At 39.8% G+C, this 217978-nt stretch overlaps 8 protein-coding genes across 14 annotated transcripts; 4 read left to right on the top strand and 4 right to left on the bottom strand.

Annotated features, from left to right (window-relative positions):
- Positions 1-1376: 1376 nt before the first annotated feature.
- LOC124879017 (inactive phospholipase C-like protein 2) lies at positions 1377-42357 on the bottom strand. The gene is made up of 12 exons (XM_047383272.1): positions 41624-42357; positions 16960-17061; positions 15170-15319; positions 14823-14983; positions 13645-14113; positions 12236-13444; positions 10904-11153; positions 10292-10578; positions 8928-9131; positions 6760-6835; positions 2614-2723; positions 1377-2478 (listed from the first exon to the last, which is right to left on the bottom strand). Exons 1-12 carry the CDS (start codon positions 41882-41884, stop codon positions 2317-2319), a joined length of 3441 nt encoding a protein of 1146 aa, XP_047239228.1. The 5' UTR covers positions 41885-42357; the 3' UTR covers positions 1377-2316.
- Positions 42358-47124: 4767 nt separating this feature from the next.
- dnah3 (dynein axonemal heavy chain 3) lies at positions 47125-90007 on the bottom strand. Its single transcript, XM_047383271.1, has 63 exons — positions 89881-90007; positions 89675-89701; positions 88136-88237; positions 87813-88020; positions 87634-87679; positions 87369-87537; positions 87079-87271; positions 85573-85768; positions 85059-85184; positions 84147-84342; positions 83848-84027; positions 83609-83739; positions 83423-83528; positions 82217-82395; positions 81965-82149; positions 81665-81788; positions 79887-80040; positions 79615-79759; positions 78241-78452; positions 78002-78093; positions 77805-77919; positions 75971-76087; positions 75605-75784; positions 75393-75529; positions 75067-75268; positions 74888-74980; positions 73635-73745; positions 71811-71925; positions 71537-71735; positions 71280-71388; positions 71083-71196; positions 64931-65107; positions 64766-64857; positions 64471-64690; positions 64266-64400; positions 64080-64191; positions 63736-63977; positions 63553-63653; positions 63251-63356; positions 62993-63122; positions 62675-62911; positions 62484-62587; positions 61054-61348; positions 60787-60966; positions 60580-60703; positions 60020-60176; positions 59801-59944; positions 59045-59711; positions 58803-58968; positions 58501-58717; positions 57867-58049; positions 57584-57782; positions 56929-57442; positions 55214-56841; positions 54905-55130; positions 54579-54823; positions 54328-54444; positions 53331-53488; positions 52928-53095; positions 51789-51931; positions 51512-51716; positions 47643-47780; positions 47125-47553 (listed from the first exon to the last, which is right to left on the bottom strand). The coding sequence occupies exons 2-63, from the start codon at positions 89690-89692 to the stop codon at positions 47200-47202; spliced, it is 12138 nt and encodes a 4045-aa protein (XP_047239227.1). The 5' UTR covers positions 89693-89701; positions 89881-90007; the 3' UTR covers positions 47125-47199.
- Positions 90008-90733: 726 nt separating this feature from the next.
- On the top strand, positions 90734-97149 carry dazl (deleted in azoospermia-like). Its single transcript, XM_047384169.1, has 10 exons — positions 90734-90856; positions 91498-91620; positions 92264-92355; positions 93809-93860; positions 93944-94010; positions 94221-94360; positions 94556-94636; positions 94816-94866; positions 95099-95169; positions 95926-97149. The coding sequence occupies exons 1-9, from the start codon at positions 90854-90856 to the stop codon at positions 95141-95143; spliced, it is 654 nt and encodes a 217-aa protein (XP_047240125.1). The 5' UTR covers positions 90734-90853; the 3' UTR covers positions 95144-95169; positions 95926-97149.
- A 1269-nt stretch (positions 97150-98418) lies between these two features.
- On the top strand, positions 98419-150394 carry rftn1a (raftlin, lipid raft linker 1a). 2 transcript variants are annotated; one of them, XM_047383779.1, is made up of 10 exons: positions 98419-98673; positions 113324-113475; positions 132369-132552; positions 139696-139804; positions 142369-143113; positions 143216-143419; positions 144445-144554; positions 145252-145379; positions 145816-145891; positions 146196-150394. In XM_047383779.1, the coding sequence occupies exons 2-10, from the start codon at positions 113328-113330 to the stop codon at positions 146613-146615; spliced, it is 2124 nt and encodes a 707-aa protein (XP_047239735.1). In that variant the 5' UTR covers positions 98419-98673; positions 113324-113327; the 3' UTR covers positions 146616-150394. The 2 variants fall into 2 exon arrangements, with proteins under 2 accessions (XP_047239735.1, XP_047239736.1); XM_047383780.1 differs by having other exon boundaries at positions 98421-98673; positions 145252-145355.
- Positions 150395-150713: 319 nt separating this feature from the next.
- Positions 150714-157751, bottom strand: oxnad1 (oxidoreductase NAD-binding domain containing 1). Of its 2 annotated transcripts, none has more exons than XM_047383781.1 (8): positions 157573-157751; positions 156999-157144; positions 155678-155744; positions 155457-155560; positions 154194-154335; positions 152397-152642; positions 152122-152230; positions 150714-152008 (listed from the first exon to the last, which is right to left on the bottom strand). In XM_047383781.1, the coding sequence occupies exons 2-8, from the start codon at positions 157142-157144 to the stop codon at positions 151851-151853; spliced, it is 972 nt and encodes a 323-aa protein (XP_047239737.1). In that variant the 5' UTR covers positions 157573-157751; the 3' UTR covers positions 150714-151850. The 2 variants fall into 2 exon arrangements, with proteins under 2 accessions (XP_047239737.1, XP_047239738.1); XM_047383782.1 differs by having other exon boundaries at positions 156999-157125.
- Positions 157752-168938: 11187 nt separating this feature from the next.
- LOC124879503 (proline-rich protein 15) lies at positions 168939-172802 on the top strand. The gene is made up of 2 exons (XM_047384115.1): positions 168939-169283; positions 171046-172802. Exon 2 carries the CDS (start codon positions 171065-171067, stop codon positions 171434-171436), a length of 372 nt encoding a protein of 123 aa, XP_047240071.1. The 5' UTR covers positions 168939-169283; positions 171046-171064; the 3' UTR covers positions 171437-172802.
- A 745-nt stretch (positions 172803-173547) lies between these two features.
- On the top strand, positions 173548-183488 carry wipf3 (WAS/WASL interacting protein family member 3). Of its 4 annotated transcripts, XM_047384837.1 has the most exons (9): positions 173586-173640; positions 173739-173829; positions 175829-175923; positions 176380-176512; positions 178048-178197; positions 178290-179015; positions 180703-180831; positions 181604-181708; positions 182487-183488. In XM_047384837.1, the coding sequence occupies exons 3-9, from the start codon at positions 175846-175848 to the stop codon at positions 182525-182527; spliced, it is 1362 nt and encodes a 453-aa protein (XP_047240793.1). In that variant the 5' UTR covers positions 173586-173640; positions 173739-173829; positions 175829-175845; the 3' UTR covers positions 182528-183488. The 4 variants fall into 4 exon arrangements, with proteins under 4 accessions (XP_047240794.1, XP_047240795.1, XP_047240796.1 ...); XM_047384838.1 differs by having other exon boundaries at positions 173548-173829; positions 181607-181708; XM_047384839.1 differs by lacking the exon at positions 178048-178197 and having other exon boundaries at positions 173549-173829.
- A 135-nt stretch (positions 183489-183623) lies between these two features.
- Positions 183624-190417, bottom strand: LOC124879971 (peptidyl-prolyl cis-trans isomerase FKBP14-like). 2 transcript variants are annotated; one of them, XM_047384842.1, is made up of 5 exons: positions 190004-190417; positions 187318-187466; positions 187120-187155; positions 186807-186934; positions 183624-185518 (listed from the first exon to the last, which is right to left on the bottom strand). In XM_047384842.1, the coding sequence occupies exons 1-5, from the start codon at positions 190195-190197 to the stop codon at positions 185360-185362; spliced, it is 666 nt and encodes a 221-aa protein (XP_047240798.1). In that variant the 5' UTR covers positions 190198-190417; the 3' UTR covers positions 183624-185359. The 2 variants fall into 2 exon arrangements, with proteins under 2 accessions (XP_047240798.1, XP_047240799.1); XM_047384843.1 differs by lacking the exon at positions 187120-187155 and having other exon boundaries at positions 190004-190403.
- Between the last annotated feature and the right edge of the window lie 27561 nt (positions 190418-217978).

Raw genomic sequence — 217978 nt, 5'->3', positions numbered from 1 at the left:
CTGCCTCAAGGCCATACACATGACCTCCCGCATAGAGCAGTCACTGGGCTCACCAACTGCACTTTGCGAAGAAAATGAGCCAGTCTCAGATGCTTGGGAAGACTGTGCCTCCTCCTCATCTCCAAATTGAGAGGCCGACGCGGCCAGAGACAAATAATCCTCCTCCACAGACATGGGTGGGGAAGAGAGCCCAGCGGTCGGAAGAGAGGCATCAGAATGACATGTTTGCAACAAAGACTTCATCTTTTCTAACTCTGTCGACAACTGCTCAACCCTTGTGGCTAGGCCCTGGTCAGACTTGGCTCGCTTCCTCCTAGAGGGGGGCGCAGATACTGTGGTCTCACCACGACGCTTTGAATGGCTAAGGGGGGCCACCTGCCCAGAGGGCGGGAGGTCAGCATCATCCTGAGGGCACAACTGGTCCAACCGAGCCACCCTCAACGCACGGGGCATGAAACTACAATTCATGCAGGGGTTCTCAGACAGCGCCTCCACCAGGTGATCACATCCACGGCAGGTAGGGCAAAGGTCATGGCCATCGTCTGCCTGAAGTACAGCCCCACAATCCATGCAGCAGTGGGATCCATCAGTGCTTTCAGCACCACCCTCTGGCGGTCAGTAGGGATGAAATAGAACATCAATTTCTCAGGTCTTTTGCAGCCTCTAAAAGGTTTTCATCCTGGATGTAGTTTCATCCATCTTCACACAGCATGTTGCGGCCACCATAGTTTTTCTGCAACACAGCAATTTGTACGTAGGCCAAAAGGTTGAGTTTGGGTTTCATCTAACCAGAGCACCTTATTCCGCATGCTTGTTAATGGTTATGTCCTGTGGCTTTCTCCCAATTAAAGCTTTCTTCTGAATGCTTTTCCAGGAAGGTAAGACTTCTGGAGTGCATGACTTGAAGTTGCTGTGTCGTTAGATTCTTCCACCTGAGCTGTGATCTCTGCAGCACCTGCAGAGTTAACAAGTAGGGCTTAAAACTGAAATCTGAACATTTACAATTTCATTACAACTCACCTCATGACAACCAGGTTTTAATGTCATTTTTCCGTCCTGTCTGATATTTAATTGACTCTGATACAAAACTCCAAAGCATTTATAAAATGAAGAAAAATTGCAGTGAAACATTGTAAAACTCAAATGTTCTGCTTGTTGAATCCTTCCATCCCCAATGAATTCTTGAAGCTACAAATGGGCACCGTTGAGCTTATTCACTGCACATATGCAGAGGGCCATATGTCTGCCTCTCATATCCAGCATATGAGCATCCCCAGCTGTCTTCTCAGCCCCACACAGAACTTGTCTCACTATAAATGAATGAATATTTAAAAACAAAAACTGCAGGAAAACAAAATTAAGAGACACACAAGCAGTCATTTAAAAAAACAACATGTTTATTTCCATCCTGACTTACCTGTTGGGCTTCATCTAATGCCTTGTATGCACTAGAACGCATCTGAAATGTTTTCTTTCAGCATCAATAACTTATGCAAAATATTCTTTACAGCAAAAGGATAGGTTCACATATCAAAATACTTTACAGTTTTCTGCACGCAAAGTAAACGCTCTCTTCAGTAACAGTATCAGTTCCCTGGAGGCAGACATCAAAACCTCTGGCGTTGATCCATATGGCGGGTAAGAAGGGTTTAAATAGGACTGGGAGGGAGGGGCTCTGGGAAATACAAAAATATAGAATACTTTTTATGTGAGACAATATTTGAAGGGGGAACATCTGAGGGTTGGTGCAAAATAGACAATCTCGTGGCAACTGAATTTAGAGCAGCAATGCGGGAGCAAACGATGTTCAGTGAAAAACAGAAACTCAAGACACACGGGACTGCAATGGTTCACATAAATGGTTTCACGGTGGTTGGGGACATCAAATATCCACAGATTTACAGACAGAGTAGGTGCTCTTTAACAAAAAGGTAAGATGTTCCAACCTTTAGGTCACCTAACTGACAGCATGTAAAAATGCAGCCATGGCACACTTTAAACCTACAAAACGTTCACATAAGAGGCAGATAATTTGGCATGTTTACAACAGTACATACAGCAGAACCTTGGCTTCAAGTCTAACTACATTCATTTATTCAACACTGTAGTTCGTGGATCTCCTACCAGCAGTACATCACCCCGTTCACGGCAATTGTATATTCGAAAATTTACTTTCATGAACTCTTTTATCTTTCTCAGATCTTGGATACTGTAATGCTCCCACAGCTTTGGGAGTTTGAGAACAAACTGGTGGTATGTGAAAAGTATCACAGCAAATATGGCAGAAGTGTGGTCATCTTGCTAAGATGAGGGGCCTCAAGCGCTTGGGCTGTCATCCAGGCCTCGTCCTGTTTGGGAGCGAACTCGTCTCAGTCCTACCCCCTGCTTGCCGAGGTTTCCAGTCAGAGCTGCATCATGCACCTGCTTCATGTTCTCCTCAACTTCAGCCTTGGCGTGTTTGAGCAGATCAGCCTGGCCCTGAGATGCCAGAGCAGAACGAGAATAAGGGAAAGAACAGAGACGTGAAATGCTGAAGCGGGGAGAGTGATTGTCTAGCTGGAGGCTACAATTTGTTACAGTGATCCTCACAACGTGCATGAGGGAGTGACTTACCTTAAGGATGGTGATGTTCCAGCTGAAACTCTCCAATGCTCGACTAACCTTGGAACCCTTTAGCCCTTCCTTCATTGCCAGGCTTTGCAGCTTTTCGTGAAACTCCATCGCTACAGCAAAATAAAAAAAAATAAAAAACACAACCTTAGCAGAAAGGTTTTTTATTGCAAGATGGCGCAAAAACTTGTAGCAAGAAATTAGTGAATCATGGTCAACTGGTTGAGCATGTGCAAAGACAGGATACTTTAAATTTTGATATTGGTATGAATTCTTTTCAAACAGCAAAGAAGGATCAGCTTTAGATAAAAATGTGTGCACACAAGTATCCGGCTGGAGTCAAGAACATGTCTTTCCAAACCCCTCACCTGAAGGCACAAGGAAAGCAAGTCAAAACCAGCATAGCATGAATACTTTGCGGACGTTTTGTAGCCAGAACCACTCCGAGAAGATTTCACAACTTGTACAAGACGTGCAAGGAAATCTTAGCAACATATGATGAAATCTGCATAAAAACCCAAGACAGCATCTCATAGAGTCCAGCCTGCAGCTTCTCAGAGTGTGTGTGCACCAAGTTGTTTCCTTGCGTCTGGCTTACTCTGGCCGCCCTGGGCCACTGTCCCACTGTTACCATGGAAACCCAAAAGTGGGTTAACACGGGGCAAACATCACTGTGAGCCATCAACCAGAACCTTGACGTTCAGCATGCTAAATTGTTGCCCTCTCGCGCAAGGGTAAACAGACTGCGGGCGAGTTTGATTCCTCACATGGTTCCTTTCAGTAGCCTAAATGTCTGCTAGCATGACCGTACACCTGCACATACATGCACGCACGCCGTCCCTGCTCCACATTTTCACACCTACATAAGTTGCCTTAATAATAACCTTTACCACACAGTTGCTAGGTAACTCAAAGCAGTGTTGTATGCATGTTTTTTTCCCTGTGAAAGAGAGCCAGCAGAGGGAACAATATCTCCAAGTCAGTACACCAAGACGTTTTTTGCATAAGCACACAAACATATTGCTGTCTGACCAGCAGGCCACAATAGCCTTTGGGGCCAGCATATCAGGATGTAACACACATTGCATCACCTCCACTTCCTGCAGTTCAAGCACAAGAAGGTCTGAAGCTGAGATGGGGGTGACTGGGCTCTGTTGTCATGATGAAAACACCAGGATTTCAAGATTTTATCAACTTTTTGTTAGATGTTTTGTTAATATGGTTCTGAGCACTATACTACATTCAGCCTGACAGGAGGAGCAGCTGATAGCCTGAGGTTAAAAAAACAAACAAGACAATGTCCTCATCTGTATATGGTTTTCACATCATCATATATTTGTTATTCCTTAGAAATATGTGGGATAAAAAAAGACTTTCCAGCCAATTTCAGTGTGCCTTGAGCAGTTTCATTTCTCATTTTGCTGCAAAAACACTTCAGTGATTCAGGAAACATATGAAGCATGCTCAAGCTGCATCTTTATACAGCACATAATATTGTATACGTGTGCATAATACATTAAAACACTTTATTCGTGGAGCAGGACTAAATTCCTGTCATCTTCCCCATTGTTCCAATTGTCCACAACGAGCCTTGCCATCTCCAAACAGTGTTCTCATGAGTTCTCATATGATTGACTTTTTTCTTTAACTTAGCAAGACCGTTTTAATGTGATCAGCAAGAACGGGAAGTGGCTCATTACGTCATTAAATGGTGTTCTTTTTGAAAGTGTATGGCACCCATATAGTGCAAAAGGGCAGGTTCTTATTGCCTGATATGCTGAGCGTTCAGGCTGTTTCACACACATTAGTGTAATCTTCTATCAGGCAACACAAACAACAAAAATACTTTGTAGGACCACCTTTGGTTGAAATAATAGCTACATGTCCTTAGGGGGTCTCTACCACATCCAGAGGCTGAAAATCTTTGGTCATTCTTTGTAAAATAACTTAAGTTCAGTCACACTAGATGGAGAAGGTTGTGAAAAGCAATCACACAGTCTTCCCAGAGATACTCAATGGAATACAAGGTCTGAACTTTGACTTGGCTATTCTAGCACATGAATGTGCTTTGATCTGAGTGATTTCATTGCATCTCCGGCTGCATAGTTGGTTGCTGTCCTGCCAAAACGGGAACCTCTGCCTCAGTCTCTAGTTTTTGGCAGCTGCTAGCAGGGTTTCTTACAATAATGCCTTGTATTTAACTCAATCCGTCTTCCCATTAACTTTGGCAAGTCTCCCTGTTCCCACTGAAGAAAAACATCCACCCAACTTGATGCCTCCACCACCGTTTTTCACTCTGGAGATAATGTGCAGAGGTAGGTTTCTGCTACATTTGCATCTAGAGCAGAACAGCTCAGTCTTGGCTGATCAGAGCACCTTCTCCCACATGTTTTCTGTGTCCTCTACAAGGCCTGTGTCAAGTTGTAAAGGGGAATCCTTACTAGCTTAGTTCGTACCACTCTTCATTAAAAGCCAGATTTGGAGAGTGCACAAATAATAGTATTCCATTGTGTGTGGATCTCTGCAGCACCTCTAAAGTTACAATGGCATAAATACATTCATTGTACGCCCTGGCAGTTTAGGAAGTTGTGCCTGCCAGCTGCAAACCTACCTGCCTTGGTAGGTTTGCAGCTGTTTCACACTCTGTTTTCAGATAATGAACTAAAGAGTGCATCTTGGGATCTCCAAATATAGGGATATTGTTTTATAACCTAACCATGCTTTAAATTTATCCACAGGTAGTTTCTGTAAAGGGTAAACTTGCAACATTGTATTTCAACAATTCCCTACCTAGACTAGTTCCACATACATTTTTATTAACAATATATGTGAAACACGTTTAAAGGACAATCATAAGTTTCTCAAATTCACACAATGACATCCTAATACTCTGTAATCTCTCTCTCTGTTCTCATCTTCCTCTCAACCTTGCTTGAAACTTCGGCACATCTATCTTCTCCTCCACCCTCTGTTTCCTCTGGCTGCCCTAATGTGACTTCCAGACATCCATCTCTGCCACCAAACGCCCCAAGCTTCCCTCCAGTTGTCCCATATAGGTCTTCTTCCGGCGCACACCCTCTTTTCAGACCAGAGTGGACCTTCGCCTTCGAAATCACCTGATCGCCATCTTTGCTCTTAATACACAGGAAGAGCTTGATAAGAAGATCAGGCTCCAGGCTCCATAATCAGATGAACATACAAACACTGGGTCAACTGCCTGGGGGCTGAGCAATCACAAACTCAAATCTATTTACATGTGACCGCTCGTGAAATAAAGGATTCAAACAGAGTTTAGGGTGGCAACATGGGATTGTGGTAATATTGCAAAACAGGTGAAAGTGTTAAACACATCACAGAGCAAGACATTGGCTCAACAAAACCTAAAAGGAAGTCCAGGGACAAATGAGAGGAGTTTTCTAGGAGCCGAGTCTCCAGATTTGTAAACAACATTAATCAGCATCAGATAGTCTTTAGCTGATCTGATCTTACCTGATTCATCTTCAGCCAAGATGTTTCACTTCATATTTAGCTGGAGTTCTTTTTTCCCTCAGCAGGCAACCGATTAACAAAATATACGATATCTCCACTGAATGAGGGTTTCAACATTATGCAGCGAATGTGTTGATCTCTTACATGTTACCACTGGGGACAAAGGTCTGGCTCTTTAAGGTCGGACAACCCAAACTGCCCCGGCTCAAGTAAACAAAACTCTGCCAGAAACCACAGACTGGTGAAACAAAGTTTTACTAATATTAAAAAGGAAACGGAGATTAATAAAAATGAACACATGTCAATTTCTTATCTTAATCAAAAAAGCAGTTACATAGAGGAAAAAAAAGACAGGGTCAAAGACGAATATCACAAAGGAAAAATTATTAATAAATATATATACAGGAAAGGGAAGGAGATCCAAACAAAAGGAGTAGAAGGTGGAAAAGGAAAAAGAATGAAGCTCAAAATCAGGGAAGTAGGGAAACATGAAAGCAAAGTAACTGTGTTAAAGAGGAAAAGAAACTCAAGACAAAAGAAAATGATGAAATATAAAACATCACTAAAAAGCCTGCGTGGGAGCTCTCACAAGCAGAGCCTGTTTCAATGAGTTCCCCCTTGAGTCATGTCCATCAGAAGCATCATAAAACTCCTACTCACCCATTGTCTGTATATGCAGGATTTTTTCATAGATTGCATCTGCAAATTCCATCACAGCTTTGCTTGCATTGACCATCTGCAGGTCAGAAAACATGAAACAGAGACCCTGTTAGCACAACATGCAAATATACAAGCAGGGGATTGTGGGCAAATTTGACTTTTAAATCCTACTTTTAAATCCTACTATCAGGCACATATGCAAAACTTTTATTGAGCACAAAATAACACACTAACTGGTGGTAGTACAGTGCAAATAAAAACAGCTCAGTTTAAATTAGATGATATGTCGATATGTCCTGTAATACAAGAATTTTCTGCTCCACATTGATTGGCTGGAAAAGTACCAAAAAAGGCCAAACTAAGTTCAGACTCCAGCAATTGTCTATATGAGTGCACATGACAGCACCTACAAAGCTACAAAGGGATGACATGCAGAGGCTGTCTGAAAAATGCAACACTTCCTCTGGGACATGAACCCCCCCCCCTCGTGGGGAGAAAAAACCTCTTTTCAACAAAAAAGCGATTAACTACACTGTGCCACCAAAAACCAGAGCAAATTCCACAAGAAAATGTATAATCGGATTCCCATTTCCTGACTGTTCCTTGTATTTGTCAGGATCGAGGCGAGGAATCCATTTAGCCAGATCACATTCAAATCTATGCTAATGGTATTCAGCGTCAGGGCGAGCTTTTTCAGCTCTGATCCACTCGGCTGGAACGAAAGCGGCTAAAGAGAAAGACTAACCCACTTGCATGTTCTTACTGAGACCCACGGTGCTCAGCCGTGCAGTCCCAGAAACTAGATGCCCAGCAGTGATAAACAGCTGTGGGTAATGTAAAGAGTCACAGATTACACACCTAAACCATAACTGAAAGCATTTTAACATTGTTACTTGTTGTCTGAAAATTTGCAATTTTCCTCCTCATTTACAATATACCTGCAACACATATTGCTTAGACTCATTGTATATAGATGGTAAAACAGGAATTCATGCTGGCTGTGCATCTTCTTATATCTCATCACAGTAGCATCTAAAAATCCAACCTTTAATTTCAACTGTAACTGTGCTTTAAGATTGAGCACGTTGGCTATAAACACTCCGGGTGGGTTTAGTGTGAATGAAGCATGTGGAAATTGGCATGATATAAATAAACTGAATTGAATTGAAATGTATCTCATGTCTACTATTAAATATGACAGAGGATCTATGATGCTCTGGTCCTGGGAACCTTGTTAGAGTGCATGGCATCATGAACTCTTTGAAATGCTACAGTATTTTAAGTGAAAATCTGGTGGCTTCTGCCAGAAAAGCTAAAATGGGTCATCATTGGGCCATTCAACAGGATAATCGTCCAAAACATATGGCCAAATGGTTTCCTAAACACAAAGGTAACCCTTTTCTTTGGTCACATCAGCCCACAGATCTAATTTCTATGGAAATTCTGCAGGCAGAGCTAAAGGGAAAAGAGCATAAGAGCCTGTGGATAATCTATAGACAGATCTATAGAGAGATCCATAGAGATTGCGTGAAAAGATCCTACGCTCTCGCTATGTTCCAATTTTGTCACAATAGTTGTCACAATAGTGATTTGTTTTTACAACCAATTAATTCTTATCTGGGTTTTTTCCCCCCTACATTTTCCCCACATACATTAAAGTTGTTTTTTTTTCTAGGTTTTGCTGAGTCAGGAGAGGCTGATGAATTTATTGCACCCATCTTTATAATGTGTTCCAATAACTGTGAAGGACCCTGTATATTTCCAAACAAAGAGGAAGGAAAAATGGCTGGCATACTCCTTGGAGATGCGTGACACCTACTTATTATGGACCAGTTGGTCCAAGTAGAGCTCAAAGAAAGATGTGAAGCAGAAGAAGAACTTTAGGAGAATACAGAGTAATACAGAGTTTGTTTGGGTGGAAACACACAGAGGCTTCAACCAAGACGAGGATGTTGCCGGAGAGTGTAACACAAATGTGGGTGTTGTCTACAACACAACAATGAAAGCTCACTTTGTACTTCGGAACTCGCTGCCTCAAAAGGAAGTGTTTGCTTGTCGGGTCAAAGAGCCAGAAGAAGGGATATGACTCACTTGCAGTTTGTTATTTTTGTCCTTTCCATTAATTTCTGATTTTTGGGGAATATTGTAAGTTTTCACTCTTTTCTCACCGTTTCATAGATGGAGACAACTCGGCGAAGGACATCTGGCAGGGTTCCCTGGGGCTCTAGGGTTGGGTAGTTGTCTCTTAGGTCAAACAGCAGTAAAGGGTTTCCCTCTGGGCCCGACGATCTGGAGCCCAGGGCCAGTACACACTGCATGAGGTTGGCCACAGCCGACACCCCACACAGCTCTCTGAATACTGCAACAGAGTTCTGACAAAGAAACATGGAGTCAGAATAAACTCTCATTATTCTAGCATTTACCAGACAGAAATAACTTTGGTATCTAAACTGAACGAGAACATAAAATGTTTAGCCTGATTTAATGTCAGACAGTGAGGAAAAACAGTTTTTTGGTTTTTTTTAACAGTGTATGTAAACATCTAGTTTCAACAGTTTTAAATCTGTTCTCTTTATTTAGCTTGATAGAAACACAAAAAATAAATTGTAGAAGGTATCATAAGAAAGAAAACAGAGATAATTGTGAGAGCTCTTCCCCTCCCCGTTACTGACTTGATTTGTTTCACTCTCTTAACTCGTCACACACACAAACACACACACACACACACAGCTAATCAAAACCGAGTCCTGCTACAAAGCAGTTTGTCTTTCCTTTCATTCTGTATATCAAGTCCTCTCCTGCTGCAGCCGTGTTGTGGGGGTTTGAAAGAAATTAAATGACTTGAATGCAGGCAATCTAACATTAGTGACAGTTTAATTGGCATAATTAATACAAGCACTCACAGACCAAACTGACACGGGGCACATGTCATAAATTTCGAAAAAGAAAATTGAAGAAGTATATTTCACACTGCAGTGAATATTAATTTGACTGTATAATTATGAAACTGAACTGTGTGTATTTATGACAGTAGTGGGTAATCAACAGTGGAGTAAAGATTAAATTAAAGTCAGGACAAAAGAAACCAGCAAACTTACACTCTTTCCCACTTTTTAGCTTCCCAATAAATAGTTCAGCAATAACAATTGGCCAGCTTGACCTTGATCAGCTCTGACTGACCAATAAGCAGGACAAATGCAGAAAGTATTTTTCTTCCTAACTATTTCACTGCATCAAAACTGAAATCAAACAGCACGTTTTATGATGCACTTTGTGTTTTTTTCTGTCATTTACGCCATTTCTACAGGGACATGTTGTCCTTAGGGCTCCTTGGTTACCAGTCTACAGAAATGGCCTTTGTCCTCTTTTTATTTTTATTTATTTATAAGATATCTGCAAGACTATTGTGTTGGCAAAATGAGTCAACAGATAACAAGCAGAGTTTGTAAATATGTCAGTATGTTTTATCCAAGTCTGAATTTGAAATGCATATTTGTCAAAAAAGAAAATATTACATGAAATGCTTCCTCACCTGCATGTTACCCCTCAAGTCTGTCGCTTCTCTCAAAAGAGGAGCAGCCATCTTGAAAACCTCGTCGACAGTCCGAACTCCTAAGTCCCTCAGAGCCGTATACTCCCTCCCTCTTCTAGTCTTTCGTACCGAGAGGCCTCTTTTGTAAGGTTTTCCGCCTCCTCTCCGGTTTGTGAGGGCCACGTGCACAAACAGCTTGGCGTGTGGAAGGTCCTCCCCTGTGAGGGACTGGAGAGGCACGTGCCGGTACCCTGGTTGGAGGCACTCCAGTGGTATAGTATACTGGCCTGCAGTGGTTGAGAACTTCTTTAATTCCAGTGTAAAAAAAGCAAAAGTTAATTATTGCCAACCTGAATGTTGCTTTCTATTCACTTTTCAATATTTTGGACATGTGATGTTGACATCTGCTCAAAAACACAATTTTTCAGGGTACTGCAAAGGAAACAGGTATTTCTTTATCTTACTTGTTGCATCATGTCCTGCCTTATGTGCACCTCTCCCTGAACCTTCAATTGTGAGATCAAATCTCAAGCAGAAAATCTCTTGGTATGCTGTATGAACACCTAAGATCTGCAGAACTTCCTTGTTCAGTAATAGACCTAACACACTGACCTATGAATTCATCGCCAATGAAGTCATCGTCCAGCACCACAAAACGAACCATGGCGAGCTCAGGCAAGTTGATCTGGAACTCAAAGCTCTCATCAAAGATGGGGTTGTCCCCGTTCTGTGTCACAGTCCTGGTGCGGCGCTCTGTGCAGTCAGCTGGGATGCCATGGATCTCCACGTACACATATGGGTCAACAACATCCCCTTTGGCCCCAGAACCTTTTGGTTTGGGCAGATTTTGGCCACTGATCACCTGAAAGAAAAATTCCTGTTAATTAACGATAATTTGTTTTTATTATTCAATTGGTGGCAACAAATATACAGTCTATACTTTTTCAGAAGTTATAAGTTACCTTTTTGGATGGATCAGGCTCTGTCATGAGGTGATTTGTAACATGGGACTTTCTACAACTTAGTGATTACTTCCAAGAACTTAAAAGTTACAGTCTGGGAACTTACTAGTAACTTTTGGGGCTGGGGGTTATCATGTGAAGAGGTAACTTGTAGGAACCTGGTAATGATTTAAGAGATGTTAATATCTGAAAATGTAGGTAATTTTTACCAGGCTAGAACTTACAGGATACTTTTGGGCATCAGGCTGTAAAAGGAGGTTACTTATAACCTGATACATTCTGGAACTCACACTTTTCGTTCAATAATTTAGAAATTACACACCTAAAACTTACCATTTCATTTTGAGGAGCAGGCCAATCACAAGGTAACTTGTGATGTTATACTTTCTGAAACTTAAAAGTCACTTTTGGGGAACTGGGAAGTATTGTGAGTTGACCTGGTACTTTGTAACAGAATATTGGGTTTTGTTTCCAAAACATACAGTTTAATTTGTTTTACCAGTTTGTTTTATGAGGTAACATAATCTGGCACTTTCAAAAACGTATAGGTTGCTTTTCTTGAAGTTACTAGTTTAGAGTTTAGAGTATAGTAAACCCCATAGGTGTGCAAGGGTACAATGCTGTTCTGAAAAATTGTTCTTTAATTTCCAGGAAAGTATCCTGTAAGTTCCATAAATGTTTCAGAAACGTAACCAGCAAGTTCCAGGAAAGACCCCTCAAACTTCCAGAAGGTTAGGTTGTATTATGCCTAACCAACACATAATCCCTTTGGGAATTGAATCTTAAAATAATCTATTTAAATTTCATAAAGGCTATAAAATAAACAATTTCATGGTCAAGCACGCCTTAGTTCTAATTTTTTAAGTGCCATGACTTTTCTTCATTTTCATCAAAATCATTGATAACATTTAGAAACTGGATGACAGCATTTGAGTGACTTCTAGCACAGAGCAAATTTAGCCTTTAATGATTTATGCTCTACCTTTACATGCAGTAGCTGTGGAGACACGCCAGGTACTGTGTCTTTGGTGTCAGCACTGAAATAAGACACTTTTTGCCGCATAATGGCCGGACGTAGCACGTAACCACAGCTCCCGTTCTGCCGGAACCAGGCCGTGTTCAGGTCCATCATCAGTCCTGCTGTCTGAAAGTTCATTGACACAATCTGGCAGCCGCACTTCCATAGGTCCTGGGGATTCATATTGCTCGAGTCAATGCGCATGGGGTTGGGGTACACTCGTGACAAGAAATGCTTGTTGTGGTTGACAAAGTCTCCAGGGCTGTCACCAGCGAGATGCAAGGCCAGGGACTCATGGAAGGAGCACAGTTCCCAGGGTTTTTGGGTTTTAGCAGAGGTTTTAAAGTCTTTGAAGCAAACAGAATGACACAGCGTTACTAAGTCGGACAGTTCCCTCAACAACTGGAAGCGTTTGGGGGAAGGATGAGTCATGTTAGACTGAGGGACGGATGCGAGAGAAACACTTTTCTGCACAACATCCTTCTCAGTTCCACCAGCATTTAATGCTTTTATCCTTTGACTCATTTCTGCTCCTTCATCTTCCTCACTTGCCTCCCCATCTTCCCCACCTGAAACTGGCCCAAGCTTTTTCCCCTTCAGTAGAATTCGATGTCTTAGTGAATGTGGTGACGGTAGGTACAAAGCCTCTTCATCTGGTAGATCTTTATACAGTCTCTCCCCCAATATCCTTGTGAGATGTTTCAATAAAACTTTCTGCTGTTGCACCGAACAGTGGTTTTCAATACAGAGAATTAATGGGTACTCTGATGCCACAAATGCAAACCTTCCAATTGCTTCCAACACAGAACGCAGGACCAGTGGACGGGAAAGACTGTGCCCTGTGCAAACCACCGGCTCCCCATCAGGGCCGTCCCACACATCCACCTCCACGCATCGGCACCCCATCTTCAGGGCGCGAATGTAACCGGATATATCTGAGGGACCTTGAAACTGGTCCTCGATGAGGTAGGTGTTGTGGGAGGAGTTGATGTAGTAGTGAGACAAAGGCTGAGTCATGTCTTGACAAATGGTATCATGCTCCCGGTCAAACAGATGGCACTCAGAGGAAGTGAGGTAGCTGGTGAAGCCATCCAGTGACAGGTGTCCCAGCTGCCGTCCCTCTTCTGATGGCTCATGGGTCTGGATGAGTTTCAGACATGTTTCCTCACTCACCTAGAGAAAGAATCAAAAGAAGTGTGAATAATAAATTGAGAAATTAGACAGACTATAATGCCAAAGAACAGGAGGACTAATGGTTTTAGACCAACAACTATTCCTCTTAAGTAATAGAAAATATTTTTACTCTGGCTAAAGAAGCCAACTGATATCACTGACTTGTTTTCTGAATGCATGCGTTATTTCATGTTACCCACTTGTGCCACACCCTGCTCAGCTTCAATGAACCTCATCAGATCTTTTGCATCCAGGTACTCTTTGTTGCTGGAGAACTGCACCAACAGAAAATAGATCTCCGGACGGGTGCAAAAATCATGGAAGACCTCAATGAACTCTTGCCTGGACACTTGCTCCTTTCTCTCTGATGGCTTTTCGTTTTCAGTGTGGTCTTTAAGCCCTGATTCGCTATGCAGTGCAAGTGTGCACATCTTCTCCCTGAGTCTCTGAATCTCTTTAAACCTGTGCTCCACTTTTCCGCTGCTCACTCCAGGATTCACACTTTGCACCAACTTAACAGCTGACTGCAAGGGAATCCCTTCCTCGATGACTTCCTGTTTATTTAAATCAGCGGCGGAGGAGAACAACTGCTCCAGCCAGCGAAGACGAAGACTGTCCTGACTGTTGGCAAGCATGTCGAGGGCATGTCTGCCGTACTGCATGAGATACCTAGAAGAGCAGGAAGAGCACTGATTATGCAACAGGAAACATTACTTTACTATACTCCAGGAAAATAAATAATACCCCTATTATTCCAAGACAAGCATGGCTGAGAATGTGTTCAAATAGCAATTCTTGTTCCTTGGCACTGGCCTTCAAAACCTGCAAAACTCACATGCAAAGAAAGCACTGGAGAAAGCAAGCCAAACCAAGGTGCAGTAAATTCTTGAGACATTTCTTAACGCTGCCTCCCCTAATATTTTTTTTACCCATTTATTTGAGACATGACTGGTCCTCCTGCTGACTACTTTCCAACTTTTCTAAGGACACACTGTACACTCTTCAACTTTCTAGCAGACATCCAATTGTTTAGGATCAATATTGACAGTTAATTTATGATTTTATACAGCTTAACAAAATGTTTAGTTCTATCTGAAGAAAAATAACCCCAGAGCATGATACTGGCACCACCATGTTTCATTATGGGTATGGTGTTCTTCTGGCTATGCTCAGTGGTGACTTTGTACCAAACTTGCCTTTTGAAATTGCACAATAAAGCATATTGGCCACATTAAAAAGGTGGAAAAGTTTCTGAAATCACTTGTGTTAGTTTTTCACATTGACACTCAAATAAAAACTTAATTGATGACAATTTTGTCTAATGTAACTTGCTAAAGGCAAAGTGCAAAACTGATTTCAGTTATATGTGTTGCAGTACCTCAGTCCAGTAACCCAAATGTTAGCCACCTCAGCAGAGTTGGCCACCAGGTCCAAGCTATCATACATCTCTCCATAGATGATGGAAAATGCACAGTCCTCCGAAATCTGCTCATAAACTCCACTGGTGCGGAAAGTTTCTGTGTTACGACCTGTCCGGACCTAGAATTTGTGATGCATAAAAGCCCACGTCAGTTGTCATATAAACCAAAATAACTGCTGCTCTCTGTATGCTTGAAGGTTGTAAATATCTCTAAAGCTTCACGTGAAAAACACCCTGAGAGGTCATTTATAAAGGAAAGGCCAGGGGCGGTTACTGATGCTGCACTTGGTTTTGCTCAAACTCACCTCACGTATCGAGTCAAGAAAGATCCGAGCTTTGTCTGATTCTTTTTTGGATGGTTCCCAGAACAGAGCCTGCAGGCCCGCATCCAGAAGGTAGTAACGCTGATAAACGCGGGAGTTGGGGCGGATTTTTTTTAGCTCACTGCCTTCAACCTGGAAGAAAAGAAATAAAAACAACTGTCACTCGCAGAGCTCCCAAACTCAGCAGCAAGCACTGTTGGGTGTTAAACAAACTCAAACCCTTGATGCATGTATGGAACCTTAAATACAGGTCCTTCTCAAAATATTAGCATATTGTGATAAAGTTCATTATTTTCCATAATGTCATGATGAAAATTTAACATTCATATATTTTAGATTCATTGCACACTAACTGAAATATTTCAGGTCTTTTATTGTCTTAATACGGATGATTTTGGCATACAGCTCATGAAAACCCAAAATTCCTATCTCACAAAATTAGCATATCATTAAAAGGGTCTCTAAACGAGCTATGAACCTAATCATCTGAATCAACGAGTTAACTCTAAACACCTGCAAAACATTCCTGGGGCCTTTAAAACTCCCAGCCTGGTTCATCACTCAAAACCCCAATCATGGGTAAGACTGCCGACCTGACTGCTGTCCAGAAGGCCACTATGGACACCCTCAAGCAAGAGGGTAAGACACAGGAAGAAATTTCTGAACGAATAGGCTGTTCCCAGAGTGCTGTATCAAGGCACCTCAGTGGGAAGTCTGTGGGAAGGAAAAAGTGTGGCAGAAAACGCTGCACAACGAGAAGAGGTGACTGGACCCTGAGGAAGATTGTGGAGAAGGGCCGATTCCAGACCTTGGGGGACCTGCGGAAGCAGTGGACTGAGTCTGGAGTAGAAACATCCAGAACCACCGTGCACAGGCGTGTGCAGGAAATGGGCTACAGGTGCCGCATTCCCCAGGTCAAGCCACTTTTGAACCAGAAACAGTGACAGAAGCGCCTGACCTGGGCTACAGAGAAGCAGCACTGGACTGTTGCTCAGTGGTCCAAAGTACTTTTTTCGGTGTTGGTCCACTGTGTTTTATCAAGGGCAGGGTCAATGCAGCTAGCTATCAGGAGATTTTGGAGCACTTCATGCTTCCATCTGCTGAAAAGCTTTATGGAGATGAAGATTTCATTTTTCAGCATGACCTGGCACCTGCTCACAGTGCCAAAACCACTGGTAAATGGTTTACTGACCATGGTATCACTGTGCTCAATTGGCCTGCCAACTCTCCTGACCTGAACCCCATAGAGAATCTGTGGGATATTGTGAAGAGAACGTTGAGAGACTCAAGACCCAACACTCTGGATGAGCTAAAGGCCGCTATCGAAGCATCCTGGGCCTCCATAAGACCTCAGCAGTGCCACAGGCTGATTGCCTCCATGCCACGCCGCATTGAAGCAGTCATTTCTGCAAAAGGATTCCCGACCAAGTATTGAGTGCATAACTGTACATGATTATTTGAAGGTTGACGTTTTTTGTATTAAAAACACTTTTCTTTTATTGGTCGGATGAAATATGCTAATTTTGTGAGATAGGAATTTTGGGTTTTCATGAGCTGTATGCCAAAATCATCCGTATTAAGACAATAAAAGACCTGAAATATTTCAGTTAGTGTGCAATGAATCTAAAATATATGAATGTTAAATTTTCATCATGACATTATGGAAAATAATTAACTTTATCACAATATGCTAATATTTTGAGAAGGACCTGTATTTGATGTACAGTCATGTAAGTCTTATTCTGCAAAAGGTCACACAGTTACAGACACACCATGGAGTGGATACACCCGGCAGCGCTGCTGATCTTCTTCTCTGACAGGCTGCTGCTGAAGGACACGGTCTTCTTTTTCTCCCGACCGGCACGTGAGCCATCCTGAACAGGAAGGAGGGAGGGTGGGATAAAAGGACGAGACAAACAGGGGAGGAGGGGGGATAATAAGTTTATGAAAAATCTGCTTATTGAGGGACGCAGACAATCAGTCTCTGAGGACTATCCCTTGCCTATTTATGACATTTTTGAACCCCAACAATGGACTTTAAGGGATTAAAAACCATGAGTTTATATAAGCATACAGATTATTTGTCCTCCTCCTGCCAATCTGTTATTGTTTTTGCTAATGCCATGCTAAAAGCCTTTGTTTGCCCTTGCCCTTCAACACTACTCCATTAATCATACCTGACTAGATGGAGGAAGCAGACCACAGCATTCTAATTCTGCCCCGTCATGATGACCCTGGCGGGCTCAATCAGTTTATCTGAGCACACCATCACAGCTCGTCCCTCTGATTTATTGACTTATTAGATGTCACCCACACAAAGAGCCTTGTGCTAACAGATAAAAACATAGTATGTGGGTTAAATTATTTAATTGTGGATATATTTGTCCTGAAGTAATCAAATCAAAGCACTAAGCAAGTTTAGTTTGAGGTTGGATTTGCAGGGCAATGTAATTACATTTAGAGACATTGAAAACACAAGTGGATAGACGGGGTGTAACATCACTGCATGAATTTGCTTCACTATAGTTTAAGTTAAGGAACCAGCATTAGTTACCTCCTAATCTGACCCACTTAGGGCTTCTACATGTTCCCAAAATTTTATCAGACAACAGGAGATGTCTCCAAAAATTAAGGTCTTTTTGGAGCAATGGCTTCTTCCTCTCTGCGTGGCCTCTTAGCTTCTGCCAATATAGGACTCATTTCACTGTGGAAAATTGATCTTACCAGCCTCTGCCTGCACCTTGACAAGGTCTTTTGCTTTTGTTCTGGGGGTTGGTTCGCACATTTCACACTAGAACAAGTTCATCTCCTACCTGAAAAGTAGCAAGGCTTGACATTTGCATGCTGTTTGAGTATGACATATCTGATAAAGATGTGTAAAAAAACTATAAAGTAAATTGTTCTTATGAAGACTTTGTGACCCCATAAAGCCACTGTTTGCTGCAGTTGTGAAGAAGTCAGCTTCAGGGCCTTTTATTTGACCTCCCTCACCATCTTCCCCACTGTGCATGGTGACAAGGTTAACTTTTCAAACCTTTTTACACTTCCAGCTGTCTTAAACTTTTTAATAATTGCTCTGACTGTAGCTATTTTCTTGTAGCCATTTCCTAATTGACCACGATCAACATGGATCTGTCTTACATGTATGGCAAGTACTCTTGTTATTCGATTTTTGAAGATTGACCAAGTGGAATAGTCTAAAGTGTTACCTAATATTTGTAAACCAAGAAAACAGGAAATTATGGAAACATTACTAACCACTCTGATCAGTTTAAAATGTATATATATGTTTTATTCACTTTCAGTGGGTGCAAGATATTATGGGCACTTTTGAGGAGACAAGTCCAGGACAATTCACACTAATGCAGAATAACATTTTCCAGTTTATGGTGAACATCTGAGTACGTTCAAGAGTACCTTATCATCATCATCATAACACTGATTTCATTCAAACAAGGCTTCATATCAGTCTCAAGAGCACTTGTGCCTTTCCTGTAAGAAAGACATGAGAGAGCTGCTAATATGAAAGAAACATGAGGGATGTAAAAGGCTAGAAGAGATACCAGATTAAAGCAGGGGCGGGGTCAGAGCTGTGTTTCATCTGAAGAACATGAATTAAGATGAGAAGGAAGCTACCTCAGACGAAGGGAAGAGACCCTCAGCATCACTAATTCTCACAAAGGTAAATGGTACCTCTCTATGAAAGAGAAGTGTTCCCAGTGTGTTTTTTATGAAGGGGTTAAGTGTGATGACTGCACTCTAAAAATATACCTGGTCCCCTAGGGTATGATGAAGAGACGGAGGCAGACTGGGGCTGAAGACCCCTCATTGCTACCCTCTCCAATTTAATTGGAGCATGATAGAGAGAAAGAAGGATATTATCACTTTTCATCCCTTTAACCGAAACAAGCCACACATTAACACATTTCCAATGTGAAATGGTGGCTTGCAAATGAGCTGATGGATTTTCTGCTCATTAAAATCATGCTCGAGTGTGTCAGCAACACTTCTAATTACAGCTCTAAAGTTAAAGAAAAAGTAAAAGATAATCAGGGCTTGTGTTCTGAAATTAGCCCCACTTCATTTTAAATACCATAGTAATCTAAGTGGAAACTCCCATTTGAATTAGAATCAAGCACCTTCACATGGTTTGATTTCACCCATCGATCACACTTTCCTTTTTCTGAACTGCATTATGCTGGCAAGAGGGAGATTAAGGTCAGCTTTAATCCATGGATTCTCTGTGTGAAAATGATCAAAAATGGCACCTCTGTGGTTCTATTAGGCCTAATTACTAAGCATTTATTATCCAATAGAAACACAACAATAACAATTCCATTTCCAGCGGTGTTAAACTGTTTGACAAGTTAGTTACCCACCTTCCTACATCTACATGTAATGGGAGTTGATGGATACAGTTTCTAAACAAGCTGTCAAGCTCAGTAGTCTACATAAGCCAGTTCCCGGTGCAACAAGGCTTTAAAAAGACACAGTTTCAAAACTGCAACAACTTTCCACCATGCCATTCCTACTGTTTAAAGTTATATCAATGAGAGGTCAGAGCATGTGTCAAATGCCCCATTTCTACTGGCTCCTGCTGGCAATAACAAGGACAAGGACTTTAAAGCACAAAACCGCAGACCGGTACGGAAAAAATTTAATAGAAACGCTCGCAAAGCAAGCTGAGTGGAGTTGAGTAGGGCCAAATCGAACCAGTGGAAAGGGGCAAAAGTTACTGGAGTATTGTCCAGCAGTATAGAGCACAGATTGATCCAGTGCTGCCCCACCTAACCCCACCTATTGCTGGGCATTGCCGGCCAGCTGGCTAAAAAAAGCTTCTACACATTTGCTTCGCTTACTATGAAGACAAATTTGGCAGCTTGAAAATATTACCGGCAATAAAAAACATGGACATTGATGGATGTCTGGCAAATAAAAGCAATTAGATCATGCTATATTTTTATAAAAATCTTCTTGTAAATACCACAAAACTGTGGTACTTTTACTCAACGTTACCATACAGTGACAATCTCATACCAGCCCATGCCTAGATAGAGCACAGTTATATAGGAGGACAGAAATAACAAAAATAAATAAATAAATAAGCTGAAACCAGAGTTCAGTTGATACATTTTGTTCCTGCTTATATATAAACTCGTGTTGGCATTGATGCACAAGGTCTTACAGTAGTTTTGAATAAAAAGCACCCTGGGCAAACCCTTCCTATTGCCCTGACCTTTATGCTTTGTGTATTTATCTATTTTTGATGCTAAAACAATGAAATTTATAAATCTCAAACTATGCTTTCAATTCAATTCTGTTTATTTAAATAAAGTCAATTCATAACAAATGTCATCTCATGAACTTCGCAAGAAAAACAGATCCAATTTACATATGCAGATAATGACATTTATCCAATCAGACAGAAAGACTCAAATTCAGTTATGCACATTCTAATTTGGACTTAGTTACAATACAGTACAATCAAGTTCAGTTTAAAGTGCCACTTAGTAAAAGTTTTCTAAGGGAAATCTATCTGGTGGCATTCATTCATTCATTCATTGGCTTCTGTGCAAGCACATGGCGACAGTAGAAAGGAGAAACTCCGTTTCAATAGCCTGAGACTTCCGGCAGAACCAGGCTCAGTGTGAGCAGCCTTCCGCCACAACTGATTCGAGGTTTGAGAGGACAGAGAAGATACACAACAATATTAAAGAAAGCAGATGCAAAGGTCCAGGAGTACTTTCTGTGTTCAAGAAATAGTAAATCAAGTTCACAGCAGCAATAATTCTTTAGTGGCTTTTTCAAAGAACCACTAAACAGGTATGCTCTGAGCCAGTTGAACAATCTATGGATTGAAAACATATCTCTGTTTAGTGCAGAGTAATCCATTTGGACAGTCTAAGTATTTTATTAGAGCTTAAAATAATCAAATGCCTTTCAGAGTCCTTAAAAAAACTGTGAAATCACCCTTTAGTCAGAAACTGTGCTACCAAACTCAGCATCAGCTGTCAGCCACACTGCACGGCCATACTTTCATCCACTACATACCCCATGTCACTATTTATTCAACATGCAAATCAGCTTTGGAAAAGTAAGGGCCCCAGTAAGCAGTAAGCACTTGTGCAGACCCCCCAACAGAATGGCGTCCTGGGTGGAAAGCCATTCTGCTCTCATCAAAAAACACTATTGAAGTTAGAAAAGTAACAGTTGAAATCCCTCAGGAGCCATTTCTTAAAAGGTTGTGGGGGCTGTAATGAAAACCACATCCAGTTGTAGTGTAGAATTTAAAGAAACATCTTCTAAACCTCATCTTAAGGTTAACACTGATTAAACAGTGGAGTTGGTCTTTATTCTAAAATTTTGCTATGGTTTATCACAACAAGAATAAATAAACTGTATCAATACCTTTAATCTAACTATGTTATTTAAAATTTTACTGTTTTTCAATAATAGGAATAAATATTGCTTGTAAACTTTGTGTGTTATTTTAAATTAATACTGTGAGAACATGGTATTTTTACTCAGGGTAGAATCTCATCAGAATTCAGTTATAATCAGTCGTGGACGCTGACCTTTAGGGTGACCTCTGTTGGCCTACAGCTTAAATGACAGATTGAGAATGATAAAACTCAAACACACAACCAAACAACAACCAAAACAGCAGTCTGAATAAAAAACCCTTAATGGATAAAATCAAAGGTCATCCATTTGCCAGCAAGCAAACAAACATTTGAGCAGAATTAAATCATTTTTATTTTCCCATACAGACATGACTGAAGCAGAGGAAGCAGCAACAAGTAAAAAAAGCAAGATAATCCTCCATTCACTGACAGAGCCCAGGTTTCATTTGCACTTCATCTCAGAGACTCTACTTTCTTTTCTCACACAAATTGCAAGACGAGCCTTCAAAACCGCCAGTGTGCTTCAAAACAGGAAGCAGCCCATCAGCCCATCACAGAAAGTTTCCTGTAACTCCACTGAGAGCAGAGACGAGCGACAACAGAGGGGAGAGAAAGAGAATGAAAAAAACGTCATGCGAAACCCACATTACTCTCAAATCTAGATATAAGGTTTTGTTATTTTTAGGTTTCACAAAGAGCCAAGACATGTGATTGAGAACAAGTTCAGAATAACATTTCAGAAACTCCTTTTTGTAAATTTAGAAACTTTGCAAAAAAACAAACTTTTTTAAATACTGGACTGGATGTTGAACATCTTCTATTTATATTATGTAATTAGAAATATTTATATAATAATATATGATACATATATTTATCTTGCTTCCTCTTTTGCATCAGCCACAGCAATTTAGTATTGAAAATTATTCAATATCAATAGTTACTCACCAAGTAGCTCTTTGTTCATCCAGCATAATTGCTGTTAGGTTCATTTCTGCAGTTTGTCTTTGGTGCTGCACATTTAAATACTGTGAATTTAAAATAAATAAATAGCACAAAATATGTTGATTTACAGATGGACAACATTGTTTTAGGAGCTGAATGACATGGGATTACATCATTTAAATGTACAAAAACACAGTCTTTATCAAGTTCTCCAGTGGAAGGCAATAGCTTGTTCTATGCTGCTGAAATTATTTTCACTAGTAGCCTATACGTTTAGGGCAGATTCAAATTAGTCTTCAGATTCCCAGGGTTTACCTTTGCTTTATTTAAAAACATAACTCTGGCTGATACCCTCAAAGCTACTGCAAAAATAACCCATGTGGTCATGCTATTGCTAACAGTCTTCCTCTGGTGCGTCTCTGAGAAAAGCCACCAGACTGTTTTATTTACTGCCTGTAGACACAGGCAGTAAATAAAAATGAAAGATTCTAACTGAAAGTATATTTGAATAAAGTTGGGCCAAACCCACAGGAAGTGGGCTACAAAGAGCTAAGTGTTGAAGTGAATCATAAGGCTGGGCTGCTAGCAAAGCACTAGAAACATTTTAGTTTTTCATACTGAAATATTACATTTACTCTTAATTTAGACACCTGTTCAATTGCTTGTTATTTCAATGGAAACTGATCTACTTGAAGTCTCACGCACAACCATCTCTCAGGTGTATAGAGAATGTCCAAAAAAATAGAATATATGCAGTGACCAGCAGTTGTGAGGACCACAAAAGCTATGTAAATGTCAAAGGTCAGAAGAGGATAGGCATACAGGTTCAAAATGATAGGAAGGAAACAGTAGCTCAGTTAGCCAGTTATTTATAATAAAGTTATGCAGAATACCAGCTCTCAACACAAAATCTCTGAGAAATGTGTCCAGTACCGTGTTGAATCTATGCCTTCAAGAATCAGTGCAGTTCTGAAAGTAAAATGGGGTCAAACAAGGTTCTAGCAAGGTGTACCTAATAAAGTGGTTGATGAATGTATAAACACGAAAGATAGAAAACCCCAAAGAACATGATGTCTTCCACAGAGTAGACTGATTAATGTCATGGCTGATTAATTTAAAAGGTGGAAAGCACATATTTGACACTCAGGCGGAAAATACCAATACAAGCCCTAGAATTGTCGCAGAGATTATACATTCTGATAAGCATTTGGCCCCAGGGTTTCACAGACAATTAAATATTTATTTTCTAAATCTCAGAGGGCTGCATGGTGGTGCAGCAACAAGAAGGTCCAGAGTTTAAATCCCAGCCTGAGGTCTTTCTGCATGAAGTTTGCATGTTCTCCATGTGCATGCATGGGTTCTCTGTGGGTACTCCGGATTCCTCCCACAGTCCAAAAGCATGACTGTCAATGTATTTGGCAGGTGTTTATTCTAGATTTTAAGTAAGTCATTTTCTACGGCTTATTCCATAGTGGGTCACGGGAGAGCTGGTGCCTATCTCCAGCAGTCTATGGGCAAGAGGCAGGGTACACCCTGGACAGGTCGCCAGTCCGTCGCAGGGCAACACACAAACAACCAAGCACACACTCATTCACACACCTAAGGGCAATTTTAGAGTGACCAATTAACCTAACTGGCATGTCTTTGGACTGTGGGAGGAAGCCGGAGTACCCAGTGAGAACCCATGCCTGCACGGGGAGAACATGCAAACTCCATGCAGAAAGACCCCCAGCCAGGAATCGAACCCAGAACCTTGCTGCAAGGCAACAGTGCTACCAACTGCGCCACCATGCAGCCCAGATTTTAAGTCTATTGTAAGAATTATGATTATTGATTAATTAATATTTATCAAGAATTGTAATTTAAAATCATAATTTGAAAAAGATTAATTTCTTAACCAAAAATCATTACTTACGAATCGAAATCAGAGATATCCTCTGGTGTTGTAATTATGGCTCAAAGCCCTTCACAATTACAATTATTACATTCTCAGTAACAACTGATAACTATTACTAGATGTCACTGTTTAATCAACCGCTTCACCGAAGGTGGGGGAACTTTGACCTTATTTTGACAGACAAATCACTCTTGCTCAAAATAAACACAAACGCTTTCTCTTTATCTATGTGAATATTCATTAAATCAACAGCCCTGATACACCTCGCTATTCTGATTCAATAATCTTCACCTAATCAAGCATGCAAAAATTCTACACAAAAGGGGTAAATATCTAACAAACAGATAAAACAACATTGAGTGTGTATGAAGTGAAATCAGCAGTTATTGCAAAACAATAAGAAATATGGTACTGAGCAAAGCTTTGGGAGCGGCCTCCACCAAGCTGCCGTCATAAAACTCCCAAAGTTGGAGCTCAGTGAAACACAAAGGGTCATAAAACTTTTAGGCAGCAACCAGTGGAAAAACACTAAGAGTGAAGACAAAGGAATAGTGAGTTTTCACCATGAGGTTCTAGCAGTCCAACTTTAAGTTCACCTGAGTCTGCACTCAGGTGTTCAAAAAAACCATTAGACACGCAGAGCTTCAAAGCGCGGCGGCTTCAGAGTCCAACAGCAATCAAAGTTTAAATAAGACATTGCATGCACAAACAACTTAGAACACATTGGACTATAAGTGGCGATTCTAAATCGCCCTAAAATCCTACTCTATCCTGCCCAAGCTATTTCTAATAGAAATAAAACAAAACGGGATTTCTTGTCGTCTTCTGTGGAGCAGGGCGAGAGAGGGGGGGAGGTGTTACGCATCCGTAGCAAACTCAAAGGAAAATGGTCGGTCTTCGTCCTTTGGCCTCCTTTGGCAAAAGGGGAAAAATATGACGGACCGTCAGCAGTCGACTGGAACAAAACAAGGATGAAAATTTTGTCCCCTTGAAACCTCCTTGGTTTTTTTGGTTATGTGTTAAATCCACATTTTCGATCGGTAAAGTAAAGTTTACTGGTCTTCTTATCCCAGGAACCTCTTTCATGAGTTTGACCAGTAGGGAGAATGAATGAAAACCCATGTGTGAGTTTCTTTTCCAGAATGATGCGTGCTTCTGTTGCGTGGTAACCGCGTCTCGGTTTCCAGCAGGAGAGAGCGAAGGTGGGAGGCCTCATATTCTTATATAGCCCACTGTGACATCAGAGCTGCGAAGCCCCTTCCTGTCAGCTGCAATGTCTGCTGGGAGTTGTGGTTGCAGACCATCCTGGGGTACATAATAGCGATGACACTGGAAGGCATAGTGGCGCACAAATGGTCCAACACTATGTAGTAAAATCAAATTGACAAATAACTTGCCATTGATAATATTAGAACTGTAATAGTCACTATTGTGTATCATTTTAGAAGCAGTGGGAATATTTTTTTTGTTTCCGTAAAAAAAAACTGCAATTAGATCATGTTTGTTTAAATATTTGTGCAAATACAATGAAACTGTTGTATTTTTTACTCTCATGTCTGCCCATGCTCATGATTGACAGTAATGACTGTGTGGGTATGTGATTACTTTTGTTCCTGTTGCAGCACTAGTTCGAAACACTGAACAGATGGACAAATGTCTAAATGAATAGAGTGTGAAGCAAGACTAAGAGGCACAGCCTATTAGATGTGGTAATTACAAAGGAAGATGCAAGACTGGAAACATGCCACACAAAGAAAGTTTGAACTATACAACTTAACGACCAGATAGATCAAGCTCCAGTTGCAGAAGTCAACTGCTCAGTATCTTTGGTATAAAAAAAATACAAAATACCTTGGCCCATTGCCTTCATTAGACAGCTAATAAGCATGTATGGGCTGAATCACATGTGTTCAACAAGCTTGTATCACTAATTATGTCTCAAAGTCACCAGAACGAAGATGCGGTCATTAGTAGGTGGCATCTTTGATCCACTAATTAAGACAAAAGGAGAGGAGAAGGAAAGACAGTTGCTCCACCTGTGACCGGGTGCGTGTTGTTTGTGTGACAGAAGATAACTGATGATAAACAACACAGTTTATTTCAAGAGTCACTCAACACCAACGGGCATGTGTGCTTTTTATTTGTAATATGAAACAGTGTATGTGCAAGAATTGAAGCGTTAACGTCTACGACAAGAAACACTGCAGTAATATCTGAGAAGGATGATTAAAAAAAACAGTTAAATCACATCAAACACTAAACAGTACTGACTGTTATTTTTTATTCTAAAAAAAGAGAGATGTTTTAATTGAAAATATGTCAAATAGATGTGAGCCGCTTATTGGTAAGAAAAAGGGTCGGGTGAGCTTAGCATAGAAAGCTTAAGCAGTGAGTAAACAGCCATTCAGGCTGTTTATGAGCCTAAAGTTCATCAGGTCAGAAAATCCTTTTGTAATGGTTTTAAAATTTTATGTGTCCACTCATTACAAATGTGTCTGCAGACTGCGTTAAATCTTTGATTTTCATTTATGAAATTTAGCATATATTTACTCACCATCCGCAACTGCTCTCATTTAGCTAAGCCATTTTATTTCAGTCTTGACTATTTATTCCCTGTGTCTGAGTCAAATGAAGGAGTGAGAGTTTTCACTCCTTCCACTTCCTTAGATTGAAGTCACTATTTAAGGGCTAACAACATATTGTTGTGGGGAAACTAAGTGCAGATGGATTTATTGAGTTTGAGAGGTGTGACAAATGCTGTCTGGAATAATGTTTTCAAAGCTACACTACTGGTGTGTAGTTAAACCATCATGGTTAAAACAGATTGTTTTATGAGGATAAAATGGAGACTTGCACAACCACTGCATCTTGTGTAAAGATGGCCAAGGGACGTTCTACTCCAAGGCTCAGGAGCCAGTGTCGTGCATGTTTTATACGCTCTTCTGGTTTCACAAACCTGAATCAAAGGGTTATATTTACAAGACTTTGCAGAACCACATGATAAAATGAGGAGGTAATTCAGCCATTAATTCAACAAGGCAATGCCTACAAGCAATTTCAGGCACTAAACTGAAGCTGTAGCACAGCTTCAAACATGATCTTGTGGAATATATCAAACATACACTAATGATTTTGGTAGTCTATTTTGCATTTCAAGCTCTACTCTTGCCTTCCTGCCAGTTGCTTCCTCTGGCAGCCTTGGCTTGGTTCTCTTGAGCCCATCCACAACCCTAGCACCCCCCTTGGACTCTGAGGTCAGAGACCCTCTTTTCATTTCCTCACAAGGGGTAGAGATCATCAGCGCTCATCAGTCCATGACATGTTGAGCTACATGGCCATGGAGTGATGAAATTGGAGCCTTGACGCCAAACACAGAAGTTACACTATATTAGTTAATATAAGTTGTTTTTAAACATTTATACAAGAGTTGTCTGACTGTATTGTGTTTAAGTGGGGCTACATTTAATATACGCAAAACATCAGCTCTTGAGGACTGGATTTGGACCCCCCTGAAATAGGCTATTTCGCCTGTTGGGAGGTATGAACCTAAACATGCCTGTGCACATCAGAGTAACAATGCTGGTCAAAACTGGAGCAGAAATTATAGCATTTATCTAAATGCTGCCAGAAATTTGGTGTTTTAAATTGCAGCTTTTGTTGCAAGTCATCATTTCTCACTGTAGTGAATTACAGGTAAACTGTGTTTATCACAGGGCACTTTGTAATCCCACCATACGGTGCTGATCTGTTAGGTCTCCAAGTTACTGCTTTCAGACCACATGTTGACTTCCTCCTTCTCACTGGATAAATTGCCTTAACCTTTGAAATGGGTTCATTAACTCAAATTTGATCTAGAGACGTTGATATCACTGCTGCATCTTGAGGGGGTTTCACGTGTTTTATACTGTTTTGTGCATGTTAAGGTCTCCAAGACTACAGATTTTAAAATCTACACCAGTAGGAGTTAGACTTTCCCTGGAGATCCATCCTGAAACGTTGTTTTGGCAGTATAAGGTTTTCCTTCTTTTGCACAACTACGGTATGTCATCCTTAAAGTAATTTGATTAATGTCTCTCAAGTGAAAACCTCTCAAAATAAGAGCAAGAGGGGAAAAAAGGCTTTGGCTATATAAAGTTTGTTGAATCTTTCAGGAGGAGGGTCAGATAAGACAGAAACCAGAAGTGAGTGTTTCAAACAGAAAGTGGAAAAAACATGAGCAGTAGGAGAAATAATACTGCAGGTACAAGTGTGTCCTATTGTGTTTATATGTAAAGCTAAACAACGTCTTCAAATGACTTTCTGTTCTTACTTTTTTTTTACTTGAAACCCTTTTATTCAAATTGTGTTAAGACACAGATGCAAAAACAATTCAGTACAGGTGTCTTGCCAAAGTCCTTATATAAACGTGGAAAAGCTTGCCCTGCCGGAGATAAAGGTCGGCTTTAACCACATTGAACACAGAGGACAAATGAAATGAAAAGGATTCATTTTGCCTTTTCACATGCATTCTCTCTGAATTGCCCTAAAAATACTTTTTTTATTAAAAAAAACACACTAGTCTATCATGATATCTTTCTGTGTGCAACAGCCAGATGCTATTTAAACTGCAAATATACGTCTTTTGGCTGCAAATGCCAATCTTAGAGTCTAGATAAACACAGCAGGAGGCCCATTTCTAATGAAGCTGACCTAATCACATGTAGGCCATACCTTTACGTCACTAGGGGAAAGAGTTACTGGGAATGCAAAAATAAGACAAAACTCAAGTAAATAAAATGCTCTTTCAGCTTACAGCATCATTAAGTGGAATATTAATCCACTCACCAACAACATTGCAAATATTCTCGGGCTACTTATAAGCTATGTAAGGTTTCAAAGAGTTACCGTTTAAAAATCATAAATTCCCTTCATACCTTTTCTGCGGCTTAAAGTCCTTTTAATGAGATGCCAGGGAAAGTCCAGGAGAGTCTGCAGTTTTATCTGACAATATGGAAAACTGTAAGGTTATCAAAAAACGTCATGTCAGGCCATGCCAAGCTGCAACTTGTAACACTACAAGATGATTAAACATCAGGTCTTGGATGTTCTGGTGATGCATTACAAGAATCCTGAAAATATCACAGAAAAAAGGCAAATCAGCCGTTCTTCCTAATAAGACACCTTGAATGATACATGAAGTCCAGCCAGTCCTCATACACCATAACACTCCCTCTCCAGTCAGGTGGCAGAGCTGTACAGGACAAGCAGAGAGATCTTGAGAGAAGGTACAAAAGCACTAAAAACTCACAGAAGTGAAAGGCATCTCAACATAGCAAATAACGTTTCTATACTATGTCAATGTCAACTTTATCTATATATCACTTTACAACAAACAAGTCACACCAGTGCTTCACAGCTAGCACAATAAAAAACTAATAGGAGTAGTTAAAAGCACACACACACACACACACACACACAAACACACACACACCGAAGATATAAATAAAATAATTCATTGGTATAAAAAGAAATGAAAAATTTTGTAAAAATACCAATAATTAAGATATCAAACGGTATTTAATTCAGATTAAAGCATATTAAAAGTCTTAAGATTGTGAGCAACCCTTTTATGAATCAGTAGATTATTCCAGTTATGGGGTTGCAACAGAGAAGGCATAAACACAAACACTTTTCTGACTTGACCTCAGAACATCTAAGGGCAACTGGTTGTTTGACCTTAGTGTTCTTGTGGATGTATGGTGTTTTAGAAGATCCTTTAAATACGATGGGGCAAGACGATTGAGACCCTTACAAACCGGTGGCAACGTTTTAAAATCGATCCTGCAATGTACAGGCTGCCAGTGGAGTGGAGCCAGAACTGGAGTTATGTTCCTGTTTTCTAGTTCCTGTTAACAGACGAGCAGCAACATTTTGCACAAGCCACAGACGGTGAAGGGCTGACTGATCTAAACTGGCATAAAGGGAATTACAATAATATAGGCGGGGTTGATATAAAAACACAGATCAATATTTCAAAATCCTTAGGAAGAAAATAAGGCTTTACCTTAGCAAGAAGTTATCGCTGAAAAAACATCTGTCCTGACAACTGAACTGATTTGCTTTGTAAATTTAAAGGAGCAGTCAAAGAATATGCCATGATTCCTGACAGAAGAGCGATTGTATGACAGAAAGGGGTTAAGAATGGTATTGGGAAGATCTGATCTACCAAATACCATAACCTCAGTTTTATTATTGTTGAGGTGGAGGAAGTGTGAGATTTTCCAGGTCTTTATATCTGCAAGACAGTTCAATAAAGGCTTCAGAGTTTTTTACTGTTTATGAATAGGCAGATAGATTTGAACTTCATCAGCAAAGCAGTGGAATAAGATGTTATATTTCCAAAAAACAGAACATAATGGAACCGATATAAGGAAAATGAGACTGGCTCTGGACTGTCCCCTAGGATGGTTCATTTTCCATTACATTTCAATGTGGCCAGGATTGTCAATGGCAAAGTTACCCCACAGTCTGAAAAAGTAACGTGATGTGATTTGTACTGTATGTGACTCTAACAAAACAACTGCTGCTCAGTCCATGGCTATTGTCAGACTCAGAGTGACATGAAAGAGCCAAAGAAGGCTGCAGGGGCAAGACGAACCACTGGATAAGTAGAGGAGAGAGAGGGAAGCCGAGTATCAAACAGAAGGGTACAAGCTAGAGGACGTGTGAGGGTAAGTTAACACTACCTAATGTTAGCTTGCTAAAAGGGTCATATACCCAATAAGCCCAGTGTGGAACGATTTAACAGTTTGAAATTAGTTATTAATATGTGCTGTGACATCGGAAGCTGCCCCCTACCTAATCAGTAACCAACAGTCTTCTGACGTCACATTTTAAGCACAGGTCGGCTCGCTTTAAACCACAAACAAGCAGGAACTAAACAGCGGCTCCACTTAAATGTTACTAATGGAAAAGACTAAAAAGTGAGTAGATCCGTACCGAATCGTGCTGAGTAGGGTCTAGTGGAAGAGGGGCACGACTCAAACCAATGTAGAGCAGTTTCTTTAATGCCCACACAATGCTCAAGCCTTGATAAAAGGATGATCTACAGTGTCGCCCATACCCCTTAGATCTAAAACCATCAGAAAAGCAGGGATTCCTAAATCAACACATATTTAAGGTCAACCAAAACCCTTAAAAGAGCAGTCAGACTGAAAGGCAGCTTGAAGGCAGTCTCACGACACGTCAAGGCCAACCAATAAAGTGTGCAATCAGTGAGACTCTTCATACTGAGCTACCTTGAACTCCCAGAAAGCTTTGTTAGAGTGCTATACACAGATTACAACTCAGTCATTAATACCATGTGAGGAACATGACATAAACAGATCATTAAGTCATGTCCAAAACGACAAACTGGAGCCAAAACATTGGCTCCACCTCTCCTCTTCCATTGCACTCAATACTGCCTGGCTATGCAACTGTGTGCTGCCTCCACTGCTCTTTGCACCTTGCTGACCCAAAACACTCCATCATTTGTGTGCATGACGATACTGTGGTTGGCCTCATAGTGGAATGTGAAGAATCAGTTTGTAGAGATCAAGGTCAGAGATTGACAGTCATGTTCCATGCAAACAACCTGGAGCTAAACAATGAGAAAAGAAGTCACTATTAACTTCTGTGAACAAAGAACAGAAAACACCCCATTGGTTTATCAAATGAACTGCCAGAAGAGCACGCTCCAAACTTTAAATTTCTTAAAGGCGACAGTGGCTCAGTAGGAAGAGTAGTCGTCTTGCAATCAGAAGGTTGTGGGTTTGATTCCAGCTTCCTCCTGCCATATGTTGATGTGCCCCTGGGCAAGGCACTTAACCTCAAGTTGCCTACCGCTCTGCGTATCGGTGTATGAATGTGTGACCGTTAGTGAGTGCGATTGGGTGAATGTGGTGCTAGTGTAAAGTGGTCTGTATGACTGGAAAAGCGCTATATAAGTTCAGTCCATTTACCATTTAAAGCTCACATATCAGAGGACCTCTGACGAGCCATAAACACAGCTGTCAATGCTAATTTAAAGCTCAGCAATGACTTCTCTTGAGATAAAAACCTTTTAGTTGCATTTTATCCCTCTGGCAAAGAGAACAAACTGACATGTAGCATTGTGGCACAGTAGTCCGTCAGTTTCGTTTCAAACAAGAGAAATCTTCAGATAGTATCAGCTGATAAAAATCTCTACCTGTCTGATGCCCTTCATGGAAGATCTCTAAAACACTTCATGCATTTAAAGTAACAAAGCATTAAAGATTTATCTCACTAAGCACATTTCTCTGAACCTGTGCAAGTTGATATAGTTGAAGGAATTGTTTGGAATTGTTTGAAGTGGGGTTTTGTGGACTTGTTATCAAAAGTCAGTATCTAGCCTGCAGAATGCATTTATCTGAATGACCTCAGAGTGGAAAAAATAGATCAGTTCTCTTTAAAGAGGCGAGCCAGCACCAGATCAGACTGAGGTCACTTCCAAAGAGGATTAGTCGATCTTTACACAACTACAGTCTGACAGAACTCTCGCTGGTTTATGTGAATGTTTATTTCATAAATCTGATGGTATGTACAGTAAAATATTCGATTATTTCAAATTACGTTAATGCACATTGGAAACAGTGGGTTATGTTAAAATCAACCAATTAATTTTACAAGACAGGTTTAGCCCAACTGGCTAATGGAACTTAATACAAAATGGCGAACTGATGTCTCCCAGTCTGCTGTACTGTCCGTTCAATTGCGAAACCTACATGACGGTGAGATGGTGACTGCTAACGTCTACTGCAGGAAACCCCAGTTGAAAACCGTCTGAACTAACTTTCCATGTCAGTCAGTTAACCAGCAGCCCCTGTCAAAAAAGCTTGCAATTTTAAAGAAGGTCATTATCAGCTTTGCACATGTACAGTGCCTTGCATAAGGGTTCTTACCTCTTAGACCTTATCATATTTTGTCATATCACAGCCACTAGTTCTAGTGTATTTTATTGGGATTTTATGTAATAGACCAACACAAAGTAGAGTACAATTCTTAAGTTGAAAAGGAATATATCAGTGTCCAATTTATTTAACATAAATATCAATAAAAATCAAACAAGTGTAATATCCATTTGTAATCAGTCAATACCATGTCAAACCACCATTTGTTGCAGTAACAGCTGCAAGTCTTCTGTGGTATGTCTCTTTGCCCATCTAGAGACTTACATTGTAACCAATAATCTTTGCAAAAATAGCTAATGCTCAGTCAGACTGGCAGGCATGGATCTATGAACATTAAATTTTAAATCTTTCAACAGATGACACTGTCCAAGCATCTGGACATTGATTGAGCCATTCTAACAAATAAATATGCCTTAACCTAAATTAGACTGTATTATATCAAAAATATGTAATTTCAATCCTGCTGGTGATTTCTTTCTTTCATTCATTATTAAATATCCCCTCCACTTTCTTTGAGCTTCAGTATTTAATCTAAACCATTATCTCAAATCTCTTGTTGTACCTTTTTGGTTGCTGTCCTGCTGGATAGTTAAACTTCATTCTGGCCCCAAGTCTTTTGCAACCTCTAACAGTGCTATTTATCTTTACTAAACTCTGACCAGCTTCCCTCTCCCTAAACAAAGTCACCCCCACAGCATGACACTGCCATCCTCATGTTTCACCTTGGGGATGGTATGTTTAGGGGTAATTTGTAATGTTAATTTTCCACCACAAATAGCATTTTGAACATTGTCCAAAAACTACAGTCTTGGTCTCCTCTTATCTTTGTCTCATCTCTATGTTTGCTGTGTCCCTTACATTGCTTGTGGCAAAGTAGAAATAAGACTTTGTATGTTTTTTGTAATTCTATTTATCTTTCTGACTTTGTTTTCCTTAAAGCACTTTGAATTAATTGAATCTTTTGTATGAATGGTACTATACCAATAAACTTGCCATGCATTTTTTTCAACAATAATTTTATTTTTATTTTTTCTTAAATGCCAGATTTTTCACGTGAACACTAATTTTGACCAATAAACCTTTGCGGCCTTCGCAGAACAGCTGTATCCATACTGATATAAAATTACACATATGTAGATGTACTCCATTTAATAAGGTGCCTTCTGAAGGAAGTTGGTTGCACTGGATTCATTTAGGGGTATCAGAGTAAAGGGGTTTGAATACGATGTATGCCATTCTTTACATATTTTTATTTGCAACTAAATTTTAAATACCATGCATTCTTTTCCAACTACTTCATGTTCATCATGTTCTACAGATGTTTGTAGGTGTAACATGACAAAATGTGAAAAGGTTAAGGAAGCTTGAAAACATTTGCAAAGCGTGTTATAACATCCCATTAATTATTCGGCAAATTTTATGTATTAAATAATAAATAGGAGAAAACGTATATAGAGAAAAAGAAATAAGGCTCACAAGTATCTGGGCTTATCTTAATGTGTGCACAGCATATACTCTTAGCTTTCAGATAAATAGAGCACAGTGTGGTCAGGTCAGTCTGATCAGAGTATGGGAATTATGAGAAACAGAAACTGTGGTGAGCGAGCCGTCTCAACTGCTGTCTCTGACTATACACCCCTGCCCTTGTGGCAAGCACAGCAGCAGATGCTCTTTGAACGTTTCAAACCCTTGATGCCCCACGTGCACACGTACGCACAATCACTCCGACACAAAAATAAAACGAAGCAACTAAAAAAAGGGTCATTTCAAAAGGTCGTTTTGTCAGCGGGCTAACCACAGTTTTAGGTGACATACGTCATGGATGTAACTGCGAACATCAAGAACAGGTGCTCAGGTATCAATGGTGAGCATGAAAGAGGTGTTCAAAGTGTCAAGTCGAAACTGGATATTTAGTAAGTAAAAAGAATGTAAGATATCCATGTACAGAGATTTTGTCTTTTGAACCCTTTAAGAGTAATGTACACCTTTCTTTTGTAATTTAATTTGCTTCTTGACAGAACCTCTTAGCTATAATTACATGCTATAAAGCATTTAGATCTTTAGCGTTAATCAGAGCATACTTTCTCTTGTTAGTCAATAAATAACTGTCTGAAATCTCAGTATTAAGTCTCTCTGATTTCTACAGAGAGTAAAGGAATCTGGGAAGAAGTTCCAGTAAGTTTTAATTCAATAAAACACATAATTATGTTGTTAAAAATCCTCCACAGGGCCAACAACGCTACCTTAAAGAAATGCCCCCCACCCCCCATGTCTTTGGCTCTGTCTTGTTTCTGAGGAACTGCCTGTGGTGATTCATTTGCTCTGGCGCTGCCCTCAAGTCACTTTTTGTTTCCCACTAGTTGCTATTTTGGAAGTCATTTCACAGCAGTTCTAAAAATTATAAGGCTGGAAATTTGATTTGGAAAAGTTCCTTAACAGAAGATTAGATGATTGGGATTTTATACAAACATATATGATTTGCAGTTAAAGAACAAAAAGCATCAGAAGTAAATAAAGATACTATTACAGAAAATTACAATTATAATGACTAACTAACTCTTGTGCTTCTTATTTAAATTGTTACAGTATAAAGAGGGTGTAATGACATCTGGTGATATTAAAACACCATAAAATTTAAACAACTCACGAAGAGCTACCTAGTTGCTGAATATGGAAGCAAATCGTTACCATTTCAAATGAAAAAGCATTTGCTGAAATGCTTTTTCATTTTAAGAATGTGGCTGCATTATTTGACCCATAAATAAAATTAGTAATCAATCATCCTATTTGCATTTTCTTCTTCACGACTGCACATTTTATGCCATAATCAAAAAGAAAACAAAGCAGACATTGCTTTTTCGTTTTCGTGGTCTGCCCACAAAGTACTGCCCAGAACTCGAAAACGAAAAAGCATTCCGAGCGGCGGGCACAGCAGAGTGACGTCAGCAGCCGCTCTTCCTCAGCTCCCTGCTGACCGAGCTACCCATCTTGTTCGGTAGGGGGCGCTGTGCATGTCTGCATTGGCTGCCACCGAAGCTGCCAGTTCTGCCTGCCACTGCCACAAATTGAGCTAGGCCCTGCTGCAATTCAATCAATTTCTCGGCACGTTTGCAATGTAATGCAAACATTAAAAAAAAAAATTTTATTTAAATATTTCAAATGAAAAAGCATTTCTGAAAATGCTTTTTCATTTGAAATATGGTAACGATTGGCTTCCATAGCTGAAAGCATCAGAGAAGTATCCGGTCGCAGACATCATCACCATCTGTTTTACTTAAATCAGCTCAAAATGAAAGCGTTTATATAAGTGGAATAAAACATTTCAGCTGAACAAGGTCTATTTTTCTATATTAAGTTATGTTGTCTGAGCCTCTTGTTGGGACCCAGCCATGGATTTCAACATTAAACCCTGGTACGAACTCTTCTGGAACTTTCAAAATAAATTGCATTTAACTGACTTCCAGCAACGGAGGAAAGGTGGGCTAGCAGCAGACTTCCCATGATGCCTCTGTCTGAATAAGAGCACCCCCTCCCCAACAAGCCGACCTCTTCCACTGTTCCTCTTTGTGGGACCAGGATAGGGGAGGCCCAGCGTGCTGATGTCTCTTTGCTGGCATAAAGACATAAACTCTTCAACTGGATACAAGAGTGTCATCCCGCGATCATATGCACAAGTTAAGTGTGAGTGAATAACGGTTTGTGTACCCAGTATTCATTCATAAAAACGGGAATTAAGGTACACGCCTGGCTTGACTTTCTCTCTCTGAGGCCTGCAGAAGCAAGAGAAGTTCCCTACAGAGAAGCGGTCTCTACGAAGCCGAGCGGAGCGGTCTCCCAGTCTGGAAGGAAGACAGCAGAGACCCCATCACCGTGGTAACGTGCAGTGTGGTTGGCGGACTTTCATCCACAGCTACAGAGGTTAGCTAGAAGCTAACCCTTTGTTCACAGAGCTCTTTTCAAACTTCATCATTGCTTGGACAACGTTCCTCACCACAGTTCATGAGGTTAAGTGTTTGGGCAGAAAACATAGAAATGATTTAGGTTGAAATGATCTAAACGTTTTTTATTTTATGAACTTTGGTTTCGTTTGTGTTGAACTCAGCTATCTTGGTGCTAGCAGGCTATCTGCAGCACACGTGCTCAGTTTTTTTTCTGTGTTTGTGTGTTTTAAAGTTAAGACAAACTTTATTTAAAGGGTGATTTTAAACAGAAGATTGATCATAACGCACCGTCCGCGCTTATGCATTTTAACCCTTTTATTGATGGTATTTTTAAAGCTGTGTGTTTGATTCTGGTGCTAAGCTATCAGCTTCTTTGTTAGCTTAACTGCTAACAGCTAAGGACACGTGCTTGCTGCCAAATAATATTTACCCAGAAAGGTTAGTTTTCAATCCAGTAAATAATGTGTCCCTAACATCATTTTACTAAATTTGATAACTAAGTAAACACCATTAATCCCAATTTCTCCAGAAAGATTTGGCTCTTTCCAAAATATTCCCTTAATAATATTCCTTCAAATATTATTTTAATAAATAAAGGCAGCTAATGAGACACCGTTGAGAAATGGTCATCCAGAAGGTTGGTTTTATTCAGCAGATCATTATTTAAAACATAATTTTATTAAAATAATATTTTATCTGATCTTGCATTGTGAATGTTTGTCTAAACGTTTGCTGATTATTGTCTAAGTTAGTTCCAAGACTAACTTAACTTCATTTCCAGATTCTTCAAGATAATCATTGCATCACTCTTTTGGTCATGGTTTCAACCATCTTTAATCAACTTGTTTATATTGTACATAGTCCATTAGTCTTCGTTATTCTTTAATTCTGCTTGGTAGTTAGTTGGATTGTTTTAGCATAGTAAAGGGTTTGTTAATTGAAATATGTTTGACTTTGAGTTGACTTATTTTTGTTAATAAATTCTTGTATTTTAAGAAATAGTGTGAATTCATTCATGTGTGTGCAGAGTTTATGCTGTTCAATAATGTCAGAGCTCGTCTCACCCTTTTCTATTTTGTCCTAATACCATCGCCTTACTGGGCTGGTATTCAAAGGATAACCCTTAACAGACTGAAATATTATTTGATAAAACATTAATATTAATCTCACATTTATAATCCCAACACTGTCAGCTGTATTAACCCATCAGATATCTGCGTCTAGTTCTCGAGGACTGGACTTGGGCACCCCTGGCTTAGCCTGTTTTTGCTTGCATCCTTTATAACCCAGGTGTCACAGAGAAACAGCCCTCCAGACCTAAAGTCCTACCAACAGTCAAATTAGAATTACTAATGATCCTGAATCATATCTCCCAGGATTATGTGGGAAACCTGAAAGACCACACACAAAGACAAACCTGAGCAACTGAGTGCTGATAGCTGCACCACCTCGCCACACTGTTTATGGTTGAGGTTTATTCCCCCAAGATTACTTATTTTAGTGCACTGGCAGAGGCCAACATATTTTATTTAAAAAACCCCGGTACTTCAAAAATGTCTTGAATCCATGCACTCCGACAAGGTTCTCAGTGTCTTAGAGAGACTGGCCCACAGCATCATAGAATGTGCACTGTCCTTAGGGCATGAGTTGTTTTTCATCTTTTCTTCTTCCCCAAACTCACCTAAAGTTACTGTTTTCAAAAAGCCTAGTCTTAGTCCCATCTGACCAAACCACATGGTTCCAGGTAAAGTGTGAGCAGAGTTTAGCAAACTTCACATATTTACAATTGTGATGGTCATACAGAAAAGGCCTTCTTTCCTGTCATGCCAAGAAAAATACAACCTTCAAACTGGAGACAGGCAGAGGCACAATCTGAGACTTCTGGAATGCTAATTTGCTGTCTTTACGGGCACGAAAATAAAACAGAAAGACTATCAGTGTCTTTTGACAGGACAAATAAGGATTTTTTTCTGCTGGTAATTTATTGCAAGAAATGTCAGAACAAGTGGGTGCCTTTTATTAGGAAGATTGATATCCACATCTCAGATGAACCTGAAGCAGAGTTAAACTAAGTGGTTGTCTGCTGCTGTATCTCCTTCACATGCATGAAGGAGACAGAAAAAAAGAGACAAGACAGCGTGAGGTACATACTAATGTAATACCCTCATTAACTTTGCTGAGGGGACCAGGAAACCACGCATGCACGGTGGAAACAAAACCTCGACTCCCGTGAAAAACCATTCTGGAATGTCATGTTTCCTGTTTATCAACCAACATAGCACCCCACAGTAATGCTTTGAGAAATATTCACTGCAACCTTAAAAGTATTACAGCAAAACAGAAACTCATGCTATTGTGCTGACAAGCTGGAATAATAACTCCTAACATGACATGGTTCAAATAAAATCATGTAAAATCAGCAGGTACAGGCAGGCTTTTGGTAATAGTAACATGCAAACTGCTGAAAGCTTGCTGGATGAGTCCTGGGAAGTGGCTGTGAATAGTAATGTTTGAGTCTTCCCACAGAGGCTCAGGTTAGATTTAGGTCTGGACTTTAACTAAACTATTCTGACACATGGATACATTTGGTATAAACCATTCCATTGCAGCTCTGGGTGTATGCATAGGGACGTTTTCCTGCTGGAAGGTGAACCTCTGCTCCTGTCTCAAGTCTGTTGCAGCCTCTAACAGGTTTTCTTCTAGGATTGCCCTGCATTTGGCCCCATCATATTTCCATCTTCTACACGTTGCCTTGTCATCTAAATGGTTTGTAACAAACAGCATAGGGCACTTCTTATTAGCTTTCTTTCAACAATTCAACTGAGCCCTTTTGGCTAACACAACCACCAAACACATTTGTATATTGACGCAATAGAAGGAGGTTAACCACGCAGCATGTTTTGATCCTTCCGTCATTGATGCATCACCACAGTGGTACTCCAATGCCGTTAAACATTAAACATGACACCCTATATCAAACGCACGCTCCCCACTGGGAGTCATTCAACACCATTTTTGACTGTAAGGCTCCAGAAACTTCAGTCGCTTTCAGACTGTTCGTGTCAGGAGCTGGCTGCAGCAGAGGAGCATCTACAAGAGCAGGCCTGTGTGTGGGCAAAGGGGTGAGAAACATTTGTCTAAACTTTATGTGCATGCATGTGTATGTGTTCCAGCAAAAGTGATTCGTTCCAACCAACAGCTCATGGCTTAATGGCAATATTGCAACACGAACTGTACGAGGAAATTGGCCAACAGGCCCTGCTTCCTGTCTTGCTGAGTCAGGGCCAATCACTCAGACACACACACTCACACACATACTAATATATTCAGAGTGAGAGAGAGGGAGAGAGATGCTGGCATGTTCTAATAATCATGTCCTTGCAGGCAGTAGTTCTGCAGACAAGCTACAGCTGGATATCCATATAAAACCTCCCACGTGCCCCAGGGGAGCCAAAACCATAAAACAGACAAAGTCAAGAAATGAGGTATCGATTAGAAGATATTGATATGGCTATGCATTAAAGGTTAACTTCCTTCAAAATCAAAGGTGTGTGGTGAGGAATGTAGATATTTAAGTTTAAATAAACTGCACATCTGTTGACTCGCAAGTCCAGGGAGTAGAATTAAATAAGAGGGTATTTAACTGTGAGCTAAAGAGGGCAGAAAGAATCTAATTTCAATCAAAACTCACTGCTGGGCCACACTAGGTTTTTATTTGAAAAAAAACAAAAACAACTACACAGTTATTCACTGCTTTATGTTGATCTGTCACAAAACTCCAGTAAGATACATTGAGGTTTGTGGTTTAAACATACGAAAAGTTGCATAGTTTAAATATTCTTGCAAGGTACTGCAACCCTTTCAGCACCATTTTACAGACTTAAGTAAGTTTTGATTTTAAAATAATATATTTAGCTTTATAAGATGATAATCCAATTGTTTTCCACATTCAGTGTGATATTGTTTGACCTGTTGAGCAGAATTAAGTGAACATTTCCTCAATAGCAGTTGGCACATGTTCAGAAATGGTGTGACTGATTATTCTGCTGTTTGACACGCTAAGATGCGGCTGACAGGACAACCTTTCTCTGGCTGTTTCTCAAGATGGATGAAAAGTGAATGTGATTATTAAACACATCTGTCTTATAACCCTCTTTTGCATGAGCAGAGCCGCCCTCCTGTTAAAGATGTAACTCTTGATCTCTAATGAATCCCTTGCAGCTTATTAGAATCCAATCAGTGGTCTGTATTTTTCCATAAACATCTGAGCCGTTTCCTCCTGACTGAAAGTGAGGACCTACCTTGATCAGACTGCTGCGTCGAGGGATCGCTGATTTGGAAGCAGACTCCGAGCCCGTGTTCTCCCACGTCGGGGATTCGCAGCTGGCTTCATTCTGGACCTTCCTGACGGCGTCCGACGCGCTGCAGCTTCCGTTTGAGACGGGCTCTCCTCTGTGCGCCTCCACGCTCATCCCGCCGCTGGCCCCGTCGCACGCTGCTCTCCAGCCTGCAGCAACCGGTGGGTCCACGTCGCTCTTCTTCTGCGACCCAAATTCAGACATGGAGACACTTTTATCTTGGTTTTGTCGCTTCTCATGAGAGGAAACGGGGCTCCATGCGCAGCGGCTTCGCACACGGACGCAGGCGTGCCATCGTGTGAGGTGAACGATCGGCGACAGTGTAGCACCAAGAGGACAGGAAACTTCTCTTTCTCTCTCCCCCCTGTCTGCCTGGCTCTCTCTCTGTTTCTCTCTCTAACTAAAAGCAGGAGGCAACCAGAGCTGGGGCGACAGCAACAGAAAACAGCGACACACCTTCCAGTCCGTCACCGTCAACATTCCTCACATCTCCGTCACAGCTGGATGTGCGCCTGCGTAAAGAGAATTTAAACAGCTCGGGGCTGATCTGCTCCTCTTTCCAGCTGCGCGTTAACAACCCTCACCGCTGCCTGAAGCGTGATGATGTTGGTGATGACTTTTGCAATTTGCCTTTCTCCTCTGCTTCCCAATCCCACTTCATCCGCATAGACAGACTCACAATGCTGATGATGTGAGAGTAGTTTAGAATTCATACCAGAGGGATTATGATAAAAAAAAAATAATAATAACTGTATTTCACTGGGATAAATCCTATCCAGCCATTATTACATCCAAATGAGACTAAGCCAGTCTGAGATATTACATTTTTGGGCTGAAAAGAAAAAATATCAGAAACGAAATGATAAATGACTGAAGACTTTTGCAGAGAAGATGCATCTTTACCCATTGGCTGGCATCATTATTTATCTTTTTTGCTGACGTAGGGATTAGAATCACAGCCATTTAATCCTTCTCCAATACAACATTGTTGATTTTACTTCAGAATTTCGATGTGATCTGTGTGGTCCACTGTTTGGACATTAGCTATAGGGAAAAAAGGAAAACTGACGTCTTAAATAAGTGAGTCAGATTTTGTTTTTGAATCCTTTCAGCTGAACTTTCTAATTTGAGCTGAACAAACACAAACAGACAGAAAGTTAATGCCCTGATTCTCACTCTGAGACCGAGGCTAAAAGTAAATCACTTATTTTGACATGTTACTTTGATTGCTGATAACAGTTGTAAGACTTGGACAAATTGGGTTCAGTGCAACATCACCAATGAGAGGTTGTTTTTCAGTGCCATTATTCAAATTTAAACTACTGAATCTTATTTGAAGAAAGAGGCATTTTCCCCTCTTTTATCATGTTCACATTTACATAATGTAATAACGGTGATAAGTTATGCTTTTCCTGCTCAGAAATAGAACTGAAGGAACATATCTGTAACAAAACCTGAATGAACAAAGATTCTCTGGGGCTGCAGTCAGACTGCAGACGTACAACATACAAAATTAGGATTACAGTCATTTGTCTGATGACCAAAGGCAGATAATGGGTCCAACTGCTAGGTCTAGATGTTACAAAGGAGTATTTGATTTCTCATTGATTTAATAAGTTTGATCTCATACAAGGAAAATAAATTTCATTTGCATGATAGTTTCATGTTAGGGTGGAGAGACAGAACAATCAGTCAGTCAATTACACATATTCCCTACCTCAGCTTGGTATGCATATAAAGCACACTTGTCCACAAAACCAGTTTCTCCAACCTCTCATCAGTTGCTCTTGGCCTGGAGCTCCATGGAAGCTCATGCCTCATGGGCCGATGTTGATCATGTAAAAGGGGACAGGTTGGCCCAAGAATACGCAGAAGGAGCTTTTATCCACCTGAATGAAATGAGCACCGCAGTCACCATGAATACCTTGGACAACACTTTACGCTGTAAGTTGCTGCAGCTATAGAAGTCACGCACAGAGGCCCGCCTTAAGTTTCCCAGGCAATAACTAAATGATTCACAGAAGGCTTGAGAGAAACTGCTGTGGTTAGATGAGATTGAAATTAAGCTCTCTGGGATAAACATGACCCACTAAGTTTGGAGGAAGAAAAATTGTGAGTATGACCCAAAGAACACCACCTCAAAGTCATGCAAGGAGGTGGAAGCATCATAATTTGGATCTATTTTCTGGCTAAGGGTACAGGACAACTTTCCCACACTGATGGACCAGTGAATGGAGCCTTGTTACATAAATATCATTGACACAAAACGCCTTTGTTCTCAGTCAGAACACTAAAGATGGCTTTTGGAAGGATCTCCTCACATGAGTTACCCATGGCAGCAAATAAGTGACTACAAATAAGCACACCATGGTCATTAGGTGTCTAAGACGGTCTCCAAAACTCAATCTAACAGAAAATCCATCAGAGCTAAAGCTCTGAGTTGCCAGGCGACATCCCAGAAACCTGGAGGATTTATGTAAGTTCTGAAAAGAGGAATGGACAAATACCCCTCCTAGGATGTGTCCAAACCTGGTGCCTATCTACAGAAAGTGTCTAAGGGATATGTCTGCCAACCACAGGTTCTCCTTTAAGTTTTAAGTTGTTTTGTTTAACAATCAAATATTTATTTAATTCAATGACATACAGATCATTTGTTTTTTACTTTTATGTTACCTGATTTCTTTGCATGTTTGGTTGATATTTCACTTCTCCACAAAGTCATAAAATCCAAACATCAGTGCAAAAACTGATTGGCAGGCAGTGGAAGGACGCTAGTTTGTTGTCCCGCTTGCCTGTGACAGTTGGTAACTGTGCTGCAGAGTTTTGAATTAGCTGCAGTCGATTTACCAATGACAGACTGACACTTGAATAACAATTATTGCAATATTCAAGTTTAGATGAAATGATGGCATGAATAGCTCCTAAACAGTCTCTGAAACAGAGGAATGGCTTCACTTTTGCGAGTTGTCACAGTGGAAAGAAACTAGCTTTGAGAACAGCACTGATGTGTTTGTGGAAAAACTAACTCACTTTCAATAATCATCCCCATGTTCTTCGCAGGGTTTTGTTTTAGGGCTCTGAAGGGCCAAGATTATGGAGTTTACGGCCCCCGAAACACAGTGACCTCTGTCTTCTGCTCATTTAAGAAAATTTAGTTCAAACATTAAACATTAAGTACTCCAGCTTTTTAGAAAGATGTCTCTTATTGTCTCATACATGAAAAATAACCAGCGGTTGTTTTTGATTGTCTTTATACTGTATGTGCTAGAATGTTTAGCAATTGGTAATACATGATTCAAATTATGAATAAAATAATAAAACTATGAATTTATGGCAAGATCAAGATCAACATCAAGAGAATTGTATGTTGAATTAAAAACTTAAACGGATAAATATCCACAGGTATTTAACGCCGTAGAAGCTCACAGGTTTGCCTTTGCTGCCATCTAGTGTTGCACCTGGATAATGGAGTCTGACAGGATCAGTTTTTAACAAAAAGTGTTAAAATGATGGTAAAATTCAAGTCGAACGTTAGTTCAATAGGTCAGATAAATACGTTATTCAAGTATTATGATATCAAAGTTTCATTTGATCAAAATGTAATTTTAAACCACCACTGTTTCTGATTTAAAATTAAAATAAAAACATTTAGAAATCAATAAAGTAGTTGCACAGTGTTTAGGGGTTGTGCGGTACGCGTATTTTTACCCTAAAATATCCAGTACAGCCCAGTCGGTTCGGGTAAGCACATGTACCGAAGGATTACGAACTTATTATACTTGAACACATGTTGAATGTTGATGTGCGGAACTAAGTGCGCAATTCAACGTTCTGTAGTGCCACTTTAAAAAGTGGCACCAACACAACGCAGAGAGAACTCCCAGCTATCAACAAACTGCTATTTGGGAACATTAAGGCTTCTCATGCAGCTACAGTGGAGAAAGAAATACAGGAGGAATCCCCATTGATGATAGGGGATTTCTCCAACAATGGCGCATGCTGCATTCAGGGACAGCTGGGACACTAGGTTGTCGAAATATCAGAACTAGAAAGTGATTTTTAATATGTTTTATTTTCAATTATGGGACAGTGTTATTTAAAACTTTATAAATATTAACATTGACCGTTTCAAGTGGTTATGTTGTTGTATACCAGGCATTGGCTATGCCTGTTTATACTTGTAACATTATAATATTAGTCTAGTAGTACTATTAGTAGTTTATACTAGTTTATTCAACTGTATTCAGTGAAACAAACTCGTCAGTTCTATACTTTCCACTTTTTTAAAGTTTTAGAACATAATAAAATCTAATTAATTTCAGAAATTGAAAAAAATATTCTTCGTTTACTGCTGACCAAGCTGAAAACAACCCATATATTTTGATTTTGATTTCTTGATTGATGTACAGTCAAAAATGTACTGAACTGTGATTCTAAAGCCGTATATACGTACAGTGATTTTGTTTACCTTTACAACCTCAGTGATAGTTAAAATAAAACTGGAATTGAAGACATTTGATGAATAAATGAATTTATCCATAGTTAAATGCATCAAAAACCATAACACAAGTAAATGTGAAATCCAATTTCTTATTTTTAAGATCATATAGAATTATTTTAGCTTTTATTTAAATGTTTCTTTGGGTCCTGTACTTCTGTGCACCATGAAATAATTTAAACCACCACCATTACTGGTCAAATATACCATTCAACATCTGACCTGCAATGGAAATCAGCTTTAAACACATTATATTTATAACAGTTTTAGCACCGCCCACTCATTTTGCGCTGAAGGTTGAGGCTAAAAAAACTAAAATAAATTCATGAATAACTAAAGCACACAAAAATTAAATGTTCAAAATAATTAAATAAATATTTATAGTTACATTTAAAACATAGTTTAATAGCATATCTATATGTAGCCAATTATATTTGTAATAAATAAATATTTGTTTCCAATATTAAATATTTAATTGATCACATATTTAAGTAATAATTAAATGATTTATTTAACAGTTATATATTGAAATATATTGCTTTTTAGAACACTCTGGACTTTTACTGGACATTATAGAGGTTGTGTGTTTTTTTTAAAATCTTGATATGAGGAGCGTCTGCATTAAATCATGTAAAACAGAGGTAGAAAAGTCTGAAATATTAATTTGTTTGGTCTAAAACCAAGCAAGATAAAGTGTATGTGTAGTGAATACCGACCTAAATATAAATACATAAACAAAAATGTAATTCTACATAGATTACTGAATGTTATGGTGTTTGTTTTACCTAATATCTAACAAATATTGACAGCTAGAGTGGTAACAAAAAGGAAAAACCTGGCGAAGATTATTTCTATCTTATCTTCTATCTTATTTCTATCTTATTCAATATATTTTGACCAAAAACCTGTTTTTTGGCTTCAAAAGAAATAAAAACAAGACTTTTTCTCAAATTGCAAAACAATTTCTTTGGGTTGTGCAACAGGAGAGTAGATTAACAGCAGTTTAAAAAGTGGCAAATTCTTAGTCATCGAGCTGGCAGAGGCATGCCACCCCACGGTTAATCCAGTGTTTCTGTGGCTTGTCAGAGGGCAGTTCAATGGACAGGACATAGTTGGTGGAGTGCCCAGTGGTAGACAGTGTACCTCGACGGGCACTAGTTTTGTAAACAGGAGAGAGGTAGATGTTCTCATGCTGAAATTTGTCCATTTCTCCCGGCTTGAGCTTGATGATGGGCAAAGAGTCAAATAGAATCTTGGGTAAAGACTCTCCAATGACCATGTTCTGCCTGTCCCAGCGTGCTCCTTCGAGGAAGAGACCCCTAACATACGCTCCATCTTTGGGCTTTTCTTCCATGTGTGTCTCCTCTTTGGTTATCTGGAATGCAAATGAGAACATGAATATAGAATAGGACTGTATTATTATGTCTAAAAGTGACTAAATAAAGTTAAGAATCAAATACATGCCTCAAATTCAAAACCAATGTAGTCGATTGGGATGGTGTGCTTCCTGGCAAAGTTCTGAGACACTCCAGTTAGAAACGATTGGGTGAAATAAAAACCAGAGAGCCAAAAAACAGAGGGTGGGCCATCATCTATCCAGTTCTGTACAGAACAACATCATAGTACATATTAGTACGAATACATACACTACCAGTCAAAGGTTTTAGAACGGCTTTCTCATTTACTGGTTTTCTTTGTTTATGACTATTTACACTGTATGTAGATGCTCACTGAAGGCATCAAAACAGTGAACACATATGGATTTATGTAGCAAACCAAAAATTGTAAAAGAACTATAAATATATTTTAGATTTTAGATTCCTGAAAGTAGCCGCCCTTTGCTGTGATGACTGAAATACTAACCATTGGCCGTCTCTCAATGAACCTCTGGGAAGTTCTTTCAAGACTTTTTTGAAAACCATTTCAGATGACCACCTCATGAAGCTAACGGAGAGAACGCCAAGAGAGCAAAGCAGTCATCAAAGCAAACGGTGGCTATTTAGAAGAATCTAAAATATAAAAAGTTTTAGAATTATATTACACTTTTTGTTTAATACGTAACTCCATGTGTGTTAATTTATAGCTTTGTTGCCTTTGGCGGGAATCTACAATGTAAATAATGATGGAAATAAAGAGACCCATTAAGCGAGAAAGTGTATCTAAAACCTTTCACCGATAGTGTATGTTTTAAACGTGAACTTAAACTGAACTCAAAACAAATACATGAAAATAATGAAGCCATACACAGCATTGCAAATGTATTAATTTCCTTTTAACCTTTCCACATTTGTAAAGTTAAAGCTACAAACTTCAATGTATAGACCATAGACCAATAGACCATACAGACTGGCATATAATTGTGGAGTGGAAAAAGATTTAGGGGAAAGGGTGTGGTGGGCTTGAATTTAGCCCCATTTAGTCTAGTAACCCCAAATAAAATCCAGAGCAAACAAAAGCCTTCAGAAGTCACCGTATTGGTAAATTGAGTCCACCTGTGTGTAATGTATGCACAGGATAAAGCTGCTCTGTGAATCTGTGAAGCCTTCAGAGTTTTGTTAAAGAACAGTTCTGAACAAACAGCAATATGAAGATCAAATATCAGATCAGACAGGTGGTGCAACATCAAAGGTACCATGACATGGTTTTTCACCTAAACCAAAAGGCCAGAATAGGAGATAAATAATTAGGGAAGGCTGGTTACTTGGGAGGAACTGCAGAGATCCACATGACTGGTGGAAGATTCTGTTGACAAAACTACTATTTGTGCACTCCACAAATCTGGATAAGCAAGAAGACAGCCATTGTTGAAAGAAGCCATAAGAATTCCCATTTGCAGTGTGCAAACAGCCATGTAGCACAAACAGACTGAGAACAAACGTGAAGAAGGGAGTCTTGCAGATTGTTGGGACCTCAGCCATGGGGTACAACATTAAAGGCCAATAAGAACCTTTCTGCAACTTTCAAAATAAATCGCATTCACTTATTTCCAGCTCAAGCAGGAACAGGAGGAGTAACAGCAGATTTCCTGTGACATCACTGTTTGAATAAAAATCTTGCGTTTCAACACAGGAGACCTCTTTCCATGAAGATCCTCACAGGAACCGGACAGGAGAGGCACATGCACGTCGGTCTTCTTGGTGGCAAACAGACATGACTCTTCAAACTGGATCCAAGAGTGTCATACGATAATGCGATCATGCGATCATATGCATAAATTAAGTAGGAATGAATTGCTGTTTGTGTATCCAGTATTCATTCATAAACGGGGGTAATTAAGGTACAAGCGTGGCTTGACTTTTCTTTCTGAGGTCTACAGAAGCAAGCTGTGTTCCAGAAAGTTCCCAGCAGAGACCCTATCTCTACAATGCCGAGTGGATCTGTTTTCCCAGCCTGAAGGAAGGACAACGGGACTGCAGCACCGTGGCCACAGCAGTAAAGTGCAGTTCGGCCAGGCCGGCAGAATGAGCCGCCCCTTTCCCACAGCTACTGAGGTTAGCTGCAAGTTAATCCTTTGTTTACCCACATGTGGATGATTTCCTCAACGCCCAGAACAACTTCTCCTCAGCACGGTTCACGTAAGACGTAGTGTTTGGACAGAGAAGTTTAGTTGAAAGTTAATCTAAATAATGTTTGTTTCATGATGTTTGGTTGTTGTTTGTGTTGAGAAACTCATCTATCTTAGTGCTAGCAGACTAGCATTCAGCTAAGGAAGTGTTCTGTGTTGTGTTTTTAAAGTTAAGACAACACACCGTCCACGCTTATACATTTCAACCCTTTTATTGGTGGTAGTTTGAAGGTATGTGTTTAATTCTAGTAACCAGCTATAAGCTTCTTTTGTTAGCTTCAACCACTAACGGCTATAAACACGTGCTCGCCTCGCCCATTTTATGAGTCAGCTAAAGATCATTTACCCAGAAAAGTTGTTAGTTTCCAGTCTAGAAAATATTTTTTCCCTAAATATTATTTGACTAAACTTGACAACTAATTAAGACCAAAAAACAAAAAAGTTTGGTTCTTATTCAAAATACTTTTTCCTTAAATATTATTGTACTAAATAAAGGCAGCTAATTAAACACCGTTGAGAATTGGTCATCCAGAAGGTTGGTTTTATTCAGCAAATAATTCTTTAAAATGTTATTTTATTAAAATAATGTTTTATCTGATCTTGCATTCTGTTGTTTGAAGGTATACCAATTATTGCCTAAGTTGGTTCGAAGACTAACTTAACTTCATTTCCAGATTCTTCAAGATAATCCTTGGTTCTCAAACATAAACATTGAATGGTAATGTTGCATCACTCTTTTGGTCATTGTTCTCAACTATCTTTGTTTCATTTGTTTATATTGTACATAGCCCTTCCTTATTCTTTCATTTTGCTTTGTAGTTTAGTTGGATTGTTTTAGCATAGTAAAGAGTTTGTTGATTGCAATATGTTTGACTTTGAGTTGACTTATTTTTATTAATAAATTCTTGTATTTTAAGAAATTGTGTGAATTCATTCTGTGTGTGTACAGAGTTTTGTTGTTCAATAATACCAGAGCTTGGCTCATCCTTTTCAATTTTGTCCTAATACCACCACCTTATCGGGCAGGTATCCACAGGACGACCCTTAACAGACCAAATTATTATGAACTTTCTTGCTTAGATGCAAAATACATGTGTTGGAAAACTAAAACTGTCCCTTCTCTGTACCAGCCCCACTGTGAAACATGGTGGTGGCAGCATCATGGTATTTGTATGCTTTAAACAGCAGGGACAAGGAACCTGGTCAGAGTTGATGGGAGAGGCTACAGCTAAATGCACGACAAGCCTGGAAAAAACAGTGTTTGCAAATACTTTGAGACTAGGTTGGAGCTTTACCTTTCAGCAGGACAATGACCCTAAACATACAACCAGAGTTCCAATAAAATGGTTTTGATTAAAGTATGTTGGCCCGGTCCATCCAATTTGATTGAGCTCAAGCTATGTTGCAAGGAAAACGGGCAATCATTTCAGTGTCTAAATGTGCAAAGCTTGTAGAAACATATTCCTAAAGCAGTGCAGTAGTAATTCTGATAAAAGGTTCTAAAAAGTATATACTGTGGGGCTAAATACAAATGCACACCACACCTTGTAAATATTCAGAAAAAAACCAAAACAAATTAAAGCCATGTATACGTTTACTCTGGCTTTGAACTGATACCCTACTCTGTGATTGTTTCTTTTATCACATAGAATCCCAATAGAATAAACAAAAGTTTGTAGTTGTAACATAAAAAACATTGTGGAGTTCAAGGGGTATAAATATTTTGGTAAGACATTGTAATAGGACCTAAGCCTATCATCATTCTTACTTGGAGGACCTGTAGTCTGCTCAGTAGGTCAGTCACATAGCTCCCTAGTGGTTTAAGAGAGGGATATGACTTGGCTGCCCACATTGCTGGCACCTTGCCAACCAGCATGCTGTTAAAGACATTCTCAAGCTCAGAGGACATAACAATTTGGCCCTTGAGAGCTTTGCAGATGTTTACCAAACTGTCGCGCACCACTTCTGTAAGTCTAAAAGAGAAAATGGATTAATTGATACTTTCTAATGTAACTGCAAGGGAACAGACTAGAGGTCGGTGTTACCTGTTAAAGCGGATAACTTCCTGCCTCAACACGGTGTTCATCGACTCTTCATACATAACTGGGTATTTATCCATCACCACTTGAATGTCAAAGTCTGCTCGTAGCTTCGACAAAATATCCTCTGAAAGTTCCTCGACTACTTCCTACAACACAAACACAAAGCATGACTTGACATAAAAGACAACCGTAGATAAAAGACTAAGCATATGATGGTTAATCCAAAAAAGGTTAAAAAAAACAGAACCGCTAGACTTCAGTTCTTAAGTAGTAGTTAAAGACATTTCGCTCTTCATCAGAAGGCCTTTCTCAATTTAAATCTAGTGACGGAGACGTTTTAAGCTGTTTGGGATATGCCGTTCTTTACATCTAAGCTTACATGAAGATTAGACTTCCCTAACAATAGGCGTAGTTAGTCCCATTGTTAGTTAAAATCTTTCCCGTAGAAGATAACTCATAGTACATTTATATAGTAAAACATACATATTAGTTAATCCAGGAGGCTGACGCTAATGATTAATCTGATGGGACCAAGACCTAAACAGACATCTTCCATCTTCAAACAACTCCAATCTAAATGGAGGCAGGAGGCTGTGATCTTCTTGTATGAAACAAGGGTTATAGACAGCAAAAACATTGTATAATATTATTTAACAACAAAACGGTTTATGTAAAAAAGACAGGAGTTGCTTTAAGATGGTAGAAGCCCAGTTTGGTCTTGGCTCCTCTCGGACTAGTCGTTACTTTCAGACTCCAGGAGCAACTAATCTGTATTTATACTAAATAAGGGGTTATCCACTAACTTAACTACCTATAACCTTTTAAAAGAAGCGAAATAAAAAAATTCTGAACTATTCCTTTAGTGTAGATGCTCTTTTATGTTTTGATCCAGTTCACTTCTTTTTCCACATCTATTCTTCCTCTATGGTCAATATTCTGTCAATCCAGGTTCTAAATAAACACATGATGCTACAACTACTGCCAGACTTTGCTGTGGGATTGTTGTCTCTAATTTCAGCATGCTGATCTTTGATATCCTTATTTTGCTGCTTGTTTTGTGTATTTAGCAATTTCCCACAGTTTGTTTTTAAGGATGTATACCACATAAACTATGTGATCATATTTAGAAACATATTGCAAACCTGTGGTGACTTGGCCCCACCACCAGACTGCCTAGGCAGAGTCAGAAGTATTCCTTCCAGGAGCTGATTAGTCTCTTGATTGTCTTTGGTAATGTCAGCATTGCTATGAAGTCCAAATACGCATGGATCAGCACAAATTGGCAGACTTCGAATGTAGTTTACATACGACTGGAAAAAGAAAAACATGTTTTTTTTCTTCTTTACAGATCAAGGTTGTCATTTAGTCCTTTGCCACGGCAGCAAAACTGTTGTGTTTTTTGACTGTTTCTTTCAGCGCTATCTATTGTGGCCAAAATTAACAAAGAAACATTTATTCCAGGTAGCATCAATCTTCATCATACTGGATACCCTACTCTTGCATTAAAATATTAATTAGCAACACATGTGTGAACTCTGGCAGTACCTGATAGGGCCCATGAGCTGGAACATAATACACATCTCCCTCACACAGGTGGTAGCAGTCCTGCTCAATCAGCTCCCAACTGTAGAAGGTGGACAGGAGGGACAGCAGCAGACGTCTGTCTTTATCATCAGTCACCCTGCCGCCATAGTTACACTCACCTGAAAAACAAAATGTAATCCCACTTGTTTATAAAGAGCCCAGTCATTACACACTGTTTTTTAAATAAGAAAAAATATAGCATGAGGTGCTTTGTGTTGAAAAAAAAAACACAAATACAAAATACTGTTCCTTGAAGGTTTTCTTACATCTGAAATATTTCCATATTTTGTGATATTAGATATTTTATGTGATAGACCAACACAAAGTAGAGCATTTCTTTTACCCACAGTGGGTGATAGCAAAATGATGTGGGGATGCTGGTCAGAGATGATGGAAAGATGGATGGACCTAAATAATGGGTTATCCTCCATGGAAACCTGATAGAGGCTGCAAATGACATGAGACTGATGCAGAGTTTCATCTTCTAGCATGATGGCCTTCAACATAGAGTCAGGGCTACAATGGAATGTTTTAGATCAATGCACTTTAATGTGCTTGAATTGCCAAAGTCCAGACGTAAATACAAAATAGTGTCTGGGGTCAAACTTGACAACCGATGTTAACCTCCACCCAATCTCACTGAGATTGAGATATTTTGCAATGAGAAATGGTAAAAAAAAATAATTATATGTTCAACACAGGTAGAAATATCGGGCGGCAGCAGTTGCAGTTAAACATATAGTTCTACAAATGTTTGATTCGGGGTGCGGAGGTATATATATGTGTGTGGCTGAAAACAAAGCCAGGTCACAATTTTCAGATTTTTGTTTGTAAAATATTTCCAAAAGCCATGCTTCATAAAAGTGCAGGGATTACCCTCATTCTCAGAATTCAATTTCTCTGCCAGTTTGGTTGAGTTGAATTGTTGCCCTGCTAAGTAAACCAATGTGAAACTGACCTGTAAGATATGTCAGCGCCTCCAGGGGAACTTCATCATATTCATCCAAGAACATCTGGATCTGTCTGATGCTAATTCGCAAGTCTGACTCGTTAAACTCATAGGGAATATTCCACCCTAAACAGGGGAGGAACAAACAACAAATCTAATAATTCATCAGCTGTGAAAATACCTACAACTAGAAAGAAATTATTGAACAGATGAAAAGTATGTCTAAACTAGTAAAAATAACTGTTTAGTTTATTTCTCACCCAGGGGGCCAAAGTTTCTCCTTTCCTGAACCAGAGCATGGAAGAAAGTGAGACCAAACAAGAGCTTCTGCCAAATAGTCTGTTTTTTGGAGCTGCTGAAGAACTCGGGGTCCGAGATGGGGTGACTGAGGTAGGAGCGCAGCATGTTGGCTCTAATTCCTTTAGGAGGTTCATTAGTCATCTTCAGCCCATTCTGCAAGATGCTAACTGGGAACTTGTCCGACGGATAGCTGGTTAACCACAGCCTGAGAACAGAATACATTAGACGTTTTTTAGAGATATAGGGGTCAAAAAGAAATACTCCACAGTGCAGAGAGTTAATGTACCTAAAGTTTGGGTGTGTGTTCTCTGGGGTGATGACTTCCTCACAGATCCTTTCCAAAGTGGGCATCCAACTGGTGGCCAGGTGGCAGTTTTGCAGTACCACCCAAGTGCCTTCCTTTATGGCTTTGTCAATCATCTGAGCTGCAATGGGTCCTTGTCCTTGACCAAGGGAAATGGTCTGGATCTTGCTACCCCTCATTTCCAGGTCATCAGCAAACTTCAACAGTACTATAGAAGCAACCCAACATGTAAGCGTCTGCATCCAAAACTGTATCACTCTAATATATATCACAACTTTGACCTAGTGTTACCTGCAGTCGGGTCAGATCCTGGCGACAACACAAAAATGAGAGGAGAGCAGCAGTTTGAGTCCTTGTAACTCCCTGCCAGGTCGAAGGTGGGTGGCTCGATGTAAGCCTGTCCCATGTTCTGCTCTATAAAATTCTGCACAGCCGGAACCAGTTTATCTGGTCTGAAGCACCTGATTATCACCATTCGATTTAATCCCGCTAACCTATCCCATTGTTCAGGCAGCTGATCCTCATGGGGTTTTGCTGAATCATAAAGATGCTTCCATTCGGGAATGTTTTCTCTAACATGACTGAAAAACTTATTTAGATTTGGAAGTTTCGAGGCCATGACAATCTCTGACCAAGATTTGTCGGACAGCCACTCAGAGGCAGGATTGGGAAGAGGGTTATCCAAGGCAATGCCACCAGTTAGGAGGAAACGCCACACTTCATCATCGACTTGGCCCTTGCCTTGCAGGATGCCTACTGTGAGCAGCAGGGAAAAAAGCAACTTGTCCTTTTCAAAAAGTGAGCGGCAGACATTATTGTAGATGCAGAGTGTAAAGTGCTCAACAATATTGTTTATTCTTTCAGACACAGCATTGCTTTTTGGACTCTCGGATATGGAATGCTGGTATAGACTGAGAAACCATGTCAGAGAGTACTGGTACATGGGTTCGATGTTGGCCATTTCTGAGATGCAAAAAAATAGAATGGCAGAGTGCTCAGCTACGGGACGGTAGCCCATGCGGGTGTTGTCAATCTCTTTCTCAGTGATGCTGGCAACTTGTTGCTTCTCAGAAATCTCCTCCGAAAGTATTTTGGAGGACGAGAGGATCTTAAGGGCGGTCTCATCTTCCAGGATGTTGCCCTTGGAAGAGGAGAGGACTTCTAAGATCTGATCTTCAATTTCTTTTAGCTGCTTGATGTTGGCAGCGCTCTCCAAAATGAGCTGGTTTTTCTTTTCCTCTAGCTCTGGTTTCTCTTTTGCAGCCACAAGTCCTAAAAGCTGGTCCTGTAAACCCTGTGGAGTGATCATAAAGTTAAGCAGGCAGACCTTTACAGCTACCTCAGGAAGATAATGAGGGTTCCTCAGCACAGTGGTCATGTAGAACAAAAAGTCTGGAGAATATTCCACAATATTCTCTCCAACTTTCATGTACTCCACCCCCTGCTGTTTGAAGGTCTGCTTCAGCAAAACAGGCTCCAGAACTGGATCCAACTCTTCTCCAACGTGTTCCATGAGAACTGGCTTTCCAAACTGGATACAGTTCTCCAAGATTCTCACATAGTTTCCATCTGACTGTTTGATGACTGCAAGCTTGTTGGCCTTCTCCATGTTTTTGACCCACTTGTTGGCTTGACCCTGAGGATCGATCATCAAGGGCCATCGGCGAGAGTTGAACACAATAATGCTGTTGTCTGTGGAGAAAGAATCCACTGGCAGTCCAGCAATCTGCCAGGCCCTGATAGCAACCTGGTTACCCAAAGTGCTGGTGAGGGTGAAGTTCTCAGAGCAAGGGATTTTCTTTTCTTGGCACAGTTTGTGCCACTGTTCTTGACAGTTTTTACGGTAATCCACCGTAAAAGCCCCAAGATAAGAAACAGTTCCAGAAGAGAGGAGAATGTCACCTGTCAGACTAGTGTATCTGTCAGTGAAAAACAAGAGCAGGGGGGTGGAATCACTACAGCTAGCAATGTAAACAAGCATGCAGTGTATTTATAATTGTATTTACCTCATACCCAGTTGTCTTGCGGCCTCTATCCACCGATCTTTCTCACCACCCAGCCCTCCGATCAGTTTCTCTGCCCTGATAAGCTTCTGAGAGCACAGTTCAATGTTGTCTTCAAGATCTTTCTTTTTATCAATCATTGCAGCCAATTCATCATTCAGGCTTTGCAATCGATCCTCAACTGTTTTCAGTTCAGCCCTTTTCACAGCTAGCATGTCCATCTGTACAGCCAGTTCATTCTCAGCCAGCTTCAGTCTCTCCTTTTTGGGGGCAACAATCCTGTTTACACGCTCATACACTTCCATTGCTCGTACCCATTTACAGAGACCCTCACAAGCTGATGACACATTTTTGATAACAGAAGGCTGGAAGTCAGGGTGGTCAATAAATTTTTCTCTGATTTTCTTGATGAATGGAACAGGGATATTGTCTTTGTCATATGTCTTTAGGTTTTCCAGAAACTTTAGATCTGCAAGAAGTTTCTTAGATGGACCCCAGAAATCCTCAATCATCTTACCTGCAGCATAGTTATTTATACCAATTAAGCTATATACTTAGTCATTATAATGAATGTTGTAAAACTATGGAATTTGTTAACAGGAGGCCTATTCTTTCTAAAAAACAAAACATAGGACATTGCCCTAGAATGTGATCTTACCTGAGCCACTAGGATCAGGTTTTCTTTCAGGTTTGATGCCCATCATAACACAGATGGATTCCATCACCAGTTTTATTGGCCCTGGTGGATTCTGCATGGACTTAACAACTGTGATGTCAGCTGGTTTCAAAGTGTCTAGGGCTGCAAGTGCAGCATTCAGAGCAGGCAATGCCTCCGCGAGATCTCCCTCACATTCATCCTGGAAGAAAGCCGTAAAATTTATAAATGTATATAAACACTAGAATAGCTTTACATCAGATTATTGTTACAAATAGATGTATACCTTAATAGCTTTGGCTGCAGCTGCTGCTTTATTAGCCACTTTCTCATCAGTAGAAACAATGTCTTTCTTAGCATCAGCCTCTACTGTTTCCGCTTCTATCTTGATCACCATTTTGTCCGTCTCAGCTGAAGTCTGAATGAGCTCTGGCTGCAAAGCTGTCAACTCCTGCTGCATCACTGAAACCTAATAATATACAGTATCATAAGGGACACTGTAGGGGTCCTACGAGGCTCTATTTTTGAACCAGCCTTTTCCTATGTGTATGTATGAATTAATTATTAATTAATTAATTTACCAGATGTCTGTGCAAATGCTAATGGTCAATTGTAGGCAGAGTGATTTTTTAATTTGGAAAAACGTGACTAAGAACAATGTTTAATTCTCACATTAGCCCTGAATCAAGCAGATGACCGACTTTATCTCATCTATCATTAAATATCGGATTAAAAGTAGTATGTTTAAAAACTAAAAAAGTAACGCACTACAAAATCAAATCTGTGAACAATTTTCTACCTTTGTGTATGTGCTAAATCTTTTATATGTTTTTTGTCTTGTTTACACAGTATTGTTGGTTTAACTCCTTTCAAATAAATACATCGATTATTCTTATTCTTCTTGTCATTGAGTTGATTACCTGAGATGCTGCAAATTCCAGCTTCTGGAGACCAATAATATAACGGTTTCTTGCAGTGTTCACCTCATTCCTCTTAACCTTCAGCAAATTCTTAAAGGTAAGAATAAGTTCGAGGTAGGAGGTGGGTGTGACATAGTTGTGTCTCCTTAATCTGGAGAAATAAACCTGAGACATCTCCCTGACACTTGTCTGGAAGGTCTTGCACATCTCTACAACCCTTAGTAACAAAGAGAACATCACAGCAAACTTCACGCACTAAAAATTCAGTAAACAATTTTTCCCATAATGTTTTATCCTCTTACTCCAGTCTGATGTCACTTTCCATTTCCACATCCTCAAGGAACTTGTGGGCTACCATTTCCAGAGCATCACTGGGCCATCCATGAAACCAATCAATAGTGCAGCAGTTGATGAGAGAGGGGAACATCCTTAGACGGTTCCTAAATGCATCTCCGATGGGACTCATGGCTATGAAAACAATAAATTCCCAATTATAACTAGTCAGTCAAATCCGAATTTAAAACTGACATATAAAGGTACCTACCAAGCACAATGTGAAGGTTGGCCTTTACTTGGTCAATGAAGTAGTTGTACACCGAGAGTGGTGTTGCATCAATTTTTTTGCCTTCCATCCGTGCAATACCCTGTGCTTTATCGATGATGTCTGCACGTTCATCGGCTGCAAAAATGTTTGGCACATCACCAGTATTGAGTAGCATGTCAATGTCTTCTAGCATGGCTTCATCTGTAATTTGGCTGTCATTAAATAGAAAGACAAGACTCTTTCTTTCTATGCCTGCTTTTAGCATTATCCGTTTGAGATCATCACGCCAGTCTAACATGCTGTAATTTTTGGTCAACTCGATCTGGAAAGGCACATAATCACTGATGAATGTGCCCAGTTTAGTGGTGCTTTGGCGGCCAGAGCCACCAATACCAACAAGCAGAAGGTGGCCATTGTCTTGTCTGAGCACACGGCAGATGCGTGAGATGTGCTCAATAGCAAACTTAAACATCACGAGGGACATGGGAGCCTTGCTACAGCTGTTGTACTCTTCCAGGTAGAATTCCATCACTTCTTGCAAAGAATGTAAATCTGTGATTTCATCATAGGCCTTAGTGTCAGAATCAGGCTTGGCATAGTCACCAAAAAACAAGCTACGGATGTTTTCATCTATCACTGTGCCATCTTGGCTCAGGTGGCATAGGAGCTGAAAAAAAAATAGAATAGAGTAACATTTAAATGAAAAAGCTGCAGTTGTAGGGCTGGGGATTTTTTGTATAGTGCTCACTGAGTTACTTTTTCCAAATTCATCTTAAAGAAGTTAGAAGTTTTCTCTTTGACGATGGTAAAAAACGTCTCCTTGTCTGCACTGTCAATAAGTCGGTCATAGAAAACACGGTAGATTTCATGAATCCACAACCGGATAAGTTTTTCTCCATCCTGAAAAAAGTGTGCATCCAGTGACACAAATGAAGGAGGGACATAACAGATACCCTTATGTGTTATCTATCTTACCTGCATGTGTGTGGGTGGAGCCAGAAGAACACCTCGTATAACCCGAGAGAAGTCTCGCAGGTTGAAAATGTAATGGGACTTTGATGGGGTCGGGAGAAAGCTGTCAATAGTGGCCTTATAGACGCTCATGGTGGCCTGGACCATGATCTTGCCAAGTCTGGGATAGGACAATGCAGCACTTTGCAAAGTATTCACGTACCACTTGAACATTTTCCAATTCATCACAAGAAGACCCCAAACTTCAATGTTTTTTATTTTATTTCATGTGACATGCCCCACAAAGTATTGCATAACTGTAATGTGGAAGAAAACTGATACATGGTTTTCAAATTAGTATTAATCAGAGAAGCAGCTAAAAGAGGTCAATTGTAAATCTGGAGAAGCTGCACAGTCTGTTAGTTAGCCTAACACATAAAATCCCTGTTAAAATACAATGAAGTTTGTGGGGTTAGTGACAAAAGGTCAAAAAGCTCATTTTGAATACCTTTGAAAGGCACTGTAAGTTCTTATTTTCAATAATTTAAGTATTATTTCTAACATCCTCAAATACAAAAAGTTACCTGAAGAAAGACGCATCAAACCCCTTGCTGAAGTGCCAATCAACAATGGAACTGAATATCTTAGTTAGCGTTTCATCGTCAAAGGAATCAATTGAGATGATATTCAAGTGTCGGGTAAAACGTCCTGGCATTTCAAACATAGTGTTATTGACTCTTCTGACTGATGCCGGTATCAATGCAGAACAGGTAATCTTTTTGTCAACGTACCTGTAATGTCATTCTTCCCACCACCGGGAGGCCCCATTGCAGAAATAAACAGCACATCCACTATGTTCAGACTAGATGTGTCTTTCTTGTCATACCAGTGGTGGTGATCAAGCCATTGTCTCAACAGCTCAATGGGAGGCTGGGCACCATATTTTTCCTTAGCTGGCATATTTAAGTCATCTTTGGACAGGAGGGGAAAACAATCAATATCTCTATAAAAAATACCACAACAGCACTGAGAGGTTTTGCAGGTGCTAGCATCCTTACCAACAAAGACTACAGACTTCTTTCCCATGGGAGGTCCAAATACACCCTTTCTCCTTCGGTCCAGCTTCGCCATGATGATGTCCTGGGTCTGGTTAGCGGATGTGCGGGCTGAGAAATTAATGCAGTTTGGTGTATACTGCTCATTGGGCAGCTTCACCAGAAAGTTTTTGTTGATGACTGATTTGCCAGTGCCTGTGGGTCCCACAAACAGCATGGGTACTTCATGTGCCAGGTAGGTGCGCAGAAAAAACAGTTGACGTGCCGTCTCTATGGTAGGGATGATCAGGTCTGATACCTGGTGAAGAAAAACTGTTTTACAGGAGCAATACCTGTAATCTGCTTGACATGATAATAATATTAATAATAAAAAAACAACAATACATTTTATAGGCTTTAAACTTTAAATGTTGAATTTTAAATTTGATAAGGAAATTGAGCCAAGAAAGGATGTTCAAGACATGTGTAATTTGCTGAATGGAGGGACTTCTATAGATGATACAGACAGCAGCGTTCTGGGCCAATTGAAGCTTACGAAGATATTTGTTGGGTAAGTCATATATTTTAGTGCTACGGTAGGAATGAGCTAGGACAGAGCCCTGTGGCACACCCGTTCTGAATGAGGTTTGGACTGATGGCTCTTTATTTGAGCATAATGGATATGGCTCTATATATACTATATATCTATATGTATAGATCTATCTATCTATCTATCTATCTATCTATCTATCTATCTATCTATCTATCTATCTATCTATCTATATCTATCTATCTATCTATCTATCTATCTATCTATCTATCTATCTATCTATCTATCTATCTATCTATCTATCTATCTATCTATCTATCTATCTATCTATCTATCTATCTATCTATCTATCTATCTATCTATCTATCTATCAAATATAAACCAGGAGAGAACTGTAATAATAAAACCAAGAGAAGCTAGATGATTAAGAAGTGTATGACGTGAGAGTTTCAAAAGCTGCAGTCAGGTCAGTAGGAATTAGAATACACAGAAGTCCAGAATCTTCTGTCATTAAAAGCTGATTCATGATTTTCTCCAGAGCTGTTTTTGTGTTGTGAAATGGATGAAAACCAGACTGAAATTGTTCATGTTATTGGTCAGATGAATGTGAACCTGTATAGGTACTGTTTTTTCCAATATGGATAGGATTCTTGTAATTATAGTTGTTTTGAGGGGTTCTGGAACTTAACCAGAGGAAAGGAATGTATTTTGACAGAGATACAATACAGAGAAGAGGAACAGAGTCTTACCAAGTTTATAGGCAGTGGATTATGATTATAGGTATTAAAATTTGATTTCTGAATAAAGGATGTTGTTTGACTTATGGTAAGAAGACTGAAACTACAAAAATAAAGATATCACAGGTGGAGCAGGCACAGAACAGTAAACACATGGACATGCTGACTTTGGTTCCAGCTGGGATGATGTTCTCTTCTTTAGTGATCGAATCAGTCCAGGAGTTCCACTGTCCATATCCATCCTTATGGAAGTAGTAGTCATAGACAGTCCCTGCAAAGTAATTGAGTGGTGTTGGCATAAAATAAGCAGGCATTTGATTGATTGTTATATGCAAAATTAAGTTTGATATGTTGTGACCTCGCTCTGGGAAGATGTTGTTCTTTTTTAATTTAATGCTTTTCGGGTGAGGGTGCTCATCATCCATGCCCGTTACCATGTTGCGGAAGAAGATGTCAAACTTCTTACGACTGTCTCCAGTGATGGTACCTCCCAGTGACCAAACAAGGGCAAAAAGGAACAGACCCTGCAGCCAGATGGTTATCTGCTCACTGGACATGTTCATTGCATCATTGGTTTCTGACGCCGTTACTTCATCTGACAGACAGATATGCTTAAATAAACATGTTGGCTAGTTAAACAACATTCATTTATCTACTAAATTGTGTTCTCACTAACCCATCAGACAAGTGTACAGCTTCATTAAACTGTAGGCCAAGTGAATTGGAGATGTCGGCACCATAAAGTGACACTCCTTATCTATGAAGTCCAAACAGGGCTGAACTAACCAATCAAACAGGTCCGTGATCTTTGAAGAAAAATATTAAATGAGAAGATGCAATATATATTTTAAGACTTCATAGAAGCAATATATTTTAAGTGCTTTCAATAAGCCCATCAGGACATTAATAAAATACACAGCATCGGTATTCTAACCAGCTCTATGTGTTCAACACCCAGGCTTTTAGGCAATGTGTTCACGTAAGAATCTCTTAGAGGAGACCATCCAAGCTGCTGAGGCTCCATGTAGATCATACCACACCTGCCGAGGAAAAGTTACAGAGAAAACATTGTTTAGCTTGTGTTGTGAAAGTGATCATGTCTTAGCCTATTTAAGACTATTTATCAATCTAAGGATTGCTTGGTGCAATATCTACCTTAGACAGGACACATTTGTTTTGTATAAGCAGAAAGTTTGCACATGTAAGAGTACTGCCGCCTGTGTCTTAGCTGCTTACCTACTCACAGTTGCCGGAGAGGCTTGCTCCAGGTCTGCAGGTTCAAAGATTAGGCTCATTTTGGGACTCATCTGAATGATCTCGCCGCTCATCAGACAAAGCTAATGCAGGGTAGAGAAAAATACCTTTACAAACACTGTGTGAGGCTGTAGGTACCAGGAGAAAGTTCATGAAGTGCAGTACCTTCTTATTGTCATCCAACACAGTGTTCATGTTCTCAATCCAGACCGCGTCAATTGGACCATCAAAAATGATCCACTGACGGTCTTCTGAGGTGGAAATTGACTGATTCCTGAAGGTGGAGGCCAGAACACCATCAGACCACTCGTGGCTAACTGGATCAAAGCAGCCATACAGCTGGCCCATTGTAATAGCCTTGGGGTTGATGATGCAGTAGTTCACTGCAAACTCCTCCATCAGCTTTTCTAAATGAGGACGATTTGAGACCATAAAAAATCAGACGATCATTTACAAGTGGCAAGAAAAACTTTAAAATGCACTGGCACATTTTAAACTCTTATAGCAACCTTCACAGAGGTCTCCAAGGGCAGCAGCAAGAACTTTATAGGCAGAGGTCTTCCCTCCAAGAGGGTCTCCCACTATCATAAAGCCATGGCGTACCAACATCATCTCATAAATCTAAATAAAAACAGATAATCTAAATTAGTAGATCAATTATATTTTGCTAAAATACTATTATTAAAACCTAATACCTGAATTATTTTGCCAACGAACCACGGGACAGGCTGGAGGTTAAGCTTTGCAATATTGTCATCAAGTGCTTTGAAAAGGAGATCATAATCTGGTTTTGGGAGGACAACTCCAGGAAATAAATCCGAGATAATACCCTGTAGGCATACGTTATTGAGAACAAACACACAGCTGAGCAGTATGTGGAAATGGTATAAAGTCATGTACCTGAAACAGCGGCACATCCTGTGCCAAAAACTTTGCCATGTTGACATCCATTAGCGCCCTAAGTAACAGCACACTCTCATTCTCCTGTGGGTATTTCAGCTTTAGATTTCCCGCTGCAGTCAGCACAGTCTTCACAGCTCGCATACCGTAGTCATAGTGGTACTGGGAGGATAGCTGCTCAGAGCACAGTCGGTAGGTGGCCACGATCTTCTGTGCAAGACTGCCAGTGAAATTGAAATGAAAAGTTTGTGCTTTAAACCAACTCATAATGCATTTACTACATCTTGCATTATACCTGCGAGACTCAATGAACCCCATTGAGTACAGTGAGATCTCTCCAATGAGACCATAGTCTGGCACCATCATAGCAACTGTACGGAAAAGAGCCTACAAGACAAACCAGGCAGGTAATTACAGAGTTCTTCATAAACTATATTGAAAAGTTTGACCTGACGTCTACCTTTAGGTTGTCAGGGAGCTCAGCCCTGCCGGCGTAACCAGGATTCATGGTAATAAAGACTGAACAGGTTGGATTGAGGGACAGCTCAGTTCCCTCAAATACGAATGTCTTCAGATTCTTGGCAATAGCCTGCTGTATACACAGCACCTGCTGGGCCACCACAGAGAGAACCTCCACCTGTAACACCAACACACATTGTCACTGGACTAATTCTATAGAGGCAAATGCAAACTTATTGTAATGTTCAAATCTGTAGGTGTTGCTGTAAAAGAGCAAAATGTGGGAAATATACATCTAATTGTGAAGCTGCATATGGCAGCATCCTGAAAACCCTTCATATTGTCTTGCATGGACCAAGTGTGTTTTAAAAAAACGTTGACTTTACCTTTTCACAGACCAATTTAAAAATGCCCATGTGTAAGTTCCTGGACACTTCGTGACGGTGCTTTACATTTCCAGAACAACTTTGCAAGAAGGGCAGAATAATCACATATTGCCGATTTAAATATCTTTTTCACTGAGCTGCACTTGGAATTGTTAGCAGCCTCGTCAGGGAAAGCTTTCGCCACACTTGCGTCTGTTTTTCATTAATGCAAACATATTTTGATTTTCCACATAATCTTAAAATAATGAAAACATATCTATAAATAATGCAGTATATTTCTTCAGGTAGGACCCCCTTAAACGACCCACTTGGGAAATTTATCTTAAATAAAAAATAACAAAAGGTTTAATGGACTGCCGACCTTACCAGGGTGTACTCCGCCTCTTGCCCAATGAATGCTGGAGATAAGCACCAGCCCCCCGCAACATAAATATTAATAAATATTAAGAAGATTATTATATTAAATAGATTAACATAATATTTCAGACAATTAAAAGGGACCAGTAACAAATAAAACCATTAAACCTTAATTGTAAAAGGCATTAGGTGTCAGATCCTGGTCATTTTTGCCTGCTACTAACCCTCTTCCACCAGTAGGGGCGTTAGGAGCTGAGTTCTGGGTGGTCAGGTGTTTCGCATGAGTGTCATCATCTGGAGGACTATAAGAAGGAGGCGGACCGCGCTGAGCGGTTTTTTCCTAGAGAGCCAGGTCGTGCTGAAAAATGAAATCTTCATCTCCATAAAGCTTTTCAGCAGATGGAAGCATGAAGTGCTCCAAAATCTCCTGATAGCTAGCTGCATTGACCCTGCCCTTGATAAAACACAGTGGACCAACACCAGCAGCTGACACGGCACCCCAGACCATCACTGACTGTGGGTACTTGACACTGGACTTCTGGCATTTTGGCATTTCCTTCACCCCAGTTTTCCTCCAGACTCTGGCACCTTGATTTCCGAATGACATGCAGAATTTGCTTTCATCCGAAAAAAGTACTTTGGACCACTGAGCAACAGTCCAGTGCTGCTTCTCTGTAGCCCAGGTCAGGGGCTTCTGCCGCTGTTTCTGGTTCAAAAGTGGCTTGACCTGGGGAATGCGGCACCTGTAGCCCATTTCCTGCACACGCCTGTGCACGGTGGCTCTGGATGTTTCTACTCCAGACTCAGTCCACTGCTTCCGCAAGTCCCCCAAGGTCTGGAATCGGCCCTTCTCCACAATCTTCCTCAGGGTCCGGTCACCTCTTCTCGTTGTGCAGCGTTTTCTGCCACACTTTTTTCTTCCCACAGACTTCCCACTGAGGTGTCTTGATACAGCACTCTGGGAACAGCCTATTCGTTCAGAAATTTCTTTCTGTGTCTTACCCTCTTGCTTGAGGGTGTCAATAGTGGCCTTCTGGACAGCAGTCAGGTCGGCAGTCTTACCCATGATTGGGGTTTTGAGTGATGAACCAGGCTGGGAGTTTTAAAGGCCTCAGGAATCTTTTTTTTTTTCAATTTTTATAGGAAGTTTATTCTGAACTACAGCCAGACGGCCAGTCCCCTCACAGGCCTGACGTCATCCAAGGTGCCGTTCATCTGGACTCCGGAAGCAGACAATGCATTCAGTGCTTTGAAGACCAGGTTCACCCAGGCACCAGTGCTCGTTCATCCTGATTCAGCAAAGCAGTTTGTTCTGGAGGTGGACGCTTCGGACACCGGGGTGGGAGCGGTGCTCTCCCAACGCCAGGACCTCGACGCAATACTCCATCCGTGTGCCTTTTTCTCCCGTCGCTTAACTGCGGCGGAGAGGAACTATGATGTGGGTGACAGAGAGCTCCTGGCTATTAAGCTCGCCCTGGAGGAGTGGCGGCACTGGTTGGAGGGCGCTGAACATCCAGTGCTGGTCTGGACAGACCACAGAAATTTGTCTTACATCCAGTCAGCAAGACGGTTAAATTCCAGACAATTACGTTGGTCTTTATTCTTTTCTCGCTTTAATCTATTGATCTCTTACAGACCTGGTACCAGAAACACTAAGCCAGATGCCTTGTCACGACAGTTTTCCTCTAGTGAGACGGAGAATCTAGGTGCGCCTATCCTGCCTCCTAGCTGCACTTTTGGAGCCGTGACCTGGGAGATTGAGGACAGCGTGCGGCAGGCCCTCCTTGCTGACCCGGGACCAGGATCTGGACCACCTAATTGGATGTATGTTCCCAGTGCCGTTCGGTCCCGGCTCATTACCTGGTTTCACGCTTCAAGGTTTGCCGTCCACCCGGGAGCTAGTCGGACCATCGCCGCTATAACCAGACACTTCTGGTGGCCCACTCTACACCGGGACGTTAAGGACTATGTCTCTGCTTGTAGAACCTGTGCTCGTAATAAGACATCCAATCGGCCGCCTGCTGGCCTTCTGCAACCACTGGATGTTCCTCCTCGACCTTGGTCACACATCGCCGTGGATTTTGTCACTGGTCTTCCAAACTCTCACGGTATGACAATTATCATGACTATAGTGGACAGATTTTCTAATGCCTGCCATCTTGTACACCTCAGAAAATTACCATCCACTTTCCAGACTGCCAAGCTTATGGTCAAACACGTGTTCCGTTTGCATGGGATCCCCAGGACGTGCTGTCTGATCGGGGGCCTCAGTTCACCGCCCAGGTGTGGAAGGAGTTCTGTGCAGCGTTGGGGACCAATGTTTCTCTAACTTCCAGTCACCACCCGCAAACCAATGGCCAGGTAGAGAGACTGAATCAAGAGATGGAGGCAGCTCTACGCTGCGCGGCATTTTCCAGTCCCACTGACTGGAGCGACCACTTGCCCTGGATTGAATACTCACACAATTCACATGTGTCCACTGCCACTGGTTTTTCCCCATTTGAGGTCTCGCTGGGGTTTCAACCGCCCCTGTTTCCTTTGGATGAAAAGGAGATTGCTGTTACCTCTGTACGACAGCACGTCCGGCGATGCAGACGGATCTGGGCGGTTACCACCAAGGCATTGCAGCGGTCTGCTGCAGCCAACAAGCACTACGCCGACAGACGACGGATCCCCGCTCCGGCCTATCGCCCGGGTCAGCAGGTGTGGTTATCTACACGGACTGTTCCGCTCAAGTCTCTGTCCCGGAAGCTATTTCCCAGATTCATCGGTCCTTATGTTATTGATTCTGTGGTTAATCATTCATCTGTACGTCTACGTTTGCCCCCTAGTTTCCGGGTCCATCCTGTGTTCCATGTATCTCAGATTAAGCCTGTCCAGTCCAGTTCCATGGCAGTTCTTAGTGGATCGGGAGGGTTACGGTCCCGAGGATCACCTCTGGGTTCCCCGGTCTTTCATCCTGGACTCTAGACTGATTCAGGACTTCTGGTCGTCCCAGGCCAGTTCGTCTGGACCGCCCGGAGGCGGTCGTTGAGGGGGAGGTGGTGTCAGATCCTGGTCATTTTTGCCTGCTACTAACCCTCTTCCACCAGTAGGGGCGTTAGGAGCTGAGTTCTGGGTGGTCAGGTGTTTCGCATGAGTGTCATCATCTGGAGGACTATAAGAAGGAGGCGAGCCAGTACTTCGACGCCTGATTGTTTTGCCTCTTCGTGGTATTTAACCTGGCCAATTCATGGAGTTGTTTCTCTGAGAAGATTCTGTTTTTGTACCTTGACTAATGTTTGTTTTTGTCTCAGGTTGATCAAGCCTCGTTCATGAGAGATTTCAGAAAGAACTTACCAACAGTTTTTAAGGACTCTGGATTCTTGTTTTGTTCCGCTGGCAGCCAGATCTGACGTTGTCCTCACAGCTTCAAGCGAACCCTGTCCACCCTCCACCATAACTCTCAGGACTCACCTGCTACGGCAGTGTTGCATAGCCCGCCGCTCACCAGGATCACAACCTCTCTCCCTGGCGGACTTAACCCTACCCAATGTAAGCTTTCTCTATAGAGTATATTTGAGAATTTCAGTAGTGGTTCTTACCTGCGTCTGTTTTCCCTTGCAGTCTCTCTGCTACTTCTGTTTCCTGCACCTGAGCCTGAAAATAAAGTTTTCTTAAACGTTTCTCTGTTTAATCGTGTTTTTCTGCATGTGGGTCAAGTCGGCCTTAAACAATATGACATTAGGACTTTAAAGAGGAATCTTTAAAGCTTTTGGCATTAACTTTACAAAAGGTTTGCTGATTGATTGTCTGGATGCTAAAAGCAATCCATTTTGCTTTTTTGTGTCAGTTCTAACCGTTCTGTGGACAGGTAAATCATTTCAGAAACCGATATAAGCCTGACCTGACAAATTGTCAAAGCAGATCTGAAGGTCTACGCTTACAGACAAAATATACAAGAATATAGAAAAAATACACATGAATTCAAAATTAACTTAAAAACCTTACAAAACAGAAACAGACAAAATGGTCATCCAATGAAACGAATAGAATACAGTCCTACATGAGGGAACTGCAATTGTAAAAAGGGATGCAGCAGCACAGACCATCTTAGCTTTTCCAACATTAAAACGGTGTAGCAAGGTTTTATTTAATTTTTAGAAAGCGCCTTGCAAACATTTGAATCCCTCTTAAATCTCAGATTTTCTCACCTCACCAATTTAGGTGAAAAGAAAGTGATACAAGATTTAAATAGAAATTTTAAGAGAAAATCTGAAAACTTTGTACCACTTTTATTACTGTCACACCCTTAGATAAAATCCAGTGTAACTAATTGCAATCAAAACTTTAGTTTTAGTGAAAAAAGTCTACCTGTGTATAATTTAATCCATCTGTTTGGTGAAGGCCTCAGCAGTTCATTAGAGAGCACTAGTAAGTAAATTGCCTCACAAAGATCAAGGAAGAATCCAGACAGGTTAGAGATAAAGTGGGGAGTGGTTTTAAACAGGGTAAGGCTATGAAACTCAATCCCAAACTTTACACATCTCATAAAACACTGTTCACTCTTTCCTCTGAAAAATGTATGGTACAATGGCATACCTACAAAAATACTACCACCATCATGTTTCACCATGATCCAGACCTTGTGCACTCCACAAATCTGGCCTTTATTGAAGAGTCAGAGGCAAGCTATTGGTGCTTTCATAAGACAAGTCAGAAATTGAGTTTTTTGTGTGTGGTTAAAAACTAGCAATAGATGTAAGCCTTCCATGGTGAAACATGGTGGTAGTAGCATCATGCTGTGGGAATGTTTTCCTGCAGCAGAGACAGGGAAGCTGATGAGGGTTGATGGAAAGATAGCAGGATATAAATTCTGGGTAAGCCTGGAAGAAAATCTGTTAGACTTGTGACTGGGGTGGAGGTTCATCTTCCAGCAGAGCTACGACTGAAGAGACCTTGAAAAATACACTCTTTGTTCAATCTGTCTTAGGTTGAGCTATTGTGCAAAAGGGAAATATTAGTCTCTTTATAAGAAAACCTGGTGGATAAATACCCTAGTTGTAATTCCTGGAAAGTGTTGTAACAGAACAGGAATACTGCAAAATATTGGCTCATGGGTGCTGAATACAATGATTTTATTTGTAAAATCTATCATTTTCCTTTCACTTCTCAATCATGTACCATTTTCTTTTGCTTCATTACATAAAATTACACAAAAATAAATTGAAGTTTGTTGTTCTAACATGAATATAAACAGGTTGAATTGATGTAAAAACTTTAAAACGTCCGTAGCTGTTGTAAAATGGCTTTACAAGAAAATGTGAATGAAAATAATCTGTAAAAGTTTGACAAGCAAGCCAGATAAGATGGGTGTTTGGTTCATTAAGGTAAACTGATACACACTACATGTAAAACAACCTGAACATACCTCAATACGATTAAACTCATCAAAGCAGGCCCAGGCGCCAGACTGAGCAAGTCCTTTGAAGAATTTACTCATAGCTTTATAGTCCAGACCATCAGAGCAGTTGAACACCACGCACTATATATGTAAAATACTTGACATCAGTGTTCGTTTCTATATAAAATGTCCATAACTGCTGAACTGTTCTAATTACTTTATACCTGTTTAGCCAAAGCTTTTGCTAGATCCTTCGTGGTTTCAGTCTTGCCAGTTCCTGCAGGACCTTCAGGAGCTCCACCTAAATTCAGTTTCAAAGCCCCCATAAGTGTCCTGAAGAATATAACATGACAAATTTACATTTTCTAATAAAAACACTTCAAATCAACCTAAAGGTTGAAGGCCAGTAATATGTAATGCAATACAATGTACATTTCTTTATGTTTAATTAAGGACCAGACTTTGATTCACTGAAACTTACCTGTAACAGCGATCAGTTAGTGGTGTGATAACCAGACGTGGAGAGTTACCCAGATATTCATAGCCATATTTCCGACATGTGGTAATCATGCGCACCATCACTTCTCCTCCTTCCCAGAAGTAACGCAGCTGAGAAATCCATGCAAAATCATTCAAGGAGGAGATACTATCCTTTGCCAGTTTAGCTACAACATCCCGCGCTAGAAAAAATAACAGCTATGTGATTTACTACAAAAAGAACATATGAGGTTGCTTTTATTTGTTTTAGGAACTACCATGAACATCAATGACAGTCAGAGCACCAAGGGTCATTCTAGCTCCTCCTGGCAGCTTTCCTCGCACCAGCTCCACAATGTCAGCAATCTGAGCATTGCACTTCTCCACATACGCCTTTGGAATATAGAATCCCAGCACATGAGACAATAGCATAATAACTACATAAAGCTTCTATGGAAAAGCTGTGGATACACATGTGGACAAAATTGTTGGTACCCCTTGGTTAATGAAAGAAAAGCCCACAAAGGTCACAGAAATAACTTGAATCTGACAATGATAATAATGAATAGAAATTCTATGAAAATGAACAAATGAAAGTCAGACATGGCTTTTCAAACATGCTTCAACATAATTATTTAAAAAAATAAAGTCATGACACAGGCCTGGACAAAAATGAGGGTACCCCTGAAAATAATGGGACCAAAGGGACGTTAAATCAAGGTGTGTCCATTAATTAGCATCACAGGTGTCTACATTCTTGTAATCAGTCAGTGGGCCTATATATAGGGCTACAGGTCGTCACTGTGCTGTTTGGTGACATGGTGTGTACCACACTCAACATGGACCAGAGGAAGTGAAGGAAAGAGTTGTCTCAGGAAATTAGAAAGAAAATTATAAACAAGCATGTTAAAGGTAAAGGTTATAAGACCATCTCCAAGCAGCTTCATGTTCCTGTGACTACAGTTGCACATATTATTCAGAAATTTAAGATCCATGGGACTGTAGCCAACCTCCCTGGACGTGGCCGCAGGAGGAAAATTGATGACAAAACAAAGAGATGGATAATATGAACGGTAACAAAAGAGCCCAGAAAAACTTCTAAAGAAATTAAAGGTGAACTTCAAGCTCAAGGAACATCAGTGTCAGATCGCACCATCAGATGTTGTTTTAGACAAAGTGGACTTAGTGGGAGACGACCAAGGAGACCATTGTTGAAAACAAATCATAAAAAGCCAGACTGGAATTTGCCAAACTACATGTTGACAAGCCACAAAGCTTCTGGGAGAATGTCCTATGGACAGATGAGACAAAAACTGAACCTTTTGACAAGTCACATCAACTCTATGTTCACAGATGGAAAAAATGAAGCATATGAAGAATAGAACTGTCCCTGCTGTGAAACATGGAGGAGGCTCTGTTATGTTCTGGAGCTGCTTTGCTGCATCTGGCACAGGGTGTCTTGAATCTGTGCAGGGTATAATGAAATCTCAAGACTATCAAGGGATTCTGTGTGCGTCAGAAAGTGTCAGAAAGCTTGGTCCCAGTCGCAGGTCATGGGTCTTGCAACAGGATAATGACCTAAAACACACAGCTAAAAACACCCAAGAATGGCTAAGAGGAAAACATTGGACTATTCTGAAGTGGCCTCTATGAACCCTGACCTAAATCCTATTGAGCATCTTTGGAAGGAGCTGAAACATGCCGTCTGGAAAAGGCACCCTTCAAACCTGAGACAATTGGAGCAGTTTGCTCATGAGGAGTGGGCCAGAATACCTGCTGAGTGGTGCAGAAGTCTCATTGACAGTTATAGGAATCGTTTGATTGCAGTGATTGCCTCAAAAGGTTGTGCAACAAAACATTAAGTTAAGTTACCATCATTTTTGTCCAGGCCTGTTTCATGAGTTTATTTTTTTTAATAATTCTGTTGAAGCATGTTTGAAAAGCAATGTCTGACTTTCATTTGTTCATTTTCATAAAATGTTTATTCATTATTACCTTTGTCAGATTCAAGTTATTTCTGTGACCATTGTGGGTTTTTCTTTCATTAACCGAGGGGTACCAACAATTTTGTCCACGGGTGTAAATGATTGAAAATAACTGACCGGCAGAGAATTGGATTGGATGGCCTCACACACTTCACTGGTCCAAAAGATGGACGAGGCACAAATGACAACTTGGCCGGGCCATTGCAGCACCCACTTCTTACGGGGCACCTACAGGACAAAAAAACTTTATTCCATAAAGTTAAATGTTAATATGATACAAACTGATGAATTAGCAGCATTTTTCTCTCCCTAAAATCCAGTACTTTTTCAAACAATATATATAAAGTTTGGTTCAAATACTTTAAACTTATTCATGACTGAGGTTTTATTAGAATTTCTTTTTTTTTTTGTAGTGAAGCACACAGCCTGAATGTGAACTTGAACCTCCAGAATTGTCTTTTTTACAAGTTACTTCAAATGGTCTCATAGAATCATAGCTTTAATCAAATCAAGCTCTTATTCATGCAGCAGCCAGCATATATGAAAACACAGGGAGTCTATTTTCTCCAAGCCTGCGTCTGATCGGTCGGTAAACTCTCACATGACTACTGCACCCAGGAACAGAATGCTTATGTAAATGAGAAATGGCTTGTCATAAAAAGCTCTATCTTAGATCAGGAAAAGAGTTGATGGCATCAGCAGTAAATAGATTTTGGTTGTTTAATAATAAACTAAATTATGGGTGATCTTGGTTATCAGCTCAATCAAATTTTACTGATGAATATAATTTTGCATTGATTTAAATTAATCAAATCTCCTTATGATTTGTTTTACTGTAATATAGAGAAATCCCTGGAAAGGAAAAGTAGTCATTCTTGAGATTCTTTATGTGATGTTTTGAAACTGACTGATTTATGAAGATTTTAGAGATTTCATGTAGTTTTGACATCATTACAGCTTACATTTTTCACCCATCCATTGTCTTCCCCTTATCATAAATTGAGTCATGGAGATGATACATTCAGGAGACAAACCCAGACACTCTCCAGAGACACTTTAACAGGCTAAGGAAGTATCTCAGTCAGATGCCTAAATCACCTTACTGACTCCTTTCAATGTGGAGGAGCAGTGACTCTACTTTGACCTCCCCCCAGATGGCAGAGCTCCTCACCCTAGCTCTGAGGCTAAGCCCAGACACAATATAGAGCCAGTTAATTTCGCCGTTCTTTTGGTCATTATTCTTATCTCATGACAACAGGTGAGGGTTAGAGCATAAATAGAGCAGTAAATCTCAGCTCTTACGACACAATGACACACCACAGCTTACATTAAATATGCAAGATAAAGAGTTATATTCATAGATACAGTACCTCTGCATACTCAATCACTCCTTGATGGATGACATGTCGAACACTCTTCAGCATTAGACTCTCTACCTCCAGCAGCCACTTCTCAACCATACCCTAAAAAGTAACAGTCACATGTCCCAACATAAATTAATGCACAATATTATTTTCTGTGAGGATCATCCCAAGGAAAGATTCTATACCTTTGCTTGGGCTGGATAAATCTTTTCCGTGAAAGGCACAGTCTCCTTCTCAGAGCTGACCATGCCAGTGATCTCCAGTTCCTCAGTAAACTCTAGTTTTGCTATGCCCTCAAAGCACTTCTTCAGATGGGGTTGTACACACAGGGGATCTTTGGTTTGTGACAGAATTTCCAGCAGCTCGTCGTTTGAGAGAAAGAAGAATCTGAAAACAACACAAGGAGGAAAAAAGCAAACTAACTCAACCACATTGAAGGAGATTATTGACACCTTTTCCCTTTGGTGGTAGCTGTCAAATTGAGAAAGGAGCAATGGTATGAAGCCAAAACCTTGGGAAAAATAGCCTCTTCTTTTCTAAGTAGGTATTGAGGCCTTTTTGAATCTCATCCAGATGATCATTGGACTCCTGCAGCTGCTCCAGCATGTTGCGCTGGCCTGTTGCCACCAGGACTCGTGTATCCTTAAGCTTATCAAATGCAAGGCAACACAAAGTTACTGGGACAAGTTAGAAACGATAAGCCGTGTGTTGCAAATTTCTTACAGCTTCAGCAATGATGTTCTTCCAGTAGCAGTCCACAATAGCAAACTTGCGGCCTTCCTCGGGCATCTGGGCGATAATGTCCTCCGAGCTGAAGATGGGTTCGAGATAGAGCCATGTAGCCTGACACTTCAGCATAGCATCCAGGATGTCCTGCATACTTAGTAGCTTCTCCTCCCATGTCTAACAAAAAAATGTTAAACAGATGGAATATTAAACAGAAACAAACCATATAAACAACAATATATCTTAATACAACATATCTTAATGTACAGCCTTATATTCTTCCTGAAGCACAACATCTGATCTCAGCAAGGACAGAATTTCACAAACCTGATTACCTGCAGTTCTGCTATTACCACATCTCACCTTACATTCAGCCTCTAATGGCCTAATAAATGGAGAGCCTCGCATGGTCTGTGTCTTAATAATGTGGTCATCTAGGACGAGTTGGACATCATCTACAGCTGACACAATTTTGGTATCCTGCAGTGAGATATAAAACTGAGTAAAGACAATAAAATGATAATAAAAGAAACATAAACAGTCATTTTATAGAACATAATTGTAATAGTGTTCACAAACAAACCAGATATTTCACAAACAGGTAACTCTTTCATCAAAGCCCATCATAATGCCTTTGTGGGACCTTTACAGTTAGTCAAAACAACCTCTTATGCCAAAGCAATGGCATCCTAAAGATTTCACATATAATTTGTTGTGTTCAAAGAGGGTTGTCTGAATGCGACACAGCTCAAGGTATAAAATACTATTTAATCTAAAAGGATAACTTGCTTCAATTTTGTGGCTCTTTCTACTGTAAAATACGCAGAAGGAAAAAAAAAATAACAGAACTAAATTGTTTTCTAAGGACTGATGAGCACAACACGGCCACACGTTTCCCAAAGTCTGGTTCTAATTGGCTGATCAGGCTCTTGTGATAACTCCTTTCCCAAAAACCAGAGCTACAGGTCCCTGAGGCAGCTGAGTTCTGAGACTCAAACATAGTGAGAACAAGAGAACCAGCAAAAAGAAGCCCAGCTGAGTCAGACCCAAGCCTGATCAACTTGCCAGTTTCGGTTGCATGAATGTTGAAATGTTTTCTTTGTACTGTACTTTTGTTAGTTTTGTTAATTTTTTATATGTTAGGTTTCCTCAGAGTTTAGTTTCGTTTTCTTCTTCCACTCCTCAGCGTCACTCAGTGACTTTCTTTAAGAGTATATTTTCATCCAGAACAACAGCTGATGTGTGCTGAGATTTCCCTGTCAGTTTAACTGAGTGACAGGACTGTGGGTGCAACATGAACCAAAATCCCTGTTGATATCAACATTAATCAGTTCTATAATGTTTTGAATGTTATTTTTTTGTATTAAAAACATCACACACTCTCTCAGTAGGGATATTCTGTACTAGTGCTGCATGATATTAGGAAAACATGCAATATGCAATAACATTGGTGAATGTTGCGATAAAGAAATAATTAAGAAGTGTTCAAGTCTTTGTTCTTTGGTTTCATAGCAAACATAGAACCCAGATAAAGTGTCTCCAGCTACTGGAAAATAAAAATAAAACTATTTCAATCTTAATGAGGTTTCATTGAAAAAGTTGCTAAGGCCCATTGTCTGCTCTTTTGGCAATGAAACAACATCGTTTTTTTAATTACTTTATCAACTGTTAACCTTCACAATTTTCTCATGCTGCATCAAACCAGTGTCACCAACCATATCACAGGCATAGAAAGCCTGAATGCATGGTACTTAAATAATTCGCTGACGTGATATGCATACTGCATACAGTGATATTGTGATTACAATAAATTTGAGATATATCGTTCAACCCTAGTCTGTACAATTAGCTTTCTGGTATGCTTATTTTTTTAACTCAGTTCAATCTTAGAAAACAGACCTTGGTGTGATGAACAAATATAAACCTTGATTCTGTATAATCAATTTGATTGGTGGTGAGTAAATTATAATCCTGAAAAATATACAGAATTTTGTCTTTGAAATGTTAGATGAATAGAAAGGGTAAAGAATTTGTCCTTTCCAACAGAAGTGTCACACATTATTAGACTGATTATGATTGTGATTATTTATATGCATTAATACAGAATAACATACCTGTAAGCTGCTGCATAATACATACAACAGATAATGTTTAAACATATGAGCTCAAGTCATGTCTGTTGTTATGGGTCTCTTACAGTATCTCTGTACGAGGAGAAAGAGAATCGCAGGTTAGCCCATTCCTTTTTCATCTTGTCCATTGATTTTTCCAGAGAGAATTCTTTACTGGCTGATGCTCCAATCTCCTCCAGCCTTGTTGAAGTTAAAAAGATAAAAAGGTCAACATAAAATGTTTTTGTAAAAGACATATCATTTTGCTGAGTAATGTTTGTACTCTTTGGAGAACTTGGAAAGCTCGAGGTCCAGCATGCTCAGCAACGTGCTGTTCTTATCTGGTCTGACATCAAAGCCCACAGTGTGGCTAATCTACAGTCACACAAAAACAGACATGAATCATTCCCATTAATGCTACAGATTGTTGGAAATGCAAGACAACTGCAGATCCCTACACTTAAACTACAATTGTGCTAGATTCAGCTGATCTGATGAAGCTAACAATTTTAAGATGCAGACCTTCTCCCAGTGGCGATCCTTGAGACCAGGGTTACAGATGGTTGTCAGGACAGGCAGGTGCTGCTTGAACTGGTTTATCTTGCTTTTAAAGTTATTAGCAACATGAGAAGGCCCAAGAAGATTGAAAAACGTCTTTGTCAGTTTATGCATAGTCCTCCACATGGTGTCAAGCTCATCTGAGATTTTCTCAGCATCCAAGTGCCGGAAAGGACCTATAATTTAAATCAGAACACAGCAACAACAATATGGGGTAAATGTTATCATAACCTAAGTGAATTAGAGTATTTAAGATGGGGTAAGGTAACTGTGGGGGGAAAATACACAGCTCAAAAAACTGAAGGAACATTTTTAAAGGTTTTTCTGGCACTAGTGGCCTATGTTCATTAGTATCTGGACAAGAAGAAAAGCAGAGAGAGAAGGGGAAGACATGCAGCAAATGGCCTGGAGCCAGGAATCAAACCGGGGAAGGCTGCAATGAAAACTGTAGCCTCTGTATATCCAGGAACACTTTTAACCAGAGTCAAGCCAGTTAAACTTCTGGAAAATGAATCTGGTCAATTAATTTGTAGAGGAGTTTGTTAATTAGTGTCAGCTGTTTTGACGTTAATAAAATTAACAACAGGTGCACTAAAGGGGCAACAATAAGACGGACACAAAAACAGGAATGGTTTTGCAGGTGGAGGCCACAGACATTTTCCCCGCTCCTTTATTTGAATGATTTTCAGTAGTCTTACATTTGATCAGGGTCAGGGTCACTAATAGTAGCATGAGGTGATACCTGGACCCTACAGAGGTTGCAAAGGTAGTCCGACTCCACCAGGATGGCACATCAAACCATTGCCAGGTTTGGTGCGTCTCCCAGCACGGTCTCAAAAGCATGGAGGAGATTCCAGGAGAGAGGCAGTTACTCAAGAAGAGCTGTACAGGATAAACGATGGCACCCTGACTGCCATTAGGTATCAGAATGAAATCCTTAGACCCATTGTTAGACCATTTGCTGGTGCAGTGGGTCCTGGGTTCCTCCTGGTGTTCTTATAGGGAGCATGCCCTGACATTGTCAGACATGTATGCATTCAAACCAAACAAACTACCATTTTTATTTGACATGTCGGCATATTGGACTAGCCTGCTGCATCATTTTTCAGTTTAAATTGTTCTGTGACTGTGGATTAATTAAGCCCTTGTTGGGTTTGTTCATTTCCATTTTCATCAAATGATGTGGCATCTTTTTGTTTCTAACACATTACCCATTCTATATCAGTATGAACATCAAGCATATATTTTTTTCCAATTGAGATCTGATATTTTTAAAGTGCTCCTTTCATTTTTTGGGCAGTGTACATAGGTGTCATTTGCCTTGTGTGAGTTGCCTACCATTCAGCCACACTTCAGACATGCTCTCAAAGTTGAAGGCTGTGTTCCAAAGCTGTTCATAAGGTTGTTTATCTGCTATCAGAGTTTGGAGCATTGGAAACTGGGTCTGTTCCCTGTCAAGCAAAGTCTGCTCCTTGTTGATTTCCTGTTTTAATGAAAAAATTATCTCAGTTTTTCCAGCTAAAATCTATTACAATAATTTCTGTGTAAAACTTACAGCTAGTTGTTTCGTTTTCATATTTTTTTCGCTTGGGAGGAGGAAATTGTCTCACCTCCAGTTCACTGACAGCTTCCTCCAGGTCGGATGTGATTTGACAGAGCGTAGCCACATTATGCTTTATCTCCTCTGTGTTAATTATCTCCTTCTTCTTAAAAGTCTGGATATCCTTGTCCAACTCCTGCAACCTCTGATCAAGGTTGAAGATCCTGAGACATCCAGACAGAGATGGTGCAAATTTGAACAGTTGTATATACAGGGAGTGAAAAGTTTACATAAACTAATCATTGGCCTGAATGTCATATTTAATAATTATGCATTGTAATCCAGTGCTTAATGATCCTGCAATAAGCAACTTTAATGCATTTCGCATTTCACAGACTGAAGGAGCTCCAAACACCTTCAAGCTTGACTGAAATTTGCTACCGTACACGGAGACAAGCAGAATGTCCACATGGACAAGATGAATATCTTCTCTGTAAAAGTTTCATAGTCGGGCGAAATAAAGACTGAGCTACTTTACAACAATGGCAAGAAGTCAATTTCTGAGGAGTTAAGGTGAGCCTTTCAAACCTAAAACCACAGCTCCGACTATCAAGCATGGTGATGGTAGTATCATGCTGTGGGGTTCTCTCACAATTAGACCATGTTAGTACGTACATTTGTTACTTCAAGAAACTTTACAAGAAAACCAAAAAACGTCAGTAAGAAGCCGTCAGCTTTTTCTAAGTGCTGCAACGAGAGTTCTGATGCCAGCTAATAGAGATCAGATTTCTTCAGTTTTAACTATAATTTTCATTTTGCCCATTAGATACAGAGAGAAATTAAAAATTGTAATAATAATAATAATAATAATAGTAGTAATACTCTGGAAAGTTAACAACTTAATGCAATCAGCTGTGCTTCCATAGATAGATAACCCTAACAGCTGGCATCATAAAATGAACTATTTTATCACTAGGACCAAATGGGAATTTAAGTAATTGAATCTGAATCAGTTTATGGGATTGGATTGACTGGATTATATATTTCTGAACTGGATCTGTTTGTCTTGTAAGTGCCATGAAATGACATTGATAGGCATTATATAAACTGAACCACCAGTAAGACTAGTGCATTGCACAAAATGGATGGAATAATGTAGGAGGATGACTACCTCCAAATTGTCTATCAAAAGAAGTCAGTTGATGTGGTATGGGTGTCTGATCACAATGCCTCCTAGGTGCCTCCCTTTATACGTTTTCCAAAAACATCCCATTAGGACAGGACCACAACGACAAGAGACTCTTTGGGCTATTTACAGTGGCTCTTAACAACTTTGCCCATAAATATGTATACATTTGTCTTGATATAGAGATAGAAGGAGAAGGGCTATTCTTATTTTTTCCACATCAGAATGACACCAATGGTACCAATGGTTGCAGCCGTATGGCTGCAAATCATTAAATTGTCATTCATTTATTTATTTATTCAATAAACTTCATTATTTTTCATTATTATGAAAGACTTGTCATTGTATCCAAGAATTGCATTTTTTCCCATTGTATAGGTTTGATGTTTTTCTTGGTTCTAAAGCCTAAAATCAGAAATGTAACTGCTCTTTTTTCACCAAAAAAAAGAAAAAAAAAAGATTTTTATATAGTAGGTATTGTTCAACTAGATAAGCCACGGTATGTTTGTTCTATGGATCCAAAGTAATTTTACTTAGTATATTCAACGGCAAAACTAACTCTTCAGATCGAAATAATTGCTGCTTTAGGAAGAGACCCAGAACCTGGTGGAGGGATTATAGAGGAAGGAAGGAAGGAAGGATGGATGGATGGATCCTGTAACCTTGTTTTGAGACTCTCTTCTGCCTGTTCTCTCAGGACTGTCAGATGTAATCTGCTATTTTCTAGTTCGGTCACAATCCGAGTGGGCCAGAGGAAGACACGGGAATTCAGCTTCAAGTCATCAACTAGAGTAGAGAAAACCAAAGAAAAAGCACATTGAGAAAATGTTAAAAATCTTGCTTCATTTTACAATAACTGTTTTGTAGTATTGGGGAATAAAACTCAGAACATATCCTGTGTGAACATTTAGAATTTGTGTAGGCTACATGCTATTCAATTGATTTTCAATAATATGGTATGCCTGGCTGTGTAGCATAGTCCATAAGGAAGCTGAGACGATCGACTGCAGCGTCGACCTCGTCTACTATTCTGTGAATGGTGACATCGCTGCTTTGTTTGATGTAGTGGATGAGAGAAACCAACTCCTCTGTAGTCCTAGGGATGCTTCTGGCGGTGTTTCTGATCTCCTTGTACTTTTTACAGATCCTAAGAAAAGGAAAATGCTTAAAGGTTGTTTTTCTATACCTTACACTTCCTCTTACGTTGCTCCTACCCTTCGTTAAGCATCCGGTTCTCTTCCACTTTAAACATGACAATCCTGGTTTTCAGTCTCTCTGCGCAGTCACATAGGTGATCATTCAGACCCCCGGCATTCAGGCAGAACATGGACATAGGCACTGTGATGCGCAGTGAAGCTACCTCTTTCCATACATCATAGATGCTTTTAATTTTCTGAGGATTCAAACAAGCGGGTCTTTAATAAACCAAAAACAGTACTGTGAAAAACTATCTGCCCCTTTGTACATTTCTTCTGTTTTTTCTTTTTTTGTCACTCTTGCATGTTTCAGATCAAACTAATTTTATATCAGAGACACGTGAAAAAGTAATCGCCTCTAAAACTAATGTCGTGCCACTGTTGCCAGAAAAAGAACTGCCATCAAACTTACTAAGAATAACTGGCAATGAGTACTTTACTTTGCTGTGGTGAAATTTGGGCCATCACTTCTCTGTGGGATTGTTTTAATTCAGCCACATTAGGTTTTTAAGCAGAAACTGTGTTTTTAGGGTTATGCTACAGCATGTCAATCAAGTTTAAGTCCAGACTTTGCCTCGTCCGCTCCAAAACCTTTGGTTAGTTTTTTCGAATCATTCAGGGGTGTGGTCTTGCTGTTGTTTGGATCATTGTTCTGCTGCTTAGCCCAAAGGGGGCTTGGGCTTGAGGTCATGAATTGATGGCAAGAGATTGTTCAGGGTTTTCTGCTAGAGAGCAGAATTCAAGGTCCTACTTAATTACAGCAGTTTATTCATGTTCTGAGGCAGCAAAGCAGCCCAGAACATCACAATACCGTTGATTTACATTGTTTTACATTTTGTTCTGGGTTCTTTTGTGACCCTCTTGTGTTTAAATGAAGTAATTTTGATTTCCAAGCCACTTCTGGGAAGGTTCAACACTGTTTCAAAGAAATGTGGTTGATCAGTGTTAATTCCTGACTTCACAGAAGGTTAAATTAGAATTGAATTAGAGTCAAATAGGGCTAGGTTGGATTTTATAGCTTTTATCCCTTAATGAATGAAATCAATGTTTAAAAACTAGTTAATTGTATTTATTCAAGTTATCTTTTTCTAAACATAAAATTTGTCTGATTATCTGAAACATTTCACAGAAGAAAACAGTAAAGGGGAAATATTTTGTTTCAAGCACAGTAGATTGTTAAAAAACACAAAATAATGTAGTTTTCAGACAGAAAAATCTAATTACATTGGCAAATTCTTCTAAAGAGTGGTTCTCTTTGAGAAATTCAGAAATCTCCTCATTTGATGTATTGTCGAGAAGATTCTTGTATTTCTGATATACACCCAGATACCTGGAGATAAAGATACAATGTTAACAATTTCCTTACACCTTATACCAAATACAAGTTAAAATGTATTTATGTGTTATTACTTTTTGGGACCAGTTGTGTTCTTCTGGAAAGCATCCTTAACTTTGGCAACTATGTCTGTGACCAATGACTCATCAGGTCTGACAGTGCGTAGATACAGGTTGTCAATATCAGAAAATAGCTTACATTCCAGCTGGTCATAAAACACAATACATAGTATTAATAGATTTTATAAAATCTTACACAACAGATAAAAAACAATGACAACAGAAACATGTACAAATAGATTTAAAGTTTTTACTCTTGGCAGTTTTTCTGCACTTTTGATAATTTTCATAAAGGCTCCGTGAATAACCTCCCAGCATTCCTGAAAGCTGGGAGAAAACTCAATGTTAGATTGATCCTCTTGTAGATTAACCAGCAAAACTTGAGACTGAATGTATGTCAGCTCATCAAAAACTTCTCCAAAGTTGTTCCCTTCCTGAGGAAGAAAAACAAAATCAGAAAACAGGGTAGACAAAACAGTATTAACACTTTGCAGCAATAATGATGCTCAATGCTCTCTATGTTAACTATTAATTCATTTCAAAATGTCCTAACCTCGTGTCTCATGAAAAATTGTTGCAAATCCCGTAATGACTCAATGACCAGGCTTCGGAGCTGCAGTGACATAAGTGCTGCCACGCAGTGGAAGAACTCCTGAACAAGTAATGGAGTTGCCGGCTCATTCTGGGATAAAAGGGGCAGCCACATGTTCTCATGCACGACAAAAAGTGATGCACAATAAGGCAGCCACCTTAAAGAAGAAAATATCTCTGTTAAAGTCGAAATAGAGCATGGCTGAAACTCATTTGTCAAAATACACTTTAGCTTCCAGTAACATATCCTTGTTTTATTTATCAGGGACTCTTTTAATGAGATTTTTTTTCACCATAAAAAATAATCAGTCAATCAACATCAATAGTCCACATGTACTGATAATGAGAAAGGTGACGATGGAGATTATGTATGAGTAAAATTTGTCTGTGACTCCACTTTCCTTATATTCTGCATCAAAGGAGCAAACCCTAATCCATTTATAAAGCGCTTGTTTAACCAAAGTGCTGTACATCACTAAAACTGGTCAAACTAAGACATAAAATAATAATACACAAAATACAATTTTTACACCGACCAAGTATTGTTCTGTTGGAAATTTAAATAACATTCTTACAGATTTTCTGGAAATAACTGTCTTATAGTACAAATGTGCAGGCAGATATCCTCAGGTTCTACATAGAAAATATTACAGGCACACAAATAAGTTCTAAGTTAAGCTGTCTGAAAGAATTTTCAGAAAGGCAGCCTGACATGTGCCTGACAAAGTAGGCTAAGTTCTGAACAGGAGGCTTCATGTTCAGTTGGGTTCCTTGGCAGAAACTTATACATGTGAAGTTGCACTATGTTGATTAACTCTGGACATCAGTCTGTAGTGTGAGGGGAGGACAGCTTGTCATGACTGGCTGTACTCACGTTTCATCCAGTTCCTCTCTGGTGGCTTGGCACTGTCTCTGGACAAACTCATCAAACTCAGATGGCAGGAGAGGAAGTGTGTTGGAGAAGAGGTCCGCCAGTTTTACAAATCTCAAGGATGAATAGCTAGAACAACAACAAAATTGCATTTAGTTTCACTTTATTCAGCTTTAAAAACACACTCTAACTCTTGAACGCCATGAGGTTATGCAACAGTAATCAGTTATAGAACGAGGTGTTTTTATTTTTTGTAATTGTGACATCATATTTTTAATCTTGGAATATGTGCTACTTTAGCTGTGGAGCAGGAAGCTTTTTCTGGGTACTCAATAATTTATGTCAGTTTGAACTCAAATTTAGGCCATTTATTGTGATTAACATGTCACTATTCCAAGTAAAAATTTGAATTTAAAGAATTCAAAATTCAAAGAAAGCATTACACTTAGTAAATACATATTTTTTATGTTGTAAACTCAAAATCAAGTCTAATCAATAAATCAACAGTTTATATTACCGTTCCATCCAGACTTGCTTCAGGAGGACCATAATAGGACACACAGTAAGGAGATGTTTGCTTTGCCACATCCTAGCTTCAATGCAGCTAAGCGCCCAGGGAACTGGTGCACGAATCACCCTCCTGGGAAAAGGCTTAGGAATGCTGGATATGGACACACGCTGGCACTCAGATGGGTCCATCAGAATGTAATCCACTGATCAAATAGGTCATGCATTTATTAAAACAGTTTCAGAAAGTGATTCATGCTTTTTTGTTGTTAATTCATTTTAATTTGTACATGCAGATTAGTTGGTTAATTAGTTAGGCATAATTTAGTTGATTATGGCTGAAACATAATTGGTTCTCAAAAGGTCTACACCCTTAATCAAAATTCAGTTTTTTGCAATGTAACAAAATGAAACCGTGATGAGCATTTCCTCCTTTAACATTTTCCACCTTTAATATGGCATATATCTACATTATTCACAATTTTAAAAAAAACTATTCTGTTAACAGGAAGATTTTGAAATATAAAAAAAGTGTGCACACTTAACTAAAACTTGACTGGGTAGGTCCTCCAATAATTATAGAGAATTAAAGGAACCAGAAATGAGCAGACAGATTACAAAGGATCATAGTGATGTAGTTACTACAGGAAAAAATAAAACAATATCCTTAGTAGGGTTCAAAGAGAGAAGCTTTTTTTTTTTTTATCAAAATAAGGCATCCATACCTGACTAGGATATTCCCAAGCCTTGTGAGAAAGTATCAGTCAGTCAGTCAGTCATTTTTTTGCTGCTTATTCCATAGTGGGTCGCGGGGAAGTTGGTGGCTATCTCCAGCAGTCTATGGGCGAGAGGCTGGGTACACCCTGGACAGGTCGCCAGTCCATCGCAGGGCAACACACAAACAACCATGCACACACTCATTCATACATCTAAGGGCAATTTAGAGTGACCAATTAACCTAACAGGCATGTCTTTGGACTGTGGGAGGAAGCCAGAGTACCCGGTGAGAACCCACGCATGCACGGGGAGAACATACAAACTCCATGCAGAAAGACCCCTGGCCAGGAATCGAACCCAGGACCTTCTTGCTGCAAGGCAACAGTGCTTGTGAGAAAGTGTGCAATAGTCAAATAAAACGCAACTTGAACCTTAAGCCAAAGGTAATTTCCAAAAGGTAAGTTTGGCTTAAAAACAACATTGACCATTACCAAAACAGAACCATAAAAAAACAGGGAAATATGGTGGTGGCAACATCATGCTGTGAGAAATATTTTTCTTTAGACCGAAGACTTTTTATTTTCTGGATAAAATCATGAACAGTTCTGCATACCAGTTATAACCCATGCTAGCAAACAGAATATGACAAGGATTTTTTTTCACATCACCGCTAAAGGAACTGTACAGGATTTGAGTCATATCAAAAGGTGGAAAACATTTTAGAATTACTTATCAAGGTCTCTGTTTCTATGTTGCAAAAGGCTGGCCTAGTTTTCCTATCCACTGTATATTGTTTTACCTATGCTCTTCCTGAGGCTGAAATAATAATCTCTTTTGACCTCCTCTGTCAAGTCATCCCTCAGGGTTTGGAGGTGTTTCCTATCCTCCTCTGACTCAGGAGTCTGCAAGCTCATGATGTTAGCCATCTGTGGGTGTGTGTAGGGGGCCAGCATGTGAAACGGGACACTGGTGTTGATGTAGTATGAATACCTCTGTGTGAAAAAAGTGAAGATTACCAGTGAATTCAAATAAAACAAATGGGATTCAATTGGATCTTACAAGACTTTGAATTATTCTACTGCTTCTCACCTCCAGGTCTTTTTCACTGGGTTCATTCTGATTGGCTCTGATCATCTCCTCCTGCCTGTGCATGATGACAAGCTGCTCAGTAGGACTCATAGGCCGGCTGCTGGGTATTTCTAACTTTTGTCTCTTGTGTTTTGGCTGAGAGGAGGTTGATATGTGACAGGATGACTCCCTGTGAAAATAGGAATCAAACACATCAAGCAGTTAGAGTTAAAGAATATGACACACATTAAACGTCTCTTGCATTGTGTTTGGAGTGAACTATTACGGTCTCTTTGGTCCAGTCGCTTGTCTAAGTTGAGTTGGAATAGAAGCTAAAAGGCTCATTAAGAAAACAAATCTCTTCTAGTAGATTTTCAGGGCAGTTTTTAGGAATGTGCACAACAAGATTTATCACAAAAGTAAGTAAAAATCCTTGCAATCTGAAATCTGAATTTGTAAAGATACAAGGTCCGGCTTCTTTTGCCAAAAACTGTCGCAAAGCGTGTTGTCTCTGCTGGAGTGCATCAATCTTCAGGTACTGTGCCCTGAGGCTGTAGTTGTTTCCGATAGACTCGCTGGGAGTTCTGTGGTGGCGTTGTTCTTTAAATGGAACAGCCAGAGTGCATGTATTGGTCTGAATGATGGGGGGGTAATAACTGTGCCTTAGTACCACCTTGTAGAAAAAAATATAAGAGTGTTGGACAAGTGTTCATATTGTGTGCTACAGACAAACACTGAAGAAAAAAACTGAACTTGCTAATATGTAAAACGGTGTTTGACATTCTTACTTGGTAAAGCTCTGATGGCTCAGCAGCATACATTTCAGGCAGGGGAGGGGGGAAAGAGCACCCTCTGGTCTGACCATTATTATAGAGGGAGTCATCATCCATCTGTGGGAGATCAAAAATAATATGAGCAACACTTTCATTTTCCTTTTAGCCATAACACACAACTGAGAACTAGAAGGGTCAGAAAACATTGCTTACAAGATCTTTTACAAATAAAAATCTGAGAAACATGGTGTTCTCTTGTACTTAGCCCCCTTTTACTCAGACACCCTCAGAAGTCACTTGTTTAATAAATAGGGGACATCTGCGTGTAATCCAACCTCGGTTTAACTGAAGTTCTGTGAAGGTTCCATGAGTTTGTTACAGAACATCAGTGAACAAACACTAACTTACAGACACATCAGATAGGTCAGGAGAAAAATGAGGGGAGGTTTAAGGTAGAGTTAAATTATCAAACAATACCACAAGTTTAGTTTTAGTGGAACACAAAATATGCACATCACCCTGAACACACCATCTCCAAATCTAAAACACATTGGTGGCGGCATCATGCAGCGGGATTGCTTTTTTTCCACAGGGTTTAGAGTAGATGGAAAGATGGATGAGGCTAAATGGAGGGCAGTTGCGGAAGAAACCATGTTAGAGACAGCAACAAAAAACTCAAGAACTGCACCCCACCACCTAATTCTTGAGTGGTGGGGCGCAGCACTGGTGGTGTTGGGGTTAAGCACGCGACCCATGAATAGAGGCTACAGTCCTTGAAGTGGCCGTCCCGGGTTTGAGTCCCAGACCCTTGCGGAATGTCTTACCCCTCTCTCTCCTCCTATTTCCTGTCCGCTTACTGTCGGCTGACCCCCCAGCAGAACAATTACTTTAAGCATACAGAGCTACACTGGAATGGTTTAAATCAAATCACATGTTTTGGAATGACCCAAAGTCAAGACCTAAATCCAATTGAGTCTGTGACAAAAACAAATTATGGTCACAGACACTCTCCATTCAATCTGACTGAGGTTCAGCTACTATGCAAAGCAGAAAGGGTAAACATTTCATTATCCATGTGAAAAGCTGGTGGAGACCTACTCTGGAAGACTTGCACCTTTAATTGCTGTGAAATATGGTCCCAGTATTAACTCAGGGGGGCTGAATACAGATGCATCCCACACTTCTCACATTTTATTGGAAAGAAAAATTTTAAAAACAATGTATCCTTTAACTTTCACATCACGATTATGCACTACGTTGTGTTGCTCCAACAGAAAAAAAAATGCCCCCCAAAGTACAGTGAAGTTTGTAATTGCAATGTGACAAAATCTAAAAAGGTTCAAAACGTACGAATTTAACTTTTTCAAGGCATATTATGTTTCTCAAGCAGTTAAGGTTTATGCCCTTGATTTGTTTCCTCTATTCTTTTCCATAATTCTCACTAAATAGGGCGCCCCTAACAATAACCTGCTATTACGGGCTTTAATTGGTAACATAATAAGCATAATATGGAACGAGCTAGCAAACTAGTCAGAAAGGCGGTCATAACCTTACCTGCTTAAGTCGCTCCATCCTGTTCAGCTTCAACAAATATAACGGAGAAAAAGAAAAAAAAACATAAAAATGTTAGAACAAAAGCCATTTAAACACCTGGCTTTCTTCTTTCGTTCGCTGCAACGTTTAGCTGGCAGGTTTTCTGACTGGAACAAGCGGTGAAGAATAAAGCCATATTTAAAAAAAAAAAATATGAGCGTACTCACCTGCTAAACATAGGTATGTATCAGTGTGCTGCAAGTCGTTCTTCTGAAAGCTTTAACCCGGGAAGTACCATCACGTTGCTGTAAACAGAAACATTCGTTGGTTTTAGGGACTGACGTTTCTATGGCAACGTCAATTACCGTTTAGTTTTCATAAAAGAGCAATAGGCTAAAACGGCGCATGCGCCTGATAACTTGATAATCAGGAGAGCGTTTTACTAACATGTTCAACGGTTCGACAGCTAGGTCTCTGTCACCTGTCTTTACTGGTGTGTGTTTCTAAATCGTGTTTTCTAAATAAAATATTAAAATATGATATTTTACTCACGTAATGTGCTTGATTTACTTGAGATTTGAACACTTTAAAGCTTACTCGCTTTTAAAAAATCAAATCTACAGTGTAGTGGTAGGGTCATTTTCTTTTCCAGTTTTAAGAATAAAGTTGTTTACAAATTAGATAATGTTAGGATTAAACAAGGCAACGTGTTAATCGGAAACTTGAAATTCCACAGGAAAAATCTGCATATAGTATTTCAATATTTTGAAATGACTAGAATTATTTTGAAATTTAAAATCAATCCAAAGCAGTAATGACGCACTTGTAAATTAGTTTATGTATATCCTAGAACACCTTTCAATAAATAGTTGTTACTAAAAAAAGCTTTTAATGAAAATTAATTTAAAAATATAAATTAATAAAACATTAAGAGATCCTATTCTGACATTTTAATACTTCCATTCAAAGTTGCTAAAATTTTCAATAGACTCTTGATTTGTTTATTCAGTCTGTAACGGGTTACTAAAAATAAAATACTGAAATTTAAACTTATTTGTTGACGTGAAGGAGCTCAATACGTTGAGTCACGTGGTTAGCCTAGGGTGTGGTTTTGTCTTGGAGGAATCGCTGTTGAGGCAGATCGCAACAGGTCGTTGGCGGGAGAGTCTATCCAGATTATTGTTTTTTATTGTTTTAGACATGGTACGTTTCTGTATACACGACAGTACACATCTTAAATAACTATAAATGTTATTTAAAGGATTATGCTGGCTGGAGATTCATGGTGTTAACGATGTCATGCTAGCAAGCGGCAGCTAGCTTGATTTGAAAACGGTTTAATATTTTCACTAGCAAACGTTAGCTTGACTAAAGATGAATTCACACCACATTTAACATTAGTCTCGCCCAGAAAAGTGAGTTAGATCATCAATGTAGATTTTTTTTTGTCGACGTTTCTTTGTTCCGTTCGTGCTCAGTTGTTAAGCTCGTCCTTGTCAGCTAAAGCGGGAGTGTTTTTCCAATGATGGAAGCATTCATCGATGTTTTATTGATTATTAAACAGAACACTAGAGCGCTAAATTCCCGGTCAAGACTCCATATTTGAATGGTTTAGTGGTTTGTTTTAAATTTTAATAGCTTAAAAAATACTCAATTTGCATTTACACATTTTCTCTTGAAAAATCGATTTTTGTTCAGGCGAATAACGTGGCAGCCATGCTTGCTGTTCAAGTTCATAATGTGAACACGTCCGACTCCAAACTTTTTAAAGAGAAGAGTAGACTTCACTAAGACCATTTTGTTGTGTGTTGAATGTCAAATGTAACTTGTTTGTGTTCTGCAAGGATTTCCCCAAGCCCAGAACCGCCACCCAGACCGTACCCTCACTGAAGTTGTCCAATGGATACATTCTGCCTGAGGGCAGACTGACCCCTAACGCCCTCTTTGTGGGTGGGATCGACATGAAGGTGAGATCATGCTTTTCTAAGTTTAATTAAAACCAGGTACAGGTTAGTGATGGTTTTGTATGGTGTGATGCTGAAATAGGGCTATTCTCTTTATTCTTCTATCAAAAAAAAAAAAAAATGACACATTGTTTGTCTTTTATCTGTTATAGTTCTTGGAAATAAAAACAAAAAACATTCAGTCCAAATCTGAATCGGCAGGTCAGACCTCAAAGAATACCAGAAATCCTTATTGGCCAGGAAAGACATGGTTGGTGCCTTTCTAAAAAACAAAAAAAAACTTTCATATTAAGTTGAATCTGTATGTTAATTACTTTTATTTTTAACTAATGAAATAAAAAATGGCTCCTATCAGAGCATCCAAACTTACAGCTGACAGGTTTTTAAGTAATTTAAATGCAGTTTATTTATATTGCACCATTTCACCTCAAGGCAAACAGGTTAAATTCATATACAAATATATATATTTAAATTCGAGTCAATCCAGTTCATTCAACTACAGCCAAATTATATAAACCGAATCAGAACAGCTGTTGAAATTGTAATCCAATCATAATCCAGTCATAATATAATACAGTCTCAGTTGATCATTGAACGCCAGTTAACAAATGTTGGGCTTTTTGGGTTTTTTTGTTTTAACGCTCAGGTGGATGAAAATGAAATGCGGGATTTCTTTACAAGATATGGCAACGTCAAGGAAGTAAAAATTATCACATACCGTGGAGGGGTCTGCAAAGGGTGAGTAGTTTTGGTTAGAGGTGTGTTGTGTTCATACTCATAGTATAAAGTTCCTACAAGTTTGTTCTTGAAGAAGGCTTAATAGTAATCAGTATTACGTGTATTAAGTAGTACTAACCTGTACAAAGTAATTTAAATTGTGTTCCCTGGTTTAATGTTTTGTTAATGAAATACAAATTCTACTTCCTCTAAAAAAAAAGCAAACACCAGAAGCAGAGTAGCCTATACTTGCCACCCTGTGGCAACACAACACAGCCTAGTTTATTCTTTGCAAACCAGTCAATGGAAAAACTGTCAGATATGCACTTACACCAATCAGGCGTAATATAATGACCAATGACAGGTTAAATGAATACAACTTATTATCTCTTCGTGGCACCTGTTAGTGGTTTGGCTGTATTAGACAACAAGTGAACACTCTGTCTTAAGTGTTGATGTTTTAGAAGCACAGGAAATGGGCCAGTGTAAGGATTTGGGGTTCCCCAGTCTGCAGTGGTCGGTATCTATCAAATCCGGCCCAAGGAAGAAACTAATGAATCAGCAACCGGATCATTTTCGGCTACGTTTCATTGATGCACGTGGGGTGTGAAGGCTGGCTCAAGTACAACAGATGAGCTGCTCTAGCTCAAGTTACGGAAAAAGATAATGCTGGTTCTGATAGAAAGACGTAAGAATACTGAGTGCATCGCAGTTTGTTGCGTATGGGGCTGTATGGCTGCAGTCCAGTCTAGACACGCAAGCAAAAAAAAAAAATCAAGAATTGTCTGTAGTATATTTACTTCCTGGAAACACTTGGCAGCAGGATGCCCTATGAGAAGAAAACATGCCTGCAGAGGCAACACAATGCTTTGGGCAATCTTCTGGTGGGGAACCTTGGGTCCTGCTATGTCTGGGTTGGGTGTTACTTTGACACGTACCTTTTCTCTAAGCAGTGTTCACCATGTACACTCTTTCATGGAAGTGCTATTGCCTCTTTCAGCATGATAGTGCACACTGCTACAAAACAAAACTTGTTCAGGCATGGTTTGAGGAGCAGAGCAAAGAGTTTGAAGTTTTGACTTGGTCTCAGGTGCACCAGAGCCCAATCTAGTTGAGCATCTGCAGGATCTACATGGGGACCCAATGCATGCAACTTCATGGATTTAAAGGACCTCCTGCTAACATCGTGGTGCCAGCTACAATAGCACACCTTCAGGGTTCTAGTCCACTCTTTGAAGGGTCAGGGCTGTTATGGCTGCAGGAAAGGGGGGGGCCAACACACTGTTACGCAGGTGATACTATTATGCCCGATCTGTGTATTTGTCTTTCAGCGTATTAAGATTTGCTGTATGAATGTGTTCATTTGTCTTAAAGCTTTTGAGTGTGCATTGATTTTTATTTTATTTTTTTACATTAATTTGCTGTTTCATATTTTCTGCCACTAATTATGTGAACTACTTTGTTGCATTCCCAGTTACGGGTTTGTGTACTTTAATGAAGATGTCGACATTCAGTCAATCATTGAGGTGAGTGGATGCCTCTCTGTGTATTAACTTTGCATGTAAACAACCAGGATTCATCTCTTCTGCATGTTTTATACCCGTTATAGCAACAGATCAGTTTTAAAGGGCGGAAACTCAAGCTGGGACCTGCAATCATGAAGCAACGGAGTCCACGTATGTTCCTTATTTTACTTTAGATTAACTTCCTGGGATTCGTCCTCCTCTTGTTTTTTTTTTTTTTTTTTTTTGTACTTTCGTGGAGTAGGAAATTGTTGCTTCTAGACCTAAGAAAGAACATTCCTTTAGTAATGCTCTAATTTCGCTCATTAATGCCATATGTAAGCCGAATTATTTATATCCTTAATCTTTTTTTTTTTTTTCCAGGATCCATACCATCCCGTCTGGTTGGACCCTCTCCTTGGATGAATCCTAGCCAATATATCTACTGTGCGTGCTGCTCACCTGTGGGAGGAGGGGTTACACAGGTCTCACCTGTCTTCAGTGGAGGCAGCGCCTATAATCAGGTAACTTTTTCCCAGGTTGGGCAAGAAGACCAGTGACAAAGTAAAAGGATGCTAGGCTTGAGAACCATGGCTAAAAGCCTCAGCATGGAAGTCGCTGCTTCTCAAAACATTGTGTTGTCAGATAGTTATTTTTGAAAACATCAGCCTCACCAAGTGAACTGTTATTAAGCATGTTCTCACTGGTTCTTGGAGCAGCCATACTCCTACAGCAGCTTCGGCGGGGGGATTGTTCCACAGATGCTGACGAGCTACACAGAGAATCCCTACCCCTATCAGGTAAGCACAGAAACGCAGCAGATGGATGGAGTTATCCTGCATTGCTTCCTCCACACTAGTCCCTGCTTGTACATTACTGACTTTAGTTTTCTTTAGCTTCACATTTTTAATTAACAAGCAGGCTTGTTGTTTTGCTGCATTTTGCTTGACGGCTGACCTCTCTCCCCTTCAACATGCAGTACACCCCAGCTCCCTGGACCCCAGACCAAAGGACTCGACCCATCAATCAGGTGATTGTGATTAATTGGCTCATTTCAATTCACAAGAAACAACACATTTGTTTACTTTCGTTTAATACATATGGATTTTCAAAATTATTAGCCTAAACGTGTTTTTCTATGATTTTTTTCTGCCTGGTGGTTTCCCTTTTTGTTTGTAATATTCATACATACCACTAGAGGATGCTTTTTGGAGTAATTTTATTCTTCCTACCTGTTTTCTGATTCTATACCTTATTTTCAGACATTTGTGGACTGTGGAGTCCAGACTGTGCTGACAGTGCTGTAGTGTAAAGCTACTGAGCCATCTGCAAGGTAAAAATGTACATCAGGGTGCATATAGTATATCTAGGCAGGAGGTTTATTGATCTGATCACAAGTGACCTAAATGCAGTTGGTAATGTCCATCTGGAAAACTCTTCAAGTGTGGAAATATGTGGTAAAAGAAGGTCCTCAAGATAACTGTAGCTGTGAGAGGGTTGTAAAGCAAAGCCCATTCAGAATTTGGGATTCATTCACCAGAATCAGTGCTGGACTAAAATGTAACTTAGTTTTGTTACAATTTATCCACTTTTAGTCATTTCTGTTTCAGTTGACTAAATTTACTGAAAATGTATTAAAGTCAGTCAGTCATTTTCTACCGCTTATTCCATAGTGGGTCGCGGGGGAGCTGGTGCCTATCTCCAGCAGTCTATGGGCGAGAGGCATTGAGGAATAAATTTTTTGAGCTTCTTACATCTATGAGAAAAAAACTCATTTATTTACAAGTGAAGTGTCTGTCCTGGGATGGACTTGAATCATATTTATATTTTGAAATGCACAAAGAGAGCCACAATGTATTTATGCAGTAGTTCACGCTATTGGAACCCCTATTAAATATAGAGTTAAAAAGGTAACAATCTTTTTTTTTTATTTGTATTTATGTAATATTCTAATTGCCTGAGAAACTTAAATGTTGGGTTTTTTCTAGCTTTAAGCCATAATCAACATGCTTACTAGAAATAAACGCTTGAAATATATTGTCTGTTTAAAGAAACATATCCTTTCCTTGTGATCTTTCAACCCTTCTAGATGCAGGCTGCAGAAGCTTTAACAAGTCAGGATGCAGACAAGGTGACATCTTGGCGTTCTGGACGTCTGAAAGCACCCCGACTCCTCAGATCGTTTTCAGAACGCCTTCGCCTCTCCTTTGCCTCAAGTTTTTCAGAGCCGTTTTAACACCAGACTGCATGAGCTTTCCACTTAAACTGAACCACTTCGATCCCAGTCACTTTAACCAAGATTGGTGAGGTTGACCTGTGGTCGGCTGCTTTTAATCCACACAGATCACAGAGACTTTATAGAGGATGAGAAGAGCACATTAGGAAACCAGCCAAAACATGGGATCACTTTGTTATTTTTTTTCCTTTTATAGTCCCAAACAGAAGTATGGAAAGTCTTTTAATCTCAATTTTTTGTTTATGTATATATTTTGTTTAAGTTATTTTTTCTATAATTTTATTGGTTTTGTTTAGTCTGTTTTAAGGGCTCCCTGTACATAGGAAGAAGTGGGCGTATATATTTGTACATTGTAACAATCTGTTCTCTATACTAGATTTTTCTTCAGGTCTAATGCTCCTCTGATTAAGATCTTAACTTTGCTACAACATAAGGGCACTGTCATCAATTTTAGGCACTCTGGTATTTTGCGCTCCCTTTTTATTTCACTGGGTGTCACTGTAGTAGATGAAAGCCAGCCTTGGACTCGCACCACATCACTATTAGTCCTTTTTGTTTTGGTCATTGGTCTAAATGTTTGTCATGTGCTTCCAGGAGTTCACAGACGAGGACAATCACAGCATCAATTTAACTTTGAATTTACTTGTTAATCAACTAATGTTGGTCGGATAAAAGGGTGGCAAAATGAGAGTTTTTCAAAACTAAGGCGCTTTGTTTACAGCCTGTTGTTCACTGCTCAGTTTATGCACTGTTCACTGTTTGAGGTTTTAGTGTAATTGCATGTCTTACACAAAGGATTTTAGACATTTAAAAAGTGAATGCACTGGATGTGGTTTTAAGTTTTGTTTTAAATATAGCTTAATATAGGTGCACATCTGCATGTGGAGTTTTTTTTTTTTTTTCTTTGTATCTAGTCTTTTCTGGACATTGACCTCAAGTTGTGCAGGCACCAGTGTTGAGACATTTTGGTCAGAGAGCTGGAGAACTGTTGGAAGTTTTCTGTTGGGGTTTGGTTTTTTTCTATTGGTTTTTTTGGGGCTTTGAATTATTTTGTTCAATAAAAAAAGTTCCACTTGTCATGATTTTGTTTACTTTTTACTTTGGAAACCGGCACGATCTGTCCTGATCTGCATGGAGCTGTCGAGAGCAGTGTGGCGTGTTTCAAGCGTCGACCCCTCCCCTCCAGTGGTTGCTGCTCCTTAGGCTTGCCTGGCAACAAGCTCCTCATCTTCTGGTCACAGAGTGTTTTTATCACAGCCTGATGGTGTGACTGGGTTCCCCTGAGCGCCCCTTTCCAGCCTTTGACCCACCCTCCCTTGTCCCGCTGTCAGACGTTTCTGAATTATGGATTAGTCTGGATAGCTTCTTATGAAATATAAATTTTCCTGAGAAGAACCTTGGAAAAACGTAAACAAGTAACCTTAATGGTAGATTTATGGGATTTTTATGCAGTCTGAAGAACTGTTCAGTTTTATTTTAGTTTCCAGATCTGGTTAAGGGTGAAAAGTGGTGTTCCCAGACTTTATTCTGTGTCCCATTCTCTAAATCCATGTTTGTCCACCCACTCATCTATTCTTCCATTCATCATAAATCCATTTTGTCAACCATATACCCATTCTTCCATCCATTTTTCACCATTCATTCATTTGGCCACCCATCTATTCCAGTGATTATTGTTTTAATGATCTATATTTCTATACATTTTTTCAGCATTATTCATCATCCATTCTTCATTATCCATCCATCCAACAGTCGGTTGTTCATTCATTTTTCGATCCATTTTATTTATCAACCATCTATGTTTTATTCTCTAACCATTCATTGATCACTCCATCTGTCCTTCCATTCATGGTCCATCCATCCATTCATTGAACTGTGTTTCAGTCGTTTCATCAATCCCATACATGTATTTCCTCTACATCCATGCCTTTTTCTATTCATCCATGTTTGTCCCCAATTTGTCCTACTTTCAAATTTTCTTTTTTCCTACCTTTCTTCCCCTTGCTTTCTCTTTCTAGTTTTAGCAGGTTCCATATAAAAGCCTGACTGACCAACTTCGAAAAATCAGTCATAAGTTCTTGGTGATCTTTTGCATTTATACTTTAAATTAGGCAACAACTGGACTGGAGAACTGGAAACTCCGTGGTGAACAAACTCCAGCTACAAAAATGTCGAACACTCAAGTTGCATATTTCTCCTCAGTTCTAAGTTCTGCCTGCCGTTTAGATGTTTATAAGTGGAGGACCTGCATACTCGAGTCATACCATAGTCCTTGGGACGCACATTTTTCCTGGAGTGTTTGATGCAGCAAAGAGGGAAACAACAGGAAGGCGAGAGACGATGGTAATCCTCCCTCTTACCTCCACCCCTCCTCAAACATACAGACCTAGAGGAGTGCTTCCCATGAGCTGAGCTTCCACTCAGTTTGTAGTTCCTAGATGAAGGATTCATGTTTCCCTCCCCATTGGACCGCGATGGCTGCGAGCCGCTACGTGCCGTGACGGAGACAGACAGTGAGGACATTAGTGGGAGAGAGGAGGGACTCAGAAGTGAGGAGGGTTTCAGTCCACTTCCGAAACAGACCGAGACCATCTTCAACTGGTGAGTGTCTCTCTCTCTCTCTCTCTCTCTCTCTCTCTTTGCTGTTCATTTAAGGAAGAAGATATGCGGTAAAATTAGTGACCGCAATTAAATCCGCAATACCTTCCCATATATTATTGAGCACATTCAGCTTTTTTCATACTGTAGCATGTTTAACAACTACTTTAAAAATAGCTCAACGCACTACACTATTTAAAACCTTTTCATTATAAAACTACGGTGTCAGAGAGGGGAAAAATGAACATCTCCGAGCATCCAGTCATTTTTCGGTCATTTCGGGTTTTTTTCCATTTGTCTTCGTGCAGCGGGACGAACAGAATAAATCCTCCGCTCGCTGTCTCAGGTTAGAGGAAACTCAACAACGGGTCCGTGCGTAAATGTGTATGCGTGCGTCACGGCGAGGAAAAAAGCCGTGCGTAAGACGACCTTTCCCGTTAACTAAACCAGCGCTGGATCTACAAGCCAAGTTATCAATTTTATGGGATTAACCTGATTGTCCAAAATCTTCATCTATAAATCCAAATGTTTACCAAATGCAACTATTTACTCAGTAGCTGAAGGTACTATACTAAAAGGCCTATAAATATGTAATCTCTTCAGCCACTTTAATTTATTATTTCAACTCTTTTTATGCTTGAACTTAAATTTAAAATTTCTGGCATTTTATGTTTATGGTGTACTTTTTGTCTCATGTTCTACACTCTACCAGTCTTGATCAAGTCTTGGGAAGTTATGTTCCTTTTCTCAACAACAGAAAAGAAAAACTGGTACAGGATCTGCCACAGCCACGTGGGATGAGGTGCTTGTGGGAACCAAGAACATACAATTTCAAGCAAGGCTGCGCCCACACAGCATGCAAGCATGCGAGCGGCATCAATTAGCTGGATGGTTACTAAATGCAGGGCCAGTGCAAGATTCTATGAGGCCCTAAGAGGAATTTCATACAAGGGCCCACTTCCAGGCAAGCTTATAGGGAAGGACCAGTATAAAACTTTCACTGGTTCTTGGTTAAACGGTCCCTGAGGGAGCCTCTCCTCCTGTGCCTTATACGAGCAGAAAAGAGATATTAAAATTAATTTAGAAAAGAGACTCCTTTTTTGTGCTTTCACAATTAAAATCAAGGATTCATTCATCTAAATTTTTTTTTATTTTTTATGTTGGTTGCTTGAGGAATAATTCATTTTAGATTTGACCAGTCTACTTAGAGTACAAGAGGTTTTCAACTAAAGATGATTTAAAAAAACTTAAATAGCCATTTAGCTTAGGTCTGAATAGGAATGTAATCAGATAGCAATTCCAGTACCATTAGCCAGCTGTAATACACGCTACCCCCTGTGTTCTGCTGACACGGCATAACACTGTATACTGTCTATTCCCTACCGAGCTGACATGATAATAGAAAACTTGTGAAAAAAAATATTTATTTTGTTTATTTCAGAGCTAAAATTGTGAAAATAATGGGCAATAACAATACATGTTTACATACAGGGGTTGGACAATGCAACTGAAGCTCCTGTCATTTTAGTGTGGGAGGTTTCATGGCTAAATTGGACCAGCCTGGTAGCCAGTTTTCATTGATTGCATATTGCACCAGTAAGAGCAGAGTGTGAAGGTTCAATTAGCAGGGTAAGAGCACAGTTTTGCTCAAAATATTGAAATGTACACAACATTATGGGTGACATACCAGAGTTCAAAAGAGGACAAATTGTTGGTGCACGTCTTGCTGGCGCATCTGTGACCAAGACAGGAAGTCTTTGTGATGTATCAAGAGCCACGGTATCGTCGGCACGGTAATGTCAGCATACCACCAAGAAGGATGAACCACATCCAACAGGATTAACTGTGGACGCAAGAGGAAGCTGTCTGAAAGGGATGTTCGGGTGCTAACCCGGATTGTATCCAAAAAACAAAACCACGGCTGCCCAAATCTCGGCAGAATTAAATGTGCACCTCAACTCTCCTGTTTCCACCAGAACTGTCCGTCGGGAGCTCCACAGGGTCAATATACACGGCCGGGCTGCTATAGCCAAACCTTTGGTCACTCATGCCAATGCCAAACGTCGGTTTCAATGGTGCAAGGAGCACAAATCTTGGGCTGTGGACAATGTGAAACATGTATTGTTCTCTGATGAGTCCATCTTTACTGTTTTCACCACATCCGGGAGAGTTACGGTGTGGAGAAGCCCCAAAGAAGCGTACCACCCAGACTGTTTCATACCCAGAGTGAAGCATGGGGGTGGATCAGTGATGGTTTGGGCTGCCATATCATGGCATTCCCTTGGCCCAATACTTGTGCTAGATGGGTGCATCACTGCCAAGGACTACCGAACCATTCTTGAGGACCATGTGTATCCAATGGTTCAAACATTGTATCCTGAAGGTGGTGCCATGCATCAGGATGACAATGCACCAATACACACAGCAAGACTGGTGAAAGATTGGTTTGATGAACATGAAAGTGAAGTTGAACATCTCCCATGGCCTGCACAGTCACCAGATCTAAATATTATTGAGCCACTTTGGAGTGTTTTGGAGGAGCGAGTCAGGAAACGTTTTCTTCCACCAGTATCACGTAGTGACCTGGCCACTATCCTGCAAGAAGAATGGCTTAAAATCCCTCTGACCACTGTGCAGGACTTGTATATGTCATTCCCAAGACAAATTGATGCTGTACTGGCCGCTAAAGGAGGCCCTACACCATACTAATAAATTATTGTGGTCTAAAACCAGGTGTTTCAGTTTCATTGTCCAACCCCTGTATTTGTACTCTACAAGGCGGATGAGTGTTTATGAACATTCAAGCAGTGCAGGCTGTGACAACATGACACTTTCAGGGTCCAAGATGAAGTTGAATATAATAATATCAATTTTCTACCAGAACTATTACAGACAGTTTCAGCACCTCAGTACCTTTTAAGTCAGTGCCGCCCTCGTAACATGAATGAAGCAGCACTGATCGGGTGTCAGATATAAAGGACAGTAAAAGCAAAGCAATGACACAAACACATGAAACAAGGTATACATTTGTTGCACATCATCAACAGTGAAGTAGTGGAGCCGCACTGATTAAGACAGACGGCATCTAGCAGAGAGAGCAAGAGTTTGATCCCAGTGCATACCACCTGCTATTTTATACTTGCTGATCTTGGGTCAAATATTTCTATATTTTAGTTGCTAATAAATAATAAAAAACCTAATTTAAGCTGTTAAGAAAATGTTAAATTTTTGACCAAATATATTCAAATTTTAGCTTAAACATCTAAACACAATCTACACGTTATTTAGAAATATTTCCAATCAAAAAATTCTAAATACAGAAAAAAATATAGAATAAACTAAAAATATATCTGGGTTAACATCGGTTTCAGCCAATGTTAGTAATTTCTTAGTGTAGAAATTCTTAAATTAGCAATAAATAATGACTCTGTTAATAGGATGTTTACAACTGGGACATTTGTAAACATGCCGTGTAAATTTAACCTGTTAAGGGATTTTAGAGCAATTTCTGCCTGAAATTTCATACCTTAAATAAATCAAGTATAGCTCCACAGTTATAAGGCCTACATGCAACTTTTGGTGCCTGTGTAAAGGTAAGACATAAAACAATATTTTTCCAGTGGAACCACTATTGTAACTGTTACTATGTCCGATTTATTTGTGATTAAACAAAAAAAAAAAAAACAGTTTTGAGCCTCGCCAAAAGTTTTTTGTAATTGAACATTGCAAAACACTATGGAAATCCTTTGGAATTCCTAAGAGAATCCCCAGGTTGCATTCATCCTCATCTTCACTATAACTGCAGCTAAGTTGGACTGAATAAGTTGAAGCATATATGTTCCACAAAAGGTTTAGAGGACAATGTGCCAGGCGGAAATGGCCGTTAGGCAAAGGGTGGCAAAACCTTCCCATTGTCTTTTTCACTTCATAAAAAGGAAATAAAAGGGAATCTGGTCAAATAAAAGTGCTGATTTCCATTGTAGGAGTCCTGCATATGACATAGCCTTTGGTTACGACATTTACTCTGTGAATTATCAAAATGACAAGTTTCTCACATAACTGGAAGCTAACAGAGTAGCACACAAGCTAGCAGCCAGCAAACAGCCACCAGCAGAATGTAATGTGCAAGCAAATTACATCACCAGAGAAGGTGCTAGAAAGACAAGTTATGCCTTATTAGAAAGGTGAGTGTCTCTAGTTTGTTATGATATGAGACATGTGGGGGTGCTGCAAAGAGAAAGGTGCTTTTTGTACTGTTTTGTTTACAGAGTCAGCAATGTCTGAGGGACCTTAAAATATTGTGTTTAAGTTGCTGTAAAAGTAAAAGATATTTGTGCAAAACTCATTTGGGGAATTGTTTTGTGAAGAATAAAGCCTCCTCTTACGATATATTTAAGAAAAAGAATTGGTGGAGTTTTACCTATTTTAATAAACCGCCAAAAAGGGGTGTGGCCTAGTGAGCCACACCGGTCGGGTTTAAGAGGTTATGTACTCTTGGGGTTCCTGGCGAGCAGGGGGCCTCTAAGCAATTAGATAGTTCGCTTGTACATCAATATAGTCGACTAAATAGAATGCCTTTATTCTAATCACCAGTTATTTTTGTTTGTTTTAATAACCCTTTTCTATCTAAACTGTTGGTTTGTAGGAGAAAAGAACTGTGCAAGAAGGTGTGCGGCAGACCAATGCAGCACTGTCATAATTAGTTTTTATCCTCTTTACGCAGCCTCATTAAAACACCTTTTGAGGTGACTACATTTCTGCTTGGAGGAATCGCACCTCCCTACAGACAGCTTGACATGCTCCCCACTCTGCTCCCTGTCTGTCTGGCTGTCTGTCTCCATTTCCTCCTCCTTCTGTCTTTTCCTCCTCATTTCATTCTTGCTCCCCCTTTTCCTTGTCCCCCCCCATCCTCGGCAGCATCCTACATCTTGAGGAAACCCTGTGGGAGGGAGGCCCCACTCCACAGGAATCGGTCTGTCACCTCTGATTTTGAAATGCAGTGAAATATAGTACAATCATGCGGTGTACATACAAGACCTATAAAACTACAGACATTTAAAATTGCTGGTCCTGTCTCAGCCTAATATAATTTCTTCAGCTTTGTCCATTAGAGGAGACAGTACTGTGCAAATGTAACTAGAAATATATTCAAGACTCTTCCAAAAATAATGCAATATATTTTTTCTCAATTAGAAACAACAACCACAGAAAAGACAATCAAATCTGTGTTTGTTTTATTTTTGAAGCATCAAAAAAATTTTTCATAGGTCCTGTTGAGCATCTTTCAGCATTTGCTAGAGTGTGTTTCTGTGAATATAGGCCGGGCTCTGTGGGCGTCAAACCATCTGTTGTAGGGATCTTGTTCGTCTCGCTGCTGAAAGACAGTTTTTCCTGCTAAAGTATTCCCACTCTGCACATACTAACTTTGTGGGTATGACATTTTGCTGTCAACCTTGTAATGTTTTGTGCCCATTATTTGTCAGTTTATACGTTTCATGTAAAAACTCAACTACATGGTTTAAATACATCTGTAAGAAATGAAGGTTAGGAGAAAAAATGGCAATGCATAGGAGAAAATTGCATTAATTTGTACCCTCCCAGTGGATATGTTTGACGTGCTTTGACAACCAAAGATTAAAAGTAATTCTCTGGAATCTGCTCATAGTCTACTCTTAGGAAATTAGATTATGTTACTTCCAAAAAATGCAATTTCTTCCAGCAGGAGGCTTTGGTTTTTTTTAAGATACTATATAGGGCCCTATGACATACTTTTATTGGCCTGCACTTGTATAGAGCTTTATCAAATTCAAAGACTCCAAAGCGGTTCACTTTACAATCAGTCATCCATCCATTCATACACACATTCAGACTACATTGTAGCCACAGCTGCCCTGGGGCACACTGACAGAAGTGAGGCTAACGTACAATCGGCACACACCGAGCCCTCTGACCACCATCAGCTGGCAAGGCAAGTGAAGTGTCTTGCCCAACGACACAACAACTGAGATAGACAGAGCGGGGGTTCGAACCGGCAACCCACCGGTTACAGGTTGGGGGAGAACCCCTACCACTGTCGTTAATGTTTGTTTTGTTTGCTTTGTTTACATTTTTCTGGATCTTATATTTCAGGAAGTAAACACAGGATGTTTAAAAAAAATAGTGAAGAGATAGACTGAGAAAAGGAACAAAATAAATTTCATAGGGTCAAAAGAGCTGCCCCAAATGTGGAGCAGAACCAAAATAAAATTGCAATACAATGTTGTCAGAAAACATACATAAGATTTTAGAGTTTCAAAGACTGTTCCTTTTCATGGTTCTTGAAAATACCCAACTGTGACAAAAAAACATGAGAGTTGGTTTAGGAACATGAAAAAAAGAAGAGACAAAAGGGTAATAATGCTAAGGTATAAAACTGGAGATGGGGTGCATTGTCTGTGAGCCCTGGAAGAATATTGTTAGGACAAAGCAGTGGATCCACTAATGGCTCTGCTGCCCAGTCTCTGTCTCAAAGGAGAGCACATTTCGTGCGTTGTCAGCCGTGCCACCCCCAGGCAGTCAGTCATGTAGCCTATCACCCAAAATAAGCTATCCAGCATCATCCATACATCATGGATGGTAATCCTTATCTTCACTGGAAACTAAGGTAAATATAGATGGCAGATATAGATGTTTAAAATACTCTCATATCAAAGTACATTGAAAGAATTGAAGAGGAGAATAGGAGGTTAGGATTTGTTCAGCTCTGTACACCTTAATGTGCATTTTTGTTATTTTTTACACACCTGATGCACCCTCTAGAAGCACCTTAGTTGATTCTCATAAGTAGAATTCAAATATACAAAAAGTAGAAAATGTGGTGTGTATAATTTTCTTTTTCATACAATGCTTTTGACTTCAGTTGGTGCTTAGTGGAAGAAAAACCAAATCTCAATCTTTTCAGTATTTCAGCCTTTCAAAGGTGGTTCTACCTAATTTCATGTGATTTTCCCTTGGTCTGAGTCCCTGCGCAGCTTTCTCTCCTCTTGAGATGAATATTTCTTGTAAAACCAGCATCGCTCAAGTGGCACTGGCTGTAGTACAGCAGTGACAAAGTGCTGGCAGATTATGCTCTCACATAAATCTCCTGCCATTGCAAAACCTCTCTGTTACAAGAGATTCTCTAATGAGAAGCTCTCTGCAACTCCCTGTCTTTCACCTCAATTTCTTTTTTTATTCCTTTCATCTGTCTCTCTCTCTCACTCGTCTCTCCCCTTTTCAGCAAAACGTTTTTTTGTTGTTTTTTTTTTTTTTTTTTGCTGTCAAGGCCCTTTTTTTCCCAGTGTTTGTGTGACAGCAAGGGAGAGATTGTGTTTGAAGTCAACTCGCAAAGAAAAAGGCCCAAAAAAGGCCTCGAGTCTTATGCTCAGATGAGCTTCTCTGCCACCACAACCTTGTGCCTTCACTTCAGTGTTGTGTTCAATTAGAGACATGTTTTTTAACTCTGTCTGACAGGGTTCATCTGTTAAAAGTAAGGCCTAGGCTCAGAACTGAACTGTCTGCATACAATTAAAGAGCAAATAAGATGCTGGATCAAACACTGGAGCAGTTAGGCTTGCCAGAACCTAGATGTACAACTAGTCACGGTTCATCTGAGAGCAAAATAAAACCAACTGTCTCTAGCGACATAATGAGTGTCTAATTGCAGTAGTTAATATTTGTTTAGCACTACATGATGCAAAATGAATGGAGAGAAATGTGGTTAAATATGAGGGTGATTTATTTTAGATGTCTAGCATTAGAATGGGCTTGTCAACAACATATATTCAAATCTAACCTCAGAAGCATAAGACTGTATACATTTCTGTACAATTTTAAAATATTTTTCATTTTCCCTCTTGTGCTTAACCCTTCTCCTAACCTGAAATCCCTTTTCCCTAACCAGCTGGAGATGAGCCCAGCTCAACATCCCCATTTAAGTCCCCTCAGCAGACAATGCATATTAATGTAAAGCCCTCAAGGATAATGTGTTGGGAGTGGATCTGTATGCTTTAACGTTGTCCTAACCTGAAGCCATGTGCTGTCTCTTTGGAGACATTGTTAAACAGTAGTTTTTAGGACTCAACAGGCTCGAGAGGAGAGTCACCTGACAGAAGTGACTGGGTAAATCTTTTTTTTTTAAAATCTTTTTTTACATTTTGTCTAAAGACAGAAAGGTTTGAGGTTGTAATTTAAGACAGGAAAAGGTGGATTGGATGTTGCGCTTCAGAAGATGAGTTTTTCATCCATCTATCTACTCACTCACTCCATCCATCCACCAAAGGAAACAGACATTCCTCTCCCCAGCAACACTCTCCAGCTCATTCTAGGAGATCCCAAGGCATTGTCAGGCAAGAAAACATTCATAGTCCCTCAAGCAAATTCTGGCCTTTCACCAGGGTCTCCTCCTAGTGACACATGCCTGAAAAACCTCCAAAGGAAAGGTCCAGGAGATATCCTGATATGCCTGGCTGGCTGTTTACCAAGGGGCAGATATGGATACCTTCGAGAGACTGAGCCTTTTTCCAAGAATATGATTTCTGCAATCAGGACCTGAAATAAAAGATAAAAATGAATGGATTTGTGGCTATAGAAAGGTTCAGAATTCATAGGAACAGATAGCTCATCCCTGCATAGTGGCGCAGTTGGTAGCACTGTTTCTTTGCAGCAAGAAGGTCCTGGGTTCGACTCCTGGCCGGGGGTCTTTCTGCATGGACTTTGCATGTTCTCCCTGTGGATGCGTGGGTACTCCAGCTTCATCCCACAGTCCAAAAATATGACTGTTTGGTTAATTGGTCTCTCTGAATTGCCTGTAGGTGTGAATGATTGTGTGCATGGTTGTTTGTCCTGTATGTCTCTGTGTTGCCCTGTGATGGATTGGCGACCTGTCTGTTGTGTACCCTGCCTCTCACCCATTGACTGCTGGTGACTGCTGGGCACCAGCCCCCCATGACCCACTATGGAATAAGCAGTATAGAAGATGAATGAAGATAGCCCATCCATCAATTGTTTTATGCTTATCTGAAATTGTGCTGCATGAGTAACAGGTCCAGGGGGAAACCTAAAGATCAGTTTCTCTAGCAAAAGTCTCCAGCTCATTCATGGGGAAGCTCATAGACTTCTCGGAATTACATAGTTTCCTGAGTGAGTTCTCAGTTTGCCCAGGAGAGTCCTCCCATTTGGACAGGGCTTTAAACTTTCAAAGGGAGGGGCCCAAGAGGTATAAAGGTCAGATGTCCAAATTACCTCAACTGACTTTGGAGGAACAGCATCTCTACTAAAGCTCCCCTGGATAATGGAGGTCCTCACCCTATCTCAAAGGCTAAGCCCAGTGATCTTAGCTCATTCCATTGCCTTGTATGAATTAATTATCTTCATGACCTTAGCTGAGGGTCACAACGTAGGTGACCCAGTAAACCGAGAGTTTTGCTTTTTGAGCCAGATTTTCTCAGCTGCAATAAGGTGAACTGATCCCTCCAGGTGGAGTGTCAGTCTGTATATCAAGTGGGAGCGTTCTTGTTTCTTGATTATAGGACGGAGCAGCAGTTGGGCAAGTAGGTTTGGGCCTCATTAGCAGTAATGCTCTGGTCTGCTGTAGTGAAGGAAAAGCTTAACCTAAACGTGAAACTCTTGATTCACCAGTTTACCGTGTTCCGACATTCATCTGTGGTCATGACATATAGATCAAGACAGAAAGAACGAGATTTCTGGTGCAAGCAACTGACCTGATTCTTTGTCTGTTGGGTGCTTAGGCAGAGTCTTAGGGATACAGAGCTTTGTAGAGTTTCTTCCACTTGGTGGAGCCCTCAGGAGAGACCCAGAACCCCTAGAAGATCCAGCTCATTCTGGACCTGCCTGAATAAGATGGAGTGCTGCTTTGGAAAACGGATATGTTGGCATCCCTCCTGCTACCGGATCTCAGATGAGCAGAAGACAGTGGATAAATGATTGGATGAATGGCTCAGCCATGCAGGGCATTGCAAGGCCTCAATCCTTTTATAAATCTCCTGTTCCATCCTGTCGTCACTTGTGAACAAGTGCTTGAGGTCCCCTGCTTGAGTCGCCGACTGGAGTGACCTAAAGGGAGCAGTGTACCTTTTTCTAGTTGAGAACCACCAACTCAGAGGAACGGTCTCTCATCCCAGCTACAGGGGTTGGACAATGAAACTGAAACACCTGGTTTTAGACCACAATAATTTATTAGTATGGTGTAGGTCCTCCTTTTGCTGCAAGTACAGCGTCAATTCGTCTTGGGAATGACATATACAAGTCCTGCACAGTGGTCAGGGGGATATTAAGCCATTCTTCTTGCAGAATAGTGGCCAGGTTACTACCTGATACTGGTGGAGGAAAACGTTTCCTGACCCGCTCCTCCAAAACACCCCAAAGTGGCTCAATAATATTTAGATCTGGTGACTGTGCAGGCCATGGGAGATGTTCAACTTCACTTTCATGTTCATCAAACCAATCTTTCACCAGTCTTGCTGTGTGTATTGGTGCATTGTCATCCTGATACAAGTCACCACCTTCAGGATACAATGTTTGAACCATTGGATGCACATGGTCCTCAAGAATGGTTTGGTAGTCCTTGGCAGTGACGCGCCCATCTAGCACAAGTATTGGGCCAAGGGAATGCCATGATATGGCAGCCCAAACCATCACTGATCCACCCCCCTGCTTCACTCTGGGCATGCAACAGTCTGGGTGGTACGCTTCTTTGGGGCTTCTCCACACCGTAACTCTCCCGGATGTGGGGAAAACAGTAAAGGTGGACTCATCAGAGAACAATACATGTTTCACATTGTCCACAACCCAAGATTTGCGCTCCTTGCACCATTGAAACCAATGTTTGGCATTGGCATGAGTGACCAAAGGTTTGGCTATAGCAGCCCGGCCGTGTATATTGATCCTGTGGAGCTCCCGACGGACAGTTCTGGTGGAAACAGGAGAGTTGAGGTGGACATTTAATTCTGCCGTGATTTGGGTAGCCGTGGTTTTATGTTTTTTGGATACAATCCGGGTTAGCACGCGAACATCCCTTTCAGACAGCTTCCTTTTGCGTCCACAGTTAATCCTGTTGGATGTGGTTCGTCCTTCTTGGTGGTATGCTGACATTACCCTGGATACCGTGGCTCTTGATACATCACAAAGACTTGCTGTCTTGGTCACAGATGCGCCAGCAAGACGTGCACCAACAATTTGTCCTCTTTTGAACTCTGGTATGTCACCCATAATGTTGTGTGCATTTCAATATTTTGAGCAAAATTGTGCTCTTACCCTGCTAATTGAACCTTCACACTTTGCTCTTACTGGTGCAATGTGCAATCAATGAAGACTGGCTACCAGGCTGGTCCAATTTAGCCATGAAACCTCCCACACTAAAATGACAGGTGTTTCAGTTTCATTGTCCAACCGCTGTACTTTAGATTGCGCTAGAAGAGCTGTGATAGAATTATGAAATCCGACTTTGGTTAAGAAAATACAGATTCAAAAATGAGAAATAGAACATAGAATTCAGGAACAATTGATGAAAATAAGCAAAAGAAATTTAATAATCAGATGAATTGAATTGAGTTTACTATAAAACTAATCAAGAGCATTGGAGGGGATGAATAGAGGGGCTGGTTAATTAAATATGGTAGAAAGATGCAGAAAAGACCTTAAACAGAAAAGAAATGATTGTTTGGGTCTGGTAAGTGCTTCTGAAGCAGACAACAAGCAGAAGAGCGAATGGCAGAAGAATCTAAGAGGATAAAGTGGGATGGTGGAAGGTAGAGTAGAAACACTGAGACATACTGAGTGTCTAACTCTCCTTTTACAGTGCCTTGCGAAAGTACTCGGCCCCCTTGAACTGGTCAACCTCTTGCCACATTTCAGGCTTCAAACATAAAGATATAAAATTCTAATTTTTTGTGAAGAATCAACAACAAGTGGGACACAATCGTGAAGTGGAATGAAATTTATTGGATGTGTCAAACGTTTTTAACAAATAAAAAACTGAAAAGTGGGGCATGCAATATTATTCGGCCCCCTTGCGTTAATACTTTGTAGCGCCACCCTTTGCTGCAATTAGAGCTGCAAGTCTCTTGGGGTTTGTCTCTATCAGTTTTTCACATCGAGAGACTGAAATTCCATTCTTCCTTGCAAAACAGCTCGAGCTCAGTGAGGTTGGATGGAGAGCGTTCGTGAACAGCAGTCTTCAGCTCTTTCTACAGATTCTCGATTGGATTCAGGTCTGGACTTTGACTTGGCCATTCCAACACCTGGATACGTTTATTTGTGAACCATTCCATTGTAGATTTGGCTTTATGTTTTGGATCATTGTCTTGTTGGAAGATAAATCTCCATCCCAGTCTCAGGTCTCTTGCAGACTCCAACAGGTTTTCTTCCAGAATGGTCCTGTATTTGGCCCCATCCATCTTCCCATCAATTTTGACCATCTTCCCTGTCCCTGCTGATGAAAAGCAGGCCCAAACCATGATGCTGCCACCACCATGTTTGACACTGGGGATGGTGTGTTCAGGGTGATGAGCTGTGTTGCTTACATGCCAAACATATCGTTTTGCATTGTGGCCAAACTGTTAAATTTTGGTTTCATCTGACCAGAGCACCTTCTTCCACATGTTTGGTGTGTCTCCCAGGTGGCTTGTGGCAAACTTTAAATGAGACTTTTTATGGATATCTTTGAGAAATGGCTTTCTTCTTGCCACTCTTCCATAAAGGCCAGATTTGTGCAGTGTACGACTGATTGTTGTCCTATGGACAGACTCTCCCACCTCAGCTGTAGATCTCTGCAGTTCATCCAGAGTGATCATGGGCCTCTTGGCTGCATCTCTGATCAGTCTTCTCCTTGTTCGAGAGGAAAGTTTAGAGGGACTGCCGGGTCTTGGTAGATTTGCAGTGGTCTGATACTCCTTCCATTTCAATATGATTGCTTGCACAGTGCTCCTTGGGATGTTTAAAGCTTGGGAAATCTTTTTGTATCCAAATCCGGCTTTAAACTTCTCCACAACAGTATCTCGGACCTGCCTGGTGTGTTCCTTGGTCTTCATGATGCTCTCTGCGCTTTGAACAGAACCCTGAGACTATCACAGAGCAGGTGCATTTATACGGAGACTTGATTACATACAGGTGGATTCTATTTATCATCATCAGTCATTTGGGACAACATTGGATCATTCAGAGATCCTCACTGAACTTCTGGAGTGAGTTTGCTGCACTGAAAGTAAAGGGGCCGAATAAAATTGCACGCCCCACTTTTCAGTTTTTTATTTGTTAAAAAAAGTTTGACACATCCAATAAATTTCATTCCATGTCGCGATTGTGTCCCAGTTGTTGTTGATTCTTCACAAAAAATTAGAATTTTATATCTTTATGTTTGAAGCCTGAAATGTGGCAAGAGGTTGACCAGTTCAAGGGGGCCGAGTACTTTCGCAAGGCACTTTACCGGAGAGACATCACTTCATCTCTCCTCATTTGTAATCATTATGAAAGACATGTTGTATTAAAACAATAATGACACCTAATTGTTCCCAGGTCATAAAATTTAAAATTGTGCCCTCTTTAAAATAGATGAGTGTAGCAAAGATGCAACTTTCTTTAGAAACTTGATGGTCTTTCAAAATGCTGTCAAAGCTGGAAGTTAGAAAACACACACAGACACATGCACACAGCATTATGGGTTCTGTTAGGATCGTTAGCCGAGTTAACGTCCGTGCGCTTGGCCCAATGAGAGTTAGCATGTCATTCTCCATGCTCCCTGAACAGATACAGAGATACAGATACAGACCTGCCTCTGGGGAAGACAAACACATCCACTCACACACATTTAGATATGCAGATGTGCAGACAGAAATATTAAGCGTATCTGTGGGGATGGTTTGAGGGGCCCGGTCCTGTCGCTTCAAATTAGCTTGATGATATTTGACCACACCCCCTTTTTTGTGATTTACCCTATTGCTTTTCGTCTGTCCTCCACATTTGTCTCATGGTTTTCCATATTTATACATATTTAACCTGGCCTTCTTAGATTAAAATGGCCTTTTGAATTTTAAAGGAGGAGGGATTTCCTAAAGAAATTCAAGGCCTTATCCAAATCCTTTTTCCAAGATGTTTTTGAGTGATTCTATTTAGAAAAAGCCTTAGAATATAAGAAATTTCTTGGATCAGCATATAAATGGGTTATCTATTCGACATCATAATTTTTGCCTCTGCTTTCCTCTTTCCTGTCCATGCCGTCTCCTGTCGTTCTGCTTGACAAAGCAGGAAATCGCTCTCATTTCTGCTTTAATTCATTCTGATCAAACATGTCGCTCTCAATCAGCCCTATTTGATTAGGAGATGGCCGTATCACAGCTCGCCGAGTAGGTAATGGCAGACATGCTCATATTTCAGTGTGTGTGTGTGTGTGTGGTTTGAATGTGTGAGTTTGATTCACACATAATTTCCCAAAGCTGAAGGTGGCATATGAACAATAGCGGGTATGTTTGTGTGTGACAATCACACTGTATAAAAATGCAACAGCATTATTTATATTTAGAAATTCTACCAATGCTCTCTCCAGCTATTGCCACCTTTCTCTCAAGGTTTCTGGTGATTTTACATACATCTAGCTCTATTTTCTCCTCCGTTCTTCCAGAGAAATGGGGTGTAGGCTCCCAAAGCTGAGGAAAGCCGAGGAGAGGCGCAGTCCTGGCAACATCTACTCCACCCTCCGACGGCCTCAAGTGGAGACTAAGGTTGGAGTGGCCTACACCTACCATTTTCTGGATTTTCTGTTGGGAAAAGAAGGTATGAGCAATTGGCTCTTGTTGTCAGAAATGATTGTCTTCCTGTGAGTAATTAATATGGTAGGAACGCTCCTTTATGTGGTAAAGATGCTATTCTTCCTGAAGGTCTGGCCTGTAAAATCCAAGCGAGACATCATGTGATGTGACATAACTTGACACCCACACTTGCATTCTTGAAATAGTCATGTGTTACTGTTTTTTTTTCTTCCAAGTATTGTCTTTTGGTTTAAAGAGACACTGTTGACTGAGGCTGTTGAGAGTCAAAATCATTTCTTCCATGAAAATAATGCTGAAAAGTGATTTTGGTTAAGTTTTACACCTTTAATAGTTTTAATATGAGTAAACAAGCCCATGTACCAAATAACAGCAGTGTGTTCAAGCTGAGAAATACATTAGCTCTTTTTGATACATGCCAAAGCTTAGGGAGTTCTGCACATTCGATTCCTAATCAAGACATGAAGAAAAATTGCTCTGCAGAAAGTAAAAAAAAGAATATGTTTTTTTTTTTTTTAAAAGCAGCAGTACCTGTGTTCTTCTCAACAAACTCAAACATTTAATAGAGTCGATCAGCGTTTGGTACCTATGAACAGGTACTTCAGCCCAGAGCAGTTAGAATACATAATTCCTTTGTGTCTCTTGGCTTTGATGCCTGAGGTCACCTTAAAAGTTTTCTCTTAGCATAGGGTCTAAGGATTCAACTGACCACTCCATAACATGAAACCAAATGTTTTGGAATCCAAGATGCTCCTCACTGGTGTGTTTTGGGTTGCTGTCTTGTTAAAACACAAATTTTCTGAACATCCCCTCTTTGATATAAGACAAAATGACCCATTCAAGTATTTTGACCTATTGAAACTGATCCATGATCCCCGGTATCTGATAAATAGAGCCGCACCATAGTATGAGAAACATCCCTGTATCATGATGCCTTAGCCACCGTGCTTCACAGAGACCCCTGGCTTGAATTTGGTGTTTTTGGGGATGTCAGATAAACTGTCTGCAGCCTCAGACCCAAAAAACACAATCTTGCTTTCATCTGTCAACAAAATGTTGCGCCATGACTTGAAGCCACTCATTGTGTTCTTGTGATAATTATACACTGAAGGAACATACCCAGTTCTTGCAAAAGATTATTCTTGCACCTTTCATTACATTTTACGTGTTTGGCAGCCATACTGCATCTGAGCTCCAGGGTGTCTGGTGATTTCCATCTTTCCAAGTTGGAATCTGACTTTACAGGGCATTCAATTTGATCTTTTCCCACTTTGAACTAAAATTTCAACTTCTGAGTCCAAATCGAGCACATCGTTAGTGGTAGACGGACAATGAGTGAGAAAGCTGCCAAGGTGTACAAAAAAACTTCAAAAACCTTTAGAAACCCTGAAGACATATCAATGAAGACCTCTTTAAAATGGTGTAAAGAAAGTCTGAATACCTTAGTAGCAAATGTAGAATAAAATGACTGACGCTATTCATACAGTTTATTTTGCAAACCCCTATGGATACATTTATTTTTTTAATTTATTCTAACTGCTGCTTGGTAAGAGGCTAATTCAATAAAAAAAAGTAAATGCTGTGTGTTATGAGAGACTGTATATAAGCTGAAGATGAGTCTAAATTGCATAAATTAGTTCTCTGCATCTTTTCATTTTAGTTGGATGAACATACCCTCATATGGCGTAATTTCTTCTACACATTCTGGCTTGAAGCCACAAAATGCAGCTACATGCTGCCCCTGCGCTGTCTGCTTGATGGTAAACAGGAGTTAACATTGTTGACAGGAAAATCTTGGGGCAGTCTCACCCTCCACTTACCACATTTGCACTGCTTAAGGTGGATATGCATTAGGCTGCTAACTAGCTAGTTATTTCCACCTGTTATTTGAATTTGGCAGATGATTAGAAATGGATAAAAAACAAAATATATAGTCATCATTGCCTTTTGCTTGTAAGTAAATTAGCAGATGTTATCCACTCATTTTCCAACCACTGATTGGTAATTTTGTGCCTGCAAACCAATGAGAGTCAGAATCAACTTTATTGCCCAGTTTGTACAGACAAACACGGAATTTGACTCCTGGACACTTTGCTCACAATAATAAAGAATATATTTTTAAATGTACATGGCCAAAAAATAAGCAAAGAAACAAAAAAACAAGGTTTGTTTTCATTCAAAGTTGTCATGTCAAGTCATGTCAAAGTTGTTGTCAAACTGCAACCACATCTATAATGTACTTGGCTGGTATTTTATGTCAGAGATAAACAATAAAGAAATAAAGATGCATGGTTTTTAACATTTGTTTTAAAAGACAAACCTGAAAAGTGTGGCTGGCATTTGTATTTAGCCCCCATTTCTCTGCTACCTGTAATTAGGTCCAGTACAACCTACAGCTACTAGAGGTCTCCTTATCAGTAAATATACAGGTCCTTCTCAAAATATTAGCATATTGTGATAAAGTTCATTATTTTCTATAATGTAATGATGAAAATTTAACATTCATATATTTTAGATTCATTGCACACTAACTGAAATATTTCAGGTCTTTTATTGTCTTAATATGGATGATTTTGGCATACAGCTCATGAAAACCCAAAATTCCTATCTCACAAAATTAGCATATTTCATCCGACCAATAAATGAAAAGTGTTTTTAATACAAAAAACGTCAACCTTCAAATAATCATGTACAGTTATGCACTCAATACTTGGTCGGGAATCCTTTGGCAGAAATGACTGCTTCAATGCGGCGTGGCATGGAGTCAATCAGCCTGTGGCACTGCTGAGGTCTTATGGAGGCCCAGGATGCTTCGATAGCGGCCTTTAGCTCATCCAGAGTGTTGGGTCTTGAGTCTCTCAACGTTCTCTTCACAATATCCCACAAATTCTCTATGGGGTTCAGGTCAGGAGAGTTGGCAGGCCAATTGAGCACAGTGATACCATGGTCAGTAAACCATTTACCAGTGGTTTTGGCACTGTGAGCAGGTGCCAGGTCGTGCTGAAAAATGAAATCTTCATCTCCATAAAGCTTTTCAGCAGATGGAAGCATGAAGTGCTCCAAAATCTCCTGATAGCTAGCTGCATTGACCCTGCCCTTGATAAAACACAGTGGACCAACACCAGCAGCTGACACGGCACCCCGGACCATCACTGACTGTAGGTACTTGACACTGGACTTCTGGCATTTTGGCATTTCCTTCTCCCCAGTCTTCTTCCAGACTCTGGCACCTTGATTTCCGAATGACATGCAGAATTTGCTTTCATCCGAAAAAAGTACTTTGGACCACTGAGCAACAGTCCAGTGCTGCTTCTCTGTAGCCCAGGTCTTGGGAATGTGGCACCTGTAGCCCATTTCCTGCACACACCTGTGCACGGTGGCTCTGGATGTTTCTACTCCAGACTCCAGGTGTTTAGAGTTAACTCGTTGATTCAGATGATTAGGTTCATAGCTCGTTTAGAGACCCTTTTAATGATATGCTAATTTTGTGAGATAGGAATTTTGGGTTTTCATGAGCTGTATGCCAAAATCATCCGTATTAAGACAATAAAAGACCTGAAATATTTCAGTTAGTGTGCAATGAATCTAAAATATATGAATGTTAAATTTTCATCATGACATTATGGAAAATAATGAACTTTATCACAATATGCTAATATTTTGAGAAGGACCAGTAGTCCAATGATGTGTAAGTTAGGATAAAATCAGGTTTTCTGGAAAGCCTTCAAAAAAAGGGTCACATTCTCCCTGTTCAACAGTATACCAATCATGCAATTTACATTTACATCATAGTTCACACCTTTCCCTTATTAAACAAAATGCATATAATTCCCAAAATGTTTGGGGGTTGACTGCTGTTTTATTTTCTTGGTCTGTACATTTTTGTTACTGTCTTCGCAGCAACAAAGATATAGGTCACTCTTTCTCTGAAAACACGTCCGGTAATTGGCCAAGTTTAAGCAAAAGAAGGTGATTTATAAAAGTTGAGTGCTTTGGAATGTACCGAAGAGTTTCCATTATAATAAGATTTTTGTCAGTGAAATTCTTGCCAAAATATTTTTTAAAGTTTTCATCTATAGGGCCTAATATTTGTCATTCAAAATCATTACAAGGGCCACAAATGGCCCCCAGGCCACACTATGGACACCCCTGCTGAAGACCACGTAACACACCAGGTTGAAACGGGGCTAGGTTACAAATATCCCAAGGTTTTAAGATCGTTGAAAATCATTGTGGGAGTTACAGGATGCGAGAATGCTTTTCTTCAGGATTCACAGGGACCTTGTCAGAGTTGATGCTGCTTGTTCACTAATATTCTCCAACAAACCTCTGATGCCCTTGCAGGACAGGCCAGCAGAGTTAATATTAAATTACTCAAAGGTGGACTGGATCTTACTTTGTAGTAGCAGAAAGAAAGGGGCTGAAAACATATGCAGGCCACACCATTCAGACTTTTATTTATGAATAATTTTGAATGCCATGTTTTATTATTCATTCATTTCACAATTATGCATGGCCTTGTGTTGTTCTATTACATGGAATCCCAATAAATTACCATGAAGTTCATGGCTGTAATGTGAGGGAAAGCGGAAAGGTTCAAGGGGTTCTGAATACTTCTGCAGGACACTGTTTAAAGCATGAAGCTTTAAATCATGAAAGCAATTTGGCCTTTTTGTCTCTTTCTAAACTTCTCTGTTCTCAATGTTCTAAATTCATGTACTTCTTTTTCCTTTTGAAATGAAGTTAATTAATGAGCAGTGGAGGAATTTCAGACACAGCTCCAATGAAAAAAAGGACAGATCTTTGCCTCTGACATGTTCTGGGCAAGCTTCATTCTGATCTGTTTCATATTTGTCCCAGTTCCAGTCTGGAGGAGGTTTCACATTTTTTCCACACAAGTAAATCACACACCTTGTTCAGTTACTTTGTAGCTAAAACATGACTATATGTTTTAATCTGTTTTGCATCATGTGCCTTCCTCTTACAACCAGAGCCGCTATTCTGCCTTCAGCTCCTTAAAAGTGTTTAGGTCAACAGCTATACAGAGCCTTTGTTTTGTGTGTGTGTGTGTGTGTGTGTGTGTGTGTGTGTGTGTGTGTGTGTGTGTGTGTGTGTAGTCCTCTCAGTATCTGCAGGGCCAGAAAGTGGCTTTTAAAGCTGAAGTTGTGTTTCTGTACAGCTAGTGTTGCAGAGAGTTCAAAGACTCAATTCTCAGATTCAGCTATACTATGCATGCCATAGCAATGCCCTCCAACTCCCTCGCACAACGACAAGACACCAAAGCTAAGGTGCGTTTTAAAGGTGCCGGCTCTGGGATTGCTTTTGTTTGTATTTGAATGCAAATATGGAAAGCAACTGAGTTAACGTGGGCGAATACGTTTTAAGCACACTGCATCTTGAATATATTTGATGAGAATCCTCTTGAGGCTTCGATTCTAAAAATACCAATTCTCCCATTGTGCTGGTGTGGTCTGTGAAGAAACAGACAGGAGGGACAGAATAAGGGGGGAAGAAAAAGGATTGAAGGATTATTTTTGTAAAAAAAAAAATATTTTCTCATGCTTGACTGTTTCCACAATCCCACACAGCGCACTCCATCACCTCACAAGCTGCAGGTGCCAGAAACTCATTCAGATCCCATTTACATGCAGCTTCAAATGCAACAGTGTAACAGACAGCAGGCACGACGCCACAGCCAAATGGCAGCAGTCCGAATGCCAGTCGGCTTCGCTGTCAGCCAGCCCTGTTGTTTGGCACCATCATTCTGGCAGTCCGGAATGATGGCGCTGATCAAAAACAGACCAAAGACATGACGGCCACTTGTCTTTTTTGATAACGGATACAGGAGCTTTGAAAAAGTTTCATACCTCTTGAACTTTTCAATTTTTTCACTTTAAACCTCAGTGACCCTAAATGGACGAAGTGGAAGAATAAATAACTGAAAAGTGTGGTTGTCGTTTTTTTATTTCAGCCCCATTCATTGAAGTCCAGCATAACCAATTGCCTCCAGAAGTAATCTAATTTTTAAACATTGCCCACTTGTATGTGTAATTCAGCATAGAAGGAAGCTGCTCAGAGTTAATGGAAAGATGAATGGAGTCCTAAAAACAGGACACACCTTGAAGAAAAGTGGGGTTTTTGAGACTTAAGACTGGGCTGGAGGTTCACCTTTCAGCAGGAGAACAACAATAAATACACAACCAGAGCCACGGCGGAATGGTTTAAATCAAAGCCTCATAATGTGTTTGAATGGCCCAGTTAAAGTCTACGCATAATTCTAATTGAAAATCTGTGGGAAGACATGAAAATTGATGTTCACAGACGCTCTTCATCAAATCTGTCTGAAGTTTGATGTATTTTTAGATGTGTGAATCTGGCAGAGAAAGCCCAGAAGATTTGCAGCTGTAAGTACAGCAAAAGATGATTCTACAAAGTATTGACTTTGGTAGACCAAATACAAATGCACCACACTCGTCATATTTTTAGTAATAAAAATAAAACCCTTCTACCTCACAACTATGCACTACTTTATGTTGGTCTATCATTTATATTTCCCCCGAACAGGTTTTAAAAATGACAGAAAAAAAAAGATCAACTGGTTTGAACAAACACACAAATTAAACAGAGTGAGACCACACACAGGCACACATAGTGTTCACACAAGCAGCCAGGTTGGTTCATTGGCTTTCACACAAAACACTTTATGGCACTCAGTCAACAGAGTAAGTTTTATCTTCCAGCAGACAGGCAGGTCATTTATATGGTAAACTCCCCGATGCCACCTGAGCTGCTTAAGATTGGTAGACTATATTTTAGGATAAAGGCAGCTACTATGAATTGAACGTGTGTGTGTGTGCGTGTGTGTGTGTGTGTGTGTGTGAGATTGAGAATGGGTATATGTCTGCCTCCTTTCTATCTGTGATAGAGAGACCAAGAGAAGTAAAGGATTCCTGGAGGATTATCTGATTGTTTGTAGAGATTGAGAGACCTCATTCCCAGCAAAGGGATTATTTGTATATATGTGTGTGCTTGCTTGCATGTGTGGGTGTGTGTGTTTGTAAGAGGCAGATAGAGGAGTCTCTGTGTCAGCCCATGACATTGAGGAAACCCATGGTCAAATCCATGCTTTAATTCAATTTGGCTTTCATTAATGGCATTATTTTTCCCTGCCAGTGTGACTTGATGACTCCTACACAGCAAAGAAAAACAAATATCTCCTCACAGGCGCCCCTGTGAGATATGCTAGAAGAGATGCCTGTTTATTAAGCTAAATTGTGTTCCCAGAATGAGCCACTTTGTGCTCTGAATGAGGAGGAAAACTGTGGGTTTCCCCAACTTGACCTTTGACAAGCCAGTGATGAAACAATGCAGCCAATGCTCTGGACTCTGTCTTTGTTTTATTAACCTTAATTCCAGCAATGCTTGAGTTGAGAAATATTTCTGCGTGACTAAGCCTCGTCTACTCACAACAGGTCACAGCAACCCTGTGGTGCATTCTAGGCGGATGAGGAGAAATGTGTTGAATGGTTCAGGCATTTGCCCTGTGGCTCACACTCGGACAGTTTCATTTATTTGTCGAGGGCCATCCCATCATATGACCTGAAACCAACAGCTAATTCTCCTCAACAGTCTTATTACTCTGTGATCACCAATCTGCTCTACCTCACTGTGGGAGCCCTCAGGCTTAGGTCACAATATCTGTGGACAAAACCAGCGCATCAAGCCAAGATCATACTGCAATTTAAAAAAATGCAATTTAAAAAAGGAAAATGTGTTTTAAAAGACGTCCTACTTCTATTTCAGTTTATTTTTAAGTTTATTTCTCTTGGCAGTCGATTGTTTGCAATGAATTATGGAGGTAAATGATCATAAAATTTCTCAATCTAATGCAAAGTTTAAATCAGTAGCACATAATTTTAAAGTCATTCACTTGGTGTGAATTAGCCAATCAGAGGGTAGGATCTTGATGTGTAGAAGATGATTTGCTAAAGATTAAAGGGAGCATTAGAGTGGAGAAGAAAGGGGTGAATTTGAATATGACGTGATTGTTGATGCCAGATCGGTCGGTCTGGTTGGTGTATTTCAGTATTGCTGATCTACTGGGATTTTCATGCACAACCTTCTCTCAGGTTTACAGAGAATGGGCTATAAAAAGTGAAGACCGTCACGCAGATGGACCTACAGCAGCAGAAGATCACACAAGGTTGCCACTCCTGTCAGCTATGGGAAAAGGAACCTTAAGCTGAAACTCTCACAGACTCACCCAAAACACAGATTGAAATAATGTCACCAGGTCCAATGAGTCTCCGTTTCAGCTGGGACATTCATGTCGGAAAACTAGCTACATGTGTTCTGGGAGAATCTTCCACACTCAGGACATTTCCTTCCTTGTAATTGTTTGTGTCAGTAATGTCAGTGTTATCGGTGCAACTGATATTGTTTATATATATATATATATATATATTTATATATGTTTTGGCACTAGTGGTCTTTATTGTATAGTAATCAGACAGGAAAGAGGGTGGAGAGAGAAGGGGAAGACATGCAGCAGGACAGTTGCGACCAGGACTTTAGCCTCTGCACATGGTGCACACGCTCAAAAATTTTGCTGATTGGGCACTAGAAATAAATATGGGCAATCCTGACGTGTAAAAATGCAACTTTTATTGCAGGAACATATTTTCAACTTTAATTTTTTTAGAAACATCCAACCATTAGTATTAATATTAGGAAATAATTATTGCCCCCCTTACATTTTGTTGATATAACAGCACTTCTCCTAAGTTATCTTGTATGATATTTCACAACATTGGAGCATACAGAGAAAAGGGATCTGTGAGCAGTCCTCTTTGCACAATCTCTCTAGATCCTCCAGAGTCCTCTCTTATGCTCTGCTCTCTTGCCTTGGTTTATTTTTACAGGATTTGGTTCTGGGAGGTAGTCATAGAAAACAGTTGGTTTTGGCCAGGGTGGACCACTTCCGTATTGATTCGGCCATATGTGTTTATTACTTCTTATTGTGTGTATTATTCTACTCAGCGATGACTCCACCAGATTGTTTTTTTCCAACATTTCCTGGAAAGTTCATGATGACATTCACTACAACAACATTCCCTAGACCTTTTAGGGAGAAATGTGCCCACAGCATCACAGATCTCCCACCATACTTAACAGTGGGCATGAAGTGTTTCACATATTCATCCCTTGTCTCATGTCAGACTCATCCAGACTGTTTGCTCCAGAAAGGTTTAATCTTAGTCTCATCAGACCAAACCACGTGGTTTTTGTTAGAGTTCCAGGCAGCATCATTTAGCATAATCCAAATATTTATGTTGGTGATGGTAGGACAAACATAAGGCTTTTTTCCAGACTTGCTTCCCAAAGAGCCAGTGGGCATTTAGATGTCATCCAGTCATGGTTCTGGTGACCAAAGATGCCTTTCATTTCAGCAGTTCTCTAAGCTTTATAGTTTTTTTGTATTTTATAAAGAATCTTATCATCCTGCTCATTGTGAGTGGCAAGATAAACCTGAGTCATTTTCCATTCTTATTTGCAACAGTTCCAGTTGTTTTTAACATTAAAATTCCTGCACAGACTGTAAATATATGCAGGTTTAGGCCAGTAGCTATTTTCTTGTAGTCATTTTCTGATTTATGAAAAAACACATTAAAAGCTTAAACAGCATATCTCTTGTTTCCTATTTTAATGAGTAACTAGTAAAAGACATGGGCTTTTGTGTCATATCATATGTTTTCCCCAGGGAAACATGAAGACACAGATGACTAAAAACCAGACAGGCTGAGCAATTTAAAACAGGGACAAAAACACAAAAAACGTTAAATTCATTTTACAGGAATTGTTTGGGATGCTGATAATTGCTATTTTTTTCATGTAATGGGACACCACTCATTGAATAAGCGTGCTCAATAATATGTTGCATTTTTCATTTTCAATAAATCAGCAATTATGTTAAACACAAAAAACATTGAACTCACAAATGTGATGCTACAAAGTTTTGTCATTAAGAAGTGATTTTTGCACACTGATTTTGTGTGTCTCTTTGAGGCCACCGTACTCTACGTACTAGGATCATCATTAACTCAGTGGCTGGATCAGTTGGTTACTGTGACATGTCAGCAAGAATGCTCAGTATTAACTCAAACATCCAGGTTTGACTTTTTATCCAAGACTTCAAAACTATGCTGAAATCATGAACAGCAGGAATAAGGAGACAGGAGTGCTTGAATAGGAAAGAAGGACATGGAAAAGAGTGACAGAGGAAATAAAAGAGAGGTGGAATGACATCAGCGTACTGTAACAGAGCAGCACATGAAAAACCAAAGCAGTGAGCTATAGTTCATCGGATCGGGGAGGAGAGGAGAGGGGGCGAGCATCTCTAGCGTGAGGAGAGGAGAAGTTGAGAGAAAGAGGTGTGAGGATGAACGAGTGGGAGTCAGGACTCGGTGTATGTGTGAAGAGGGAAGTTAAGTGTGATGCAGTGTGACTGACGCCCGTGTCTGGAAGCAGCGAGGAGCTGAACTCTGCTGATGACTTTCTTCTGTCCTGCAGAGACAGAGACCCACTCAGCTCATTAAAACCTATAACAAGTATCTAATGCTCAGCTGTGTGTGTGTGTGTGTGTTTGTGTGTCTGGATGACTTTATTTAGAACAGAAGTGTATGTGTGTGAGGTTTAATGCAGTAGTTGTGCTCCGATTCTAAGAGTATTTGTCGGCATACGTGCTCCTAATAGAAATCATAAGATCGATGTCTCCTCTGTCGGCAAACAGTGATAAATTCCTTCCAACTTTTTATGATATATATCCATGCTTCTGGGATATGTGTGATGAATGTGGCATTGCACAGATCCATCAGTCTTAGACAGCTGCATTGCCTGACACACTTTTCAGGGTGAGCACAGCACGTCAACAGTTTTCGCTGAAAGGCTGTCAATCTCACTAAGTTCAAGTCATATTTGTGCGTGATTTTTAGAGAGCGTCAGTCTTTTTGGCATGAAGCCTTGAGATAATGCCATCAAGGACAGCAGAGTGTTGCTTTGTGTCAAAAGTGAGCCAGGTTGGAATTTCGCAGCCTCACAAGTACATCAGTGATGCATGTGCCTTTAAGCATAATGTTGTGTTTTCTCACCTCAACAAACCCTTTTTTTAGCCTCCTGCTTCTTCTTGTCAGTTCCTTTTGTGAACCTGATGCTTTCTCTGGGACAATTTTCAGACCTCTAAGGGTCAGATAATCAACAATACACTATTAAAGCCCATACTGATTTCTGGTTTTCTTTGATGTCGAAGTTAGCAGTTCCAAAATTAACCATTTCATTTCTTTTTTTTACAATAAAAGGGGGAATTGCACCATACAGAACTTCAGTGCCTATTTCCAATCGCCGGGTTTTTGTAAAAATTTGAAGTGCGTGTACTAATTGCGCTCAATTCAGATTTCTCTTTAAGAACTAGAATATACAGTCATATAAAAAAAAAACAAATATTAGTATAAAGTTAATTTATTTCAGTAACTTGATTTACTATGTGAAACACATAGATTAATTACACACAGACTGATGTTTTCAAGCCTGTATTTCTGTTGATTATTATGATTTACTGCTTACAGCTAACAAAAGCACAGCATTTAAGATTACATTATATCAGGCCAATAACAAAAAAGATAATACAGAAATGTGGGCTTAAAAGTTGTTTGTTTCAAAAGGTACTTTTAATCTGACAAACAAGCAGTCAGTGGGCATTGTCGTCACTGGGCCAAGGTATTCTAAAAGAACTTTCAGTCTTGGTTTGAGTTCAATCTTGGTTTGAAAGAGCTTCAAACCCAAATTTCTTGTTAGCAGAAAAAAAATATATATTTTTAGCATCTTATATTGGCTATCAGTGACCTTAGGGCTGTTAGTATTACTAAAACTGCAGTCTTCAGGGGTCATTTATAAACTCATGTTCTCAAAAAGGTAAGGTAAGTTTATTTATATAGCGCTTTTCAGTAACGAGACACTCAAAGCGCTGTACATACAATTACAATAGAATCACAAAGAAACTAAACACATACAGGGATTGGACAATGAAACTGAAACACCTGTCATTTTAGTGTGGGAGGTTTCATGGCTAAATTGGACCAGCCTGGTAGCCAGTCTTCATTGATTGCACATTGCACCAGTAAGAGCAGAGTGTGAAGGTTCAATTAGCAGGGTAAGAGCACAGTTTTGCTCAAAATACTGAAATGCACACAACATTATGGGTGACATACCAGAGTTCAAAAGAGGACAAATTGTTGGTGCACGTCTTGCTGGCGCATCTGTGACCAAGACAGCAAGTCTTTGTGATGTATCAAGAGCCACGGTATCCAGGGTAATGTCAGCATACCACCAAGAAGGACGAACCACATCCAACAGGATTAACTGTGGACGCAAGAGGAAGCTATCTGAAAGGGATGTTCGGGTGCTAACCCGGATTGTATCCAAAAAACATAAAACTACGGCTGCCCAAATCACGGCAGAATTAAATGTGCACCTCAACTCTCCTGTTTCCACCAGAACTGTCCGTCGGGAGCTCCACAGGGTCAATATACACGGCCGGGCTGCTATAGCCAAACTTTTGGTCACTCATGCCAATGCCAAACGTCGGTTTCAATGGTGCAATGAGCGCAAATCTTGGGCTGTGGACAATGTGAAACATGTATTGTTCTCTGATGAGTCCACCTTTACTGTTTTCCCCACATCCGGGAGAGTTATGGTGTGGAGAAGCCCCAAAGAAGTGCACCACTCAGACTGTTGCATGCCCAGAGTGAAGCATGGGGGTGGATCAGTGATGGTTTGGGCTGCCATATCATGGCATTCCCTTGGCCCAATACTTGTGCTAGATGGGCGCGTCGCTGCCAAGGACTACTGAACCATTCTTGAGGACCATGTGCATCCAATGGTTCAAACATTGTATCCTGAAGGCGGTGCCGTGTATCAGGATGACAAGGCACCAATACACACAGCAAGACTGGTGAAAGATTGGTTTGATGAACATGAAAGTGAAGTTGAACATCTCCCATGGCCTACATAGTCACCAGATCTAAATATTATTGAGCCACTTTGGGGTGTTTTGAGGAGCGAGTCAGGAAACGTTTTCCTCCACCAGTATCACGTAGTGACCTGGCCACTATCCTGCAAGAAGAATGGCTTAAAATCCCTCTGACCACTGTGCAGGACTTGTATATGTCATTCCCAAGATGAATTGACGCTGTATTGGCCGCAAAAGGAGGCCCTACACCATACTAATAAATTATTGTGGTCTAAAACCAGGTGTTTCAGTTTCATTGTCCAACCCCTGTATACAGACACACAAAAACAAATCAAATGATACTACATCCTTCTAAGAAATCTAAAAATCTATGAATCCTTCTGAGAAATCTAAAAATCTCTGGCCATCGTTACAATGATACAGATAACATTAATAATCCTTTAGGTTTTACTGATAAGAGCTGGTTCTAAACCAGTCTTTCTAAAGAGGTAATTATATCATTAAGTCCTCTATGTAGGGGAAAGCATCTTGTGCTAAGAGAGAATGATCCTTGGGTTCGCTGGTATAATGCAGTTGTAGTCCAATAATAACAGTCATTTGCATCCATTGAAATTTAACTAAGCAATCACTGAGTTCTAACTAAGGCAGCTGAGTCACTGGTGTAAAAACAGCTTTTGTTCAAATTTTTAAGAAACTAGTATTATTTTCCTTTCACTGGTAAATCTAAAAATCTATGAAAAGGAGAAAAAATGAAATCCACATTTAGGTAAAAATAAGGAGCATGGGAAAGCAACACACATAAGCAAAGATTTTGCAGGGGCATGGTGTACTCGTGAGGGTGCCAATATTTAAGTATGATCATGTGTGCAAAGAGTTAGACTGTCAACACTGACCAAGGTGCCATTGTCCTTGAAAAAGAGATGGAAGTTTTATCAAAGGCCATACAGTTCAGTTCACAGATGAGGGGGGTTGCTGGGGCAGCAAGTCGTATTTACAGAACATCCAGGAGAAATGTTTTGATAAGAAGCCTGTGAAGGCCGTATCGGGGCGCCTGAATTAGACAAACAATAAATGTTTTGGTTCAGGCTGGCTGTGATTTTCCACCTGCCAACATTTTCTAAATCCAGTATTTGCCCTTATAAACAGGGGTTCAAAGCTCAAAAGCTTAAAAAAGAGCAACTTTGATGTACTCCGTGCAGCCTTTCTGTTATTCTCTTTAAGCCTTGCTCTCTCTCGCTCTCTCACAGCCTGAATTACCCGCAGACCTGTATCAGCGTGTCATAGAAAACGGCTTTCTTTTAAATAGCTTATTTGATCTCTGCTTGATCTAACCTTATTTTGTGTTAAACAGTTCACTGATACAGAAAATGGCTAACTCTGAGTCTGTTTCCCTCAGTAACAGCGCTCCAGCACCATAAAGTGTCATTGACAGCCTGACCTGATGGTAATAACATACGGTGCGTTATCTGATGGGAAAAAAAAACTAAATGTTCGAGTTTCCAACCAGCTGGTCACCAGTCATGGCTGACAGTGCTACAAATTATCACTGCGACTCTCCATAAAAGCAAAAATGTGCTTCAAGTTCTTTAATGGATGTAGCAGTTTTAAATCCAACACAAAATGATGTAATAACACGGTTACCCCCATCTATGAATCAAAGCATGTGTCCCTAGACTATATCAGAATTTTTATTCAAGCACATCAAAGTACAGCCTGTTGGTTAATGCATTTACAGACTGAAAATGGTGGGAGTTACTAGTGGGTTTCCAGAAAGGGAGAAGCATTTCTTATTTGTCAGCATTTCACTGGCCGAGTGGCGCATCTCTATAAACTATGGTAGCTTTTGCCCACATTCCCAAACCAGGAGGGAGCTCCTGGCTTCTGGGAAGTTGATTATTTTATAGATACTGTTTTGGCATGCACCCTTTTGTAAAACCTCTGCAAGTCATTAGAAGGCTATTTAAATAAATGTGAACCTCCAGCAAGCACAGGGATAAGCCGTAAAGGGTGTAAGTAGTAAATCCGCCTGCATCACCTAGCAGGCTTTGTGGAAACTCTGGCTTTCTCATGCGTGCAGACTACACGTTCAGAAAAGATGGTTCATACACGCTTAGCAGAGATACTGTGCTGTAGTTGCACTGCAGTGTACTGCCTTAAAAACATAACATTTGTAAAGTAGAAGGGAATGAATAACTCCTTTGAAGTTGTCTCGAAGGCCCCTAAAACATCTTGTGAAAGCCGGGGCCAAAAAGTGCGCTGTGTGACAGTGATGTAGTCAGAGCTGCTGCTGCGGACCAAAATAGAAGATCACAGATCAACAGCTGAACAGCCGCTCTGATGCTCCCTGTGTCCGTCAGACAATGCAGCCTTGGCTATGTCTCACAAATGCGCTGAGTGTTCCCTGTCCTCCCCCAGCTTTAAAGCCTTGAAACCACATCATCACCTCCAGGTTGGTTAAATACACACTGGGTTTGTACAATTTGCTAATACCATCTTCCCCTGGCCTCCACTGCTGGCTCAATAAAACTGCAGCCAGCTATCCTGCCCTGAGCCATTCCCATGCTCCTATTGTGGAGCAGGGATTGCAGCCTCCCTCTTTAAATCCCACAGCGGCAGACAGTATAAATGAAGTCGCTTTCCAGCCTTGAGCGCTGCGTATAGCACCCTAATAACTTTCTGGATGTCTCGGCTGAATTAGCCTCGGCTGTGTCTCGTCGGTGGATGAGTTCCAGCCGAGCAAAGCTAATGACAGCTAATGACTGTTTACAGTGACAGGATCGTTGCTATTCCCCCCACCACCACTCCCTCCACCTTCCGTATCCCACCTTCAACTCTGCAACTCCTCAGCTCTCCACCCTCATCCCCAGCTGTTATTATTATCATCATTACCACTCCACTGCTTTAGATAAGTCTCCACAGACACCCGTTTAAGTGTTGGCTTGATGAAAAGCTCTCTCCGTTCCAAGCGTTTATGCCAAAACGATGTTTTTCTTCTTCTTCTTCTCACTTTGTTTAAGTGAGAAGGGAGTCAGAAGAGTGTGTCCTCATGTGCAAGTATCCTAACACTCTTGCTAGCTTCTTATTTGTGTGTATGAGTGAACATGCCAGATGATGAACAAATTGAAAATGAGATGGCTTGAAGATCCCCTGCCCTCAACCCCCACCCCCTCCTCTCAGTCCGTGTGTGAAAGTGTGTCCGTGCGGTTTGTGTGTGTCTGGTTAATTTATTCAGGTTATTTTCTCATCTCCAGACCCATGCAAATGAGATTGGGCAGAGAAGGATGACAAATGTCTAGATGGAAAACGACAGCCCCATTCCTGCTTTTTACTGAAACACCTTCTTCTCTTTGTTGCTGCTGTTTCATTTTACATCCTCACAAACAACTGGCACCCCATGTATTGAAAAATTCCACCTTTAATTTGAGAACATTCATTCAGTATAAGTAAATAAAACTGAAGAAAAGACCTTTTAAAACTTTTTGTAAAATGTAATAAAAGGAAAAACTATTTTTGGTGAGAAATAAATTAAGAAGTCATCACATTTACTTTCTCTTCAATTGGCTAAAATGACATGCAGACATCATATTACATCAGGTCCACATGATGGCTGCATTGTGAGTCTGGTAGAACATTTAAAGAGGTCTAAAAAAAATCAACCATTTCACTTCAAGAAATTGCTCTACATGTAGAAGAAATGAAAAATAAATAAAAGCCGACATGCCCAGGTCTGGTCGTCCAAGCAAGCTTGCAGCAAGAGCAGGCCATGATGTGCTAGAAGTCTCCAAAAACCATAAAATCTCCTCACAGGAGCACCAGCAGGCTCTTGCTTCTGTTGATAAAAGTCCATGCCTGTACACTCAGAAGAGACTGAAGTTTAACTTTCATGGGAGGAGTGCAAGAAAGAAACCTTTCATCTCAAAAATTACATGAAGGCCAGAACATAGTACAAAACATAGTGAAAGACCAGAACTTCTGGAATATCGTTCGTTGATCAAATTGAATTATTTGGACACCAGAACAGAGGACAGGATTGGCACAAACCAAATACTGCATTTCTGAAAAGAAAAAAACCAAACCAACTGTGAAGCATGGAGGTGAAAGTACCATGGTTTGGGGATAATTAGCTGCAGGAGGACCTACCTCACAATCATATAATCCGCCATGAACTGTATCGTTTATAAGGGGGAAAATGTTTTATGTTTTATGCAATATTTTGGCTAAATAGTAACTTTGCTGCTGTGGTTAAATGCCAGTTAATGATGGATTGTTTTGTAGGAGTTCAGGCCTTTACAAGCAGAAAATGCTAGAGATCCATAACCATTAGCCTGTGTTGACTTATTATTTTAATTGTATTTGGTTAATTTGAAGACTTTTGGGATTATTTGGTTTCTCTCTACAGACCAGCATTGTACATCTGCACTCAACTTCCACTCGTTCTTTCATCACTTGGTCAAATTCTACAGGAACATATAAACAAGACTGGAGAAGGAGCCGTATTAATCTTGCCTCAACAGTAAGCAGAGTGGAAAACAAATCACCAAAGCTTTTTGAGAACGGGGCCAAAGACTGGTCTCTTGATTTCACCGATTAAACGCTATATTCATGCCAACTGGTTGTTTGCCAGAAAAAAAGCCTTTTCTGTACTACCATTGCAAATGTGAGTTTACTACACATTGGGGGAACTTTCACTGAAACTGTGTTTTGGTCAGATGAGTCCAGGCTTGACCTTTTTGCCAGCAGACACTCCAGTTGCGTTTGGAATGAAACAAATTAATTTGTGAAAAAGCTCCTCATGCCCACTGTTATGAACAGGGGAGGATTTGCGATGTTGTGGATCTGTTTCTCTTCCAGATGCTCTCGGAACCTTGTTGGCGTATGTGGCATCATGAACTTTTTGAAATTCCAGCTTTTAAACAAAAATGAACACAGAAACGGTTTATTAAAAACAAAATCAACACGCAGAATTCAGTAGAAAATCTGTGGGGTGAGTAAGGGTACCAGTTATTATACCAGTGCAGATTTTGTTAAAACAATTATTTCTTAAAAATTTACATTTTTCCTTACTGAATAAATACATTTGAATTAAAGACCAGATTTTTCTTTATCTTTCCATATGAGATTATGTGCTTTGCAACAAAAGAGGAATTTTTTTAAGGCTTTCAACACATCTGTACCAGGGGCACCAACAAATTTCTAAGCATCTGAATGTGCTCCCTCTAAAGCTTGCTACGGTACAAAAAGCATTATATCATCACAATACATTGACCCCAGGAGGGTCTCTCTCACCATCATCAACATATTTGCTGTGACAGTTTGTTTCCTTATGATAAGCTTCCCCTAACCATTTCCACTAAGCTTTCCCTCCATTATATTTGGTAATAAGGGACCAGGTCTGCACTCACGTGTGCTGCTGATACCACACACAAACAAACAAATAGGGTAATGGGATTGTCTCCCAACCTTCTGTAAGTTGATGTCTGTGTGTGTTGGCATTAACATGCTAAATTTCTCCTGCATTAATATGGATGGGTGTAGATTCAAATCAATCTCTGCAAGCGTGTGTTTTCCAAAAACCAGGCTGCCGGTGACAGTGAGGACTCAGGCTCGTAGCTCTGGTGTAATTGGTTTCAGATTTAGCGTGAAGATGCCATGTGTTGTTCATGGGGAATTATCATAATGAAACGTGCTCTCTCTTTGTTCCTTTGTGCCTTTTGGCCCTCTTTTTCTTCCCTCCTCCTGCTCTGTGTTCCAGCTTTTTGCCTCGTCTTTTGTATGCATCCCCATAATTGTTTTGACCATGCATATTTCCCATTAACCCTACTTGCCTAACCCTGTTGTTTTCTCCCCCTCCTTGTTTTGACCCGTTCTCCCCACAGAGGTGCCCGTCTCGTCTGTGCTTTGTCTGTCGTCGATCAGAGAGTTGCCGGTTCAGGTCAGGGAACTGTACGCGCAGGGCTTCGTCCTGGTGGCGGTTCACCCCTTTGTCCACCCCTGCGGCCCTCGCCACGCTCACATCCAGCGCCAGCTCCACCGAGCCGTGTTAGTCAGAGAGACACAAAGGTGAGCGGATCAAACACACCCGTTTTCAGCATCAGTACCACCTCTGCTTCAGAAAGTAGTTTGAACTGTAAATATCACCACTGTGGGCTGATTAAGATAAATGAGATGATTAGCTTGCAGCCAGATTTAGCTAACAATTAGAGGGTGCCTGCTGGTGTGACTTCATTGTTTTGACACGTGAGCCAACAGAGACTCATTATTACAAGCCTCCTCACCTCCTTTTGTTAATGTAAAATTCATTGTGGGCGATTCAGCCTCTTAAAACAGCTTGGTTTAGCTCCTTATCCCTGTTCTTTCACTCCTGTCAGTCGTGTACAACTTATGGCTACATTGTGTAGGTATTTCAACTGTAATCTGCAGTTTTCTTATATCCGCAGTTTGACTTTTGGGATGTATTTATCTCAAGTTTTATTCTAAAAACGAATCTAACCTAAATTAACATATAGGCAGAAAGATTTGGGCAAGATGTTGGTGCCTGCAGGTGTCAGGAACGGTTCTTGTGGTGTAGGATTCAATCCCCTGGCAAGATTGACGTAGGATTATTATTATAGTGAATTCAATCATTAAAAGACAAGGAATCTCAACTGGAACACAAACACACTTGGAGTATGACATAAAAACTCAAGGGCTCAAAGTTGAAAACCTGATTCAAAACAGGTGAGTGATTAACTGGCTGCAGCTGCAGGGAAAGGAGGGAGTTAGAGATAACTGAAGGATTGGCTGGGGAATGACACTAAATGAATACAGAAGGAAACACAGGGATACAGTGGATATAAAAAGTCCCTGTTAAAATGCCAGGTTTTTGTACAAAAAATAGACAATATAAAATGATTAAAAAAATTGTTCCACCTTTAATGTCACATATATACTGAAATATTTAACTGAAAAACAAAGGGAAGAGGGAAAAAAAACTGAAATTACTTGGTTACACAAGGGTTCACACGCTTAAATTACTTTACTATACTTGAACAACCTTTTGATTCAGTTCCAGCATTCAGTCTTCTTGGGAACACAGCTCCTCTAAATTATTGTCAATCTGATTCTTCTGAATCTGAATCTTTTACACAAAGTTTAGATCTCCTTGCAGGATTTTCTTGATATTTGCTTATTTGGGTCCTTTAGCTAAAGCCACTGTGTGCAGAGAGGTTAGAAAGGATCAAAATAATCTTGTTGTAAAAAGGTATCAGTCAGGAGAAGAGTCCCAAACAACAGTGACATTACAATAGTTGGGGTTTTTTCCATAACCAATGAAAAGAGGGAACCTGGTCAGGGAGGTTTCTATGAGCCTGACAGTAATGCTGAAGGAGCTGCAGGAATTTCAGGTTAGTATTGGCTCAAATCGTAATTGTCAAAATTTGTTGAGGTCTGATAAAACTAAACTGGAAATTTTAGGCCACAGTTCTGAACATTGCAACAATAACACTGCACAACATCTAAAGGAATGCCATACACAGTAAAACATGGTGGTATCAGTATCATGGTAACCCCAGTGCATGATGGGAGACTCTAAAGTCCTTCAAATGGAACTAGTGGAGAACATCTGGAGCAGCTGTAAGTAACAGTCAGTTCCAACCAAAACCTTCTGCTTCAAACCTGAACATGAAGGAGTTTATTTTTCAGCATCGCTGTGAATTTAAGCATACATCAAAATTAACAAACGAGGACCTTTGCAGGACAGATGCAGCAGCAGAGAACATCATATTGTTCATAAGCAGAGCTGCTTACTGTACTGCTTATCACTTACCTGTAAGCGCTGTTATAGAGAAGGACAGAATTACAAACAAAATATCACAGCTGAAACTGGATATGAAGTTGTTTCAGTTAAATTCAGTTAGCACTGCAACACAGCTGGTTGCGATGACAAAAAAATGAAAATACATGGTTAACAACAAGTTTCTTAACAAACAAGGTGAATCCATCAAGCAATCGGCTTTATAAGTAAAATTAAAAACATTTTTGAAAAATCCAACTTTTTATCTTCAGTGATGGCAGTGTACAAAAACAATCATGGAAAAAGTATTTAAAAGATTCATTGTAAATGTGTAAAACTATTTCTGTTAAAGAGGAGGAATTGGTGTAAACTGAACCTGAAATGATGGAAAATGTTGGGTCACTGTGAGTTTACAAACACAATAAAAAATACTTGTGTATGAAGCTCTTTAGTATGGAGGACCAGGAGAGTCACTGAAAAAGAAATTCAACCATTTCAAATTTAACATTCAAATAATACAATTTGAAAAGCGTTTTCTAATTGCACATTTTAAATTTAAATATTAAAGAGGAATTGTTAATTGTATTTATTAATCCATTATTAAATACTGGAATTTGAAAATGTATTTTCAAATCCTATTTCTTAATGGAGATTTAAAAAACCAAATTCATAAATCTGATATAAATATCTTTCCTTATCAAACAGTTAAAAAGGTAATTCCTTTTTCACCTTACATTTTCAAATCCATTTTGTAATTGCATTTTCTTTTCACTTTGCCCTCTTCATTTAGCATTTCCGTGACCCTTCTGGTCCCTGAGCACACTGAAAACCAAACTAAACCAATCACAGTTGCTCCTCGGATGTAATTGGCTCTCTCATTGGTTAGACAGCCACACTTGGATCACAACACTGTTGGCTATCTAACCAATGAGAGAGCCGGTTACATCCAAGGAGCAACTGTGATTGGTTTAATTTTGTTTTCAGTGTTCCCAGGGACCAGAAGGGTCACGAAAATGCTACATGGAGAGGGTAAAGTAAAAAGAAAATGCAATTGCAAAAAGGATTTGAAAATGCAAGGTGAAAAAGAAAGCGGAAATGGAAAAAGGAATTACCTTTTTAAATGTTTGATAAGGAAAGGTATTTATAATCAGATTTCTGAATTGTGTTTTGTAAATCTCCATTCAGAAATAGGATTTGGAAATACATTTTCAAATTGCAGTATTTAATAATGGATTAATAAATACAATTTACAATTCCTCTTTAGTAATTTAATTTAAAATGTGTAATTACAAAATTCTTTTTAAATTGGATTTCTAATTGTATACCGTATTTTCTGCACTATAAGGCGCACCAGATTATAAGGCGCACCTTCAATGAATGGCCTATTTTAGAACTGTTTTCATATAAAGGGCGCACCGGATTATAAGGCGCATAGAATAGAAGCTGTCAAACGTTTGACTGGGGTTGCGTTATGCATCCACTAGATGGAGCTGTGCTAAAAAAAATGTCAGATAAGTCAGTCAGTCAAACTTTATTAATACACTACAAACCAGCGTTCTGATAACTCCATTCACTCTCATGGTAAGGTCTCCTCTACATAGAATTCTATTGAATAGAACCAACCGCACGTTAGGAATGCATTGGAGTCTATGAAGTTGAAGTTGAAATCAAACGTTAGTTAAAACGTGAAAGGGAACTTTTCCCTGATTCAGTAAACACGTAAAAGAAACAGTTTGATGCACTAAATCAAACGTTAGTACTGTTAACCTTTCCTGTTTCTGTCCCCTGACCGTAGTCTGATGACACAGGGGAGACGCTTTCTCCAGGGCCGAAGTTACTAGTTTCCTCGGGGTTAACTCCCTCACTCATACGTTGCTGAGTTGAGCATGAAGAAACAGCATCAAAACACTGAGTTGTTGACCAGATTCGGGGTTCTTTTTAATGACTTTGCAGCACGTAAAAACACAGGGCTTACAGACTCATACACCGCTGCTCCGGTCGCCGTCTCTACCCACCCCACACACACAATAATACCGACGTCACTCCTTCACTCTTGATTCTCAGCTACGGCAGCACACAGCGCCACCTCTGTCCGGAGGAGTAATGTCAACATCTTCCATACACACACACGAAACATACACCCCACACACTGAGCTTCTAATCACATATAGTTCAGGCAATTCCTGCAACAGTACATTCAAACGTTATACACACACAAGTGGTGTTGGACTAGGAGTAAGCACAGTACAGGTGTTTACCGCTATTACTTCGGCGACACCCCTGACTACGGTAGCCGTAATGCTGCAAGCGGTGCGGCTTTGTAGTTTACCAGTCGTACTGAAACATTTTGACAGAGCGCCGTGTACAACCAGTATGGATCAACCAATTAACCAATTGATCCATATATAAGGCGCTCCGGATTACAAGGCGCACTGTCATTTTTTGAAAAAAGTAAAGGTTTTTAAGTGCGCCTTATAGTGCGGAAAATACGGTAATTTAAATGTTAAATTTGAAATGGTTGTATTTCTTTTTCAGTGACTCTCCTGGTCCTCCATACATTAGATGAGATCAAGATAGTAAGGCTGGATAAATATGGATAAATACTGACTCAGCTTTCTTGTACAACTTGAAGGAACTTGAAAATTTGGAAGACGAGCGTCTGCGGGAATGATCTTCAGTTTACCGAAAATCAAGCCTATTCTGTTATTCATATCAATGTACTTTTGCACCATACTTTGTACTTTTACTTAAAAAATATTATTTTGAAGCAACACTCCTACCCACTTCACTGATAAGATGAGATACATTTTTACTGTAATTGTACATATAAAGTGTAGTAGTAGAACCAAATTGATCTACTGACCCATGTAAGGTGCATAGATAACAAAAACGATGTACAGAATAAAACACAGTGCATAAATAGTGCAGCCATAAATCAGAAAAAAAAACCAAATTGATTGTGTGTTGCACATGGCCCACTTCCATGAAGTGACATTTTGATAAGTTATAGCTCTACTGTAAAAACTGTCCCTGAGTCTATTAGTAGAATGTTAATTCATTCACCAAATGAAGAACAAACGTATTGATTTATGTTAAAGTCAGACTTCTTGTTTGTTCTCAAGCTTCGTGGTCTGATGTTATTTTCTGTCTGCTGAGTCGGCTGTACAGTTTGGAGGTCAAGTGAATATACAGTAAACATTATATATTGTCACTGGAAATCTGTTACATTGTTCTAACACATGCATTAACCTCTGTAAGCATTGGTTTCACAAGCTTTATATTTGTAAAAAGTTAGTTATAAAAATTTGATTTGGAAATGTGTGTTTCTTCCACCTGAATTCAATATTTTGTAATGATAATTATGTTTCACTTATTTTCATTTTATTCTTCTAAATAGCAGAGTTTGCAAATAATTTAATATTTTTGTGGGTCTGATTACATAGTTTTTTTTATTTAATTTTTTTATTTAATCAGATCTTATAATCAGACAATTGCTCAGTACTGAAGTACCTGTTTAAACAAATACAGTACTTATTTACTAGAGTAATTTCTCTGACTTCTTCTTACTTCTACTTGGGTATAAATATATTAAAGTAGTGCTACTCTTGGGTATACATTTTGGCTGTTCGATCCACCTCTGGGAATCAGCCAGTATTGTATTGAACGCCTACAATTGTTTCAGAATGCAGCCGCTTTATTTCTACCTGGCACAATCAAGCAGGAGCACATAATCTCAGTTAAAGCATCTACTTAGTGGATTCCAGTTCATTTTAAAACTCGTATTAAAGTCTTTTTGGTATGTGTCCCCCAAAGATTGTGTTCCATCTTACCTGTCAGAACGTCTACATACGTGCATCCTATCTTTCTCTCTTAGATCAGTGGATCAGATGCTCTTGTAATTCTAAAAACCATGATTAAATTGGAGAGGTGACGGAGCTGTTGCTGTTGCAGGTCCAAAACTCGCCACTCTGGATCAGGCAGGCTCCTTCAATGGCTGTTTTTAAATCTAATTTGAAAACCTATTTTAACTCTTTTCCCTTGAAACCAGTGTGATACATCAACTAGAGTTATTATACAAAATGCATGTATTGTGCTTCTGGTTGAATGCATCTCTTTTATGGTGCTGTTCAGCACTTTGGTTCATTAGAAAGTTTTATTAAAATGTGCAACAGCTGTTTATCATTTCAATGCCAACATTGAAAAGAGGAACCATTTGTTGTTGGTAACTTTCAATTGTTCCAAAGCTATAATGGGTAGATTACTTGCTTTAATTTATCCAGATGAAAACACTTCTAATTGTCTATAATACGTTTAAACATGTTATTCTTTTGTCCTCTATATTTGGTAAAACAGTCATTTCCTGCTGTTTTTAAAACATACTAAAAGACGTTAACACCATTCTAAACATGACAGATATCATTGTGATAAAACCAGTAAAAAAGAAGGGTGATTAATATGGGATTTTATACCTAGATTTGATGTTGTTTGTGCAACTTTCCTTTTACAGTCAAAAGATTTAATTTGTTTGGTTAACAGCTTTGGACAGAAATGTAAATTGTGTTAATTAGAATTGTATGCACACTCAAACACTCAGCACACAGATACGTGCCAGGCTGCTCCTCTGATGCCCCTCCTGCCAAGCTGTCCTGCTGCTTCCTGGCACCTGTCACCGTGGAGACGGCTGATTGCATCACCAGAGCTCGCCAGAGGGGAACGGCGCCCTGAAAGAGACCCCCGTCCTTTTATCTGTTTCCTTCAGTGGCCATCCCACACACACACGCACACACACACACCTTTTTTTCCCGTTATGTCCAGATCGCCCCCCTTTGTCCCCACTGCACTGCGTTTTATCTCCCCATCATCACCATCCCTTTCATCCCAATCATAAAAATGAAAGAGAGAAAAAAGATGGATCTACTGTTTCAAATCTAGCTGAGAATGTCACTCACGCCTCAGAGCGCAAGATATTACTACGGCCTTCCCTCTGACCTCAATCCAAATCTGAAGAGGCGTATCTGAATGTGCCTTTCATGATGGTGCCTTGCAGTGGGAGCGAAAGGAAATTTGGTTCCTTTTTTTTTCCTCTCTAATAAGGTTTTTGTGCCTGTGGTAAATGGGTGCTGCTCTTAAATGGAAAATTCCCCTTCCATCAAATTTGACATTAAGTTTCTGCTGTGATCATTCTGGGTCAACAAGTAGTGAACCTTGACGATGTCTTCCAGAATCTTTAGAGTCAAGCCTCCTTTAGAGTGTAATGTTACTGGGTGATGTGCTGCAACTACTGTAGTTATGATGAAACATGATGGAAGAGAAGAAAATTATGTTAAAAGTATTTTTGGTCTGGCATGTCTGACATTTGTTGATAAATAAGACCATATATGACCTGAACTAAATGACTCATGGCTGTCTTCTTTTCATATCTAACCTCACAGTCCAGAGAAAAGCCAGCTGTGGTCGGCGAGAAACCGCCTGGAGACGGAGGTCTGTGTGGCCAGTCAACAGGCTGCAGACCCAGAAGCCATCCAGAACTATGTTAAGAAGGTCAGTTCAAAGACGAGCACAGTCATGATACATAGGGTTTATTTGATTTTTCATTGTCTCCCTGTTTTATTGAATCATAGTAAAAAGCATTTCTGAAAACTTCACACTAGCACCCTATTGTGCATCTGCCTTGCTTTACAAAGGCGTGGGAAGATAACACTGCCCTTGTTATTTTAAGCTCCAGCATCACTTTTCTGCGCACCAGATACTGTAGCATATGCAGTTACACTTTTTGCACATTTTAAAGAATTCTGCTGAATGAGCATCACAGCTGTGCAGTGCCATATACTGCACATACTGTATCTCCCACTGCTACAGAGTTTTTGTAAATGCTATTCAAATTTTGCATTAATAACCCAGTAATATCGCATCTTTAGTGACTCACTCACCTCAGGAAAAAATTAGGCCACACCAGCCCCTCGTTTCCTTAAGCTGTGCTTTGGCCTTTCTTGTTGTCCTTTAAAATGATGATGTTCAAGATGTTTTAAACATTGTTTTCCAGTTCTTTTCCAGACATTTTTAGATTTTTCTTTTGGTAGTTAAGCCGCTCAACATTGGCCTATGATTCATTCTAGCATAAAAAAGCCTCCTAACACGCACATGTACTTGCGTCACCATATAATTGACAGTGTACTAAGAAAAGTTTTTAAATTGCACTTTCAGGTCATTTGTTTCCAGGGACCCTGATCTAAAGGCACACTTTGTTTTAATTTCTTTTACTGTATAAATTAAAAAAAGGACCAAAAAGAAAAGTTTTGACAAGCACGAAGTGGAATCTTTTTCAGCATCGAGTAGATATTTAGGAGTTATTCGTAGGGTTTGCAATATGTCTGTTTTTTTGCGAGGGGTCAGGCTATGGCTAATGATAAAGAACATTCTTAGGACTAGCAAACATCCATGTCTTAAAATAGATTAATAAAGATGCCAAAGGTTAAACTTTTTTATTTTGATGCCAAGTTCCAGTTCATTTTGTTTGTTAAAAAAGGGAGCTAATAACAATTCTCTAAATTAGTTGAAAACTAAGTTATTATTTTAGAAAACTATGAAAAAAATGTGTAGTGCTCCATGCACTATAAGGGAGACCTGAAATTGAATTATTTGGACAATAAATCAGAGAACATGTTTGGCACAAACCAAATGCAATATTCCAGGAAATTAACTTCATATCAACTGTGAAGCACATATCTTGTGATGAAAAGTCAGGCAAACCTTTCCTCAGATCCCCAGAGATTAGTAGGTGACCACAAAAATCATTGAGTGTCCCAGATGTTCCCCAGCTGATATCTTTAGTTTAATGGCTAAAACAAGGTTTAGGAGATAAATTGAAAAAGCTGCAAATGCATGAAGAAATATTCTTTAAGACACCTTTAAACAAATACAAATCTGAGTCTTTGGAGGAAACTTGTAACAAAAAGGTGTTGCACAGTCCTGTATCTGCTGTTAAACTTCCTCTCAGTGTCTCTGCTCATGAATTTGGCAGCAGCACTACATTGGGAAATGAAAATGTGCTCTATTGAACAGATTTGCATCTGAACACCCAGCGAGCACAAAGGAAAACCTGATTGGATGGAAATGCACATCACTGAGCATAATGTGATAGGCTCCGGCAGCGTGACATGAATAACCAATCAGATTACAAGCTGCCAGAGAAAGTTTGTGATAAGAACCAAAGGAGATGTAGACAGAGAGAGAGATGCACACATGATTCGAGTGTGCATTTTGAAATCCTATACTTATGTTTTTCCAGTACTAAACCAGCCTGCCCACTCCTAGCGTCCCTCTGGACATACTGATCAGATAAACCAGTGCTGGTGTCTGTAAACTGTGCTCGTGGTTGCTGGAGAAACCAGTTCAGAGTTGCAACCTGTGTGCATGGATGAGTGAAATGTCAAAAATAGTGGGTGATAGGGGAAGATAGGCCTCATTATTGTTCCACGGTAGTTCAGGCGATCTGATTTTCTCCCCCCTGTTGAGTCCGCCTAAAACTGTCAGCCCAAATATCAACTGACAATTAACAGCCGGAGCTCTGTGGGAGGGGGCAGCAAACACACGTGCCACATGAATGTGTACAGATAATGAGGTCCTTTTGTCACTTGAATATTTGATCTTTGCAGTTGATTAGATGGGATGGTATTATGAAGAATACCCACCTTGCGTCCGACAGCCTTTGTTTGTGTGTAAATTAGGCTTTGTTTGTTGCAATAAAAGCAGCCGACGCAGCAAATTCATTTGTGCTGCTGCGAAACACGCCCTTTCGCACAAAGAAAAAAAACAAAACGCAGAATAACTACAAATAATATTCACCATAAGCAAGTGAACAGCCAAGCATTATTTTGAAAACCCACCAGCCCAGCAGAGCCTTATGGTCTTGGAAAAAATAATCACAATGTTTATTTTTTATTGACAGTACAAAGCAGGTGTCCTAATATAAAATCCTGAGGAACTCCTTTGGGAACTGGGTGAAAAGAGGAAAAGGACCACCTCCTTTAAACAAAGGGAAAACCTATGCAGATTTCCATATACCAGGTAACCCATTAATTATTAAAAGTGTGCCTGTTTTACAGATCCAAGATGTGGCAGAACAAGGGGTGATGTTTGTGGGTTTTCTCCAGCAGCCGGGCGGAGGGCCGTATTTTTTGGGGCACTGGGACGCAGACGAGTTGTCGTCCTTGCATTCAAGCCCGTCACCAATACATCGACAGCCTTTCAGTACCAATACGAGCCCGACAGGACCGAATCCGAATGGTGAAGATGCTGATCTCTGTTGCTGTGAATCACTAGAGATGGATCATGAGAGTGTGGAGAAGGACAAACAGGACCTAAACTTGTCGGTTTCCAGAAAACCAGACTTCAGCCTTCTAAAACACACCGTAAATGTCCCTCATAACCCAGAGGAGCTTGGTAATAAAATAATAACCTCACAGACTGGTTCCAAGGACTTCCATAAACCTCGTGGTCACATCAAACCTGATTCTCACAATGCAGCAGATGTCCAGGGGAAATGGTCAGGTCTCAGCCAACCAGAAACAGCAGTCACAACAAGGCTGCAGGAGTGTAAATTACAAGAGATTAAACAGCACTTCACTGCATCCAGAGAGAAACATCTAAACCTCTCCAAACAGAGGGAAACGAGGGTTTCCAGCCCAGACAGCTGGCTCAGCTCTCCAGAGCTAGATCGTAACCATGACAGAAGATCTGACTCAACTCACGCAGATGGGCAAAGACGCGTGACAACCCAGAACAACAACCACATCAGGCTGAAGAATTCTGGGAATGACATGGGTTCAACCTCACCACCGGCGCAGGCTAGTAAGTAAGCAGAAGGTTGTTTTTGTTCCCCAATTCGACAAGCCCATTAGCAGGGCTTTCTCTCTACTTACTTTTTCTGATTATTTGCCTGTGTGTCTGCAGGGATGCAGCTGTTTGCACTGTACAACCACACAGAAGAGCCCGACACCTCCCTGAGGTTCTACTCTCTCAGGGTGCCTCTTCATGTTCAAAAGGAGGCGGAGGCGATTACAGACGTTGATGCAAACTGGCTCGACCACATGACTCAGCATTTTAGCAGCGGAGCACAGCTCATTGATGGGTTTTTCCACCTCACCGATGAGCATGGTTTGTCCTACGTAGTAAATGTGATGATTTTCAAACACTTTCTGTTCATTGTTAAGTTCCATGCAAAGTCATGCTTTAAACCAGAAGAACATTTTCACATCGCAAAATAGTTGAGTAAAGTGCCTTGGTAAAGTATTCGTACCCCTTGAACTTTTCTACGCCTGGTTACAATCACAAACCTTAGTGCATGTTATTAGGATTGGATATGACATACTAACACAAAGTAGTGTATAACTGGAAGGGGAAGGACCATGATGCATTGTATTTCAAAATGTTTTTACACAAATAAAAATCTGAAAAGTGTGGCGTGCACTTGTATTTAGTTCTTCTGAGTCAACACTTTGTGGAACCACCTTTGAACTCAAATATAGCTACAAGTTTACATTTTTGGAATTTTTCAATTCTTGCAAAAACAATTCATGTTCAGTCATATTGGTTGGCTCACATCTGTGAACATCAATTTTCAAGTCTCGCCACAAATTCCCAGTTGAACTTTGACTGGGCCATTCTAACACATAAACATGATTTGATCTATACCATTTCAATGCAGGCCTGGTTGTAAGGTTATTGTTCTGCTGAAGCTGTTTACTGTAATACTTTTGCAAGGCGCTGTAGATTGGTGATACTTGTAACCTAGTTCCCAATCAAGATGTAGCATTATTTTGACAGAATAGGTAAAATCGCTGGCAGATTAAATCTTATTTCTGATCAGATTTTATTCATTATTACAGCCTCAAGGTAGAGATCCAATACCATCTAAATCTAACCTGGGGATTTTGCCTGACTTAGAGTCTGACAAGATGAGCAAATCTTCTTAAACTCTTAAGATCCCTGCTGCATAATGGATGATACGCTTGGTGTCATAGGCCTAAAGTCCATGACTTGTCTCACAAGTCACTGCCCAGCTGCACATGAATGAAGCAGGCTTAATCTAAATGGGACTTGGATTAAGAGTGAGAGTATGGGCACTCGGCTTGAATCACTTACATCCTCTCTTGTTTGTCTGTGACTCTGCATGCTTCCAGACAGTGGAGTTTCATCTGTGGATAGCATTTTCATCTTTCAGAGCTCTGCGGAGGAGACCACAGACACCTCCTATGACGCCATCGTGGTTGAGCAGTGGACTGTTATAGATGTGAGTTTTCAATGCTCTATTGGTTTTTGTGTTGCTACAACTTGGGAGGCAAATTTTTCCAAGTTCTGAGAAGAAAAAAGCAGCCTGAAGCAGATGCTTGACGCTAAATTTCTTCTTTAATGCAAAATGTACAGTTTCGTTTTATTTGAATAGTTATTAAAAATTGGATGCACAATTTTATTGTATGTATTTTTGTACATTTAGTATGAAATTTCTCTTTTCCACACAGGGTCAGAAATATACATACTATCTCAAATATAGACTTACACCTCTAAGAGTATTTGGAACGATGTCCCTTAGTAAGTTGGCAAGAAACACCCACTTTGTGCAGCCACCAAAAAAGCCTCTGGGTTATTTCTGGGTGGATATTTGATCGCTCTTATCTGAAGGTTTCTTCAGGTTTCTTCAAAGAATTGGAAACTGGATTGCACTTGAACATCCGAAGCAATGACCTTTTATTCAGTGACAGTTTGGATCCGATGGTTTATACTAGACTACAAAAACGTAAAATTTTGCATCCAATTATTTTTTATAAGTCATTGAGTTGTGTTGTACAGTCTTTAATAATGTTTCAAAATGAGGTTGAACCCAAAAATAACATGACATTCACACCCATGACTGCATGTGAACTTCTGACCATATCTGTAATGTGGATATTTGCTTCTTGCTGGCATTTGAATTATTTTGCCCTTTCCAGGGTGTTGTGGTTAAGACGGATTATATCCCGCTGCTCCAGTCCTTAGCTCCATATGGATGGAAACTGATGTGTGTGCTGCCAACACCCATCGTTAGAACAAACAGGTATCAACCCATCCACAATTATAAGTAAGGCAAAACGCTTGATTTGTTTAAAATATTCACCCTCTTATCTTGTTGACAAATGTCTCCTAAACTTAGCTGGGTCTAATTACGGCTTTGCCTGATTGTTGATTCTGCTTGTCTAGCATCTTGTTGTGTTCTTTCCTTTTGGGAGCAGGACTGACACTGGAACTCGGATAGGAAGGACAGATGGCTTCAGATCTGACAAATCCTGATCATATGCTCGTCTCAACATGAAAAAGCTTTTGAAATCTGTTGCCACTGCGAACAAACAAGCAAAAAAAAAAGCCATTGCTGAACTGCTTTTGTTTTTTAACCTGTCAGTTTAGAAACCGCATGAAGCAGAGACTGGATTTCAGCACATGCGGAGCTAATGCAGGCTCCCTGAATTATAATACGGTGGGTAACGTTCATTAAAGGGCTGCTCTTTTCTTTTTTGCAGTGATGGAAGTTTGTCGACTAAGCAAATCCTTTTCCTTCAGAGACCAATTTTGCAACGCAGGAGAAAAGACTTCAAGGTTCGTCTTACGTCTTTGCAACAAATCTGTCAGTTGTCTCTGTCACGCCTTGAGGGCGAGTGACTTTATGTCACAGGAGGTAGCATTAAAAAAAAAAGTTATGTTTCTAAATATGGGATGTACAGCGAATATAAAACCCACTTAGAAATGTCTAATAATAGGCAAGTAGTTGGCCTCAAACTGTACAGGAAAGAGGCATCAGTGAACAAGGCTTTATTGTGGTTTGTCAGGTGTCTGGGGAAAGCGAAAGAAAAGACGCGACACAAAGCAGGAAACTATCTCAAACACGTCTGTTTGATTTCAGATGCTGAACCTCAGAGGTCGCAGCAAGGCAAAGAAACACTCAGCCGGAGAAGCTCTAGACGAGCAAGAGAACAAGTCCCTCGTGATAGAGACCGAGATGGACAGGCTGAGGATCAATGAAGAGGAAGAGGAGGCAGAAGCAGAGGGGAGGAAGAGAGGGGACAGAGGAAAGAGCAAAAGAGTGAGCCTTCAGAAGACCAGAGAGGATGCGCTACATCAAAAGGCCTTCTCCTTTTTGTTGGAGCGCAGGGCTTCTGTGGAACATCAAGAGGAGGAAACTGACGTAGACGCCATCCCACTACCCAGGCAAGAGAAGGCGGTGAGATGGACGGATTTCTGTCCGGGTGATGAGAGGGGTTTAAAGGAAAAGGTCAGGATGGAGGAGCGGATTAAACAGCAGCTGTTCTCTGGAGTCTGTTGATGTACAGTATCTGAGAGCCGAGCAATCAGAGGGAGCTGAAACCTGGCTGTCCTGGGATGGGATCGAGTATATACAGGGCTGTGAAAAAGTGTTAGGCACCTTGCAAAATTCTTGTTTTTTCCTTTTTTTTCCATTGACCTGAGTAAATGCAAAATGCAGTTTTCAAATGATGATATCCAAGCCAACCTGGCTGTATGTGAAAAGGTTATCTCCCCTCTTATTAAATTATAAATTAACTGTGATCAACCACATTTTTTAGAAAGCTCAGGTTAATTTCAATAGCCATACCCATGTTTGATTATGACTAGGCCTGCAAAAATTAATTAATCGCTAAAATGTATGTCTGACAAGATATGCTTAAATATCTCAAAAAGCAACACATCATACCCATACTCAAGAAATTCAAAAACAAGTGGGAACAATCTGGAAACTACTAAACTTACTGCCAGAGAGCATTGATGACTCATCCAAGAGGTCACAAAGGAACCCGGAACAACATCTAAACCATACAGACAAACATGGTTGTGCTAGTGATTGTGTGGAGCTGCTTCGCTGCCTTACGACGGATGACAGACCCATGAATGCTGCTCACTACCAGAAAATCCTGCAAGAGATGTTTGGCCATCAGTTTGTAACTTTAGGTTCAAGGGCACTTGGGTTACTTACCATGGCAGTGAGCCAAAGTCCACTTCTAAGTGGCTTAAAATAAAAACGGAGGATTTGAAGTTGTGTATTCAAAGTCTAAATCTACATCTAGTCGAGAAGCTGTGGCATGGCGTTAAACAGGCCACTCAGACCCTCCAGTGTGGCTGAACATAAATTCTGTAGAGAAGAGTGGACCAAAATTCCTCTACTACTGTGTTAAAGACCAAGCACAAGCACTTATTGACTTTTACTTTTCACGCAGAGCCAATTTGGTTTGGATCCCTTTTTTTCCTTTGTTAAATGAATTCCTCAGTTAATAACTGCTGTTTGGATTTCCTCCGGTTATCTTTATCCGAGATAAACAAAATGGTTTGATGATCTGAAACACTCACACATGACAGAAAAAGAAAAACTATTAGAAATCTGTAAGGGGGAAAATGCCTTTCCAGAGGACTTTCGTATATTTATGTTGCTTTCAGTTGTCAAGTCTAATGTGGTAAAAATGTGTTGTGGGATTCTCTGCTTTGTGAAAACTGAACAGACTGTACAATGCTACACAGCTTCTTCAGCCAATGCCTTGAGTAGGACTTTCTTTTGTTGTTTTTTTTTTAAAGTTTGCTGTCTATTTCAGGCTTATAAGACATCCATAGTAAGGAGTAACTCTGGGTCAATTTGCCCCACTGCCAACCCATATACCATGGCGTTACCATTTTATACCAATAAGCCCGCCAGGTCGTACCCGTGCTCTTACTCATTCAGTAGCACTTTTTCTTTTGGTATATACTTTGATGAATTACGGAAACAAAAAAAATAACATTACAAATCCCTCAAATTTTCTTGTATAATCTAATTTAATTAAAAATATTTTCTGAAGATGTTATATTACACCCAATTTCCACTTATTGTAGTTTTAATCCATGTTTGAGGTAGTAACCTCCAGCTGGTGGACATTATTTGCAACACAGCCACATTTGGGTGGTATGAAACAACTAGTGGTAAGCCGCTCCTTTCCGTTCAACAGTTGGGTCCGAAAAGACCAAACCTGTAAAAGTACAAATCGGCAAAGGGGCAAAAAGACCCCGAAGAGGAACTGCTGAAGGACTGTGGGTGACTTTTACCCCCCTTCTACTAGCTGTTAGTCAAGCTGCTATAAAGTGTTGTTGTGTGAGTGAGCTTTCATTTGTATTACAGGCTGTAATCGTTATATCTGGTGAGAATGTTCTTGTTTTGGACTTTCACGTTTCCTGGACTCAGTATATTTTAATTATACATTTCATGCAGTGTCTTGGAAAACCATTCTTGCTCCTTGGCCTTTTTAATTTTGTTATGTTACAGCCACAAACTTCCAATGTAATTGATTTTTAGAAACCAACACAAAGCTGTGCATAATTGGGAAGAGGAAAGAAAATGCGACTTGGTTTTCCAACTATTTAACATCTAAATATACGAAATGTGCATTTGCATTCAGCCCTTCTGGTTAATACTTTGTAGAACCACCTTTTGCTGCAAACAAAGTTACAAGTCTTTTGGGGTATGTCTCCCCCAGCTTTGCTCATCTAAGAACTGATATTTTTGCCTATTTGTCTTTAAAAACCATTCCCACAGCATTATGCTACCTCTGCTGTTTTACCAGTGGGTTGGTGTGTTCAGGCCATGGTGCAAAACATGTGTTTCTAATGTACGCCAAAAAAATTCAGTTTTGATGTCATTTAACCCAAACCCGACCTTCCGCTTGTTTACTTCGTCCCCTACATGGCTTGTGGCAAACTGGACTTCTTATAACTTTGCTTCAACAATGACTTTCTTTTTCACCACACTTCCATTAAGGCCATGTTTGCAAAGTACATTAATATTAGTCAACAGATCATCCTACCTGAGCTGTGGATTTATAACTTTACATCTTGGGATACTGTGTCATTAAATGCTAATAAAAAACATAAAAGTTTGTTTGTTACACAGCAAAATTTGAAACGGAGTGTAAATAGTGTTGCAAGACACTGCAAACGGTGCACTGGTGAAAAGGGTTGGGATGTGGTAGACTGCAACACAGCTTAAATCGCTAGTTAGAACCACATTTCCTCATTTGTTTTTATCCAATGAGAGGTTTGGTTAAAGAAGTAATAGTCTAGAAGTCAATGGTAATTGGGAAGTTTATTAAAAATCGGTTTTAGTAGATGTGGTAAGCAAGTCGAAAGTCTGCTGCAGGTTTTTAGGTGCATTTGCAACCTACAGCAGCATATTCACAAATTGTTTAAAGGGGCCCTCAATGCCAGTACAATGTCACCATTGGGCTGCAAAGATCGGACAAACCCATCTACAAGAGGGCACTAAAATCAGTGTGTTTGGAACTATTCAGCAGCAGGAAACATATCAGTATTTCCACAGGAGACAGTTGAGGTAGATAATCTGTTTTCTAGCAGGGAAATGAGAAGTTTGTACAACATCAGGTCCAGTGAAAAACAAACTCCAGGAACTACACTTATCACTGTCAAAGCAGGAGCAAATAGAAAACCTGAATGATCTTCAAGGAATGGCCAAACTAGTCCTTAACACACACAAAAAAAATCATAAAATATCCAATCCAGTTCTGGAATGTTTGTCAAGTCCTCACTGAAGCCAAACGTAAAGGCAGATAAACAGAAAGAGTTGGAACAGTTGGTGTTTCAGATGGTCAGAGCTCATCTGACATGTACTGATAGTATTTCAGACTTATGGGATTTAAGAGCAGTTTGGTTCTAGATTATTTGCTTTACGGTTCTATAATGTGGAAAAAATGTCACCCTTCAGTAAGCAAGAGACGAAATTGTCAAATTGGTCAAAAACTCTACAATTGGCCAACATATGTATTAGCTCATTACAAAACCTAAGTGAGAATACGCCAAGGAGAGTGACATTTTTTAATGTTTTTATGAGTAACTCTTGTATTCAGTATTTATAAAGTGCTACCTTTAAACCTTAATGACATTTTCAAAAGCTGGAGGCAATGGAAAACTTTAATTTGCAATAAGTGACCCAAGAATGTGTTGTTTAGAAATCAGCTTTTTATTTGTTTCCTGGACTACCTGTGAAGTGCTTATGTGATGTAACATTTAGGTCTTGGTTCAACAAGAAGGTCAATAAAGCGTTTAAAACCAGACTGCCTCAAAGTTGTCCCCCCCCCCCCCCCCATTTCAACTCCATGTTATCTTCATAAACAGGAGAAATAACAACCCTCGCTGAGAAACGGCAACGAGACGCTTGCCGCCGTCTCTGAGGGACGTTCAGCGATCCGTGCCAATCAGAGACCACCTGGAGGTTCCATTACAGAGCGCCGTGGGATGCTTAACCTGCCCGGGGATGGAAAACTGTTTGCTGATGTGGAAGATGTGAGAGAAGAAGAGACTGCACAGATGTGAAGAAAAAGATGCGAGATGTAATTATTCTCATGGAAGAAACCAAGCTTATCAGCCAAAATGGTTTTAAAATTTTACTTTTGCACAAGTTATTCTTTTTTTTCTTTCATATAAACACACTAAGTTTAACACTTCTAAGGATCTACAAAACTCCTTCGTTTTCACGGTCTAGATAATCAGATTAATACAGAACTCTCATATTTAAAATAAATGTGAAGCTTCAGTGAGAGAGCACTTCACCTGCTCCTCTGTCACATGAAGGTGTGAGTATTATTGTCAGGACTTTGAGTCCAGCTCAACTATTTTATGGAAACAGTGTGGGAACTAGCCCATCCTCAAACTCGCACTACAACGTAGTTTTCAACCCTTCAAAGTGTGAAATAAATAAGTCAGAGATGCCCAGAGAAATCAAGTCATCACATGAGTTGGATGATTTTTAGCTCGACTGGCCCTGAAAGGTGAAACGTCCCATCCAGTGTCAGAGGAAAAAGATATAAAAAGCAATCTGGGAGAAAACTGTTTTCTATGGAGACAGATTGGCTGTTCATTCAGGCTGGAGAGAACCGACCTGGCGCTGATTTCAACAGATAACACGAAGGCTGCTGTTGTATTTTTTTAAGCTGCTTGGAATATGCTAAATTTGGCAGCTAATATGAGATGGTAAAGACAGCTTAAAATGTCAAATCCTGGTATGTGCATTATAATACTGATAACTGCTTACAGCTGTAAGGCTGGGATTTGGCTGAAAGGAGTATCAGCTCATCAAAGCTAGGAAATTGGTCACAAATCTGTGATCGGTGCATCTTTAAAATATATTTCAGAATAAAACATATTCCCAAACTGGATAATCTTAGCGGCGGTGTGCAAATATTGGGTTGCAAATCTTGCAGTACTTTTTTTCTCTCAATATAAATTTGTATTTGCAAGAAATCTAGCAAGTTGCAGATGTTTTCCTGGCTAGACGTCAGGAAATAAAATCCATCTCCAGTCTTTGATTCAGTCCGTAGTTCAGGAGTGGTATCATAGACAGTAAATGGATCGCCACAGCAGGGTGGAGAGGATGGATTTTCGTTCACATGAAAGGCTGATCACACAGACATTTTTTGTCGCTTTTGGTTTCCTCCACGTCCCCAAACATCCTCCCTCTGAAGACCACTAGAACCCAGGAGGACAACCTTTGGAAATGACCTGAGGAGTTCTACCACCACTTCTCAAACAGAATCCTGTCCTTTGGAAGGCCGAGGTCCAAGAGGGTTTTGGAAATTGCCTCTATCATTGGTGGGGGTCCACATAAGTAACACAAAGTCCTTTGTGGGTCCACATTTGCCTGCAACTCCTCCTCTGAGATTCTCCCTCCTGAGGAGACACGGGGGAGTAAAAGCACTCATTAAAACTCAGCGTTCGAGGCTCATGTGACAGTCAATCAATCATCCCAGCTGAATGAGGAAGCGTATACATGCGCAGATTACCTCTGACGAATGGCTGAAGATGCGGCTCGACTTCTGCCCTCTGTTGCGTGACGTGAAAGTTGCAGGACAACTTGTTAGGAAACTCTCCACATTTCTCAATGATGGAGCTCTTGGAAAAAAAGACAAGTCAGGTTGTGACAAACTGAGCAGAAACATTCCAAGACGGGTAGCAGCATTATGAAGTATTGATACCCCTTAAACCTTTCCATATTTTTTAACATTATAACCAGAAGATGTAACATACACTGAAGTTATGTTACAATGTTAGAGCGAACCTTGAAGAGCAGTTCCTGAGTGTTCTTGGCACTGTAGCAGAGGTGAGCAGAACCTATGTTGTAGTCCCGACCCCCAGAGGACTGGTTGAGATGTAGCAGATCCGAAGTGTGCAATAAAACAGAGTACAGGGGATTGATCCCAACACCCCCGGAAACCAACAGCAGATCCACAGATGGATCTGAGGGCATCGGGTCAAAGTAGAAGTCCCCGCCGACGCGCATGGCCACACGAGAGCCTACTGTACACTGACAGAAGAGAGCAGCAGACAAAACTGTAAGAAAAAAATGCAGTCTGTATTTTACCAAGTTAACAATAAAGAGAATACAAATAAAATAACCAACTGTTAATAAACAGGTTTCCATGCTTCAAATTTGTTCTGTAGTCGAATGCCTTCATCTGCACACTTCCACATAATAATACATGATCTCTCAAGCTTCTATAATGGTGCCTTAACTGTTCCTGGAGTACAAAAATCAAACAAAAGGATCAAGCTATCCCAGAGCAGGGACATGTACGTCTCAGAACGCTCAAATGAATGCTGCTTTTCCTAAGATCTTTCTAGAATAAGACCATGGTTTAAAGATGTTATTATGAGACTACATTAAATACACGGACAGAAAAACAAATATGCAATCTGCAGAAAGAGAGAGAGCAGAGGCGAGCTGGAGGAAAACAAAATATAAATTGGAAGAGCTACTTAAAGATTAATTCACATTTTATTCAGTGGGTAGAAAATTAAAAAGTCACTGGTGTTATACTTTTTACAATCCTTTTTTCCCTTTCAGTCTTCCACTATATTTCACAATGTCAGACCAAACAGAGAGAGAAGACCCAGAGTCCTGGGTCTTCTCTCAAGCTCACCCTCTATGGATTCTGGAGGACTTAGGTCTCTGGACCAATATGTCCATGAATGGAAGAACAATGGTTTTGCGTTTGGAGAACCATTTCTCTCAATTTGGCCTTATTTTGTTTAGCTTCATCCTGTTGAAAGAGCCATTGAGTTCTCATTTTCAGCTTTAAAGAGGAGTCAACCAGATGTTTATCTAACATCTCCTGGAATGTCAAAGGTCCATCGTGTCATGTGCTCTAACAAGGTTCCTAGGATCTTTGGAAGAGAAACAGGCCAACATGATCACAGATCCTCCACCTGATTAACCGGTACTTGTCCACATTTCGTTGCTCTCAGACAGAAGCTTCGTATCACCAAAAATATGACTTTTAGGTGAAAATAAATGTAAATATGCTCTGTTTGGCAAAGGAATTTACATGCTGGTTTTAATATATTTCTCTGGATATTTAGCGATGGAACCGCAAAGAGTTGTGAAGGTTGATCAACAGAATTGATTCTTAAAAGAAGAAGGACTGCTTGGATGCAATATTTGGTAGGATGCTATATTTCAAGTGTCATGCATTTGCTCCGGCCACTTAGACGAACTCCAACTGCCATTAATGGCCACCAACCGACTTTGACAATGAGACTCGGATCACTTAAAGCTCAGTGAGCGGTGGGGACAATGTTTATGAAACCCACGTGGAGCGTTTGTTGACAAAAACTTTAAACTTAGCCTTATCTGACCAAGGCAAGGTGTAATTTTCAGGGGACACAATAGCCTTTTGTTGCAGCCATTTTCTGACTTGTGAATTTCAACAAACATCTGCCTTACTTGAACGGCAAGTCCTACGGCCTTTCCTATTTTTAAAAGCCTCTAGCTATATCTACACCCTAAGAAATAAGGAAGTTATGGATTACCAGACCTGTATATCAGGTTAGCATATGAATTACTCCTCTCACTCACCACAGTGTGGACCCAGTGTGCTGGGGGATGTTTTGTATACTTGACCGCCAGCTCGATGATACCCTCCCTCTGCAACAAACCCGGGCTGGAGCACATGGAGAAACCTCCCACCTTCTCCACACCAGGGATGAAGAAATCTACCCTGCATCCAGAAACAGCATAATGCGATGTAGGTCTGAAACTGCTGTTGAAGCACAATATTCACGTCAATCTTCAAAAAACATTTTTATTTTTCATGCGCATCACGATGAATGGTTAAAACATGTCGAGCTGTGGGTCAGAGGCTGAGTGAAGGTAGAGCGTCAACCTCTGACCCCAGTGAGAAGAGAGGTCAGAAGGTTTCAGAAAAAAACGGAATAAAAATCAAACCAGAAGCACAGCTGCCAGCTAGCAAGTTTATTCAAACTGCAGTGTGTTTGTTTGCCACAAAGCAAAGCCACATGCGCAACCACTGCTGCAGCTGTACTAATGTTTCACTAGCACAATGATCCACTGTTACATTACAGAAGGATAAAGAAGAATATTTACCCCTCAAAGGAGTCATACATAAAGGATCTGCCATAATAATGAATTTATATCCTTTTTCCACATGCAGATAGAGATCTGGACAGTTCTTCCTCTTTAAAATGCATTTATATTTACAGTCAGTTAAAGCACAACAGCTGGCTGTCTAACACCCACCAACAACATGGGCTCGTGTGTCCATTAATTAAAACCATCAACCAGAACCGACACAGACAGACAAGAAAAAAAAAAAGGCCTGCCTTAATCGAAGAACCTATTTTCATCACTTTGAGTCTAAAATGTTCTTCTAACATTACGCAACAGTCAAATGGTAGCGTCATCTCAAGCATGTAAAACTGTTCTATATCTTTGATGCATCTGTATCCAACACGACCCTCTAATTAACTTAGCAGATAAACCAACATCATGGTATAACCTGATAAACTCCAACTATGAAAGTTATGTCAATATTTAAAGCTTAAAGCTCAAGTGGTTGAATCTGACAGAATGCTGCCACCAGGTGGTGACTCTGAATACTGCAGAAAACTCGCTCTTCGTGCTAGAGCCTGCATGCATCGGCCAAGAACACATTTTGTACGTTTATTATTATTAATTTAATTATTTTGTAACTTGGAAGCATTCAGAATCAACATCAATCTGTTAGTACTAATTACTCCCATTCACTGAGCCCATACATCAGGTCTCCAGGGCGACAGATGTTCATCTTAATAAAATATGTAAACAAGAGTGTCTACTCACCACTGTCCTGCTTTGAAGCTAAAGTCTGGATGGACGGCTATCCTCAGTCTTTTCACCGTTTCTGACTCGGTCATGATTCCACAGACTTGAGCTGGATACAGCGCCTACATCAGGCATCCAAACAGACAGACACAAACAGAGTCACAAAGGAGAAAGGAATAGATTTCGTTTGATCTTTTCTAACTATAAATTCACTATATTGTTTTCAAATCAGAGCTTACATTTTGTCTGTAGTTGCTCGCTGTTCTCTCCAGGTGGTCCATTTGTCTTTTGGACGACATGTTTCTCCTGATAAAGAGGAGATAGTAGTTAAATATTGGCTTGTTTGTCAAATATTCTTTTGTAAACAGCCTGAAGATATTCAGGGAGCACATATGTAAAAAGACATGTGGAGTTTGCCTCATTGTCAATAAAGAACAATAAACTAAACAGGACAGTGCACACAAAACACACCAAATCGTCTCACCAGTTCATGTACCCAAATGGAAAAGAGAATAGAGCTGACATTATTTATTAACACAAGGAAAATATAGGGTAAAGTGGGCCATTAAGGTCAAATATTTAAGAATCATCCACATGGGTCAGAATTTGTGCCGTGTTAAAGCTACTATCCAGATTTGTCTGTAAATTCAATCACACATTAATTTGTTTCTTATAGAACAAAATGTAGTGGTCGGTTTTGTTTTGTTGCTTTTCTATGTAGCTGTAAAACGTTTGATTTAATCTAGATGAAATGTATCTTCCAAAAGAACAAGATTCCTTTCCCATATGCCTACAATGACGTCACACAAGGCAAAAGCATATCTGCGTTGTTGGGTCTGACGTCTCTCTCATCTTTACTTTGACAATATCCCATTGTCTGTTAAGAGGATTAAGTCAGGCGAATTCTGGACAGTGCCAACACAAGGCACTCCTCAGTTGTTGCTCATAGATACACTCCCAAGGTGGCTTTTGGAGGTCTTACTCCAGCTACAGTCCATGTCTTGCAAGTCTCCTTCAAACTTGTTAATTGGCTTTGCCTCACAAAAATAGCTGCAGTTAACTCTGTTGCATGTGCACCATTTACTACCAGTTTTTTCTTCCACTCAACTTTCCATTAGTGCACTTGGATACAGCACTCTGTAAACAGTCAACGTCTTTGACAGAAAAAAAGATTGCGTTGCTTACGCATAATGACTCTGCTGCACAGGTCAGGTCAACAGTCCCCTACCATAGGGGCCATAACATCTCGTATTAGAAATAATTTGTTTCATTGGTCTTAATATTTTTATACTTAAATATGTCTATATTTTCATCATGTTGTTGTGTTAGTTATTATCTGTGTAACCATAGACTTAAGTCTGTTGATAGAGTGATCAATTGATTAACTAATATTTAAATTTTCTGAGCAACTGAATTTTGGGTTTTTGTTACCAGTGAGCTACATTTATCAAAATGAACAGAAATAAACTTTATTGAGATACTTGTATTTTAGTTAAGCCCATTACTAAGAGTTGTTTTTAAAGTACCGGTAGGTCACAAACTAATCCAGAACAGACTCACCTGTCTGCAGATCCGGGGCCCAGCAGGCGCCTACACAGCGGAGCAGTAGCTGGACTCTGCCGGGGACCGAAGCTTCGAGCAGCGGACCAGATGAACCAGCAGAGGGCGCTCATCGCTACCCGGCTTCCTGTCAGAACAGACAACATCTGGAAAAGCCGAAAACTGTCAAAAGTGCCGAGAGTCGGATCTTAGCGGTGCTTAAGTCAGCGTTTATTAGTGTTCGGTCATTTGGCTTTCATTTCGGTAGCTCATTATCAAATCGAAAAGGTTTTATATCGAAATGCAACCTAACAACTAAGACAAAACTCCCTTAAAATCTTTTTTTCGGGTCTTAAATACTACTGGCTACCCACCGATATCCATTTCACAATACAAGGATGTAATAATGACAAGATGTTTATTTTAAAACGTACGACAAGGTAGAAAAACATCATCCCGTATTACTGTGGTAAATATCAATGGAGTTTAGTGTGACCTCTTGGTAGTAAGCTAACTTGCTAAAGCTCCATTTAGGCAGGACTTTTATTCCGCTTTGCTATTTCCGCCAGACAGAACCCTGGTGAATGTTTCTTACCTAAACAACGCCAGACCGTTTTCCACTCAAACCCCGGTCAGATATTTCTCCACCTCAACAGTGATAACCTTCGGCATGTTAGGATTGCATGACACAAGTTGCATTGGGAAAGATTACTTCTTCGGTGAGATGAAACGCCTAGCTTTCAGTTGATCAGCGCCCTCCTCTGGTCGAGTACATCTCGAACTCAGGCTTCAGGGAACGTACCTGTATTATAAGAAACGGACACTTAAAAACTTTAAAAAAAAAATGTTTAAATGTATACAATTTAGACTTAAAGAATCTTAACCTAAATGTAAGCCTGTTTATTCTTCACAACAACGTCTCTCTTGCAATGGTGACCAATAAACAACAATGGGTGGAGTAGCTGAAAAGTAAATAGCACCCAAGAAATTACTCAAGTAAGAATAAAAAAGTATTTGGGTTAAAAAGCTACTCAAGAACCAAGTAACTGTTTTTTTGTTTTGTTTTTTTTTTTTTAAGATTTGACTTAACTGGTACAAATAATGCAATCAGATAGAGAAAATATACAAAGGCATGGAATAAAACATTTGTAAAAATAAGTAATATCATACAATACATACAAAACTAAAATCAGGAAGTATAAACAATCATTTCCAAATCGTTTTATTTTTACAACATAAATCTTCTAAGACAATAATTACAGAAGGTCATTTATATGTTAGAACAGTGTATAGTACTTCCAGTGACTGTATCTAATATTTACTGTATATTCACTTGACCTCCGAATGGCACAACAGTCACCAAGGAATGGCAAAAAAAGGTTTGGAAGTGGCCTATCTTTGGTTGCAGTTGTTGTCACTAAGGGTGACACAAGCAGAGGGAAATTAATCACATAAGACCAAGTTGATTTGGATATCTTTTTTATTTACCACAAACAATAGAATCATCATTTAATAACTGATTTTTGTATTTACTCAGGCTATTTGTGTCTCATGTTAAAATTAGCTTAAAGATCTGAAACATTTAGGTAAGACAAAAAGCCAAAAACGGAAGAAATTTGTTAGTAGCACCAGTTCAAAATAAATGCCATTTGAGAGGTACTTTACAAGATAAACAGATCCAATTTATATCTAATTAAATAGAATCCAGCTGGCTCCATATTTAGTTCACATCAATGAAATAGCAAGATTTAGATCCAATTAAATTCGGTTCAAATTACAATACAGTATAGTCAAATGTATGTGATCATTTAATGTCAACTAGTAAAAAGGTATCTAAGAACACAAGATGAGATTTGTGGAGGATAACAGCTCCATTTGGCAAGTTGTAGCATCTGAGTATCTTTCAGGTCATTGTTCGGTGAATGAAACCTGAGATCATCCTTTCACTTGGTCATTCCCTGCCATAAAAAAACAGCTGCTGTCATCAAAAAGCAGTCAAAAGTCCATTGTATATACCCCATACAACACCTCTCAACAAGCATACCAAGTTAGTTTGCAATGTTGTCACCCTGGTAGTATCTATAATTTCTCTTTAGAGTGCTTTGGTATTTTATAAACCTGTAGAGGAAAGACTGTCACATTTGGGAGAACAGGTGGTGCATTGAGTACATAGATTGCTGCAGACTGTTGATCTCAAAATGGTATTTGCACGTTTTGGTGAAGTTCAGAAATGTTTTCATCTCACATCTTACAAGCCAATGGAAAATCATTACAGAGATCACTCTAAAGAGTATTTCTGATGGTTTTGTGCTGCTTCCTTGCAAAGTTAGCACCGAACACATAACATGGTACTTATTATGCGTTTGGCTCCATCTTATGGTGACCTAACAGTAAGCAGAACCTTAAAGGCAGCAGTTTTTAAGCTATATTAGGATACTCATTGTGTACTGCTTCTATTTAAATATTTTTAGCATGCAGCCAAGCCCTTTACTAACATTTAAAACTAATGTGGGTTTCAAATGCGGCTTAGGGGAAAACAAAGTCAATGTTTTGGATCGGTCAACACAAAGCCCTGATCTCAATCCCATTGAAAATGTGTAGGCAGAGTGGAAAGGTGTGTGTGTGCAACAAACCTGACTCAGCTGCACCTGTTTTGTTAGGAGGAATGGGCCAAATCATACAATTTATAGTTCTAGAAATGACTGAACAAAACAGATGGGTAGCCTTCTGTCTGACAGCAAAGGAGAGAGACATGGCTCAAACTCACGGTGTGATAATAAGACCTTTCGCTGTCACTTATAGGAGAGCAATGCAAAAACCCTTTCCTGATTCTTTTATTTTCCTGCTTTCTGTCACTGGGTTTCTCTGGCTTTTCTCTCTTGGCAACAAACAAGACAGACAGAAACCAGTCAGGGGTTAAAAACCTAAACAACCGGCTTTCATCAGCATAATGTCACATTCAGGAAATAGTGTTTCCTAAACCACAAAGACAGCTGCCAATATTGAGAATTGGCAAAGAATAATAAAATCTGTGATCAATTCCAGGTCTATAATTATAGGATTTTTACTGTACATAACTTCACTATTAATTAATTGTCAACATTCTCAATATTGCACAAATGTAATACAAATGGTAAAAATGGAGGTGTGTATTGTCAATTCATATAATTTTCTACGGAAAGTCGCTTGTTTACTTAGAAACAATTATCTCTCATTATAGCCTGTACAATTGTCATGGTGGTATCTGTGTCGCATTACAACCACAAATTACAATGTATTTTTCAGAATTATTCAGAATTATAGACCAACAAATAGAAGTGCTTAATTGTGATGTGGCAGTCCCTCTGAGTTAACAGAACCATGTCTCTCTGCAAAAACAGCTTCACGTCTTTGGGGGGTGTCTCTTTGCATATCTTCAAACCGATTTCTGTGGCCCACTCTTCTTTGCAAACTGACTCAAGCACAGTCAGATTGGAGGAATTGCCTCCATGAACATCAGTTTAAATTATTTAACTGGATTTAGATCTGTACTTTGACTGGGCCACATCAATATAGATAAATGTCTGCCCCAGGCTGCCATACAGGCCAGATTGTTGGAATGTATGACTTCCACCTGAGCTTCAAAACTCAGCTGCTCCCCCAAAGTTAACATGTGCCTCTAGGTTGCTTCTCTGATTATTGTAATTGCCTACACTGGATTTTATTTAGGGCTATTAGAATAAAGAGGGCTAAAAACAAATACAAGCCTCAGCTTTTCTGATTTTTATTTGTAAAATATACAGTACATTGAAATGTGTAGCTGTGACATGACAAAATGTGGAAATGTAAATATTTTTGCACAGCTTTATAAACATGCAAACAAAACAAAAACAAAATAGGTCAGTTATCTTTGGATGAAAATAAATAGCCCAAATGTCTTTATCTCAATTTTATTTTGCAGTTGCCTAAAAACATCTGATTACCAAGAAGTTAAGTTAAAGGTCTCTGTGCTTTCAGTTAGGCAAGTTGTGTTGTTTTGCAGGTAAGTAATAAATTTCTATAAACACTTACCTCAAATAACACACGGTCCTTCTTTCTTGTTAAAATACCTAATTCTACAACAGAAAACTCACAATCTGTCAGAATTAGAAGGCAAACACGTTTTCATCTAAGGGTTATGGGGTTTATGGACGGTGATTTTAAAGTCAGAATGATACTTTGTCAAATACATGTGAGTGTACAGTATAGTTGTGTGCCTGGGAGTCTCTCTGTATCACTGTTGCAAAAGCAGTGTTTGATAGAAACTCAGCAAATACACAGAAAGAAAAGGCTTGCAACTGTTAGATTCCTTATTGCATTCCTGTGAGTTTTCTTCTTATGTGCCTGTGCTAATCACAGGTCGTCCTGACTGTGCAGGCTTCATATTTTCAAGAAAGCCCTGAAGAAAACCTGCAAAACAGTACATTCCTGAAATTAACCAGACAATTGAAGAGATGTAACTCATTCCATTAAGACAGATTGTGGTTTGCTCCACCCAAATCCTCTGGAGAAGGCAACTGTTTCAGAGCTGCAGTGGGGACTCTTTAACTAATACACAGAACAACTCGACCCAGTTGTCATTGGTGTGGAAAATGAGCTGTTATATGAGAAAGCTGTTGTTTAAAAGGCCTCAATGGGTTTGACTTTTTGTAAAGGATGAATAAACCATGTTGATGTTGTTGCTATCCTTAGATACACTAGCTGCTCACTTCCTTCACTGGGTTTGTTCTTTTCCTAGCTGACCCTACCAGTCCAACTGGCTGCCTTCCTGCTCTCTTTCCCATGAGCAGCACATCTTTGTTCAACCTGTTGGTCAATACTGCTTTGTGACAAGAAGTGATTTTCTGGTTTAGCTTTGCACAGAGACCTGCTCCCGTCATTGGCACTTGCTACACACATGATGCAAACGCATCAGCGTCATCACAAAACAACGCTTTACGCAGACGATTGTAACTTGATCTGTGTACTTGTGAGTCAACATAAATATTTTCATATGCTTGAATGCTTGACATCACAATGGTGTTTTAGGTTTCTGGTCGTGACCTCTGCAACTGTTTCTGAATGTGAACATAGAGGGGTTGGACAATTAAACTGAAACACCTGGTTTTAGACCACAATAATTTATTAGTATGGTGTAGGGCCTCCTTTTGCGGCCAATACAGCATCAATTCGTCTTGGGAATGACATATACAAGTCCTGCACAGTGGTCAGAGGGATTTTAAGCCATTCTTCTTGCAGGATAGTGGCCAGGTCACTATGTGATACTGGTGGAGGAAAACGTTTCCTGACTCGCTCCTCCAAAACACCCTAAAGTGGCTCAATAATATTTAGATCTGATGACTGTGCAGGCCATGGGAGATGTTCAACTTCACTTTCATGTTCATCAAACCAATCTTTCACCAGTCTTGCTGTGTGTATTGGTGCATTGTCATCCTGATACACGGCACCGCCTTCAGGATACAATGTTTGAACCATTGGATGCACATGGTCCTCAAGAATGATTCGGTAGTCCTTGGCAGTGACGCACCCATCTAGCACAAGTATTGGGCCAAGGGAATGCCATGATATGGCAGCCCAAACCATCATTGATCCACCCCCATGCTTCACTCTGGGCATGCAACAGTCTGGGTGGTACGCTTCTTTGGGGCTTCTCCACACCGTAACTCTCCCGGATGTGGGGAAAACAGTAAAGGTGGACTCATCAGAGAACAATACATGTTTCACATTGTCCACAGCCCAAGATTTGCGCTCCTTGGACCATTGAAACCAACGTTTGGCATTGGCATGAGTGACCAAAGGTTTGGCTATAGCAGCCCGGCCGTGTATATTGACCCTGTGGAGCTCCCGACGGACAGTTCTGGTGGAAACAGGAGAGTTGAGGTGCACATTTAATTCTGCCGTGATTTGGGCAGCCGTGGTTTTATGTTTTTTGGATACAATCCGGGTTAGCACCCGAACATCTCTTTCAGACAGCTTCCTCTTGCGTCCACAGTTAATCCTGTTGGATGTGGTTTGTCCTTCTTGGTGGTATGCTGACATTACCCTGGATACCGTGGCTCTTGATGCATCACAAAGACTTGCTGTCTTGGTCACAGATGCGCCAGCAAGACGTGCACCAACAATTTGTCCTCTTTTGAACTCTGGTATGTCACCCATAATGTTGTGTGCATTTCAATATTTTGAGCAAAACTGTGCTCTTACCCTGCTAATTGAACCTTCACACTCTGCTCTTACTGGTGCAATGTGCAATCAATGAAGACTGGCTGCCAGGCTGGTCCAATTTAGCCATGAAACCTCCCACACTAAAATGACAGGTGTTTCAGTTTCATTGTCCAACCCCTGTACGTTTATATTTTTTATTGTTGGGACACTGCGCATTTGTACACACATGATGTTTAGGGTAATAAACTACAATAAAACAGAATACGTTTTGGGCAAACTTACATAAATGTATTAATTACTTTGTGGAAAAGCCTTTCTTGGCAATGACAACTTCAAGATGTCTCCTGAATAGGTGAGCTAGTTATATTCATTGCTCTGATGTGATTTTGTCTTCCAGACAATCTTGAAGGCTCAAAATGACAATTCTGTCCTCTGGTTATTATACCAGTAAATGTGAATAAATCCAAAACAATAGCTAAACACAAAAGCCCAAGTACTCCCATAATAGCATCAAAATAGAATACAATGTACCAATCAGAGTGAACATGTTTCTAATACCTCTAATGAATCCTTGTTCTTGTGTGAACTTCTGTTTCTCTAGTGTGTGAATCTGCTTACTTTTCATTCCTCTGTAAGAAGGGTGTGATAGAGGTTGCAGTTCTAAGAAAGAAATTGTTTCAGGTTGTGCTAACCGCTCATTGGATGGCAGCAGTTCAAACAAGGGAAAGGGTGTGTGTTTTTCTTTGTTATGATGGTTGCATATTTGGGAGAGCTGCTGTCAGAGGCATTGTCCAAGATGGGGAGCGCCAACCGTGTAATAAACTTCAGACAAAATCTTGTCTCTTTTACACTGCCTTGCAAAAGTATTCATACCCAAAGAACCTTTGTACATTTTGTCTAGTTACACCCGCAAACTTCAATGTATTTTATGGGGATTTTATGTGATTGACCAACAGATAGTTCTGAAGTGCAAGGAAAATTATACATGGTTTTTAACGTGACTTGCGTTTGTATTCAGACACCAAGAGTCAGTACTTAATAGATCCACCTTTTGCTTCAATTACAGCAGCAAGTCTGATGAGATACGTCTCTAAGAGCTTTGCACTTTCAAGGACATACGACTTTACCCATTCTTCTTTGCTAAATAGCTCAACCTCATGAAGAGATTGTCTAAATACCAATTTTTGAGTCTTCCATGAGATGCCAAAACGGATTTAGCTCTGGACTTTGACTGGGCCATTCTGAGAACAGAAAATCTTTTGGTCGAAGCACTTTAATTATAGCTCTGGCTGTACATTAAAGGCTGTTGTCTTGCTGGAATCTCGGCCCCAGTCTCAAGTCTGCAGGCTCCATTAGTTTTTTTTTCCATTTTGGTATTTAGCTCCACCCATTTCCCCATCAAGTTTGTTCAACTTTCCTGTCCCTACTGAACAAAAGCACACACAGAGCATGTTGATGCTAACATTATGATGTGCTTTGTGGATGGTGGGTTAAGGGTAGTTTGCAGTCTTTGTTTTTTGCCACACATTGTGTTTCACATAGAGGCCACAAAGTTACATTTTCTTCTCATCTGGCCCGAGCACCTCCTTATACATGCTTGATGTGTGATGGACTGAACAGTTCTCTATGAGTTGTTCCCAGTCTCCGATATTGTTTTGAAGCCTAACCTTGCTTAAACATTTCAAGGCATTTGGTTGCACTGGCTTTTATTTAGGGCTATCAGATTAAATTGATCTGAATAAATGAACATAACTGCAATTTTTCTGTGTAAAGAATTTGGAAAACCGTGTTTCCTTTTCTGTAAATGTCAGTTATGTGCCACTCTGTGTTGGTTTACTTAATTATACCCTAATAAAATTTGTTTGTGGTTGATCTGTGACAAAATTTGAAAAGTTTACATTGTCTGAATACACATGCAAGGAACTGTATGTGTGAGAAGGGGTCCATCTCCTGTGTACTTGGTTCTTTTGATGCCTCTGATTGTCTTTTGGTGTGAAGGACCAGAACACTGTCTGCACATTCCTTAGTCAGATGATTCACTTTCATTCAGCGTCGTAACCTGAAATCAGGACAGCCATTGGGTTATCGTACACAACTGTAAGTGTATCAAAGTTGTAGTTGTAGCTGAAGTTGTTTAAAGAGTGTAAAGCTCATGGGACTTAACACAGAGTCCTGTGGGATGCCTTCAGTGATTAAATTTGGAGTTGTATTTATCAGTTATCAGATGTTGTGACAGTTTGTTTGCAACTCTATGACTAAGAAACACAGGATTTACCACAGCAGACGTTCTAGCTCTTGTTCAGTGCTGGATCCAGAATTTGAACCAATATTAAATCAAAACACTGTCTTTGGTCCTGCTTTACACATTTTTTTAAACATCATAGTAAATATGAAATAGGCTCAGGTCTTTTGACATTTGGAATGTAATAACATTCAGTTCAGTTCAATTCAATTAAAAAATAATTAATTATTTCCAAAAGGAAATTAAATGTTGTTGTAGCTCATATTATGCAGGTTTCTTCAAAGAGCCGTTGTAGATGCTGATGGCTGTGGGCAGGAAGGATCTCCTGTAGCGTCTGTCTTACAGCAAATCTGAAGAAGACTCTGACTGAAGACACTCTGTTGTTGTACAACAGACTCATGAAGAGGATGCTCAGGGTTCTCCATAAAGTTCTTCATTTTATGAAGAATCCTTCTTTGCACAATGATCTCCAAAACAGAGCCATCCTTCTCTATCAGCTTGTTGAGTTTTATGTCCCTGGCTCTGATGCTGCTACCCCAGCAGATTATGGCAGAAGAGATCACAGTCTCCGCATATATAAGACATAATATTGTATTCAAACAAAATATTCTGACAATAGCTGAATTATTTTATCTTAATTAATAGTTTTGCTATTACATTTTCCCACAGTCAACAAATTAACTCCTTAATGATGTAAGTTACACGGCAGGAATTCAGTCTGCCTTTGACAGGTACTGAAAACACATTTTTCCTATTTTTCACCCAAGTGAAACTTGTTTTCCGACACGAAAGTGTGTGTTTTCAAAGGAGAAAATGTTTTGGTGTGTGTAGTTTTGTTTTGACCGAAAGACAACTGTTTCCAGGTACAGAAACAAATACACACTGAGGAAATACCTTTTTCAATTTAAAATCTCTCAACGGAATCACTCAGCTTTTGGCACACATTCTCCACATGCCTCTGTGTTTCAGTGGACTCTCTATTAAAAGTATTCCTTGATGTAGAAAAAATGAGTTTGAAGCAAGTTGTTCTAAGATGGTAATGTTTATTATGCAAATCCTTATCTAAAGATTCTTGCATTGATACTTTCTCTGTCTGGTGTAGTTACAGTTAATGATCAATCTTTAGTGAAACTAACCGTAGAGGTGATATGGGAAAGAGCTTTGCAGCAGCAGAATTAGTTACATTGAAATTCAGTGTTATTTGGAGCAAAGTAATCTTATTTTCATATTGGTTGTAAGTGCAAAATTACTTTTTTTAAATATTCAAAATGTAACTGAATAATTCTACAACAAATTTAAATGCATCATCTTATGAATAAGTGTATAATTTAAAAAATAAATCTATTAAGTCAGTTTCAGCTCTCAAATATCAATCTACTGCTTACTCTTTCACGAGTTATTTTCCTAAACATATGTGAGTTTTTGAAGTGCATCCATGCTTACCTTTGTCTGCATGTAGGAGGAATGAAACACTGAATAACAGAGAGCAACTCTGCAGAGTTGCGACTGGGATCACAGGTGGGAGGGAGTCTGCCAGGTATGCAGGCCACCACCTGTCACAGGAGAGCAGCGTGGATGGCACACATTCCTTGTGCCAAAGCGATGAATTTCACTATGACTTTAAGGGAGAGCGAGAAACAAAAAGGTACTCCCTGCATTCCTCCCTCCTCCTTCTGCATGTCTGGGTTTCTTCTGGTGCTTCCTGTTGGCTACAACCCAAACAGACAGAAACTGCTCAGGGATTCCAAGGTCAACAGCTTTTGTCAGCGTAGCATCACTTGTAGGAGATGTCGTTCCTAAAAGAATCTAAATGAGACAGTTTCGCAGATATTATAGCAGGAGCAGAGCAAAAAGAATGCATTTCTCTAATTTTAGGAGGGAGTAAACATTTCATGCATGTTTCATGCATGTTTACAGTATACAGTTAAATAAAGTCATAACTTTTCAATAATATATAATAAAAGTAGATTGAAGGTTGTATTTTTGTAAAAAGCACTGTATGGCTTTTTCTTACTCACTTGCAAAAAGTACAGTTCTGTTTAAACTTGGGCTGCTTGATATCAGCAACCTTATTTTTGAAGATCTATAGTAAATGTGGACATGAAAGACAAGGACAGAGCGTCCAAGAGTTTTAATGCATGGCCCCTAAAATATTAAAGCCTATTAAAAATTGCATCCAAAAAGTCCTTTGCAATTGTGATATTGCACATATGACACTGCCATGACAATTGCAATTCCTTGTTTAGTGTGTCTCTAGTATATCACATTGAAATATTAGTAAGTAGCTTAAAAGCTGACAACAAAGAAATTCCATCCATCCATCTGTCTGTCTATACCCACTTATCCATGCAGGGGCACACAGCAACAAAGAACATTGCAAATACATTTTTTGAAAAACGTTTACTTATTTATTTACAATGAGTTTTATATACTTTTATTTAGCACATGGAAAATAAAACACAACAAACACAATAAAACACATATGGACAGGTTAGCTGTCCTGGGTGAACCTCACATCTTAACCACTGGCAGTGGGGATGGGCGGCCGCATTTAATCGCCCTTCATCCTCATGCTCCTGCGGGGTATTAATTAGGAATGGAAAATGAGAAAGTCATTTATTAAATAATTTTAAAAAATGTAAATGAACTTCTGATGGACTGTCGACCTATTCAGAGGTCACCCCACATCTTGTCTATTGACTGCTGGAGACAAGCACGAGCATGTAAATCCCCTAAACAACCCATGACTCTGTATATGATTAACAGGTAAAAATGCAGTCATATCATACTGAACATTATTGAATTTATAAAAAAAAACATTTTTAAATGTTAAAAATAAAATGACAAAAGCATAAAGTAACATTTTTGGAAACATAAATAATCTTAAATATCAAATACTAATACACTGGTATCATGTGAGTCTGATAAAAACTGGTAATGCTTGTTTTATGAATTTACAACTGCAGCTACAATCACTGTGAAGAAGTATCTTTCCAAACCTTGATAAGATCGCAGCAGTTTATATGATGTTGAACATTGCTTATTGCTGCCTTGAATGAATGTTTCCTGTTCACTTGTCACGCAGAGAGACAGGGGGCAAAAATAAAACCTAAACTGATCCCACAGCTGGAGTAAAGTACAATGGCAATATACTTAGTGAGAGCACAGAGATAAAACTGGTATCAGGCTGTGATGGCATCTAATGATTTTAACATTAAGTCCTGCTTTAAACCAGTGTAGCTGAGCTCCAGTTAACTGAGTGTAAGCTGTTTTTTATTAACAGAAGCTTATGTAAAGTTCTCACCACCTTGCTCATCTCTTTTGTATGACAAGCAACAGCGTAAACATAATTTGGGTTGGGTAAACCTGATACAAAGGACTCCTTTTTTGTGTTATCTGCCGTGGAAGAAGCGCAAGCTCCCATGGGCAATGTTGCCAAGCAACCGTAAGCCACACCCACAGCCGCTCTGGACTCACCTGGGCTGTTCTCACGTGATGCGCTGGGTTCAGCCAACCGGGAGCGAGAACAGGTGCTTCCAGATGAAGTTTCGGGCGGAAACTTGCTGGTTCAGAGGAGGTTAAGCCGCTCCTTATAAATATGTAAGTCCATTTTACTCAATACCTGTTTGAGAAGAGAAGTGTTTAACAACAGCGACAAATAAAAGCGATACAAGACGTTTGGTGCGGGAGGCGTTTGAGGAGTCTTCTGCTTAAACATGGATAGCTCATCGACCCTTTGAAGGATCATTGTCACTGCTGATCCAAGGTTTGGGCTTCAAGAAGGAGAAGATTCCGAGCTCTAAAAGCTTTAGAGATATACTGTTGAAATAACATACCCGTGGGTTGGGTCCCTTTAACTGTCATCATCATATTTTACATCTGAGGTAAGAGTACCTAGGTACCATTTCTTTAATCTATGCATTTTCTTGACATGAGATTCACACTGTGATTTTCGCTTCTGTAGCTACCTAGGACTCAATAAACCAGTTTTACAGAGAGGCTAAATATGGCTACACAGGTTATTCATGAGATTATCTGTTAAAACTTGGTTCCAGAAATCAAAAATATCCCAACGTAGACATGACGAATTACCTTCATGTTGTGTTTTATGGTGAAGATCTGGCTGTGAAGCTTTGTGTCAAAGCTGTGGTTAATAGAGACATACCGACCAAACGGCCAGAGATCTGAATTGGCCTGGTTTACTTTGATCAGCTGATTAAAGAAAGTGAAATATCTTTTTTATGTATATTTCAGTAAATAAATGGAAACTAAGAACCCCCACCATGTTCTATCTGCAAATTGATCAACCGTCAGCTTGTATGTATGTTAATGAATAATTAATACATCTTTTTCAGCAAAGTGAATGTACAAGTTTGGCAACAGAGCTCAGTGCGGACACTGTAACTTTGTAAAGGATACTCAAAGCACAGCCGACCCAAGGCAAAGCAAACTAAGCTGTTGCTTAGGGCCCCCAAACTAAAAATAATTGAAAGGAAATTTACTTTTTAAAAGTGCAAAGAATAATCTTTGCTGTTTGCTGTGTTAACATCTGATGCTATGGGTTTAGTCCCTTCTTTGTGTTTGAGCTCAGTTAACTACCTAGGGTTACTTTTAAGCTCAGCCAATTAAACCTGACCCCTCTTCTAGATTCCACTAAATCTGGATTGAAACGTTGTTAGTGGTGGTGGTGTTTACAACAGGAAGATGGGCCCCAAATCAAATTCTGCTTAAGGCCCCCATACAATGGGCCAGCCCTGGTTTAAAGTTAGATATTTTCAGTATCAGTTAGATGTTTAAGAAGTCATTTTTAAAGAAAACTTTATTTCCCACATATTGAGATATGGTGATGCATATTTGGGGTGTACTGAGGCTGCAAGAGAGCAAGCGAGAGCACATCACAGGAGGGCTGAGCAACGTTGCTCTGTTTTACCTTTTTGAGAGATTCAACCTTTTTCCGTCATGCATCACATCCTTTTTGGGTTTATCAGTGCATCAACAAACGGCGTGTACTTTGTTGCACTGTTTTTTATTTATTTAAGAAAGATCAGATAAAGGCTGTTTACGCTTTGTTGCATATATTTTATGATTCTTTCATTTTCTGTTGGATTCAAAACGACTACCTCTATTAGTGTTGGCCAAACAAAGTAACATCAGTGCCTTTTAAATGACCTTATTATTATGATTATTATTACCGTACTTGGAGGTCTGATGTACCAATACTGATTCCAACTTTTTTATATTAGGTCTATAGTGCAGCTATAGACCACAAAGAAAATTGGAATTCTGTGTTGGCCAGGAAAAGCCTGATCATAGTTTCTCAAGTGGTAAACATTCTGGTTTTTCCAACAGCACCAACTATCATTTCCTGGCAATACCGATACCAGGTTTTCTTTGAGATCTGACGTACTGAACAATCTGATCAATTCTAATTTTGTTTCTGAGGACAACAACATACTGTAAAACAAAAGATTAGCATCTTTTGTTTTACAGTATTAAAAAATCTGCTACGAAGTATAGACCACAAATGGTGGGAGTCCTTTGTGGTGCGTTTAATGAATAGGACAAAGAAAATTCAGACTTTTATTCTTTAAATTTATGATAGACAAGCGTAGCATTTTTATTTAAAGGGATTCAATCTTTTTACAGGTCCAACCAGCAGTTCAAGATGACAGACAGGGCCCCGTGGTGGAGTGTATTCATCCCAAAGAAAAAGAGTGGGGACACCAGGGACTCTTCCTACAACTTTGGCCCAGATTTCAGTCCTTTCGCACAGCAACAAGAGAGGCAAAAAGACCCATCTTCTGCCCCCAAGTCCACCACCATCGCCGACCAGACCGTCCCCGCGCAGGGCTCCAACTTACTCAGCGACGAAACCTTTGACGACTCCAAACTGGATTCGGTGTTTAATGAGCAGACCTGCCGCAGGAACTTGAAGGTCTCCCGCTCGGGTCGGTTCAAGGAGAAGAGGAGGCTGCGCTCGACCCTTCCCATCGAGGAGAAGGCGAGGGAAGCGTCAGGGAGGGAGGACAAACGGTGACCCTGAGGAGAGGAGAGTGTGTGTAAAAAGACTGCTTGACAGTACTGCTTCCAAAGAAAGAGTGGGATTTAAAGAGCTGAAGGAACTTCAGTCTCATAAGGCATGGCATTATACACTTCAGAATACTGGTGATGTTCATGTATGTTTTATCCCAATAATGCAGAATTGTGAATATGAGCTAAAATATATTTTTACGGTTATTGGACATTTTGAAGGGTTATGTTAATGATGTTTCATGTTTGTTTATTATGGTTATTGAACCATTTTGCACACGGAATGCCACAAACGCAACTCAAATGAAAAACAGGAGAAATAATGGAGCACTTAGCTTGTCCTGCTTGGGCATGGGCTGGCATGAGATTCTCCCGCTATGAAAATATTGAGTTAAGGTATCACAGGATTCACATAAAAATGTAAAATAAATGTACAGCATCTAATTAAGGACTGGCGACTTGTCGAGAGTGTACCCCGCCTTACACCCAGTGAGCGGTGGAGATTGGCACCATTCACGGATTTGGCCACAACCAACCCCACTGCTACTTTCCAAATGCAGTTTCAGACCTGCGATATCGTAACAAGAGTGATGGGTGGGCCTCCTTTAGTTTCTACAACTCAACTGTCCACTGTTTTTGCTATATTAATATATCCAAATAGCTGAAATGGTCTCACCCATAAGCATAAAAGAAAACATAGTTGCCTACTTTCAGCAAGCTGTCCAGCAGTGGACAGCAACAGCTGGGGGACGGTCAGCTCTTCATACTGCCACTGTAGAAACTGGTATGATGGGAATATTTTTTTGCAGTTTTGTGACCAGAAATTTTGAAAACCTTGATTTATTTTGATACCCTTAACTGACCCATGCCTATTCCTGAGGCATTCCCTTACCCTGATTTCTTACAGTTCATCAAATCACAATAACCCTTTTTTAAAAAGCAGCAATCCTAAGCTGTTTTTTCTCTTAAAATGAGTGAATGTCTCCTTGAAATGCCGATTAAAAGATATTTTCCAGTATCTTTATAAGAATGCCAAAATTTGACTAATAATATTTTTTTAAGATGAAGGATAGCGCTAATTTTTGCAAGGCTTTTGCAAAACGGTTGACTCTAAGCGGTCTGAAGGATTCCAGTGAAGGTGAACACTTACCAGTGGAAAGCTAAAGCTATTTTTATGAAGGATTGCATAAAATCAGACATATATTATAAGGCTTGTTGCAAAGCTGCCCCTACTGAAAATAATGTGCTTTTGATTACCAGATGAAGATATGAAATGTGGGGATCTTGTAAAAACGTTGCTGTGTACTTTTGATTATCTGTGAATACTTTACATGAAGGCAAAATGAGAAATAAATTAGTGATGGCTGACTGTACCACTTGGTGTCTATTTTTGCTTCAATATCTGAGGAATTTCAAGCTGATTTTTTTTTTGTCCCCTAAGCCGGGCAGAGCATCACGTAGTGCTCTTTGAAAAAAAAAAAAAGAAGGAAATTCAGAACAAAAGCTGACAGTTAACAGGAAAACTGTCATTTTGTCAGCTTTTGATTTATTATGATTGTATCTTACAAAAACAGCCAAGTTAAGTAAATGTTTATACACAGCCTGCAGCATATGTCAAATACAGTTGCTTAAAGGAGGACCTCACCTGTGTCGCTGCATTCCTTTGCAGCTGCTAACGTCTAAGGTGTGTGTATGTGTGAAGTGCAACTAAGGGTTATGAAGGATTGTTTCTTTGAAATCACATTAGCAATATATTTTTAGTTTGAACCGCAACGATAATCTCACAGTAATTAGGGTGCAACAGGTTAAACAGGAGCTGGATTCTTTGAAGATGAATGTGTAGAAGGAAGGCGAGATGTAATGGCATGTTTTCAACACAAGAGGGCTAACTTGTGTAAACCTCCTGTAGTTGCGAGGCTGGCGAAGAGGGGATGGAATAGGTTAAAAGTATCTGTAAAATTCTAGATTTTGTTACATGAATTACATTTTTACTGACTAGATTACACCCTAAAATGATTAAATTATATTCCACGTGTTATTTAAAGTTACAAACTCCTCTCTCTCATCATTGGTCCTGTGTTAATAATGTGGCGTTAAGGTGTGGCTTGGCACTGTGCGCCTCCTGCAGAGCGCCTTTTGGGAAAATAAACAGCTGAGCTGGACCAGCTCTGGACATTCACCGTGGACACAGATAAGAAATAAGGAGTTTCTGTAAGAGATTCTTTAAAGGTGTTTACAGGACCTACATGGAATCACGTGTGTGATCGTCCTTATTTGCTTTATTTGACTAAAAATAACTGTGAACACAGTTCCGTTATGAAGGGTGCACCATGAGGACACTGCTGCGCTGAGCTCTGTAGCACCAACGCTATCTCTGCAGGAAGGTTTTCGTTTTACAAGGTAAGGTTCTTTTTTTATTATTATTATTACAGTTTCGTGCAACAATTACGTTTTTTTTCTCTACATGTGAAGCAACAATTGCAGCACGTTTTCACATGTCATGTTACAACCAAAAAACTTTAATGCATATGAGAGGGGGGTTATGTAATAGATCAACACAAATTTGTGCAATGTGAAGTAAAAACAAAAAAATTAAACATAACTTTCGAATTGTTTTCAAATGAAAAGAGTGGCTTGCTTTCTTAAACATTAGCTAGCTTTGATCTTAGCCATCCTGTTGTTGCTCTGTCTATATCTCTTGCAGCCTCTAACAGGTTTTGTTGCAGGATTACCTTGCAGTTTTGGTTTTCTGCACTCAGGCCAAAAAGCTAAATTTTACTCTCATCTGAGCAGAGCTTTTTCTTCCCCTACACGGCTTATAGCAAACTGCACTTCGGACCGTTGATGGCTCATTTTGAATGACTAATAGTTGTCCTGTCCACCTGAACTGTGGACCTCTACAGCTTCCTAAGTTACCACAGACATATTGGCTGCTTCATCTTCTTCTTCTTCTCTTGCTTGTCAGTTAGGTGGACATTCATGTCTTGGTAGGATTACATCTGTGTTGTAATCTTTCCAATGTCAGGTGATGAACTGAACAACACTTTGTGAGATTTACACCTTGAGATATAGCTTTATAACTTATCCTTCCTTTAAACTACTTTTCATTCAAAACTGAGTCTGCTAACATTTAATCTGACTTGTCACTATTCAGAGGGCTGAGGTTTTTTTTTTAATTCTCCGTTTTCAATTTTTAGTTGCCTCTCTGCTTAAAATAAAATAAAAAAACGCAATTTTATTTTTCCTTTTGCCATTATTTCACAGTATTGAAGAGTGTTTTTGTAAAGTTTCCAATTACTAATTGGAGCATAGTAGAAATATAGAAATAAAAATAAAAACTGTATTCATCTAAATGGAACATGTTTTCCCTGTCTTATAAAATGCTTTTTGTTCAGGATGAATCTGCAAACAGTTCCAGTTCCTTGTCTGAGTCACATGAGCTCTTCTTTGTCTTAAGGGGCCCAAACAACCATTGGGGTGAAAGATAATAATGACTGGTGGAGACAGTGAACTTGCACTCTCAGCAGCACCTGCTTAGCTAAAGCTCAGCTGTACGGGTGTCCAGCTTCTAGCCCTCTAAACATCTAAACAGCATCCCAGATGCTTCTTGAGACCATTATGAAGATAGAAATAGCAACGGTGAACTATCTGCAAATTGCAAAAACGCAGAGCATAAACTGTGCACGTATAAACGCAGAGGACAAGGGAGCTTCATTTAACAACAGTACAGGTCCTGTTCTGCTGTTTTTGCTAAGGAGGAGCAGGAGCAAATTCCAGCGAGGGATGAGTGTGCAAAAACACCAGGATGCTTTCAGTTTAACTTTTCTAAAATGTCTGTCAGTGAGCAGATGTCTCAGAGACTTTTATAGGACCCTTGTTGGTTAGAGCCTGCTGACACCATCGTGGATCTCAACAGGCACGAGTCGCTGATTAGAAGACATCCTGGATGTAGCAACAGAATGCTGAGTATTTTCAGGAAAAATGAACAGCGTGTTTGTACAGTGAGGTGTCTTCCTCTAGTCTTTCCTTGATGTGTTTTCCATCCAGAAACTGCGCTGAGAGCCTTTCGTCACACAATGGCTAAAGGGTAGGGGTTCAGTACGCTTCACACAACACTCCCTATTGTTCCTTTCCCAAGCCCAGCCACAGGGCATTGTGGGAAGAAGAGTTAGATAGGAGGCGGAGAATTGTGTCAGGTTTCTGTGCAGGGGATTGAGGGCTTTCTGTTTCCTGTTTTGTGCTGCATGGCTGTTCCTGTCCAAGAAAAAGGCCAGGAGGTCATCAGATACAGCCCCCTCCACACAGTAGCAGCCTATGATGACAAAATAAAATATAAAGACTAGCAGCGGCTATGCTGAAAAAGCAGCCGTGGTGATGAAGTGTGCATCGTCTTCTGCAGGTATCTGAAGTTTTGGCATGCCAGCGCCACCTCCTCCCCCGCCACCCCCACCGGGTCCCCCTCCACCGCCTCCACCCACCGCCGCCCTGCCACAGGTGAGCCTGTCTGCCTCTAGATCTTTCTCATTCGTTTGCAAGCGCTTGCTTTCATCCGTATAACTGACACCTGGACGTGGTTTTTGCATTATTGATTGATGCACCCATCCGCACAAACAAGCACACAGAGAACTGGCCAAAGAGCCGAGGTGGCAGGAAGGTGTTATGTTTCTACAGCAGACTCACATTGTCCTGGTTTCAAATGATCTGAGGCATGGAGCAAACAGAGGAAGCAACTCAGTAATATAAAGTCATTCAGCTTCTCTTTGAGAGGGGAAAACAAGATGTGTGGGATATTTTCAGTATAAATAAAATAAAATGTAAAGAAAATCAAGAGGTATTATTTGTAAGGAACTGTTTTTTTTTCCTTTGGGGTTTGTGGGGTAACCTACAATGAATACAAAACACAAAACTATGTAAGAACCATTTGGTTTGGTGTGTTCCCCATTGTGACAGTGCCCTTTGGAGTCTCCTCAACTCCAGTCTGGCGGAGGAGGTGGAAGAAATGCCCTATTGGCCGACATCCATAAAGGCGCCAAACTCAGGAAAGTCACACAGGTCAATGACCGTAGTGCTCCTGCAGTTGATAGTAAGTCCCACGACCTTATCATCTAATCATGTAGAGGTTTGTTAGGGAGTCCACTTTAAAATGCCCTGGTGTGATGCCTTGTAGTAAGAAGGGCATGAAAGATGAGAGAGAGTGTGGGAGAAGATTATATAGGTCAAAGGGGTGGGGGGTGGAGGGGGGTGCCAGTGGTCTATATTTGAACACATGCAGACAGATTGGACCCTCTTACACTTCAGGAAGGAATGCCAATAGAGGTTAATAAAGAACAGCAGACAGGGAGATTTATAATCTTCCTGTCTCTGTTTTTATTTTATTTTAACAGTTCCATCTTAGAATAAGCCACACAATTAATATCTGCAGACAGAGCGCTGTAAATGTAGTTGAACATTTTAAATAAATAGATAAATAATAATAACAATGTTCATTTATCAAACATTTTTATTCATAGCAAGTTACAAGTTCCAAACAGCATTTACACTTAAGTGGTCCTAAGGATGCATTTAGTGTGGTTCAAATGCAGAAGTCCAAATTGCTAGTTACCGGCATTTTAAGTGTAGCATTTTAGTGTAGCATGAATACAACAATTCAAATTAAAAGATGGGCACGGCTTTTGAAATTCCGCAGTGTGTAGTAGCACTCAACCAGGAGCACAGTATATGAAAGAAAACAGAAATAAAGAGAACAGAAATAAATTGGTAGAAACTTTTCATTAATGAGAGGTACTACAGGTAAATAGATTAAAAATGTATTTAAACTGAAATGACATTAATATATTAGCAAATCTCAAGTAGAATGAATCTTATTGTGACTAGGGACAATGATCATTTTTGGGCCGAGGCTTATCCAGGTTATTTAGATTAACTAAACTTGACTACATTGTTTGATAAATAGGTTACAATTGGAATATATGTAATTGACTTGGAATCTGTCTGTATGAATAAGTTGATTAGTTGTGTGAAGTTCCTTGAGATGACATCTGTTGTGGATTGACACTATATAATCCAATTTAATGCAACATTACAGTTAATAAAATCAGTGTAATTTAGTTTCTGTCTCCGTGTCCATAACAACTGAAATAATCCCAAAGCAGTTTCTAATAAAGTTTCTTTTTATGAATATCAAGCAGAGCTTTAAAGCGTTAGCTGTAATGCTCCACAATATGTCGGGCTTTTTCTTGACACTCAGACAACAATTCTGAGCGCTACTCTGCCAGACAGGACCCGTTAAAAAAAAACAATCTGTGTGATTTAGTTGTTTAAAAATGCTTTAAAAGTTTAGCTTTTTAGCTTTAGTATCTGGTGGGATATAAACTACTGTTATAATTGCTGCGGTAAACATGGCTTGCTGGAAGTGGGGCTGACAAATAAATCCTAGACAGTACACCAACAACAGGAGTCTACAGCTGGATTTAGGCATTACGGATCATTAGATTCAGATCAAAAGTATCAGTACGATAATTGCAACCTTCCTATAATCAGGTTTTTTGATTGAATTGATGGCCACCACTGAGATATTGCTGTTAAATGTAAGTCATACATGCATGTGGTTTTTCATAGAGTCTAAGACAAACACTGGAGACAGTGGTGCTTCTCAAAGCTCATCAGCTGGGATGGCTCCCACCGGACCCTCTCTAGGAGGACTATTTGCAGGAGGGTTTCCCACTCTCAGGCCTATAGGTCATAGAGACTTAGCAGGCAAGACCACTGGTGGGTTCAAAGTTCCCTTTCCTTGACAAACTACTTTGTTGTTTTTTAGTGACCCTAACAACGGTTCATGTGTTTGTCTGTATTCTATAAAGTGTCTCGGTCGAGCTCTGCTGTCTCTTTGAGGCCGCAGTGGAACCCTCCCACTTCGACTGACTCAAGCAGCCTTCCAGAGTCACACAAGACGGCAGAGATCCAATACTCCTTCCAATGTCTCCTTACTCCATCTGCCTCTGCTCCTCCCTCCCCCTCTAACAGCAGCAAACACCAACCACCTTTGCCTGCATTATCACCTCTGACTCCTCCACCTGCCCCTCCCTCTGTTCCACCTCCACCTCCCCCGCCTCAAGCCTTCCAGGAGCGACCGAACAGCAAGCCTCCGCCTCTTCCCTCCTGCCCTCCTCCTCCTCCTCCATCCCAGATCACCAGGCCCACATGGCTACCTGTCCAACATTCTCACCACACATCGGTGCCCCAGCCATCTACTCCCCCTCCTCCACCTCCACCTCTGACTCACCCACCACCTTCATCCATCCCAGGGGACCGCTCATCAGGTTGCTTCTTCTACTCTCCACCTCCTACCACAGCCTACTCTGAACCATCCAGATTCCCCATTCTGCGTGACAGCCCCCTCGGACCCCCTCCACCACCTCCTCTTCTGCCTTTACCAACATCCTTCACCCCAAGCTGCCCCACCACCCTTCCACCACCACCACCACCCAAAGCTGTCCCGGTGCCCTCACCAGCCATGCGCTCACTGCCACCTTCATATCCTTGCAACGTTCCCACTCGCCGGCCACCAGCTGTGCCCAGAAGTTTAGGTGGGTGGTGCATATGAATCTTTGATGTCAGTGGGGAGGCATTTTTATATCCACCATTATTGTCCACAGATTTCTGCATCATGCAGGTCGTTATAAATGCACACAGTGATTTTGCAAAGTTGGAAAAGTTGTCAGTGTTTCACCCATTTGAGTGATGTTTTTGAGGAAACATACAAGTGAAAATTGGTTAAATTGAAAACTAACTTCTAAACAAAATTTTATGTCACAAGTGAAAGCAAATATGTGACTGGACTTCATGAGGTTTATATATATGAAAGTAAAAATGCAATATTTCAAGCTGCCATAGCAAATCCAGTAACATCATTGACTAGGATGACCTTTACTTAAATCATGACTCCATTTCATTCAACCTGAGTAAATATAGAAATACTAAGCACTGCACAGAACAGACCCACTAGGAAACAAATTGAATTTTGAAGTCTAAAACAAGTCAAACTTGAACATTTTAGCTCATATTCACTGCTACATTTTGATTTTTTTTTTTTACATTATGTTAGTTTTACATTTGACTTTTATAGAAACGGTAACAGGCATTAGCGTTTTTTTTTATGTTGAAGGAGATTTGACTCACCACCCAGGTTGCCATGTCCTGATAGGTACCATATGCGTTTCTATTGCTTATTTGCTTGTAATAGGGAAATGCCCCCGCCCCGCCATCTGTGTTTTGTTGGCCACCCCATGTTTGTAGCTGAGACAATGCTCCCCCATCCCACCAACTGAGAAAATTTCCTGCATTTTGATAGATGTTCAGATTCAAAGAGCATAGCTGGATTACAGACACGCACTGATATCTGGAATAAATTCAATGACTGTAAACAGCAGATTTAAAAATCACTGCAGCTGCATGTAGGAAAATCATTGCCCATCAGAAAAAGAATAGATCAAATAAATCATTAAGATCCATAAATTATTATGACGCACTGCAGTCCTTGGTGTGTGTTCGTAAGCTGATTCAATGATTGTCCTTGAGGTTCAGTTTATTATGTATGGCCTTCTGATGTCTAGTGTAGTGGACATATGATATTGTAAATGCATCGTTATCATTATTGTTCAACAACGGGATAATCTAAAAAATCAGAGATGGTACAAGATTTTTCCCCCGTGGTCAGGAGAATAAAAATCCCAGCATAATATAATTGTCCAGTGTATAAATTGTCAGTTTTTTTGTCAGTTTAGGACAACTGCAGACCTGCTGAGACACTGACAAAAGACATTTCCTGTTCCAGCCCCCGAAGTTTTTGGCATTCATAAAGGGCCATAAATTAAACCATGAGACAGTGAGATGATGCAGTAACAAATACAGTCAACAGGAAGTTATTTAATACAGTCAACAGGAAGTTATTTGACTGAAAAAGTGCTCGGTTTGACTGTAATGTACTGTATGTGTGAGTAAACAGAAACAGCTCTTTGTGGACCGCCCTGCAGAGTCCAGGTGAGGGTTTTGTGGCAGCTGTCACACCCTTTCATTAAATCCAATGCTATTTGTTGCATAACCCTGCAGTCTGTGTGTGCTTTAGGAGTTTATGTGACTAACTGCTTTTTCTCAGAGTAATAAGTAAATATTAAAAATATTCAGCATGTGTTAGATGGCATTGGATCAAAGAATGGTGACTTTGTAAGTGGTCAGATCAAACTGCTGACGTGGTCTGCCTCATCTCCCCGACAGGTGCGGGCCGGCTGTTGGCTCCTCCCCCGGCTCCTCCGGCTCGCTCTCCCACCACTGAGTTGTCCACCCGCGTTCTTCCCCCTCCGCCACCTCCCTTCAACTTCAGGAATGGACACCTCCACAGTCTGGGTAAAGTTTCAGTATTTTACTGCAAAATAAAGAGAGGATATACAGTTGTCTACCAAAAGAACATCTAAATTGTAGAGTTTGATGTAGTTTGGATTTTGTTTAATTTTTCTGAAACCTTCACATCTCGGCTTTTTCTTTGTTCAATAAACAATGACATGCTAAGATGTAGTTTGTATACTTGATTTAAATCATTTTAGAACCTTGTAAATATGGATCTTCAAAGTTGCCTTAATAAATAATTCCTAATTGAATAGTAAGATAATAGTTAAATAATATTACTTAATTGATAATAGATAGACTGAATAAGGACATAAATGCATTGATTCATGTGTCAGTAATCTATTTTTTAACCAATAGCACATTTAATAAAATATGTTTCCAATTTAAATAAATGAGTTTGACTTTTCTTTAATTATTAAATTATTTATTTGATTATTGAATTGTGGCACCATTGGACCTCCATTAGTAAATGCTTGAAGAAAGCTGTAAGGTGAAATGCTCAGTAAACCTGTACTATGGTTGGTTAAGAAGGGGCATTGAAATAGATACGGCTAAAGAGAAAAATGGTATACATACAGTTCTGTAAGTCTATATTGATTGTATCTGTTGCTTTGTGATAGTAACTAAAACTAATAGACTCCATTTAACTGTAGGGAGAGGTGAGATCATTGTTAGAGAAAAATGACAAGGTTGAATTGGATCATATCTCAGGTCTGATGAAAGTAAAACTAACTTGGACATTTTAATCGTTAGTTGCATCTTTTCTCTTCAGTAGATGACTTTGAATCCAAGTTCCAGTTCCACCCTGTAGAAGAACTCCCCCCACCTGATGAATTCAAGCCTTTCCCGCGTGTCTACCCAAGCAAAGAAAACAGAGGTAGCTACTCATGCAGTACCATGCAAAACTATTCATGCCCCTTTTCAACATTTTGTCTTGGTACAACCACAAACTTCAATGTATTGCACTGGGGTTTCTTTGGACAGACCAACACCAAATAGGGCATAATTGTGGATGTGAATGAAAAGGATGCATGGTTTACAAGATTTTGTACAAATACAAATCCTAAAAGTTTGCTGTGCATTTCACTAAATAAAATCCAGTACAACCAGCTGCCTTCAGCAGTTGCCTAATTAGTGAATGGAGCACCGCTGCATGTAGTCGAAGCTCGTCTGTGAAGTTTTCAGAGGTTTGTAAGAGAACACTTATAAAAAACAGCATTTTAAAGATCAAGGAACAAACCAGACAGAACATCATTAGGTTCTAAAATAATATCCCAAGCTTTAAACAGGTGCTGAAACAGAAATTTTGCAAAGAAGAATAAACAAACGTTTCCATCCCTAGATGTACATGCTGGTAGAGGCATACCCCAAAAGACTGCAGCTCTAACCAAAGCAGAAGGTGGTTCCACAGAACCTTGACTCAGCAAGGCTGAATACAAAGACATGTGACCCTTTTTTAAAATTTTATCTGTAAAAAAATTGAAAACCATGTGTTCTTTGTCATCCACTTAACATTTCTGTATGAGCCACTTTGTTTTGGTCTGTCTCAAAAAAACCCAAATGAAACACAACGATGTTTGTGGTTGGAACCCAACAAAATGTGAGATAGTGTAAGGGGTATGACTGTGGTCTCATCGGTTTGCTTCCTCTTTCAGTGAACCCCAAACCACCTGGGATCAGGACACACCTGAGATGAGTCATTGATGCTCCATCTTCCTTCTCGCTCCAAAAACGCTCCTCTTCAGTTGTTTGACATCCCCAGACACTCACAAAAGAGCCACAGAGACTCGTTTATGTTTTGTGTGCTTGTGTGTACTGCGTGAGCGTATGAGTGTCAAACAGGGTCCGGCCTTATTCTGACTGTGTGACCTCTGACCTTTTCCAGCGTGGAATGTTTTCAATGTGTGTGAGGAGGAGGGCCCGACAGACTACATACAGTCTCAACACATTAAGTCCAGGGACAGAGTCTTCCATCACCCTTCTTTAAATATATATATTTTTTAATCAATTTAAACATTAATGGAAGGATGGAACAAGAAGTATTTTGTCATCAGGTATTAACCCGTCTCTATATTGTTTACCGCGTTTATAGCCACAACTTTGTAAAGCCACACAAACTGGTCTTTGACGTCGAGTTATGGTGCATTGAAGTAGAACTTTATGCAGAGTATGGCAATTTGAACCTTTTTAGCATTTCAACTGGATGAACAAAAAACACATTTTAGCGTTTGTGCTGAATGTTGGCTTAAAAAACAAGGTTACATGTACATCGTTTATGATTACTAGTTTTATTGATAAACCTGCATTCTCTTTGTATGCAGTATAGTGGTACTCCTTTGTGTTAATGTGACTTAATTTTTGAAAATGTTACAACTGACTGACATGTAAATGGGATGTTTGAGGTTCAGATTTTATCAGCAAATAATAAATGAGTTCTCCCTTTTCCAACAATCGCTATCCCAAAGTTTAACACTTGGGAGGACAGTGCCACCTACTGGTTAAATTTGAAAGTATCAGCAACTTAACCGGAGTTGGCACAAATGATCCCATTTATATATAGATCTACTTCATTTCTGATCATGTTTGCTGTGGATGGCTGATCAGAAGAACTGAACACAAGTATTTTGAAAATAAAATAAAATAAATTTCATACAGTACTCTGTTGTAAAACCATGCTGCCGAGTCAAAACTCAGTTAATGTTATACAAATGTCTGGATATAAAGATATGACAGCTCCATATTAAATAACATGTCTGATTTGACGCATTAGTTTATCTTTATAGCAAAAATGATAAAATCTTTAAAATATTTTAATGCAAAATACAGAATACAGATCTAACACGTTTTCCAGTTTAAAAGCAAATTCAAGATGATTTTGCGAGATTGCAATAACCTTTTTGGGAGTTTAAAATTTTCTTTCAAAATTAATTTCGAAAATGATTGTTATAAACATGTGATGGTAAAAAAAAAGAAGAAAAAACAAACAAAAGACCATTTCTACAGGCAGATAAATTTAAGCAACACAGTCTCAACAAGCTGATCATAAATCTCAACAAAGAAATTGGTTAGGATGTTCAGGAACAACCCAGGAGCCACTGAGGACCAAGCCTATCATAAACTAGAAGATGTGAGAACACCGGTGTCGCTGTCCACAGTAAAGCCAGTTTTATCTTCCCATGGACTGAGACGGTCTTGGCCACAAAAAAAAAAAGAATCTCCTGCTCTGAAATCAACAACCTTAAGCTCTTATCAAATTCATAGCTGCACACATGCAAAACTGACTTCTGAAGAAAAACTTTATGGTCAGATGATACAAACATTTGATTATTTGGCTACAGTGACCAAAACAGCAGAGTTAGTATTCTGCTGAGGCTCTGTTTTGCTGCCAGTGGTCCTAAAACAACCCAGTACCACATTGCACAAAATTTGTGGAATAAAGAAAACGGATTCAAATCAACATTTACATGGTTGGTTGAAACTTTGACACTACTGGGTGTTGCAGCAGGACCATGAAGCCTCTGGAATTGTACCGACCTTTTCCATAATGAAAAATGTGCTTAAAAAGCCAGATCCATTAAAAAGAAGAAGTATATATTTTTTAAAACAAGCAGTTTTGATAGAAGGGTTGTGGTAAAATATTCAGCTACACAATTTTGCCAGGATATTGTTAAAGTCCACAAAGAGCACATGGCTTCTCTGCAACTTTGGGGAAATCTAACCCCCTACTAGTGGGGGTGAATGTATATTTTTGAAGCCGTATGCAAGTTTTGAGATTTTTTGAATAAACAAAATCCACAATAAATGTAAACCTCCACATCCAGTTCTTGTTTTCAGGAATCATTGAAGTTGTATAATTATTCTACTGATCATTAAAGCCCAAAATTGACAGAACATTCATGCTGCTGATGAGCAGATGCAAACTTCTGAACAGAAATGTCTGTCTTCAATTATCTTATGTGTTTAAAAGAAAGCCAAAAGATTTCCTTTCTTTGCTCTTCTTGGTTTTTAAAATCTCAAACACATTTATTGTAAATTTGCTGTAGCAGGGGTTTAGGTTGTGTTTTGCAACAATAGGTTTGGTTTGGCCATGGCCTTGACCTTTGTGACTGAGGATCTAGACCGGGGCAGCAAGATCAAGACGTTCCCGCGCCTCTCCGATGCGGCTTGTGGAGAGCTGCAGGCAAAGAGAAGAAATGCTGCTGCGCAGATAGTTTTGTAGCTCTATGACGTAAAGTGGGAAAACAGCTGTTTGGAACTCTTCCTTACTGGGAGCAGTGCACAAGAATGGCTTAATATTGTGCATTCAAGGATTCAGAGTTTTTACCAGTCTCTTTTGTTCTCTGTGTGTACTTTATTCCTTGTTTCATCCAATGGCTGGGCCTCAGCAGTAGAAAAACTAAAAAAAAAATCAAAGTCTGCTTAAAATGTATGACACAATCAGTTTTTACAGATTCCACACAAGCATACTTTAGATAACTTGAGCGTCTCTGTATTGAAGCAAAACACCACAGCATTTCCAGCCATGATGTTACAGTTCATCGCGTTTGTACGTGAACTCTCTGGAAGATATGAAGCCATCCTTGTTCTTGTCCTCTTTGGCAAAGATATCCGCTGCCATGTTCTCATGTAAAGTGTCATTGGGCGGGTAGCCATAGCGTGCATACTCCTTCTTCAGATATTCTTTTACCTAAAACATGCAAACAGAGTGAGATATTGTTTAAACTGGGAGTGACAGAGATAAAAAAAAAAAACCATACATGCAGAAAAAAGACATGAAATCAACCAAATTGACAGACATATTTTGATTCTAATATAAGAAAATAAATTTGAAAATTAGGATCAATAGCCACAAACGTGTTTAACTAGAGGTTTGCCAGAAGGATGGATGACTTACAAGGAAAAATTATTTGTGCCCTGACATATTTCGGTTGTTTTTGCTTCTTTGTCAAACTGAAATGTTGCACAAGCAAACATATCAAGCACAGATACAAAAAGCTATTTTCAAATGATTATTTCATTTATTAGAGGAAAGGGTTATTCAAACCAACCTGACCCTATGTGAAAATATAATGCCCCACACTTATTAAATCCTCAGTTAACTGATTAACCATCTTTTTTGTTCAATTTCTCTAACCCCCACCAGGCCTTAATAAACCATGGCCTGTAAAACCAGGAAATTATCTGAGGCTAAAAGATGCCAGAAAGAAACACACTATGCCCCAATCTAAAGAAATACAAGAACAGATGAGAAACAAAGTCATTCATATCAGTCTGGAATGGGTTACAAAGTCATTTCTAGGGCTTTGGGACTAAAGCAAACCAAACTGAGAGTCATTATCCACATCTGGATAAAATGGAGCAATGGTGAACCTTCTGAGTGGCCAGCCTTCAAAGAAAACTCCAAGAACACACTGACGACTTATCCAGGAGGTCACAAAAGAACCCAGAACAACATCTAAACCACTGCTGACCTCACTCGACTCATTTAAGGTCAAAGTTCCTGATTCAACAATAACTTTGATGATCCCCTAGACTTACAGGGAAAATATTCTGTGCAGCCTGTTCCAACTGGAGTAAAACAAACACAGCATCTCAGACAAAGAACATCATACACAAACATGGTGGTGGTAGTATAATAGCTTGAGGCTGCTTTGCTTCTTCAGGACCTGGATGACTTGCTGTATTTGATAGGACAATGAATTATGCTCTGCTAGCAGAAAATCCTAAAGGAGAAAACGTCTGGCCATCAGTTTGTGATCTTAAGCTTAACAGCAGCTGGGTCATGCAGATGGACAATGATCCACAGCAGACCAGTAAATCCACGTCTAAGTGAAAAAAATGAAGGTTTTAGATGTGGCTTTCTCAATGTTTGGTCTTAAATCTGCCTTGGTATGACTGGTCGTTCCTGCTGGAACCAAAATTCCCCCACAGTGATGTAAAGGACTTAAAAAAACAAAACAAATCCTTGTGTTCACCTCATATTTGGAAAGCCTCCAGTCGTCATTGAGGTCCATCTCCTGGAAGGACTCGTATGACCTCGGACCATTTCTGATTTCAAGCAATTCAACCAAGAAGGTCAAAGTGCTCTCAGGTGGGATTTTACCTGATCACAGATAACATGTCAACAAGTCAATTTAAAAAAAAACTGACTATCAGAAGATCACTGCGAGAAAACTGTAATTAGGTTGTTTTAGTAGATCAGCCAAGTTTTTAGATGTTTTGTTGCATGTGTAAAAGATGGTTAGCTCCTATAAGGCGATGGTTGTTGTTAGTGTGGTTGGTGCTTACCAGACGAAAAGCACAGCATTGTCTGCATGCTCCATGCTGAGTCAAAGTAGAGGAATGTCACAGAATAAAGCCTCAGTTTAGCATGAAAGTCCTACAAAACCATTAAAAGCCAGACAAAGAAATATGAATATCACTTAGAGAGACTAATTGTGTCCAGCAGCATGCACTGGAGACAGAATACAAATGAGGTCTCATTACCTTTCCCTTCTTCCCCATAGGCCAGAACTGGAGGTATTACCAGTTTCCTCTTCTCTCCTGAACACATGTCCTGCAGACCTAGATCCCAGCCTTTGATTACTTCCCTGATCCCCAACGTGAACCACATCGCTTGCTCACTTTGCCTTCGACTGGTGGGAAAACATATTATGAGAAGCCATTTAAAAAGGTGTTCCTGGTGCCTTCCTCTACAGCTAGACAGTATAGAGTAAGAGCTGGACATTAAACTAATGTTTGCAATTAACTACCCAATTACAACCAGTGATGTTTAATAATCCTGTGGGACACAGAACTTTTTTTAAATTAAATATTCAGCTACAACTTCATGCACAATGCCACTATGTGCCCTTTATTAGGCAAAAAATAATTTAAACCTTTAAAAAATGAACATGACATGATTGCTTTGAACCGCAAAGACATCACCTTATACCTGCTGTTGCTATAACATATTGATCAATACAGGCATAATAATGTTGTCTATAACAGTTTTTGGGTTTTTTTATATGCACGTTTACGAAAAAATATGAAATAAAACACTTTCTGATATTAGCAGTAGGTTTACATGATTATTGCGCCTAATATCTTCTCCAATTTATGAGACAAGCTGATTACCAGATTTATCAATCAGGCCATTGCCTCAAGCAGGGAGCCTGCCTCTGGTTCTTTGACAACTGTAGGTTGAAAATAAAAGTATTCCAAGATAAAACGAAGCAGCCTCCTTTCAGCCAGTTGACCGGCAGAGATGATTACAGGTCCTTCTCAAAATATTAGCATATTGTGATAAAGTTAATTATTTTCCATAATGTCATGATGAAAATTTAACATTCATATATTTTAGATTCATTGCACACTAACTGAAATATTTCAGGTCTTTTATTGTCTTAATACGGATGAGTTTGGCATACAGCTCATGAAAACCCAAAATTCCTATCTCACAAAATTAGCATATTTCATCCGACCAATAAAAGAAAAGGGTTTTTCATACAAAAAACGTCAACCTTCAAATAATCATGTACAGTTATGCACTCAATACTGGCATGGAGGCAATCAGCCTGTGGCACTGCTGAGGTCTTATGGAGGCCCAGGATGCTTCGATAGCGGCCTTTAGCTCATCCAGAGTGTTGGGTCTTGAGTCTCTCAACGTTCTCTTCACAATATCCCACAGATTCTCTATGGGGTTCAGGTCAGGAGAGTTGGCAGGCCAATTGAGCACAGTGATACCATGGTCAGTAAACCATTTACCAGTGGTTTTGGCACTGTGAGCAGGTGCCAGGTCGTGCTGAAAAATGAAATCTTCATCTCCATAAAGCTTTTCAGCAGATGGAAGCATGAAGTGCTCCAAAATCTCCTGATAGCTAGCTGCATTGACCCTGCCCTTGATAAAACACAGTGGACCAACACCAGCAGCTGACACGGCACCCCAGACCATCACTGACTGTGGGTACTTGACACTGGACTTCTGGCATTTTGGCATTTCCTTCTCCCCAGTCTTCCTCCAGACTCTGGCACCTTGATTTCCGAATGACATGCAGAATTTGCTTTCATCCAAAAAAAGTACTTTGGACCACTGAGCAACAGTCCAATGCTGCTTCTCTGTAGCCCAGGTCAGGCGCTTCTGCCGCTGTTTCTGGTTCTAAAGTGGCTTGACCTGGGGAATGCGGCACCTGTAGCCCATTTCCTGCACACGCCTGTGCACGGTGGCTCTGGATGTTTCTACTCCAGACTCAGTCCATTACTTCCGCAGATCCCCCAAGGTCTGGAATCGGCCCTTCTCCACAATCTTCCTCAGGGTCCGGTCACCTCTTCTCGTTGTGCAGCGTTTTCTGCCACACTTTTTCCTTCCCACAGACTTCCCACTGAGGTGCCTTGATACAGCACTCTGGGAACAGCCTATTCGTTCAGAAATGTCTTTCTGTGTCTTACCCTCTTGCTTGAGGGTGTCAATAGTGGCCTTCTGGACAGCAGTCAGGTCGGCAGTCTTACCCATGATTGGGGTTTTGAGTGATGAACCAGGCTGGGAGTTTTAAAGGCCTCAGGAATCTTTTGCAGGTGTTTAGAGTTAACTCGTTGATTCAGATGATTAGGTTCATAGCTCGTTTAGAGACCCTTTTAATGATATGCTAATTTTGTGAGATAGGAATTTTGGGTTTTCATGAGCTGTATGCCAAAATCATCCGTATTAAGACAATAAAAGACCTGAAATATTTCAGTTAGTGTGCAATGAATCTAAAATATATGAATGTTAAATTTTCATCATGACATTATGGAAAATAATGAACTTTATCACAATATGCTAATATTTTGAGAAGGACCTGTACACTTGAGCTAGACTTTAATTTCGTGCCCGTAAGCTGCTGCTCCAGGTAATTTGGGGGAACTCGTCCTTTAATTGTTTTAATCACGTGTTGTCAACAAACAGAAGCGTAACCGGTGAGTTTTGCGCACAAACATGCTGATCAAGAGATTTTAGGAGTGTTTTTCGATGTTTTATAAAGGGAGAGGAACAGTGTTCTAGTTTCTGTTACATAACATGTTAGAACAGTGAATGATCCGCCAGGAAAAAACAACAAAAAAAAACAACATGAAGATCATTTCTTCTTCTTGCTTTGTTTCAAATTAGATGGATGGGTTTAATAAACACGGCGTCAGCCATGGAAACATTCTGTACCTGGAGTAAAACATGGTCCCGTTCTCAAAGTACCCGTCATGATGCACCAGTAGCATGTCTCCGTACTTGGACTTTCGGTGACAGATGAACGGCCTGTGCAGAACCTCTATGGTCACGTCAGCTTCGGCCAGCTTCCCGCGGCTGGCGAACGCCAGCATGGGGGAGCCGAACAGACTCAGCACGATCAGGAACATGCTCACACACTGAACTTCAGGTAAACCTCAGCAGAAAACATCAAGCAGTGGCAGTTTCCTCTACGTGGCAGTGAAGCTTCACCATGCAAGCTGCTGCAGGGCTCTTTCTTCTGATTGGCTGCTCTCCACACAAACTCTGCCCTCTTCTGACTCTAATGTGAAGAACAAGTCTTTACTGATTTGACCAATTTATTAACTTTAGCCCAATACATCCATGCTTCGTGCTGCGTCAGTAACTGCATGCTATTCTTATGTTTATGTTGTAGGAGATGTTCATGTTCTTTGCAATTTCTCTGCTAGAGTTGATGTAATGAAAATAAAAACATAACTTCTGTGGCTTTTGATGCTTTGGAAGCAGGAATCGCTTCAGTCCAGTCTTACAGTGTATCACTTATTTTAAAGGTTTGATAGGAGACCAAACCTGAAGTTTGTATAATCCACTGAGGCCTTCTGTATTGAGCTGCATGGTGGAGCAGTTGGTAGCACTGTTGCCTTGCAGCAAGAAGCTCCTGGGTTCAATTCCCAGCCAGGGGTCTTTCTGCATGGAGTTTGCATGTTCTCCCTGTGCATTTGTGGGTTCTCACTGGGTACTCCAGCTTCCTCCCACAGTCCAAAGACATGCCTGTTAGGTTAATTGGTCACTCTAAATTGCCCTTAAGTGTATGAATGAGTGTGTGCTTGGTTGTTTGTGTGTTGCCCTGTGATGGACTGGCGACCTGTCCAGGGTGTACCCAGCCTCTTGCTCATAGACTGCTGGAGATAGGCACCAGCTCCCCCATGACCCACTATGGAATAAGCGGTAGAAAATGACTGACTGGCCTTCTGTATTCAGGTAAAGTAGACTACTTGGAACCGGAGGAATCAAGGTGGGACTCTGTCCAAAGGACCTGCAAAAACATAGAAAATGGGTTTAAAACTAATACAATTTCCTGTTTAAAGCAGGTCTACTAACCTAAATGTTAGTATCATGTGCATCATTCTGACCAATAGGTGGTCTTGAATTGACAGTCATGTACAATAAATTAGAAAATGCATTTCAATGAGTGTCGTTTATTTGATTGAAAGTACCTTTTTCAAAAATACCAACCTTTAAGCAGGTATTAAGAATAATTTTCATTATACCCATTATTCTGTTTTAAAAAGGTTTTTTATTGGTCTGATGTAATATTCTAATTTTAATTGTTGTGTTTTCTTTAGCTGTAAGCAGAAAATAATCAGTTATTTGAAATAAAGGCTTCAAAACATCTGTCTGTGTGTAGTTAATCTATATAGGCCTAATGTGTTTCACTTAGTGAATTGAGTTACTGAAATAAATCATGTATACTTGAGGTGATTTTTTGTCATATGTATGTTGTGCCGACATCCCACAAAAGTGAGTCAACAGTAGCAGAATACATCAAGAGTAGTGAACATTGTTCAGTTAAATGGTAGTGTAGCAGCATCAGAGCCAGAGACTTAAAAAAGCTCAACAAGCTGATAAAGAAGGCTGGCTCTGTTCTGGGGACTCTTCTGGAACCTCTGGAGATCATTGTGGAAAGAAGGATTCTTCATAAAATGAAGAACATTATGGAGAACCCTGAGTATCCTCTTCATGAGACTGTTGTACAACAACAGTGTCTTCAGTCAGAGGCTTCTTCAGATCTGTTGTAAGACAGAACGCTACAGGAGATCCTTCCTGCCCACAGCCATCAGCATCTACAACGGCTCTTTGAGGAAACCTGTAGAATATGAGCTACAACAACATTTAATTTAGTATTTTTAATTGAAATGCTCAACATCAAAATGAAAAAAATAATATTTGCACTAGTTTCAGGCAAGCAGACATAACTCTTCAAACTGGATTCAAGAGTTTCATAGGATCATGCGATCATATGCAACAAAGTTAAGTAATGATTTGCTGTTCGAGTATCTGCCATTCATTCATATAAAAGGTATAATGAGACAAGCTTGACTTGACTTTTCTTCTGAGGCTTCCAGAAGCAGCCCTAATTGAAGTGGATTTCTCTATGGCCTGGAAAAGACCAGGACCAAGACTACATCACATGCCTTCCTGCACGCACGTCCAGGTAGCAAGAGCTACCCCCGCCGCATCGCGGTCACTCAAGGAGCCGAACGTGCCTTTGTTGTATGGTTCGGCCGGGCTGGAATAACGAGCCACCCCACAGCTACAGAGGTTAGCTGCAAGTTAACCCTTTGTTTACCCCCACGTGGATGTTTTCCGCAACGCCCAGGACAACTTCTCCTCAGCACGGTTCACGTAAGAGGTAGTGTTTGGGCAGAGAAGATTAGTTGAGAGTTATATAATCTATGATAACTAATTAAACACCATTAAGACCCATTTATCCAAAAGGTTTGGTTCTTATTCAAAATAATATTTCCTTAATAATATTAATTAAAATATTATTTTAATAAATAAAGGCAGCTAATTAAACACCGTTGTGAATTAGTCATCCAGAAGGTTGGTTTAATTCAGCAAATCCTTCTTTAAAATATTATTTTATTAAAATAATATTTTATCTGATCTTGCATTGTGAATGGTTGTCTAAAGGTACACCAAATATTCCCTAAGTTAGTTCCAAGACTAACTTAACTTCACTTCCAGATTCTTCAAGATAATCTTAGGTTCTCAAACATAAAAACCATTGAATGGTAATGTTGCATCACTCTTTTGGACATGATTGGTCATGGTTTTCAACCATCTTTGATCAACTTGTTTATATTATACATAGTCTAGTTGGCAGTTTAGTTGGGTTGTTTAATTTAGTAAAGAGTTTGTTGATTGAAATTTTGTTTGACTTTGTGTTTTTGACTTACTTTTATGAATAAATTCTTGTATTTTCAGAAATTGTGTGAATTCATTCCATGTGTGCGCAGAGTTTTGCTGTTCAACAATGTCAGAGCTTGGCTCATCCCTTTCAATTTTGTCCTAATGCCACCGCCTTATTGGGCTGGTATTCACAGGACGACCCTTAACAGACCGAAATAGTATTTTATAAAATATTAAAGGCAGTCATTCATTTTCTACCGCTTATTCCATAGTGGGTCACGGGGGAGCTGGTGCCTATCTCCAGCAGTCTATGGGCGAGAGACGGGGTACACCCTAGACAGGTCACCAGTCCATTGCAGGGCAACACACAAACAACAATGCACACACCTAAGGGCAATTTAGAGTGACCAATTAACCTAACAGGCATGTCTTTGGACTAGTGAGGATGCCAGAGTACCTGGTGAGAACCCACGCATGCACGGGGAGAACATGCAAACTCCATGCAGAAAGACCCCCAGCTGGGAATTGAACCCAGGACCTTCTTGCTGCAAGGCAACAGTGCTACCAACTGCGCCATCGTGCAGCCCACAATATTAAAGTATTAATATTAAATATTGACTAATATATTCATATTCATAATTACAACAGTGTTTTGATTTACGCTTACATGCCATATTTAAGATCTGCATGTTTTCTTCTTTATACTTTTATATGAGATACATATTTAAGAGTACTTTTACAATTACAATGTGGTACACCACAAGAAGAAAAGCCAGCTGTGCATTCTCTATCTTGTGGACATATGCCCTAAAGGGGCTTCACTCGAAAGAAAGCCCAAGTAAGCAACTTCATGTTCAAAAGCCCAAAAAACACAACCCGCAACTCATAAGTTAGGGAAGCGACTTTAGAGAAAAACAAACACAAAGTTGCTTATAGTAAGCGGACTTAGCAACACTGGGGCTTCTCGATTAGGCATTGTTTCCTTGGCTTTTGGTTTCTTATTACCACTACTGTGGAAGCGTAAAGCTCTGTTTAACTAGATAAAAAGTGTTATTATTGTCTTTACCATAATAAAATGAACTCTGTGATAAGTTCACTCTGAGTGGAGACATGCAAGCTGTCTGGTTGGGAAACACATTACATTAGGGGAAAGTTCTTAGCGAGAGGAAAAACAAATGAGCTTGTTGTTGCAGGCAGCCAGGAAATCTGGTGAACACTGCCAGGTCAATTTACCTGAGAGTTTGCAATCCAGATAAAGTCATGAGAGTGTTATTACAAAATGTCACGTACGCCAGTCTGATGTTTTTCAGATGTTGGGCCGGAGTGTATTCTCGGAAAAAGTAGAGATAACAGTGTGAATGTGCCAAGCAATGTTATGTAACGGAGAATAATGATTTCAATTGGTCAAGAAGACCCCAATACACACTAATGCTTTGTAACTGTATAAAACCGCCCTTTAAGAAGTGAAGGGAGGGGAGACTTCTGGAATTCCTGATGAATTCGAAGCGCAACATGAAGTCATAGCAGGATTTGAATCAATTTTACCTTGGATCACCGTTAACAAAAATGTTGAGTGGATAAACTATGTTTATTATAATCAACAAAGACTAGTTAATTTTACGGTTGAAGGGTTTATGGTGTGATGGAAATTCTTGCAGTAAGCATTCCAAAGTGTATGACCTTTAGGTTACCTCACTCCTCAGAACATCTGTGTTAGAGGAGGAAGCTGTAAAAGCCATTATCAGAAGTTTAATGGTTAAAACTCATGCTTTAGGGTGAAATCTCGGGAAGGACAGATGGGTTCCTAGATAACTTTGTCACCTCTGAACCCGAGAAGGGTCTGGGGTCATAAAACACAGACTCTTTGAAGTTGAGATAACACTGTCATGTTCTGGTATAAATACTGTGTGTAAATGTTGATTGGGGCTCTGCTTCACTGACTTGCTCGGTGACAGGGTCTTCAAACGCTGAATGCCTTTGAATAAAACTTATAAAGACAAAGTCCGGATTTTCTCTTGTTATGAGTCAACTTCTACCCACTTTGATAAGAAAATTCCACAACAATTTTAGCGTCACGAACAGGATCTAACGTGCCAGACGAGACCGCAGGAGGGGACACAGACGCCTGGCCAGCCTGAGAGTTGTTCTCAGTCCACTTCCATATTACGGAGGGGAGTCCGGGTGCCCGCCTGCGGCTTCTGGCCGATTGGATCCGAACTATTTGTCTTCAAATATATCTGGGTGAGAAGTTGCTCTGTATGATATAATGTATATTATTATTTTTTATTACACATTAACCATCATCTCCTAACTAATTAATTAGGTTCCAGAGTTGCGAGAGGGAGGACATCAGCTGAGGGCCCGGTTACCCTGCAAAAGGAATGGCAGGGAGGTTCTCATTGGTAACAATGGGATAAAGCAGAACACAGGGTTTTGCGGGTGGTTTTTAGCAATTTTCTACACCTCATAAATGAGAAAAGCCAGACGGCAGACGTGCCGCTGAACAGGTAAAAAAAAAATGGTTCCGGAACCTTGAGGCATCAGGGGTGCCTCCTTCTCCAGACTCTGAATTATAAAATAATGAAAGGAAAGGTGGGGATGATTGTGTTAAATGTGCTTTAATTTGGAAGATAACATTGGTTTTTCACAGTGAGGAAGTTTGAGTGTAAATAAGTAAAAAAAAAAAAGGTAAAACTTTCCTGAAGGAAGTTTCGTTTGTCTTAAATATTGCGATCAGTCGGAAAAGAAGGTAAAAGTGAAAAGGGACATTAGAGATGCGAAAAGAAAGTTGTTTTAGAAAGGAGTATAGTTCATGTTATGGAAGGAAGGAAGGATGACTGACTCACTGACTGATAATATTTCTTTGTGCAAAATCTGAACCTATACTAAACTTTTTCTTCTGCCTCTCTCTCGCACAAATACACACATATATGGGATTTGAGTTCAACATCTGCGTTTTTGAGTCTGGATTTTAGAAACCTGCCATTCTCCATGGCTATTACACAGAGACGCTTCTCCAGCATGGTCTGAAAGAGAGAGATCTGCCTTCCTGTCTGCCTGCTTGTTGCAAATCGCAGTGTGAGTTTCCACCAAAACAAAACTCAGAAGAAGTCTGGCCCCACTGAGATGGACAACGATCCACGCTGTTTGCAAGAGCCAGAAGAGTGAATGCACTGGATTTATATTGAAAGCATCTTATGCGGGCAGAAGAGAAACAGGCCGGAGCAAAGTTTCTTCTTTCTTCCTCCTGGAGAAGTTAAACTGGACAAAGAATGATTGAATGTCTCACCAACAGACCTGGGAAGGGCCTGGTTGTTTTTTGGACTGATAGAGGACTGTGTGCCATGACAGTCTGACTGTGGAGCGATTAAGAAACTGATGGGGGTAACGTACAAACACACACACATTTGCATAAATCTTTTCCTATTTTCTGCAATGAAGAACGCTTATTAACCGCTGCTCATGTGACGCTTGCTTGACGTTGACAGATATAGCGGTTTAAAATATTATTTTAGGGTTAGAAAAGTATCTTTAAAAGGGTGATAACTTAGCTCATTTGATACTTCCCGGTTAATTCTTTCAGAGAAGCAAGTTCTCTTTCGTCGTGGAATATTCAGGGTCAATTATTCTAGTTATTAAAAGTTATTAAAAGCAGAGGAAGTTACATCTCCAAAACTCAGCAGTAACCATGTGTTTCTATGTTATTCTCAGGACAGATCTCATGAAGGAGCATTTTTAAAACCCATTGCATGTGTAAAACCTGATGGGTTTCTCCTTTAGGCATTAATTTCTGTTGTCAGAGTTTGTATCCCATAAATCTAATGGGTAGAGACCTCGTTAAAACAGGCTTAGGTTTACTGCAGATGGTCTTCATACAGTTTCTGACACAGTACTTACAGTTTGGTGCAGTTTTGTCCGCAAGTGCTAACTGACGCTTATGGAAAGTACAAATTCATTGTTTTTCACAGCAGCTGCTGGGAAGAGGTTATACAGGTCCTTCTCAAAATATTAGCATATTGTGATAAAGTTCATTATTTTCCATAATGTCATGATGAAAATTTAACATTCATATATTTTAGATTCATTGCACACTAACTGAAATATTTCAGGTCTTTTATTGTCTTAATACGGATGATTGTGGCATACAGCTCATGAAAACCCAAAATTCCTATCTCACAAAATTAGCATATTTCATCCGACCAAAAAAAGAAAAGTGTTTTTAATACAAAAAACGTCAACCTTCAAATAATCATGTACAGTTATGCACTCAATACTTGGTCGGGAATCCTTTTGCAGAAATGACTGCTTCAATGCGGCGTAGCATGGAGTCAATCAGCCTGTGGCACTGCTGAGGTCTAATGGAGGCCCAGGATGCTCCGATAGCGGCCTTTAGCTCATCCAGAGTGTTGGGTCTTGAGTCTCTCAACATTCTCTTCACAATATCCCACAGATTCTCTATGGGGTTCAGGTTCAGGAGAGTTGGCAGGCCAATTGAGCACAGTGATACCATGGTCAGTAAACCATTTACCAGTGGTTTTGGCACTGTGAGCAGGTGCCAGGTCGTGCTGAAAAATGAAATCTTCATCTCCATAAAGCTTTTCAGCAGATGGAAGCATGAAGTGCTCCAAAATCTCCTGATAGCTAGCTGCATTGACCCTGCCCTTGATAAAACACAGTGGACCAACACCAGCAGCTGACACGGCACCCCAGACCATCACTGACTGTGGGTACTTGACATTGGACTTCTGGCATTTTGGCATTTCCTTCTCCCCAGTCTTCCTCCAGACTCTGGCACCTTGATTTCCGAATGTCATGCAGAATTTGCTTTCATCCGAAAAAAGTACTTTGGACCACTGAGCAACAGTCCAGTGCTGCTTCTCTGTAGCCCAGGTCAGGCGCTTCTGCCGCTGTTTCTGGTTCTAAAGTGGCTTGACCTGGGGAATGCGGCACCTGTTGCCCATTTCCTGCACACGCCTGTGCACGGTGGCTCTGGATGTTTCTACTCCAGACTCAGTCCACTGCTTCCGCAGGTCCCCCAAGGTCTGGAATCGGCCCTTCTCCACAATCTTCCTCAGGGTCCAGTCACCTCTTCTCGTTGTGCAGCGTTTTCTGCCACACTTTTTCCTTCCCACAGACTTCCCACTGAGGTGCCTTGATACAGCACTCTGGGAACAGCCTATTCGTTCAGAAATTTCTTTCTGTGTCTTACCCTCTTGCTTGAGGGTGTCAATAGTGGCCTTCTGGACAGCAGTCAGGTCGGCAGTCTTACCCATGATTGGGGTTTTGAGTGATGAACCAGGCTGGGAGTTTTAAAGGCCTCAGGAATCTTTTGCAGGTGTTTAGAGTTAACTCGTTGATTCAGATGATTAGGTTCATAGCTCGTTTAGAGACCCTTTTAATGATATGCTAATTTTGTGAGATAGGAATTTCGGATTTTCATGAGCTGTATGCCAAAATCATCCGTATTAAGACAATAAAAGACCTGAAATATTTCAGTTAGTGTGCAATGAATCTAAAATATATGAATGTTAAATTTTCATCATGACATTATGGAAAATAATGAACTTTATCACAATATGCTAATATTTTGAGAAGGACCTGTATTAGGGGTTTCTTCCCTCTTCTGATTCATGCAGCGTGTTGATTTACACTGTACCTTATATCAGGTCCTGACAAAAACTAAGAAAGGCTTGGTTCTGCAGGTCCTTTTTTCTCCCTTTGTGGAAGGAAAGGAAACCTAATCAGTTCTGTGCTGCACAGAAATATTGAAACACTTGTTGTTTTCTAAGATATCACCAGCTAAAACTTTTAAAACTTTTGAGAGTAATTGGTTTTGTTAAACACATTTTCCTTGGTAAAACAAACCTTTAAAATGAGAATGAAAAAATTGGGTTATTTTTGAAGGTAAGAAAGATTCTGATTGGACAGTGGTACCACACAAAAATTAAACTAATCTCCTGTTTCCTAAAATTATCTGCATGAAAAGGCCTTCAGAACCGTGGAGTTATTTTCCACCACTGTACCAAGTTTATTAAGCATGCTTTTTCTTTATTTTAAAACAGATCTGTGTTTTTGGTTTTGTTTGTTTTTGGCTTTTTAGCATAATGTTTGTCTGAAGCTGCTTATGAACTGGGTTAGGAGCAATTATGATCTGATGTAAACTAGGAGCTGTGAACTAATAATTTTAAATCTGATTATTGTCCAAGCAGAAATAATATATTTAGCCAATACTTCAATCTCTGCAGAAAGTTAACACCATTGTTCAATGCAGTAATACTCAACTTGTGGTTCCTGGACTCCTGAAGCCCGTAAGCCATAGATTTTGGGTCCATAAAATTATAATACTTAATTAAAGGTAGACCGATTACTTATTAAAACAGATCTAAGCCAATGATGGGTTCCAGTCATTTTGGTGGCTTTGAAATGCAATAATACTCAAAATTTCTACTCTGGGGAACACAGATTGGGGTTGAAGAGTTTTGTTTTGGAACCAAGGTTAGGATTTTTATAACAGAATCAAGACAAGTAAAATCCTTCATTTTAGGAAAATAAAATAAATAAAGGCTCTCTCAATACTAAAGAGGATGGTCGGCTCAAACTCAAGTCTCCTTGTTTGATTTCTTAGGGTTTAAAGATTAAAAGAATACATAGGAGTACAAAGGTACACAAGGTGATTTCAGATTACTAAGAGATAAAATATTGGAACATTTACCAGCATTTGGATTGTAAAAGAGGGGTTCTAGTAATAATTTTCTCCCCAACTCTCAAAATTCATATAGCCCAAATTAAAGAAAATGATGTTTGTTCTTTTTGAAACACTATGTGGGAAAAAGTCCAGTTTGGAGACAAGCTTCTTATCTTAATTTCTGATTAAGTCAAACACTGCAGTTTTGTTTAGTTTGGGTATACCATAAAAATGTCAATGCTGACTTTTCTAATTTCCCCTCGGGGATCAATAAAGTATCTTTGAATTTTAATTTGAATTGAATTGAATTAAAATACTTCTTTGCATTTAACCTGAAATTCTGCAATGCAGCTGCGATCAAATTGAGCCAAACAAAAAGAGAATTATAACAATAACTCTCAGGATTGTAGTTATTATTATAGAGTTACAGTATAAAGAATTAGCAAAAGGTTTCAGCATCAGTGAATTTGGATTAATTTAAGAGAAAACTGTTGCTGTGCTTCTAAATAGTTTGAGATCTTTTTGGACTATGTGCACTCATCTTACAAAAGGATCCTGAAGATTGTCATAACAAAATTGATCAATTACAGCATTAAAAGATATGGCTGAGAAAACATATTCTGAAAAGAGATTGTTAAAAATTTATTTGAATTCTTGAAGCTTCAAATTTGGCCATTTGTCTGTCTTTGATGTTTTGTGTTTGTTTTGTTGTAATTAATGTTTGTTTATATGTTGCATGACACAATAATCCATGTTTAGAATAATGTTTCTAAATCCAAGATTGATTAAACTTTGAGTTTTCAGGAGAGTTAAGAAGCAGCTTGTTTCTGAGGTAGGTGCATGTTAACAGTTTTGCAGTTTAAGGTTCACTACGATGGGTTGGAATGAAGAAACTGTGGGTCCTGCCCATAGGCTGCCAATCAGAGGTTAGTTCTGCCTGACTCCGCCCACCTACCAGGTTGGTTCACGCCTTTGCTGTCAAGGTAACGCTCAGCACCTCCCTTCCTGAGTTTTAACACTGTTTAAGAGACAATATGATCAAAATGCTTGTAGTGATTGTTGCCTTAATAACATGTTTTTTTGGATGAAGCATGATTTTTAGATTTATTTGTTTTACTGTTAAAAGGTTAATGAAATAGTTTAAACTAGTTTGAAGAATTAGTTTTGCATGCAGAATCATTGGTGATTTATTAGATTGAACGTTTCCCTGGTACCATTAAGCTAGCTGACAGTTCAAGATATGCCAAAAGTAAGGAATATATTTTTGATAAAGAATCTGAGTCATGACTTTATACTTGGTGGGAATTATTTATTAGATTCGAATTTGTAGGATTTATGCATCTGAATTACATTGGATGTCCATTAATCTAATACTCATCTTCATACAAGACAAATCAGGATGATATGTGACTAATTTCTAAGTGAGACATTGATGAACTGAATAATTAAAGTTGTGTTTTGTTGTTAATGGAACTGAATTGCAGTTAAAAACATCTGGATTTTCTTTAAGTTGCTTTCGTTAAATTCATAGTGACACATGGTTATGTCAGAATTCATTTCTTTGGTTCTATGTAATGTGATCTTGGTTACTAGAACATTTTTGTTCAAACTTTTTGCTGGATTGTCGCATGGGTTGGACCCTGCGCCAGAAGAGGGGAATGTCAGAATAAAGTAACATGGGGTTCCAAAAGTTGTAGCACTCATGGAAAAAGGGTAGCTCATACCTCCAGTGAGGACTTAGTGACAATGCGAGAGAGACGTTGTACTTTGTTTATATAAATGGTGCATAGCTCCCTAAGACCACATTCTGAAAACCTCTCTGAAAGATATGGGGTTGATTCTTTTGTGAAATTTTACATCTCCACAGATTAGACCATTTTTGAAATTCTTTGTGGGTATTTTGAAACTATGGAATGTTGACCTGTAATCAGACCTTCCTCAAACATCATGTCACATTTTTTATATTCAGAATATTTAGCTGATGGTCACTGCTAGGATATCAGGTGAAGTCAGAAGATCAATTCTTTTGATTTTGTTGGATGTTTTGATGAAGTTCATGTAGTTAAGCACTTAGGTTTGAGAATGGGACTTTGAATTGAAAATTAGCCAAGAGTTGTGAAGGCTCTGCCTATTGTTCTCACTTATATAAGATTGAGACAAAGGACACAGGCAAATCTCAGTCCTTTTGAAGTGCTGTGTGGCAGGTCTCCTAATTTGGACATGGGGATATTGCCAAGATAATTTTCTTCCACATCTTTGTGTGAAAGTAGGATGTTGTTTTACTGTCAAAACCTGTCCACTGTGTTTTCTCAAGTTTCACAGACGGGGAAGGCTGCATTACCAGAAACAGCCACTTCCACCCTCCAGTCCTTTATTCCTGGTGACTGGATTCTGGTCAGAGAATTTAGGAGAAAACACAGGAAGTCCAGGGCTGGAATGGCCCATATCAGATCCTACTAGACACCCAGGAAAGCTGCAGGAAAGCTCCTCCAGCTTCATCTGGCTTCCAGGACACAAGTCATCTTCTAACTGGATCATCCACGGCTGAAAGGTGTGAGGACAGTGGACCACCACAAGACAAAGAACTGTAAGCTGATCACTGGCGAGTGATTGAAGAAGTGGTTGAAGAACACTGTTCTTACAAGGGCACAATAATCCCTTGGGCAGTGCCACGTTATTTCAGAATCTACTTAAGGCCATCGCATTGCCTGAAAGTTAGAAATCATAAGGTAATTTGCCTCACTGCACACACATCACAGTGAGAGACACATAGGAAACATACAGGGAAGACCTCTACACATTGCACATAACCTTTCTCTGGATGATGGACTGGTGACGTCTGCAACAGAGAGACAGTCAAATATGCGCCATGATGCTTATTCTCCTTAATTTCTTAATATTTGGTGGCTACTAGGGGCTCTTTTGCCTGGACAGCCAGGGTCAGCCAAATTCTTTTCTCCCACTTTGACAGCGAAACTGACTCTAAGGAGGAAATCTCGGATGCTTTTATCTAACTTTCATGGTTATTGCTTGATATCTATCATTATGGTATTATTACAAATTTGAATGTGTTCATTTCCACCGTTGTTTGTTGGACTATGGAAGTCTTCCAGCAGGTTAGAGTTCCTGTTTCTAAATATATTTCTAGAGGAGCTTCCTACAACCGCCCACCTGTACCAGACTGGTAACAGGGCAGCTTGAAGCCACTCAGGAGAGGCAGCAGGATTTTTAAGTTTGTTTATAATTTGTTTTCTTTGGGAAAAACTGTTTGCTTTCAGTACCAGAAGAAAGGACATTCCACTTCAAGGTCACGATGCAGCTATATGGAAGATGGTCTGTTCTGATGCTAATGATTGGTATTGCAAGTCTTTTTATTACTCTTGTGTTCATTTGGGAAAAGGTGCAGCAAAGACAATGTAAGGCTAATCTGAGGAATTATGCTAATAATACTCATCAGCGGATTCGAAGAGAGATTCATCACTTTTCTGACTACCATGATCATGCTGATGATGTCTGGTGGCAACGGATGCATCAAACTGTGAGGAAAATAAGAAATGATAGTTGCTATGTTTGTTGTTTGATTCCACATGCTATTAATGATCAACCATTTTTAGTACCTGTTCCTATTGATACTGCTTATACCCTAGCTACTTTCTTTCCAGATGACAGGTTGGTGGAGGTCATTTTTCCTTGGGTGAGGAATTATACTGTTGGGGAAGGCAGAAATGTTAGTAGATTTTCTGGTGAGACTAATTTAACATGTGCTTCTACAGGAACTCTTTATAGAATTCGGGGTAATAGAAATCCAATTAAAGATCCAGATATTTGTATTACACAGGAGGAAAGTAGACCTTATTTCCTTGGGAAGACAGTAGGTTGCGAAGCTATTATATCTGTTTTATGTGCTTTAATCAACAGACATATATTTGAGTCATGTCCTATCAGAACTGATCCTTATACTATTTCAGGATCTTTGGTCCCAGATCCCTTTGTGCTAACTCTTAATCTTACAGCCTTGGATGGAGGGTAAGTTGTATGGCCAGGAAGGTAAATTAACCAGGGTTTTTGTTACTTTTCCTTTATGAGATGGGTACTCATGTCCTAAGAACATGGTTTGGATGTGTGGACATAGATTATATCTGTATCTGCCTGCTAATTGGTCTGGAGTATTTTATCTAGCTCATTTACTACCTACGGTCACAACTTATAATTCCATCAGCCTAAGCTCTTAGAATGATGAGTTTGCAAAATGGAATGGCTTTGGATTGTCTGTTAGCTGAGAGGGGTGTTGGTTTTGCAGAATTTTCCTTTAGTTGTGATTATCTTGTAATCACAAGGGGGGAGTGTGATGGAAATTCTTGCAGTAAGCATTCCAAAGTGTATGACCTTTAGGTTACCTTACTCCTCAGAACATCTGTGTTAGAGGAGGAAGCTGTAAAAGCCATTATCAGAGGTTTAATGGTTAAAACTCATGCTTTAGGGTGATATCTCGGGAAGGACAGATGGGTTCCTAGATAACTTTGTCACCTCTGAACCCGAGAAGGGTCTGGGGTCATAAAACACAGACTCTTTGAAGTTGAGATAATACTGTCATGTTCTGATATAAATACTGTGTGTAAATGTTGATCGGGGCTCTGCTTCACTGACTTGCTCGGTGACAGGGTCTTCAAACGCTGAATGCCTTTGAATAAAGCTTATAAAGACAAAGTCCAGATTTTCTCTTGTTATGAGTCAACTTCTACCCACTTTGATAAGAAAATTCCACAACAATGGCTTTAGGTGACCAATTGCATGAGACAAGTAGAATGGCATTGCAAAACAGGCAAGCTTTAGATTGGATTTTAGCAGATAAGGGGGGTGTTTGTCACATGTTTGGCAATCAATGTTGCACATACATCCCCATGAACACAGCCCGAGAGGTACCTTCAGTGCCATAATGGTCAGACTCCGCAAATTAAAAGAAGAAATGAAGGAGAATGTGGGCAGGGACAGCTGGTCGTGGAAGAATCTGGAGGAAATATTTGGCAACTGGGGAGCGATAGCAGTAAAGACAGGATTAACCTTGCTAACTGTATTAGTTGTGATATTCCTACTCATGTGTTGCGTGTTGCCTATCATCAGAAAGTGGATCTTGGGAACTGTGTACCGATGGATGACTGATGTTGGGAAACATCAGAAGGCCTAATATGTATAACAACCAGGACCTGATGGACTTATGATTTTTCTTAATTTTTAATTTTTTTAATTTCCTTTTTTTCTTATTGTTACAGTATTTACATAAGTACGTCCAACACCTATCATATAGATATGTAAAAATGTTACAGACCATGTACTGTTTTGTGCAAACACTGCAAGGATGGAGGATATTACCATTATATTTTGTTTTGGCAGTTGCTCTGTCCACTGATGTATTTTGTTTTCAATTATCCATATGTGCTCGGGAACCTGGAGCCATGATGCCCGGAAATCCAGTGGGACTGCCCGTGTCCAAAGAGACTTCGATAAGATGGACATTGAGGACGTTCGAACATCACAATAAGGTGATGTCATTTATCCGTAACAAAGCCATATATAAAATTCTGTTAAAAGCATATTATTTGTGACGGTCAAAATTATGTGTTTTCATGTCGAAGTAGGGGTTGAACTACCATTTCTGTTTAACAGTTTTCTCCTGGTTATGTTATATTAGGTAGGTAAGCATGTTGCATTTCTTTTTGAGGTTCCTTTGGTAAGGTAAGGGGTATTCTTGAAGAATGGGCCTTGTTTTGTTTGTTATTTTGGCCTGAGTTCACCCTGAAGCTATGATACTCCTTTTAACCTTATGTAAACATGTTATGACTGTTTTGACAAGAATCATTAGTATTGTGAGGGATATTTGTGGAAGATGATATTAATGTGAGAAAAAGGACTATAAGGACGTGGTTTGGAAAATACTGGTCAGTGTTTTTTGTATGCCCAGGGACAAAACATCGGGAAGCTGCCACCCAAAGAATCTGGTGTTTCAGGGACCCCTCGTACGTTGGGTGTGGACTCAAAGACATATGGACAGCGCTTGGGGACCCTGAATCAGGACTAATGTGATGGCAGAACAATAAAGTTGCAAAAGACTGACCTAAGAGATGTGGAATTGCTCGGAGTATGGAGTCCACATGAGGACGCAGCAAAGGACTTAATGGATGTGTTGTCATGTTATTCTATGTCATCCTATGTTATAATTTCAATGTTTTATGTAGTGAGATTTGCTGAAGGAATGTTCTGAATCATGTTAATCCATTTATACTTGCAAGTTGTGATATTCAGCGATAGAGGTTTGACAAGACCAATGTTCCTCGTTACAAATGTTTTGGTAATAGGAATGACAGAGTAGGACCTGATTGGCATGAAAGGTCCTTAAAATAGATGATAATGATGCATAGTAGATTCAATACAGAGATCTCTCGTTCAGATTGGCCGAGAATGGGATTTCTCTGAGGCCCCCAGACGTTTTTCCCCGCCTTTTAGGACGGGTGGGTTTTCCGACTGGTGTGCCCTAAGCAGACCTGAAGGTCCCCTTCATCAATACGTAAGTTTGGGAGTTTGATAGACATGGATGTTTTCCATGGGTGAATTGATGAGATGTGTTCCTGAAGGAGACTTTTGGGAAGAGCTACAGAGTAGCCGGATTTGGGCTAATTAGTGAATAGGTTTAGTCTGGCATAGTCTAACACAGTTAAAATAATGTGCGCATAGGAGCTCTAAATAGGATCCTACTTAATTAGTTGAACCCGAAATTTCAGACCTAAACAAGAACAATCAGTTAGAGTTGCTTATTAATTTTATATACGAAGTAATTTCATTACCTTTCATAATTGTTCACATTTTTCCTTTTATTCATTCATAAACAGCACTTATACTCACAGGATATTTACAGTATGAATATAGGACCTCTCTCAGCTGTTAATTAGATTGAAAACCTAATTAAAGGGGGGATATGTGGAAGCGTAAAGCTCTGTTTAACTAGATAAAAAGTGTTATTATTGTCTTTACCATAATAAAATGAACTCTGTGATAAGTTCACTCTGAGTGGAGACATGCAAGCTGTCTGGTTGGGAAACAGATTACATTAGAGGAAAGTTCTTGGCGAGAGGAAAGACAAATGAGCTTGTTGTTGCAGGCAGCCAGGCAATCTGGTGAACACTGCCAGGTCAACTGACCTGAGAGTTTTGCAATCCAAATAAAGTCATGAGAGTGTTATTACAAAATGTCACGTACGCCAGTCTGATGTTTTCCAGATGTTGGGCCGGAGTGTATTCTCGGAAAAAGTAGAGATAACAGTGTGAATGTGTCAAGCAATGTTATGTAACGGAGAATAATGATTTCAATTGGTCAAGAAGACCCCAATACACACTAATGCTTTGTAACTGTATAAAACCGCCCTTTAAGAAGTGAAGGGAGGGGAGACTTCTGGAATTTTTGATGAAGATGATGATGTGCGCTTTTTGAAGAATAAAAGTTCCCCTCTCGTGGGGGCTGTGTGTTGAGAGATATTCCTGAGTATTGTGATAACTATTTAGCTCAGTAATTTAGACTGCCTGTTCCCAAACTACCTACTGGACTGAAGGTGTAGTGCAGTTTTCTTCACAACTTCCCCATACTGTTCGGCTGATCTAAATAAATTCTCCGCTGCCTTTCGGAGCAGTTGAAAGAGAAAACACACAAATTACCCAGGTTAAAAATCCCAGGTAACCAAAGGCGGAAAAGGGCCTTACTGGTTTACTGAGATATATCTGTCTGTATTTGCAAGAAGCTGTGCATGCAAACACTTTTACCTAAGGTTCAAGTTAGAGTAACAAATCAGTTTAGCATGTTTATTTTTTGACTATGGCAGAAAACCAGGCCAGCTGAGAGAAATCAATGGGGAAAAAACAGTAAACACAGTTTTCTATACAATGCAGGCTGTTTGTTTGTACCCTGTCTCTGGACCAAAGTACACCATGGATCCTGTTGAGGTAGGAAAACTTTACTGGCCGTCAGTTAACTCTTACATTACTCCTCACCTCTCCCCGACTCTTTTATTTGGCACCCAAAGGACAATCCTCAGTCAGAGATCAGTTGTATGCTTCCACAATTTTATAAAAAACCAATCTGAATTCAGAGAGGGGACACACACTCACACTGGTACCTAGAAACATCTGTGTGTTGTCCGTTTTGGAGGGGCCACAAATACCTTTATATACCCTTCGCTGCTTTGCAGTACACATACACAATCATTCTATCTGTGGATATCTCCCCAGCAACCATATAACCTCATATCCAAATAAGGAGTACTTCTGGTTGTTATCCTATAACAAACTTATCATGTCTTGCCCAATTTATGACCTTGCCCTGTCTGTGCGCTGTTCTCCCCTGTCTTCTTCTCGCCCATCAGTGATTCCTTGTCCTTCACTAATTTATGACTTTGGACTCTCTACTTCACTCCCTAAGCTTGAACCCCTCTGCTCTATGTACACATGTCAGTTACACACAAAGATAGTTAATATTACACACATAGATATTTTATATTCTACAATCCCCCTTTTGAACTCTAATAAAAGAGTTCACAATTTAAAATGTCCTTCTAAGAATAAGTAGAAATAAGTAAAAATATTACTGTACTACCTGTAAAAGAGAAAATCATTAAGAAAACATGCATCCATCATATTATGCGTCCATGAATTCACATGCTGAGTCCTCATCCACACAAAGTTAAATCATAACCTGAAAAAGATACAGAAACATCAAAATGTAATATAAAATATAAAATGTTCGCCAAACGGTGTCTTCTGGGGGGAAGAAAGTTCCACCACTCCCAGTGAGAGAAACTCAATCATTCCATCTCTTCTTCTGTCTTTGAGTTCAGTGTGGTGTCAACATTTACACACAGTATTTAAAGTATTTCAAATTAGTACCATAATGATAGATATCAAGCAATAAACATGAAAGTTAGATAAAAGCATCCGAGATTTCCTCCTCAGAGTCAGTTTCGCTGTCAAAGTGGGAGAAAAGAATTTGGCTGACCCTGGCTGTCCAGGCAAAGGAGCCTAATAGCCACCAAATATTAAGAAATTAAGGAGAATAAGCATCATGGCGCATGTTTGACTGTCTCTCTGTTGCAGACGTCACCAGTCCATCATCCAGAGAAAGGTTATGTGCAAATGTGTAGAGGTCTTCCCTGTATGTTTCCTAATGTGTCTCTCACTGTGGTGTGTGTGCAGTGAGGCAAATTACCTTATGATTTCTAACTTTCAGGCAATGCGATGGCCTTAAGTAGATTCTGAAATAACGTTGCACTGCCCAAGAGATTATTGTGCCCTTGTAAGAACAGTGTTCTTCAACCACCTCTTCAATCACTCGCCAGTGATCCGCTTACAGTTCTTTGTCTTGTGGTGGTCCGCTGTCCTCACACCTTTCGGGCCGTGGATGATCCAGTTGGAAGATGACTTGTGTCCTGGAAGCCAGATGAAGCTGGGGAGCTTTCCTGCAGCTTTCCTGGGTGTCTAGTAGGATCTGATATGGGCCTTTCCTGCGCCTGTGGCTTCCAGTGTTTTCTCCTAGATTCTCTGATCAGAATCCAGTCACCAGGAATAAAGGACTGCAGGGTGGAAGTGGCTGTTTCTGGTAATGCAGCCTTCACCGTCTGTGAAACTTGAGAAAACACAGTGGACAGGTTTTGACAGTAAAACAACATCCTATCTTCCCACAAAGATGTGGAAGAAAATGATCTTGGCAATAACTCCATGTTACTATATTCTGACATTCCTCTCTCCTGGCGCAGGGTCCAACCCCTGCGACAATCCAGCAAAATGTTTAAACAATAATGTTCTAGTAATCAAGACCACATTACATAGAACCAAAGAAATTAATTCTGACATAACAGTCTCTATGAATTTAACGAAAACAACATAAATAAAATCCAGATGTTTTGAACTATAACTCAGTTCCATTAACAACAAAACACAAACTTCAGTCGTTATTCAGTTCATCAATATTTCACTTAGAAATAAGTCACATATCATCCTGATTTATCTAGCATGAAGATAAGTTTTAGATTAATGTAAATCCAATGTAATTTTGACACATACACTCTACAAATTTAATCTAATAAATAAGTCCTGTCAAATATGAAATCATAACTCTGATTCTTTATCAAAAATATATTCCTTACTTTTGGCATATATTGACTGTCAGTTAGCGTAATGGCACCAGGGAAAACTTTCAATCTAATAAATCACCAATGATTCTGCATGCAAAACTAATTCTTCAAATTAGTTTAAACTATTTCATTAATCTTTTTAAAGTAAAACACATAAATCTAAAAGTCATGCTATATCCTTCATTATTATACAAAAAAACATGTTTTTAAGGCAACAATCACTACAAGCATTTTGATTCTATTGTCTCTTAAACAGTGTTAAAACTCAAGAATGGAGGTGCTGAGCGTTACCATGACAGCAAAGGCATGAACCAACCTGGTAGGTGGGCGGAGTCAGGCAGAACTAACCTCTGATTGGCAGCCTATGGGCGGAACCACAGTTTCTTCATTCCAACCCATCGTAGTGAACCTTAAACTGCAAAACTGTTAACATGCACCTACCTCAGAAACAAGCTGCTTCTTAACTCTCCTGAAAACTCAAAGTTTTAATCAATCTGGGATTTAGAAACATTATTCTAAACATGGATTATTGTTTCATGCAACATATAAACAAACATTAATTCCAACAAAACAAACACAAAACATCAAAGACAAACAAATGGCCAAATTTGAAGCTTCAAGAATTCAAAGAAATTTTTAACAATCTCTTTTCAGAATATGTTTTCTCAGCCATATCTTTTAATGCTGTAATTGATCAATTTTGTTATGACAGTCTTCAGGATCCTTTTTTAAGATGAGTGCACATAGTCCAAAAAGATCTCAAACTATTTAGAAGCACAGCAACAGTTTTCTCTTAAATTAATCCAAATTCACTGATGCTGAAACCTTTTGCTAATTCTTTGTACTGTAACTCTATAATAATAACTACAATCCTGAGAGTTATTGATATAATTCTCTTTTTGTTTTGCTCAATTTTGATCGCAGCTGCATTCAAGAATTTCTCTGCTCAGGTTAAATGCAAAGAAGTATTTTAAGCCGGCGTTGACATTTTTATGGTATACCCAAACAAAACAAAACTGCAGTGTTTGACTTAATCAGAAATTAAGATAAGAAACTTGACTCCAAACTGGACTTTTTCCACATAGTGTTTCAAAGGGAAGACACACATAATTTTCCTTAATTTGGCTATTTAAATTTTGAGAGTTGGGGAGAAAATCATTACTAGAACCCCTCTGTAATAATCCAAATGCTGATAAATGTTCCAATATTTTATCTTAGTAATCTGAAATTACTATTTAATCTTTAAACCCTAAGAAATCAAACAAGGAACCTTTATTTCTTTTCTTTTCCTAAAATGAAGGATTTTCTTTATCTTTATTTCGTTATAAAAATCCTAACCTTGGTTCCAAAACAAAACTCTTCAACCCCAATCTGTGTCACCCAGAGTAGAAATTTTGAGTATTATTGCATTTCAAAGCCACCAAATGACTGGAACTCATCATTGGCTTAGATCTGTTTTAATAGGTAATCAGTCTACCTTTAATTAAGTATTATAATTCTATGGACCCAAAATCTATGGCTTACGGGCTTCAGAAGTCCAGAAACCACAGGTTGAGTACTCCTGCATTGAACAATGATGTTGGCTCTCTGCAGATTGAAGAGAGGATTGGCTAAATATCCCCAGACCTGTTAGTGTATTATTTCTGTTTGGACAATAATCAGATTTAAAATTATTAGTTCACAGCTCCTAATTTACCTCAGATCATATTTGCTCCTAACCCAGTTCATAAGCAGCTTCAGACAAACATTATGCTAAAAAGCCAAAAACAAAACAAAAATACAGATCTGTTTTAAAATAAAGAAAAAGCATGCTTTAAAAAACTTGGTACTGTGGTGGAAAATAACTCCACGAAGGCCTTTTCTATGCAGAGTCTTTTATGGAACATAAGATTAGTTGAATTTTTGTGTGGTACCACTGTCCAATCAGAATCTTTCTTACCTTCAAAAATAACCCAATTTTTCCCATTCTCATTTTAAAGGTTTGTTTTACTAAGGAAAATGTGTTTAACAAAACCAATTACTCTCAAAAGTTTTAAAAGTTTTAGCTGGTGATATCTTAGAAAACAACAAGTGTTTTAATATTTCTGTGCAGCACAGAACTGATTAGGTGTCCTTTCCTTCCCCAAAGGGAAAGAAACTGCAGAACCAAACCTTTCATAGTTTTTGTCAGGACCTGATATAAGGTACAGTGTAAATCAACACGCTGCATGAATCAGAAGAGGGAAGAAAACCCTAATATAACCTCTTCCCAGCAGCTGCTGTGAAAAAAAATGAATTTGTACTCAGTTAGCACTTGCGGACAAAACTGCACCAAACTGTAAATACTGTGTCAGAGACTGTATGAAGACCATCTGCAGTAGAACTAAGCCTGTTTTAATGAGGTCTCTACCCATTAGATTTATGGGATACAAACTCTGACAACAGAAAATCATGCCTGAAGGAGAAACCCATCAGGTTTTACGCATGCGCTGGGTTTTATAAAAATGCTCCTTCATGAGATCTGTCCCGAGAATAACATAGAAACACATGGTTACTGCTGAGTTTTGGAGATGTAACTTTGTCTGCTTTTTAATAACTTTTAATAACTATAATAATTGACCCTGAATATTCCACGACGAAAGAGAACATGCTTCTCTAAAAGTATTAACTGGAAAATATCAAATGAGCTAAATTATCACCCTTTTAAAGATACTTTTCTAACCCTAAAATAATATTTTAACCTGCTATATCTGTCAACGTCAATCAAGCGTCACATGAGCAGCAGTTAATAAGCGTTCTTCATTGCAGAAAATAGGAAAAGATTTATGCAAATGTGTGTGTGTTTGTACGTTACCCCCATCAGTTTCTTAATCGCTCCAGAGTCAGACTGTCAGGCACACAGTCCTCTATCAGTCCAAAAAACAACCCAGGCCCTTCAGGTCTGTTGGTGAGACATTCAATCCTTCTTTGTCCGCTTTTAACTTCTCGAGGAGGGAAAAAGAACTTTGCTCCGGCCTGTCTCTCTTCTGCCCGCATAAGATGTGCTTTCAATATAAATCCAGTGCTTCGCTCTTCTGGCTCTGGCAAACAGCATGGATCGTTGTCCATCTCAGTGGGTTTGGGCCAGACTACTTCTGAGTTTCGTTCTGTGGAAACTCACACTGTGATTTACAGCAGACAGGCAGGCAGGCTCTCTCTTTCAGGCTGTGCTGGAGAAGCGTCGAGTAGCCATGGGAAGGGCAGATTACTAAAGTCCAGACTCAAAAACGCAGATGTTACACTCAAATCCCATACATGTATGTATGTGTGTGTGTGTGTGTGTGAGAGAGAGGCAGATGAAAAGTTTAGTATAGGTTCAGATTTTGCACACAGAAATATTATCAGTCAGTCAGTCAGTTGTCCACCATAACATGCACTATACTCCTTTCTTTTCCGACTGATCGCAATATTTAAGACAAACGAAACTTCCTACAGGAAAGTTTTAACTCTTTAACACCTTAATTGATGCACTCTGTGCTTTTTAATCTTTTTCTTATGTTTCTTATTTTTCTCATCTCCATCCATCAACTGTTTTACTTGAAACTATCTAAACTATTTAACTTATTTACCCTAAAACGTCCACTCTGTGAAAAACCAAACTTAACTTCCCAAATTAAAGCATATTTAACACAATCGCAGAGGGCCTTAAACCCTTCCACTCAGCGGGACTTTTTCAATCTCTCCTGGTCCGACCGCTGTGATGCCAAACCCGGTTTGACACCTAGGAATCAACCCTCCGTTGACTCCCTGGAATTCCTTTTCCTTAATCTTATTATTACAGTTTCACCATTTAAGTATCTCAACTGTCTTCCCTCACCTGCCAGTTCAGGGTCTCGAGGTCCTATCCCTGGCCACTTTGAGGTGTCCCAATCCCTCGGGGAGGCTCTTATTAACCCCAGCCTAAATACCCCTGTCCTCGTCAGGACTGGGTTTAGATTGCCAAATCCGGAATTTATTTGCTTCAACACCGTCACCATTTAAGTATCTTTGGTGAAAAGTATGTTACAGCCTCAACATTCAAGTATCTCGGCTAAAATTTATCTTGTCTCAATCAACAAATATTTTTACGCAATATATAATTTCTTTACCGTAAGCCATTATTTCAACCAACAAATATTTTACCCAAAACTGATCAAGACTGTAAAATTAAGAGAAAACAGATATCTATTCCACAACACCACCTATACTATTAGCAGGCAAAAGGAGAATAAATATAGATCTCCTTACCTTTTTGGATTTTGGGTCGACCCAGTGGTGTTGTAGAACGACGTCCGCCTCGTAGTCAATTAATTATCCTTTAGTTAGTGCCAATCCGGGTCACAGCACCAATTGTTGAGGTAGGAAAACTTTACTGGCCGTCGGTTAACTCTTACATTACTCCTCACCTCTCCCCAACTCTTATTTGGCACCCAAAGGACAATCCTCAGTCAGAGATCAGTTGTACGCTTCCACAATTTTATAAAAAACCAATCTGAATTTAGAGAGGGGACACACACTCACACCGGTACCTAGAAACATCTGTGTGTTGTCCGTTTTGGAGGGGCCACAAATACCTTTATAGACCCTTCGCTGCTCTGCAGTACACATACATAATCATTCTATCTGTGGATATCTCCCCAGTAACCATATAACCTCATATCCAAATAAAGGAGTACTTCTGGTTGTTATCCTATAACAAACTTATCGTGTCTGGCCCAATTTATGACCTTGCCCTCTCTGTGCGCTGTTCTCCCCTGTCTTCTTCTCCCCCATCAGTGATTCCTTGTCCTTCACTAATTTATTACTTTGGACTCTATGCTTCACTCCCTAAGCTTGAACCCCTCTGCTCTATGTACACATGTCAGTTACACACAGAGATAGTTAATATTACACACATAGATATTTTTTATATTCTACAATCCAAAAACCTCGCAGCATAAAGTAGGTTGTGTATTGTCCTTCTGAGTTTTTCTCACACAGATTACTTTGCAAATATCTCAACAACACATGAATTGTTACTTTACCTACTTCTGAAGGGATTAAGGAAGAGATGAAAATATGAAAAAGTTTAAATAAAATCCACCCTACACCATCATTTTCAGTTCCAATAGATTCATCTGTTTTGCAGCTGATTATAAGCAAACAGCTAATATTCTACATCACAGACATATGAAGTAGCATTTTCTTATCAGCTCTCTTAACTATTTTATCTTAAAAATAATATTCAACAATTATTGACACAATGCTTTCTGAAAACCAGCTTTATTTTTCTTGGACAGTAGTTATGTTGGACAGTAGGATCACTGTGTTGCTAAAGGCAATCCTTGCGCAATCCGCAGACAAAACCAAATGTTAGTGAGCACATATTATCGTTCCATTTAAAATTTGTGTATATGTTGGTTTGTCCGCAGTTTTCATTTCCTCCTGCGTTATCTGGTTGCCAATCATCCCAATAAAGAAAGACCATCTGACCACATCCATGATTCTTTCTTGTGAAGATCAGTGAGTCCAATCCAGGTGAAGGCCTCAGTGGGATCGAAGCTCTTGATCATGGAATTGACAAAATTGTGTTCTTCCAGACTGTGAATGGACACCAGGTTGCCGCCCTCAGACACACAGTGGAGCTCTGCATCAGCCCAGGTCATATGTGTGGCAACGTACTTGAAGCAGCGGCCGTTGAAGCCATACCAGAACGGGGGACAATTGTTTTCCTGTAGCAGCAGTTCGCTCCCTCTTGAGGGAGACATGACAACCAGAGCCAGACCCAACAAGATGAGCAACATGTTGGAAGTAGAAGACAAAATGTACCTTGGTTTTAATGTCTCACTGAGCTTAACTGATGGATGTCATGAAGTCATCGGCCTCTTATCCTTTTTTATATCCAACAGGGAGGCGTTTGCCTGACTCGTAGGATTTCATTGGTCAAATGGCTTTTGTAAAAAAAAAAAAGAAAATCAATAACTCTACATGCCCCCACCCCCAGTGTCCAAAAGACTTTCCACCTTAAACCTGAAATTTAATCTTTCTCAGTAAAACTTGACATCTGTTTTTCCCCTTTTTGTAGCCTGCAGCATATGATTTTTTGCCCACTCTGCACATTAAAAACTTTTTTTAAATTTCTAAAAACGAAATAATAGAGGAAATATTACAGTTTATACTTTGTTTGGTCCTGAAAGCATGCAGTATTTGATTTATTCAATTTTTTCAAGAAGAGCGTTGCTTTACTTTTCAGTTCAATATAGAAATGTCTGGCCCACTTACCTATTTGTCCAAACATAGCTTCAAATAATTCTGATTTCACTGTGCTTCTAAAGTTGGGTATCCATTATTTAATAGTTATTTACAGTTGAAGCCAGAATAACGAATTGTATAAACACACACATAGCTATCCTTTTATCCCTCACTGTCTGGCATGAAACCCAACAAATTGTTTTCCTGTTTTAGGTCAGGTAGGATTACCAAAACTATTTGCTAAATGACAAATAGTTTCCACGTCAAACGGGTGTAAACTAATGTCAGGTCAGCCTTCTATGAGCTTATCTATGAGCAGCAAGTGGCTCTGTGGCTCAATTAATACATTAAACGATAAAATGTTGCCCTGTTTTTTTTATTGTTTCATTCTTTCTGTGTCTCCATGAAAAAACACTGGTCCCACCCTGGCCCCCCGGATAAATTTGGTGTAGAACCACCACTGGTTGTTATATAGTATTTCCTCTGTGAATTAACCAAGGTGAGGCCATACCAGGTCTAAAATTAAAGTTATAAAGTTTTTAAAGATACATTCAATTCAAAAAAACTTTGTAAGCCCAAAGGAAAATTAAATGTTGTTGTAGCTCATATTATGCAGGTTTCTTTAAAGAGCCATTGTAGATGCTGATGGCGGTGGGCAGGAAGGATCTCCTGTAGTGGTCTGTCTTACAGCAGATCTGAAGAAGCCTCTGACTGCATGACAATCTGATGAAGAGGGTTCTCCGTTGCCTTCATTTTATGAGAAATCCTTCTTTGAACAATCATCCCCAAAGGTTTCAGAAAAAAAGCTCATGAATATTTTTACTCTGTATCAGGCCCATTTCTATTTCTATTTTGCATCATCCTGTTGCCCAAGCAGTCAAAGGTTTTATTGTTTTAACTGCTAATTCATGATAAGTGTGAACAGAATGTAAGTCTCAGCTTTATTTTCTGTCAGAAGTATAATTTGCTTCTTTGACATAAATCTTTCACTGAGAGCACTGTATATATAATAAATAATAAAAGTTCAGAGATCATTATTTTTTTTTGCTCCGTTTGAATATTCAAGAAACTTGTTGCAAATTTAATTATTGGACCTAGTCTGTATTGCTGCTGAGGATAAAAGCTGCTCTAAATGTAGTTTGGTTGGAACATCTTCCTCTTTGTCAGGTTATTTGTGTTTGTTTGGATGTAGTACATGATGAAACTCTGCTCTTTTTGTACGATGAGCCTCTTATTTTCCTAGGCTTTCTTAATTAAAACAAAGCAAAGTTGCCTAACATTACAACATATATGTTTGCTGCTGTGAAACAAAAGTGTGGTGCAACCTTTTTAACTGTATAAATCCAGAATCTCAACTAGATAGTTCTAGATCTATTGTGTCGAACACATCTAGCAGTCCACTGCACCTGCATGTTCTGTTTGTACTGTACAGCAACAGATAAATTGGTCATGTAATGGTGTAGAGCAAACATACAAAAATTAGGAACAGGGGGAATCCAAAATAATAAATCACAAGAACAACACAGGGAAACCAGGTGGGTGGGATAAACAGGATCATCAGACTAACTGAGAGATATTTAAGTTGGCGAGTTGGCTACAAACAAGAAGCAGGTAGTTGGTCAGAAATTGGGTGCAGCTGTGAGGGAAGGCAAGTAACGGAAGTATAACTGAGGAAATCTGAGAAATGGCTGAAATAACACACAGGGAAAAAACGAGCAGAAGTTAAATACTAAAATAAAGCAAAAACACAAAACCCAAGTCTCAAAGATCACGAGAATTATCTTCTACATCTGTGCTAGATGGATGCACTGAGGACATATTTGCCGCATTTGTCCACACATGGAGCCTCTAAAAGTCAATTTTTACTATGCCAATAAATTGGTTTAACCTTTAAACCTTTCTAGACCTGGAGACAGAAAACAATGTGAGC

Source organism: Girardinichthys multiradiatus, chromosome 13 (assembly GCF_021462225.1).
Source record: "Girardinichthys multiradiatus isolate DD_20200921_A chromosome 13, DD_fGirMul_XY1, whole genome shotgun sequence".
NCBI classification, from domain to species: domain Eukaryota; kingdom Metazoa; phylum Chordata; class Actinopteri; order Cyprinodontiformes; family Goodeidae; genus Girardinichthys; species Girardinichthys multiradiatus.
This window is presented reverse-complemented; position numbering and strand designations above follow the sequence as displayed.

Coding starts and splice junctions, on each gene's coding strand:
- dazl (XM_047384169.1), top strand. Junction 94,361..94,555: donor GAGGCAGCGCCTATAATCAG/GTAACTTTTTCC, acceptor TTCTTGGAGCAG/CCATACTCCTACAGCAGCTT. Junction 94,637..94,815: donor AGAATCCCTACCCCTATCAG/GTAAGCACAGAA, acceptor TTCAACATGCAG/TACACCCCAGCTCCCTGGAC.
- LOC124879503 (XM_047384115.1), top strand. CDS start 171,065: ATGACAGACAGGGCCCCGTGGTGGAGTGTATTCATCCCAAAGAAAAAG.
- LOC124879971 (XM_047384842.1), bottom strand. CDS start 190,197: ATGTTCCTGATCGTGCTGAGTCTGTTCGGCTCCCCCATGCTGGCGTTC. Junction 187,467..190,003: donor GGGACCATGTTTTACTCCAG/GTACAGAATGTT, acceptor TTTTCCCACCAG/TCGAAGGCAAAGTGAGCAAG. Junction 185,519..186,806: donor GGAGGCTTTCCAAATATGAG/GTGAACACAAGG, acceptor TGCATGTTTTAG/GTAAAAGAATATCTGAAGAA.
- oxnad1 (XM_047383781.1), bottom strand. CDS start 157,144: ATGTTGTCTGTTCTGACAGGAAGCCGGGTAGCGATGAGCGCCCTCTGC. Junction 155,561..155,677: donor CGAGCAACTACAGACAAAAT/GTAAGCTCTGAT, acceptor TGCCTGATGTAG/GCGCTGTATCCAGCTCAAGT. Junction 154,336..155,456: donor AGCTTCAAAGCAGGACAGTG/GTGAGTAGACAC, acceptor TTCTGGATGCAG/GGTAGATTTCTTCATCCCTG.
- dnah3 (XM_047383271.1), bottom strand. Junction 85,769..87,078: donor CAGCCTCAGGAAGAGCATAG/GTAAAACAATAT, acceptor CTATTTGATCAG/TGGATTACATTCTGATGGAC. Junction 84,343..85,058: donor AGAGAGGAACTGGATGAAAC/GTGAGTACAGCC, acceptor TTCTTCTTTAAG/GTGGCTGCCTTATTGTGCAT.
- wipf3 (XM_047384837.1), top strand. CDS start 175,846: ATGCCAGCGCCACCTCCTCCCCCGCCACCCCCACCGGGTCCCCCTCCA. Junction 176,513..178,047: donor TAGTGCTCCTGCAGTTGATA/GTAAGTCCCACG, acceptor GGTTTTTCATAG/AGTCTAAGACAAACACTGGA. Junction 180,832..181,603: donor TGGACACCTCCACAGTCTGG/GTAAAGTTTCAG, acceptor TTTTCTCTTCAG/TAGATGACTTTGAATCCAAG.
- LOC124879017 (XM_047383272.1), bottom strand. CDS start 41,884: ATGTCTGAATTTGGGTCGCAGAAGAAGAGCGACGTGGACCCACCGGTT. Junction 9,132..10,291: donor ACTTGAGGGGTAACATGCAG/GTGAGGAAGCAT, acceptor TTTCTTTGTCAG/AACTCTGTTGCAGTATTCAG. Junction 2,479..2,613: donor GGAACATCACCATCCTTAAG/GTAAGTCACTCC, acceptor CTGGCATCTCAG/GGCCAGGCTGATCTGCTCAA.
- rftn1a (XM_047383779.1), top strand. CDS start 113,328: ATGGGGTGTAGGCTCCCAAAGCTGAGGAAAGCCGAGGAGAGGCGCAGT. Junction 143,114..143,215: donor CTCACCACCGGCGCAGGCTA/GTAAGTAAGCAG, acceptor GTGTGTCTGCAG/GGATGCAGCTGTTTGCACTG. Junction 143,420..144,444: donor CCACCTCACCGATGAGCATG/GTTTGTCCTACG, acceptor GCATGCTTCCAG/ACAGTGGAGTTTCATCTGTG.